Source organism: Sorex araneus, chromosome 4 (assembly GCF_027595985.1).
Source record: "Sorex araneus isolate mSorAra2 chromosome 4, mSorAra2.pri, whole genome shotgun sequence".
In the NCBI taxonomy this organism is placed as follows: Eukaryota; Metazoa; Chordata; class Mammalia; order Eulipotyphla; family Soricidae; genus Sorex; species Sorex araneus.
The window spans coordinates 133840413-134128770 of NC_073305.1; the positions used below are offsets into that span (position 1 = coordinate 133840413).

At 43.3% G+C, this 288358-nt stretch overlaps 2 protein-coding genes across 4 annotated transcripts; both read right to left on the reverse strand.

The window, feature by feature from the left end:
- Positions 1-6462: 6462 nt before the first annotated feature.
- Positions 6463-126542, reverse strand: SCML4 (Scm polycomb group protein like 4). 2 transcript variants are annotated; one of them, XM_004605704.2, is made up of 8 exons: positions 126421-126542; positions 70788-71002; positions 50148-50277; positions 48059-48259; positions 45171-45365; positions 25704-25994; positions 11460-11605; positions 6463-6671 (listed from the first exon to the last, which is right to left on the reverse strand). In XM_004605704.2, exons 2-8 carry the CDS (start codon positions 70941-70943, stop codon positions 6546-6548), a joined length of 1245 nt encoding a protein of 414 aa, XP_004605761.1. In that variant the 5' UTR covers positions 70944-71002; positions 126421-126542; the 3' UTR covers positions 6463-6545. The 2 variants fall into 2 exon arrangements, with proteins under 2 accessions (XP_004605761.1, XP_054992498.1); XM_055136523.1 differs by lacking the exons at positions 45171-45365; positions 48059-48259; positions 50148-50277; positions 70788-71002; positions 126421-126542 and adding an exon at positions 34168-34284.
- Positions 126543-161051: 34509 nt separating this feature from the next.
- SEC63 (SEC63 homolog, protein translocation regulator) lies at positions 161052-232036 on the reverse strand. Of its 2 annotated transcripts, none has more exons than XM_055135907.1 (21): positions 231768-232036; positions 212935-213034; positions 204420-204534; positions 202581-202693; positions 190205-190266; positions 188881-188939; positions 185993-186043; positions 184474-184582; positions 183997-184091; positions 183766-183898; positions 181612-181704; positions 180375-180529; positions 177543-177690; positions 176798-176880; positions 172952-173011; positions 172589-172759; positions 170927-171085; positions 168089-168190; positions 165247-165345; positions 164271-164375; positions 161052-162139 (listed from the first exon to the last, which is right to left on the reverse strand). In XM_055135907.1, exons 1-21 carry the CDS (start codon positions 231889-231891, stop codon positions 161996-161998), a joined length of 2280 nt encoding a protein of 759 aa, XP_054991882.1. In that variant the 5' UTR covers positions 231892-232036; the 3' UTR covers positions 161052-161995. The 2 variants fall into 2 exon arrangements, with proteins under 2 accessions (XP_054991882.1, XP_054991881.1); XM_055135906.1 differs by having other exon boundaries at positions 172589-172762; positions 231768-232035.
- Positions 232037-288358: the final 56322 nt, after the last annotated feature.

Sequence of the window (288358 nt, forward strand, 5' to 3'; positions counted from 1 at the left end):
TTCCTTTTCCTTCCTTCTTCCTTCCTTCCTTTCCCTCCTTCTTTCTTTCCTTTTCCTTCCTCCCTCCCTCCCTTCCTTCCTTTCTTCCTTCCTTCCTTTCTTTCTTTCTTTCTTTCTTCTTTCTTTCTTTCTTTCTTTCTTTCTTTCTTTCTTTCTTTCTTTCTTTTCTTTCTTTCTTTCTTTTCTTTCCTTCTTTCTTTCCCCTTCCTTCCTTCCTTCCTTCCTTCCTTCCTTCCTTCCTTCCTTCCTTCCTTCCTTCCTTCCTTCCTTCCTTTCTTTCTTTCTTTCTTTCTTTCCTCCTTTTTCCCTCCCTCCTTCCCTTCCCTCCCTCCTTCCCTCCCTCCCTCCCTCCCTCCCTCCCTCCCTCCCTCCTTCCTTCCTTCCTTCCTTCCTTCCTTCCTTCCTTCCTTCCTTCCTTCCTTCCTTCCTTCCTTCCTTCCTTCCTTCCTTCCTTCCTGTTTTATTTTTATTTGGGGGGTTGTTTATTTTTGGGTCTATGCTCAGGAATCACTCCTGGCAGGCTCAGGGGATTATATCGGGGTGATGGGAATGGAACCTGCATTGGCTGTGTGCAAGGCAAATGCCCTACCCTCTGCACTATGGCTCTGCCCCTAGTCGAGTCATTCTTAAGCTCTACTTGCAGCTTTTTCTCTGGTGGAAATCAAAGTCAGTGCTGAGAGTGAGGAGAACCTCTAGGCTCCTGGTTTTAAGAGCATGTGCCTGGGGCTTGACTCGGGAGAGCAGAGTGAAGAACTACAAACCCTCCTCAATGTACGTGCCTTCTCCCAGAGTAGCTCCTAAGCAAGGGGCATTTCCTGAAGGTGGGGGCGGGCCCTGGGGGTGAAGTCCCTGTGATACTGCGGCTGTGACCACAAAGGAATTTGCCACAGGAAGTATCCCAGCTGTTGCTGATTAGCATTAGAACAAATTACACAAGGCAAATTGTTAGCAGACATGTTTCCATCATGTTTAACTGGTGACAATAAATAAGAGCGTTTCTCTTTCAAGTGGAGGCCAGATTTCTAGAACCTCCAGCTCCCAATGTCCGTGAAGGGATCCTCTTTCATGAGGAGGCCGGGGTGCAGGGGACGACGCCCTGCATGCGGTTTCCAGGTTTCTTCCTGGGTTCCATGGCCCGGGCTGGAAGCTGGGGTACTGCATGTGTGCCTTGAAGAAGTTGTTGGAGGTGGACAGCACTAAAATATGAGCGGAAGTGTTGGGTACTTGCAGATGTCGGGGCCTTCGCAGTTTCTAGTGCTGGAGTCCCAGAAAAGGGACCGAGGTACGTGTGCAGAATCAGCAGTGCTGGCTGACATCTCACTTCCGGGGCTTGGAGTGGGGGGTAGTGGTGGTGTCAGTGACCAAAAATATAATAAATAAAACACAGCGGTGAGTAGGGTTTTGCCCCTTTCCTTAACAAATTTTTGTTGTCAAGGGCTGGAGAGGTAGTAGAGCAGGGGAGGCATTTGCTTTGCACCACATGACTGACTGGGTTCAATCCCTAGCACCACCTCTGGCCCCCCAACCCCCAACCCCCAGCACCACCAGGAGTGATACTTGAGCACAGGGCCAGGAGTGAGCCCTGAGCACTGCTGAATGTGGCCCAATCCCCTCCCCCCACCCTCAGAAAAGGTGAATTGTCTCTGCTTCTTTTCCCCTCTCTAACCCCTTTGGAGAAGTCCTGACAGCACCCTGGTGGGACAGATATCAGACGCCCAGTTCTGCTCTCAGAAACCTTCCAGCTCCTCAGAGAGAAGCCCCACGTTACCCATTCTTCCAGATCTTCTAACAAATGACTAAATTCTGTTTCCGGGCATTGCCGATTCTCTTCAGATATATTCAGGATTCTGAATCTCAAAAAACTAATTTTATTTTTGAAGTAAGAAATACTCCGCAAGGCACCTAAATCCAACACAGGGTCCCTGGGGTGTGGAGGGTGGGCCCTAGGTGTGGGTGTGGGGTGGTGTGATGCTTAATCGCTCTTTGTTGTCCTAATCACCATCTCCTCCAGCCAGCCCTCCTCAGCTCGCCTCTTGCCAGAGTGCTCTGACGCCATGTTTGCATCTCCTGAGGAGCTTCTCCCACTGAAAGGAAACGTGCTTGACAGTCTTGCTCAAGGAAGATGATGGGACTCCCCTGGGGGTTCTGGGGGCACTAAACAAAGCCCTTAAGTGGTCATTTGCTGCCCACTGTGCTCTTCCTCAGCCACACAGAGCCTCCTCAGCAGGCCCACACCTCCCGTCAGCCACTAAGGGGAGAGGCCAGGAACCTCAGAACCATTCCTAGCTCCCCCCAGCCTTGCCCTGCTGGCCTGGGAAGGGGCACCTAGTAATAACCAGTCAGCCTGGATCCTGTCTTTGCATTACAAAGAGGGGGAGTTTGGTTTCTTTAGTTTATTTCTGTTTATTTTGGGAGGCCTGCCAGGCAATGCACTGTGTCTCAGAGATATTCAACCAATCTGGATGAACAATTCAGGGCTTGTGCCCTCCTGCTATGAGATGCTGCTTGCTGGGGACCAGCAGGCACACACCTAACAGTGTTAGGGGGACCATACAGTGCTGGGGACCTGACCTGGGTCCTCTGACATGCAAAGCATGCGCTTCAGCACTCCTTCTGGTCCCCACGGGGACCGATAAACCAAACACACATAGTAGCTAATAATATGAATACATAGTATTATAGTATATGTTATATATGAGGTAGCTATATGTTATAGTTATTGTATATTTAATTTATATTATCTATTATATCCCAGCCACTGCCTCAGACTCTTTGAACTATAGTAGCAGACAAATGCACACACCCCATCTATATCTCTTACCTGACATCTTCACCAGGGAATAATGTGCCTCCTGTAGCACTGTAGCACTGTGGTCCTGTTGTTCATCAATTTGTTCATTGAGCAGGCACCAGTAATGTCTCCACTGTGAGACTTGTTACTATCTTGGCATACCAAATACGCCACGGGTAGCTTGCCAGGCTCTGCCGTATGGGTGGGATGCTCTCTGTAGCTCGTCAGGCTCTCTGAGAGGGACGGAGGAATTGAACCCGGGTTGGCTGTGTGCAAGGCAAACGCCCTACCTGCTGTGCTATGGCTCCAGTCCAATGTGTGTCCTAAAATACTTAAATATTTTAAATGCCTTAAAGCAATAGAATTGTTTTCGTTTTTAAAAGGAGAAAGTGCTTAACAGACCAGTGTAATTGGAATCATCTAAAACATGAACACACACACAAACACACACATGTGCACTCACACACATGCGCGCGTGTGCGCCCCCATATACATGCACACACACATGCACATATACACATGCACATATACACATGCACATACATACACATGTGCTCGTGCTCACACACACACACACACATACACACAATCTTTAATTTGGAATCATGCAAAATTCTGGCATGATTTGCCATGACCCAAAGTAGAGCAACCCCAGTGGCATCCCAAGGCCTCTCCAGGAAGCACACATCTGTATACCAGGACACACATGACCAGACTCCTTTGGGTAGGTGTGGAGAAAATGGATTGGTGTATTTCACATGGGCTAAGCTATTCAGCTTGGTGGTTTGACAAGATTTTTTGAGAAGGGTGAATAATTCTAATTGCAATTGCTATAATAATTCAGTCAGCTAATTGCATTTTTTAAAGCTCAGTAGCAGGCAAGGAAGAATTTCCTCCTTGGGTTCTGCTTTGATAGGGTAGCATTCATTTTTAAGAGCAATGAGATTTTTTTAAAAAGTCAAACCTTAAATATCATGGCTTCGGCAATCTGTCCTGCTGAAAGTTGAGCGCAAAGGGAGATGGCGCCTCGGGGAGCACAGATCCCCTGAACACAGAGCCAGCTTCTGGGGGCTCGAGACGGGAGCGCCTCGCTCTGAAAATGCCTCAGCGTGTCCTTTTGATGTCCTGGGACGCCTTCAGTGTCAGGACACCCACGCTCATGTGTTTGTAGATTGGGACACTCTAGTGAGAGTGGGTGGGAGGTTCTGAAAGCCTCTCAGTGGGGCTGATGGAAATGGAAGCCTGGCCCTTAAGCTCAAATGACTGAACAGGAGGAGTGGAGGGAGGGAGCTGAAGGGCTGGGGTTTCTGGATCTACTTCTTTTCTCACTAGCGTTTCTGAATCTGTCAGGTAGCTAGGCTTCTTCTGGGAGGGGTGCGGTTCCAAGCAGTGCTCAGGGGGCCCAGGGAACTCTCGGTGATACTCAGCCAACAGGGCCAGCGGTTGGGTGCTGAGCTCAGGGGATGTGGTGCTGCTTGGCTGGGCTCTATGGTGTTGGACCCTCTTCGGTGTTCAGGGCCCCCAGAGCCACATATAATGATGCTCAAGAATCCACATTGTACTGAGGATTGAACCCAGTCTGCACAAAGCATGCACCCTAACCCTCTGCTCTCTGCCTGGCCTCTCATTAGCTTTGGGGGGAGCGGAGATTAAGATAAACTCTCCTGTCATTGCCATAGTTGGAAATGATCACTCTGGACAAGAACTGAGTGCTGAAAGTAGGTAAAGGGATATACATGATAACTTTTCAGTACTTGTATTGCAGATAATGCCCAAATGGAGAGAGAGAGAATGAGAGAGAGGAAGAGATGAGAGAAAGAGAGACATATGTACAAGCAAGAGGGGGAGGAGAAAGAATGGGAGAGAGAGTGAAAAGAAAAGTATCTGTTATAGAAACAGATTAGGGGAGATGTGTGGGGGTGACTGTGACAGGAAGCAAACTGGGGACATTGGTGGTGGGAGATGTACACTGGTGGAGGGATGGGTGTTGGAACACTGCCTGACTGAAACCCCATCATGAACAACTTTGTAACTGTGCATCTCACTGTGATTAAAAAAATAGAAAGAAAAAAAATAGGGGACGGAGTGATAGTACAGCGGGTAGTGAGTTTGCCTTGCACGTGGCCGACCTGGGTTTGATCCCCGGCACCCCATATTGTCTCCCAAGCACCGCCAGGAGTAATTCTTGAGTACAGAGCCAGGAGTAGTCCCTGAGCATTGCTGGGTATGACCCAAAAAAGAAAAAAAAAACTCCTGAGTGGTTAGGCATCAATTATTTGGAGGCACAGAGTGTACCAGGGCCTTCCAGATCTTGAAGACAGTCCCCAGACCTAATCCAAGTTGTCTTTGTCATGAGCTACGCACGCCTGTGTCAAGAGGATAGACTGGGGCAAAGGCAAATTCATTTTCCAGATACGTTTTCTGTTCAGTGAGGGAGCGATTAAAAACCAGAGAGGAAAAGAGAAAGAGGAGAAGAATCAGGCGAACGAGATGTAAATGGAGATGAGCTTGCCCTTCAGTCTAGCGAATCCTGGATCCGTTGCCCTTTCCTGGACTCAGCTGCCAAGGGAAAGAAAATCAATTTTTCCCTATTACTCCACAGCGAGGAAGGAAAACCTATTTGCAAATTGAATTAAACCCAATAATAGCATGTCCGTGTATTTGTTGAGAATTAGAAAAATTAGCCACAGTATACGACTATATTACCCAGAGATGTAACTAGAAGTCAGCACTGTCTCATTTCAGCACTTAACTGAGACATTTCCCCCGCTTTTTTTTTTTTATTAGAAAACCCATGACTAAATGTCACTGTGATTCTTCCCAGTGCCAACCCATGACACCTCTGCAAGGATTCGGGGAGGGAAGATACTCCAAGGGCCCATCTGGGCAGGAACGTGTTTCCAAATTCTTTGCTGCCTAAGCATCTCAGTCGGTCAGATCATGATGGGATGAACTAGAACCTTCGACGCGGTGGTGTCTTCCCAAGCTGCAATCTGTGGCGCCGGCTGTGGAATGAATCCCCACTGTTTGCGTCAGCTCAGTCGGCTTCAGAGAAACCCTCCAGCCCAGGCCAGGATCTCCAGCTCCAGCGGCGAGGGTCCGGGAACTTCATTAGCAGTCTGCCCTCTAGTGGCCCAGCGCAGTACTTCAGACAGCTAGGAACGAAAAGGATTCGTCTCCCCTTCTTCAGAGAGCAGAAGTTCGGCTTTTTCATGTAGTGCAACGGGAGGCATTTACCCTCAGAAGCCAGCTGCCAGGGCTGAATCCAGCGAGCTTCACATGATGAGTCCGGGTCAGAGTTAAAGACAGGTGGTGCTGATTGGGCGTGCCCAAATCCTTCAGTTCCCATCCTTGGAACTGCCCAGGGCTCTCTTGGGTGACAACCCTCAGTTCCCCACTTTCTTATTATAGAGATAGGATCCCCCAAGTGGCTAGCCTACTACTGGGAATGCTAAAAATAATCAACTTTTCCTCTTTTACTTTTTTTGGTCCTTTGTGGTTTTTTTTTTCTTTTAGGCAAGTCACTAACCCAAAGACACCTTTCTAAAGGGCTACGTTGAATTTTTTAGAGGTCAAGATGCGTAAGTCTTATAAGAAGGCCAGGTCTTAGAATATATATATATCATATATGTATGATATATTATATATATCATGGCTGTTATGTTTGTTTCATAGTGAGGACTGGACATTGGTAAGGCAGAAGATAATCTTGAGCTCTGTGGTCTGAATTTCGCATCTGTGTTTTTCGAAACCGTCAGAACTTGGCTTGCTTCAGCTTGTCAATGTGATAGCAGAGCTTCAGCGCTGGTCCCAGCTTCAGGCCCAAGTATTTCATGATCATGTCACTCTTCAGCAGTAGCAGAGCATGGCCGTCAATCTCCTGCTGGAACAGGATCAGAAAACAAGATGATCAGTGGCAGGACATGGTGGCTATGGCAAAAGCCTGGTCAGGAGAGGCAGAAGGGGACGTGCATTCACTCAGACACATCTCTGTGTGCCAGGATAAGCGTGTATGGGGCAAAACTGGCATTTATTTATTTATTTATTTATGGGATTTGGGTGTTCAGGACCCATTCTTAGCTCTGTCCTCAGGAATGAGCCCTGGCTACATGTCGGGGACCATAGATGGTGCCCAAGATCTTACTAGGAACTTTCACCTGCAGGAAAAATGCTGCAATCCCTGCACTGGACACAATCTCTCTGGCCTTACATCCACTGTTATTTTAGGTACACAGAGACAATGGGGAGACGTTCAGATTAAACTCTGATATTGTGGAGATATGGCTGCAGTTGAGTTATCCCAGGAGGGCCCGGCTGCCACAGAGCCAAGAGATCTCGGGACCTTAAGTAGGATGGTGACAGACTGCCAGAGGCCCAGTGCTTCACCCCCCCACATCCGACTTCTGCTGCTGCCAGAGGATCAACTCAGCTCCAGGACACTTTAGAGAGACACCTGCAGTTGATTGTCCCGCTCCAAAGTCCCTAAAGGGTGCAGCCACATATGTGGCTGTGCAACACCTCCAAACATCACAGAACTGATAGCCTGGGAGAAACAAGAAAAGTACATGGGAAAATTGAGTAGAAGCTCACTGAGCTCAATGAGTGAAAACAATAACACAGAAGGTCTAACTTGCACATAATTGCTCACTAAATCCTCAAGCCATGACTTTAGCAATACCATTGTAAGATATATGTTGTAATAAGCAATATAAAGTAAATTATTTAGTGCCTGCTATAGGAACAGACTTGGGGGTGGATGGGAAACTAGAAATATTGGTGGTGGTGAGCGTACATTGGTGGTAGAACTGGTGTTGGAATATGGAATGCCTGGAATAACTGGACTGTGAACAGTATTGTAAATCTTGGTGTTTAAAAGAAATTTAAATTAAGAAAAACCTCTTATATAGTTCCTTATTATGGATCGTAAGATGTACCCCAGTTTTTAGAGATGCTATAATATCGAAAAATATGCATCTTCAAATTGAAAAATTAAGTACATTTTATTGAAACATAGTTATATAATAAAAATACTTTTTCAAATTATTTGTTTATTGGGGGGAAGTTTTAGGATGTGCTCAGGTGCTATTTATGCTATTTATGCCATTTGTACTCATAAGTGGTGGTACTTAGGGGACCATATGTGGCATTTAGAATGTGTTGTTGTTTTTTAATTTTGTACAGACTGAGATTCTATGTTAATAATGATTTCTCATGCACATAATTCCAACATCACAACCACTGCCAGTGTCTCTCCCTCCCTCATCCAAGGACCCCAATGCCACTCTTTCCCCACGGGTGCCTGGGATTAGAACCAGGGTCATAGTCAACATCTCAGCTGCCTGCCTTACCTCTTGTACTATTTCTATGGCCCAAGATCTTCTTTTCAAGCAACAACGTGTACCTTACCCATTTCATCCCAAGAATCATTTGATATATTAGATCTTTCTTATCCCTGTCCTCCCCTTGTTGAAGAAATCACAAGCAACCCCACCCATGTTCTCAATATCCCACAGAGGACGTTTATCTTCTCACTGGCTTTAGGGTTAACGGAGCAAGCAGCCTGCAGGGATCCAAATGTTTTCATGTCCCCTGAGCAAACTCACACATTGAAATCCTCACCTGCAATGTGATTGTGCTAGAAGGAGGGGACTTGGAGAGGGAATTAGATCATGAACGGCACTGGGTCCTTACAGAAGGGACCTCAAGGGGCCAGAGAGGTAGTACAGCAGATGAGGTACTTGCTTTGTATGTAGTTGACCCTACTAGATTCCTGGCATCACATATGGCCTCTAGAATCCTGCTAGAAGTAATCCCTGAGCACAGAGCCAGGAGTAACTCCTGAGAACTACTGGTTGTGGTCGGAAAACCAGGAAAAAAAAGCCAATTGTAATTGTAAATATGTTAGTAACACACACAGAGATACACACAACGGCATTTTCTTTTCTTCCTCAAACACCATTTTTATCCTTAAAAACTCAGACTTGATCTCTCATTATAGGGGTTTTTTAATTAACCTGTAAAAAATCAATTTTATAACTTTTAATTAACCATTATGGCTTCAAACTGGACTATTTTAATTGTTTATTTCTTTTCTTGGGAGGCTCACCTACCTTTTGATGATTACCAAATTGGTAATTACATTTAATGAGGGATTTCAGGTGCATTTTGGTCCTTTCAATAATCCTAGGAGGCATAACACTAAGTAATGCACCTGTTTCATCCCAGAGGTTAGCATGAAGATTCAATAAGGGAATGCCAAGCCCTTCAGGTCTTGGAGATGTTCCATTTGTCTTTGAAAATGATACCTCCCATTATTTATACTGAATTTAGCAAGGCTGTATTTCCTTCTTTATCTGTTGTGCTATTTTCTGGTCAAAGCATACAAAGGATAAAAATTTGGAGTGCCCATTTGGATAGAAGAGGAATAATTACAGAATTCATATAACTTTGCAAGGATCAATATTCCTCCCATCCGTCATCCATTCACCATCTAACCATCCACCCATATGTCTATCGTCTTTCTATTCATTCATCCATTCGTCCACAATTCACTATCCATCATCATCAGCAGCAGCAGCATTCCCTCCTCCATTTATCATCAATTCATTTGCCCATCCACCCATCTGTCCATGTGTCCATTCATCCATCCAGTACTGATGACACACCTACTCAATGTCAATCACCCACTCTCCATGTCCTCAGTAAAACACAGAGTAGAAAAACCCATTGTATCATTTAATATTCTCACTTCACTCCATTCCTAGATCTCTGGTTTCCTAGCACTAGGAAAGAGAGCAAGACATCTCCCACCTAAATTTGTCTTAATAGAACCCATTCTGAAGCCCTTGCTCTCAGATTAAGGAAGTCAAATATACCCCTCATAAAATATCATTGTTGGATTATCTGAGAGTCCTCTCCAAGATCCAAGAAGATGGTTTCTATGACAAAAACACAAAATAAAATAAGAGACGGGAAGAAACACCAAAAATGAGCAAAAAAAGAGACAAAGAGTGAAAAAAATAATAGTAACTATGGTAGGCAGAATAAAATGTTCCTTCCCCTCCTTCAAGATGTCTAGGTCCAGTTCCCCAAATTGTGAATACGTTAAGTTACCTGGCAGAGGGTAATTAAGATAATAGATGGACTTAAGATTGCGAGACAACTGACTTTAAAATAGGAGGGTAGGGGCTGGAGCAATAGCACAGAAGGCAAGGCATTTGCCTTGCACGCGGCCAACCTGGGTTCAATAACCAGCATCCCATGTGGTCCCCTGAGCACTGCCAGGAGTAATTCCTGAGTGCAGAGCCAGGAGTAACACTTGTGCATCGCTGGTGTGACCCCAAAAGCAAAAATAAATAAATAAAATAAATAAATAAATAAAATAGGAGGGTAGCAGTTGGCAGTCTGAGAAGGATCCAGCTGACGGCATTGGCTCTGAGGATGCAGATGGGGGATACCAACCAAAGTGGGTCAGACTCTGGGAATTCTCCCTCTCACTACCAGCATGAATGCCAGCCCTGCCAACTCCTTGATCTCAGCCCCATGAATCCCATCCCCTCAGACTTCTCACCCCTTAAGGCTATAATCATGAACTTGGGGGTATTTAATCTACTGTATTAGGGTACAATTGGATTTAGGAAAACGAACATAGTCAGCTCAGCAGGTATGGTATTCTTCCCTTCGTTTCATTTGTCATGTTTATTTTAGAATCTTCTGGGCTGGAGTGATAGCATATCGGGTAGGGCGTTTGCTTTGCATACAGCCAACCTGGGTTTGATTGCTCCGCCCTTCTTGGAGAACCAGGCAAGCTACCGAGAGTATCCCACCCACATGGCAGAGCCTGGCAAGCTATCCGTGGCGTATTCAATATGCCAAAAACAGTAACAAGTCTCACGATGGAGACGTTACTGGTGCCCGCTCGAACAAATTGATGAACAACGGGACGGCAGTGATAGTGATAGTGATTTCAGAATCTTCTAAATAATGAAAATATTGCTTGAGGAAGGAAGACTACCTCCTGGGCCCTGTGCTGGACACTAAGTCCATTTGCTCATTTGATCCACCAAACAGCTTAGCAACAGCACTGTGGATGTCAGCCTGGCATCTTATAGGTGAGTTACAAATGTTTGATCAATGTAGGTGGGAAATGGGCAAGAAGACATATTCTCCTGACAAAGGCCCGAAGGTGAGGACTCTCTATGGAGATAAATAATCCCAAGGGGCAGGAGAGAGTGTAGCAGGTGAGACACTTACAGGTTCCATCCCTGACACCATATACGGTCCCTCCAGGAACAATCCCTGAGAACAGAGCCAGGAGTGATCCCTGAGCACAGAGCCAGGAGTGATCCCTGAGCACAGAGCCAGGAGTGATCCCCGAGCACAGAGCCAGGAATGAGCCCTGAGCAATTCTGGGTATGGCCCCAAACCAGAAGGGGGGGAAAAAACCCAAAACATCCACCTCAAACCAAAAGCCAGTAAACATTTGCCAAACCCAAATCAAGCCAAACTAAGAGCTTGTTGTGCTCTGAGGGCCTGTGAATCTTCCTGTGTCCCCTGAATGTACGTACCCCCAGGGCTTGAGTCCAGAGCCTCCCTCGGTAAGAGGCTCCTGGAACCTCAGTCTCCTTCCATACCCCCCGCCCCTCCCAGCCGCCCCCGATTCGCGTACGTGCTTTCTGAAGAGCTCCACGTGAGGGCCCAGAGACTGGGGGTCTGCATCCTTCACGAACCACACCACGTCCTCCACGGTCCAGGTGGAGGGGTTCCGGCCCCGCAGCCGCCTGGCGTCCGGCCTGTCCAGAGAAGGGCTTGAGGCTGCGTGGGGGAGACAGAGAAGGACACCGTTAACACAGAGTCTCAGCACCCACCCCCTGCTGCCTACCCCCCCGCTTCCACCTGGCCTGGGATGGATGGAGTGGCCCAGTGACTTCCCATGACAGGGACCATGAGTGATGAGCCTGGGTCAGCGGGGGGCCCAGGAGCACAGCCCCCGACTCAGGACATGAAGAGTGCTAGCGATGGACTCATTCACCAGCCGGAGTTCTGCTCCCTTAGAGCTTCAAGTCCGTCCCCGCCCGGCTCTGCTGCAGAAGCCTCCCGGGGCACCAGAGAACGCGTGTCCAGGGCAGACGGCTCTGGGCTGGAGTGCGCAGGCCCCCGACCTGCCCCTCAGCCCACGTGACCCCCAACGGGCTGGCCCTGGCGGCTCCCCACAAGACGGGGGAGGCCCAAAAGCCAATGAAAATTAAAGTGTGCCGAGGAGAGGATGCAGAATGGAGCTGGCAGCGCGGAGAAATGACAGAGATGCCGTCAGGTCCCTTCCACCCACTGCAAGTCAAAACCTCCAGAATCCCACAGTCTGGGAGGGACCCAGCCAGGCTTTGCAGGGCCAGAGGAGAAGGGGCTCCCCCACTGCCTGGCTTCACCCCGAGTGCCCCTCAGTCCATGAGCAGAGACGAGACGAGCCGGGCAGAGCAGAACAAAGACCAGCAGAGCGCAGCAGAGCAGAATAGAATAGAGAAGCGCCAAGAAGAGCAAACCACAGCGTAGAGCGTAGGGAGAACAGAGAGCGCGCAGCAAAGACATGGGGGGTGCGGCAGAGATGAGCCAAGCAGAACAGAGAGAAGCAAAATAAAGCAAAGAACAGAGAGCAGAGAGAGAGAACAGCAGAGAAGAGCAAAGAGAAACTTAGCAGCATGCAGCAGAGAGAGAGTAGAGCAGAGAGAGCACTGCAGAAAGAGCACCATGCTGACTCCCCCTCTGGCCCAACCATGGAGGGCTGGTCTAGCACTGGAGTCACAGTCCAGCCGTTAAGCCTTGTTGCATGGTGAACCTGAGTTGGATCCCTGATGTCCCATAATGGTCTCCCAGCCCGCCATGAATGATTGATTCCTGAGCTCAGAGCCAAGAGTAACCCCTGAGCACTGCCAGGTGTGCCCCGCCAGCCCCAAAAATAAACACCAAAAATCCAAACCAGAGGACTGGTCCTGTGCTTGCCTGTAGCTGGCCCGGACCAAGAAGGGCTATGCGATGATCACTAGAGCCAAAGTGATGTCCTGTGTAGCTGTCCTCAGGACAGGAGTATAGCTAGGGGTTGGCTATGTCCTCTTTCTTCAGAACCAGCTTCTCCCCCCCCGCCTTTTTTTGGCCTGTTTCTGGAATCTTGATGCCCTCCCTGCCTTCATCCCCCCACTGTCAGTCTGTTGGAAGGAGGCCTTGCTGATTCCACCCTCCTCCTGAACTGTCTCAGCCAAACCCAGCCCACAAGAGGATTTTGCTGCTCAGGGTGGTGTCCACTGGCCTGCAGCTCTGCCTTTCTGGAAACTTCCCTCTACTCTTTTCCAGGAATCAATCACTCCCTTTGTGCCATTGTGAGGACAAGATGCTGACTTTGAGGCTCTGTGTTCATCCTCCAGCTTGTTGCCAATAAAGCCCTTTCTCACTGTCCCTCACTGGGTGTCTCAGTTGATTAGCCCTTGAGTGGACATGAACTTCACACTTTGAATCCTGTTTTCTTTTTGACCCCCCAGAAAGGAAAGTCTGGGGCTGATTCCTGGTGACACTTAACCAACCCAGCCAGATGCTCGGTGCAAGGATACAGAATGCAGTGTTGAGGCGCTCCAGGGCTAGACCCTTCGATGATCAGAGGCCAAGCAACACTGGGGATTAACTTCTGGATTCACTCTGTCATTACCACCCTATCTGCAAGCCACAGTGAAGTAAGTAAGTTGATGCTTCACACAAAGTCACCTTCTTACAGAATAATCCAAAGGTTCAGTTTGAGCTGCTTTTGCTATTTCCTTTCCGTTCTCCTTTCTTTTTCTCTCTCTCCTTTTTTTTTTCTTTTTGGCTTTGTGGATCATGGCCAGTGATGCTCAGGGGCCAGGGGTTACTACTAGCTCTGCACTCGGAAATTACTCCTGGCAGTGCTCAGGGGACCATATGGGATGCCGGTGATCAAACCCAGGCCGACTGTGTGCAAGGCAAATGCCCTACCCGCTGTATTATCACTCCGACCCCTCCTTCCCTTCCCCCTGGGTCCCATCAGAGGGTGGGGTGCAGGAGATGAGTCCATGAGGTATGCACCTCCAGGGATAAGGGGCTGGAGGGAGCTGGACTGATCTGCTCCTCGTCTGACCCTCAGGGAGTGCTGGGAAATTACACATTCCCCTGGATGTGGACGCTACCTTGGGAGGAGTGATGAGCCCCCTGCCTTGGGAACCATCTGTGCTGACACTCGGCCCCCTGGCTGGGCTGGGAAGCAAGGAAATGGTCCTGGCCTGTGGATCGCGCCCCTCGCACGAGGGCGTTAATCACAGCCATAATAGATGCTCTGATTACAAAGCTGGAAGTCAGCAGTGCCAAGAATGATTTTAGAGGGACCAGAGCAGAGGTCAAATCTAATTTCCTGCATTTGATGGGAAGGGGAAAAACCACCCAACAGATGGATTCCCAGCCTGGTCCTCCAGAGCCTGAAACCTTTTGGGGCAGAATCAGGGTTCTGCTTCCTTGGGGGTCACCTTCGGATTGAGGCAAGCAGGGGTTCTTGGTTTCGCTGAGATGACTGGGGGACCGGGGAGCAACCCAGCTTGTGGGGGCAGTGGCCTGCCTCCTCTTCCTGCTATGCACATTTTGGGGGGTCTTAGATTTCCTTCAGGGACGCGAAGCAAGGGCAGCTCTCCGCTCCTCGATCCTCCGAGGCACTCTGTGGTCAGACAAGGTGGAGCTACACACATGGGATTCCACGTGCCATTCCCAGCACAGAAACTCACTCTAGAAGGAACGCAACCTTGCGTTGGCAGGTTTGTAAAGCCTTTGCAGCAGCCGGTGCTTGCAAACATAATAAATCCATGCTCTCTCCTCCCAGCTGCAGCGAAGGTGTCAGGAAGATGGATGGGTCCAGCCTGACACAGCCAGGCCAGGCAGAAGAGATGGGACAGGGCTGCGATATGATGAATGCACAAATATCTTGCACCTAAAGGGACCACATGCACAGTCCTGACCATAGGCTTAAAGGGAAGAAGGCATTCTTCTCCTTGGTGCTTTCTTTCTTTCTTTCTTTCTTTCTTTCTTTCTTTCTTTCTTTCTTTCTTTCTTTCTTTCTTTCTTTCTTTCTTTCTTTCTTTCTTTCTTTCTTTCTTTCTTTCTTTCTTTCTCTTTTTTCTCTTCTTTTTCTCCTTTTTCTTTTCTTTTCCCTCCCTCCCTTCCTTCCTTCCTTCCTTCCTTCCTTCCTTCCTTCCTTCCTTCCTTCCTTCCTTCCTTCCTTCCTTCTTTCTTTCTTTCTTCCTTTCCCTTCTTCCCTCCCTCTCTCCCTCCCTCCCTCCCTCCCTCTCTCCCTCCCTCCCTCCCTCCCTCCCTCCCTCCCTTCCTTCCTTCCTTCCTTCCTTCCTTCCTTCCTTCCCTCCTTCCTTCCTGCCTTCCTTCCTTCTTTCCTTCCTTCCTCCCTCCCTCCCTCCCTCCCTCCCTCCCTCCCTCCCTTCCTTCCTTCCTTCCTTCCTTCCTTCCTTCCTTCCTTCCTTCCTTCCTTCCTTCCTTCCTTCCTTCCTTCCTTCCTCACACCCAATAGTGCTCATGCCTAGCTCTCTGCTCATGAATCACTCCTGGAGATGCTCAAGGGATCATATACAGTACCAGGGATCAAATTTGGGTCAGTGGCATGCGAGGCAAGTGCTTTAACCCCTGCACTATCTCTTTAGCTCTCTCTCTCTCTCCTTTCTTCCTTCCTCTTCCCCCTCTCTCTTTCTCCCTTCTTTCCTTTCTTGACTCAGGGTTCACACAATAAAGGCAAGCATGCTACCACTGAGCCACATCCCTATCCCCTTATTTTTCTTCCAAGCCCAGCACTGTTGTGGGAGGCTTGTGGTGCTGGCATCCAGCTCAGCATGTGTAATGCCCAGCATGTGCTCTCCCACTGAGCTCTCTCCCCCACTCAGGTCATTTCTGAAGATGAATGCACATTTTTCAGGAACAGAAGAAACAGAAAATCTGTATTTAAAATCATCCTGGACAGAGGCTGGGGGAGATGGGTGTCTCAAAGGATTGTAACAGATGCTTTGCATGCAGGAGCTCCACAGTCAATCTCTGGCATCCCATGGTCCCCTAAACTCTTCCAGGAGTGGGCCCTGAGGACCACAGGGTGTGGTACCCCCCAAGAAACCCCTCAGAATTAAAAAGGATAAACAAATAAAAATAATAATCCTGGACGGTTTCCATGGCACAGCTGTTGGTGGCCGAGAGTCTTATACTGTCTTCCATGCACTTGTGCACAAACACAACCACAACCTCCTTGCTCATTCATCATCAGGGAACACTTTCTAGCTAGCAGTTGAGTCACTGGGGTGAAAAAGATAGAACAGCAGGTAAGGCACTTGCTTCGCATGCTGCTGACTTGCGTTCAATCCCTGCAGCCCATATAATCCCCTGGGAACCACCAGGAGTGATTCCTAAGGTCAGAATCAGGGGTAAGCCCCGAGCATCGCCAGGCGTGCACGTGCTTCTCTGGCAGGAGAATGAGCACTGAGAAGAATCCCTAGCCCTGAGGAGGAGCAGTGAGCCCTTGACACCCAGCTGGGCCCATGGCAGCTCTAAAAATGTCCCCGGGAACATGAGGAGCCAGTGATGAAACCTCTGGACCTCCTGACTCACTGGCTCAGCCTCTATCTCTCCATCTGCGTTCTCAGGACCCAAGTCAAAGAATCCAAGGACTGTGTAGTATTGGGGTGGAGCCTGACAAGAAGTACCTGGGACTGGAGACAAAGAGTATAGTGTAAAGCACTTGCCTGGCATGTGGCTAACCCTAGTTCAATCTCTGTCATCCTATCTGGTCCCCTAGTCCCCACCAGCAGTATCCAAAGTAAGCCCTGAGTGCTGCTGGGAGTGGTCCCCAAACCAAGTCAAACAAAAGGGAGTATCTGAAAGCAGAGCCCCTCCAGCTTCTAAAGCGCCTAGGAGGTCCTTGTCCAGACTCCTGACAGCGGGTGTTGGACAGGCAGAGAGGGCTGAGGAAAGGGGACAGCGGGCCCTGCTCTCAGCTCCCCCAGTCCTTCCTGCAGAGCACATTTCTTCTACAGGCGAGCCAGCCACCGGGGCCACATTGGGTCGCTGTTTGGGTGACTTATGTTGTAAGAATTTTCAGGGTGATGGGCTGGAGCAATGCACAGCGGGTAGGGCGTTTGCCTTGCACGCGGCCAACCCGGGTTCGATTCCCAGCATCCCATATGGTCCCCTGAGCACCGCCAGGGGTAATTCCTGAGTGCAGATCCAGGAGTAACCCCTGTGCATCACCAGGTGTGACACAAAATGAAGGGAAAAATAAAAAGAATTTTCAGGGTGCAGGGCCAGAGAGATAGTATAGCGGATAGGGCACATGTCTTGCACGTGGCCGACCCAGGTTCGATTCCCGGCATTCCATATTGTCCCCCAAGCACCGCCAGGAGTAATTCCTGAGTGTAGAACTGAAAGTAACCCCTGAGCATTGCTGGGTGTGGCTCAAAAAGCAAAAAAAAAATTTTTTTTCAGGGCACTCTCAGGTGAGAGTGGGGAGAGCGGGAGGAGAAACTCTGCTGCTTTGTGTCTCAGTAGGAGGGTCCAGCCTGTAGAAGACTTGAAAACTCAGGGAGAGACAAGGAGAAACCAGACTTGCAGGGACTGGCTGTAAGCTTTACTCCACCCGGAGGTGATGACTGAGCCGCCTCTTCTCCCGAGGCCCTTTCTGGCCAACCCTGAAGCTCTTCCAGCCTGCCCCACTGCCTCATTTGTGGGAAGTCTCAAAGCCCACCCTGCCAGTATTTCCAGAGTATTCGACCCAGCCATCATATTGTGCTGATTCAGCTCATACATTTGTCTGCCAGCGTATATCTCTGGGGTCTGGCACAGCGGGGAGAGGCCACCTGTCCTGCCCAGCCCCATCCTGAGGCCGGGGAGATGCCCCCAGCCTAGTGTATTATGCTCTGTTTGAAGGTACTTGGCGGGGGACTGACCCAACCGCAGCCTCTCAGTAGCTGCACCTGTCACAAGCCCGCGATGCCACTAGGATTCAATGGGATAACAGGAAACGTGGAGCAGGAGGAATTCATCCAAAGGCAGCTTCAGGCTATGGAGATGCTCAGGGGGCCGGAGTACATGCACTCCAGGAGGAAGTGCTGAGTTTGCTTCTCAACACTGCACAGTCATCTGAGTGGCCCCTGAGCACTGCCAGGCATGGCCCAGAACACAAAACCAAAGATAAAAGGAATGGTAGCTCTATTTTTAGGATTGATCCTTGTCATTCCATAAATGCCATTGCTGCCATCAGATCACTTCCTGTTCATAGCTGTGTGGTTTCCAGGTGTAAATCCTCACCTCCATGACACAGACCCCAAATCTCACAGTGCTCTTTCCTCCATGTCTTGCCTAGAATGAATGAGCCCTCGCCATAACCTTTCCCATGCCACTGCCTTTCAGAGTGTGCTGTGCCCATTCTATTTTGGGGGGGGTGCTTACGGTGGGGGATGCTTACCTAGCTGTGCTCAGGGCCTACTCCTAGCTCTGCACTTAGGGATCATTCCTGGAAGTGCTCATAGGATCGTATTCAGTGCTGGGGATTGAGCTGAGGTCAGCTGCATGTGAGGCCTTACACCCTGTACTATCTCTCCAGCCCCATTCTTTCTTTTCACTCTAATTTTGATTCGGGGTTGGGGAGTGGGGTGGGCCTCTCAAGCAGTGGTGAACAGTGCCAGGTCCCACTGAGTGTCCAGTGATACTCAACCCAGCCCTGCTAGCCTGATGGTTCAGTGCTCTGCCTGGAGATGCAATACTGCTTGGGCCCAGTGGTGTAGGAAGGTATCAGGGCCATACCCAGTGGTACTCAAGGGTCACCAGGCAGGTGCTTGGGGGCTGAGCCGTGTCTGGGATTCAGCTCGTGGCCCGGTGCATGTCTGGCATGTGCTTCAGTGTCCTTTGAGCTGTTTCCGCAGCTCCCTGGTGCTCCCTTTCTCTGGCTGAATTGTCAGTCAACACCCAACTCTCGGGGAGTAAACTCCAACCCAAGCATCAGGGGGGCAGCAATAACCAACAGATTCACTTCTCTTAAGTCTGAAATTTGGACCTTGATTCTGAAGCGGGGGTGATTAAGGATTCTACCATTGTCTGGGCAGTTCAGAGGGAAGGAAGCCTTTGTGATCTGAATCTCTTTATAGCCCTGGGAGATTCTCCCTGGGATGAGAGACAGGAAGGATTTCTTGAATTTGCAGTGGAGCATCATTAAAGCCCAGGGGCACATGTCCTGGGAATCCATTCTTTCTGAGCTCCTCAGCTACTGCATGGAGATAGCAGAAAGCCAGGACAGGTTTTCAAAAGTAGGCGACAAGGTATCCACAGGTGGAGGATTTTGTGCCATCATTGAGACCTACCCCCAAGGCCACACAGCCTCTATGACATTTTTCTGACTCCTCCGTCCCTCTTGGAGAGCCCAGCAAGCTACGGAGAATATCCCGCCCACACGGTAGAGCCTGGCAAGCTACCCGTGGCATATTCGATATGCCAAAAACAGTAACAACAAATCTCACAATGGAGACGTTACTGGTGCCCGCTCGAGCAAATCAGTGAACATCGGGATGGCAGTGACAGTGACTATGATTTGAAACCATTTCAATTAGTACAAGAAGGGAAAATCTATTTCTAGATCAATTTCAGGGTTTAAAACTTAAGTCAAACCTTCCCTGAAGAGAGATGGTTTCTTAATACCATCTGCTTTCACCTGGGAGGGAATTTCTCAGTCACATTGAGCAAGCAGGTCTGGGACAGAAGGAAATGAATAGCTTTTCAGAGGGTCTGGGGCTGACACCCAGTTTGGCAGCTCCATGAGAAATATGTAAGGAGGCCAGAGCTTTTCTCTCTTCCTTTAATCGCCTGCCACTCGGACTTCTTGGCTCAGCTTCATGCTTTTTCACATGTTCAGTTAAGTTGTGCAAATGTCATCCAACAAACTCAATCAAGCCCTGTACCCTGGGGGCATGGAGTGCAGAGGGAAGGGCACATGCCTAACATACATCTAATTTGGTCCAAATCCAGTGGTCCCCTGAGCATCACCAGATGCAGCCCTGGAGGTCTCCAAGCACTGTGGGATGTGGTCTAGAGGGCTCCCAGCAGTGCAGAGTGGCCTGGGTAACCCCTGGCACCACAGGGCACGAGCAGCACTGCATCCTCAGGCCCTTGCATTGAATTCAGACCAGCTGGCTGAAAAATGCCAGTGAGGCCTCCAGGTCTTTTGAGCATACTTTGGAAAAAAAAAATAAAAAAACACCCCTCTGGAGAGATAGTACAGCAGGTAAGGTGCTTACCTTGCATGTGGCCAACCCGGGTTTGATTCCCTGCACCTCATATGATTCCCCAAGCCCCAGCAGCTCTTAAGTCCTGCCAAGGGTGATTCATGATCACAGAGCCAGGAGTAAGTACTGAATAACACCAAGTGTGGCTCTGAAACCAAACCATCCCCCCACAAATAATAACTCCACCCTGCCCCAATTTACAAAGGGTGTATTGCATCCATCCCTCCCACCCCTTCTTCCCTGTCCTTTAGAACTTGATTGAGCAGTTTGTTTTTTATATACATATATTTACATTTATATATGTGTGTGGAGGTCATACCTGTAGCACCCAGGGAACCAGGCCAATCCTAGTGGTGTTCAGGTATCTTGCGGTGCCAGAGATAAAACCTAGGACCGCACACATGCCAGGCCTGTGCTCTGCTGCTTAGTTTGTCTCCCTACCCTCATTAAGCATGGTTGAAAGAGCTCAGTAGTGGAGGCCAGAGAGATAGGACAGCAGGCAGGCACTTGCCTTGCATCTGATCAACACAGATTTGATCCCAGGTACCACATATGGTCCACTGAGCAGTAGTGATTCTTGAGCACAGAGGCAGGAAGAAGCCCTGAGCACAGCCAGGGTATAACCCCAAACCAAAAGCAAATGAACAAACAAAAGTCCCAGGAGTAGTTTTGAAAGACAGGCTTTGCCAGCTGAAGTCAAATCCTGATTTAACACTTTATCCATCTTCTTTTTGATCTTCACTTTCTTGATCTGTCCAAGTGATTTTAATACTACTCAGTATAATTACAGACAATGGCTATAGTGACAAATTTCAAAAGGTAACTTATGAGTCATCAATGATATGTGCCTGGAATTGCTGCTCAAGAAATAGCTCTTAAATATATGCCCCAAATAACCAGGCTCTTTGCTCCTGAGAGGGGTGTGGGGAGTATGCAGATGGAAACAAACTGGCCCAGGAGGAAACAGAAGAGAAGAACGCTTTATTTGGCTTCCGTTTCTGGTGTGGAGTGCTGGGGTCTACTCCCAGCTCTGTGCCTGGGAATCACTCCCAAAGGTACCCGGGGGACCATGTATTGCAGGGGCTCAAACCTGGGGTTCCTGTATACAATGCACATGCAAAGTGCTTTGGGCCGCTGAACCACGGCAGTGGACGGGGTGGGAAAGAACACCTGTACTGGGGAGATGCCAGCTGGCAACCCAGGCTACATTTCCACTCTTTCCCTTGTAATAAGATCTTCCGTTTCCAGCTGCATTCACGATGGTGAGAATTGAAACCCTATTTCCCATCCCTCCTTGCTGCTTTGTGCCCTTGCTCTCTCCACCCCCTCCCCCAGTCTCCGTGCTGAGAAGGTACACATGTTTGTGGCTCCACTTAGCACCTCCTGGAAAGCATTGGTTTAGAGGAACCCCTGCAGCATGAAAGATTCGCTGCCCCCACAAATGGCAAATGATTTTCTTTCCCTTCAGCACCTCACAAAGGCTCAGCCCTGAACTTTGGCTGTAAGACCTTGCAGCAGCGTGCGTGCCAGGGGCTCTGTGCTCCGAGCATCCGACAGCGCCCTGAATCCTGCAGATCAGAGCATAGGCCTGGGTGCTCACGAGGATGATGATCAGTCGCCAGCACACAGCGGGGCTGAGGTGCCAGGCAGTGGGCGCCAGAGGGCGAATTCTCTCCTCACACTCGACATTCTGAGAGCCAAGCTGTGGAGAGTGTGAGGTATCCTGGGAGCAGCTGGGACTCCCAGAGTGAGAGGCTTTCTTTTTTTCTTTTGTTTTGGGGGTGAGGTTTGCTTTTGGGTCACACCTGGCGATGCACAGGAGTTACTCCTGGCTCTGCACTCAGGAATTACTCCTGGTGGTTCTGGGGAGACCATATGGGATGCTGGGAATTGAGCCCCGGTCAGCAAGGCAAATACCCTGCCTGCTGTGCTATCGTTCCAGCCCCGAGACAGGCTTTCTTGGGCACAGGATTACCTCCAGGACAAAGGGCGGCAGTGGCCAGGACCATGGAGGGCAAGAGGTGATCGAAGCCGGGGCGGGAGGATGCCCCATCTTACAGGCCGCTACAAAAGACTGAAGGACAACGCAGTTTTAAAGCCCTTTGTGAGGTCCTGATTCCCTGCCTACCCGGAACGGGAAGCACTGAGCTGGTGCAATTGAATTGGAGAGTGAGTGATGGAGTTCTTCTGGATCACACCTCCCTTCCTCCTCCCTTCATCCTGTCCAGGAAAAGTGGGACCTGAGTTTCCATGGGCCTAAATGAGGGAGAGCAAGTCTCTCCTTGGGTAAATCTGCCAAGTGGCACACAGGGGTGCTGGGGCTACCCCCAGTGGTATTCAGCTACCAAGCAAACAGTTCACTTGTGGCCCAGGGATGTGGCACCACTTGGGCCACGCTCTGGAGTGTGCGGAGAGGAGCAGGTGATGCCAGGGATAGAAGTTGGGGGGAAGTGTATGCTTCTGAGAGGGACAGGTATAGAATGACTTCATTCATTTGTGGCATGAAACATAGATATAGATATACACACATATCCAAGGTGAGGGTAAACTGGGGCCAGGAGGACAGGTCAATGGTTGGAAGCTTGCCAGAAGAGTGTGTCGGGGGTGAAGGGCACAGGTAAGGGGATATACCTGATAACTTTTCATTATCTGTATTGCAAACCATAAGACTCAAATGAAGAGAGAGAGAGAGAAAGAGAGAGAGAGAGAGAGAGAGAGAGAGAGAGAGAGAGAGAGAGAGAGAGAGAGAGAGAGGTGGTGGGACAGAGCGAAACTGGGACCACTGGTGGTGGGAAAAGTACACTGGTGAAGGGAGGGGTGTTGTAACATTGTATGACTGAAATCCAATCGTGAGCAACTTTGTTAATGTGTATATCACTGTGATTCAATTAAAAATAAATAAATAAATGGGATGGGGAGCATATGCTTCTTGCCCCTGAGCTGCCAGGTCCTTGAGCATCACTGGGGAAGCCCAGATCAATAGCCATCAGATCACTGAAAGGCAGAGGGGCATGGAGAAATGGGGTGGGGGGCAGCCAGAGGGCACAGGAGCCTGTTAGGGGTGCAGAAATATTGAATCTTTATTGAGCTCATGCCCCACACCAGGTACTGTGCCAACTCTATGGACTGACCCATGGGAACACTGACACCCCGATTTCCCTTGCATCCTTGGTGAGTGCCAGATTTTGTCCCTGACTCTTGTACTGAGAGATACAATGTGTCTCCCCTGTGACCCCAAGTGCTGAAGCAGTGAGACTTAAACAATGCTGCTCCCCTCAGTTCTCCTGTCTGGAAGGGATTCTGTGTGACAAGTAGGGTGGGTGAGTGGGGGGTGTCTGCAGGAGCCTAATCTTTGGCAGCAGCCTCCATAGCTGGAGTAACCCCAGATCCACCCCTCGGGGGTCACTTTCTTCTCCAGCACCCTACCTGATCGCCCTCCTTTGACAACCAAGGTTCTTCTGGGCTAACTGAGACTGTAAGGGTGTGTGTGTGTGTGTGTGTGTGTGTGCATTGAACCTCAGGCCATAGAAAATAACTGTGAGGCACTAGAGAGATAGCACAGGTGTAGGGTATTTGCCTTCCAGCTGACCCTGGATCAATCCCCTCCACCCCCTATGGACCCCTGAGCACTGCTAAGAGTGATTCTTATGCACAAAGCCAGGAGTAATCCCTGAACACTGCTGGGTGTGGCCTCAAATTAAAAAAAAATCTGGCAAATGAAGTTTGTTCAGCGCATAGGCGGTAAGCCAAGGCACAGATATCTAGCTTGCTCAAAGAGACCGTCAGCGCTTGCAGGGCTCTTGAGGGATAAAATGGAGACTCCTTGGTCCCTTGGCCTGTGACCCCAGCTGCAGAAGTGATGGACTGTGAGCTGCTGAGGGCTGTGTTCTTTGGGGTCTGTGGCTTCTGCTTCTTATCAAGTCTCTCTGGGTCCCAGTCCTTATATTCAATACACCTTGGAATTTCTTTAATCTTTCAAACACACTGATGAGGAAGCACTGTTGTTCCTATTGTTTCTTGCACATGGCCAGCCCAGGGTTGATTCCTGACACCACAATATAGTTCCCCTGAACACAGCCAGGAGTAAGCCCTGAGCATTACTGGGAATGATCTGAAAACAAAGGCTAGAGGGAATAGTACAGCAAGTAGGGTGTTTGCTTTGCACACAGTAGACTTGGGTTCTAGCTCTTGCTAGAGACATGTGGTCTCCTGAGCATAACTGGGTATGGCTCCCAAACCAAAACTCAAAACCCTCCACCACCACCACCCCTCTGCACCCCAAGGAACCTCATCCAATAAAAACCATGATAATCAATAGCCAATGGAGCAGACAAGGAGACTGAAACTCAGAGGTCAGATATGCAAATGGTCACAGCAGGACATGGTACTGCAGGCATCTGGCCCAGCCCTTCTGACCCCACTTTCCCAGAGAGATTACCAGTCCTTAGTCCCCATTCCTGAATCCACGGTGGAAAGTTGCTCATGTTTGCTTTGGTTTTGTTTTGGTTTTTGTTTGGGGTCACATCCAGCAATGTTCAGGGGTGACTCCTGGCTCTGCACTCAGGATCACTCCTGGCAGTGCTCAGGGGAACAGTGGAATACTGGGGATTGAACCTGGGTCAGTTGATTACAAGGCAAGCTCACTACTCACTATCCCTCTCTCTCTGGCCCCCGCTTTGTTGTTGTTGTTTTTTGTTAAGGTACCAGTGGCTCCAGCAACCGGACACTTTCCTTCACAGCAGCCCGGCAGGCTTTGTGGCCCAGGAGTGGCTCAGCCACCAGCATAATGGGGACTTGCCGAGTGATGACTTTGCCAGTGTCTTTTTTTGTCTGAACCACCTGCCAGGCAAGGAGAAAGTCTCGACCGGCACCTGCTTCTTTTTCCTTCTGACATGGAGCCCGCCTGCCACGCCGATGCCTTGGCAGATGAAATATGAGTGCCTGTGTGACTTTGCCCCTCCCCCCAGGCCTGGAGAAGCACCTGAGCCTTCTGCACCCCCCTTTTTTTGTTTCTGTCCTCTCATTGCTAAGGGGATTCACAGAGCCACAAACAGAGCTTGGGTCCCTGCATTGGGATTACCCACCTCCAACCAAGATCATTCTTTTAGAACTCTTTTTTTGGGAGAGGGGAGGCAGTGTGGAGGGGCATACCTGACAATACTCAGGGGTTACTCCTGGCTCTGTACTCGTGAATTACTCCTGGCAGTGCTCAGGGGACCATATGGGATGTTGGGATTAAACCTGATTGGCCACATGCAAGACAAATGCCCTGCCCACTGTTCTATCTTTCCGGTCCTCCTCTGGCACACTTGAACAACAAAACAAATTTCCCTTGCCTTTGGGTCACTGTGTAGTTTGAGGTTCACTTACTCTGGCAGCCTAGCTCGCTCCAAGACACTAGTTTCTTTGCTTATAACTATAAAGACTGAGATCAGCTGCCTCTGAGATCAATAAAAACCCATGCAGGTGCTTGTGGAAACTTCTGATTTCCCTGTGGTCCCATTTTCAAGCATGACCCTTTCCCACAAACACATACATATGTGCAGTGGTCCTAGAAGGGGGGAGAGGAAGGTGGGGGTGGGGGAGCCCACTCAGTGCTACGTTACCGCATCTGATTCCATCCAGTGAAGTCCCGTTTCTCTTGGGGCTGGAGCCTGGGGGCCTCAGTCCTGGTGCTGCGGTGCCACCAGGGGCCGCGGTGCTGCTGCGGGAACCACTGGCCGAGGGGGCTGGGGCTCCCCCGAGAGCAACATCTGCAGAGTTCTGCTTCTTACAGTACATGGAGGAGGCGGTGGGCAGGGCGCCTCTGTGGCTAAAGGCAGAGATGGAGGCGTCCATGCTATAGCGGCTCATGCCCACGAGGCTCGTCAGGCACTCCTCGGTGGAAACGGTTTTGTCTGAGCAAGAGAAGGCAGAGCAGAGAAGCCGAGATGAGAGAAGGGCTCATGAGGACCGCCAGCACCTGGTCTTGGCCAACCTTGGCCAGTGGCATGGGGGGACACAAGCAAAGGAGGAAAGGACCCCACAGTAGAATCCCAGGCAGAAGCTCCCCAGTGAAGAGACACCCAGCAGGCCACAGAGTGTGTGGTGGCCAGGATGGGGACATCTGTCCTGCCGGCAGAAGGCAAAGTGGACTTTCTCAACTATTGAAAACTTGGAAATAAAACCCAGACAAAGCTCTTTGCCCTCTCCATGGCCTCTGAAAACATCCCTGGAACATCTCCAAGGTGCCCCCCTTTCCTGGGGCACCCAGGAAACTCTCCCTTTCCTGCTCCCCTTCCCTTCTGCCACCTCACCTGCCTGGCCCAGGGTTCCCGGGAAAGAGGCGAGCAGGAGGTGTGGGGTATCAGAGGTGGGGCAGCTGCGGAAGCATGGGCCACCCAGGAGTGAGGAGGCTCCCACCTGCCCCTACCCTCAGTCCCAATGTAACGGAGGATCTGACCTTCTGCCAGGGCTCACCTAACAGACACCCAAATGCTGATACTTTGCAAACCCTAGGATGAGAGATGAAGAGACTGTGTGAAGTCCAGGGATCCAAAGGGCCTGCCAAGTGCATCCTCATCAACCGCCACCCAAGGAACTCAGAATTGTCTACACATTAATTTATTTTTTAGTCTACACTTTTAAAACTCAGTGTTCTAGCCAATTGAACTCTGTCTCGGAGTTATTATGTGCAGCTGAATGGTCCATGCATATGTGCGTTGAGAGGTGGGGAGTGGGAGAATATTATTTTAGGGAGAAAGTCCAGATGAATTCTAGAACTAGGAAGAGAAAGGATGGTATTCTAGTAATTCTTTCTCATCTATCCTTCTCAGTCCAGACAAGACCACATCTCATTATGCCCATGAATAAATACCCATATATCATACATGATTGGGACATAGCTGTGCATAGTCAAGAAAAACGCACTAGAATAACAAAAACCAATGGATCCTCCAAGGTGGGCCAACAGGGAAATACACTGGGAGCTAGGGGATCCATATGTCTTCTTTCTGCCGGAAGCCTCTCACAATGCAGGGATTAAAAGATTAAGATCCAATTCTACTAGGGGAGCCAGCAACTCTTCTTACAGATGGGAGTGGGCATAGAAGTAAATGTCATTGCATATGGGATGCAGCTAACTGATGCCCAGAATGAAATTTGTATCTGCAAGTACTTACATTAAAAAAAAAAACTCAAAGTAATTACCTAAACCTCTAGATTAAGATACTGGCAAGAGAAAACAAGCTGAAGCTAAAGCCAGCAAAAAAAAAAAAAAAAGATTTAAATAAATATTAGAGCAGAAATTAACTAGAGAATAGAAAAATAATAGAGAAGATAAACAAAACCACAAGCTACAAGCTAGTTGTTTGAAAAGACCAAAGCTAATAAAGTTTGGACTAGATTGGCTAAGAAGAATTACTAGAATCAGAGAGAATGACTAGAAATTACTAGGATCATAAATGAAAGCTGATATTATGACCAATCTGACAGATATGTAAGGGATTAATTAGGAATGAACAATTATAGTCCAATAAATTAGGTAATTTCAAAGAAATGGATAAGGGTAAAACCAATTTGAAAGAAAATAGATAATCCCAGTAAAATTATTGGAAAAAATTACTTAAGACATGTCATCACAAAGAATCTCCAAGCCCAGCTGGCCTTACAGGGAAATTCTACCAAAATTTAAATTAAAAATTTGAACCAATTCTTCATCAACTCTTTTTAAAAAAGTAGGAGTGTAATGAATTAAATGTGTTTCACCCTCCCCAAAATTCATATGTTGAACATTTAAACCTCAATCTGACTCTATTTGGATATTTGCAAGACAGTATAGGGCAAGTCCAATTAGCACAATTTTTTTTGCTTTGGGGCTGGAGAGACATTTTAAGAGTTAAGGCACTTGCCTTACATACAGTTGACCCCAGTTCAAATCCCAGCACCACACATGGTCCCCAAGCACTGCCAGGAATCACTCCTGAACACAAATTCAGGAATTGTCCCTGAGCACCACTGGGAGTGACACACCACTCCCCCCTCAGCAAAACAAATGAACAAACAAAACAAAGCAACTAATACTGGTGGTTGGGACACTAAGACACAGGTTAAGCCAAGCAACCAAGGGTGTGCATGCTCTGAGCCTCCTAACCCTGTATCTGGACAGTGCTGTCAGGATGCTGGTCTCTGAGCCCTCCCCTTAACGATCTCTATAGCATCTCTGCCCTCTGGGTTGGGAGATGCCACTAGGACAAGGTCAAGGAGCAGCTCACAGAGTTTTACAGCAGGCTGCTTCCTGACAGAGTTAGGAAGAGGAAAAGGCGCATTAATGAACCACTTGATCAGGCCCACATGATCTAAACTGCTAGCAATGAGGCTGCCATCACTTTCCTTTTACTGGGAAGTTCTCAGACTCCGGGATACTAAACCTTCTGGTTTCTCCACTGTCAGGAGCTTTAGTGTGTGTGAGGAAGCGGCTCAGAGTCTCGAATTCAGAGGGTACTCAATAAATATTTATTGAGTATATGTTTGGCCCGGTGGAAGCAGTAAGGCAGCCATGCCACAAACGCTACATTAATATTCAGATTATGAAGGGCTGAGTAGAACTGCTTTATGTATATGCATGATAAACAATGAAAATGTTTTAAACATTTATTCTGCTCATTAATTATTGTACAGCCAAGTTAACGGTGCCTATGGATTCTCCTAGTCTAAGGTGGTGAAGGCAAATAATTCATTCCTCTGTACTATTGTTGGAAAATGTAAATGCAGATGGAAGATTATTATCTGCTTACAATGTGTGGCAACAGCAAATGGGAACATGGATTTTATTGGTTTAGAAAAACTGCTGACGTCCATGGTGGAGATTAAAGGTAATAAAATCCGGCTTCTGGGCTATGATCCAAATGAATTCATCAGAAGTAACGACGACTTGAGGGAGCACGAGGCAGGAGGAGAGGAGGAGTCATCTCCACATCAAGGGAGGCTGGGGATGGGGATGTGTGCCCGGGGCCCCCATGGAGACCAACCCCCAGGCCCAGGCAGGATGGTGCAGGGTCTGCGGCTCCCAGGAAGCCAGAGTGTCTTATACCAGGATTTATACCATCACTTCCTGATGGAGTGAAGAGAAGGAAGCTGTGTCGGGTGCATACCCCAGGGTGCCACTCAGAATGGGTGAGAGGCATCTGCTCAAACCTGGTTCAAACAGCTTTTTCTTCCCTGTTTGAGGGAGAAGTGTGGGCGCTTACACCACACCTGGTGCAAACATGACTGCTCCAGGCTGAAGAGAAATCACAGAGATAAAGGTGCTTGTCTGGTATGTACCCAACCCTGTCTTGGTCCTCAGCACTGCCAAGGATCACTTGGGAACACAGAGCCAGGAAAAACCCCTGAGCATCCCTGGGTCGACCTCACTCCCCATCTCCACCCCAAAAGTAAATAAAAACAAAACAGTTTTGGTTTTTAGGCCACACCTAGTTGTGCTTAGGGCTTAGTGCAATAATGGAGATTTAATACAGGGCCTCATGTGTACAATACCTGTGCTTCAGACCACTGAGCCACATCACCAGCTGAATATTACTTTTTATTTTATTTTATTTTATGATGGCGGGGTACACCACCCAACTCAATAAATATTTATTGAGTAGTGCTCAGATAGCCCTGGGGAAATCCCCAGTGGTTCTCAACCAGGTCAATGGTTCAATGTGAGAGTCTCAAGATATGGTGCTGCAGGGCTCCCTGGTGCCAAAGATTACCCAGGAGACACCGGTGGTATCAGGAGCCTCTAGGGCTACACCCACCAATGCTCAACAGAGGCTGCATGGTGCCAGGATCAACGCCTGGTTGGCTTAGACCAGACATGCACCTTAATCCCTGTACTATTGCTTGGCCCTAAACATTACTTTTTAGTAGTCACATATTTCAGAGTGCATAAATAAAATGCAACGAGCCCCTTCAAACTATGATTTCACTGACATAGTGTGAATTTCTAAGAGAAAAGTGTGGGGGTGTGTGGGACTCGAGCGTTGGGTGGCTGAGAGCCATTCCCCAGACCAGATGCCAGCAATGGACAGACAAAGATGAGGGAACGGGGGTGGGGACAGAGAAACTGGGCCTGGGTCCCAGACTGGTCCATAGACAGTTTATTTCTCTCTCCTCCCCTGCATCATCCGATCTCTCCCCTTACAGTGCAATTGTGGTTGTAGTTGATGTCGTAGTCCCCATCATCATAGTTCCATCATCCTAGTCTCCTTGTAGACCTCAAAGTCCTCTACCTCATTACATTTTCTTCTTTGTCTCATCGTAGTCTCATAGTCCTCTGCTTCCAGTCATCGTCGTCATCTAGTCTACATCTTTCTCTCACAGACCCTCTAATCCTCAAAGACCTCAAAGTCCCAAAGTCTCAGTTCTCATTTTCCTAGTCCTCAACTCTAGTCCCCTCCTACCCCTTACAGCATAGTTATATAGAAATCATGAAAGGTGGGGATACACAAAGATGGATATCACAACATTATCATAAAAACAGAGGTAAAGCCACTCCTTCAGAAGATTAACTCAAGGACAAAATCTCATCTGAGGGTTCAGCTCTCCAGATTACTAGGAGATCTGCTCAAGGGTGGGATTCTATCCAGGGTGTATTGCTTTAATCCTCTCCTCAACTTGTAATCCATTTAAACAATCATGGTAAATTTGCTTGTCTCCTTAGATACCTGGGTCCATCAAGTCCCTCGTCGGGACCCTGCTCTTGGCGTGCTACGAACTAAGGACAACCAGACAACCGAGGCTTAAGTCAGGTAAATATGGATGCTCAGGAATAAATATGATTTTGGAGTCAATAAACTCCCTTGTTACAAAGCATAGCATGAACTGTCTTCCTGTGTCTATACAAAAAGGACATTGCTAAATAAACCATGCAGATGACATAAAGGAAAGAGAAAAGCAATATAGGATTATTAGTGCTTGATGGAATTGGGTGTGCCTCAAGGGCACTGTTGTGGGAGTATCTCAATAAACCTTAAGGTCCCTGCGGGAGGAGCAAGGACAACCCAATGTTATCCAACAATATAGTATCATTATTTAAGTTGACTAAGCAATAAAGTTTAAAGAAATGAATTGAAGGTCAGTGGTAGAGCACAAGCCTTGCACGGATGAGGTCCTGGGTTCAATCTGTCATCAGACACACATACACACACGTGCATATACACACATAGAGCTTATATATAAAAAAAAAAAAAAGCATGCTGAGTAAACACTTCCATAAGTCTTATTCAGACATAGGAACAGCAGAATGCACTAAACTCATCACAACTTCTTTCTTCAGACAGGGGGGTATCCAGGGAAGAAAAGGAGGTAAATAACTAAGGCTCCTGTTGCCTGAGAATTCTTCCTTCCATCTAACTCCAACTCATCTTGCCTTGGTTGATAAAGAGGAATGCTGGGTACAAATTCATTCAATCCCTTCATTTGATTCCAAAGTACTAAATCACCCAACATACAGGCAGATGAATTATAGGAGTGCACAATTTGTTACTGGCATCCATAAACTGTCAGCTAAAACAGATTCCTTAAAGTAGGGACAAAGAACGGGGAAAGAGGAGCTGTTTCTAGTGCTTTTGCGGCGGCTGCTGAGTGAACAGCAGGTGGGGCCGCAGACCCAGCTCTGTCCTTGTGGGACTTCTGCAAACAGACTTGTCCTTAGACCATCCCTTCTCCTCTGAAATGAGCTGTCGGGTCCCTGCTCCTCAATAGATTGGGTTCACACCAGCCTCCGCTGGAGGGCACTTAATGTCTGCGCTGAACATTCTCTTTCTCTCCTACACCCCTGCCACACATCCACACCCCTGCCACACACATTCTAACTAAGACATTAGTGCTGCCTCTCAGAAATCAGCCAGTCTTTCCTCCAGAAAAAGGATTAACCTGCTATTTGTACCATCACAAGAGTTAGCTTTAAAAGATAGGGAAATACAAGAGGACTCATTAGAAAAGCTAGTAGTGTTTTCTGGGTTTGGATATTTACAAGAGAGCCAGATGGCCCGTTTTCACTATGGTCACTTTTTCATGACCACTGTATAAAACCTTCATACATGCAAATTAAAAAACACTCTAGAAATGCTCAAGCCCACCCATGCCTAAGGGATAGCCTTTGCTCTTGAACCCAAACTGTATCTCTGGGTTCTGGGAAAGAAGTTGCAAGTTTCTGAATCTGGAGGTGTGTGTGTGTGTGTGTGTGTGTATGTGTGTGTGTGTTGTGTGTATGTGTATATGTGTTTGTGCATGTGTGTGTGTTTATGTGTGTGTATATATGAGTGTGCACACGCACGTGTGTGTGTGCACGCGCATGCACGCGTGTGCACTCTCCTTCTGCCTCCCTGCGAAGGGCCTTGGGAAATACTCATACCCTTTTGACTTAGAGGCCACCTGGTGCAGCCCTGGAGGGTCAGGCAGGAGAGCCTGAAATGAGGAGAATCTCCAAGGAAAAGAGGGAAGAGGCACAGGACAGGAACAGAGCCTGAGAAAGCCAGAGAAGCATGGAGGGAAGGGCTGGGAGTGCAAAGCCTCAGCCAGAGCAACCAAGTTTTACTCTTGGCTGTGGCTGACTAACTTTTACCAAGGGTGCGAGACCCAACTGCTCACGACATGTGCTTGCATTGTTTTGTTTATAAGGGCTGGAGTGATAGATAGCACAGCAGGTAGGACATTTGCCTTGCATGCAGCTGACCCGGGTTTGATTCCTCTGCCCCTCTCGGAAAGCCCAGCAAGCTACCAAGAGTATCTCGACCGCACGGCAGAGCCTGGCAAGCTACCCGTGACATATTCGATATGCCAAAAACAGTAACAGCAGGTCTCACAATGGAGACATTACTGGTGCCCAATGGAGCAAATCGATGAGCAACGGGATGACAGTGACAGTGATGAAAGCACCATGACTTACCCAATGACTTACATGCTTTATATTCACTGTTGGGTTTCAGACATAGTACATTCCATTACCAATCCTACCACCAGTGTTCTCCCTCCCCAGGGATTCCCAGGCTCCCTCCTACCCAGACCCCAGCCCCAGCCTGCCACATTAATAGGTACATTTTTCAGTTCGACTGTGGAAGTTTGGGTCTTTTGTTTTCAGTGTTGTTTACTCTGGATATTTAATGGATATTTAGCTTTCCCATTCCTCTACATCACTGATGGACCTGAATTCCCTTGACCCCTGCTACCCATTGCTTCCCATCTGTCTTATTATTTTTTTAATTAAAAAGCTAAACTAGCATTTTGCTTGCATTGCCTAGCCTTTTGGAGCCCCCCCAGAGAAGACAAAATTTTCTCATGTAGTGCCTGCACATGAAATAATAACTACCAGTTACCATCTTACACACTGTTCTTCCCCAGCACTAAACAGTCCTTACTCTCTCTGACTCAGAATCTCTCTCATACATACACACACTTTTGCGCGCGCGCGCACACACACACACACACACACACACACACACACACACACACACACACACACACACACACATACACACACACACCCCTTGTCCCCACCTGTTTCCCACACCAGGCACAACCTCCCAGCTGAAGGAGCAGCTGCCTAGAGTGAATATTCCTGTAACCCACATGACCACCGGCCCCAGGCTGGGGTCAGTTGCTCGCCTGTCTCCCCAGTTCTGCAGCTCTGCAACCCAGCCCAGGGACAAGGAGGTCAACCGAGCAGATCCGTGTCCAGGGGGCTCTATGTGTATACAGCACAGTGCGGTTCTTTTGAAAGTGCCGGCAGCCTCACAGATCCCTTGTTCTGCAACCAAGATTAGAGCAGGAAGCAATACCACAGGTCCGATAACACTGCTGCTTGAATAGCAGCGGATTAACTATTACCGGATGTATCACCAGGTGTTGGCACCTAAGGCACCTCGCTGGAAAGCTCTGGAATGCAAAGAAAGAAACCAGCAAGGAGAGAAGCAGAAAGAGGGGGAGAAACAAGGGAGAAGAAACTCGCCCCCCTCCTGGCCCCAAACAATGACAGGTCTCTGGGATTGCTGCTCCCCTCTGCTCAGAGTCGGAGTCAAGAACACAGGAGAATTGTTTGCTACCTACCTGGGTTGTGCGACTTTCTCAGTGCCACCCCGTGATGCCCGAGCTCAGTGCTACTGCAAGAGGCAGAGGGGACCTCCGGGGATCACTCGGGGAAGCAAACAGCGCACTTCCTCCCCGTCCTTCTGCTGCCTTTCACTGAGGCTTCTGTGGAGGTTTGCAGAGTTTCTTTTCTCAGGCTCAGTCCCGCCCCTTGTTCTTGCTCAGATAAGCTCATCTTGTTTTTCCCTGGTCCCAGCCTTCCTGGTTCAAAGGGCACCGGGCTCTCCATGGAGGAGGCAGAGCCTTTCCTTCGCTTCAATCACATTTTCCATTATCTTGGTCCCTGGCCAGTATAGATTTTCTCTTGGAGCTGGTCTCTTTGCTCAGACCCCTCTGCCCTCAGAAGCAACCTCATGACTCCCCTCTGGTCCATGTAAGTGCGTTTTATCTTTTTTCACCCCTAATGAGATGCATAGAAACCACCCATCGTTTTACTGCCTGACCTCCAGGAGTCCTCCCCCATGAAGCCACTTAGCTATAGCTTTGTTCTAAGCCTCTGGGTAGATTTCTTCCCAATCGAACCCGGGTCGGCCATGAGCAAGGCAAACGCCCTATCTGCTGTGTTATCTTTCCAGCCCCAAGTCATTGCATCTTGGGGTGAAATGTTATAAAGGAGTTTGATAACCAACACAGATGGAAGGTTGCCTCATTGCTGCAAACTGCATGTTCAAATTAGTAGCAGTCACTATAAACTCAGCAGCAGTTGCGTTGTACCTGTCTAGACAGCTGCAAAGCAATATCTGTCTCAATCTTTGCTGAGAAGTTTGTGGGGTTATTTTGTTAAGCAATAGGTTTGCTATGTATGTATGGATGGGATCCAGAAAACTACCCCCAAATAGGAAAGGGATTTATCTACAGGCCTCCTGGTCTTCTAAGTGACATGGCTTCCTCTTGGCATAATTTATTTCCACCCTGGCTCTGATGGTGACCTGTTGATAATGGTGTGGATATCCTGCAGAGAGTGCCTTAGGGCCTGACATAGCAGCTTGGGGGATCAGTATAGTAACCCAAAGGGGGTGATGGGAGCCTCCAGTCACAGCTATTGTGCATCCTGATTGTCTGGCAGTGGCTGCATGCCTTGTCCTCGATCTTTGCTCTCTGTCCTTGCGCTATCAGAATTCTGACATATAAATTAGAGAGCCTGGTCTGTCTTCTTGGGTCTTCTCTGTGTCAGAGACAAGATGACCTTTGCAGCTGACCCAGCCATCCCACACCATCTGGCCAGCTGTACACAGGATGGGGGGATGGAAGTGCCTGGGGTCACCTAGAGGTTGGTTAACTTCCTGGAACCCAGGAGTCGATTTCTACTGACTTCTGCCATGGGGGCAAGGGCACGGGTGGGACTGCTAGAATTCCTGGAGCAGCCCTACAGGAAGGAAGTGTGTCACTGGCCATCCCCTTCACAGGCCCTTCTCCAGGCTCCCTCAGAAGGAACTTCCCTCCAGGGTCTGGAGAGACAGTCCAGAGCGCACTGTGCTTGCCTTGCATGAGGCCAACCCAGGCTTGATCCCTGGAACAGCCTTGTTCCCCCTGCCACCTCCTTGGCAGTGTGATGCCCAGTACCAGCCTGTTTGCAGAGACAGGTGGCTGCAGGGAAGTTGGAGTATAACGCCTTTGTCCCATTGCTTCTTCCCAGCATTTTCTGGATCATTTAAAATGCCAGACGAGAACAATGCCCAGTGCCCAGTGAGGCAGGCTCCCTAGGCAGGTTCTGCAGTGTGAGAAGCTGCTATTGGTGGGTTGGCCTGCCCCCGGAGAGAGATCACCGAGCACGAGGATGACAAGGAAACACTCATGGTGCCAGAATGAGGAGACAAACTTAATCCACTTCGGGAGCAGGGTCCCCTCCATCGTCCAAAGCGGGTCATGTTTATCGGGGTCTTTGCTAGAAGCAATGAGGACACCATCAGCATGTATGAGCACCTGCTCTGCAGGGTTGGCCTCAGAATGAGACTGGACACTCACCCCACCCTGTGAGCACCAGGGAACAGGATAGGAAAGCCAAAGGCAGGGGGAGGAACATGGCGACTTCCTTCCCACTCCTACAGATGTGTGCCTTGGAGTGAGGATCTTAGCTCGGTGGGCCCCCATGCACCCCACACAGAAGGCATTTGATAGGTGTTTGCCAACTGGTCACATGGGTGTAACATGTGTATCATGTTACATATGATGTAGCTCATACCACTTGACAAATTATGTTTCCATTTAGAAATAACAGCCTCTGGGGGCTGGATAGATAGTACACTTGTCTTGCACACAGTCAATGTGAGATCAGTCATGAGGCCTCATATATGTTTCCTTGAGCAGCGCTGCCATGAGTAAGCCCTGAGCATAGTCAGGAAAGAAGTAGAAAGACGGAAAGAAGGAAGGAAGGAAGGAAGGAAGGAAGGAAGGAAGGAAGGAAGGAAGGAAGGAAGGAAGGAAGGAAGGGAGGGAAGGAGGGAGGGAGGGAGGGAGGGAGGGAGGGAGGAAGGAAGGAAGGAAGGAAGGAAGGAAGGAAGGAAGGAAGGAAGGAAGGAAAGAAGGAAGGAAGGAAGGAAAGAAGGAAGGAAGGAAGGAAGGAAGGAAGGAAGGAAGGAAGGAAGGAAGGAAGGAAGGAAGGGAGGGAGGGAGGGAGGAAGGAAGAGAGCAAGGAAGCCCTTTTGGAAAGTAGCTGCCACTGTCACTGTCACTGTCATACCGTTGCTCTTCGATTTTTTAGAGCGGGCACCAGTAATGTCTCTCATTGAGAGACTTATTGTTACTGTTTTCGGCATATCCAATACACACGGGTACCTTGCCAGGCTCTGCCGCACGGGTTCCATACTCTCGGTAGCTTGCCAGGCTCTCCGAGAGGGGCAGAGAAATCGAACTCGGGTCGACCGCGTGAAAGGCAAACGCCCAACTACTGTGCTATCGCTCCAGCACGGAAAGTAGCTATTCTCTAATTTTCTTTAGAAGCTATTGAAAAGCAGGTTTGATTTCTAAACTCGATTCTTATCCATAATGTGAGAGTCCCTGCAGTGGTACCTGGCTGACAGACACCATACCAGGAAGACAACATCAAGCCTCAAGTATCAGTGTCCTTGCTAAATAAAGGAGTAGTGGTAGACATACACAGTGGAATACTACTTAGCAATAAAAAGAAAACCATGTCATTTGCCACTGCATGGTGGGACCTAAACAGTATTGCACGTAGCTAAACAAACCAGATGAAGATAAACACGGTACAAACACGGTAGGATTTCACTCATTTGTGGTAAGAATGAAACCAAACAAATGAACTAAATAAAACAAAAATAACCACTCAGGCATTAAGACCAAATTAGCGGTTACCAGAAAGGGGAAGGGGATTGGTGAGGCATGTAAAAGGGGCTGAGTGTAAGGGTGGAGAACATAGTTGGACTATTAGGGGTGAATTTAATATGTAGTCTAGGTGGATGTTAATTCATGAGGACTCACACCCAAAACTTTCATAATGTTTTGATGCAACACTATTTCAATACAAAATTAAAGAATAAATGTCTGTACTCATCTCTTTCTCCCATCTGCATGTCAAAAAGAGCTACCAGACAAAAAAGAAACAATTTGTTCCCATCATGCTAAACCTTCAAAGAGCAGGAAACCAATCTCTAAATTAGATCTTGCAGAAGTGTTCAACTATCACTTTTGTGGTTTCCAAAGATGATTTCCCCTAATCTTGGGGGAAAGACAGTTTGTTCTGTTGTGGGGCATAGAATTCAAGTCAGTAAATATTTACTGCAGACTCATGTTGTTTCAGGCTCTGCTGGGGACTAGACAGACCCAGCAGATTCCCGCAAAATAAGGCAGAATTCAAAGCCATCACAGATTGAAAACAAAGGCCTGGGGAACCCATGGGTATGTTCTAGGGGTGCAGGCAAAGGGCAAAGGGTACCTGTAGAGGTGGCAGTGGGCCATACTCAGGAGTTCACCTGTCCTCAGATTCCCTTTTCTTTCCTCCTCCTGCCTGTGCAAACCTCTGATTTCTCACCTGTGCTGCACCAGGGTCACTTCACCCAACCGCTCTGCCCGCATTGCCCTTTCTTGTCCAGATCGTGGATGCCTCTCAGGGATGCTGACTCTTCTTCAGTGGCAACTGTCCTTGCATAGAATGCCTGATTATGCTAAAACCCTGAAGCAAGTTTCCCTATACGTGGTCTGAGTGTCTGCCTCCCGGACTAGACACTTTGATGCTGCCTGGCACCCATTAGAAATGCAGATGAACCCTCTGATAGTGTGTGTCTGTGTGTGTCTGTGTCTGTATGTGTGTGTGTCTGTGTGTCTGTGTGCCTGTGTGTGTGTGTGTGTGTGTGTGTGTGAGAGAGAGAGAGAGAGAGAGAGAGAGATTAGATTATTTAACCTTCCCAGGCTGGCCCAGGAGCTGCATGTTATTCAGAGCCCCAGGTGGTTCCTGAGCACATTAACATTTGAGAGGCACCCCTAGTGCTTAAGCACAACTGAGACCCTCCCCCACCCGACATTCAAAGGTTAGGTTAAACATTTCCTATCATCATCTCAGGCTTCTGACAACATCATGTTATCAAGTCCATATTTCTACCTCATAGTCCTAAAGTCCCGGAGAGCTGGTCTGTGGTCTAACAGACAAATCGTGTTTGGGTGGCAGCTAGTCCAACTGGAGAACAGACTAAGTCTCTTGGTCTCAAACAACATGACTATAAGAAATGCTAGAATTCTGGGAGGGAGCAGGGGCAACGGACAGAGATAGTACAGGGGTTAACTGCTTGCCTTGGATGCTGCCAAACCAGGTTTGATCCCTGGTACTGTATGTAGTCCCTAAGCACTGCCAAGAGTGATCCCAGATCTCAGAGCCAGAGGAAGCCCTGAGTGTAGCCAGATGTGCACCCCTTGCAACTCCCCCTGAAAAGGAATTCTACTTCCAAAGTGACTGCAGGCTTCTGCGTGAGTCTGAAGGCTGGTTTTCCCTGGGCCAGGGGAAAAAATGCATGAAGAGAGGGTTCAGATTTCAAGATATTAGAAACTGACTTAGAAGAAGCACACTGTCTGCCTTAATATGGCTCCTTATTCTTGGAGTTCTCACCTTCACTTCCAGAAAACCCTTTTCTGGAGTCTGGGAACATCTGGCAGTCTAGGGTGGTCCTTGACTGCCTTTAGCCATGATGCTCAGCATGGGAGGGACCATTTAGAGGTCACATGACTCTAACCCTTCTGGTTGCCAGGTCACCTAATTATCATCCCACTCCATTATCACCAGCAACAGAGAGGTCATTGCCATTCAGACATCAACTTGTACCTCTGAATAGCTTTGGTTTTCCCAAGTTCTTTTCCAGCCTCATTCACCTCTACCTGAGGAGGTGCTCTGTGGTGGGCGCTCCTGCTGACTCTTTGGCTGCCAGATTCTCTACCTGAGGATTTCTTTTTTCTTTTTCTTTTTATTGAATCGCCATGAGATAGAGCATTACAAATCTGTTCATGATTGGGCTTCAGCCATACAATGCTCCAACACCCATCCCTCCATTAGTATAATCTCCCAGCTCATTCCCTCCCACCCACCCCCAAACCCCCCTACCTCAGTCCACCTCTATGGCAGACATCTCTCTGTCTCTGTCTGTCTCTGTCTCTGTCTCTCTCTCTCTCTGTCTCTCTCTCTCCCTCATTTTAGCCATTATGGTTTGCAATACTGAAAGATTATTCATGTATATCCCTTTATCTACTTTCAACACTCAGTTCTTGTCCAGAGTGATCATGTCCAACTATTGTTGTCATACTGGACTCTCCTCTATCTTAACTACCCTCCATACCTGGGACTCTCTTAACTTCACACACTTTGAACTTGAACATAACTCTAGCTGGGATCTATGGTTAAGGGGTATTTACTGGCTGCCAAGCTTTTGCCTTTCTTAGATGATGATATTCTTTCGGTACCAGCAGCTTCTTGCAGAAATGCCCTAGACTGTGAACTAAGCTACAGCCCCATGCCATCTTATAAGGCCCACTAAACAAAGGTACAAGCTTGCAATGATGCAATTTCTGGCAGAAATTTCTCTGGACTTAGTTACTAAAATACCAGAAATCCAAAACCACGCGGCCGCAGAGATCTCATATGCTCTTCATTCTCAGCAATGGAAAACAAGTTATCAAATGCTTCCTTTTTGGCAGGTCTGATTGTTGGGGGAAAATTCCAAATAATAATAGTGAGTTTCCTGTCAAAACATTGAATGTAATCAAAGTAAAGTGAAAATCATCAGCCACACGGGGAGGGGGGAAGGCGGGGGGGGGATGAGAAGTATACTGGGATTCTTGGTGGTGGTACATGTGCGCTGGTGAAAGGGATGCATGTTCTATCACTGTATGACTGAGACTTAAGCCTGAAAGCTTTGTAACTTTTCACATGATGATTCAATAAAAAAAAATTTTTTTTTAAAGATTGAAAAAAAAAGAATTAAAGTGGAAATTAAGACTTCGGTTTAGTCACATGTAACTTCAGGACACAGAGAGCAGATCTCTACAACCTACTGTCAGATCCTACAACCAAAAATTATTTCTTCCCCACATTCTCCGGTTTTGATTACAAGCAAGCATTCCATTTCCTTTGATGGTCCCTAATGTGTCGAAAGTTCATGCTGTCTGGCCACTAGGTGACGTGTTGTCTGGAAGTGCTCTGTGTGGCACCAAGCCCGCAATAGTCCTACTCTGATGTTGAACAGCCTTGGGACAGAGCAGATTCTGGTTCAAATGAGCTCACAATGCTATAATCTTTTTTCATTTGTTTTTGGGCCACACCCAGTGGTGCTCAGTGCTTGCCCCTGGCTCTGAGCTCAGGGATAACACCTGGTGGGCTCGTGGGACCATATGGAGTGCCAGAGATCAAACCTGAATCCGTGGATTGCAAAGAAAGCACCCTACCCCACTGTACTATTGCTCCAGCCCCACAACCCCACAATCTTGTGTGAGAACGATGTGGTCCTGTGGGTGCACAGGGAACTCAGAACCAACCAACATCCCCCTTTCCTTTACTCATACAAATACATGTGTCTTATTTGCCATCATGGCAGGAAAGCAGATGACACATCCATTAACCATCAAAAGCAACAGTAATATGTTATTTAAGGGAACAATTACAGAGCAATGGTAAGGAGGTGATATCTTGCTCTAGGGTGCCATTTAGACTGGCAGGCAAGACGAGGGGTGAGGATTCTGCTCAGGGCATAGGGTTCCTCCACCTGAACATGCGAAAAGTGCAGCACTCCATTCTGCAACTCCCAGGCCCTTGAGGTTTCTATGTTTGGAACCATCTGTTTTTCAAAACAACCAGAGGTTAAAAACTGGCTCAGTGAGACAACTGGCAACATTCCTTCCATGTTTGCCAAGGCAGCAAGGAAGGAATCCCTCCTTCCAGAAGGAAAATCCTGTATTAGTCAAGGGAAGATGAGAGGTGGCTCCTTTACTCTGAGAATGACCTGGAACTTCTTTCAGCATGGTGAGCTTGGATAAAGAGCTAACATGGTGGAAAACCAAGGCAAGAGCATCCTGAGAGATCTCTCAAGGAGGGCTGCCACTGGGCTCTGGGGACAGCATGTTTAAATGAAACTCTTTGACTTTCTGTTTTGGCTGAGGGTGTAAGGTACTTCATACCTGCAGGAGATGTGCAGGTTTAGCAAAAAGACACAGTGGAAAGATCTCTAGATGGCTACCCAGATCCAGCTCAATTGGGCAGAAAAACAGGTTAGCTAGAGGAGGCATTGTGGAGAAAATCACCCAGCATCTTCCCAAGGTCTTCTGCATCCTCCCAAGATGCAGATGCCTCTGCATCTTCCCAAGGTCTTCTGCATGTCTATGTGAGTAGCTTAGTATATGTCCCTGGAGCTTGAGACAAACCATGATTTGTTGCTTGATTCTTTTTTTTTCTTTTTAGATAATACCCAGCAATCACAGAGGTTACTCCTGGCTCATGTACTCAGAAATTACTCCCAACGGTGCTCGGGGGACCATATGGGATGCTGGGAATCGAACCCGGGTCAGCCACATGCAAGGCAAATGCCCTACCTGCTATGCTATCGCTCCAACCCCCGTTGTTGCTTGATTCTTATGAGAAATAATAGTCTGACTACTTAGATGGCAGAGCAGAGGAGAGAGGCCTGCAGGAATCCCCTTACAGACCCAGTTTGTTTGAGCAAAGATGGTGAGTTTCTTAGGGACCAAAAGGCACAGGAAGAGCATTGAGAAGTGAAATCACCTGAAATTCTTTCCACAGGATAGGCTGGAGATGTAAAGGGACCAAGCAGAAAGAAACTAGAGAATTTTCCCCACCACCAATGCCCCCTCGCCCTCCCTCCCGGCCACTCCCACCCCACAAACCCTCAACTACCTGGAAGCTGTGGAAGGAATTTGAATGACATGCCAAGAAGAGTTACATGCCAGGAAAGTGCTGGTGAGAGATGGTGAGATCACCAAAGAGCCCAAGTAAGAACCCAGAGGATAAGGAGTTTGCTTTCAACAACTGTCCAAAGCTCAAGGCTAGAGGGCAGTGCACAGCGGGATTGGCCATGTTGAAATTCTGCCACCTCTAGCCTCACCTGCACCCCCCTACTCTGACCATAATAATAGAGAATATTATCTAGAAAAAGGGAGGAACAAAAACACAAGGTTGAGGGCCATGGAGTGGGGTAAGGGAGAAGCCACCAAGTCTGCCTTTTCTGCAGAAGCAAGCCTGAGTGGGGATGAGCAGAAGCCAGGTGTCAGAGTAAAGCCTAAAGATTGATTGTCACCCTCATGGGGACACATTCACTATGGAATACAGGATGTTCTGTTACCTAAAAGGAGCCCAGAAAAATTTCAAGATGTGTCCTAAATTTCACTCAGGGACAAATGAGAAGTAAGCTCACAGGAAAATTTTACTTTATTTATTGATTATGTGGTGTCTGGGATTGCACTCAGGGCAAGTATGCAATTCAAGGCAAGTGTTGTACTGCTAAGTTACACTCCCCTTCATCACAGGATAAGTGTAAAGAAATGGAGACAAGAATTATGTAGCTTTATGGTTATATCCCAGAGGTCATGGCTTGTTCAGTGAAACAGCGATCCAAGCATCTGAGAAGTGAGATTAGGTCATTCTGTTACTCTCGTTAGAAGATTCATTAGAAGATACTTTAGCTTGATAATAAATTCCTGAGTCAGTGAAGGTTGACAGAAGAGTACAGATTCAAAGACTTTCAGAACCAGGAGAAACATTATTTATCAGGAACTCTAACTTATCATTTAACAAAGGAAATGAAAACCTGATTTTCCCAAACCCACAAACACAGACATCAGGAAACATGTAGGAGCACATAGTGACAGCTCATGACAACCATATTTTATTAGGTGCCTTCCTTCCTAAAGGCTGAACTCCTTCCAGTTTCCCAGCTCTCTAAGAGATTAAAGTAAAATTGTAGACAAGGTACTTGACACTTCCTGAGAAACTCCAGGCTAAGATTCTGAATTTACTTTCTCTGTTGTCCTTCTAGGTTTAATACATAGCAATTTTTAGAGTAAGAAGGGTCACACCTGACAGTGTTCAGGATTTACTCCTGGCACTGCACTCAGGAGTCACTCCTGGTGGGGTTTGGGGAACCATATGGGATGCTGGGGATTAAACCCAGGTCAGCTGTGGGCAAGGCAAGTGTACTATCTCTCCCTACCTAGTGTATTATCTCTCCAATCTCCAAGAAACAGACACTGTTATTGTAAATGTCCCTCTAGGGAATGCTCTCAGTCTGTAAGCACATAGTCATGGTTGTATCCATTTTTCATCATTCACAATAGCCACTCCCTACCTCAAAAACTCCCCGAGCTCACATATATATCCTATCCTAAGACAAGTTCTTGCATGGTGCTTTGAACAGAAGGTTCAGCAAAGGTTTTACAGAAGGAGACAATGACTAGATTTCTACTAGATTCCTTTTCTTTTCTTTCTTTTTTTCTTTCTTCTTCTTCTTCTTTTTTTTTTTTTTTTTTTTTTTTTTTTTGCTTTTTGGGTTATACCCGGCAATGCACAGGATGCACAGGGGTTACTCCTGGCTCATACACTCAGGAATTACTCCTGGCAGTGCTTGGGGGACCATATGGGATGCTGGGAATTGAACCCGGGTTGACTGCGTGCAAGGCAAACACCCTACCCGCTGTGCTATCACTCCAGCCCCAATAATGACTAGATTTCAATTTCTCTGACTGTAGGTTCTTAATAGATCAACACCACCACTTCCAGTTAAAGGGAAAAAGGCACTTTATGCTCCTCATTGAGACCCTGGAATCCAGAACCCAAAGCCATGTTCCACGCTCTGCAAAGACGGAAAGGAGAGTCCCATACTGGCCTCTCCCCTCAGGTTGTCAACGCTGTGGCAAGTTTGCCTACCTGTCCTTGCCACTCTTCATGCAGACCACTTCCCCATGTTGACCTAGTCTGGCATAGACGGTACACGTGTGATGTGGGGGTTGCTTTGCATTCTGGGGTGAGAGAGAAAACACTCTCCCTGGAACACATATTTGATGTACCCTGGTCCAGTCCCTGCCATCACACACACGATTACACCATAGATTGGCCTTGAACATCTGAGGTCTCCAGGAAGGACCCATGCCTTGAATTTTCTCCTGGGTTTCTTAGTTCATTCATTTTATAATCCTTCAACTCCTCAATAGCAAGGAATAAGTGCTCAAGCGTCTTAGCTTGAGGAGAGTGAAAATATTAAAAATACACAGTGTGTAAGAAGATCTGGTACTGAACTCAGAAGATTAACCCTGAAAGCTGTGATGGAGGATCTCCTCCCACTGAAACTTAAGGATTGCCTGGTGGCTTTTGGTCCCTGCCAGCCCCGATGACTGACTGGAGACCCAGAGGTACAGCCTCCAGGCCTCCAGCAGGCATTCTCTGAGGTGTTGTGGGTGCCCCTCAAGAGCACCAGAGACACGAGGGCAATGAAAGATGCCACCAGAGGAGGGAGGCCTACCTGACTCCATCCTGCCTTCCTCCTCCACCTGGGCTTCCTGGGAAGTTCTGTGGCCCCGGGAGAAGGGCTGGTGGCTGAAGAGGTCATCACACAGGAGGCTTCTGCACAGCTTGGTGAGGAAGCGGAGAACGTAGCCCAGGCTGTTCACCACAGGCAGACTCCGCAAGTGCTGCTTCCCATCGAAGCTTGCCGAGACTGGAAGACCAGAGAAACGACCACTCAGAACCTGTAGGTGTGTCCCCCACAAAACAAAAACAAAGACAAAAAAAAAAAGTAACATGAAGAATCTCCTCGGTGCAACCACAGCCTCCAGCAGACAAAGGGCAAATGCTCAGTGCTGGTCCTCCTGGGAATTCCTGAGCCAAGAGAAACTTGAAGGAATCCTTGATCCAAGAGAAGCCTCAGGTTATCCCTGCCTTCATGTCAAATTCTACACAACCTTCCTGCCCCATGAAGGCCCCTGAGGCCTTAGAAAGGGCTTAAGTGACCCACATCCCACAGCTGCTTCCATTAAAACTGGGTTAAAGACCCAGTTTCACAGCTTCATGATGAATCTTGGAAGAGATGACAAGCCAAGTCAATAGAACACCAATATTTGGGCTGAAAACTGGGGCCCGCTCAGGAGGGGGTGCAGGCCAAAAATCATCCAGTTTTACAGATCTTGGAGCTTCTGGAGTGTGTGGACGCAAATGTGGCCTGCAACACCTCCAAATTCCACAATACTGATGGCCCAGTAGAAGCAAAAAAAATTATGTGAAAATGTAAAATAGAAGCCAAATAAGCTCAATTAACAAAAACAATAACACAGAAGGCTCAATTTCAACAAACAGCTTAGTAACCTCTCAGTGACATTGATAACCCCATTGTGAGATATAACAATTTTCATGACTTTTCTTTTACTGAACTATTTTTCAATAATTACAGTAACCATTTCATTATGATAAGCAATTGAAATAAATTGTTTTGTGCCTGCCAAGGGAGGAAGAATTGGGGGATGTCTGTGGGAAATGGGACAATGGTGGAGGGAAGGTTACACAGGTGGTGAGATTGGTGTTGGAACATTGAATGACCAAAACAACTTTATTACAAATGACTTTGTAACCATGGTGTTAAATTAAAGTTTAAAAATAAAATAAAATAAATAAAAACAAGAAAATAGAGAAAGAAAGAAAGAAAGAAAGAAAGAAAGAAAGAAAGAAAGAAAGAAAGAAAGAAAGAAAGAAAGAAAGAAAGAAAGGAAGGAAGGAAGAAAGAGAGAGAGAGAAAGAAAGAAAGAAAGAAAGAAAGAAAGAAAGAAAGAAAGAAAGAAAGAAAGAAAGGAAGAAAGGAAGAAAAAGGAAGGAGGAAAAAGGAAGGAGAAAAAAGTGAGAAAGAAAGAAGGAAGGAAAGAAAGAAGTAAAAGAAAGAGGCTAATGTGAAAAAAATGGGGTGTCTCAAACTTGAGGCATACAAGAACCTTGGAAAATTCAGTCACATGAATACATTCAAGAAGGAGAGGCCCCAGTTAAAGACAAGCTCCCTCTTCACCCCTGAAGTGCATCTTGAGCCCTACTATCTAGTAGGGGAAAAAAACAGAAGGATTCACCTTCAACCTCAGAAGACAGCTGGGATCAAGAATATAGCTCTTATGGGCCAGAGAGAGAGCACAATGGGTAAGGCACTTTGTCTTGTCTGTGTCTGACCTCAGTCCAATCCCCAGTACCCTCTGAGCACCTCCAAGAATGATCTTTAGAAAGAAAAAAAAAAAGAATGATCTTTAGGCACAGAGCCAGGAGTAAGTGCTGTACACTATTGGGTGTAGCTCAACACCCCTTCCCCTTCCCCTCCCCCCTCAAAAGACATCTGGCTAAAGTGAGCCTCCTAGGTTAAGTGCAGGTGGAAACCACCTTTGTGTAGGGGGCTGCCACTCACACCATGCAGGTGAGACTCCACAGTGGGTAGGGTCACCAGGCTCATTTCTTGCCTCAGTGGCCACTGACTCTCCCTCCAGAAGCTCTGGTGTCAGGGCTGAAACTAGAGGAGGCAAATGGTAGGAAGGGGAGAAGGGATTTCTCTGACCCAAGGCAACCAGAGTTCAAGGAAACACATCTGAGATTTGCGGTTAAGACCAGGGACTTTCCTCACCACCCTTTAAGGGGATCTAGTACAAGGGGAAAGAAAGGAAAGGAATGGAGTAGATGAACAGTCAATGGAGGAGGGCCATGGTCAGGGTCAAGAGCTTTTTGATAAAGAGGCATTGAGGAGACACCCAAAAGGACTCCAGGAGCAACCCACAGAAATCGCCCAGGCTGGGAGTAGGGGGAAATGCCGGACAGAAAGAGAAAAGAGCGTGTCGAAGAAAGGTGGGAGAAAGGGCAGGCTTGGAGAACAAGGAGCAAGGAGGTGCCATGGTGCAATCCGAGTAGGATGCTCAGGAAAAGTGACTGCCAAGAGGCAGTCAGGACAGTTCACAGAGGGAACTGGGGGAGAGGGAGGCTGGAAGGACTTGGGATTTTTTTTCCCTGTGCATGACAAGGGTGCCTTTGAGGGCTGAGAGCAGAGGTGTAAGCTGACTTAGATTTACTTGTCAGGAGCCTGTGTGGATGTCAGGCAGGTGTTCTGGGTGTTGAAAGTTAGAGTCAGAGGAGCAGCGGCTGGTTGGGAAGATGGGAGGGAGCGAAGGGACAATCAAGGGCAAGGATTCTGTGCCCAACCTTCTTGTTCTGGTCTGGAAGCACCTGTTTGTGGACCCCCCCCCCGTGGGGGGAGGTTGGGGGTGTCCGTGAGCACACCAGCTCATTAGGGACACTGGAGCCCAGCCCATGGAGGACATCCCGACCATAACCGCCGACAAGCTGCCCAAGGATCAGAGACACCCAGGGCTCTTCATACCACATCCCTGGGCTTACCCGACACCATCTCGCCACCGTAGCCCTGCTTGACCAGGGAGAAGACCAGCTTCTGCTGGTGGGCACAGTCGATGCAGGCCTGCACTGCCTGCTGCAGGACCGCTGATGGCCGCTCAGGCCCGAAGTGCTCTGGGAGCTGCTGCACCTTCCTCCGTGCCAGGTAGGGCCCCGCGTCGGCCTGCTTGTTGATGTAGAGCCGGACTGTGGAAACAGGGACCCGAGCCCTCAGCACCCAACATGGCCCTGCCTCACACCCTCGGCTCTGGCCCGGGCAAAGTTGGTAAGCACCAAAGGAGACCCTATTCTTGCCAAATTAAGAATTAAAAATTGAGTGTTGGTAAATTCCAGTGAATGCTTTATAGATTTTGAATATTGACCCTCTAGTGTGGGGGGGAGGGGTGAGCAGTGGCCAGAGGAAGGGAGGCTGGGTTCCTTGAGGGAGAAAGGTGACTGTTGGAATTATGTCTATGAGAAACTATTCTTTATAGAATTGTAAACCCAAAATAATAATTTTTGATTTTTAAAAAGGAAAAAACCCTTAATATTATATCACTGTCACTGTCATCCCGTTGCTCATCAATTTGCTCGAGCAAGCACCAGTAACGTCTCCATTGTAAGACTTGTTTGTTACTGTTTTTGGCATATCGAATATGCCACGGGTAGCTTGCCAGGCTCTGCCGTGGGGGAGAGATACTCTCATTAGCTTGCCGGGTCCCCTGAGAGGGGTGGAGGAATTGAACCCAGGTCCGCCACGTGCAAGGTGAATGCCCTACCTGCTGTGCTATCGCTCCAGCCCAATATTACATCAATTATTTTAATGTTAAGAATCTAAAGAATAAGAAACATTTCAGTCGCTGTATTGCAAACCACAATGCCAAGAGAGAGGTGGGTCAGGGGTGGGGGAGGTGGAGAGAGAAGTGTCTGCCAGAGAGGCAGACTGGGGCAGAGGAGGAGGTGATGGGAGGAAAACTGGGGATGGACATTGGTAGTAGAAAATATGCACTGGTGAAGGAATTGGTGTTGGAACATTGTATGACTGAAACCCAATAATGATCAACTTTGGAACTATGTATCTTACAGTGATTCAATTAAAAAAAGAGAGAGCGAGAATGAGAAACACACTTGTTTTCGAGCTTAATAGAGTTTCTTTTTTCTACATAGAGAACATTTTCTTTCTTTTTTTAAGCTTTTTGGGTCACACCTGACAATGCTCAGGGGTTACTCCTGGCTCTGCACTCAGGAATTACTTTTGGCGGTGCTCGGGGGACCATATGGGATGCTGGGAATCGAACCCAGGTCAGTCGCGTGCAAGGCAAATGCCCTACCCGCTGTGCTATTGCTCCAGCCCTGAGAACATTTTCTTGTATAAACTCTGCAAATAGAAATCAGAAGAAAGAAAATAACAGAAATAATAATAATAATAATAAAATTAAAAGAGTGACCCCCTTTGGATCCCCAGCACTGCATTCGGTCTTGCCGGAAGTGATCCCTAAGTGCAGAACCTGGTACAAACTCTGAGAACTGCAGGGTATGGCCCAAACTTCCCCCCACCAAAAAATAATTAAAAAAGGAGAACCAGGAACAAAGCAATAGTGCAATGAACAGAGAGTTTGCCTTGCACACAGCTGTGCACACACACAGATTGATCCCTGGCATCCCAGTGGTCTCTCAGGCACCTCTAGGAGTAATTCCTGAGTACAGAGCCAGGAGTAGCCTCTGAGCACTGCAGTGTGTGGCCCAAAGATTAAATAAATAAATAAAAAAGGAGAACCAGAGAGACGGCTCAGAGGCTAAGGTGCTTGCCTTGTAGGTGGTCAACCCCAGTTCAATCCTTAGCACCACATAGGGTCCCCTAAGTACCACCTCTGGGACTGATCCATGAGCACAGAGTCAGGAGTAAGACCTGAGCACTGCAGGGCATGAGCACCTCCCGAAAAAATTAAAAGAGGGGAAAGAATCAATGACCCTAACTACTCGGACTTTCTCTCAAGAGAGACTCACCCTCACCTGTGTTTATGTGACTCTGGTTTGCCAAGTGTTGGGTAGGGAGCAGACCATCACAGCCCCAGAGTTCAGCTGGCACACATACCTGTGAGAGCCTGTGGGACAGCCAGGCTGGGGATGGTGGCTGCGTCCTGTGGGATGGAGCTGAGGTCAGGCTCTGGGGTACTGCGTGGAGGTGAGAGAGCCAAAGGAGTCATAAGAACCTGAGTCTTGAGCTGAAAGAGAGAGGCCAGTGGTCCATGAAAATCTAGAAATGCTTCCCAAACCTTCCCAGAATCTTTCCCTGTCCAGGAAGGTGGGTAACCTGGTTGGGCGATTTTAAAATGTGTCTAGGGCAGCTGCCTGAACATCAGCAAGGGGGAACCAACATAGCAGAATTGAACAATCAGTCCAATAAATCATGAGCATCCACCATGAAACATCAGCTTTGAGTTTGGGTTCCAGTTCAACTCAGCTGCTCAAGAACCCTCTCCTAAGTCTTGTAGTAGATGCTTTTTAGAGCCTGCTTTTCCTCCCTCTACTGTCACTGTCACTGTCATCCTGTTGCTCATCGATTTGTTCGAGCGGGCACCAGTAATGTCTTTCATTGAAAGACTTATTGTTACTATTTTTGGCATATCCAATACGCACGGGTAGCTTGCCAGGCTCTGCCGTGCGGGCTCCATACTCTCAGTAGCTTGCTGGGCTCTCCGAGAGGGGTGGAGGAAACGAACACCGGTCGGCCAAGTGAAAGGCGAAAGCCCAATTGCTGTGCTATCACTCCCACTCCCTCTACAGGGGAGAATAATTGCTCCTCTCAGGAAATGGCAAGTATGAAAAGAAAACATTTAGCCAGGGATCATGCAAAGGGAGATACTCCATTAATGTTAGTGATCATGATTGCTGTCAGTTTACTGTCATTATTAGAGATCCCAGAGATGCAAAGGAGTTCCAAGTTTCTTGTTGCAGCAGTGATTCAGGAGGGGGAAATTGTCCATCTTTCCTAGGATGCAGAGACTCTCTACATGACACTTTCTACATGTAAGCACACACCCATAAGCCTTTGCACACCTGTTCTCCTCACACCTCATAGCAGATCGAGATCCCAACAGACTTACAAAGGTACACAAGAATTGCCTACCCAGGAGCTGCCTGTTCTAAGTTGCCTCATCTAAGCCTGAGCTTCTTAAATTCAGGGTGTAGACCTCAAATGGGGGATCACGTAACTGAATGTGAAAGTCATGATAAATCTTAAACATTTATTTTAAAATAAATTTCTTCATGTTTTATCATCAATAAATATTTATTTTTCCACCTAAGCAGTGTATCTGAAGTCATAAACATCTCTTGGGCAAGAAAACAGGGTCAAAAGTAGAAAACATTTAAGACTTATCATCAATCTAAGCTAATCTAAAAAATTTTACTAGCACATACCCCACCATTGCCACGATGTAAGCTTATCTACTCGCCTTGTTTCAGAGACTCATAAATAAATCTCGAAAGAGATCAACTAGCTGCAAAATTTTTCAGACAACTATTCTCTGATGAGACCTTCTGGGTGATCTCAGGAGAGGTTCAGGCCAGCTCCTGCCCTTACAAAGCCCCAGCAGCCACTCCCACACACCAAAGCCACTGCCATGCTTCTACCCAGTTAAACATTCTGGATTTTCTGGAGTGACATCTCCAAACTCTACAACACTGACATCCCAGTAGTAGCAGACCAGATTCTATGGGATGTAAAGTACAAGCCAATCAACCTCAACTAACAAAACCATTAATACAGAAGGCTTAACTTGCAACAGCAGTTTAGTAAACACTTAGATAAGCCAGGAATAAACCCTGAGCACCACCAAGTGTGGCCCCAAATCCAAAACATTAAAATAAAAACAAACAACAGGGGCCGGAGCGATAGCACAGCGGGTAGGGCGTTTGCCTTGCACGCGGCCGACCCGGGTTCGATCCCCGGCATCCCATATGGTCCCCCAAGCACCGCCAGGAGTAGTTCCTGAGTGCAAAGCCAGGAGTAACCCCTGAGCATCGCTGGGTGTGACCCAAAAAGCAAAAAACAAAACAAAACAAAACAAAACAAAAACAACATTGATATTTTCCTGAACGCTATTTAGTTAACTCAGAGAGAAGTGATGCTGGCTCTAGTTCTAAAGTTTTAAGACGTTTTTCCTCTAATTCTTGAGAAATGAAGCATCACAATGAAACAGGAGGAGTCTCGTGTGGGTGTTGGGAGAAGACAAGCAGGAGAGCACATGCAGTTACTCTCCAAACGGTGAATTCATGAACTCTGTTACAACCCTTGGAAGGCACTGGCCCAACACAAAGGGCCATGTGTTGCAGGGCATAGGGAGACCACAAGGGCAGATGTAGGACCAATTTCTAATCCTGGTTTTGCTTCAAAATTACATGGGATCTGGGGGCTGGAGTGATAGCACAGCAGGTAGGGCATTTGCCTTGCACGCAGCCAACCCGAGTTCGATTCCCGCATCCCATATGGTCCCCTGAGTACCGCCTGGAGGAATTCCTGAGTGCATGAACCAGGAGTAACCCCTGTGCATCTCTGGGTATGACCCCCCCCCCCGCCCCAAATTACATGGGATCCTCAGCAACTCACCCAGTGGCCCTGGGCTTCATCTTCCTAGGCCGTCTGATAAGGTGGAGGTGTTGGTTTCTAAGTTTTTATTTACCTTATCATGTTATATGTGTGTCGCATTAGACTCCCTGGTAAGGCTCAAAAATAAAAAGCACTGTGAGTAATAAATTCCACTCAATGTTGGCTTGGTTAAACTACCATACAGGGAGCTTTCTGAATTACACAGCACTGTAAAAGCAAGGTACAATAGATTAATCCAGTCCTGCAGATGTGCTCATTCAAGGGTTTAAGCACCTCTCACATTCCTTTTTTTTTTTTTTGCATCATTACTTTTTTCCTTCTTTAGCTTGGAGTGGCAAGTTCACAAGTAGTTATAGATTTGTAAATACTTTATAACTCTTAACCTGCCATTGTGACCATCCGCCAATACTAAAAATGAATTTAAAAAATAATTTTAGTCATCTCTATCCATGTTTACAAGGCATTATGCCTAGTCATTGGTTTTTCAAGATGTGAAAAACCACTTGGTTTGGGAGATCCTTGTCATTTAGGGAAATAAAATGGTTTATTTTTTTAAAAAATAAAAAAATACAAAGCACTGTCGCTGTCTGTCTGTCATCCCCGTTGCTCATCGATTTCCTCAAGCGGCACCAGTAACATCTCTATTGTGAGACTTGTTGTTACTGCTTTTGGCATATCAAATATGCCATGGGTAGCTTGCCAGGTTCTGCCGTGCGGGTGGGATACTCTCGGAAGCTTGCCAGGCTCTCTGAGAGGAATGGAGGAATCGAACCCAGGTTGGCCTTGTGCAAGGCAAACGCCCTACCCGCTATGCTATCTGAGGCAAAATCAATGTCAGTGCCATATTTGGGGGGTTTATTTTCTTTGTTCGGGGTTGTTTGTTTGCTTGTTTTGGCTTGGTTTGAAAGCCACACCTGGTGGTACTCAGGGGTTACTCCTGGCTCCATACTCAGGAATTTCTCCTGGCAGGCTTGGGGGACCATAAAGGATGCCAGGGACCAAGCTTGGGTCAGCCTCCTGCAAGGCAAGTGCCCTCCCTGCTTTACTATCACGCTGGCCCAGTGCCATATTTTCGACGTTGGTTAGAAAGGTATATGGAGTTCAACTTCCAGGAATATAGAAAAGTAGGCTATGTATATAAATCACAAACAACTGTAGGACTGGACAGATAGCACAGGGGTCAAGTTACTTGCCTTGAGGGCAACAGACTCAGTTCAATCCCCAGCACCATGTATGCTTACTCCCCACCCCACCCCAGCAGTGCAAGGGGTCACTCCTGAGCACAGAGCCAAGGGTAATTCCTGAGCACCTCTAGTGAGGCTCAAAAATGAAAAAAAATTGCAAATAATAAATAAAATGTAAGATTTATAAAAATATGAAAGTACTGACAAAAAACTATACAGGCCAAATATAGGTAAAATTGAGATCTTGGGAATTGCTCTGGAAGGTTCTTGCCTTGCATGCAGCCATGGATTGATCCATGATGGCACCACATATGATTCCCTGAACTCTGTCAGAAGTGATTCTTAAGTACAGTCAGGGACAAGTCCTGAACACTGCCAAGTGTAGCCTCAAATCCCCCCAAATTAAAAAATTAGCTTTTCTGGCAGTGCCACCCAATAATCTAGAAACACAAATGCATATCATCTCTAGACAAGGTCCTAAAGAAGTCCCAAAAACAATTTGTCAAGGTTGATGAACAACAAAGTTCAAAACACACAAAAACACAAGAAGGCAAGAACCAAAATAGAATTAGTCATAAAATTCCACAAATGTTTGCAATACTCTTATCATTGTATCACTGTCACTGTCATCCCATTGCTCATTGATTTGCTTGAGTGGGCACCACTAACGTCTCCATTGTGAGACTTGTTACTGTTTTTGGCATATCAAATACACCACGGGTAGCTTGCCAGGCTCTGCCTTTCGGGTGAGATACCCTCAGTAGCTTGCCAGGTTCTCTGAGAGGGGCGGAGGAATCGAACCCGGGTCGGCTGCATGCAAGGCAAGGCCCTACCTGCTGTGCTATTGCTCCAGTTCAATACTCTTATTAGATTGGATTATATGACATTAGATATAAAGAAGTCAAAGGACGTGTTTGAAAATATCTCAAGAGGGTATGAAACTATTTTTAAGATATAGCATAGTAAATTTGAAAAAGAACCAAATTCAACTTCTACAGATGAAAAATAAGATAACTAAAATGAAAATCCAGATAACAGCATAACTAAAGAAAGAAATAGTGAACAGAGTGGTATCATAATAAATTATCCAAAAATCAGCATAGAAAGAAACAGATGAAAACCACAGAGTTTAAAAGACATAGGTACTATAAGATTTTAACATTCAAGTTTCAAAAGGAAAGGAAACGGAGAATGTCATAGAGACTAAATCTGAAAAGAGAGTGGCAAAGAATTTTCCAAGTATGACCAAAATGTACAACCCACAGATATTAGAAGATCCAACAAATCCTAAAGAATATGAATAAAAACAGAAATCTACAGGTAGAGACAACAGAATGAATACATAGAACACAAAGAAAAAAATTTCTAACTAGCAAAACCTTGTAGGCAACACCTAAAGTAGACTTTTACTACCATGAACCTAAAGACAAGTAGAATAATGTTTTCCGTGTGCTGAAAGGGAAATAACAACCTAAAATTCCACACCCAACAAAATATTTTTTCTAAAAATAAAGAAATCTTGCAGTTTACTGCAATGTGGATGGAACCGGAAGGTATCGTGTAAAGCAAAGTATGTCAGGGATGACAAGAACTGGGTGATCTCACTCATCTGTGGAACATAGAGAAACAAAACAAGGGCATAGACAGTATTAAATGATGACAAACCCTTGGCTTCGGATTACAGAACTGAATATTATGAAGCAGTGGGAGAAAGAAGAGGTGGACTAGAAGTGACCTGAGGACATAGGAAGAAGCTCTTTGGCACTTTGGTGGTGGTGTAACTTTGTACATCTAAACCTTAAATGTTAATACTATTTATAACCATGTTACTTAAAAGACAACAAAAATTTTAAAGAGATAACATGAAGTCAATATTGCAGTTTCACCTGTATTCACTTAAAAATTAGTTGGTTAAAAATTAAGCCAGGAGTAAACCCTGAGCACTGCTGGATATAGCCCCAAACCCAAAAAATAAAAATAAAATAAATATACTTCCGCACCATCAAAGGTGCACTTTAGGCAAATGGAAAGTAATTCTAGATAGGTTTGGTAGGGGAAATATAAGAAGGATTTCCTCTCTCTTTTTTAATGGGGTGGGGAGCGCTCAACTGTCTTATTTTTGGCTCTGTGCTCAGGGATCAATCCTGGACCATACGAGGTGCTGGGGGTTAAACCCAAGTTCGTTGTATGCAAGGCAAGCACCTTACCTATTGTACGATCTTTCTGCCCTCAGAATTTTTATTTTTTAATGTTTATAACTTGGGTTTGTGGGGGGGGGGAGGGTGGATATACCAAGGAGTACTCAGTGCTAACTCATGACTGTGCTCAGGGATCATTCCTGATAGTGTTCAAGGCACCATAAGTGGTACTAGATTGACTGCACACAAGGAAAGCACCTTGTCCTCTATACTATCAGGCTGGAAGGATACTGGATTAAGCGTATTTAAAAGTCATAAATAAGCAATATACAAATTAAAATGGCTGTAGAAAACTATTAATTTTTGTATTATGAGAATGACAAAGAAAAAAGCTAAAATGTCTATCAACAGAAACATAAGTGGAGCTATTATTGGCATTAAAATCCCCTAATGTTCTATTATTATTTCAGAAGAAGTAAGGTTGAGGTTAACTTTAGAAAATATGTTGTATCCAAAAAATATGTTGGATTTGATGCAGTATCCAACCTCATCAAAAATGGGGAGAAGAAATGAACAGAAACTTCCTCAAAGAATAAATTCAAATGGCCGAAAGGCACATGGTAAAATGTCCCAACATCACAAATCATCAGGGAAATGTAAATCAAAACAACATCTCGCACCCTAGAGACTGGCACACATCCAGAAGAAGAGCAACAAGTGCTGGCACGGATGCAGGAGAAAGGGATTCTCATTCACTGTTGGTGGGATTGTTGACTGGTCCAGCCTTTTTGGAAAACAACATGGACATTCCTCAAAAAAACTAGAAATTAGGCTCCCATTTGACCCAGCAATACCACTTCTGGGGATATACTCTGAGGGATAAAAACATACAGCTGAAACACCAACTGCACTTCTATGTTCGTTGCAGCACTACTCACAGTAGCCAGAATCTGGGAACAATCGGAGTGCCCGAGGACAACTGGATAAAGAAACCATGTTACATTTACACAATAGAATACTGCACAGCTGTTGGAAAAAATAAAGTCATAAAATTTACCTATAAATGGATGGACAAGTAGAATAACACATTGAGTGAAATAAGTCAGAAGGAGAGGGACAGATATAGAATGACTGCACTCATTTGAGAATATTTTTTTAAATAGTATGAGACTAATATCCAAGGCCAGGAAAATAGCAGCCAGTAGTACTAGTCAATGATTCGGAGCTTGCCATAAGTTTGTGAGGGCAAAGAGCAGTTAGGATAGAAAAGGAAACAGTATGACAATAATAATTAGAAATGATCACTCTGGACAAGAACTGAGTGCTAAAAGTAGGTAAAGGGATATACATAATAACTTTTGATAACTTGGTGGTGGGAAATGTACACTGGTGGTGGATGGGTGTTGGAACATTATATAACTGAAACCCAATCATGAACCACCTTGTAACTGTGTCCCACTGTGATTCAATAAAAAAAAAAATTTTAAAGAAAATATGTTGGATTTGTTGGGCAATTTTTAGTACCCTAGAAAACAGAATTTAAACTTTCAAAGGGTAGAAAGAAAAAACTAAGTAATAAAAAATAACTCCAAGAAAGGTAGGAAAGCCAGATAAGAGGAAATTAGAGTAAGTAGAATAATAGACTACACAAAATAAGATAAAGATCCAATTTAAAGCATCAGTAATTTATTCAAACATAAACTAAATAAAAACTGCTTAGTCAAAAAACAAAAATTAGGGGCCTTCTTAGAATGGGTGCAACAGATACCCCTCTCTGCCAGAAGACCCAGAAGCCCTCACCCAGACCTATCCTCTCAGTCCCCCCATTTTTCTGGCATAGAAACCACTCAGCTCCACAATTGAACCTCATCAATCCACCAATCCACTAAATCGTTCCAGCTGCACACCTCCAAATTCCACAGTACTGACAGTCCAGCAACTCTGATGGGAAAGTTACTCACAAGACCACCAAGCTCACTGAGCAAAAACAATAACACATCAGCTAAACAAATTCTCAGAAAATTACTTTAGTAACACCACTGTGAGATATAACAATGATAGAAATTGACTTTTATCGAACTAATTTTGGATACTTCCTTTGCCATTTTGTTGTAATATGATATAAATTTGTTTGTACCTGCCAAGAGGACAGTCCTGAGGGTGGGTGGGAAACTGGGGACATTGGTGGAGGCAAAGTCACACTGGTGGTAGGATTGGTGTTGGAACATTGAGTGCCAGAAACACCTGTATTATGAACTTTGTAAATCACATGTTACAATTTTTTAAAGTGTGTGTGTATGGGGAAACCCAAAGATTATTACTCTGGATACTAAGGAAGAAAGGTGTCTTCCCCAAAGTTACTGATGTTCCCTCCGCCTTCACATAGACACGGATACCTGTGGGTGTGACTTATTTGAAAATTCTTTCTTCCCCCGATTATCCAGTTTCACTGAGGTCACCAGAGTCATCCTAAACATTCAGTGACCTGATAAAGAAGGGGAATTTAGAGATAGGCCCTCATAGTGTAAGTGAAGTCACAAGGATAAAGCTGCCTGCGAGCCAAAGAACTCTCAAGAACACCAGTTTCCCTGGCCTTACATGCTGGGGGAAAAGGCAGCTCAGATAGAGAAGGGAACACCAAGTAGAGGATGCTGGGAGGACCCATTCAGGTTGGAAGATTCGAACTGAAAGTAGATTATAGACTGAATATGAAGGCCACTCAATACCTCTATTGCAAACTACAACACCCAAAAGGAGAGAGAATGAAAGGGAATGCCCTGCCGCAGAGGCAGGGTGGGTGGTGGGGGATGGGGTGGGGATGGTGAGAGGGATACTAGGATCACTGGTGGAGGTAAATGGGCACTAGTGGAGGGATGGGTAAACGATCACTGTATGAGTGAAATGCAAACACAAAAGTTCATAAGTTTTTAACTATACATCACAGTGATTATCTAATAAAAATTAAAAAAAATACCAGTTTCCCACCAGACAGCTCTGAGACCTCTCCTTCCAGTCCAGCTGACATGAGACAGTACATTTTTACTCTCAGAGCCGAGCAGTTCACTGCGTTTTGTTTCACCAGCCCATGGGAATGAACATGTCAGATTCTTCTTTTTTTTAGGGGGAGGGGCATACCCTACTGCACTAGGGATCACTCCAGATGGGGCTCAGGAAACCTCTGCAGTACAGGGGATCAATTTTTCCTCTTAAATCATGCTCTCCCCCCTTCCTAACTCTCCCCACCCCTGTCTGAGGAAGGAGGGCTTTGCCCAAAGCTTTACTTGGGGCCACAGGCATCCTTTTTCCACACAAAAATCCCCTCAGGTTCCAAGGACGTGCTATGGGGCATAGTGTAATGGAAAAGTGAATACCTTACTGTGATTAACCTCAGACTTTAGCCCACAGATTGGCTTGTGGGAAATGCAAATCAGCTCCAACAAGAAGTTTGCAGGCCATGGCCTAATTTCATTGCTAGAAGCCAGACTGTCTCTGGATGCTCTGTGCTGTTTCTCAATTCCCCCAGCACAGAGATCAAACACTCAAGGGATGGGCCCCTTAGCCTTGAGGCCTGCTTTGGCATTAGACTCCAGGTCCTGGGTAAACAGTCCTTGCACTAAAACTTGCCTAAGGAAATAAAATTACCCTGGTAATACACAAGCCAACATCACAGTGAAGACAGAGAGATGCTTGGAGTGGGGTGAGGGGATGGTCTTGTGCTTTTCAGAAGGGTAATTGGAGCAGGCACAGAAGAAGGAGGCCAGAATTTTCTTCTACCCACCCTGTATTGCATTTAGAGGCACCTAGAGGCAGTGAACAGGGTGGCTGTTCTGCCAGGCAGGCAGAATGGTTTCATTTCTTCCTGACAGAAGAAAGCGAAAAGAGGGCAGACAATGAAACTGATATTCCATAAGACCAGGAGAAACAAGGATGGAAAAGAGAACAAAAAAACTCCATCACTGGATAAAGTTGAATTCAGAAAAACTGATAAGTCCACTAGAATTATTATTTTCAGCAAAGTGGTCTATAAGGTCCTTAGAACCACAACAATCGGGAGTGGGGATGGATTATCTCAAGAAAGGCTTGGTGCGATTCAGATCTTGGGTAGAAATTGCTGAGGGGACCATACTCTATGATATAGGGGGCGTGGGACTGGTCAGCCATGTGGACAAGAAAGGATGTATGGAATGTGAGCTACAGACACCAGTGCCAGGAGAATTCACTGCACAGGGAAGGCTTGGATCTGCCCATAGTGAAAACAGATTCCTCCATTTTTCCCTTGTCAATTGTCCATTTTAAACCTCCTTACAAAACCCAGCACTCTGTTAGCTTGAAATCTAGTGGTCGCTGCAAATTACTATTCAGACAGTTGGCAGTGACAACATCTACAATTCTTCTATCACACCACTGTCACTATCACTGTCATCCTGTTGCTCATCGATTTGCTCGAGCAGGGGCCAGTAACGTCTCTATTCTGAGACTTGTCATTACTGCACAGTGGTAGGGTGTTTGCCTTGCACGCGGCCGACCTGGGTTTGATTCCTCTGCCCCTCTTAGTGAGCCTGGCAAGCTACCGAGAGTATCTCGCCCCCATGGCAGAGCCTGGCAAGCTACCCGGGGCATATTCAATATTCAATATGCCTACCACACCTCGTCCAGAAAATGTAAAAACTCTTGAGGCCAAAAGAAAGTGTTGACAACCTCCAAGGTCAGAACCTGCACCTTCCAAAGGGCATAGCTGAGGTAATTATACCCAGAGCCCATGTGGATCAATGAGTTTTTGGATGTACTCCTCAAATCGTATCTGAAAATGTCAGGGTATCCTAACTTAGTGAATCATCTAGGATGAGAACAGATACAGCATAGGATAGTGTCCAAGATAGCACTACTGTGTGAGAATATATAAACTTCTAGATAGCAACCATCCTATGACTATGACTCTGTCTCTGTCTCTGTCTGTCTGTCTGTCTGTCTGTCTGTCTGTCTCTCTCTCTCTCTCATGTACTTCCCTATGCAGGAGTCCTTCCAATCTTTACTCAATAAACTCACTTTGAATCTCCTGTTAGGTAGCTGATTTTGGGTGTGTTCAGACAAATCTGGGGCCACTCAATATGGCTCTTCCTGCAGGGATTTACACCCACCCTTGTCTGTAGCAACAGTAAGTTAAACAGTTACACTTTCAGGAACAGCACAATTAATTATTAATATAGTCATTTAACTAAAAATTAAATAAATGGGGTCAGGAGATAGAACTCAGGTTGGGGTACATGCCTTGCATATGCCTGACTGATCCCATTGATCCACTCCATGGTCCACTAGCATCACCGGGTGTTACCGTGAAAGCCCCACGCCATGCTGGGATGGCCATGGTGGCTGCTCAGGACTTGCACAGCACCCGTCCTCAACCCTAGCACTAAACTGCCAGCCCAGCTGGCTGAGAACCTCTGGGAGTGAGTCCCAGATCCCCAGAACATAGCTGGGGAGACCATGAATAAATGAAAATGAAAATGAAAGGTGTTACATGTACAGGGCGCTAATTGAATAAAGCTTGTTAAAAACAAAAGTAATAAATGCAACTTGTCACTTCCTAAATATTTTGTAATTGTGTCTGCATAGGAATGGAATTACGAGGTGGCCTGTTTTCCAGCTCTGATCATTGCCATGTGCAGGGCACCATGCTGTGCCTCGAAACTGGCAGGTAAGGAAGACTAGAACACCACAGAAATGGGCAAATGCTGTAAATTCGGGCTTAATATACTGTTTAATTAATTGTAGACTTAGGAAAATGAGGAAGAAAATATTTAAATAGAGAATTAAACATAAAATTATGTCCTTCTTAGTGAAATAAGTGAAAGACAAGCATCTTGTGATGCCACTTATGTGTGGTATATAGAAAAACCAAATAAACTCAATAAAACCAAACTAAACTTTTAGACCATGAGATCAATTAGTGATTACCAAAAGGGAAGGAGGAAGAAAGGTGGGTAAATTGGGTAAAAAGAGTCAATTAGAGAGTGAAGGATAAAACTGTTCTTTCAGTGGCAAATTTAAGATATGATAGATACATGTTGATTTCCTAATTATTATTTTATTATTTCTTTTCTATTCTTTTTTCTTTTTAAAATTTTTTTTATTTTTTTTAAGTTACAAAGTTCTCAGGTTTATGTCTCAGTTATACAATATTCAAACACCCATCCCTTCACCAGTGCCCATATTCCACTACCAAAAACCCCAGTATACCCCCCGCCCCCCCACCCCCAACTGTATAACTGATGAATTTCACTTCATTTTCTCTTTACCTTGATTACGTTCTATATTTCAACACAAAACTCACGATTGTTGTTGGAGTTTCCCCCCAAGAAAGACAGTCCTACTACCAAGGAAGCATTTGATAATTATTTTTCCATTGCTGAGAATGAAGATATATGTAGCCCCACTGCTCCAAGTACATAACTCTTTTTTTTCCTTTTTCCATTTCCTTTCCCCCCCCCCAATCCCCCTTCCAGCGCCTCATAGTATGGTGGACGCCACGCTGCGTTTCTCCCTGAAAATGGGAAACAACTGGGAAAGAGGGATATTTCCTCTTCTTGGCCAGCATGGGGCTGTTCAGAGTAGTGAACTTTTAGTTCACAGTCCAGAGAAATGGCTGCTACTTTAATAGCCTTCAATATTTCAACAAAAACTCACTGTTATTATTTGGAGTTTTCCTCCCAAGTCAGACCTGTTCAAAAGGAACCATTTCACATTGCTGACAATTATAGATGTTAAGTTGCGCGGACGCTGCTGCGTCCGTGAGGTTTTGGATTTCTGTATAAAGTCCAGGGAAAATTCTGCCAGAAATTGCATAGCCCAGCTCACAGTCCCAGTGCATTGCTGTAAGAAGTCTCTGGAATCAAAGTCTTTAGGCGCAGAGGGTCCATTTCACTCTCAGCAGCTCTGAATTTATCTGGGCCAATGGCATGTATTTTATTATTTCTTATATATTATTTTATTATTTATGTTTATTATAATTGTTTTTGTTTGGGGTCCACACCTGGCAATGCTCAGGACTTGCTCCAGGTTCTGTGCTCAGGTATCATTCCTACCAGTGCTTGGGGGACCATATCAGATGCTGGAGATTGAACCTGGGTCAGTCACATAAAAGGAAAGTACCCTACCTGCTTTTCCCCAATATGTTGATTTTTTTTCTTCTTTTTTGGGGTCACACACAGCGATGCTCAGGGGTTACTCCTGGCTCTGCACTCAGGAATTACTCCTGACAGTGCTAAGGGGACCATATGGGATGCCGGGTATTGAACCAGGGTTGGCCGCGTGCAAGGCAAACGCCCTACCCGCTGTACTATTGCTCTACTATTGTACTACATCTGTAGTACTGTAGCATTGCTGTCCCACTGTTCATCGATTTGCTTGGGCGGGCACCAGTAACATCTCCATTGTGAGACTTGTTTTTATGTTTTTGGCATATCAAATATGCTATGTGTAGCTTGCCAGGCTCTGCGGTGGGGGCGGGATACTCTCAGTAGCTTGCCGGGCTCTCTGAGAGGAACAGAAGAATCAAACCTGGATCGGCCATGTGCAGGCAAACGTCCTATCTGTTGTGCTATCGCTCATAGGGGTGAATAGCATAAAAATTGGAAATACTTTGGTTTCCAAAAGCCATAAGCTATATCAGCAAATAAATCATTTTCTTAGGTGCCAGAGAGGTAATATAGGGTTAAGGTTCTTGCCTTGTACATCACGAACCCCAGTTCAATCCCTGGTCCCAAGCATGGTTCCCTGAACCTCTCTAGAAGTGATTCTTGCGTATAGAGCAAGAATAACCCCTGAGCCCTACTGGGTAATGCCCAAACACCAGAAAATAAAAAAATAATTTTCCTGATAAATGAGCAAAGTTCCAAGATATAACTTTGTGGTTTATATTTGACTCACTACTTAAGGGAAAATATTGATGAACATTCTTGTCTGAACTACACAAAGAACTTGGCTGGCATCCTACTGCTCTGGCCCCATAGCTGAGGCTTAACCCCTACCCTGTGCCAGGCCTGGGGTTGGAAGCATGGGGCAGCCAATGACCAGAGGACAGCCCCATCCTAGCTGTTCCCCACCCATTGCTCAGCCCCAGGCAGTGGCCCCACAGTCCTCTGTATAAGCATTTTCCCCAGGGGCGCTGATGGCACTCTCTCCCTCCCCGCAAGGGCAGGCCTTGAAAATGGGAACCGGGCAGTCACTGGATTCCCATTCTCTCTACAGCCTGTGGAGCTTGCCTCTAGGGCCCTAATGCAACACGAGCACTGGACAATCACCAAAAGCGCTGGAGCCAGTTCAACTGTTCTAATGAAAGCATGTTTCAGAAAGAGGCTTTCAACAAGTAGGGAGATAAACACACTCCTCTCTACTTAAGGGCGAGCATTCTTTCACTTGAAAGTCTTGGGAACTTGGCTTCTTTGTTACACACTCCGTTGAGAGCATATGCTTTGGAAGAGTGGGGCGAGGAAGGATGGCAATAAGAAGGAACCCTGTATTATCTCTCTGGCACCTAAGAAAATTATTTCTTTTCTTGTACATGAATACAAATGCTACATTTGTATTTCAAATACAAATGTAGCATTTGTCCATGTTTTTTTTTTTTAAATCACTTTCTTTGTCAGTGCCTTTTTTGCTAAGTGAAAGACTATCCTTAGAGTTCTCAGTGGAGGGTGCTGGCTCTTCTGGACCCCCTTATCTTTACCAGTGAAATCCCACATCTTAGCTGCTCATCAGGTTGGCTGATACTGCATTTTGCTGATGCCCTGGAGCTAAGTGTGGCCAAGGTCCCATGCTCTCCCCAGTGAGGGGTGTGTGCCCAGAGTTGGAAATTGCTCCCTCTTCTACTTGTCCATTCTGCTGGGGAAGATCAGCAGGGTCATGAGAACGGGGGAAAGGGGAGGTGGTGGCTCTCTATTCAGGGGGTGGTGGCTACTTCTGCTGGTGCTCAGGACTTTTTTCTGACTCTTTGCTCAAGGATCACTCCTGGAAGTCCTTCGGGGACTATATACAGTGTTGGGGATAAAACGCAGGTCAGCTACATGCAAGGCAAGTGCCTTTCCTGCTGTACTATGTCTCTAGACCCAGTGCAGCTATTTTAGAGCATGAGGTAGAGACTATTAAGATAGTAGCAGAGCAACAACAGAGAGAAGCCTGGGTTCCCCAAACATTGCTACCCTTCTGTCAGCCCTAAATAGCCTTTCCAAATTTTACTACCAGAGAGTAATCAGCCTTTCTCTTCTTTAAAGCATTTTTATTTGACCTTGTTATGAATGCAGGATTTGTAGTCTCAATGATACATACCATCATCAGCACTTTCAAACGTTTTGATGATTCGTTTTTAATATATTAGGGGTGAGATTCTTTCTGGAATATGTTTAACTTTTCTCAACTAATTAAACAGAACTAACAGTTAATTTGGTATTTGGTGGCTGGAGCAATAGCACAGCAGGTAGGGCATTTGCCTTGCAGGCAGCCGACACGGGTTCAATTCCCAGCATCCCATATGGTCCCTAAGCACCGCCAGGAGTAATTCCTGAGTGCATGAGCCAGGAGTAACCCCTGTGCATTGCCAGGTGTGACCCAAAAAAAGCAAAAAAAAATTGACATTTGGGGGAGTTTGGTTCAGTTTTCATTTGGGGGCCACCCTGAGTGGTGAGCTAGTGTGACTCCTGGCTCTGTGCTCAGCAGTGCTCAGGGAATTGTGCAGTGCTTGGCATGGAATCCAGGCCTCCTGTGGTCAAAGCGTGTTCTCAGTTCATTCAATGATCTCTCTGGCCCTGATTTAGTCTTTTTTAAGGACAAGGGGAAGGACAGTCACAGTTCTGAACAATGACAGACAAATCACCGGGGTATGAAGGTAAGTGGCCTCACACAATGGGGCTTGGTAGCTCTGGGCCTACTTCCTTCAGTTTTTCTGCCTCCTCTCACTTGCAAACTACCAGGATCTCATAAGAAAATGCACAAATAGTGTGCAGAGTTTCAAATGTAGACACACTCAATAAGTGTCACATATAGCTCTTCTTGCTATCAATTACTAACATATTGATTCATATCATTGCACAGTAGTAGTATATATTGGGGCAACTGGCAAGTATAAAGGCCCAGCATAGGGATGGAGAGATAACCAGGCGTTAGGGCACGTGCCTTGCAGATGCCCAGCTGGGTTTGATCCTAATACCAACTGGCCTCCCAAATATAGCCATGTGTGGCTCAGGGGGTTCCCCAAGCACTACTGGTGGTCTCAGAACATCATAGGGCTGGAGAAGCAGTGTAATCTCAGATCCTAGCACTGAGCAGTGGCCTGCTTGACCAGGAGTGGCCCCGGAGCTTCCTGAGTATCTCTTGAGAGGTTCTCCTACATAAAATAAATGAAAATTTAAAACCCAACACTTTTTTCTTTCTGCTTAAATCATGGTTTCAGTGTTTGACATGGAAGCCAGAACCCACACCCCTGGGAGGCACAATCAGCAGCTACAGCTATAGCCCAGTACCTGGGGTACCTTCTGAGTCAGGAAAAGTCACCTGGAGCCTCCAGGGAGCTCTAGGCTCTGAAGCTCTGTCTACCCACCAGCAGTGAATTTCAACAGAGAGGTGAATGTCATGTTTGATAATACAGGAAGGATGTTTCATGGCAAGTGGAGTGTGACTCTTCATTGGAAGAGTGGAGAGGATTTTGCTCTCACAGCAGTGGGACACCTCAGCAATGTGGGCACAAGACTGGGGCAAAAAGGGCCCCCAACCACACAAACTCTCCTTTTCTTCTCGCCATTCACTCTACTTATTCTCAACACTCAAGAGAAAGGGTGAAATGCCACAGCCAGTAGTATCCTGTGATGCTTGACTTGTGGGCAATAGGGCCAGCGGTTCTGTAAAAGGCCTGAGCACCTGCAGTGCCAGGGATTAAGCTGGGAGCCTCCAGGGCCAAGCTCTACTTATCTTTAAGGGAGAGTTTGGGTCTGAATACAGCGCAGAAAGATGTCCCATCTGCAGACATCATCACAGAGGTGATTAAAAGGGCAGCATGGAATAGCACTATGCAAGAGGGTCAGTCATCAACCAGCATGGGACTATGATAGAGCCAGCACAAACGGGACTCTTCACAATGTCCAGGAGAAGAGTCTACCAAAGATCTAAATATCTATCATCTCATTAGGATGATGCTGTTCATGCAAATAGAACACATTAATATTAATAACATTACCACAGCCACAAAAATTAGTGTTTATTACTTGGTAATATTCTGTATTACATAGAGAACAATTTTTCTAAAATATACTCTTTTCCAGAGTGGATAATGGGGAATGCTAGAATGATGTGTGGATCAAAACTAGTCTCTGGTGAAATTGGGGTGTGTGTGGGGAGGGCAGCTTAGAGAGATAGATTGCCAATGAAACAGGATCCTGAGTAACTTTTTGCTGAAACGGGGGCAGTGGACCAAACACACTGGGGAGTCTCTGCTAATTGTAATTATACTATCACCATAGAAGTATCTTATTATCATAAATAATAACAAAAATAGTTATTTTTTTCTCTGTATCCATCTATGTGAGCACAATTCTTCCCCTAAATGTCTTCTTCAACTTTCTGGATACTAAGCTGCTGTAATGAAGCTTGTGAGAATGTGTCGATGTATGTTCAATGAGAATGTGCAAAAATAAAATGAGTCTGAGAAAGGGGTTAAAACAGTTTCTTAGAAATAACATGTAAGATCTTCAAGATATACCAATACCATGTTAAGCTTGCTCAGGATTTTTAAAAACAGCGTTTGGATCCCCAACTGTGTCCTAGATAGTTAAAAGTACAAAATTAGAGGCCATTTGGTAAATGGAATAAAATTGTATTGTTTTCTTACTGGCTTCTCCACAATTAAAAGCTTTTAATTAATAGTAAAACAGGACTTCAGAGTCTAAGGAATTGTCAAAATTAAACCAGAGAGACTTCCTGGGTTGCTCATTCTATTTTGCCAAGCAAGGACATTTTAAAAACCATTTGAACTAAGACAATGCACAATATATAATAATTTTTTTAAAAAAAGGCTTTGTAAAGGACCAAATCCTGAACAATATACAGCATAACAAAATAAAATAAATATTAACACCAAAATAATAGAAAGCAGCGATTTCAAGAATAAAAGTCGACACTGCTTTTGTTTTGTTTGGAACCTTGTTTGAGAAATTGTCTCAAAGGTGCTCAGGGCTTACTCCTGGCTCTGTGCTCAGGGATCACTCCAAGCAGTGCTCTAGGGGACCATATACTATGTTAGGGATCAAATAGGGATCAACCACATGCAAATAAAAAAAATGCCTAAACCTCTATACTTTCTCTCTGGCCAAAAGATGGCCCTTTAAGCATGATTGCTTTAGTTTCATGAAGAATTCCTTATGGCTCTCATTTCCCTCCTGTCATCCTGAGTAGGTTGTAACTTCTCACAGTCTGGCATCTGCTTTAGAACAATTTCTTTCCCACACTGAGTCCATGGATTGAGTATCTGTTTAGAGGACCCTGGCCTGAAAGAAGCCTCCAGACATGGACCTAATACAAGGTGATGAGCTCCAGGGAGGGAATCAGACAGTGAAACATGGGTAGAGAAGAGGCTCTGAGGGTCCTCGACAGGGAAGTGTGTCAGCTGTATTAGGTGCCCATAAAGCAGCTCACTGCTCCCAAGCTTTCTTCCTACCGTGAGGTGTTTCTGAAAGTCAGAACTCCTGAAAACTGTCTTTTTTAGGAGACAAAGTGCCAAGTCGGGTTCATTCCATGGAGTAAATTTCCATTTTTCCTGGCCCCAGAAATGCTGAGTCTGTCAGTAATTTTCATTCTTGGGTCACAGTTCCCAGGGGAGTAGAAGAAAGGCCAACTATAAGAGAAAAGCTTTTAGTATGTTTCTTCAGGCCCTGGATCTGCTTCTGGGCTCCTCTATAAACAGAATGGCTGCCCCTCTCCAGCCTTCCAGATGCAATTCCCACATTCAGCAGTGGCGCGGGGAGCCCAGCAAGGAGAACTGCTCTGGGGTCAGCTCCAGAGACACAACTTGGAGGTCATTGTGCCCCTGAGGAAAAAGGAGGCATTCTTTGTTAGAAAATTAACAATGAAGTAAGCCAGAAGAAGAAGGATAAATACAGGATGATATCACTTATATGTGGTGTTTAGAGTAACTGGAAGAGGAAAGGGTTGAAAGGAGGGATGCCCTGATCACCCTTGGTTCAAAAATATAGGAAGGAGAAGGAAAGACAATGAGGTGGGGGGCAGGGCTAGAAGAGAAGAGACAGACGCAGAAGCAACAGGAGGTGAGGGCCAAAGTACATTGGTGATGTTAAGGAATAACAGCAAAATATCTAAACCACAGAGTCAAAAACACTGAAATCATGAGACCCAAACTTTAAGGACCAAGACCAGATGTCAAGATGGCAGGCTGGGGGTGGGGTTCTGAAGACACAACCAGAAACACTGGTGGAGGGAAGTTGACACTGGTGGTGGGATCAGTGGTGGAATACCATATGTCTAAAACTCAACAATGAATCATGTTGCTTTAATGAAATAAAATTTATTAAAAATATTTAATTAAAAAGGAGAAGAAACAAGAGTGAGAGTACAGTAGGTAGGGCACTAGTCTTGCATGTAGCCAACCCAGGTTCATTCCATGACATCCCATATGGTCCCCCCAGCACCACCAGGAGTGATCTCTAAGTGCAGAGCCAGAAGTAAGCCCTGAGCATTGCTGGGTGTGACCCAAAAACAAAGACAAAAAAAGAAAGAAAAGAACAAGTGGCAGAGGACTCTACCTCAGGAGATGGCTAAGAAAATCTTTCTTTTAAGAAAACCAAGTGACCCCCCAATAACTTTGAATAACCTCCCAGTCTACTGCTTTTATTTTCCATCAGTTCGAAGAACCAAGAGAGAAAGATTAAATTCATTACCACTCCTTCCAGGAGATTTTTCATTCTGCTGACCTGAGATAATTTTCATACATTTTCCCAAATATATGGGAGTTAATTGCCAATTTGTATTTTGGTTGGAGCAGTCAGAACTCAAGATGGGAAGAACATAAGCTCTTTATTTCAAGAAAAGTAAAAGAAAGAAAACTTCTCAAGCTCATTTGCCATTGCTAAAAGGTTTGTCTATAACAAGCTTTACTCCTTCTTTTCTAGTAGCCTCTTCAGAAATATCTGAGGACAGAAGTTCCCATTGGGGTTTGGACTCCTTTATGAAATTACAGTTGTTATATGGGAGGATTTAGTGACCACCCAATCTCCCAGACTTTCCACACTATTTATTCTTAAAAGGGTCATTGAATTTTAACTTTGCCTGATGTGGCTGGTGGTAGCCAAATTTGATGCCAGAATCTTTTATAAGTTGGAAACTATAAATTAACACTCTTAATTTTCATAGATTCTCCTGGTTATGGCTCTTTGGGAAAATTCTTCTGGACTCTTTGACCCAAATCCGCTCCATTATTCATTTTAATGTCTCAGGAACATCATCTGCTTCTACTGAAATAAATTCCAGAACCTCCGTGGAGGAACAGTCAGGGGAAAGCTGTCTGAAAACACTTATGTAACTTTGAGGTTTAAACATTTGTGTTTTGCGGTGACCCTAAAATCTACGTGTCTTACAACTTGCCCCTGTTGTGTCATTTGCTTCGTCAGCAGAGACGGCAGCTGCAAGCGGTGTTGGAAGAAGAGGCTTCGCCCAACATGTGTTGCACTGAGACAAACTTTTTCTCATGCTGTTTTAATGGCTGACAGTAGACACTTTGAAGAGAGGAGATGTCGGAGCCATACCTTATACCCGGGTTTCCGTCCTCTTTTCTTTGGGATCTTCGCAGCTGGTAAAGAACCAGCTGATGGAGAGTAAAGGTTATGAATTGGCACTTTCATGGGTGTTGCTTGGAGAGGCGGCCGACCTCGCTTTCTTCCAGGGGTCCTCTGAGACTGCATTTCTGCTGGGGCCAGTCTTGCAGAAGGAAGTGACAAATATCTCACAAGCAGAGGAGGTGCTGAGAATTGGTCCAGACACAAAGCAAAAAAAAAAAAAAAAGTGTTTGTTTGGTTTGCAAGGCAGACATGGATCTGGGTTGGTGATTTGGGCCATAACTACCTCCGAGTAGAAGGGAAGACCAAATGGGACAGAGCCCTGCTCGACCAGGAGCTTTGTCACTGTTGTTGGGGTCCTGGCATTATTTCTAGAAGAGCAAGTTCCCTGAGACTATCTTGAAGAAAGGCAGCCTATACTGGTTGGGTGGAGAGTATAGTAGATTCCCAGCTCCAAACACAATAGCTGGTGTCCTTAGTAAGAAACAACTTGGGCTGGATGTTAGCTCCCCCAGTTAATTCATCTTTGGACCTATAATAACAGTGTTAAATAAACACAACAATTGTCACTCCTATTTATTTGAGTTATAAATTCTATGGTTTTGCCTGTGGAAAAAAATAGCAGTAAAATCAAGTGTATCAAAGTGAAATACCTGCCTGATTAAAATGCAGATAGATTTACATACAGACATGTCATTTGGACACATTTAGAATTGCACAAATTAAATGGATACAATCCAAATAACAAACATAGTAGAAGAGTTGCTAGATCTATGGGTAATAAAATACTCAAGTATAAGAAGCTTTTAACAATACTCTTAAAATTTTGAGGTTAAATTTAAAAAATCACACCAATTACAAATAAAAATGATCTCAACTATGTGAAAATGTTCATGGTGGGAAAAGTGGAAAGAGTTGCTCATCATGTACAAATCTTTTCTCCCAAGAAAATACTTTTTGCATTAACATTTAAACTGCTGAGGAAAAGTTTCTCCAGGAGAGTTGCCTAAATCTTACAGCAAGACCTAGTTGGTGGATCACAACCCAGAGCACAGAGAGGTATTATGAACTTAGCAGACTCTGGAATAGTCAGGATTGTGACAAGTGGGACAGAGCTTTCCACTTTAACTTAGTAAAGTTAAGTGATGAGATTTTTTTTTCTTTTTGGGTCACACCCAGCAATGGTCATGGGTTTTTCCTTGGCTTTGCACTCAGTAATTACTCCCGTTGGTGCTTGGGGGATCATATGGGATGCTGGGGTTTGAACCCAGGTCAGCTGTGTGCAAGGCAAATGCCCTACCCACTATACTATCGCTCTGGCACTGAGATTCATTTTTAAGACTTAGTGGTACCTATCAATGAATGTAAGAAATTGTTGCTCAAAAGGCTGCAGAAATAACTAGGTAAAATTATGGAAACTTCATCTGTATCCTAATCTGAGCAGCACTTCAGGGACCATTTTGTTTCATTCAGGAGGGAAAATAACAGAGAAGAAATTCTTAAAAACCTAACAGGTTTTGGGCATCTTTTGCAGACATAAGATTGATTTGTTAACAATATTAATATTAAGTGTTCTGTCAGTAATCTTCATGATCTTAGAAATACCATGCTAAACAAATATAACTTTAAAGCATACATAACTGTATTGTCAAGTTACTTCAGATAGATAAGTTACTGAAGTTGTAGTTTCCCCATTTTGTTAAAGTAAACTACTGGAGATGGAGTTGGAATTCGGTTATAGAGTGTACATTTTGCAAGTATGAGGTCCTGGATTTGTTTTACAAGCACCGTAAGACAAATAGACAAAACAAAAAAGAGAAAAACTATGTCTCATTGATCCTAATGTCAATGAGTACTAAAAAACTACTCTGTAAACACATTGGATTTGCACAAGTGTACTTTTTCCCTCTTGATGATATGTTAATAGAACTGAAGGATATCTTAGAGTCAATGAATCATGATCAATAAAGATAAATCCAAGAACCATCCAATGTTTTCTAGTAGAAATTGTATTGTGAAATTTGGTCTATCCTGATCAAGATGCTCCCTCTTTGTTATTGGTTTATCTTTACAGACAACAAACAGAACACAGTCCTAGTCTGGAACATTTTCTTTCCCACCAAAATAACGAAGAAAGTTGTTTCAGAGTTAAGAAGATAAGAATGCATCTCAGCTTCTGTCAAACTTACCCCGTTCTGAGTTCAGTCCTGCTATCCTTACTTTTCTCGGCTACCTCCTACCCCACCCCAGTTTTGGCAGGCATTAACTGATGGCTTATAGGAAGTCCTCCTTTCAGGCACAGTGATTTAAGCACATTCCTGGAGCCTGGCCAAATTTTGTCCATCACTCTAGTCCACCACTGTACCCCAGAGTGCACCTGGCACCTGTTATAGAGGCTCCCATGAAGTCCAGCCCCTCTCCCAGGCAGAAGGCTCATAGCTGCCCAGAGACACGCAATTTTATGGTTTACACTTATGGAGAGAAATGCATCAACACAACAGAACATTTGGAGGTCAATGACACCTTCATACCATAAGAAGAAAAGGACAGCAAAACAATCTGATAAGGGGCTGGAACGATAGTACAGTGGGTAGGGCGTTGGTTTTGCATGCGGCCGACCTGGGTTTGATTCCCAGCATCCCATATGGTCCCCCGAGCACTGCCAGGAGTAATTCCTGAGTAGAGAGCCAGGAGTAACCCCTGAGCATCGCCGAGTATGACCCAAAAACAAACAAACAAAAGAGTCTGATAAATGGGAGGAAAGTTAATTTCTTTAACAGACATTTCCCTGAATTCTGACTCCAAAGTTGGGCCAATAAGAGTCAAAGTCAACACTCAAGAACCCTAACTCCTGAGTATTCATTTGTGTGCTGACATTTTGCTCTCTAATCCTATTCTCCACCCTAAATGAAACCAAGACTCCTTAGAATTTATTTCATATCTTCTTGAACTATCTTATCAGAAAAAAATATTATAAGAGGGCAAAAAAGCAAGTTTTAATAATGTACAAACCAATAATAATAACAGCGACATAATGAATTAAGATAACTGAAAAAATGAAAGTTTTATAATAGAAGACAAAGATCACCAACCTCTAGCTTTACTACACTACATTGATAAATATAATAATATATCGTTCATTGTTATTGTTAATAGGTATGAGAGCTTTATATGTAAGCATTTTGTTCCATTAATTAAGCACAGCTATAATGCCTTCCTTTCTACCTATGAAATAGATCAATATGGGTGCAAATAAATTGTAAATAAGCCAGCCTGTCCTGGGAAAATAGGAAGTGAGCCAGAAATAAGAAGGACCTTTATCCAGATATCTCCTATAGCAACCACATGGATAGCAGGCCCAATGACATTTTCAAAGGTGATAAATCTGCCAAAGGTCTTTAGAGAAATTGCATTTTTCAGCCAGAAGGAATAGCACAGTGGCTTAGAGCTTCTGCTCTGCAAGTGCATGTCATGAGTTCCAACCCCCGGTGTCCCACGTTCCCTAGCATTTTCCTGGCAGCTCTGCTCTCTGAGATCCCTGGTGCCAGAAGCCTTTTCTGGCCACACAAAAGCCAAGCCTGCTTTCCATGTGTGAGCACATCTGAGCTCAATGCCTTGAGAGCACTGCAACTGAGAAAAGATGAGCAGGCACCATGGCTAGGAAGCACAATCTCTAGTGGGCACGTGTGTATGCAGAGATAACCCCCACCCCTAACCCAAGCCCCACTCATGAACAGCACAAGCCTCACTTGTGGCCTCAAGTAAAAGTGTGAACCTGGTAAGCTCGCCTGCAAGAAACACAAATTAAGGAAACGTAAAACCTCTGTGAGCAGCACACCATCCCCACCAATGAAGGGAAGGGTGTGCAGGAATTTTAAAAATTAAGATTAGAGTTAGTAATTTGTTCAGACTGGTCTCTCAACCCCAGGGGTGAAGCTTCCAACTGCCTCATAAGCATATAGAGACCTCCTGGTCTTAGAGCTGGAAAGTCTGCTAATGGGGCAGGGTGGTGCAGAGGATTTCCTGCTTCCTTAATCATGTAATTTTATTGTTTTTTTGGGTTTTTTTCTTGCATCACACCTGGAGATGCACAGGGGTTACTCCTGGCTCTGCACTCAGGAATTACCCCTGGCGGTGTTCAGGGGACCATATGGGATGCTGGGAATCGAACCCGGGTCGGCCGCGTGCAAGGCAAATGCCCTACCCGATGTACTATTACTCCAGCCCCAATCATGTAATTTTAGGGGAGGCTCTAAACCTGTTCAAGAGCTTCCCTCCCGAGAATATTGGCATCTTTCTTTATTCTCTAGGGGTTCAGCTGCCTGGGTGACAAGACCCAAATTCACATATTTAAGAGGAAGGAGGAAAGATGCAAAGGCTAGAACTGAGAGGAAACACAATGAAATGGGACACTCATCCCAAGCAGCAGAATTTGGAAAGCTGTGAAGCATTTGCAAGTGTGACTGACAGGCATGTAGAGAGGATGAGTGATTTCCTGGCTGGGCAACTGCTCAGAGGAACTGTATATCTACCTGTTTTTTGGGACCCACTGGATATATGCATAAAACATCTCTCATCATGTTATGCAAAAATTTTAGAGCAATTGTCTCTCAGAGGAGGGGAGGGACTGCAGAGGGAAAGGAACTCTGCCCTGCACACTGTTTTCTGCTTTTTGAATCATGCATGCTGTCAAAAGATGAAAACAGATACAAATATCCTTGGTCTATTATCTTTAACTTCAGAGAAGAATGAGCAGCTGTCCACCATCTGAAGCTCTGATCAACCAGGCCAACTCTACCAGCTTGCAAGAGGTACATGGATCTGGGACTGGGCACCCTGAAAGGCTGATCATTGCATTCCAATAAATGGATGCCACCCTCATCACACCCTAAGGGTATGCATTTGAAAGGTGCAGGATGTAGGCAGTCTCAGTGATGATTTGACTGACCAGACCAATTGCATCTCAGGGGGTTCCCAGTGCACAGGAGGTATAGCATTGGGGGTGAGCGAAAGGATTGGAGGTGGGGGTGGAGGGAGCAGGGGGAATGGATTGTGGTCTTGCTCTACTTCTAATTGGCTGAGAAATGGAGAGTAGTCTCCCTATATCTCTGGGCATCTAGCCAACTCTGTACCCATATCAGTCTCTAAACACCCCGCTGAGTGGAGCTCTCAGATAAAGAGACAAAAGCTCTTGTTCCATCTGTCTCTTACATCAACAGTCAGCAAAAGCTAAAAGAGCACCTGTTGGATTTCAGTTCTAAGCATTTTAGGTTTAACATTGGGTTGTCCCTGCTCCTCCCACAGAGATTTAGGTTTATTGATTTACTCCTGAGGCACACCCAGTTCCATCAGGCACTCCCAATCTTCTGTGTTTGTCTTTAACCTCTCCTTTGTGCGCTGCTTCCCCTGTTAATCACATCTATCCCCAAATCAGACCCTGTAACTTGTAAAGTCAAATTCTTCTCCGGACTCTGGATTTTGTATATGTGAGTGAAATATTGCTTTTCTCTTTCTTTTAAGTCCTTTGCATAGGTAATTTTAGAGCAATGTCCTTTTTGTATAGACACAGGAAGAGAGATAATGCTATGCTTTTAGTAACATAGGAGTTAATTGAATACCAATAATATTTACTTCTGGGCAGCCATCATATTTACTTGACTTAAGCCTCAGCTGGGGTCCCAGCAAGGGACAATGGTGGAACCAGGGAAAGCCATAAGCTTCCCTGGCATCAAAAAGGAACAGTATAAGCACCATAAGAAATACAATAATTTAAGAGCACAGTCATTGAACAAACTGACATGACCAAAAAAGTAACTTACTGAATAAGGACCCTGCTGGTGTAGGAAAGACTAATCTGGCCTGAGGACTGTAGTCTGGAATATGTAGTGAAATGTCCCCAGGAAGAGCCACCCTTTAGTCTTAATATATCCCTTACTGTGCCCAGACAGAATGACTAGAAATATTATTAAGAAATAAATTTCAGATGACTGCTTAAATGGATTTCTGTCTAAGGAAAGGAGAAAGCAATACATACTTAGATGCAATTCCACCCATAGGTTTGGATCTCTTAGCAGGAGTCTATACATACACTAAATTTAAATCTTAAAGAATGTTCAAGAGTGTTGTAAGCAGCAACTCACTAATTTGGGCTGTCTCTGCTCAACAGTGGCAACAGCAATCTTCTGTCACTCTGTCTCAGAACTCATTCCACAGAAAGGCACTTTTTAGATAGTGACAAGTCTTCATTCTTCTTCTTCTTTTTTTTTTTTTTGAAAACCACCATTTCCTGTTTTGTTCTCTATTTATACTTTTAGTTTTGAGAAAGCACTAGTGGTTTGGTGCTTGTTTCTAGTTTTATCTACAAAGCTCTCTTTTCAAGATGCTGCTTCTGGGTAATATAAACCAACTGTAGACTTGGGATCTGACAAGATTCAATTAACACGAGTAACTTCTCTTCAAGTCAGCGCCTTACACAGCGGGGTTTCCTTTGCTAATCTCAAAGATTTATGAAACCCTTAAGCAATCACATCATCAATAGGTGCATTTTCACACTGTTTCAGGCACATACTTGTTAGATCAAAGTATAGAGATGCATGATATCTTCAACATGATCATCTTTGCAAACTCTTAATGTATTTATTTATTTATTTATTTATTTATTTATTTTTTTGCTTTTTGGGTCACACCCGGCGATGCACAGGGGTTGCTCCTGGCTCTGCACTCAGGAATTACCCTTGGCGGTGCTCAGGGGACCATATGGGATGCTGGGAATCGAACCCGGGTCGGCCGCGTGCAAGGCAAACGCCCTACCCGCTGTGCTATTGCTCCAGCCCCTCTTAATGTATTTAAAGCATTCTTCAGTGCCATGTACAGAGACATATCAGCTCAGCATTTTCCCTCAAAAAAATCACAGTCTAAGAAAAACAAACCATCTTGAGCCCATGTTTGCAGGTCATATCAATCAGCAGAAAAAAAAACTCTTCCACCTTTTGGGCAAATAAAGGAGAGAAGCATTCTTGAGATAAATTTAAGCACATATCCATATGACCCCGCAATATCATTTCTGGGAATATTCCCTGGGGGAGCAAAAACAGAGGAGAAGTGCTGTCTATGCTTCTATATATATTGTACACTATTCACAATGGTTAGAATATGTACCCAAGAACATATTCTAACTATGAGTGGATAAAGAAACTATGGTATACAATGGAATACTATACAGCTGTTAGAAAAAACAAACCCATGAAATTTGTTTATAAGTGAACGGATATGGAAAGTATTTGCTGAATAAAATGATTCAGAAGGAGAGGGACATAGAATGATTGCACTCATTTGTGGGACTAAAAATAAAAACATACACAAAATGAGACTAATACACAAGGACAGTAGAAACACGGACCAGGAGTAGGTTCACAATTGGAAGCCTTCCTTAGATGCTGGGGGAGAAGGCAGTTGGTATAGAGAAGGAACCACTGTGGCAATGATAGTTGGAAATGACCACTCTGGATAAGAACTGTGTGCTGAAAGTAGATAAAGGAACACATATGTTAAGCTCTCAGTATCTGTATTGCAAACCATAGTGCTCAGTGCTCAAAAGGTGTGTGTGTGTGTGTGAGAGAGAGAGAGAGAGAGAGAGAGAAGAAAAGTGCCTGCCATATAGGCAGGCTGTGGGGGTGGGGTGGCATTTGGCAGAAGGAAAACTGAGGACATTGGTGGTAATGGGAAATGTACACTAGTGGACGGATGGGTGTTGGAACATTATATGACCAAAATCCAATCATAAACAGCTTTGTAACCATGTATCTCAAGGCTATTCAGTTAAAAAGATATTTAAATAAAAAATTAAGCACACACGATTCTCTAAAAAATGATTGTGCTTCTGCATATTTGGTAGTTTAACATTTTGCTTCCCCAATATATATTCAGTGGTCAAAAATCAGTGATGGGTAACAGTGCTCAGGGGTCCATAAACAAGGTTAGGCAATGGGAAGTAAGAAGCTAAGCAGTGTCATTCTTGACCATTTATGTTCTGATATCTATAAAATGGAAACATCAGTGGTTGCCAAAGTCATAAGATCAGGTCATTATGAGGATATGAAGAGAAGATCAAGAACTCATCCTAATCTGCAAAGCCCTGTGTGATATAAAGCATTGCTATACCAAGACATTATTTTCTTTTTGTCCCTCTGCAAAAAACAGAGACAATAAGAATCCACTGTTCAGCAAGCTCGTTTGCTTGTTGTCTCATAGACAACAAGCAAAGGATAAAGTCAAAGACTTGGGAACCAAACTTTGGAAATACACCTCAGGTACCCAGAGAAACTGAGCTTGCCTCTTCCTCCAGAGCATCCTGTGGTCCAGCTCTTGTCTAGATTAAACTCATCTGCAGGTAAAATGTGACTGGTTCCAATGGGGAGGTTTTCAGTTCCCTAGAAAGCTGTGATTTGGGGATGGGGGTAGGGGATGCAGCCCTTGAGGCCCAAAGTGGGGAGCAGCAATCTCTACACATCCTTCCAAACCAGCTTCCTCTCCCAGGTTCACAAAGAAAACTCACACAGGTGCAAATTAACACCAGGTCCAGGGAGAGAATAGATGAAAGGAGGGGGTAGAGCAATAGTATAGCAAGTAGGGAATTTGCCTTGCATGCAGACAACTCAGGTTTGATCCCAGCACCCCATATGGTCCCTTGAGCACTGCCAAGAGTAATTAATGAGTGCAAAGTCAGGAGTAACGCCTGAGCAGTGCTGTGTGTAGCTCCCAAAGAAATAAATAAAACAAAAGAATGAGTGAAGGGGAAGAGGGGCTGGAGCAAGCACAGAAAGATGCTCTGGTATTCTCTCTATGGTAAAGAAATTGTTTCTGACCACCAAGGATCCCAGCAGAGCCTCCATTCCCTATTAGTGCAGTCACAGCATCATCGTACCAGGGACACAGCAGGCAGTTCACTATTGCTCTAGTCATGTCCTTCGATCACCCCTTCTCCACAGCCTATAGCACCCACAGGACCAGAACCCCAGAGTAGTTTCTTGATCCTTGAGAGAAAAGAACTGGCCTGAAATGAACTTTTTTCCTCCTTACTCATTCCCTTCAATCATTTGACAAAACACTTGGGTACCTACTACTTGCAGAGATTATGACCCCAGACTTTCTTGGGGCGGGGAGAAGTGTGTGCTCACACACACACACACACACACACACACACACACACACACACAGAGCCCCGCCCAAGGGCTACTGAACTGAGCTTACAGACACACAGTTGAATTCTCCATTCAGCTCTGGCTGAAGAAGCCTCCTGCCACATTTCACAGCATAATCATTGCAGATCTTACAGTTTTTTTGTTGCTGCTGTTGTTACAAAAATGTGGAGTGTGACCATTCCATTATGTGAAGCTTAAATTAATTTTTAATTGTAGCTAGCTAATATATTTATAATAGTTAATGTTAATGATTTTGATGTATAGTTATCACACCTCACCACCACCAAAGTATATATTAATCTTCACTAATGTCTTTATGTGACTGCTAGTTCAGCTCTTCATTCTATTCTATCCCCACTTAATAATTTTAGTTTTGTAATCCAAGGCTAAGGGTTTGTAATCATTAGATAATGTCTATTCTTTTATTTTGTTTCTATATATACCACACACGAGTGAGGTCATCTAATATTTGTCTTTTTCCTTCTGACTGGCTTTATTTCACATGGAACCCTCCAGTTCCATGCATGTTACAGTAAACAATAAAATTTCATCTTTACTGGCTGGAGAGATGGTACACAGGTTAAAGTGCTTGCTTGCACATGGTCAATCTGGATTCTACAATAAGCCCTGACAGTTATTACTGAGCACAGAGCCAGGAGTAAGTCCTGAGCACAGCCTGGCATGACTCACAAACCACAAAGAAAAAAATAGAGTTCACTTCTTCTTATACTGCTATACTACTTCATTACATTCATATATATGAATACAATGAACATATATATTATATATGAATATAATGAATAGATATTAATAGATATCACTTGGGCCCTGGAAGAAAGGGGGACTTCTCTCCTGTTTCTTGGAGTCAGTACTTTGAGTCCATGGAAGATGTAGAAGTAGAGAATGAAAAGGGCAAGGATATATCCTTTGCAAAAATGGGCTATTTTTAGTAAGCAAATGTGCAAATTAGAAGATGTATCTTTTCAATAGACAGGGAACACCTGTGAAGGCAATTAGAGGCTGCCCCCAAAGCCTTGTCTCTCTCTCTCAGAGAGCCCGGCAACCTACGAAGAGTATCTTGCCCACATGGCAGAGGCTGGCAAGCTACCCGTGGTGTTCTCGTTATGCCAAAAACAGTAACAGCGACGGTCCTCATTCCCCTGATCCTGAAAGAGCCCCCAATACGCCATTGGGCTACACTAGCACGTGACAGGGACAAATGGAGACGTTACTGGTGCCTGCTCGAGCAAATCGATGAACAACGAGATCACAGTGATACAGTGATACAGATATTACCACCTCTTTATTTGTTTTTGGACATTTTGGGTTATTTCCATATACTGACTACTGTACTAAGTGCTGCACAGAATATAGGTGTGAATATATCTTTTAGAAGTAATGTTCTTGTACTTGGGGATTATATGCCAACAAGTGGAATTGTTGAGTCCTCTGGATGCAGTACTCATGGGGAAGCCAGAGTCAACACCTAGTGAGCCTCAGTCCAGCTTGAGGGACCTGGCCCCAAAATGACATAGTGCTCAAACTTGTGTTTCTGAAGGCCAGTGGGAGGGACAGTGACTACAATGGAAGAAAACTCTCAGAGCTCAAAATGAGCAGAGAGTAAACCCCCAAACAACAAAACGCTAAGGAATAAGGGTAGCATGTGTAGGAGAGGTAGCAATGGGTGGGGCATTTGCCTTGCACATGGCCAACCCTGGTTTGATTCCTCAACACTTCATATAGCCCCGAAAGCACCCCCAGGAAAGACCCCTGAGTGCAGAGCCAAGAGTAAGCCCTGAGCCAACGTCCTAATGTCAGATTACCATATTCCCTTAGAAGGACCTACTGATTTGTTTAATAGTTCCATAATGGATCATTCACCTCCAGAATGTAACCTGCTTTGAAAATTTGGACCGAATATATCCCTTTAACATCCTAGTATATTTCTCCTTTATATCATTACTCAGAGATTTCCAGCAGCAGCTCCAAGCTGCAAACTCCTAAGGCACAGAACAGAGTGATACCACATTAGACCTTGGCTTTTCGGGGAGTAAATTTCCTTAAAGTGTGAGGCTTCACCTAATGAAATGTATTCAGGATGAAAAAGAAATTTGGTTAGAAATCAGAAGAATGCTACTACCATGAACTGTTTTTCTACAGAATTTCCCAGGATTGTTTTGGGGATCAGATAATAAATTTGAGGAACAGAACAACAGCATTGGGTAGGACTCAAACTAGCAAGATACCCCCAGGTTCCAAGTGGTCTAATTGATGACGGCCGGCACCAAACTATGGATTGGCTACAGTGGCATGCTCTAGTCTCCAGATTGGGGGTGCTTTATTTTGTTTTATTTATTTGGGGTTTGGTTAGGACATGGTTAGTTCAAGTATAGTGATGCCTGGGGTGGTGTTCTGGAGGTGTTCTGGTGAGCATACAGTGCCAAGAATCAAACTGGGCTCCAGCATAAGAAGCACATGCTTAGACCTTTGAATTTTCCCTTTACTTTCCATTGCCCCATTTTTCACTCCCAGTTGTTTGCTCCTGGTGACATGGATGAGAATTTTGAAGGTAGGACTAACATATTAGTAAATCTTACAAGTCTGAGAGGGAAGCTAAGGGAACCAATTACAGAATTAAGGCTCAAAATTTTTCAGTTCAATCAATCAAGCTAAATTTTTTTTCAAACTAAATTTGTTAAAGATAGGGAGAGAGAGAGTACAGTAAGATAGGCACAACCTTACACAACCTGTCTTATCCCTAGTCACTGTCACTGTCACTGTCATCCCGTTGCTCATCAATTTGTTTGAGTGGGCACCAGTAACGTCTCTTATTGAGAGGCTTATTGTTACTGTTTTTGGCATATCCAGTACACACCGGTAGCTTGCCAGGCTCTGCCGCGCAGGCTAGATACTCTTGGTAGCTTGCCGGGCTCTCCAAGAGGGGCAGAGGAATCGAACTCCGGTCGGCCGCGTGAAAGGCGACTGCCCAACCGCTGTGCTATCCAGGAGTAACCCCTGATCAGTGCTGGGTGTGATCCCCAAATCAAAAAAAATTATAAAACATTATTCAGAGATTATAGGAGACAGTTGATAGGAAAGGTTTTTTTTGTGAAAACAGATGTACGATTTTAATGGCAGGGCTTATTTAGACTGATGCAACCATTCCATTCAAAAGTTCATGGAATACAGATTGTACAGTGTCTACATAAACAGAAACAACAACTTGTTTACAGAACATCTGGAGTTTTACGTTTGTCTCTAGAGGCAAAAATTAAAATAAATATTGAATCCAAAAGGAGGAGAAAAAGACAAATGGCAACTTCTCTTTGTGGAACAGTTGTGAACAACTGAAGAGAAACAATGAGACTAGAGAAAAGATCAATTGTTCCATTTGATTTTACAAGGCAGAACCCAGTTATAGCAAATAATTCTGATGATCCCCAGGGATCCCATCTCCCCACCATTCACATTCACACTGTGGCAAGAATTTCAAGTATTAATTCAAAGGGTAATGACTAGAACTCTCAAGAAAACTCAGAATGGGAAAGCCCGAGTTAACTAGCAGTGGCAAGAAGTGAATATGGTAACATGGAGGACAACCCTTAAGACTCCGGGACAGGAAATTTGCAGGCACATGAAACGCAGACACAATAACTGGGGCAATACTCAACACAAGCTGAACCTTTGCAGAACAAAACAATTGGAGGCATTCTTATGGCTTCCAAGAGCTGAGTTGTTCTCATTATGAATCAAGTTAAAGGACATCTCCCTGCTTGCATCCATCTCTTCTGTCACTACATTGGAGGTTGAGACACAAATCTCAAATTCTAAGTAGCTCAATTAAGCAAGGATATTTAAGCCTAGTGAAATAAGGTTAGTGTAGAGAAAGGGTCGGGGAACAGATTATTCCAAACGTCAATCCCTTTTACTGTGGTTGTGTCATCAGTCTCTAGTTTTATTTTATAAGACTTTCAAGAGTGTCTTCATGATGGGACCTGAGGGGCAGAGGTGGTCAATTTAGAATGAAACCAAGAGATGTGATCATCACAACAGAGTGAGGGACACAAAGAATGTGCCCAGCAGACAGTTATTAGATTAGTTTGCACTGAACTAGATTGAATTGAATAGATTTAAATGGAAGCACTCAGGATGCGGCATTTAATAAACCTTTGTCTTATTGAACTGGACTGGCAACATTAATCATCGTAAATCCATATCCTGGAACACAGTGCAGTCTTTTAAAAGAGCAATTCTCTGCTACAAAACCGCCCCTTCCCCAACTGCCAGTACAGCAGAGGAGCACATTCAGGCATCTCTGTGTGTTTACAGGGAAATTATTCCAGTATTTATTATTCCTATAGAAAACAATGATAAGAAGTAGTCAGAGCATATTAAAGTTATCCCATTTGTATGTGATCCCAAATGCATAGAAAAAAGAAGGCATGTACATCCTTATCTTAGAGACTATCTTGTTCCATTTGATTAAAATCTACTTGAGAGCACCAAATGGTTACATACTCAAATTTTACATTTTGATGGCCTAATTGGGTGTTTGAATCACTTTTTAGCACTGCCATGATTCATTACTACAAGTTTGATGGTTTAGAACAACAGGATTATATTTTAGGAGGCTGGAAGCCTGAAATCAAGGAGTCAGTTAGATTGTTTCCCTCTTAACAAAAGATTTTTCCTGAGGAAGAATCTGAGAACTGACTCCATCCCTCTTTCCTACCTAGAGTGGCTGCAAGCAAGCCTCCATGTTCCTTGGCTATTGGCCACATGCCTCCAATCTCTCCCTCCATGGTCACCAGACTTTCATCCCTCTCTGTTTGTCTCTGGACCTCCACACAGCTATCAGATCAAAACACTCATCACAGGATTTATGATCAACTCTAATCCAGTATGACCCCATCTCTAATTAATTACATCTGCAAAGATTCTCTTCTCAAATCAGGTCACATTCTGAGTTTCCAGATGGGCACTGGACCTTGAGGAGGTCAGATTCAATTCAACACAAGGGGCCTGCATCAACCTTTCCACTGGGGATCTGGGGAACATACCACCTTTTAGCAGGCACGGTGGTAGCAGAGAGAAAGTACAGGAGGGAAGGAAGATGCCTTGCATGTGACTTGCATGAATCAATTTTGGTTCGAATTCCTGACACCATATGTAACCCCCCTGAACAGCACAAAGAGAGCCTAGAGCTAGGAATATCCTCTGAGAACTGCCAGGTATGGCTCCAAAAAAGGACAAACCAAAAAAATTACCCACTTCTCAGCATGCAGTATGCCAACTAGCCTGTAAATTTCTATGGGAGCCTTTTGTTATAATATAAAGGCATATTTAAACATCCTTTCTGTAAAGGAAGAAAATATGATAGCCCTTTTTGTAATGTCATTATAATTTTTTACCCACAGACTAATTAGTACAATTCAAGTTTACCATTTAACTTTGTTTTTCTTTTCAAATAAAAAATAATTTTTAATTTAGGTATAACTTAAATACAGTGAAATGTACAGATCTTTCCTTTATTTTTATTTTTTTTGGGGGGGGTCACACCCAGCAATGCACAGGGGTTATTCCTAGCCCTACACTCAGGAATCACTCTTGGCGGTGCTCCGGGAACCATATGAGATGCTGAGAATCGAACCCGGGTTGGCTGAGTGCAAGGCAAATGCCCTACCTGCTGTGCTATGGCTCTAGTCCCCAGTCTTGTCTTTTTTTTTGGGGGGGGGGTCACACCCGGTGATGCACAGGGGTTACTCCTAGCCCTACACTCAGGAATCACTCCTGGCGGTGCTGGGGGACCATACGGGATGAACCCGGGTTGGCCGAGTACAAGGCAAACGCCCTACCCACTGTGCTCTTGTCTTAAGGGTACATTTTAGGCTAGAGATGATTTAAGTTCAGTAGGTAGAGCATTTGGTTCACATGTATCAGGCCCTGGATTTAATACCCAGCACTGCAAATATAGAGAGTTCAGTTTGATTAATTTTGACAAATACATGCACAATGTAACTCATAATTAAACTATAGGAGATTCTTATCAACTTAGAAAGTTTCTTATGTTTCTGTTCAGTCAACTCTTCCCCGATGGGAAACCACTTTTCCAATTTCTCTCACCATAGATTAGTTTAATATGTTCTTGAGCCTCATAAGTGGAATCATATAATTTGTACTCTTTTTTGCTTCTGGATCCATTAGCCCATATTCTGCCTATCTTGATAGCTCTATTTTTTCCTCCTTGAATACTATCCCGTTTGAATTTGCACAATCTGTTATCTATCCAAATTCTCAAAGACATCTGGAATGCTTCCAGTTTTGAGTTATTTTAAACAAATATGCCAAAAACATTCACATTCAAGTCTTCCTGTGAAAGATACACTTTCATTTTCTTGGGCAAGTCCCTAGAAAGTAGAATTGATGAGCCTTAGAATTGCTATTTAACTTAATAAGAAACTGTCAAGCCATTTTCAGTATCTGGTCCATGTTCACCATACCTGAAGTCTAAAAGAGGGCCAATTGCTCCATATCCTACCAATATTGATGTTTTTTGTTTCATTTTAGCCATTGTCATCATTGGAATTAAATTTGTATTTCCTAGATGAAAGCAGTACTGAGCTGGTCTTCACACCTTTATGTTTATATTAGTCATTTATATATCTTTTGTCTAATGTAACCTGTAACAGTCTCTTGCCCACATATTTGTTGAGTTGTTTCCTTTTATTTGTTTATTTTTTATTACTGAGCTGTAGATATTCTTTATATATTTTGGGGTACAAATATGTGTCACAATCACAATCAGGATATCCCGTTAATCACTGATTTCTTGGGAGGGCTCAGTAACATCTCATTTCGTCCTTTCCCTGAGATCTTAGAAGTCTATCTGGACTCAGCCCTCCTAAGGATGTTGTACTGGGGGCTCTTCAGGGCCAGGGAAATGAGATCCAGCTTGTTACTGGATTTTGCATATGAATACACCATGGGAAACTTGCAAGCCTGTCCCTTGTGGGCAGGAAAGTCTCAGAGGATGGCAGTTTCTCCCAGAGGGAGAAGTAGGCAAAAGATATCACTTCTCAGAGCTTTGTTTTAAGTCTCTCTGGATGTAGGTCGTTGATGGGATTATACACACCTGGGTTCCTCTGCCGGTACCTTCATGCATGAGGCCTGTCCGAACGTGTGGAGAGGGACCTCCAGCATGGCTACAGCTAGGTTCTGGTGGTCTTCGGCCACCAGGAGCTCTGCTCGGGGTGGGGAGGGAAGCTGGAGCCCATCCCCTCTGAGGATCCTCAGGGAAGACAGCCAGGTGTGCGGGCAAGAGACTCTGCATCACTCTCTTCTGAGAGCTTGCTTTTAAGTCTCTCTGGATGTTGGCTGTTGATGGGATTACAAATATGTGTACTTAACAAAAAACAAATGGCTAAGTCTATGGTTTGCCTATTCTTTGTATCTTTAGATCAAGAAAATTTTGGTTTCTTTTGGGGAGGTTCGATAAAGCAACCTTTAGTGCAATAATCAGCGGTTTAAATGTGTCCCACCCAATATCATGATGGCGGTCTCTTGTTTTCATCTACTTTGGAAGTATTGTGGCTCTATCTACTTTGGTTTAATACTTATTATTCTTCTCAAATTATTATGTATGATGTAAGATTCAATCTACTGCTACCTAGTTATCCCTACACAATTTGTTGATAAGTATTTTGATTCTCCATAGACTTTTTCACCAGCCTTTGACAAAGTTAGTCAACCATATAAATTTCAGCCAATTTCTGAACTGTTAACTATATTAGTCTGTGCTTTTATTAATACCAAATTATTTCAGATACTATAACTTTATAGTAAATCTTTAAATAAGGCCATTTGAGTTCTCCAACTTTATTTGGTTTTTTAAAGATGTTTTCAAGGGGCTGGAGCGATAGCACAGCGGGAAGGGCTTTTGCCTTGCATGTGGCCAACCCGGGTTCAATTCCCAGCATTCCATATGGTCCCCTGAGCACTGCCAGGGGTAATTCCTGAGTGTAGAGCCAGGAGTGACCCCTGTGCATTGCCAGGTGTGACCCAAAAAGAAAAAAAAAAAGATGTTTTCAAGCATTGGGCTGGAGCTATAGCACAGCGGGTAGGGCATTTGCCTCGTACTCAGCCAACCCGGGTTTGATTCTTCCGTCCCTCTGGGAGAGCCTAGCAAGCTACTGAGAGTATCCCACCCACATGGCAGAGCCTGGCAAGCTACCCGTGGCATATTCAATATGCCAAAAACAGTCTTACAATGGAGACATTACTGGTGCCCACTCAAGCAAATTGATGAACAACAGGACGACAGTGCTACTGTGCAGATTTGAAGCTCCAGATATCTCGCCACCAGCCACCATCCAGAGTCGCATGTCCTTCTCTTCCAGAAGGAAGCATAACATGGCACTCGCCATAACCATGCCTCCGGACCCTGCACCAGGCTGTTTCATTTGGGGGTCCCTGGAGTGGGGCAGGTGAGAGCCCTCCCCACCCCAAGGGACCCAGCCCTGGTAGCCGAAAACCTCCTGAACTCAACCGCCACCATACTCACGGCCGCTCTCCACACATTCAGGCCAAGCCTCACCCACGAGTGAAACTGTTTCTGGACCGACAATTCATACCTCACACCACCCATACTCTAAGAGTACCGCACCACATTTGATGGGGTTCAGAGTAGGAGGCAGCCAATTTTAGAGGGAAATATAGATATTTTTTACATATATATGTATATATATGCACACAAGGCTCAACCTTTAACAGCATGTTAGTGATCTCTTATAGAAGGGCTTAATGGCCCCTCAGTAAAATACAACAATCTTTACCCTCTTTCCTCTAAGGAAACATTTTTTGTAGCTTTCTCAGCAGTTTTTCACAACAAACAATGTAAAATATATTATTTCGGTTCTGCTTTGGGGCACGGGTTGGGTTTCGGGATGGAAACATCCTAAATATGGTGATGGGAAGGTATAATGGTGGTAGGATTGGAGTTTGAATATTAAATGTAATCAAACATTGTAATAAAAATGTAATTTAAAAAGTCAACTACTTTATAAAATTTTTTAAATTTTTAATTGAAAAAAATAAAGATGATTTTATCATTTACATTTGAATTTTCTTGTAAATACCAAAAAATTTTTCTGACATCTCAACTAAGAACACATTAAATATAAAAATTAGTTTGGAGGGAACTGAGATTTAACCAATTGTGAGTCTTACAATCCATACACAGGGTATGTCTTTTCATTGTTCATGACTTCCTTATTTTTCTCAGAAATGTTGTTCTAATTTTTAGTGTATCATGAACATATTTTATTAAAGTTATCACTAAGTATGTTTTGAGTTTTGACACTATTGAACTAGTACTTTTTCTTCATTTTTTTCATTGTTACTTTAAGATAGAAATACAATTGATTTATATACACTTTTGTATTCTAGTAAATTACTTCTAAATGACATTTATCTAGTAAGGTTTTGTTTGTTACATTCCTGAGATCTTCTATGTACATAATCACATCTGGGAGTTAAATTTTGTATTTCTGTCTTTCCAATATTGTTTTCCTTTTGATTTATTTTTTTCTTATCCTATTACAGTGACTAGAAACCTCCAGGGTAATGTTGAATATAAGTAGTGAAAGAAGATATACTGGTTTGTTTCTAATTTTAAGGGACGATTTTTAAAAAATGAATTACCTTTGTAATATGGTTTATATTTAATATTTTAAAATGCTTATTTTCAGATTTAAATGTTTCTTCTATTCCTACTTTCCATGTAAAAGGATTAAATTCTATGAAATGAGCCACTGCTTTGTTTTTCTATTTTATTTTGTAGTAGAATTGTTTAGCTGTGATTTTCAAAGAACTTATTATTTCAGTTATTCTTAATACCCTGTTATCATATAAATATTTTCAGTTTCTATATAAATATCCTTTCTTCCATTCCTCTACTGGAAATTTGCATTTTCTATATTTCCTTGACAAATCTTATTAAAGGGTATCAGTTTTATTAATCTAGTCAAAGAGCCAAATTTTGGCTTTACTGGTACTTCTGTTTGCTAGTTTATTGATTTTTTTTTCACTTTTAACTTGATTACTTTCTTCTGTATACTATTGACCATTTGTTCTAATTTTACTGGCTTCTTAAGGTTGAAGCTATAATATTTTAGATCATTTTCTTTTTCCAATATGAATATGTAAAACCATAAATTACTCTCAAACACTGCTTTAACTATAGCCAACTAATTTTAGCATTGGGGTTTCCTTTCTGTTTCTTTTCATTTTCTATCTGTTCAAAATGTTTCCTTATGATTTCATGTTTAGTGCAAGAGTTAACTTAAAATACGTGTCTAATGTTCACATATTGGGGATTTTCCTAGAATGTTCTTGCTGAGTTTTTAAAACATTCTGAATGTTTAAAGCAGTCCCTTGAGTACTGGTTGAACTCTACAAGAAGAAAACACCCAACCCCATAAGAGAATGTGGCAAAGAAATGAACAGAATCTTTCTCAAAGAAGAAATCTGAATGGCCAAAAGGTGCATGAAGAAATGCTTCTCATCATTAATCATCAGGGAAATGCAGATTAAAACAATGAGATATCATCTCACACCACAGAGACTTGCCCACATCCAAAAGAATAAAAGCAACCGGTGTTGGCATGGGTGTGGCGAGAAAGAGACTCTCCTTCTCTGCTGGTGGGAATGCCGACTGGTTCAACCCTTTTGGAAAACAGTATGGACGATCCTAAAAAAAGGAGAAATTGAGCTCCTATTTAACCCAGCAATACCACTTCTTGGAATATATCCCGAAGATACAAAAAAATATAGTAGAAATGACATCTGCACTTGTATGTTCATTGCAGCACTGTTTACAATAGCCAGAATTTGGAAAAAAAAAACTCAAGCGCCCGAAAAAAGATGATTGGTTAAAGAAACTTGGTACACCTACACAATGGAATACTATGCACTTGTTAGAAAGGATGAAGTCATGAAATTTGCGTATAAGTGGATCTACATGGAGAGCATCATGTTAAGTGAAATGAGTCAGAAAGAGGGGAACAGACAGATATGATTGCACTCATTTGTGGAATATAAAGAAATAGAAAGGGAGACTTGCACCCAAGTATAGTAGAGGTGAATACCAGGAGGATTGTCCTGGGAGCTGGCCTCACATGCAGGGGGAAAAGGCATCTCAGACAGAGAAGGGAACACCAAGTATGGGGTGCTTGGAAGGCCCGCTCGAGAGGAGAGATGCATGCTGAAAGTAGACTACAGACCTAATGATTCAATACCTCTATTGCAAATCACAACACCCATAAGAAGAGACATTGAAAAGGGAATACCCTGCCACAGAGGTGGGGTGGGGTAGGGGGGGATGGGGTGGGAGTGGTGGGAGGGATACCGGGACTTTTGGTGGTAGAGAATGGGCACTGGTGAAGGGATGAGTACTCGATCATTGTATGACTGAAATATAAGCACGGAAGTTTGTAAGTCTATAACTATACCCCACGGTAATTCATAAATAAATAAATAAATAAATAAAAATTAATTTAAAAAAAGAACAATAGCAACAACAACAACAAAAAAAAACAGTTCCTTGAAAGTTATTGAACAGCCAGAGGGTACAGCAAGTCTGCTGCTTGCTTTGCATGCAGCCAACCTGGGTTTGATCCTCAGCATCCTGAGCCTACCAGGAGTTATTACTGAGTTCACAGCCAGGAGTGGCCCCAAAATAAAAATAAATAAAAACAAAGTTGAGAGTTCCCCAAAAGAGTGTGTGTTTGGGTGGGGGGATAGGTATCAGGGTAATAGTACAGCAGGTAGGATTCATGCCTTGCACAGAGCTGAAGGGTTCAGTCACCAGAGCCCTGTGTGATCTCCTGAGCCCATCCAGGAGTGGTCCCCAAACACAGAATAAGGCATGATCCCTAAGCAATGCTGGGTGTGACCCCTCCCCAAACAGTTCCTGAGATATGTTTAATGGTCAGTCTTTGGTTTGCTTTGGTGTATTTAAAGATAATTACTGAAGTTGTAGAGCACAATTATCTATAACTATTAGATTAAGTTTTTGGCAATGCTCTTCTATAATTCCCTATATACTTATTAATTTTATCTAATTATTCTACAGTTACTTAAAAAGGAATATTAAAAATCTACAACTCGCATGGTGAATTGATCCCTTTAGTTATGACAGTGTTCACCACATGAAGTTTTAATTCTACAGGTATTATGATACAAATGTTTTTAAGATTTTATAATATTGTAATGCAATAAAAATTATATCTTTTTGATTTGACGCTTGTCTATTCTAGCATTATAAGTATCCTTATTTCTGATGAAGCTACTTGCCTTTTAATCTATTTTGTGTGATATTAACACACAAAAATTAATTTCTCTATCTTATACTTAATGTTTACATGGTTTATCTTATTAATCTTTTACTTAAAACCTATAAAAAATTTTTCATTTAAGAAAGGAAAGCAAGAAAGAGAAAGGAAAGAAGCAAGCAAGCAAGAAAGCCACACCCACATCCCACAGCTGCCACCATGTAAACAGTCCAGCTTCACAGCTTCACAACTGATCTCAAAAGAGATGCCAGTTAAGCAGATGAAACTCCTGGACACATTGGTCTTCCTGCTGAAAACTCTGTGGTGTCCTCAGGAGGGAGGTGGACCAAGTCTCTTTCCTGCTGAAGTCCTTGCAGCTGCACCCACACCCCACAGCTGCCACCATAAAATGGCCCAATTTCACCATTTCACAGCTAATTTTAGTCACAATGAAGACGCCAAGCAGACAAAACTTCTAGGTACACGTGATCTTGGAGCTCTTGGAGCACACGGTTGCATGGACCGTTGTGTGACATCTCCAAATTTCACAATACTGACAGTCCAGGAGGAGCACAGCAAGTTTAATGGGAACGTGGTATAGAAGCCAACTAAGCTCAGTAGGCAAAACAACAACACAGAAGACTAAATTACTGGTTGACAGCTCAGTAAATCCTCAGACAATAACTTTAATGACATTGTGAAATATAACAATTTTCACAGATTTTCTCTTACTATACTATTTTTTGATAATTCCATTTACCATTCCATTGTAATAAGCAAAATAAAATAAATTACTTTGTGTCTGCCACACAAACAGGCTTAAGGGTTAGGTACAAAACTGGGGACAATGGTGGAGGGAAGGTCACACTGGTGGTAGGATTTGTGCTGAAACATTGGATGCATGTAACAACCATATTATCAACAACTTTGCGAACCACAGTTTTTAAATCACTGTATATCACTGTATCACTGTCATCCTATTGCTCATCGACTTGCTCGAGCGGGCACCAGTAGCGTCTCCATTGTGAGACTTGTTGTTACTGTTTTTGGTGTATCGAATATGCCACGGGTAGCTTGCCAGGCTCTGCTGTGCGGACGAGATACTCTCGGTAGCTTGCCAGGCTCTCCAGGAGGGACGGAAGAATCAAACCTGAGTCGGCTGCATGCAAGGCAAACGCCCTACTCGCTATGTTATCGCTCTAGCCCACAGTTTTTAAGCAAAGTTTAAAAATAGGAAGGAAGGAAGGAAGGAAGGAAGGAAGGAAGGAAGGAAGGAAGGAAGGAAGGAAGGAAGGAAGGAAGGAAGGAAGGAAGGAAGGAAGGAAGGAAGGAAGGAAGGAAGGAAGAAGGAAGGAAGGAAGGAAGGAAGGAAGGAAGGAAGGAGGGAGGGAGGGAGATCAAGATAAGAATAACTGCTAAAGCGATAGCACAGCGGGTAGGGCGTTTGCCTTGCACGCGGCCGACCTAGGTTCAATCCCCAGCATCCCATATGGTCCCCCCAAGCACTGCCAGGAGTAATTCCTGAGTGCAAAGCCAGGAGTAACCCCTGAGCATCGCTGGGTGTGACCCAAAAAGCAAAAAAAAAAAAAAAAAAAGGAATAACTGCACCTTCCCAGAGGGCTTACTGGGTGGTTTTGATTTTGGTTATTATGGTTTTACTTTGTTTTGATCTATCTCTTAATTTTTGGGGGGCTATTTTACTCTCAAGCAATTTCTATTCTCATGAGCAGAAATAATCAACAAAGAAATCTTTGGCATAATGGGGTGGTATGTGCTATCTGGATGAAATTGTGATTAGAATGGTGAATAGATTTGGTGAAGGGGGCTGGGGCAGTGAGGTGCTGTTAATCCTAATGGTGTGGGAAGGTCACCTCTCAGTAATGGGTCTCTGAGCAGAGACCCCAATGAACTTAGAAAGTGAGCTGTAAGAGATAGCAGGAAGGAACATCCCAGGCAGGACACAGAATCCTGGGGTGGGAGTGAGGGGGTTGGACTTGGCATGTTAGGGATGGTCAGGAGTCCTGGATAGAGGGTAGAGAGGGGCTGAGGGAAGGCGGTGGGAGATGAGGTGAGAGGAAAAAAATGGGGTGTGGGGAGGACAAACAGGCAGTGCCCTTAATATATTATTTCTTCTCTTGAACAAGACACCAAGACCTTAGGTGTGTGCAAACCAAGTGGAGACGCTCTTTGACTCCCAATTTTAAGAATTCATTTATAATGAGGGGTAGAGCCATATATCTAATACAGACTCAACAAAGAGCCATATATCTAATACATATGGCCATATATCTAATACAGACTCAACAAAACTGAAAACATGTGATCTAAGCTGCAACCACTGAAGCTTTGTAATGTGCCTGCCAAGTTGACAGGTGGGAATGGGTTGGGGGGTTGAGGTGGGAAGGGAATATGGGAACACAGGTGGAGGTAAATTGATACTGGTGGTGAGATTGGTACTGAAACTCAACTATCAAAAACCTTGTAAATCACAGTTCTTTAATAAAAAAAAATTAAAATAAATTTAAAAAACTCATTCAAGTGGCTATGTGGAGAACCAGGCAGTGTGGATTCTATACTAAATTACTCACTCTCTTTTTCTGCATCCCTGTGTATTTGTACAACTTGTATAAACCAAAAATAATTAGAAGATAAAAACCACAACAGCCAGCTAGAAAATTAAGTCCTGGCAGAATTTCCATGGGAAGGCAAGATAGGGTCCAGAGCTTTGCTCCCCAATTTGAATTTCATCCTTTCTGGTGCTTGGAGTCCAAAGGGAAGTTGAGAGCAGAGAAGAGAGAATGCTGGCCAGATCCAAAGGACAATATGTTGTTGATTGCAAGATGTTGCAATGCACTGGGTTCCAAGTGGGCCTCCTATTTGGAATCAAGACAGCACACTTTGCTTCATACAAATATATTTTATACCTTTGTATAAATACACACATAGTCAATTTTTAAAATTGGCTAACTCTCCAAACCTCTCCTGCTAGCAGTGGATAATAATCAGTGGTTATTCATAAAATTGTATTATTTAAAATCTCTTGAAAGGAAAATGTGGGCCAATCTGGGGTTCTCAAGGCAGCCCGGAGTGGAGTAGCACATCCACATTTTTATCTGGGTTGGCTCCCTGCATCTTCCCCAGCTAGGGCTGCCTCTGGCTCATGGTTCTGAGTGGTTCCCCCCATTTTACAAACTCCCATTCTAGCTGGCAGAAGAGCTGCATCCTTGCCTGCTCCACTGGGTCGTGTTTGCACAGATGAGAGGTACAGCAGCCAGTCCTTCGAGTTTTGAGCTGCCCTTTCTCTGCCTTCTGGAAGTTTCTCTTCCTTGATCCTCACCTTAGCCTCTGGATTTGCATGGGGAAGTCCCCTTTCACGTTCTCCTGTTTTTAGAGGAGGATTGAGGTAGATCCTTGACCTCACACCTTTCCTCTCGCCCTTCAGGACCCAGGCATGCTCTCACCTGTCCACCAGGACATTCTCCAGCACCTCATTATCTCCTGGACCCCCTTCCCAAGTCCCTTCTCTGCACTGGTACACTCAGAGTAATCTTTCTACCACACCTCCTCTCACAGTTGGCATCCCCACCACACTTTGGGAGCGCAGGATGTGTGACTGATGTGGCCCACTTCTCCGCACCCCTCAGAGAGCCTGACAACTTCTCTCAGGCAGGAACTGCCTCTGCACCCTGATCTCTCGAAAGGATGCTCATAGGTTGATGTGGAGCCTACATGTTAAGTTTACTTGTTCATTCTCCCATAAGGACCACCTGCCATTTGATCAATTTGCCATAACTAGTATCCCAAGTAGTTTTCTCCTCCCCAAAGCTTAACAAAGATTTGTTTAAAGAAGAAAGAGTCTGGCCTGGCTTTCCAACCCAAGAACTGTTTTAGGGTACCAGTCGCTCCCAGACCCTCTGACATTGGTCCTGGAGAAGCTGGGGAAGGTGCTAGAGAATGGGATCAGTGAAGTGCCACATGACACATGGCTTTCCAGGGACCCAAGGGTTGCCCTATCTCAGCTCCTCTGGAGGGCACACCTTCTCCTTACCATTTTATAGATGACCATCATTTATAGGTGAGTGTGGGTGTAAACTTCTGGGGTCTGGAGTGCTGTGGAAAGTCATGAGTAGACTTAAACCAGACTAAAGCCTCATCTCAGCAGTATAAATCTAAGAAGGGAAATAGAAGGGATAACAGAAATTCACAATGAGGTAGTGAAAGCAGTCAGAGATTAATGGGGTAAGGGGGAAAATGATAGCTGGAGAAGGAAAGGTAGAATAGAAGTTCTGCCTCACCCCCCTCCTCTTCTCTTTCTCCTCTTCCTCTCTTAACCCTCTATTTCTCTTTCTCCTCTTCCTCTTTCTCTTCTATCTCTTCTTCCTCCTCAATTATTCCTCCTCTTCTTCCACTTCCTCCTTTCTACTTCCTCCTCCTCTTTTTCTCTCTTCTATTTCTTTTTTATCCCCTCTCTCCTTTCATCCTTTCATCTTTTTCCTCTTCTGTTCCTCTTTCCCCTTTTTCCTCTTCTCTTTTACATCCTCTCTTCCTCCTTGTCCCGCTCTTCTTCCTCTTCCTCTCTTCCTCTATCTTATCCTCTCAATTCCTTTTTTCTCCTCTCCTTTCTTTCCTTCTCTTCTTCCTCGTCCTCTTTTACTCTTCTTTCTCCTTCCTCTCTTCCTCCTCTTTATCGTTCTTCTCACTTTTGTTTCAACCCTTTGAAAAAGGGGAGATTTACGCATGTTTGTAGGCAAAATATAACAAAGGAGCAGAGAATGTGAGACAGAAGAGCTGAGTGAGTAAGCACAAGTCATTGAAGTTGGGATAGAGGTAGAAGAGTTATCCCAGCAAAGGGGAAAGATTCTGCTTCTCAGATTCAACTGGAAGGAAGAGGACAATGACCCAGTAGCAACCAGGTCTGGCAAGGAATATAAAATCAGTGGCTTGGTTTTTCCTCACAATCAGCCTGTGCAGAAGTATTACTACCTATTTTCCAGTTGAGGAGGTCTTGGGGGTAGAATAGATGGACCAGTGCATCTAAAGGAGGTAGAGCGTCCTGGAGAGTTGGTGGGATGGCAAAGAATGGCAGTGGGGGTGATAGAGTCAAAACCACGTGAGCCGGGGCCAAGGACATAGCTTGGTCATGAAGCTCCATGAAAACAAACAAAAAAAAGAAAATGGCTGGGTAGATGGCTCAAGGAACAGTCACACGGGACGCCTTGTCTGGGATGTTCTGGACTCCACTCCTGGCACTGAAAAAACAAACAAGAACCATATGGCCCCAGAATCTAAAATATTAGCTCTCCAACCCATATGGAAAATGATTGCCAGACCCTTTAATACAGCAACAGCTCCACACAGGGCAGAAGTGTGTCTTATTTTGCTTGTATTTGAAGGTTATGCCTACAATATGACAACAGTCATTGAAGAAGAGAAATGACCTGTCCTTCTGACTTACTTCACTTAACATAAGAGCCTTCTGTTTCATCCATGTTACAGCAATTTGATGGGATAGTCTCATTAATCTGTGGTCTATAGAATAAAATGGTAGGCAGGGAGCGATAGACAGAAAAGGTGGGGGAAACCTTGGATCTAAATTATAGAAAGAAAAATGCCAAGGGAAAAAAGAAATGTTGAGGGGAAAGAAAGAAGAGGAGAGCCAGAAGTAACACAGGGGCATATAGAGATATTTAACCACTATGTGTAGAGGTCACAGCAGGTAGGGCATTTGCCTTGCACGTGGCTGACCCGGGTTCAATTCCTCCACCCCTCTGGGAGAGCCCAGCAAACTACCGAGAGTATCCTGCCCGCACGGCAGAGCCTCGCAAGCTACCCGTGGTGTATTAGATACGCCAAAAACAGTAACAACAAGTCTCACAATGGAGACGTTATTGGTGCCTGCTTGAGCAAATTGATGAACAACGTGATAACAGTGATACAGTGATACAGTGATGTGTAGAGGTCAAGTACCTGCATATGTCTGAACCACTAAATTCACCTTTAAAAGGACAGGGTCCAAACTACAAGAAACAAACTTAAAAATGTAACTTTGGGGGCTGGAGAGATAGTGTCGTGGGTCATGCTCTTTCTTTGTATGTGGCTGGTCAACCCAGGTTCAATTCCTAGCACCACATGAGGCCCCCTGAGTGCTGGGGATGATCCTAAGCACAGAGCCAGGAAAAAACCCTGAACACAGTTGAGTGACAATAAAAACAAACACAAAATTCTCTTAAATGAAAAATGTAACTGCCAAAGGCTCAGGCTGGGAACTGGAAGGAAAAAATGGGTTAGCTCTGGAGAGATGGGGAATCAAGGTGGTGGATTGGGGGTGGAAATGTTGAATGTCTGAAAACTTGCTGAGATGGAGATGGAGAGATAATACAGCTGATTGGACACTTGTCTTGCACATAGTCGACCCAGGTTTGATCCCTAGCACCCCAGACGGTCCCCCAATCTCTGCCAGTAATGATCCCTGAGGGCAGAGGCATCACTGGGTGTGGTCCAAAAATGTGCTGTTTCATCCACAACCACATAAGTGTGCTGTTTCATTCACAACCACATAAATCAGTTTATAAATCACAGTATCACTGTCATCCCGTTGCTCATCGATTTGCTCAAGCAGGCACCAGTAACGTCTCCATTGTGAGACTTGTTGTTACTGTTTTTGGCATATCGAATACGCCATGGGGAGCTTGCCAGGCTCTACTATACGGACGAGATATTCTAGGTAGCTTTCCGGGCTCTCTGAGAGGGGAGGGGGAATCAAACCTGGGTCGCTATCGCTCCAGCCCAGTTTATAAATAAACATTAAATACAAAATAAAGTGAAATGAATGAGAAAAAAATCAGATACTATGTTTTTCAAAGCAGGCTTACTCTTAGAAATGGTGAGGAAGCAAGACACAGTGCCCACTTTAAAAGCAGGACTTAAAGATACAGAGCAAGTTACATAAAAGGACCAAAGACAGAACATGGGAGAATTGACCCTTAGAACTGATTTTGGGGGTGTAGGGCTGAAGGGTGAGGCACTGGGGACCTTGGAGGAGGGAGGAACATATACTGATGATGGGTATGGTGTTGAAATTCTGTGCATGGGAAATCACTTTTTATTGAGTATTATAGATCACAGAACTCAATCAACAAAAAATGTTTTAAAATAAAATAAATATAAACATTGTTTTAAGCAACTTGCTTTCAAACCTGTTTTAAAAATATATAACAGCATTAGATTAGATTAGATTAGAAAACAGCATTATGAAGCTGTTTATGATTGGGCTTCAGTCAGATGTTCCAGGACCCCATCTCTCCACCAGTGTAATTTCCCAGGACCAATGTCCCAAGTTTCCCTCTAAGCCTACTTCTGTGGTTGGAACCTCTTCTCTCTCTCTCTCTCTCTCTCTCTCTCTCTCTCTCTCTCTCTCTCTCTCTCTCTCTCTCTCTCTCTCTCTCTCTCTCTCTCACTCTCTCACACACACACACACACACACAAACACACACATACATTTTGGGCATTATGATTTGCAATATAGATCCTGAAAGGTGATCAATATACTCTTTTTAAAAGATGCAGAACTGTGGTCACCACAGGAATATTTAACACAGCACTTTGAAACTCTCAGTCCAGACTAAATTTCTGAATGCTAATGTTTCTGTTAGGCAAAAGCTAACAATGCCCAAAAACACCAATTAAAAACCATTTTCAAAATGAAGTCATGAACTTTGCACATAAGTGGATCAACATGGAAAGTATCATGCTAAGTGAAATGAGCCAGAAAGAGAGGGACAGACATAGAAAGATTGCATTCATCTGTGGAATATAAAATGGCAGAGTAGGAGACTAATACCCAAGAATAGTAGTTTATAATACCAGGAGGATGTCTCTATGGCTTGGAAGCTAGCCTCACACGCTGGGGGAAAGTCATCCCAGATAGAGAAGGGAACACCAAGTAAAATGTGATTGGAAATCCCGAGCCGGGAGGGAGATGCACGCTGAAAGTAGACTAGAGACTGTACATGATAGCCACTCAATACCCCTATTGCAAACCACGACACCCAAAAGGAGAGAGAGAGAACAAATTGGAATGCTCTGCCACAGAGGCGGGGTGGGGTGGGGGAGATGGGATGGGGGGGTGGGAGGGATACTGAGTTCATAAGTGGTAGAGAATGGACACTGGTGGAGGGATGGGCTCTCGAACATTGCATGAGGGTAAAACAAGCACGAAAATGTGTGAATCTGTAACTGTACCCTCACTGTGACTCACTAATTAAAAAATCAATAAATTATTTAAAAAATTTAAAAAATAAAAAAATAAAAACCATTTTCAACCAAAACCACATTTTTTGTTTTTGTTTTTTGTTTTTTGCTTTTTGGGTCACACCCAGTGATGCTCAGGGGTTACTCCTGGCTCTGCACTCAGGAATTACTCCTGGTGGTATTTGGGGGACTATATATGGGGTGCCAGAGACCGAACTCAGGTCGGCCACATGTAAGGCAAATGCCCTACTCACTGCGCAATCACTCGGCCCCAAAACCACATTCTTTTTTTTTTTTAATTAGTGAATCATCGTGAGGTACAGTTACAGGCTTACAAACTTTTGTCCTTGCATTTCAGTCATACAATTATTGAGTACCCATCCCTCCACCAGTGCCCATTTTCCACCACCAATGGTCCCAGCATCCCTCCCACCGTACCCCCACTCTGTCCCCACCACCCCGCCCCACCTCTGTGGTGGGGCATTCCCTTTTGCTCCCTCTCTCCTTTTGGGTGTTGTGACACATTCTTAACTCCACAGCATATTCTTCTAAACTACAAATTTTCACAAATGCAGGAAATGCTTTTCAAAGCCCCCAGCTCTCAGAGAGCATGGCCAAGAGAAATCAACCTGGTTTTTAACTGTGATCTTGGCAATTGTTATAAGAACAATGGTGTTGATGTGTCCCTGAGAAGAAACAGAAATGTTGAGGCGAGAGAGAGAGAGAGAGAGAGAGAGAGAGAGAGAGAGAGAGAGAGAGAGAGAATACAGGGGGTCCCAGGAAGAAGCCAAGGTTCCCCTCAACACCTGAAGAATAATACCTGAGGAGCTTTCTCTTCATTTCTTTACATGATTCAAAAGCACTTTACCACCATGCCTGGGGATGCTCAGAGTCCTGTGCCTGCCCTTGCTGTATTCCCAGCAGCTTTGACTTAGAGGTCCCCTTTTTAACTCAAGACAGTGCAGAGAGAGTTTGTTCCTAACAATGAGCAGAGTTTCCATTGATAATCCTTGTCCTAAGTGTTATAAGCACATCAGCTTCATTGCCTAGCAGTCTCCTTGGAGGAGATATAAAGGCAATATACATGTAAGACACACCTTCATCCCTTAAATACCCATGCTATGAATTTATTGTCTAAATTTTTATTTTATCTTAGAATTTAATACTTTTAAGCCACATCTGGTGATGTTCAGAGCTTACTCCTGGCTCTGTGCTCTGGTATCACTCCTGACTGTGGACTGTGCTCAGGGAACCATACGTAGGGATGGAACCCAGGTTGGCCACATACAAGGCAAGCACCTCACCCTCTGCACTATCTCTGCTCCCCATTTTCTGCATTTTAGTGGTGGAAAAGCTGGGGTTCTAGGATATGAAGAGAGGTGATCAATCACCTGTGCAGAGGCAGGACTGTGGACCATACTCAAGACACTGCTTTTGGCTACAGAGCCTCTTACCTTAATATCTTTCCCTCAGATTTGCATTAAGCAAGAACACACACACACACACACACACACACACACACACAAATACACTTAACTCCAACCCATAAGGGTGCACAACTAAACAGCCCTCTGAGAAGAAACACATCTGGTGGCTTCCTAAGGGAGGTAAACCTCGATGAGCAGGAGACTCATACCCAACCCTTGCAGATACTGACCTGATTTTGTCTCTGCGCAAAGACAGAGTAAGTTATTACACAGCCTTGCCCATTAGAGGTTCTCACTGTCAAATGCATGAATCTACTTACAGCTATAAGTCACATCACCAACTGGCTTCTAGTTTTCCATAAACAGTGAACCTATTCACCACTGTCCAGGCATCTCTGGGCCACTCTGCTCCTTACTGCTGGATTTGGGGTTGTGGGGAAGGGGGAACGAGGGGAAATGTAGCTCTGCACCAGACCCTTTAGGATGTATGTGGGCCTCTGCAGCTGGTGTTCATGCTCAGAACTGTAGGATCACATTGGTTTGTCCTCTCTGCCTTGCCACAGGGAGCTTAGGTTTATTGGGTTACTCCTATCACAGTGCCCCAAGGCACTCCCATTCCTCTGTATTTGTCACCTATTTCTTTGTGCTCTGCTTCCCCAACGTCAACCACCTTTATCTCCTAATCAGATTCTGTTAATTTGTAAATATTGCTTTTCTCTTCTCCTTAGGTCCTTTGCATAGTTAATTTAGAACAAAGTCCTTTTTGTATAGACACAGGAAGACAATTAATGCTATGTTTTTGTAGATTGGGAGTTAATTGACTCCAAATAATATTCACTCCTGTGCATTTATTTTCTTGATTTAAGCCTCAGTTGTCTTTACTTCCTAGGACCCCAAAAACAGGGTCCTGATGAGGGACTGGATGGACCAGGGCAAGCTGTGAGCTACCCTCGCATCAAAATGGGCCAGTCCAAGCACCATGATACTTAAGTTAAGAGCATGGTCATGGACAAATTCTGTCATGATCCCAAAAGTAACAACTAGATTAGGACCCTGCTAGGGTTAGGAAAGATTAATCTGACCTGAGCACTGTAGTCTGAGTCTGTGGTGAGACGTTTCCAGGAGAGCCATCCTATAATTTTACTGTACCTCTTACTGTGTCCATACAAAATAACTAACATTATTAAGGAGTAAAGTTAAGATGAATGTTTAAATGATTGTTGGACTAAGGCAAGGAGAAAAACCCTAGTGGTATTTTGCCATTTGAGCAGATCTCCAAGCTGTAGGTGATCCGGAAGGGCTTTGATATGTTGATTGTGCTACCCCCAATGGGGGAGTTTGTAAGAGACTAGAGAGAGATCAAGGCTGCGAGTTGAAGTGCAGAGAGACAAGCGAGGGAGACAGGAGGACAGGGAATGCCGAGCTTAGTGAGATTGGAACAGGTGCATGGGGAGAATGGAATACATGGCAACTGATCACCAACCAGCCTGACCCTCATTTCCTCCTTCATCTGCCCTTGGCATGGGCCATCCCAGGTGGGGAAGTGGCCAGAGATCACCCACTGAACACAGGCAGAGAGCTGAAGAATTCCTAGTCGTTTGGTGATTACACACAGAATCAGCACAGAAGTGGCTGTCCTGAACATCAGTGGACCCCTCACCTCTTGCCTAGTTGAGGCTTCCTGCCTCCAGGGCCTGCCTAAAGACTGGAGAGAGGGTGTTGTGAGGGGGGAAAGGGAAGGCCCAGTACTCTGACTTGGGAGGCGGCACCTCCACCTGGGGGAAGTTGCATTCCTTTCTCTGGGCTCTTGCTTGACTCTTTGCCCCAGTGGTGAGCCAGGCACACTATGGACTGTCCTCCATGAGAATCCATCCACTTTCCTGTCCAGTAGCAGAGCTGGCTCCTGTGCCCTGGGCACAGGTGCCCCATGCCCATTCAATAATTGGTGACTGAATGCGCATCAAGGTGGGGCAGAAGAATGAGGAAACCTTAAATTATCCTTAGGAACTGGAAAGTTAGTTGCTGAAATGCTTTCTTCTGCTTCCTACCCATACATTTCAGGAGGCATATGCTCTAACTGATTTTGATTTATGATATCTTTATTCTTTGTGGGGGGGAAGTTGGGGGGTGACACACCTGACTGTGTCAGGGCTTCTGGTTATGCACTCAGGGATCATTTCTGGCAGGCTTGGGGGACTATATGGGGCACTAGGGCTCAAACGTGGGTTGACCATGTGCAAGGCAAGTACTCTACCTACCGTACTTTCACTCCAGTCCACTGTCTTCATTCTTGCATTACACTTAGGCCAAGTTAGAGTCCAAAAGTCTTTCAAGAAATGCAGTGGTACCCCTCATGGGGTCGAGTCATTTCTGTCCACCTTTTGCTTCCACTTTGTTCAAAGGACCTGGGTGTAGACAGTCAAGTGGCGAATGAGTGTGAGACACCAGCCCACCTGGAGTCCTCCTTTTTCTTAGAAGCTACCTCCTCTCCCCACCACCTGCCATCTGTCAGAATTTTAATGACTGCAGAAGACAGGGAAAGGCCTTAGGGAAAGGAGTTGGGGGCAGCTCTCCCAAAGCTGCCACAGCACAGAGCTATTCCCAAGGCCTCTAATTAAAATGCCTACAATTGAACCAATATGCTCCTGCTTTATTGCCCAGGGAGGCCAAAGCTCCCTGCTAATGCAGAACACAAATGAAGAAAATGCTGCATCAGCCTTTCTGGTCCCATTACAGCGCTATTGTCATACTTATTTGTGCAGTTCCCTGGAGGACTCTGGTTGGAATAGTTAAGAAGTTAAGCACTTCTCCTTGGCTCTATGAGGAGGAAAGGCTTTGCCGCATCCCTGAGGCATGCACAATCTTTGCCATTTGTGCTCATGGCAACGCCCAACTCCGGACAAGCCTCTGTGTTCTCATACAGGATGGGGTCCTCATTCTGTTCTCCCAAACTGTAATTGCATCCCCTTTACACTCCTGTCAAACGACTAGGTTGTTGCCACTGTGATTATTTCAAAGAACAGTTCCATTATCCACTTGCTAAAATTTCACAAGCGACAGCACTTCCATGAATTAATTACAGTTTGAGGGGAAAATAAACAAACGTCACCCATCATGCTTTAAATCACATTAGCATAATTGCTTGAGATTCAGAATTTACATTCCTTTTACACATCTCCATCAATTACTCCCCTAAGGGTAGTGTCTGGCTGTTGCTTCCACCCTCCTCTGTTAGAGACAAATTCTATCTGTAGAAAAGGGAAGTTGAATGAGGCTTATCTCTGGGGAAATTTATCAAAGAAGAAAAGATGGGTAACCATTAAGATTTTGCTCTTGGCAACAAGAAGGACTGTACCTCTGCACCTTTCTTCTTTCTCCTTGCCCACCAGAAAAATACTCTGAAGTCCTACAGCGATAGCAGGTTAATGATATCCAGGCTTGCAGGTTCAGTGGATAAGACACTTCCCTTGCATGGAACCAATCTGGGTCCAACCTCCAGCACCACATATAGTCAGTCCCCCAAGCACTACCAAGAGTGATCCCTGAGCATAGAGCCAGGACTAAACTCTTAGCACTGCCAGGTGTGGTCCAAAAAAACAGACAAAAATCTACATAGGATACATAAAGAGGGCACAGAGGAAGTATGTGAAGAGGACCAGGTCCAGGAGCAAGTCACATATCCTGAAGGAAAACCAAAGGAAAATAATTCTAGAGGATAATCAAAGACCATGAGAAATCACAGTGGCTGAGGCTGACTGGGTAAGGGCAAAGGCTTCTGTGATCTTTCTTATATAGGCATTGCCACAAGTTTTATGATACATAGTGTAATGACCTGCACTGGAGCCGTAGCTCAAAGGACAGAGCATATGCTTTGCCTGTGTGGGCCCAGGTCTATTCCCAGCACCACATGGTCAATGAGCACTCGGAGAAAGAGTAGGAGACTTTGAGAGAACACCCCTCAGCCATCTAAAATCTAACAGCAGGAATAAGTCTGACTTAAAATTCAAATTCAGGTATTTGTTGAAGGAAGAGGAGCTGGAACCTGGGTTTTGCTGGGTCCCGTGACGGGGCAGTAAAAGAATCTGCCAGGAGATCAAGATGGTTTAGGTGAGAATAAAGTAAATTTGTTCAAAGATAGTGCACTAATCAGATCCACACAGTGGAGGCCTCCAGAAAGCACACACCACACCACACACACACACACACACACACACACACACACACACACACACACCACACCACACCACATACCACAGAGAGAGAGAGAGAGAGAGAGAGAGAGAGAGAGAGAGAGAGAGAGAGAGAGAGAGAGACCCACTTTAGCACAGTCTTGAGAAGTCTTATTCTGTCTCTGAGTTGCTTAGGTGGGAAGTTTCTGCTTTCTACATATTAGTCAATTCTGGGATTTAACTATTAACAATTGGATAGGCAGGAGGCATATAGTCAACTCTGGAGTAAGTTGTCTATAAAATGTGCTGAGTCACTTGTGTGAAGGGAGTGAGTTGTATATAATATATTTGAAGCCCGTCCTAGAAAGAGTGTGGCTGGGCCGAGTCAAGGAATTGAGTGGCAGAACTGAGGGTTGGTGGGCCTCCAGAGTCTCCAGGAACAGCCGATTAGGCTAACAGGGACCGGACACTGGGCCTGACAGTACAGTCGATAAGGCTCTTGCCTTCCCTTTGCAGCATCAGGAGAAATTCCTGAGCACAGTCAGGTGTGGCCCCCAAACCAATTTTAAGAAGCAGTGACAATGCAACTGATGGCACGGGCATGTCAAGATATGGGGATTCACCAGGCATCTTTGCAGGGTCTACGCTAGACTAATTCATCTGCTAATTAGACTTTAGACTGAGACATACTTATTAATGAAAGTTTACAGTAAAGTAAGTAAAAGCTGTCCAATGAAATTTTAAGATAATAACTATTGTGCTCTAAATCACGCATCCCCAAAGTCACCTATGAAGGCCCTCATTCCCGATGTCTAACTGAACTCTCTTTGAAGATAGGGCCCTTAAGGAGGCAATTGATGGGTCTGGAGTGATAGGACAGTGGGTATGGCATTCGCCTTGTACATGGCTGAGCAGGGTTCAATCCCAGCATCCTATATGGCATCCCAAGCACCGCTAGGATGAGCCTTAAGAGTAAGAGCAGAGTGAAGCGTAAGCCCTCAGCATAGCAAGGTGTAGCCCAAAAACAAAACAAAAAAAATTACAGAGAGAACTAAGGTTAAATGAGGTCTTAATTCTGGGGACCCCAACCAAAAGGACCTGTGTCCTTAGAAGAGGGAGAGACATGGGGGTGCACATGTGAAGGTCAAGCAAAGACACAGTTTGAAGGGGACTATCTGCAAGTCAAGGGCAGAGGCCTCAGGATAATCTACCTTGCCAATACCTTGATTTTGGTAGGGATACTGTGGACACGGGTGGTGGAAAATGTACACTGGTGGAGGGATGGGTGTTTGATCATTGTATGACTAAAACTCAAACATAAAAGCTTTGTAAGGGTAGCTCAAATTGATTCAATAAAAATAAAGAAAAATTTTTTTAAAACTTTGATTCTGAACTTCTCACCCCAAACCCTAAAAAGAATATTAGTCTCTGCTATTTAAAGCATCCAGCCTATGGTATTTTATTACATAGCCCTAGGAGACTAAACTAGCCCCCAATGAATACATTTTATTCATCAGCATGGAAATGAATAGATCAGTACTGTTTTCAACTTTTAAATATATAGTTAAAGTAAATCCAAGTTGTTTTTGTGAAGTTGCTGCTTTTGTTATTGCAACTCATCTTTCTGTGGCTCCTCATGTTGCTTCTGAATCCAGTCTTTCCTGGGACCTCTCTCCAGTCCTATATTGACTCATCACCACCAGGACTAGAAGCTTCTGTCCCTGTCATCCTGAGATAAAGTGATGAGGGTGATGACAGGCTGTGCTGATTTGCAGAACCCTGTGTATACTGGGTACTGTCCAGAATGCAACAAAGGCATCCATCCACTTCAGGAAAAAGCTGTGTCTTCTTCAACTCCACTGAGGGAGAGTCTCTTCCTCTCTTAATTGACTTCCTGTTCTACAAAGATACTGCAAGGCAAAAAAAAGCCAAAGATAAAGGCTGAACTAAACACTTTTCATCCCAATTTTAAGAGCAATTCAAGAGCAAAAGAAGGACCTTGCGTGAGTAAGATGGATGGTGCCACTCAACATTATCTAAATAAGCAGAGCCCAGAGAGAAACATGAAAATGTCCAGCTACCTTCATGGCCATGAGACACAGACCTGCCATGGCTCTATGACATCTATACATCACGCCTGAACCAGATATCACATTCAACAGAGAGATAATTTGTCTCCTCACCAGAGCACTGGGTGTGCTGTGACATAAGGTCATGTATAGGAGTATAAAAAAAAACAAACACTAAGCTGCAGCTGAGGAACTATGAGAGGCTCAAGTACTGACCTTAAACATGGTGGCCAGCTATGGGGTGCTGGGGATTGCCTCTCCTGGGAATGCAGGAGGAAGCTATGAGCTAGCTCAAACTTCCTCAGAGTTAGCATCCCCATCAGGAACTGTGAGGAATTGACCTAGAACAGACTGTAGGAATTAAGTTAGCTTTCTCAAGATTCTTTTTACAGGAGCCTGCATTGCAGAATAACTTGTTTCTCTGCCCCTGAGCAAGGAACTCGAATACAGGTGCCCCTGGTTGCAAGTCAGACCAGATAACCAGATGCCTCTTAGATGCCTCCTATAAAACCCATGCCACTAGACCCATGATTGCCCTAAAACCCAGGACATTCCTGAACATTGATGCAAATGCTGATCTCTAAAACTATAGGCTAAGGAGTGATGTCTTTCTAAATGAATTGGTTAGGAAAATATGTATCATTACAAATCTATTGGCTATGAAATGCGCAGGCTCTGCTGTAACGGCCAGTGAAGGCCTATATAAGATCTCCTTTGTACAAGCTCGGGGCCTTGCCTCACACACGGGACCTGCGTGTCACTGTGTGCATAAGCACGTGCCTGGCTACCAGCTAAATAAACTACCCGTTTGCTAATTGCATTCCTGTGTGGTCCTTGTCTGTAGTCGGAGATCCAGAACCGTGCCCTAACAGAACATTCACTAAAAACTCTTCTGTAAAGCCAACATTTGGATAACTTTCCCAGGATGCATTCTGGAAAGGACTGACAAGATCATGATCCCTATGTGTAAACTGAAGAATAACATCTAGGACATCGGTGCCAGAGATGAGCAGCTAGAGTCAGCAGCATGCTCATCAAGCTTCAGATGGTTAGGTGCAGTACTTGCCATGTCTTAAGATGGTTAGCTACTTGTTGGTGGTGGTGGCATGGGGGAAAGGAAGCCATAGTTCTCCAAGCCCTGCTCAGGAGGCCCAGGGCCCCTTCCAGAAATTCTTGGCCACCCAGGCCAGCTGTTCAATGCTCCTGTGTGTGGTACTGCACAGGCAAACCCTATAGTGTCTGGGATTACCTAGAGCTACCCTGACAGTGCTCAGGGATCTCCAAAGTTGAACCTGGTAATACTCCAGTGACCATGTGGTGCTGGGGATTGAGTATGGTCCAGCCACATGCCAGGCATGTGCCTTAACTCCACTTGAATTATCTCTCCAGTCTCTATAATGTTGAATTTAAGTATGAACTTAACCAACACTTGAATCCAAGACTGGGTAAAGTGCATTTACCCTCCATGAACTCTATTCAGTCAGTCATTCTAGAACAGAACAGAACGCCTTAGTATGAAGAGCTCCTACTGTCTGATGACTTTTGGCTCCTAAGATTTTTCCTTCCCTTGAACTCAAATAAAAAAAATCAGTTCTTCTTGAGTCTAGAAGGTGCAACAAATGAACTAGAACTTAAACCATTGCTTTCCCTAGTCTCTAGTTTATGCACTACAGATCTTGGGACTTTTCATCTCCATAATCATGTAGACTGATTCCTTGTAATATTCCTCTATCTACCTATTTACCTACCTATGTAATTATATATTTAACTACCTATATACCTATCAAACTATCTTTTTTTTAATTTATTTTTTAATTAGTGAGTCACAGTGAGGGTACAGTTACAGATTCACACATTTTTGTGCTTGCTTTTCCCTCATGCAATGTTTGAGAGCCCATCCCTCCACCAGTGTCCATTCTCCACCACCAATGAACCCAGTATCCCTCCCATCCCCCCAATCCCTCTGTGGCGGGCATTCCAATTTGATATCTCTATTTCCTTTTGGGTGTTGTGGTTTGCATTAGGGGTATTGAGTGGCTATCCTGTTCAGTCTCTAGTCTACTTTCAGCACGCATCTCCCTTCCCACGCAGGATCTCCAATCACATATTACTTGGTGTTCCCTTCTCTCTCTGGGATAACTTTCCCCCAGTGTGTGAGGCCAGATTCCAAGCTATGGAGCCAACCTCCTGGTATTATATACTACTATTCTTGGATATTAGTCTCCTACTCTGTTGTTCTATATTCCACAGATAAGTGCAATCTTTCTATGTCTGTCCCTCTCTTTCTGGCTCATTTCACTTAGCATGATACTTTCCATGTTGATCCACTTATATGCAAAGTTCATGACTTCATCTTTTCTAACAGCTGTATAGTATTCCATTGTATAGATGTACCAAAGTTTCTTTAACCAGTCATCTGTTCTCGGGCACTCAGGTTTTTTTCAGATTCTGGCTGTTGTAAACAGTGCTGTGATGAACACATAAGTGCAGATGTCATTTCGACTATACTTTTTTGTTTTTCCAGGATATATCCCAGAAGTGGTATTCCTGGATCAAATGGAAGCTCAATTTCTAATTTTTTGAGAATCGTCCATATTGTTTTCCAGAAGGGCTGTACCAGTCGGCATTCCCACCAGCAGTGTAGAAGGGTCCCTTTCTCCCTTCACCTCTCCAACAGCGGTTGCTTTTGTTCTTTTGGATGTGTACCAGTCTCTGTGGTGTGAGGTGGTATCTCATGGTTGTTTTGATTTGCATATCCCGGATGATTAGTGATGCAGAGCATTTTTTCATGTGCCTTTTGGCCATTTGTATCAGGACAACCACATGCAAAAGAATGGACTTAGACCTTGGGGCTGGAGCAATAGCACAGTGGGTAGGGCGTTTGCCTTGCACGCGGTCGACCCCGGTTCTAATCCCAGCATCCCATATGGTCCCCTGAGCACCGCCAGGGGTAATTCCTGAGTGAAGAGCCAGGAGTAACCCCTGTGCATCGCCGGGTGTGACCCAAAAACCAAAAAAAAAAAAAAAAAAAAAAAGAATGGACTTAGACCTTGACCTGACACCATGCACAAAAATCAGATCAAAATGGATTAAAGACCTCAACATCAGACCACAATCCATAAGGTATATTAAAGACAAGGTCGGCAAAACCCTTCACAATATTGAAGCTAAAGGTATCTTCAAAGATGACATGGAACTAAGCAATCAAGTAGAAGCAGAGATAAACAAATGGGACTATATTAAACTAAAAAGCTTCTGCACCGCAAAAGACACAGTGACCAGAATACAAAGGCAATCTACAAAATGGGAAAGGATATTCACCCAATACCCATCCAATAAAGGGTTGATATCAAGGGTATTTAAAGCACTGGTTGAACTCTACAAGAAGAAAAACATCCAACCCCATCAGTAAATGGGGCAAAGAAATGAACAGAAACTCAAACTATCTTTTTATACATCTATTTACTTACCTTCTTACCTACTTATCTACCTGCCTAGATATATACATTTCCTTCTTTCTATATATCTCTCCTATTGCTTGTTTCCTGGAGATTTCTGGATAATATGCCTCCTGTATTACATTTCTTCATACTTTCTAAATATTTAAATTGTGTATTTAAATAAATAAATTTTAATAACACTTTATATCTCCCTCATAAATTCAATTAAATTATTCATTGCTAAAATAGAAATATGTAAACAACTATAAAATTAAATCTATACTCTTTCTATAAGTCACCTTGCCCTGAGACATACACATAAAATTTCTTCATTGACATATCATTGGTTTGCAATATTATGAAATTTTAAGGGTTTCACTTCATAACTCTGTGTGAGCTTCATATCTCATATGTGTATGTCTTCAGACCTCTAAATTTCACTACTCCCAACACCAAAGTTTTATTGGCTGCAGAGACCTCTCTGCTCACCTCTTCTTTTTGCCCTTTGGCAACCAGCACTTATAAGAGTTAGTTTTGTTATTTCATGTTAGATCATTTGTTTTATTAACTCATATTCCACATCTGAGAAAAAGAAATTCAATAATTGGATTTCACTTCCTCTGCATTTTACTTAGCACTCAAGCCCCAACCATTTTGTCCCCCAAAACACAATTTCATCTTTTTAAAAGTTTATTTTCATTTGTTTAATGGCAGAGTAATATTCTGTCTAGTATACTGAAGTTTCTTTATCCAGTCATCTATTAATAGACATTTGGGTCAATTCCATGTTTAGGCTTTTATGGACAAGGCTACTATGAAATAGGCACAAAGAGTTTTTCAAATTAGTCAAACATTTTATATGTTACGCATACATATATAAAACTTTTATCTCTCATTTTAATCCCTAACAAGTAGAGATCAACTGTGTTTTACAATGAATCTGACCAATTTTCAGGTGGAAAGTCCTCTCCAAGATATCAAAAACAATACACATAACCATAGAAAAGATGCCAAAAATCTTCTCCATCATTTGCTACATTTTAAAAATTAAACCACTTTGGGGGATGGGGGTGATCGTGTCTTACTGTTTTGTGAGTCAGGAATTCAAGAAAGGCTGCATCCCACAGATTGATTCATGTGCCACCCACTGGGAGGATGGGGACAAGAAAACCTATCACCAAGATGGTGGCCTCACTCCTATGGGTGATGACTCCCTCTTTCCTGCCTCTCATGGTAGTGCAGCCTTGGGGCAGTCCTACATCTCACATGGGACTATTGAGAAACAAGCCCTCCAGCACACGCACAACACCTGCAGGGCTCCAGCCAGCCCTAGCAGAGCGCTTCCTCCACATCCTGGGAGCCAGGCAAGACCCATCAGTGCAGTACAGAGCCAACGGGAGGAGAAATAGACCTCAGAGCTCCACGTCCCCAAAATCCTCCAGCCTGTTCCCTTCTATTTCCGACACAGGAAGAAATATCCTCAAATGTGGACTTTGCACAAAACAAACCAAAGTGTACTACATGGTCATAACTCATCCACCAGCCAGGTTTGACACTGGAGCAAAGGCATGAGTCAGGCACACTTGGCTTTGAGACTAGTTATATCACCTATATGGGGTGACCCTATGAGCTAGTTGAATTGAATCTCAGGCTTGTTGTTTATTGTGCTGAATAATGAAACATTCCAGAGTTATAAGCCCCTGGGTAACTGGTAAAAGTACAGGGCCAGATGGATAGTACAGGGGTTAAGGCATTTTCCTTGCATGCAGCTGACCCCAATTTGATTCCTGGCACCATATATGATCCTCTGAGCACCATCAGTGATCCCTGACCACAAACTCCTGAGCACTCTCAGATGTGGCCTCGAAACCAAAAACCAATCAAACAAACCAAAGCTACACAGATTCCTATAAATGTTAATGCTTTAAAGCAAACATAGAGAACAGTTAGGATTTTTAGAAAATATTATACTTATGGGGGAAAACCTATGTATAACTGCTAGATATAATCCCCCCAAAAAAGACCAAAAGTGAAAAGGAAAATGAAACATGCTAGAAAGGGTCTTATTCCTTAGATTAAATTTATAGCTTTTGGAGGAAATTCACAGGCAAGCTCATTCTCAAAATGTCAGAGCTGTTCCCCAAATCCTACCATGATAACTAATGACTGCTCAGTGGATGGTAAAATCAGCCCTACCTTTATTGCAAAACCCTGATTATTCCGGTGTTTGGGGAAGTAGGAGAAAGTGGAAATCTCATTGGTCCTGTGCTCTCCTCACAGGCACACAGTGGTGTTTACATTCTTGGAGGCCACCATAGAGACTGTGCTGGCCAAGCTTTCATCTGGTATGGTGCTGGGGGCATGGAAGTATCACTGCCCTCTGAGAGCTCCGGCCAGGGAGTTTGGATGCACAGAGGTAGCCTGACATCTGCATCTGGGTTTCATTATAGTGTCACACAAGCAAAAAGAAGCCCCTTTCTTAACCCAAAAGTTACCCATACAATATCTTTTAGCTCAGCTGTAATATACTTTATTTTCCAGAAATGCAATTCTAAGGAAATGGAGAGAAGGGGGAGTCTTGATTTTGGTCAGGATTATTCCAAGAGTTATGGGCCATTTTTGGAACACCATGTCACCCACAGAGTCCCCACTTCAGACTGCAGTGGAGGTATCACATGTCAAGCACCTGTCACACCCACAGTGACAGCTCCGTGTAGTGCCTACCCCCAGGGCAATCGTAAATCACATTGCCTTTGTTCTTCTTTACATTTCACTTATGGCATTACATGGGTGTTTCTGAAGTTATGGCTGTGGGTGGGTGCAGTATCAGGTATTTCACTACCGGACTGTAGACAGGGCATTAAAAAGTATGTGTAATAAAAGCAAGGGTTGAGTCCGACAGGGCTGAGAGCCCACTGCTTTAAAACAAGTTTGCTGTGGGTCAAAAATGCCTTTCCAAGTGGAAACACCAGGGAATCGTTTCCTTTCTGGAACTTGATGGAACAGCCCAGCCAGACAGGGCAGGAGCAGCTGGCTCTGAGGCATGAAAGAGCTCTTTCTCTTCAGCCTTTGCAGGTGAAAGACACGAAGGCCACGGGGATCTGGATTTCAAAGCTGCAGAAGGAAAGATTCAACCTGACTATGTAGGGGCCTGTGACCCAAGACATGTTATTTAACTTAAGCCCTAGTTTCCCAGTCTGTGCAATAGAGGTTAAAAACAGCCTCATCCTCATTGATTTTACAGGTGGATTAAACCAGAGCAAAAATATAAAGCACTTGTGGTGGAATTGTTGGGTCCTATAAAACTTCAATTCTTAGATTTTTGAGAAGTGTCCATATTTTTTTTAAAGAAACTGAACCATTTGACATTTCCACCAGCAGTGAGGGTTCCTTTTTCTTTGTGTGGTGATACTTCATTGCTGCTCTGATTTGCATTTCCCTGATAACTAGTGATGAACAGCATTTTTCATATACCTATTGACCATCTGTATGTCTACTTTGACAAAATTTTTGTTCATCTCATCTCCCCATTTTTTAATCGAGTTGTCTTTTGTTGCTGTCATTATTATTATTTAGTTTTACAAGCACTTTACATATTATTTGGATATTTGTACATTAACTCTTTGTCATATGTGTGGTGAGAAAATAATTTCTTCCAGTCTTTGGGGTGTTGCTTTTTTTTCTGATTATTCTGTTCATCATTTTATTTTGTGGTACAGCTTCCTTTATTGGCACAAATTTTTTAAAAATTTCAGTGTTGTAGAGATGTGGGGAAAGAGGAACCCTCATTCACTGTTTGTGGTTGGTCAATTCATTCACTTTTTGGGAAACAATACTGACACTTCTCAGAAAACTAAGAATTGAGTTTCTGTACAACCCAGCAAATCCACTTCTCAGCATCTATCCCAAACCTCCCCAGAACACTATTTCATTGGAGATCTTATGTTCACTGCAGCGCTATTCACAATAGCCAAAATCTGGAAGCAACCAAGTGTCCAAGAATAGATGACTGCATAAAAATGCTGACAATCACCCAGCAACCTTCCCCATTCCTGAATGGAATAATATTGGCTTTGAGGGTTAAGCTATTTTGGATGCTAATTTTGGTAAAACCTTAAAATAAAAACTTGCATGAAAGTGGGGGGAGGGGAGAGAAAAAAAAAGAAAAAACTCTGTGATAAATATGCACAATTGACTACTACCTCGCTGAAAAAAAAAAAAGCATCAAGTAATTTGTCACTACACAGTTGGAACTAGAGGTATAGGTCTGAATAAAGCCAGTCAGGAGAGAGACAGACACAGAATGGTCTCTCATCTGTTAGATATAAAGAAACCTAGTAAGGAGGCCAGAGGAATAGTAGTGAGTAGAGTACTTGCCTTGTATATAGCCAGCCCAGGTTTGATCGCTGGCACCATATATGATCCCCTGAGCCCCACTAGGAGTGATCCCTGAGTGTAGAGACAGGTGGAAGACCTAAGAACTTTCAGGTGTAATGCAAAAACCAAAATCCAGGAACCAACTAAAAAAATAAAACATAGTAAGGGAGCAACAAATGGCCAAAGGCATCAGGAGACTTTGAACTGAGCTTACCTGAGTAGGGGGAAAAGAGGCATAGGAGGTTGTCCCTTGGACACTAACAGAGGATAGGTGTGGTGATTGAATGGTAAAACTATCATTAACAGTATTGTAAATCATGATGCCACAATAAAAATGGGGTGGAAAATAAAAGACAATGAAGCAGGTTTAAGTAACTTCCCTTGCATGGGATGTCGAATAAATGAAAATACGTACCCACTTTGAGCTGGAGTGATAGCACAGCGGCAGGGTGTTTGCCTTGCACGTGGCCAACCCGGGTTCAATTCCTCTGCCCCTCTCGGAGAGCCCGGCAAGCTGCCGAGAGTATCTTGCCCGCACAGCAGAGCCTGGCAAGCTACCTGTGGCATATTCAATATGCCAAAAACAGTAACAAGTCTCAAAATTGAGACGTTACTGGTGCCCGCTCGAGCAATTCGATGAGTAATGGGATGACAGTGACAGTGACCTACTGCAATTTGTCCAGCACCTCACAGTCTGCAAACCCTTTCCTATACAAGTTCCTTTGAACCACTCACCCTTGCGGACCAACAAAACGTGCCAGCACCAGGAAGGAGAGGAAGTTCAGTGAGGCCCAAGGTTAGGACTTGCCTTAGATCTCAGAGGCTGTTCAGCTGCCTTTTCTACTTAGCCTTATGCCACTTGAGAGGGACACGGTGTGGCCAACAGTGGTCTCAGAGGAGGACACTGAGAAGGAAGCGGAGGGGGGAGTGATCTGGAATGAAACAACTGGAGCTTCCAACAGCTGGAGGGAGGCAGCCTCTCTAGGGCAGAGGCTACACTGTCCACCCCACTTCCACACATTCTAGAAAGAGTTTGGGGCTCATCATGTGAGGAAAGCCTTCCACACCCTCTCTACCTTAGAATCTGGCAATCATTTAGGACCTGAGAGATAGTACAGCAGATAAGGCACTTGCTTTGCGCAAGACCGACTCAGGTTTGATTCCCTGGCATCCCATATTGTCCCCTGAGCACTGCCAGGAGTGATTCCTGAGTGCAGAGTCAGGAGTGATCCCTGAGCATAGCTGGTGAGACCCTAAGACAGAAAAACAAACAATAATAAGAATCTGGAACACACTTAGAACCGCTTCTCAGAGCAGAGGGTTTTTTGCATTTAATTCTTTCCTTCATGTGTTAAATATTTTTCCCCTCAAGCTCATCATTTGTTATTATTTTAGCCTCCCTGCTTCCAAAGAGGAGTGAATCAGCTGGAAGTGGTCTGGGGCATAGAGGGGCTCGTGACCCTCTGTAACTAATTTGCCCTTATCCTTTACAAGCTGTATTCTCAAGGCTAAAAAAGATACAACCCAGGCCCGCTCCCCAACAGACCAAACCAATCAACCTAGCAGGATGCTGGAAGGGGCCTGGGGTTGCTTTCACTCTGTTTAGGAGGCCGTATAACCCACACATTCTACCGTTCAAATTCAAAAGCAGGCATACTGTCTTTGGCTCCATGGAATTTTTTTTTTTCAAGCATGAAAATATCAGTCATAAAAACAGTGACCTAACCTGTATTCAGAAACATTTTTAAAAGGTGGTTAAGCTTCCATTTTCCTGCCCACGAATCTGTCCTCGAGCCAATTCAAAAACTCAATTTCGCATGAACCACCTCTGACACCGTGTATGCTCATTCACCAGCCATGATCCAGAAACTCATAATAAATCTCAAAAGAGATCATCAAGTTTCAGATTCTTCTGGACCCCACACAAGGCTGAGTCATCCAGGGTACCCAGGAGGAGTACAGGTGAGCCTGGCACCTGCCCAAACAGAGCCCCAGCAACAGAAAACCTCAACACTCCACAGTCGCCACCATGCTCACAACCAGACTCCACTGCTCGGGATGAGGCTCATCCAGAAATTAATCTATTGAAAAACTTAGATATGCAGGCTTTGTGACTGAAATCTCCAGGCTTTCATGGAGCCAAGGATGGGCTACCTCCCTCCATCTCCCTGTACTTCCAGAAGCCCTGGCAGTCACAGACACACCCCAACTGCCATCCAGTTAAAAATTTAATTCCAGCTGTATTACCTTGTTAAAATGTTTGGGCTTCCTGGAGTGACACCAGGGGTTCCACAACTGGCACAAGAGCTACACCAGATTGGTAGTACACCAGATTGGATGGGATGTAATATAGAATATATCCACTTCAATTAACAGAATATCAACACAGAAGGCTTAACTTGTAACAACATCTTAGTAATCTTTTAAACAAGGGCTTAATAGGTCCATGGGGAGACACACAATCTTCATTAACTTTTTTCTTAGGAAACATTTTTTATCATTCTTTTAGCAAATTGTAACAAGCAATATAAAATAAATTATCGAGGGCCCTGCTATGGGAGCAGGCTTAAGAAGTGGGTGGCTGGGAAAATTGGAGATAATGCTGGTGGGAAGGTGCAATGATGGTGGGATTTGTGTTGGTGTATTGAATTTCTGTAACTAATCATCGTGAATAACTTTGTAAACCATAGTGTTTACATAAGGTGTATGAAGAAAATGAAAAAAAATTTTAATCTGTTTCTTTGCACATGGAGTTTGGCTGCATCAGGAAACTGGGGAAGACCCATTTTTCTGAATGTGCATTTTCCTTACTGAACTCTCTACTGAGTTCGTGTCAAATAACATCTAGCTAAAAAGGCCAGCAAGAGAAAGAAAAGATCAATTCTCTATATCCTCCCCTATCATTGGCCTCCATACACCAAACTCCAATTTTAGTTTCTAACCTTAATTCCTTGGAAATAATTTACATTCACCTGATCTAAAGCAACACACAGTCATACAGTGACTTCTCCCAGGAGAATTCTGAACCATCTGCACATCAAGCATCATGCTGTCCCACCAAAAAGTCTCTCCTTGTCATTTATGGTAAACACTTGAGAGCAACTATGTTGGACACTAAAATAGGAGTTCTATGTTCACACACGTCGGTGATTCTAAGCATCTGAAATTCTTTTTCCTCAGCCACTTAGTTGCTTATAATTTATGACACAATGTAAAATTCTCTACAATTTCCATCAGAAGTGTCTTTGCAAATTAGATCTGAAAACTGATGTAACCAAATGTGCTGAAGCACCTTTTAGTTTCTGAAAGGGAGAACTTTCAGTATGTGGGGGAAATGCCACAGATAGTATTAGACTGACCTTCCCCATCCCCAAATCCCCAGGCAAACTGCACCAGCACCACCCACAGTAGCAGTTACCAGGAACCAACCAATAACCTTGGGTTTATCAAGACTGAGAAGTGACACAAACCAGTGTCTCCCACAGTGGAAAGCTTTACTGACAACTCTCTGTTATACAACTTGGGATAAACAGGTCTTAATTGTTCATCATTTGAGTCCTAGTATCACAGTAAGTTCCCTCTAGTAGGGATACAACATCCTCAAGGACTGTGAAGAGGCCATTCGCTCTGCTCAGAAGGCTTCAAAGAATGAGAATGATTCCTAATGACTTGTGATCATGGATAAACGCCTTTAAGAAATTATTTTTAACTTACATGACCTCCAAATTCTGGATCCCAAACCAAAAGTGTAAACGGACACTCCAGAGTTGTACACACACACACACACACACACACACACAACACACACACACACACACACACACAGTTCCGATGTGCTTTTCTCTACACTCTGCAGTTCTTCCTCTTCCTTCTTCCCCAGCTGCCTGTCAAAACAGGATTGAAGTTGGGCGGCTAACTTCAGACTGGCTCCCGGGCTGTGTGTTAGGCCAGCGCTCGACGTGGCTGCCACAAGTGTTAACATGGGTCTGGTGCAGAAGGCTCAGGGCCTGGCTCCAGACACCAGTGTATAGCACACCGCTCAATGTCCACTCCTGCTTTTCTCATCAGAGGGAGCATGTCCCCAAATGACTTGTGAACTGATGCAACAAAGAGAAAGAAAAAAAATCTTTCCTTCCATCTGTAGGAGGATCCTTCCCCATGACCGTTGAACCCTTCCCCCACTGTCTGGGGGATTGGGGAGGGAAAGTGAGGCTCAGACCCCCGTTGAAATGGGGGTGGCATGAGCTCCTGTTTCCAATTTTGATCCTAGGATCTCTCTGTACAGTGCCACTTGGCCCCAGTTGCACTGGAACCCAATGAAGTTGCTCTGCCCAACTCCACCCTTGTTCCAGAATGCACACGTCCCACTCACTCAGCTCCCATCCTCATGACAGGATGCCTATTTCTTTACTATTCCTCTCAAGCCCATGATTCTGTTTCAAAAAACTGAGTGTTTGCTCTGATTTTTTTTTCAGTTTTGTTATTTCAGTTGTTTTAGGGGCCATACCTGGAGGAGCTCAGGAGCTTTTCCTGACTTTGTGCTCAAGTGTGACTCCTGACAATACCCTTGTGGAAAATATGTGGTACCAGGAATTTGAACCAGGACTGGCTGCGTGCAAGGCAAGCAGCTTAACCCCTGCACTATCTCTCCTGTTCCTGTAGTTTGCTTGTTATTTACTTTTTATTCTATTTATTTTGCTTCATTTTGTTTGGGAGGGGGCCACACCCAGCTGTGCTCAGGGCTTATTTCTAGCTCTATGCTCAAGGATCATTTCTGGCAAGGTTTGGGGGACCATATGAGGTACCAGGGATAGAACCTTGGTAGGTTGTATGCAAGGCAAGTGCCTTACCCCTGTGCTGTCGCTCCCAGCCCAGGGCATTTGTCCAGTAATGATAAGCACAGAGAAAGAAAACAGGTAGAAACTTTTGTTACCTAATAGCCAGCTCCCAAAATCAGCGTCACCATTGAGGGTGTTATGGAAGAGTGCCACCCTCTTTTGAGGCAGACCTTGACACAAGACAGACTCTGACACATTAGTCTTCTCCTAAAAGCCAATTCCATTTCTCTATCAGACAGCTCATGGGAAAGGAAGGCCACGATGGTCCCACCCAGCCCCTTCCTCAAATGATGGCTCAGCCTGGTCGTGGGCACAGCCACCATCAGTCCTGAAAATCAGCAACACTGGCCTGAGGGCTGTTCATGGGATCGTTAACACCCCTGCCAAAAACAAAATGAAACCCATACACATCTGCCTCCCACAAATAAACACTTAGGGAGAATGAGCCTTGCCAGTGGGCACGGAAGGAAGAGTTGGTGTCACCTCATTCTCTGCAAAGACAGCTGGCTGAACAGAAACACCCAGCCCAGGGGAGCCTGCGTGCTGGGGCTCAGAATCCACTCCCAATACTTCATCATGTCACAGAGACACAGAGGAATAACTTTTGAGCATAATACAAAGTGAGGGCTCCACTCGTAAATAAATTCCCTTTCCATCCTAAAATAGCAGTCCACGAAGTAATCACTGCAAGGAGTCAGCGATGTTTCCGCTCCTCACGGCGGCCCCGTGCCTCTTCTGATGAGGAAATGCTGATTTATTCCACCCAGAATGCACACGTCCCGCTCACTGCTGCTCTCCAGCCCTCCCTCCTGAAGGCTGCATTGTGCATGCCTGTGTCACCGCCGCCAGCTGCACCCAGCCAGGTCTCTTGGCTAACAGAAAGTGGGGGCAATCGATATTAAAAAAAAAAAAAAGTATGAGACTATTACCCAAAGACAGTAGAAACAAAGGCCAGAAGTACTGGCCCACACTTGGAAGCTTGCCTCAAGTCAGGGCTTATGGCAGGGTGGGTGTGGGGGGCGGGACCGGTGCTGGGAGGAGAGCAGTTAAGATAGAAAGGGACCACTATGATACTGATAGGTTAAAAATGATCACTCTGAACAAGACTTGCATGCTGAAAGTAGGTAAAGTATGTAATAACTTTCAGTATCTATATTGCAAATCATAATGCCCAGAGGAAAGAGAGGGGGAGGAGAGACAGACAGAAAGAGAGAGAGAGAGAGAGAGAGAGAGAGAGAGAGAGAGAGAGAGAGAGAGAGAGAGAGGGAGAGAGAGAGAAGAAAAGCGCCTGCCATAGAGGCAGACTGGAGGGGGGCCTGGCGGGTAGGAAAACTGGGGACATTGGTGGTGGAAAATGTACACTGGTGAAGGGACAGGTGTTGGAACATTGTGTAACTGAACACAATCATGAGCAACTTTGTAACTATATCTCATGATGATTTAATGTTAAAAATTAAATTTAAAAAAAAGTTGGGGCCCACCAAATCTAGAGCAGACTGAATAATGGGGAAAGGAAAGAAAAGGCAGACTTCTGAAGAAACAGTCTGGAACCTTCCATAGCCAACACAGCTGCCAATGCAGCCTGCCATGTGCTTGCCTCTGTGGAGGTGTGTATGCAGACATGGCCATGTGCATGTGTGTGCACAGATGCAGACCCTGATACTGTGCTGAGACAATTCCTCCTGGAGTGGCCTGCTCTGAAATGCCCCGTGTATTTACACGCCTGCAGACATTAAGACCTGTGTGTAGGAAGAAGCCAGATTCCCATCTGTGGGAAACAGCTTCCAACTAGCCCCCTTGCAACTTCTCTCCCAGTTTCATTCGGACATTCATTGTCTGACAAACTGCCGGTGAAGGTTTGCAGAAATATTAGAGATCAGCAGCCTAATGAGAACCGAAACAAGATGAAGGTAACAACAATGAAACACACTTAGAACCTCTTTGGGCTCCCAGCCAAAATCCTCGAATCTGTTCTGTGCGTACCCACAAACTCAGGATCCGCTGCAGACATTTGATAAGGAGATTCTAGCAGGTATTTTTAGCAGGGATAAGAATGTGGACAGCCTGCAGATACAGGATGGGGTGGCTAGGGAAATGAAGACAGAGAAAATGACAGATTTAAATGTCATCCAAGGGGTTGGAGTGATAGCACAGTGAGTAGGGTATTTGCCTTGCAGGCAGCTAACCCAGGTTTGATTCCCAGCATCCCATATGGTTCCCCGAGCACTGCCAGGAGTAATTCCTGAGTGCAGAGCCAGGAGTAACCGCTGTGCATCACTGGGTGTGACCCAACAAGAAAAAAAAAAAGTCATCCAAACACTTTGAGCCACTCCTTGATTTGTGAAAATTTTACAATGATCTGAGTGCTTATAGAATGGTGGTTTTTTGAACTACAATGGGAAATGTCACGGTGAGTGCTCAAATCCAAATCTAATAGGTTTAAAAAAGACCAATTGTTAAAATAGGCAGCATTCCAGGGACTTGGGCAGCTGAGAAATTGCTAATTCCAAAGAAAGTTAATTATCACCTTATTGATAAAGGGGTAATTGTTAAGGCTTGTAGTGACTTTTGTGACTCATTAATTAAAATTTAGAGCAATTTACTAGGCCTGGTGCTGGCTTCTGTTACGTTATGTATGTACCAAGCCATTTGATTTTTCTCCTGTGGGCTGTTTATAAACACCATCATCCCCCCCTCCACACACACACACACACACACACACACACACACACACGTTAGCCTTTGAAAGCAGCAAATACATTAAAAATGTGTTCATCTCAAAGCAGCCTTTTGGGAGATCACAGGATTAAGAAAGAATGTGTGCAGGGAGGTCCTTAAGCTGAGCTCGTGCCAAAAAACATCAGGTTTGCCCACCAAAATTAAGGACCCGTGGCTCCCAGAAAGGGCCAGTTTCACTTTCCCAAATGTTCCAACCAATTTTCCGCACCTTTGTAATTAGACTGAAGAGAGTCTTTTCTCGTTTCCTGCCCCTTCTCTCCCTCACCACTCGGGAATGATGGGAGGGGAGGACCACTGGGAGAGAAATGACAGAGAAGGAAACTGAGGGTGCTTGGGATCCTACAGCCCCCCTGACCCCCAGCCCTGAGACACAGTGAGGGCCAGTGGCACCTCCTATTTCTTTTGGGAGATGTGGATTGTGGCAAACACACCCAGTCCAGGGAGATGCTGAGGCTATCAGGGTACAGATGCCCTGCAGGCTCTCCCAGGATTTGGGGACACACCCCCAGCTTCTCCCCCCACCTTGCCTGGACCCAAGGCCTGTTCTATGGTGGTCTCTCTCTCTCTCTCTCTCTCTCTCTCTCTCTCTCTCTCTCTCTCTCTCTCACACACACACACACACACACACACACACACACACACACATTGAAAAACAGACTTATAAAACAAAAATCAACTCCCTAACCCCAATTCACATACAGTTCTTTCTTTCAGAGCTGTCCTTGTTTGGATTTAAGGGACCATCTGGGTGCAGCCCTTAAACTTGCTGAACAACTGGAAACCCCAAATTAGGATTCCTGTACAGACCAAAGCTACCACCTTATAAAAGATTGAACACAATCTGTTTGTGATGTTCATTTCACATCATTTCGAGTTGGGAAAATTCACAGATTCTCCTTGGGGACATCGCTTGGATCACCGTCACAAACAACTCTTCCTTGTAAGATCATTATCTTTTAAAATTTCAGTAAGAAAGTCCCGACAGCAATATTGACAGTACTCTATATTGCTTCTTAGCCTTTTGGCTAAGATCAAGTGTAGCAATATTGACTCAAGGGGGTAGTTTCTAACAGCTGGTCCATTTGCCTCACCTGCTGCTGGTGGACACTCCTGGAGGCAGAGGGGAACCCCAGAAATCAGGATTCGGAAAGTGAAACTGTTGCCGCTTCATGTGTCTCAAAAACACTCCCCCCCACACACACACCCACTCAGAAAGACTCAGCACAATTCTCTCTTCTCTTATGTTTACTTTTTTCTATTCTTGTTCACCCTTTTTTTTTTTTCACAGCAAACAATAGTCATTTTGGTGGTGCAGAGAAGATATTTAAGCATGTTTAATATGAAAAGTAAGTTTTCTTAAGGAATTTGCACTTTTCTTATAATTCTGCAAATCCAGCAGATGGAGAAATTTATCAAAATTTTGCAGCACCCTTCCGCAGGCAGGATTTTAAAAGCTCAAGGAAGCACATTTCCATTTTTAAAAGTCTGTCATAAATATGTCTCAAAGGTAAAGATTTTGAAGCCAACAAACCACTTCCCTAAAACTGCCAGTTTGACATACTTGTTTTCTTGGAATTTAGATGATCACTCCACTTCACTAGGTAATTGTCACCCACCGCCCTCGGTTCAGGCCAACTCCACCAAGAAATACCACCTGCACCACTTTGCACTACGAAATTGTTCACCTCCCAGTAAATTCCTTATTAGTGATATTTCTGTTTTCACTCCAAGTATTTCATTTTATAAGTAAAACAGTCTGGAGGAGAAGGAAAAGCCACTTTGTCTCCTGCTCTTCAGAAAAATCTCTTGGGTTGAAAAGGGGGAAAAATGCAGAGAAACTAACCCACTGGCTTGATTTGCAAGCCCCTGAGCTTTGTTCTCATGCACTAAGAGGGTCTGGGACCAGCCCAACAGCCCCGGTGTCAGGAAGCCACTCATCTTGAACCCTCTCAGATGCCAATCCAGGCTCCAGAGACAGCACCCAGTGCCCTACTCCACGGTTAGTAGGAAGAACAATGGCTTTGCACCTCAACAATCTGGCAAGATTTATGGGGCCAGTAGCACCTCATCCATGAGCACTGTCCTATCCTCCTCAACCAGCAACCTGGTGAGGCTACTGCTAGCACAGAAGAACGTGAGGAACTGCTGGCAGGCACTGAGCGCTCACCCTGGGAAGGACTTGAACTTGGGAAAACTGTTCCTATCACTCCAGCATTAGCTGATTTCCCCCCTAAAACCTGCCAGGAACCTTCGCTCTATCTATAGCCTTCTCTTCACCTATGCTAGTTTACTCAGAAAAACCAACAGGAGTGTAAAATCAACTCTTGCATGCTCACAACATACCAATTTTAATCAACATCAGGAAAATCCTCTTATCCCAAGGCAAACAATATTATTTTTAGTAAGAAACAAATCAAGACAAAAATAAAATCATCCTGCCCAAACGTAGCTCATGAATTGTTTGAACTCCCATAACAGTAAGGGAATTACTTTCTACCCACTCCAGTACAGAGTTGAAAAGTCGTGAAATGTATACCATTTTCTGCTCTATATTCTCCTCTGAGGGCTGGTTAAGAAATCAAACACTGTCACAGAATCAAGGGACAGTGAAGTGACCTGCGAGCACTGGGGGATTTGTGCAAGACACTCAGGTATTTCCAGAGAAGTAGTTGTGCACCCCAGAAAAGCTGCATTGGTGGGGGAAGCTATCAGAGAGAAAAGTGCCCATGTCCACGGCACACCCTGCAATTGTGCGTCCCCCTTACCTACAGCTTGTTCACCAGAGCCCTTGCAGGTTCTCCGCCCAGCCAGGAGTGTTGCTTCAGAAGAGAGAAGACTTTCAGGACATGCAAACCAAGTCCTGCAGAAGCTAATCTTCCACTCGGGAGTGAGGAGCTCACAGTTAGCCTCCAGCAGCCCAGCTCTCCGGTTGCAAACATCTCATTAGACTAATGCATTCAGCACAGGCAGAAAACTCGATTTACCATAGCTACAGCAGTGAATTTCCATTACGATGACAGCTGCAACCACATCATGTCCGGAAAACCAGCCAACCACTGGCTTTTAAAGAACACACACATTTTACATGCAGAAATCGCAGTGTGTGTGTGTGTGTGTGTGTGTGTGTGTGTGTGTGCGTGCGCGCGCACTCTCGCACGCATGCATGCACACACGAAAGTGTGTGTGTATTTGTGTGTGTATGTGTGTTTCTTTTTTCCTTTCTCTTTAACAGAGAAATATGCGATGTAGATTTTTTTTTTTTTTTTGCTAACATGAGCTGCAAGGTAATGACACTTCTGCTTCTTTGGTAGTTCTGTCCTTGTAATAACCTGAATTATGTCACAATTGTCAGAATGAGTGTTTCCAACATTTCGGTTTTCATTGCCCCTCCTCTGTTGCCATAGAAACCAGACTATAACATCGTCTCTTTGTCCCAGACCTGAAGCAGTAGGGCCAGTCCAGGGCTCATACTGGCTGATCTGAATGAATACATGTTTGATTTTGGACAAAGGAAACCAAAAAAAAGAGGGTGTATGTACTTCACTGTTCAGGTGAAACTGTGTGCAGAAGATGTGCCAACACAGATGAATACTCTAGAGCCATATTTCAAGTCTAAAGCCCCACACCTGCTTTGTGATGGGGCATTCAAGCAGGCCTACCCAGGACACTCCAGAGTTGTGTGTGTGTGTGAGAACAGAAGCGTTTTGGCATTTGTGAGCGTTGCAGGGCCTGCATGGGGTAGGATGGTTCTCACACAGGGAAAGGGCCATGGTTCATCCCTCAGTCCCATTGTTCTCTCTGTGGTAAACAGATGTTTTCTCTCTCACCACCTTTCTGCCTTTTTTGTTTACTTACTTACTTTGTGATGTGGAGCAAGGAACTCTCAGTGCTCATTTCATTCATCCCATTCTGGGGTATTACTTCCAAGGATATCCTACAGGACCAAATACTCATTCTGTGACAACGTGGCCATCACAGGGGATTACTCCTGGAGATGAGCAATGAGCCAAGTCTGCCAAGACTAAACACATCATTTAAGGCTAATTAAAGTTTAGGTCACAACTTGGACAGTCATTAAGAAAATTAAAAAATTACCCACCCTAAGTTTTTCTGAATATAAATGCAAAGTCATATTAGGAAGAAAAAAGCAATCATATTAAATAGTAAAACAGAGGGAAAATAGTTTTTTGGAGTCCAAACTTTTTACTGATTGAACAGGAAGAAAATAGCACTGGTTCATTTCAACAACCTGATTTTTTTGTCTTCTTTTTGTGTGAGACTGGGTAGGTTTGACTGTTCTTCATGTTGGGCCTTTAATTAAATTGGTTTCCTTTGAGAAAAAAGTGGATGAGGAAGAAGGCAGAGAAGGAGGAGGAAGAAGAGGCATAAAAAAGGTTCAGGGCACAGTAGATGCTTTTACTAAGATCTGTGTCTACCTCAACCTCAGGGCTGGATGGCCTCTCACATAACTCCAGTCATCCTGGAGTGCTTATGATGACAAACCAGCATTTACCTGACCCAGGTTTGATCCCTGGTACTATATATGCTCCCACCCCCACCCCATCCCGCCAAGCCCTGCCAGAAGCAATCCATGAGCATGGGGTCAAGTATTGCCCCTGAGCACTAAAATCCTAGATAAATAAATAAATCATTTTCTGAATACCTGGACACCAATGGTACAATGCCAGTGGCTAACATTTGGGTGTCACATCTGACTGACTATACCAACAAAAATGGTTCTCCTTACCAAAATTTCATATTAGACTTAAGTTTGTCTCCATCCATCCAAAGCAAATTTTTCTTAATGAAGCCACCAGATGGGGGAAAACAGTGCTGATATCAACATAGGAAATAAAAATATATATATATATATATATATATATATATATATATATATATATATATATATATATCTTTCTTAAGCAATGAAACTTATTGCCCAACCCCTTTTAAAGAGGACTGTAAAAAACTAAGGCACGCCGAGGGGCGTGTGCACTTGTGGGCTCTCCGGGCGGCTCTGTCTCACCGCCAGCGTTCGGTGCTCCAGAACTGCTGTGTGTGCTTTCAGTCAAGGGCAGGCGACGGAAGAAAGAAGGCAAAACTGGTTGCTCGATCAGTGTATTTCGTTTTCTCTCTCTGCTTCTCTCCCGGCTCTGGATGTCTCTCTGGATCTTTGGATCTGGACCCCCAACCCACTCTTACAGCCTACTTAAATCCCCCCAGCATGAGGGGGTTGGGGCATACACATAGGTGTGGTCACAATCAATAGGGTAAGGTTCCTTTCCCTCAGGGGATGCTTCTCCTATGACTGATTCTCTTTCAGCAGGAGGATCCACCCAAGGGCGGAGTCCCATGAGTGTGTTTCTCCTCTCCTCATCCAGCAAACATATAAGAATTCATAATATTAATCATTTTGTATGGACACAATAAGAAATGCATTAAAGCTTATATAATTGCTCTCGTGGGCCATCTTGATCTCAGACTACAGTGCTCAGGCCAGATCAGTCTTTCCTATCCCTAGCAGGGTCCTAGTCTTGTCATTACTTTTGGATCATGACAGCATTTGTCTATGATCAAGATCTTAACTTATAGTTAAGAATCAGGCACTTTGGCCAGGCCCATCTCGATGCCAGGTAGCACACTGCTTGCCCTGGATCCGTCCTGTCCCTTGTCAGGACCCTGCTTTGGGATTGCTAGGAACTGAGGGCAACTGAGGCTTAAGTAGAGAAAACAGATGCCCTGGAATGAATATATTCGAAGCCAATTAAGTCCCAAGTTACAAAAGCATAATATTGTCTTCTTGTGTCTATACAAAAAGGACATTGCTTTAAAGTAAATTATTCAAAAGGCATAAAGAGAGGAGAAAGGCAATATTATAATATTCAGTGTCCTAGGAAGGTCTGACCTTACAAATTAGCAGAGTCAGATTAGGGGAAAGCTAATTAACTGTTTTGGGGAAGAGAGCATAGAGAAGTGATTACAGCTAAACAGAGGGATGGGAGTGACTCGGGAACACCTTGATGGGTGTGACTGGGGTAAGCCTAAACTCGGGAAAAACTGGGATGAGCTCCTTGAGGCAAGGGGGGGTGGAGAAAGGACAAAGTAATGTCATCCTACAAGGACAAAGTTTGAGCATGATCTGCTCTAAGAAAAGGAGATTTGGGTTCCCTGAAGCCCTCCAACTCTGTGGAAGCCCTTGGAATTCACCCTCCTTTCCTTCTCTCAGAAGCACCATTGTTGAGGCTGGTGCGTAGCCTTGGAAGCTTCTGGGATAAGGGCATTGACTTCTAACAGGTCCACCTGCAATGATAGCTAAAGTGGAATTGAACTAAAGCCAGCTTTATTGAAATATATTTTTAGACATATGTATATGCATGTATAGATAGGTTTATGGAAACCTATCTATCTACCTAATAGATAGATAGATAGATAGATAGATAGATAGATAGATAGATAGATAGATAGATAGATAGATAGACTGTATATCTCTCATAGTGCCCCTTCCTTTCCTTTTTGTCCATGTGATATCCAGGTTGGCAGTAATCACCAGGCATTGCATGTTTTATATGTGTTTTGTTCTCACACCTCTAGCTGTGGTGCACCAGAAATTGCAGTTTGTTGTGGTATCAGGGATTACAAATGGCAGTGCTACTGGGATCAAACTTAGCATTTGACATTATGTCAGGTACTAAATGAAGACCTTTAACTGAGAAGAAAGCACTTGACCACTGAACTACATCCCTGGGTCCCTAAGGTCTTTTTGCAACCAAGATGCTAGGGCTTAAGAAAAGAAATTCATCATTTCAAAAAATCCTAAGTGTTTAAAGCACTTATCTAAGGTCTCTAAGTCTTATACAAGTATTCCTAAAGATGATGACATAGCTGGGACTATGTGACATGGACAATTTCCATTGGCCCTGTGCTCACATTTCTGCCTGAGACCACAGGTTGCTCTGCTCTTTCCATACAAATGCTATTTGTGTAAGTCTCTCAATGAGAGATGTTACTGGTGCCCACCTGAACAAATCGATGAGCAACAGGATGACAGTGACAGTGACAGTGACCACCAAAGGGAAAAGTTTAAGGAGATGGGAGTTAGGGGAGTCTCCTGAATGCAAATTCTTTATTTAAAGTGTAATCCCTCTCTGTCAGTTGCTAGTAAAGAGTTGGGTTCCAACACAAGATAACTGTGTGCTGGACAAGGGAGTGTGTGGTACTGTAAAAAAAAAAAAACACACTAATCAGAGCTAATATAGCTTAGGGAACTATTCTTGCTCAAGTGCTATCCCTGTCATCTCATCTACAGTAGTTTCAGAAAGTAGTATGAGTGCCATTCCCTTTTTATAGCTAAAGAAACTGAATCTGAGGGATATTACCTAAGTTTTCCAGGTCACACATCTCAGAAGTGATGGGTACAAGACTGTTCCAGGCAGCCTGTCCCAGAGTCACAGAAATTAATCAATTGGTCACAGACTTTCTGGCCTTGGTACTAACTCTGCCATTTCAGTGACATTGGTCAAATCATGACCCTCCTATAATTTGTGGGGGAAGGGTAAGAGGCTAAATAATCCCTGTGGTCTACATAGGTTTGACATTCTACCATCTGATGAAATGCTGGCTCTGCAAAGCTGGAGAATGCAGAAATGCATTTGGCCATGATGATAGCTACTAAGAGGCAAAAAGTACTGTCTCTCAGGAGAGAAACCAAGGGGAGAAACAAGGTGAGAAAAGGAAGTAATGGGAGGAACAGGGGCTGGGACTTTGGTTTTACTTGTGACACAGGGGAGTGGTACAGCTATATAACCAAACCACAGACTCAAAAACACTGAAAACATGAGCCCTAAACTGTGAGGTGCCTGTCAAGGTGGCAGGCAGTGGGGAGGAGGGGGAGAATGGAGTATGGGAACACTGGCGGAGGGGAGTTGACACCGGTGGTGGAATTGATGTTGAAATATTATATGCCTAAAATTCAACTATCCATGACATGGTAAGTGACATTGTGAATAATCAAATTTTAAAAGTATTTTTTGAAAAACAGTACCATCTCTCAATAGGACGGTAAATGGTTGCTCTGGATTATCAGTTTGGGGTAGAGGTAGGAAAGAAAAAGTAAAAACCTTTTTTGTTTGTTTATCATTTTATTTTTGCCTCTCAACCCTCATAAATGATATAGACTATTTTATAAAGAAATGGCTAACCTATATCTAACAGAAATGAAATTTAATATATCTGATCATAGTATCTGAAGCCTTAGCCTTGTCACTCCAAGATGTTTATCTTCCTTGAAAAAATAAAATTGCATCCTTCAAATCAGAAACAACTGCCACCAGGAGCCATCTCCATTAGGATCATTACAATCAGGCTTAATGACTAGGTGTGGATTGCTAACTTTCACATCTTCTAGCAGTTTTTGGACTTCCTTATCCAATGCTTCTTTGCACAACCCTAGAACTTGTAGTTTACAATCAGGAGATTTCAAAACTGGACGCAACTTCATCATTCCTTCATGCCCTAACGTATTCTGTGCCAGGTTTATTTCTATCAACTTTTGGTTGCTGCTAAGAATAGAGGCAAGATCCTTAGAACAGACAAGGTCAAACCACAGCATTACAACTCAAGTCTCTTAATATTACACTTTGGATGTCTGAATGCCTCATTAAAAATTTGTTCTCCACCATCCCAAAGTCTCTTGCCCCTGCGCCTGGCTGTTTTCAACGGGGCCCCTCAGAGGGGGCATGGGTTGAGTTCCCCCACCCCACCCCGAGCAGAGTCCTGGCAGCCAAAGACCTCTGGAACCCAGCCACAGCCATGCTCAAGGCCATTCTCCACACACTTGGACAAGCCTCATGCATGAAGGAACTGGCAGAGGAACCCAGGTGTGCGGGACCCAGGGCTGAAATCTCCAAGCCTGCTTGGATTGGGACTAGGCCTCCTCCACCCAGACTCCCCATTTTCCAGTAGCTAGGCAGTCACAACCACAAACTGCCCCCGGCGCCATGTAATCCCATCAATGGCCAACATCCAGAGACTATAAAACCAAGCTCATGGAAGCACGGCCTCAAATGCCTATTTCTCCCTCTCAGAGAACCTGGCAAGCTAGCGAGAGTTTCCTGCCTGCACAGGAGAGCCTGGCAAGCTCCCCGTGGCATATTCATATGCCAAAACCAGTAACAATGATGGGTTTCATTCCCCTGACCCTGAAAGAGCCTACAATGTGGCACCGTTGGGAAGGACAAGTAAAGAGAGGCTGCTAAAATCTCAGAGCTAGGACGAATGGAGACGTTACTGGGTTCACTGGAGCAAATCGATGATCAACGGGATGACAGTGATACAGTGACAGTGATACCATCCCAAAAGTCATTGCTACCAATATCTAGGCTGTGCAAATTTGGGTTGTTCAAAGCAAAGACGTTTTAAAGATCAAGATTCCATTTCTTGAGAAGCAAAGGAAAGCTCCTGAAAAATTTGAGACTCATGGTAGATGTGAGGCTTATGACCACACTAGCTTGCCAAAGAAGAAGTCAAGGCAGCAAAAGGTTAACCTAATTAATCAGGTAAGAGAGATGAAATAGTCAGACCTCTTGACTCTCCCAACTTCTGTTCCTTCAACCCAAGGCTCTGACTTCCTATGGGTCAGATTTTAATTTAAACTACAACAAGCAGGGATCTTTTAAAACTAAAGGCAAAACTATTCTCTGTAGTGAAGATAAATAGAGATAAACTCAATGTTCAATAAAAAAAGATTATATAGGTGGATAGGGGCATTGGTTGGGGACAGGGGTGTTCTTGGGTCCTTTGGAGGAAGTGAAGTTATGTTACTGTATACCAAGGCCATAAATGCCAACATCACTGTAAACATATTATTTTAATTATAATAAGTCTCAAATTTAAAAATCAATCTCTTCCCTAAATGGATCCTGGGTCCACATCATAGAATTGACAATGCAACCAATAAAAAGAAGATTATAGAAGACCATGAAAGAAAGGTATGTTCTTTTATGTAGCCACTAAAAAACTTGTAGGTTATTAAAAAATGCAGAAAAAAATTATTTTCAAAAAATAATGATTTTTAAAATACTGGAAGTAATACCACTAGTAATGATCCCTCAGTAGTAGGACTATGAATAATTTTTTATATTTTTTAACTTTGTACAAAGATGTATATGTGTAAATATATTTGATAATAAATTTACGAGTTAACTGATGAGTAGTATAGGTTTCCTTATCACAGCTACTAAAATATTTGCTTATTCTATAACCCTCTTAAATATCAAGTTTCTTATATATATATATATCAATGAAATTAAAATAATATCTCGTCCATGGAATTGCAGGCTGCATATCAAAAGCACATCAGAGCTTCTAACTCTGAAGGAGGATGTGGTGTTGGAAAGTTGTATGCATGAAATCCTATCACTAGCAGTACTGTAAGTCACGGTATCTCAAATAAAGAAAAATAAATAACTCAAATTATCTTAAAAACACAACAGCATTTCTTGGCAAGAACTCTAGTTAGGGAAGTTTGACTTAACAGCCCAATGATGTCATCCAAGACCTGATGCAATCATCAGGGCAGCCTCATGACCACAGTGGATACTGCAGCATCCACTCCCCCAATAACATCTAACACAGGGAAGGCCTCTGCAGGTGATTTCCACTGAGAACCAAGGAGTTTCTTCCCTAGAGACACCTGTCAACGTCTCTCTTGGCACATTGGCTGGAATTGGACCAAACCACACCTTTGAATAAATGATATCCACCAGAATATGCCAATTGGCTTACCTTTGAAAATAGGGTTGGAGGGGCTGGAGTATCCCATATGGTCCCCTAAGCACCACCAGGAGTTAATTCCTGAGTGCAGAGCTAGGAGTAACCCCTGAGCATTGCCAGGTATGACAAGAAAGAAAGAAAGAAAGAAAGAAAGAAAGAAAGAAAGAAAGAAAGAAAGAAAGAAAGAAAGAAAGAAAGAAAGAAAGAAAGAAAGAAAGGAAGGAAGGAAGGAAGGAAGGAAGGAAGGAAGGAAGGAAGGAAGGAAGGAAGGAAGGAAGGAAGGAAGGAAGGAAGGAAGGAAGAAAGAAAGAAAGAAAGAAAGAAAGAAAGAAAGAAAGAAAGAAAGAAAGAAAGAAAGAAAGAAAGAAAGAAAGAAAGAAAGAAAGAAGGAAAGAAGGAAAGAAGGAAAGATAGAAAGAAAGAGAGAGAGAAAGAAAGAGAGAAAGAAAGAAAGAAAGAAAGAAAGAGAGAGAAATAAAGAAAGAAAGAAAGAGAGAGAGAGAAAGAAAGAAAGAAAGAAAGAGAGAAAGAAAGAGAGAGAGAGAAAAGAAAGAAAGAAAGAAAGAAAGAAAGAAAGAAAGAAAGAAAGAAAGAAAGAAAGAAAGAAAGAAAGAAAGAAAGAAAGAAAGAAAGAAAGAAAGAAAGAAAGAAAGAAAGAAAGAGAAGAAGAAGAAGGCATGCAAACAAATAAAAATTAGCAAGAAGGAACTGACTTGGAGGTGGAGAAGGGGCCGGCTTGGAGAATAACTGAAGAGTGGGGCCACAGGGAGAAATAGTGGGGTGACATGCTCTGCGCCTGTGACCCGCATCCTGACTGCACCCTGAGATACCAGATCTTCAAGAAAGACCACAGAAGTTATGAGGTGCTTGGTGTGGTTGAGTTTCCCGTAAGAGCCAGTAAAGAGGTTGAGTTTTTCATGTCCTGGGTCAATGCAGGTGAAACAAGATAATGCAGTCAAAGGCCAGAATGGGGTAGACTTCCAACTTCCCTGAGACATGAAAACTGGGAATTTATCAGGGTAGAGGCAAACTGCTGGCAAAGGGGCTAAGTAGGCAACTTGATTTTAGAGCACTATATTTTTTAAGGAAGGCATGCATCTTTTGGATAGGAGAAACTAAGGGAATTGATACTCTTGAGCCTTTTGAGGGAAGTGTTGTGAGCTATGTTGTTCTAGTTTTTTTGGTTTGGGGGATACATCCAGCATTGCTCAGGGCTTACTCCTGGCTCTACACTGCGGGAACACTCCTGGTGGACTCAAAGGATCATGTGGGATGTCAGGAATCAAAGTCGGGTCGTCCAAGTGCAAGGCAAACTCTCTACTGCTATACTATTGCTCTAGCCCTTGGGTCTGCAGTCCACCCCTCAGCTCTTCTTGGGGTTTTGTGAGGAATGAGTTAAAAGCCAGGCCTGCCTGAGGGAATGGATGGGCAGACCTTAAGTCATGGGGTGGGGGGGAGGGGCATGACAGAGGAGCGTGGGGAGATTGGTGAGCTGGGTACAGAAGGAACAAGTGCCACAGAACTCAGGGCTCAGGGGATACTCTGGGAAGCACCAGATTGCCTGCTTTCCAGACTGTCTGGGAATTGACCCTGAAATGACTTTCCAGTGATGGAATCCAGGAAGGACCTCTTCAATCAAACATAAGAGCCAGGAAGCGTGGGGGACTTTCCATAGAAATGCTCATCTTTCCCCAGAATGTAAGGGGCCCAGCCCAAAGTTATAGTCAGATGAACATTAAGAGAGACACAGAAACAAAAACTGAAATGAAAAGAAAGTTGAACATGTGATGCGCACGCATGTGTGTATGAAGCTGAGGGATTCTGGCTTGACCACACCTGGAACTTTGTTAGGAGACTCAACCCCTCTGGGCTTCAGCTTCTCTCTTTACAAAATGGGGGTTCTCAACTGATGTAAGGAATAAAGGAGCATGGATAGCAAGGAACCAGAATAAAGACGTACCAGCCAGACTTCTGATGAATACAAAGTTACACATGTGATACAATTAGTCAGCCTACAAATAGCACAGTGGGTAGGGCGTTTGCCTTGCACGCAGCCGACCCGGGTTCGATTCCTCCATCCCTCTCAGAGAGCCCGGCAAGCTACCAAAAGTATACCGCCCGCTTGGCAGAGCCTGGCAAGCTACCCGTGGTGTATTCGATATGCCATAAACAGTAACAAGTCTCACAATGGAGACATTACTGGTGCCTGCTGGAGCAAATCGATGAACAACAGGAAGACAGTGCCAACAGTGCTACAAATCTTATTTGCATGAGGACAGATTAAAAAATTCATGAGCAATCTGATTGATTATCTCACCATACCCTTATTTGTTTACACAATCTGATTGGCATAACCAATTGGATTAGCTCATAGAGTGTAACCAATTATATAGCCAAAACAGCTAATGGGTGGGGATAAGTAAGACATATATTAACCCAGCTCACTGTGTAGAAATGCCTGCTAGAGCTTGGGTGAAAGAAGAGAATTAGGAAGACATTGGTGTGGTGTGGAGAAGACAGATGTGGTAAGTGGCAAATGGCGAGTAGAGTAATGCGAGGATCAGAAGAAGACGGACAGCAATCAGGGTTGCTTATAGAAGGTGGGTGTTCTCTGAAGCTGGTGTGCCAGCTGCAGACTATGGACATACTTCCATGAGCTGTAAAATAAAGGGGTGTCAAATAAAAGAACCACAGAAGATCTGTGGGCAGCATGCTCATCTAATACTGCCCACAAGAATCCAGAGCAATACGCAACAGCCGTTTATCTATATAATTCTATCATCCTTCTAACTCACTCATCCGCTCAGCCATCAATCTAATTCATCCATCTACCTGTCTCATCCATCAAGTCCATCCATCCATCTATGTAATGCATTCATCTACGGCAATATGTAATAGTACTTAAGATACATAAATAAGGGCAAAGAGAATCTAAGTAGCATAAATACACTATGACAAATAGAAGGAAAGGAGAGATAAAAACCACAAAATTGGAGAAGATTCAAAGTAGGACAAAAGATATCTGACCCCTTGGGGTAGATCTTTATTCTGAAGTGGGGGACCCTAGGAAGCCCCTCATTTATATCATGGGTCCCAGAAAGGGTTTGAAAATAGAAGGCTTGGAATTCTCAAAAGGGAAATGAAGGGGAACTAAAAACTAGAAAACCAGAACCCCTCCCATCCCCACAAGGATGGCACTCAAAGATCACGTCCTGAACAGGGATACCCACAGCCATCCCTCTCAACTGCCAGGCTTTTAGGGGGACACTGGAGGGTTCCTTGGAAAACTGACCATCTCTCTCACATCTTCCAACATGAGCCACCCAGCAGCTCCCCATCCGATGAAACCCACTGGTGATAAGTCAGTCTGGCCACATTTTAAGGGCCTCACTAAATCGAAGCCTCAGGCATAAAAAGACAAACCAAAAGCAGCGAACAAAAAGGAAAAGCAATCCTGGGGAAATATAAAATTCAGAGAGAGAAAAAAAAAAGATTTTAAAGGTTATGATGAATATCCTGGAAGAGATTATACATTGAAATAATAATATGAGGATAGGTTGCTTTCTCTCTTACAAAAGGGACATTAAAAGGGTAAAAGAGGGGCCAGAGAAATAGTATAGCGTGCAGGAGACTTGCCTTGCAGGTGTGGCTCAAAACCCAAAACTAAAAAAGATAAAACAATTTCTGGAATTAAAAATATGAGAGAATAAATGGAAATGTAATAGAAATATTAAATATCTGTTAGGAGATGTCTAAGATGATAGATTTAAAAAGATAAATACCGAGAATGGAAGGAATTGTAAGATCTGTAAAAGAAATGGCCAGTCAGCACTCCTGAAGGCTTCACCCTCCGACAAGTCATTTCAGCAAGTCTAGGGGTGTCTCTTCAAAGAGACACACTCTAAAGACAGGGGTGGACTGAAGCTGGCACAGCAACGATCCTCACAGGTCAGTGGATTCAGCTCTTTGTTTTCAGAGCCATCCCCTTCGTGCTCCTGGGGGCCGCATTAGCCACATCCCAGCAGGCAGAACCTCGAATCAGGCCCCAAGTCCCTGAGTCTGAGATTGACTCCCTGGCACCGAGCCTCCACCTACATGGCAAGACCTAGAGACTCCAGCCCAGGGCTCAGCAATAATAAGCAATAACAGTCATGCCATGGATTCTGGGCTCCTACCCCCTTGCTCAGGGACAGAGCAGGCCCCCACAAAGAACTTCTGATCTCCCAGACAGGTCCTTAGCTGATGGCGTCTGTCACTCCGCATTCTGTAGAACCAGCTGAGCTTATACTCAAAAAGCCAGGAATAGGGTCCGGAGGGATAGCACAGCGGGCAGGGCATTTGCCTTGCACACAGCTGACCCGGGTTTGATTCCCAGCATCCCATATGGTCCCCCAAGCACCGCCAGGAGAAATTCCTGAGTGCAAAGCCAGGAGTAACCCCTGAGCATCGCTGGGTGTGACCCAAAAAGCAACAACAACAACAACAACAACCAAGCCCAGAACACATAGCATAATATAAACCCTCGCTCAGATCACATGTCCTTCTCTCCCGGAAGGGAGCCTAATATGACGCTCGCCATAACCATGCCACTAGACCCCATGCCAGGCTGTTTCACTCGGGGTGCCACAGAGGGGCGCAGGTGAGACCCCTCCCTGCCCCAAGGGACCCAGGCCTGGCAGCTAAAAGCCTCCAGAACTCAACCGCCACCATGCTCAAGGCCACTCCCCACATGCTCCGGCCGAGCCTCACCCACGAGTGAATTTATTCCTGGACCTGGAAATTGCGGCCAAGTGACACTTAATGCCACACACCCCACCCATACTCTAAGAGTATCAGACCACATTTGATGGAGTTCAAAGTAGGAGGCAACCAATCTTAGAGGAAATACATTTTTTTACAGGTCTAACAACATGTTAGTGATCTCCTATAGAAGGGCTTAGTGGCCACTGGGTGAAATATAACAATCTTCACCCTCTTTCCTCTAAAGACACTTTTTGGTAGCATTTTCAGTGGTCTTTCATAACAAACAATACAAAATGTAGTATTTTGCTTTTGTTTTGGGGCAGGGGTTGGGGTTCAGGATAGAAACATCTGAAATACGGTGGTGGAAAGATGTAATGGTGGTGGGATTGGTGTTTGAATATTAAATGTAATGAAATATTGTGAACTAATTTATAAAATAAAATATCATTACATATACATACATACAAGCTACCGTGGCATATTCAATATGCCAAAAACAATAACAAGTCTCACAGTGGAGACGTTAGTGGTGCCGGCTTAAACAAATTGATGTGCAATGGGATGACAGTGACAGTTACATTGACATATACATATATATGTACATATATACATATATATATACATGTATGTATGGGCTGGAGCGATAGCACAGTGGTAGGGCATTCGCCTTTCATGTGGCTGACCCGTGTTCGATTCCTTCGCCCCTCTTGGAGAGCCCGGCAAGCTACCAAGAGTATGGCGCCCGCATGGCAGAGCCTGGCAAGCTACCCGTGGCATATTTGATATGCCAAAAACAGTAACAATAAGTCTCACAATGAGAGACGTTACTGGTGCCCACTCGAACAAATCGATGAGCAATGGGATGACAGTGACAGTGACATGTAAATATAGGCACAGAGAGACAAGAGATATATGTATCTTTATTGTGGCTCTGAGAGAGAGGAGGCAGTGGCTAGGTCTGCTGAGTCAGCACGCTCCAGGTGTTTTCCTAAAACATCCCCCAAGCTCACAAGTCTTAGGTCTTGTGACAGGTATATGCTCTTTGTCTGATGGGAATTGGGCATATCCTACAGAGGATACCCAAGAGTAGGAAAGTGACTCAGAAGGGCCACAGCAATGTCGGGTGGGAAGCTGAGGCTAATGTGCACACATCTGACTTAGGTGGAGCAGATTCTACCATGATTCCTCACGGGGTTCGACCTGCCCCTGCAGAGATCTATCATGGAGATTTCGGGAACTATCAGAACCACTTGACTATTAGACTGTTCACTCCTCCCTAGCAGGGAGGTCACAAAATAGGGCCAGTACTGGAGGAGTGTGACTTCATCATCTTGTTGTCTTGCTCTTGCTCAATCCTGTCATGCCATTCTTTTGCCAGCAGGGGACCAGGAAGACTCCCGGAGCTACAGCAGAAATTCTCTGATCCTTTCCATTCCTACTCCTGCTCTGTGAGGCTTTAGGTAAAACATCCAATGTCCCTAACCTCCCACATGCTCTGGATCTTAGTCTTCTCTCACTGTTTGTCCAACCTTTTCATTCCTTCCTTTTTTGTCACCCTATATTTCCCCCACTTCTCCCGTCTGAGGCTCTGGAAGATGTTTATCATGATTGAACATAGTAAACAAAAAAGTGAAAAAATATTCACATTATAGTCCCATTTAAAAATTCTGAAGGGAGGGGCTGGAGTGATAGCACAGAGGGTAGGGCGTTTGCCTTGCACGCGGCCGACCCGGGTTCGATCCCCGGCATCCCATATGGTCCCCCAAGCACTGCCAGGAGTAATTCCTGAGTGCAAAGCCAGGAGTAACCCCTGAGCATCGCTGGGTGTGACCCAAAAAGCAAAAAAAAAAAAAAATCTAAAGGGATAGTTAAATAATAATATACTTTATTTTTAGAGCAACTTTAGATTTGGAGAAATAGTGAGTGCCAAGTACAGAGAATTCCCTTCTATCTCCTGCCCTTGGCCACAAGTTTCTAACAACTATTGAAGTCAGAGACTAGTGAGCAGCTTTCTATGTACTTATTGGTTATTTGTATATTTATTATATGCTATTCATAAGGTTTCCTTTATAAATAGCATCTTGCATTTAGCATGGTACTTTATTATAATTATGAGCCAACTTAGATACTTTATTAACTAAAGTTCATAGTTTACTTTGTTATACATGTCATGAGATTTATTTATTTATTTTTTACTTTTTTGGTTTTGGGGACCACACCCACACTCAGGTCCCCGTGGTACTGGGGATCAAACCCAGGCCCCCTGAATGCAAAGCATGTACTCTAGTGAGTTGAGCTCTCTCTCTGATCACAATGCAGATTTTAAATAATGTCTAATGACATATTTACAGTGTTACACCATATACTATTATATAGGATATAGCCTAAAAACTTGCTATTCTCTATTCATCCTTTTCTCCTCCCTACCCCCAGCCTCTGGCAATCACTGATATTTATTTTTTAATTGTGGTAAAATACACATAACATGAAGTTTACCTTTTAAATGACTTTTAAGTATAAACTAAGTATCATTAAGTATATTTTCAAAATATTTTCATTGACCCAACCAGAAACTGTACCACTAAATAATAACCTTCTTTCCTCATCCTTCTGTAGAATATTTGCAACTTCTACTCTATTTTCTGACTCAATTTCCCCATTTTTACTCATTCCATATAAGTATAAACAATATTTGTTCTGCTGTGTCTGCCTTATTATGCTTGGCATAGTGTATGTTCAAGGTTCATTGTAGCAAACATTTGAATTTAATTTGTTTTATTATTAAACAATATCTCATTGTATATCTATATCATGTCTTGTTAATTCATTTTAACACTGATGGAACTGATTGTTCCTACACTGAGGTTATTGTAAACAGTGCTGTTATAGGGGCCGGACCAATAGTACAGCAGGTAGGTCTTTTGCCTTGCAAGTGGTTGACCCAGGCTTGGTTTCCTGGCATCCCATATGGTTCCCCGAGCACTGCCAGGAGTAATTCCTGAATGCAGAGTGAGGAATAACCCTTGAGTATCACTGGGTGTGACCCAATACCCCTCCCCCCAAAAAAGCCCACCAATGCTATAGACATTGGTGTTCAAGTATTTGAGTTTCTTTGAGTATATACCATGGAGTAGAATTGCTGATCATGTGATCATGTTTAACTTTAAGAGGAATGTCTACCAAATGGCTTTTCACAGCAGTTGCAGCATTTTACATTCCCACCACCAGTGCACAAGGGATTTCTATTTTACCACATCTTCACCAACATTTGTTTTTTAGTAGGTTAGTTTATTATTACTATTACATATATATTTTTCTATCTTAATGGTTATGAGACCTGGAGCGATAGCACAATGGATAAGGCATTTGCCTTGCATGCGGCCGACCTGGGTTTGATTTCTCCGTCCCTCCCGGAAAGCCCGGCAAACTACTGAGAGTATCTCACCCGCACAGCAGAGGCTGGCTAGCTACCCATGGCGTATTCGATATGCCAAAAACAGTAACAGCAAGTCTCACATAGAGATGTTACTGGTGGCTGCTCGAGCAAATCGATGAGCAAGGGGATGACAGTGACAGTGGCAGTGACAATGGTTATGAAGGGAGAGCCCAGCAAGCTACCAAGAGATCCCGCTTGCACAGCAGAGCCTGGCAAGCTATCCACAGCGTGCTTGATATGCCAAAAACAGTAACAATGATGGTCTTCATTCCCCTGATCCTGAAAGAATCCCCAATACGCCATCGGGCTACACTAGCACGCGACAGGGACAAATGGAGACGTTACTGTCGCCCGCTCAAGCAAATCAATGAACAACGGGATGACAGTGATACAGTGATATATATAACTTATATATACATATATGTGTGTATATAAATATAAATTATTATTCATTATATATACATAAACCCATATACACATAATGTATATACATAATGTATATCTACATGCATAAAAATATATATTTATAAATATATATGTTTATACATATTTATAAATATGTATATTTATATATGTGTATATATATATACATAAACCCTCACTGCTTCAAAATGAGAAACAAAATTGGCTGTCCTCTAGGTTCACCTAGACATCATCTCAATGTAGCACTGCCTGATGTGTGTGCTTGACTAAATCCTAAATATTTGTGGGTCTGGGGTAGGACATCACTCTTCTTCTCCATGTCATGTCTTCCTCCCTTTTCAGGAGGATGTGAGTTAAGGCTGCAAAGTTTGGGACTGAGTCACTTCTCAGAGCCCTCAGTCCTCCACTGATACATTTCCAATATCTCATGTTGGGAAATGTAGGCGTTCATGTGATCCTTACAAGTACTATATTTTCACTTCACCCCTCACTAGAACAGAAATTGCATATTCAAACTCTTGAAAAGCTTACTCTGGGTTCTCACTTCCAGTTTTGATCTCCCTTTCTAAATCCATCATCAAATAGATGCACAACTTGAAATCTCTGCAATCAAGTGTGCATAAAGATTGGGCATGTAGGGGCTGGAGCAATAGCACAGCGGGTAGGGCGTTTGCCTTGCATGCGGCCGACCCGGGTTCGATTCCCAGCATCCCATATGGTCCCCTGAGCACCGCCAGGGGTAATTCCTAAGTGTAGAACCAGGAGTAACCCCTGTGCATCGCCAGGTGTGATGCAAAAAAAAAAAAAAAAGATTGGGAATGTAGCTAAACTTATTATGTATTTGTGAGATCCTGGGCTCAAGTAAAAACAAACAAAATGCTACACATCACCTGAGCAATAGGAAACTGGTGCCAACAAATTTGCAGGACAGGGACATTCCACAACTCTTCAGTTGGAGAAAAATTGTGCAATGATTACAAAGAGCAAGAAAATCAGTCATTTGTCAAGAATGAGCAAGAAGTCAGTCATTTGTAGAATATAAAATATCATAGTATGAGACCACCACCCAAAGACAGTAGAGACTGGGCCAGGAATATTACTCCATGGTTGGCAGCCTGCCTCATGAGCTGGGGGATAAGGCAGCTGGAATAGAGAAAGGATCACTAAGTCAATGATGATTGGAGGGACCGCCCAGGGTGGGAGATGTGTGCTTAAAGTAGATAAAGGACCAAACATGATGGCCTCTCATTATCTGTATTGCAGACCATAAGTCCCATAAGTAGAGAGAGAGTAAGAGGAAAACTATCTGCCATAGAGGCAAGGGGATGGGTGAGACAGATGTGGGGTGGAAGAGAAACTGAGGACATTTGTGGTGGAAAATGTACACTGGTGGAGGGATGGGTGTTCAATCATTGTATGGCTGAAACTCAAACATGAAAGCTTTGTAAGTGTAGCTCATGGTGACCCAATTACAAAATAAACAAATAGATCACTTGTATCACTTGTCATCCCGTTGCTCATCAATTTGCTTGAGCAGGTGCCAGTAACATCTCCATTCGTCCCTATCACGTGCTAGTGTAGCCAAATGGTGTCTGCTCGCTCCAGGAATATGAAGAGCCACAAAACATTCGTTCAGGGTCTTGACGAAGAAGTCTGACCATCTCATAGGTGGGCAGCCAGGAATTCTTTTGACATCCCATGGAATCCAGTCAGTAACAGCTCTAGTCCAGTGGTCGTCTCCAAATCGCATTATGTGTCTGGCCCATCTGATTTTCGAATGGCAAACGAGACAGCGTCCCTGATTCTTGATCATTGAAGGAGGTCAGAACTCTGGATTCCTTCTCTCACTTGGGTGAAACGTGATATTCCAAGCCTACCTCTTTCGATTCCTCTTTGGGAGACCCAAGTAGCATTTTCATCCTGTTTTCGGAAGGCCCAGGTCTCTGAGGCATACGTTAGTACACGAAGAACAGTGGAGTCAAAAAGATGTGCCCAGAGATGGAAGTTCTTCGTCCTCTTAACAACATCTTTGATGCTTTTGAAGGCGTTCCATGCCTCTCTCTTCCTCCTGCGCAGCTCAGGTGCCAGGTTGTTCGTCATGTTGAGCTCTTGACCTAGGTACACATATCTGCTGCATTCAGAGACGTTTGTTTCATTGAGAGTAAATGGAACGTTAGGAACTAGTTCGTTTCTCATGAACATTGTTTTGGTGAGATTCAGCTGCAGTCCGATCTTTCCATACTCATGGTCGAAGTTGGCCAGCATTCATGCCAATTGGCTAATGTTTGGTGTTATTAGAACGATGTCATCAGCAAAGTGGAGGTGGTGTAGTTGCCGACAATCTATCTTCACCCACATTCCTTCCCATTCCAGTTGTTGCATGACATTTTCGAGGATGGCACTGAAGGTTTTCAGTGAAATGGTATTGCCCTGCCGAACCCCTCTCTTTATGTCAATGATCACTTTCTTGTAGAATGGTGAGATCCTGGTGGTGAATCCGTAATACAGCTCAGGGAGGATCCTGATGTACTGAGTTTCAGCGCCCTGTTTGGCTAGGGCTTCAATGACCACTTCAGTGACAGATCCATCAGGACATCAGAGGGCAGTCATCTTGGTCTTATAGTTGGCAAAGAACAGGCAGGCATTGCAAATACTTTTCCCGGCTTCTGACACATCGGCCAACAATGTCAAAACCTGAAATCCCTAGGTCATATGGGAGCCCAATTCAGTGAAATCTTCCAGATATCCCAAGGCACAGAGAAGAGCCTTAGTTGAAGGAACCTAGGAAAGTATCTGTGCCAACACGGGGCATGCCCTCCCATCAAGCTGCTCACTCTTATCAGCAGATCCTGTCGGACACTCCACACAGGGAGGTAAACCCCACACACCCATAGAAGGTGCAAGGGCCAGTACAAGCTGGTGTATGTTCAGCTTTGTGACAAAAGCTTGAATGGATTACCATATGGAGATATCCCATCCAAACTCACCCAAATTGACAGGGGGTGGTGGGAAGGAGTCCTTATCACATCTGTTAGCAGATTTGAGACAGGAATGAAATAATAAGGAAAAAATTGACAGGTAGGGCACTTAGGCTTGTGTCACAGGGATCGGCATGTGTGAACTGGTTTGCCTATGAGAGAGAGAGAGAGAGAGAGAGAGAGAGAGAGAGAGAGAGAGAGAGAGAGAGAGAGAGCAACAGAGAAAAATACACAAAAGGAAAAGCTAGCAAACAGAGAAGGCGAACTCTCCAGGACACTGTGTCCAATGAGATGTGTTTCTCTAAAGGAAAGCAGTATGGGAGATGGTAAGAAATCTAAAAACCAAATGTCACCCATGACAGAACAATTTGGCAATGGGGAATGTAACAAAGGGTAGGGAAGAGAAAGGGAAAAGTGGAGCCACCAGGCACATGGTTGGCTCTAAGACCAGCAGGGGCTCTTCGGAGACAGCAAACACCAAAGTGTGATGAGATATATGCGGTAGCAGGAGGGAAGCCAGGAGGAAGAGGGCTGGTAGATCAGTGACCTCATGAAACAGTCCCAAGAGACAGACATAGAATGACTGCACTCATTTGTGGAATATAAAGTAGCATAATGGGAGACCAACACCCAAAGATAGTAGAGATAAGGGCCAGGAGGATTGCTCCATGGCTTGGAAGCATGCTGAGAGAAAAGGCAACTGAACAGAGAAGGGACCACTAAATAAATGATGCTTGGAGGGCTCTCTCAGGATGGGAGATGCATACTGAAAGTAGACTATGGACCAAACATGATGGCCACTTAGTATCTCTATTGCAAACCATAACACCCAAAAGGAGAGAGAGAGTAAAAGGGAATGTGCCTGCAACAGAGGCGGGGAGGGGGGGGAGGGATTGGGGATGGGGTGGGGGTGATGGGAGGGATACTGGGAACATTGGTGGTAAAGAATGTGCACTGGTGGAGGGATGGGTACTCAATCATTGTATGACTGAAACATAATCATGAAAGTTTGCAAGTCTGTAACCGTATTTCATGGTGATTCATTTAAAAAAAATTTTGTAAATAGTCCCAAGAAAGGGGCTTAGGCACAGTGGATAAGGTGCTTGCCTTGCATGCAGTAGACCTGGTACTACATAGGGTCCCCTCAAACCCTGCCAGGAGTGATCCCTGAGTGCACAGCCAGAAGTAAGCCCTAAGCAGAGCTTGCTGTGATCCAAAAACAAAGCAAGAACAAATAGCCTTCTCCCTAAAATCTCTCCTTGCATGAACATGTTAGCAAAAAAAATTATCCATTTGCTTATAACGGACCCAGGAGCAGGAGATCAAAATTATTCGCAGGTACCAATTAATAGCCACAGCCTCCAATATCTTTAAAAGATGTTCAGAAAGGGGCCAGGGATGTGGTTCAGTGGTACAACATGTGTTTAGCACATGGAAGACCTGGGTTCATTTGGTTCCCAGTACCCTAAAACCAAAGAAATGTGTGGAAGTCAGTCAAGCCCCAGCTGCTCCTGTGGCTCTCAGTAGGATCAAAGCTTCCTTGCTGTGCCAAATAACTTTATTTTAAAGGCCAGATTCCAATTCATTTCACCAACAACTGCCTCGAGAGCCTTGGGTTGTGCTGGCAGGCACAGAAGTACTCTTCACAAAAATCCCTCCGGCACTCCTGGTATTCACAGGAAAGTCTTCTATCTCCAACACATTATATGTTGGGAAGAACAAAAATATAATATCCCAAAAGTAGTAACATAAAGGACTTGACTTTGCGAAAGAAAGCAAAGTACTTGAAATAAGACTGAGTGGTCCAGAGAGCAGTGAAATGCAGCAGGAAGTGATAGCCCTGGACATCACAAGAGCATCGCTAGGGCTTGGAGTCTCCTGGGAACCAGCATGTGCTATCTCCTGATGCTATGTGCTACCAGGACTTAGTAGCTGGCCATGCTCAGGGCTTACTCTTGGCTCTAAGCTCAGGGATTACTCCTCAGTGAAACCTGGGGACCACAGGGGATAACGGGATCAAACTCAGGTCAGCGGCATGCAAGGCAACTGCCTTAACCCACTGTACTATCTCTTTGGCCCCGAAAAGTCCATTTTTACCTCAAATCCTCCAAATGTCTGGCCCTTGTTTCCTTTTGCTGGGTCAATACTCAGCTCACCATTGAACCTGGTGTGCCACTCAAAATGCACAACTGTGTGAAGAATAGAAGAGAGGTGATAAGTGGGCGTCTATCTGTTCCCTGGGGTGGGTGCATCTCCAGCATGGACAGTTCTTATAGAGATGAACCCCTGTTTTGCAGGAGTGAAGCTGGCTTCTTGGACCAGGTTTAAGGGTGCAGTAGGCATGGCCAACTCACAGGGTCTGATGGCAGAGCCTTCTTACAAATCCCTTCAAAGGGGCCCAGAGAGATAGTACAGTGGCTAGAATGTTAGACTTGTGTATGGGAGACGCCAAATCTGATCCCTGGCCCCCTATACGGCCCCCCAGGTCCACCAGAAGTGACCCAGTCAAAATGTACAGTCAAAAAGAACAGTCAAAATGGTACTGCTAAGAAGTCATCCTCATTCATGCAAAGGGATTATTTTTTCAGTGTTCCTAAATGCCAAAAATAATCTGCCCGTCACACATGAAGCTTAAAAGAGTGTGCCTGCGAGTGAAAGTGGGGCTCCTGGGGCTGGCACAGTCTTGCAGTGCTCAGAGCGTGGCCTCTGAAGCTCACGGCGGCTGCAGGCAAGTGTGGACACCTGCTCTGCATCTCCTTCCTTTGTCAAAAAATCAACCATCTCTGGATTTCCTTCACAGATCAGAAACAGCGCTGGGCTAAACAGATAGGACAGGGGGTGAGGCGCTTGCCTTGCACATGGCCAGTATGATTCCCAGCAATGACTATGTTCTCATGAACAGCACCAGGAGTGATCCCCGAGCGCAGGACCAAAAGGAAGCCCTGAACATCACTGGGTGTGAACCCAAAACCAAATAAAACCAGGCGCTAAGGTAAACACCAAGTGATGTAACTCGAACTTTCCAAAAGCAGGATACCTGTCCTTCCTAGCACGTCCTGACCAAAGCGCCAACCTGGCAGCCAAGGTCCTGTGTGGGGGCAGTTGTGCCCTAAGAACTGTCCCTTGGTGCCTTCCCTCACCAGGGTTTCCTGAATGCCATGGGTTGAGTTAGGTCTCCACCTAGTTGAAAGATAAATTCCCTCAGACATAACCTTATTTTCTATAGGATCTTGGCAGAGTGACCTGGCTAAAAGGGGGTCACTCGTGGGGGCACTACTACAGCCTGACCAGCTTCCTGTGAAAAGGAGAACTTTGGACACAGAGACAGACTTGCATAGAGAAAGGATCCTGTGGAGAGAGGTGGGAGGAGGTGGCCTGGGACAATCCCCCACAGTCCCAGGAGGGCAAGCCTGGGCACGCCCTGATGTGTGGCCTCTGAAACAAGGAGACAGTTCATGCTAGGGGTTTCAGCCACCCTGTCTTCCATTGCTTACTCTGGCAGCCAGAGGAAGCTGATATACCTGGTTTTCTCTGCTCCATGAGCAAGAAAGAAAGTGAGGCACAGAAACAAGAATAATAATAATAGGGGGGTCAGGCCTAGGGAAAGAAATGGGCATATGGGGGCTACAAATGCCTATATACTCCTATCAGTAGGTGTGTCCTATGGACTTTGCCTTTTACCAGTTCCTTTGATCCATAATCTAAATATAATGGACACAGTGTGTGTGTGTGTGGGGGGGGAATGTGAGTGAGTGTGTGTGGTGAGAGGATGGGAGCAGGCGGTTGCTGGGGGTGGGATATGTATGTGTGTATATGTGTGTGTGTGTCCCCATAGGGTAGCGGCTGTGAAATGGCACCCAAAAGTGAGGATCAGAGAGAAAGTACAGCAGGTAAGGCACTTGCCTTGCATACCGTCAACCTTGTTAGATCCCCAGAATTCCATAAAGTCCCTTGAGCCCCACCAGGGGTGATCTCTGAGTGCAGAGTCAGGAGTAAGCCCTGAGCACAGCCAGGTGTGGTCTAACCACCCCATTTTTCCCCATAAAAGGCAGCAGCTTTGGCTCAATGACATGATTAAGTGATCAGTTTAAAATTTGTTAGGAAAACTGATGACTTTCATTAAAAAAAAATTTTTTTTAAACTTGGACAAAGCTATACTAAAGTCTCCGTGAAATAAAGCAGAGAAAAATAGGATTTTTTATGAGCTGGTGTTTCATAAAAAGAATTCAAGACAGAGGAGAGAAAGCTACTCAGAACCCAGACAGAAATGAACATTTTTCCAAGTGCGAACACCACACTCTTAGGCCCTCTTCTTGCCACACAAATCCGTTCCTCAATAGAGCTACCAGAAATCTAAACAGTCAAATCTGAATCGTAGATAAACAAGGAATATGGATCTCTATTTGTATATGAAGATATATCTCGCTATAGAGAGAGCAATAGCACAGCAGGTGGGCATTTGCCTTGCACTCGGTCGACCGGGGTTTGATTCCTCCATCCCTCTCGGAAAGCCCGGCAAGCTACCAAGAGTATCCCGCCTACACGGCAGAGCCTGGCAAGCTCCCTGTGGCGTATTCGATATGCCAAAAACAGTAACAACAAGTCTCACGTTACTGGTGCCCACTCGAGCAAATCGATGAACAATGGGATAACAGTGCTACAGTGCTATCGAGATACAAATTTCAGGTAGGCAAAAATTATTTAGGTGTGTCCTACGGATTACTTGAACATAACTATAATATGCTATTATATATCCATCCAGATATATATTTATATACATTTATATCATATAATGTAAATTAATATTTACATTAGTTGTTGGTGTGTCTTGCAATAATGAGTACCATTTTGTTACTCATTATTTCATAGCACATAGATATCTCACATGGACGTATACTAATGATTAGCATGTACATAACACTATAATATAAGTTGGTAAAAGTCACAGTGAGCTGCCAGTGTTACTTAGGACACACTAAGGAACATTTTTCTGCTTACCTGGGCATCCTTTGGGGGGTGCACTGCCTGCAGGGGCAGCTGCTCCTGGCCCCCCAAGGCAAGCCCCAGACAGCTCAGATGGGATGGTTGAAGCATGGGTCTTACAAGGGTCCAACTCATTGTGGGGCAAGGTTGAATCGTCCCTCCCCCAGAGAGGGGCCCTGAAAGTTCCCTTGGTCACCGTCCACCCCCCACCCCCGCCCCGGTGGTGGAGGGTCAGGACCTAGCCCCTGTAGACAGCAAGGGACGGGGGCAATCCGGTGGGAGTGGGGAGCTCCTTAGGAAGCAGAGGAACCAACATTGAAGCTGCAGTAACTCCGTTTGGCGTCAGGAGATCCCAGGAAAGTGGTTCTGTACCGGGGGTGGGCAAAGGAGACAGCGCTCCCGGACGGGGCTGCGGGCACGGCCGAGGGCACTGGGGCTGTGGTTCACTGTCCCTACCACGGAAACCTCCGTTCCACGCCCTCGCCCCGCTCTCCTCGGCCGCCGCACGCCCCCTGGTGGTCAGAGCCGGGGAGGCCGCGCTGCGTTTAGCCAATTTAATTCCACACACCCGGGCCCGCACACCTGCGCACCTTGGGGACCAGGACGGGGTGGGTGGGCAGGGCGCTGGTCTTGGGGAAGCAAGTGCTTCCTGAAAGTAGTCGTTCCCACCAGAGACCCGTCTTTCACACAGGATCATCACCTCAGCGGTGACCTGGTCAGCCGGTCCTGGCGACAAAACGGAGGGACCCCTGGTTAGATCCACGGAAGGGTCCCTCGGCTCCTGGCGGCAGTTCCTCCCCTGCCTCCGTTCTGCAGCCGTCAGGTAGCTGCGCCCTGCGCGGGCCCCACCCACACCACCTGCAGTCCGTGGAGCGAATTCCGTGCTCTCAAACGTCAAAGACTCACCACCAACGCTTGGAGACACGGAGAGCACGGTCCTCACACCGTGTTCACCATCAGCTCAGACTCTTACTCTAAATTCAAAAGTCAGAGATCAAGGGCCTGGAGCCAGGGGAATGGGCCGGGGGAACAGCAGTCCCCCTCCATATGTGATGACCTGGGTTTCGCCTCTGGTGCCACCAAAATAAATAACAAAAAGCCTTGGGTCTTCTTGTTTTACATTATCCATGAGGAGTCTATCCTCTCCACCCTGCCCCGCTCTTTCCCACAGCCCCGTGGGACCTCAAGCAGAGGCAGCGGTTCCAAGGGAACATGGATGGCAAGAAATGTCCTAATATACTCTCCCCTTCTCTCCCTTCCCACACAAGGTAACCTCCAGAAACTCAAGGCAGTTGATTTGTCCACGTCAGCTCTGTGGAGCCAGGACAACAAGATTTGATCAAACATTAATTGAGGGTTGCTGGGAAGGTAACTAGGGTGAAGGGCCACACCCAGTGGTAGTCAGGGGTCTGTGTTCAGGGATCACTCTTAGAACGGCTCAAGGATCAAACCCGGTTAGACACTCGCCAGGCGAGAGCCTTACCTGCTGTACTATCACTCTGGTCCCTGGGAGGGTAATTTTTATTTAAGATTACTCTGCAAACCTTGAGTGAAGCAGATCACCCTCTGTAACAGGGTGGGTCTTGTGCAATCCGTTGAAGGCACCTGCAGGAATAACTGACTCTGAGGGGCCAGGCTTTGGGCAGGAGGACTCAGGACTGCAGCACCAGCCCCCAGGCCCTCCTAGCCTACCCAGCCAGCCTAGAGATTTTCTTGGTTTTCTATTGTTGCTATTTTGGATGTGGGGACCACACCCAGAAGTGCTCAGGGCTTAACTCCTGATTCTGTGTTCAGAGGTCATTCCTGGAGGTGCCGAGGTGACCACCTGTAGTGCTGGGGTTCAAACCCAGGCCGGTTGCATGCAAGACAAATGCCTTAACCCTTGTACTCTAGCTTCAGCCCCTATGCTGGAGTTTTTGGACTTGCCAGCCAGAACCATCTGAATTAATTCCTTAACAGAGAAACCTGTAGATGATAGCAGATGGGTAGAAAGGAGATTTAACAGTAGGATGTATAGACACCGGTTTATTAGTAGGACATGCAGCTATAGAATCATTCTAAGTGACTCTATTTCCCTAGAGAATCCTAATTCAATAGTGCAGATCCTGGCACACAGCCCAGCCTAACCCCAGCCCTCACCCCTCCCACAGAACTTGGCTCTAACAATACTATCCTATATGAGTTTTTCCTCTCCAGTTGATGATTTCTTTCTGCCTAACCCATACTATTTTCTTATTTAAAAGGAAAAAAAAAAAGAAAGAGGTCCAGAGAGATAGTCCAACAGGTGGAGTACATGCTTTGCAAGTTCAATTCCGGGCACCACATGGTCCCTGTGAGCATCACCAGGAGCTAAACCCTAGTGAGAGTCAGGAGTAGCCCCAGAGCACTGCTGAGTATGGCCCAAAGAGCAAAGAAATGAAATATTGATTTCTGTTCTCTTACAATCTCTATTTCTTTGGTCCTCTTCACCTCAACACTCCTCTGAAGAGTCAACTATAAACCTTTCAGTATCAATATTGCAAACCACAATGCCCAAAAGGGGAGGGGGGGGAAAGGGAGAGAGAGAGAGAGAGAGAGAGAGAGAGAGAGAGAGAGAGAGAGAGAGAGAGAGAGAGAGAGAGAGAGAGAGAGAGAGAGAGAAAAGCACCTGCCTAAGAGGGGGCTGGAGCAATAGCACAGCGGGTAGGGCATTTGCCTTGCACACAGCCGACCCGGGTTCGATTCCCAGCATTCCATATGGTCCTCTGAGCACTGCCAGGGGTGATTCCTGAGTGCATTGCCAGGTGTGACCCAAAAAGAAAAAAAAAAGCACCTGCCTAAGAGGCAGGCAGCGGGTGGGGGTAGGGGGATGGGAGGGAACCTGAGGACACTGGTGCTAGGAAATGTACATTGGTAAAGGGATAGGTGTTGGAATACTGTATAACTGAAATCCAATCATGAACGGCTTTGTAATGCTCTAAAAATAAATAAATTAAGAAAATTTTTGAATAAAAGTAATTTTAAAAAGTTAAAAATTAAAAAAAATGTTTTCAAGTCATCTACATTTTCTGACTTTCTCCCATTCCACACTCTCTGTTCACCTTTTTTCATTGTGAAATAGAACATATATTCAGAAGACAGAAGGTACGAAACAGAGGCATAGAGTTTAATGATTTGCACAAAGCAAATATCCTTGCTACCCTGCCCATAAAGAGCTCTGAAGTGTTTCTCACGGCCCACCCACTTCCTGCCTCACCCACACCTGCAAGTAACCTCCATTCTGACTTTTACGGAAATCAATACTTTGATTTATTTTATTGTTTTGCCAACTAGAACTGTGCTGTCATTTGACCTGCTTTTGGAAATTTAGATTTGGAACAATAAAACACCTTCTGAGATTGGCAAAATTCATCCACATCGATATTTGTTATCTTTCTTCATTTTCATGACTTATATAATCCAATCACAGTTATTATGTTGTGTATAATTTACCCCAAATAAAGTCATTTAAAAATGAACATTTATTGCCTCACCCCTTCTCTGAGTGACAGAAATCAGATCTGATCTCAATAATGGAGAGTCTGAAGCTCAGATCAAAGCACCCACAAATCTTTAAGAACAATGGGGAAACAAAGGGATTCACCTGCTCTGGCAGACAGGGGTACTAGTCCCGGCAAAACAATGGATTGAAATAAATAAAGCCTCGAGCTTCATTGATGAGGAACTTAAATCAATGCTCCCTCTAATGGCCATGGAAATAAAGCCATCAGGGGAAGAAAAATTCAACCAACTCAAGATGAATCGATCCAGAGTGCATACAAATGAAACCGAAGGAGTTAAAAGTACAACAGCAAGCCACAGCAACAGAATTCAATATGTGGAAGACCATATTCGTGATATTGAAGACAAAATACTAGCCATCACCAATAATGAAGTGACAAAAGAAAAAAAGTAAATGAACGGAAGAGAATGGAAGATTCATGATAGAAAAGAGCAAGTGAAATAATCTTTGGATCATAATTGTTACAGACTCGGACTTGTGTATAGATAAAATTTTGGTTTGTTTGAAAGAAGGGTAGTGGGGTTTTAAGAGAAACCAAATTTGGAATGGAGGTTTGGGGGGAGGGACCTAACGAGCAATTATCAAAACCTTTGATGGCTATACACAATGGCTGTATTCATTTTGTAGATAATTCTTGCCCCTGGGACAATAGACTGGATTCAAGTGGGAGAATTCTGGATTGTTTCAGTTAGTCTAAGTTAGGAAAACTATTTTCAACTGAAACCTAAAAACATTTGAAGTTTAAATGCACAATATTCTTGAGAAACTCTCACTGGTCCCATTTTTTTACTAAGTTGAACGCATTTTCTCTGAAAATATATGCTCTGGGCCTTTGTAAATAAAGTACTCTAGAAGTTGAAGAGATAGTACAGTGGTTAGGGCAATTGTCTTGCACATGGCCGAGCTGGGTTCAATCCCCAGAATCACATATGGTCCCCTGAACCCTGCCAGGAATGAACCCTTACTATGACTGGGTGTGGCCCCCAAGACCCTCAAAGATCAAGGTACTGTAGGGGATAAGGTCTTGTCTTGCACATGGCTGACCTCAGTTCAAGTCCCCCAAAGAGAAGTAGTCTTGCATTTTAAATTCCAGCTCTCAGGAGACAATTTTGCATGGTTCTCTCTTGTTTCTGCACACCTTGAGAACTATTCTGTTCTAGACTGTCTGAACATGCCCGTGAGTTAGTTCTCGCTGGGCTTGCCAGCAAGGCCATTCTAGATGGGATTCCCTAAGATTCATTCCTCAGCTGGGGCTCAAACATACGCATGAAATCTGTATGCCCTCCCCCCCCCACAACCACATGGAACCTAGGGACAAGAGGAGACTGGGGGACATGAAGATCCTACAAACCTGGGAGCCCCCAGTTTGCTGCCGGAGTTGGAAGATGGTAACTTGCCAGCTTGTACAAAGTCAAAACCTCAGGTCCTTCAGTTGTTTTCTTTAGGCAGTGGGATGAGAGGGGTTTCCAGATCACCTGTCTGTGCTAAGGGCTTACTCCTGGCTCTGTGCTCCTGGCAGTGCTGGTGGTACCAGGGATCGAACATGGGCAGGCTGAGTACAAGACAAATGTCTTGACCTCTGTATTCTTTCTTCAACCCTCCTTCACTGTTGACACCAACATACAAATAAGTTTTATATTCTCTATAAGTTTTATATTCTGTGTATGTAGAATTTTTGATTGTGCTGGCATTACTGACACAGAGTGCAATGATTATGTGGTAGTGATGATCTCAAGTGAAACACAGTGGCTCCATTGGAGAGATAACAGTTGTAAAGGTACTTGCCTTGCATGCAAGCCCTGTTCCATACGCAGCAACATATACGATCCCCAAACAACATATATGATCCTCAGGTTGATTCCTAAGAACAGAGCACAGAGCACAGAGCCAGCAGTAAGCCCTGAGCAGAGCTATATATGGCCCAAATACAACAGCAAAAATTCTATTTTGTGGAATAAAAGAAGTTGCTTGTCCTGTTTGTTCACCTCTCTTAAGCTAATGACAGGATTCTAGTTAACTGACAAAATATGCACCATCTTTGGACTTTGTTGGAAAAGAAGTTCATGCTTTTACCTCAGAAACCTAGAAGTAACTAATATATTAGAAAACACGGGCAAAGAAAACAATGGTTAATGGCCCAGGGATATACAATGCCACAGCAGAACTAACACAGATTTGTTTGGGGCCACATCTAGCTGTGCTCAAGGCAGGGAGTCAGGTACCATTTTTGGTCCTGGGGATCTGAACCCCAGGTTAGTAGGATGCAAAGTACCTTAACCTCCTCTTCGGCCCCCAATCTCTGTCTCTGTCTCTTCTCTCTCTCTTTCTTCCCCACCTCCACCCTGTGTATAAAGTCTGTTTCTCTCTCTCTCTCTCTCTCTCTCTCTCTCTCTCTCTCTCTCTCTCTCTCTCTCTCTCTCTCTCTCTCTCTCTCTCTCTCTCTCTCTCTCTCTCTCTCCTCTCCCCCACCCTCTCCATCCTGTGTATAAAGTCTTAATTGTGCTGGTAATACTGACAAGAGTGTAATGATTATGTGGTAGTGATGACCTCATGAAATACAGTGGCGCCACTCAAGTTTTTCATGTGGAATGCCCAGAGTTCAATTCCAGCACCGTGCCCCAACACACCAAATGCCATCCTGGCAGCACTGCCGTATGGCCATAACAAGAGAAAGGAAAAAGAATGAAAACACAAGATGAGATCAGAATGAGAAAGATCAAGAGATAATCCCCGGGCCTGGAGGATAGTACAGCAGGTAGCGCTCTTGCCTTGCACGTGGCCAACCTGGGCTCCTTCCCAGCAACCCCTATGATCCCCCAAGTCCCTCCAGGAGTGATCTCTGAGCTCTGAGCCAGGAGTAATTCCTGAGCATCAGCAGGTGTGTCACCAAAACAAAAAAAGATAACCCCAGAAGATAGAGAACTGTAATAAACACGTCCTTCATTTTGGTTTAACACCACAAGTAAAGACAATCTCAACTAAAGAAATAGAGTTATATAGCCCTGCTACCCTCTTAAAACAGAAATCAAGGTGGAAAGTCGGGACTCTTCAGAGTGGCTTCCCACCCTCGTGGCATTCACTGACGGCATTCTCCATCACCCATGCTGGCGGAGGAGGCTGCAGCCTGAGTGCTGGCAGGAGAGCACACTGTCCTACCCACACGCCCCTTTCACTGGCAGCCATCAATGGGTTGCAAGTGTCACCAGCTCACACAGCTGCACCGGTCACTGCTCAGCAATTCTCCCCCTCTCATAATTCCATGCCCCCGTCTGCGTGATTCCATCTCAGAAAACGACCACTTTGCTTCAGGGTGGTGAATGCCACGGAGAGCAACTGCTTGAGCAGCAGCTGAGCTACCAATCTGTGAACTGCGATGGTGAGAGCCAAAGGCCAAGCCTTCCTCTCCGCTGAAAGGGCATCTCGGCAGGACCTCAAGGCAGCCCGGTTCAAATGTCTGGATCAGGGACTGAAATCATTTTAAAAAGAAAATGCACCAATAAATGTATTATTTATTTATAAATTATGTAAGTGTACAATTGTACAATATATTATGTACATTATAAAAGACACAAAAATAGAAATCTTAAGGGATGAGATTAAATACAAATCACCATTTTAACATTTCCCCACGGGACTGATCACCCCAGTCCTGGGATGCGCACCAGCCCCGCCTCACCCCACAGTCCGAAAGCATGCCACTATTTCTGTATTTGGAATCTTAGCTCAGGTTACAGAAAAACAAGATCACAGCTTGTTAAGTTTTGCAAAATAGCCCTAGCAACAAGTTTAAACGTGTGAAGATGCCGGATGCTCATTTGGTGAGGCGTATTTCAACTAATCAATCCCAGCCAGTAAAATGCCATGGCATAGCTCCTTGCTAGTGGCTTCACTAATGACTAAACAGGGCGGCTCGGACAGCTGACTAAGTATTTGCAGTGGGGAGGGTAGTGCTCAAGAATTCTAAAAAAATAAAGGATAAGAATTTACCTATTTTATTTTGTTGTTTTGGGTCACACCTGGCAATATTGGGGTTATTACTGGCTCTACACTCGGATCATTCCTGGTGGTGCCCAAGGGACAATACAGGATGCCAGGGATCGAGCTGGGTTGGCTGTGTGCAAGGCAAGTATATTACCTGCTGTACTACCTCCCTGGTCCCTACCTATTTTTTTTTTAAAGTCAACAAATTAATATGGCTGCCTTAAAATAACCACTCTTATCTATAATGGAAAATTATTAAGAAAAAAATAGGACACTCAAAACAATGGGCATTAGGTAGATTATAACAAAATTTTCACACATCTGCCCTGGTGCCCAGTAGTCTATAAAAACACATTCTGGGCTAGGGATGTGGCTCAGTGGTAGAGTGTCTGCTTTGAATGTGTGAGGCCCTGGGTTTGGGCACACACACACACACACACACACACACACACACACACACACACAATAACAGTGATTCTTTACAGCCCCACTATCCAATGACAGAACCAGGCCCACAGAAACTGAGTAAATAAGCGATGAATAATCCCTCAAAAAAGTGTATCAATTGCAAATGAAGTAAGGATTGTGTCTAAAGAACATCCCAGGATCTGCATTTGATGAGATCGTGCTCAGAGAACCACATCACATTCCTCACTGCCCACCCTCCCTTCCCCACACCTGTCCTCTGAGAGACGAGGCAGCATGCCACACAATGGGACAGGAGAGTGGAACTCCTTCACCACCCCTCAGTGCAAGCTGGGAGACAGAAGTTGTTCTTTAAAGAAACATTATCCAATGTGCTTCCTAATTAAAATAAAAATTTCATGTGGAAGCTGGAAAAACAGTAGAGGGGGTACAGTGTTTGCCTTGCATGTGGCCAATTCCAATTCGATCACTCACAACGCATCTGGTCCCCCTGAGCCCTGCCATACGTGTTCCCATGAAAGAGCCAAAACTAAGCCCCAAGCACAGCCAAGTGTGGCCCAGAACAAAATTCTCATGAAAAAAATAATTCTAAAGGATACGAACATTTGATTTTGAGACTGAAATAGGTATCTCAATGTATATGAGAAATATACGGGTCTGCTATCAAATTTTATAATTAAATTTACAACTCCCCTTGTAACTATCTCACCGCGATTCAATATAATTAAAATAAATAAAATAAAATATGTTTAAAAAAAATTTACAACTCCCAGACTGTCCACTGTGGTTGCCTCATGGAAGACCTTTTAATAGGTTCTTGGACAACATAAGGGGTTAATAAAAATATTACGAAGTAACAATGTTGTGAACACCCATCTCACTCTGTATGGACACACTGAATGCTTTCATTAGGAAGACAATTCCATCTCTCTGCTAACTGTTGGTCATTGCTTGTCTTGATGGGATGAGAACTGAAACTACGCAGTTTCCACTCCATTAAATGCAACCGAGTTATTAGGCCTTCAATCAAGAGAGAGGGCTGCGACATTCAGTGACTTACTGAGGAGGTAAGGATCATAATGGAAGGCGCAGCTCTTTCCCTAAAGCAAAACGGAAAAGTTACCTAGAGGACTCACTGGAGAGAATCTGATCTTTAGTTGTAAAGATCGTATATATCAAAGGGCAAAGGGCAACAGACCAGTGGGATTCTTCTACCAAGGTACTGCTTTTTCTAAGCACTATGCTAAGTTACCAGGCTGTGAAGTCATCTTGTCTGGTGTTACAAATAGCAGCTTTGTGGAAAAAAAAAAAAAAAAAAAAAGGCCACACCTGAGTGCCCAGTGGTACAGGGTATGGGTATGTGTGTGCTGAGGGGTGGGGTAGACAATGTTGTGTTAGGGATCAAACCCAGGACCTCACACATGTACCATTGCAGCCACGTCACTGGACCAAAGAAGCCAAGTGTTCGTATGTGAACTTGCAATGCCTCAGAGACTAAACAGCCGCTAGGGAAAACCAACCCCCGTCTCCTAAAATGAAATGGCTATTCCTGCTCACTGAGGAAGCTTCTCACTATCCCCTGAAACAAAACAAAAAAGTTAAGGCAGTTCCAACACAAACAGTTCTGACCAAATTACAGGGAATACTCATCCTAGATTTAGAACCCACAAAGCCATTCATGTTTTTTCGTAATTTTCAAGTTTTATTTCCAACCACTGCAGTAACAAAATACCAGTGCCAGCTCTGCATGGAAAGCAGCAACCTTTAAAGGACATGGGTCACAATACTCTAGCAGTTCTCAGCTGAGAGAGGTCTGGTAGGGGAGGAAGGGTCCAAATCGTCCTATACTTTGCCTCGGCCCTACGTAGAAATAAACTTACTCACTTGGCCATAATGGTTCATCATACACACAACACTCCTCTTTCTGAGCACCGCCCTTCCTAGCTGAGCTGGGAGGGGTTAGTTCCTCTCACTCCGGGGGGCCTTCTACAGTATACAGAAACAGCAGTCATGTCAGCAGGAATCTATCGTACTCAACTTTTAGTTTAAAAATAAACAAGTGAATTATATCCTATCTCTGTGAGTAAAAAGACACACACCATTACAAACATAAAATGAGCCAAACTTCTATTTTATTGACAGGAGTCCAAAATGAATACAAAAAAATGCCTCCTTTCCATGTTATATATATATATATACATATATATATATACTTTTTTCCCCCCCGTAAAAGGCTTCTGATAATCAGGTAGATTAAAAGCTAAGAACTTATTTCGGCTTTCATAGTGAACCTTTTAAAAAAGGTTACTTAATAACTTTGTAAGTTGCCAACGTTAGAGAACATATGGTCCCATAATCATTTTTAGACTTAGAGCTTATAGGAAGAATTAGACCCTGCATTGGTCTGCTAAAATAAAGGCTTAAAAATGTTCTAAGCCATTTTTATAATCTGTCTGATAACTTGTGGCAACTGAAAAAATGAAAATCCCCAAATGTAGCCCTCTGTATTGTGTGGAATGTGAGAGAAAGCTGACTTATGACCAAGACAGGTAAAAATAAAAGATTTAAAGTACAAGTGGAGCTATTAGAGTCCTGCAGCAAAATGTCAATAAATGATAGCGCTTTTCAAGAGATTAAAACTTGAGCAGATGTTACTTAAAACATAGTTGTGGTGTTTAACATACCTTAATGTTTGCTAAAAACTAAAGCTAAACAAAGAAAAGTTGCTCATTTATAGATTTTCCAATGTACCTTTACTTTTACTGGAACCATAAGTTGATCAGATAATACATAACCCACACGTCCAAACAGTCATAACAAAGGGTTTATTATCATTTGCAGATGAAATAAATGCACTGTCCCATACTGAAAAGGCTTTGATCAGCCTTCGGCATTTTTTTGACTGGACCAAAGCACTGACATTGCCCCGTCAGGTCACACGCCCATTTCTAGCAAAGAACTAACACCACCCTCAGCTCGCACTGCTTCTGGTTTATTACACATTTCCAAACTAGCAGAGACTTGCAAATGTGTGCAAATATTATGGTCCACAGTACTGCTTAGTCATCATCTTCTTCCTCTTCTTCCTCTTCCTCAAAGCTGTCATCGAAGCCCTCACTGTCCTCCTGATCTTCGTCCCCTTCGATTGCTGTGTCCCACTGTGGGTGATTTTCTGGCACAGGCTTGGCCTCATGAACTTCCAACTACACAGAAGAATTAAACATGAGCATGAGAAATGTGAGGAGGAGTAGGAGGAAAAAGAGAAAGCTTTCCTGTTTCTTCTCCCTCCTCCTCTGGCTTTTGGGTCACATTTGGTGGTGCTGAAGGGACAATATGTGGTGCCGAAGACAGAAGTGGGATTTGCAGGAAACAAGTAAGCACTACCTAACCACAGAAAATGTTTTCTTTGACCACAGTAATTATGAAGCAATAAATTTAAAAGATATTCTATAGATATAAAAATGTAAATTGACTAATAGATACCTGAGGAGCTGGAGAGATAGTATAGAAGGCACTGACCTATCTTCAATTTCCTGCATCCCACAAGGTCCCCTGAGCACTGCCAGAAGTGATCCCTGAGTGCAGAGCCAGAAGGAAGACCTGAGGATAACAGTAGACCCTACTCTCCCTTCCCCCAAAAAATCTGAACCAAAAATATAGTTGAATTTCTAAAAAAAAAAAAAAAAAAACTAAACTAAAATTATAGTTGAATTTCTATTGTCACTGTCACTGTCATCCCATTGCTCATTGATTTGCTCGAGCGGGCACCAGTAACGTTTCCATTGTAAGACTTGTTGTTACTGGCTTTGGCATATCGAATTTGCCACAGGTAGCTTGCCACGCTCTGCCGTGTGGGTTAGATACTCTCGGTAGCTTGCCAGGCTCTCTGAGAGGGGCGGAGGAACCAGGTCGGTTCCTGGTCAGCTGCGTTCAAAGCAAGCACCCTACCGTTTGTTGGGTGCTATCGTTCCAGCCTGAATTTCTATTATTGTTTTATATTTGATTAAGTATATTTGTGGTTTTTCACAAAGCACGAAAAAGAATAAATTTATTCTTTCTTCACTAATGCACCTCAGATGGTTGTGGGTACCATTGGGGCCACACCTGCAGTGTTCGGGGGAGCATGGGGTGCTAGGGATCAAACCTGAGGCTTCCACATGCTTTGCATGTGTGTCAGCCCTCTGAGCTGTATGTCCCTGGCCCCATAATTGCAACTGAGGAAGAACACTCACTGAGTACTATCTCAGGAAGTCTTCTGGTGAGGGGGAGAAGAAAAACATAAGTGTAATTTTCAAAGAAATGTTTCAGAGACATTTTGCAACTCCCAGATGCATGAAGAAAAACAGTTAAAGGAAAGAAATATGGTACTCTGGTGGAAAAAGAAAAAAGACATTCACTGGCACCTCGCTTTGATACCACACAGTGCAATGATGTCATGCTTTGACTGTGGGGGACCCCAGTTAGATCCCCAGTAATGCTTGCTCCCCTGAGCACCACCGGAAGTGACCCCCGAGCACAGAGCTTAGAGTAGCCTGGGCACCACTGAGGTATGACCAAAAAAATCAAAAAGCAAAGAAGTTCAAGATAAGTAGTAAATACTGATAGGAGTAAGATTCCAATCATACTTAAAGAATATATTCTACAATAATGAAAAATTAAATTTGTTTAAGTGGCTCAGTAGCTAGATATGTTTTTGCATGTGTGAGTCCCTGGATTCAACCCTCACTATTATCCATCAATGAGTTTTAGAAATTACCAAACACTGTAATAGGATCTGTGATAAAGGACATGTACTGTTCCAAAGAAAACAAATCTTTCTGGATTTGTATTCAGGAGGCCAAAAGTCACACTGTACTAATGCACATGAAAATGTATCACTTGAGGGGCTGGAGCGATAGCACAGCGGGTAGGGCATTTGCCTTACCTCGGCCGACCCGGGTTCGATTCCCAGCATCCCATATGGTCCCCTGAGCACTGCCAGGTGTAATTCCTGAGTGCAGAGCCAGGAGTAACCCCTGTGCATTGCTGGGTGTGACCCAAAAAGCAAAAAAAAAGAAAATGTATCACTTGAGTCTCTGGTCTTCAACCACCAGTGTGCAGACAGATACCAGTCTGCAAGAGAAAGGCTGAAGAATGCTAAACTAAGTAATATACACTCATTTCACTTCTTTAACTCAACAATTTAAGTTTACTACTGACAGAGCAGTTAATGAAGAACATTATAAAATACGAGTTGACTTATTTTTCTCTATCACTGTTTCAAAACTAGAAATGCTTCTCTAAAGCACTTGCTCAAACAGACAACCACAATTATTAAAGAGTCACTCTTCTTACCTTCAATGGTTTAATTTGATCCAAACCCATATAGGAATCTGATCTCAGAAATACTGTATACTGATAATTCCCAGGCTTGCCTGGTGCGGGAAACTTCAGTTCTACCTAGAAGATAAAAACAGCATGAAGCCTCTATTTTGAAATGGAGAGAAAACAACATTTCACTCATAAAATTTCTAAAATGTTTAAAAGCTTGGTGACTCAAATAACACAGACAGGTCTAACAAATACATGAGTGTGTGTGTGTGTGTGTGTGTGTGTGTGTGTGTGTGTGTACACAAAAACCTAAACCAGATTAGGCAGAATTGATTTGTTTTTGCATATTCACAATAAAAAAAAGCATAAAACAACTAAGTTCATCAATCTTGATAACTTGGAAAAACAAAAGGTATTCCACCAAAGAATAGGGCAGGGGAGATTTTGAGAGGGTTAATATGTGGAAGTGCTGGGAGAGTCACCACACGGTCCCCTGAGCACTGCCAGGAGTAAGCCCTAAGCACAGCCCAGTATGGCCCCAAAATTCAAAAAACCAAAAAGACTATTCTTTTTTTATAATTTTAAGTAATTCAGTATTTTTCAAAGACCCCCCTCCAAAAGATATTTATGAGTTTCAAAATATATGTTAATAAAATATAAGAAGACAAATATGGTAAAATGACCTCTAAAAATTAGTTAGCAAAGCAACCTATGCAATTCATTAATGGTGAGATGTGTATGTGTGCAATTTAAGAACTGAAATCTTTATTGGACCATTTGTAGTAGATTATTCATACCAAGCAATACAAAATTAATTGGTTTGTTCTGCTTTTGGGGTTTGGGATTTAGGGTGGGAACATTTAAAATATAGTGGTGGGAAAGTGCAATGGTGATGGGACTGGTGTATGAATATTAAATGTAATGAATTATTGTGAACAACTTTATAAAAATGAAATAAAATTTAGGAAAAAAAAGAATTGAAATCATGTTGGACAATTACCTCTTCAGTATCTTTGAGTGTACACACATGATATGGCATTGATATTAGTGTTTGCTCCTTCCTATCTGCAATATAAAGCCACCACCATTCTTGTTTTTCCTGCAAAATAAAACAAAAAATATATATACATAGTCAGAAAGAAATAGTTTTTTGTTGTTGTTGTTTTTTTGCTTTTTGGGTCACACCCGGGGATGCACAGGAGTTACTCCTGGCTCTGCACTCAGGAATTAACTCCTGGCGGTGCTCAGGGGACCATATGGGATGCTGGGATTCAAACCAGAATTGGCCGCATGCAAGGCAAACACCCTACCCACTATACTATTGCTCCAGCCCCAGAAAGAAAGTTTTGATTGGTCTTATTTTCAACATTATCCTTGTTTTATTCATTGTTGTATTCCCTGGAAAGATACAGTGACTGGACACTTTTGATGTTGAATATTTACTAAATAAGTTGTTCTTAATGTTTGTAAATCTTCTTTCCAAAAGAATATAGTGTTTAACTGGGAAGTTTTGAGTGACCCTCAACTCCTACTGATGGGCCGCTGATTAAAAACCCCAGACTAATCTTAAGTGGCCAAAGGTGTTTTAAAAAATGAAGATGGAGCTGAGAGTACAGCAGCAGGTATGGCGCTTGCCTTGCATACAGCCAACCTGGGTTTGGATGCCAACAGTTCCATACGATCCACCAAGCCCATCAGGAGTAATTCCTGAGTGCAGAGACAGGAGTAAGTCCTGAGCACTACTGGGTGTGGTTCAAAAACAAATAAAAAATTATAAAAGTATTAACTATTTACATCTGGTAAATAATCTTAGTAATCCAATCCACACGTGATCAGAGGCAAGAAAGTAGGAGTGGAAGGAAGGGAGTGGGCAGTGAAATCAGAAATCAATATGTCAAGTCACTGTACTGCAAGTGAGCATCACAGATTCTAAGAGTTATTTACAGCTTTCACTACATCATTTTTAGTAAGCCCGGCACTTCTAAATGTACTTCAGTATAATTATTAAGAAGTTAATGAATATTGATTAAAAGCATTGTGCTTATATCTCTGATGCAAATGCTAAAAGTAGAAAAGATGTTCTATCAGTTATCTGTACTTTAAACAAAATCATATTTTGTTGTATAGGGGTCTCCAACCATTGATATCATATTAAATATAAAATGAGTGACACTGACATGCAAATCTATTAATATTAAATTCTAAATACTGTAAATGGAAGTACGCAGAAGATGTAGAAAAATTCTAAACAAAATGAATCTGAAAAATGGTACTTTGAGATGTTCATCACGCAGATGCAGATTAATAGGAGTGGGGAGTATTTTCACTGCTAGAATGTTCTGAGAGTGAATGAATGTTTTGATTATTAACTAGGCATGGTATAAAATGAAACTGTCATAAGGGTACAAATTATGCAGCACATAGCATCTCTTGGCACTTTTAAAGCCAATGAGTGGAATTTATGCGCCTGGTTTCAGAAGCCATGGTGCTGGCAGACGACCACTGAAATGGGCAAAATGCCCCTAACAGATGAGCTAAAGCTCAGGACATGCCAGAAGATCGGTGTGTGCGGTAAGATGAAAGTCTGGGCCGAGTTATTTCCAAGTCAAAACAACAGTCTGTGCAGAGCCACTCATTTATTTATTAAGAATGTCAAATTACATAGAAATATGCCTTCAGCAGCCCCAGAAACTCTAGATTGACACCCTAGAGCAGAAAGCAGATTTAGACATGAAGTCACCTGCCAAACATGAGTGGTGAGCAAAAGATTCTGTGGCCAAGCTGTGAGACAGTCTGCAGAACAGCTTTCTTGAACTAAAAGGCAACAAGTTATTGACCTCTATCCACAGACAATCATGCACAGAAGCAAACTGTCAAGCAAATCTAAAATTTGAAAGGCAACATAAAACCTGTCAAGGAGATCAAAAATTAGGGCTGGGGGATTTGTAGCTCAGTGATGGATCACATGCCTCACAAGTATGAGGACCCAGGTTCAATCCCTGGTGTCAGGGGAGAGTATGAGGGTGAGGGACAGACTTCTACCTCATATGAATTATAATGGGAGCCCAAAATTCAGCAGACTTCATCTATAAAATAAACAAGGACCAAGGAACAAACAGCAACAAAGCTCTGTCCTACGTTTGAGACTCAATCATGATGTGCCCTTATGGAATCTAACTGGTGCCAGAGCCATGGGTTTGCCATTCCCCTGGAATAGGCTATGTACCAGGACCAGATTTAGAAGGGATTCTTAGAATTTGTGTTTTTTAAGTCTCTGGATTTTAAACCACACCTGGCAGTGCTCAGGGCTTAGTCCTGGCTCTGTGTTCAGGGATCATGCCTGGTGGAGCAGAGGACCATAATGTAGTGCTGAGGGTTCAAACCTGAGTTGATAGAGTTCAAGGCAAGCGCCCTATCCTCTGTATTATCTCTCTGGCCCTTAGAAATTTTTTTCATCCTGTGTAAATCTGGGCAAAAGTGAGAATTTCCAATATCTACTCAGAGGCAAAATATGAACAATAGTATGCAAAATAAAGACAGTATGAAATACTAGTGAGAAGTCCTTATTAATCACAATCCTCTGTAATCTGGGAAAAGAAAGAAAAGATAGAAATGTAAGATATATAAGAAACCACAGAAATTAAAGTCAATAATTCTATTTATAAACAACACAGTCAACACACTGTGATATTTCATGAAGGTAAAAGGTACTTTGTAAATAAATGTTTAAAAATGTGACCAATAAGGAATAAAGCATACTTAACATACCTAGAGGGATAAAAGTCAACTGAAGAAATATCTGAAGAGAAAATGAATGGAATACCAAGGCATGTACAACTCACCTCAGGAAAATAAAGACTATAAACAGGATGTGTTATCTTTGATTTGGTTTCAAGTAGAGCTCTCTCCTTTCGCTGAATACTTTGTTGCAATTCTTGCCATTCCTAATAAAAATTAAAATATTTTAAGTGAAATCTGTTATGATCGTTTTGAGGAGTTTTCATTTTCATTCAGCTACTGTTCCAACAATACTAACCACCATCCTAATGAAATCTCACAATGCTTCCTTTAACAAATCAGATCTAGGAGATGAGGCGATTAATTCAAAGGGTTGAAATCTAAGTCTTGTTTGCACATTCCAAGTTCACTGGTGTTCAAGTTCAGTGATCCTCCAAGCACTGCCAATTGTAGCCCTGTAGCCCCTGAGCACTGTTGGGGATCCCTACAAAACTAAATTCATTAAATCTAACCCTTCAGTATCAAGTACACAGCCACTGACCATCTGACCACAGCCTACCTTTTTCCTTCCTTGTCCTTTTGATTTTAGCTATTTCAAACAACCTAGACTTCACTGAACTCTGTATAGTCATCTATAGAAATAATTCTGTCAAAACCCTAAGAATCACCTATACTACCTTTAATTTACTCAGGAAGACACATGACAACTCATTCTCAAAGCAAAAAGTTGGAAAATATTTTTTGATAAGCTATAATTTGGGACAATCAAAAGAATTCCCAATTAAAAAAAAAAACAATCATAGGCTAGTGACTCAATAAGTGTCTCGCCTTTGGGCCGTGCTGTGGATCGAGCAGGATGGAAGAACCCAAAATCGCGCCCTTGGACTCCAAGCAGCCCAGTGAACTAATTCCGGCACGGGATCGGAGACCCCACGGCGGGCTGCGAGAGTGGAAACCGGGAATTCCCCAATTCTTTTAACCTCTCTCTCTCAATCCCTTCCTCCCGAGCACAGTGCAGGGTCCACGGCTTTCTGAGTGCAAAATGGAGACGCCGAACCTCTCTCTAGATTTCTCCATCTTATGAGCACCATAAAAGGGTAAAAGTTTATAGTGATGTTATTTCTGGTTGTACTTTCCCTGGACTTTATACAGAAACCCAAAACCGCGCGGCCGCGGCAGCGGCGGCGCGACCTAATGTCATCTTAGTATCAGCAATATGTAATGGTTCCTTCTTAATGGGTCGGACTTTTGTGGGAGATCCTAACAAGAATAGTAAGTCTTTTGCTGAAATATTGACGGCAATCAAAGTGGTAGCCATCTCTCTAGACTGAACTAAGCTATATCCCCACGCCGGCTGAGAAGAAATATCCTTCTTTCTCAGGAAGAAACGCGGCGTGGTGTCAAACATAGTGTGATGTCCATTAAGCAAACAGACCTGGTGGCATGGGAATGGGATATAAGGGGAAAAATTATGTACATGGAACAGCGGGACACTGGTGGAATCTCGAGCCGGAGCCGATACCAGCGCAAGACCTTTGGTTCCAGAAACTGCTTGCAGACACTCTACTAGACTATCAACTAAGCCAGAGCCCCACGCCGGCTGATGACGGGAAATAACCATCCTCTTCGGTTTTTTTTCCCTTTGTCAGACAGCGTGGTGATTACTAAACAGGCGTGAACTCGGTGGCACGGGGCAAGGGGGAAAAAGAAAAGTTATGTAACAAACAGCGGGACTTAATTTCTCTGTATTCTTAGCAATGGAGAACTATCAAATGCTTCCAAGGCAATAGGACTGTCTTTTTCTTTTTGGGGGGAAACCCCAGCAACGGTAGTGAGTTGTGTGTTGAAACATGGAATATAATCGAGATAAAGCGTAAACGAAGTGAAACTTATCAGGTACAAGGGTGGGGACCGGGGAGGTGGGAGGGGGCGGCAGATATACTGGGGGGGTTGGTGATGGAAGATGGGCACTGCTGAAGGGAAGGGTGTTTGAGTATTGTATAACTGACATAATCCTGAGAACTATGTAACCCTCCACTTGGTGATTCAATAAAAAAATAAAAAAATAATAATAAAAAAAAATAAAATAAGTGTCTCACCCCACTACTCTCTCCCCCGCCCCACCCCCCACAAGCACAGCAGTACCCTTGCCAAGGGCAGCTGTGCTACTACCTCCTTACAATTTTATACTTCTTGGCCTTTACCTTTCTCTTTTCAGCCTCAAAGATTATTCAAAGGATTCCCTTTTCTCTATAAAATCACAAGGGTTAAGCTTAGATCAATGACCCAATACAAAAGAGCAACACTATCATGAAAGCTGGTCAGTTTACAGTTCATTTGTAATGAGTCCCAAAAGACCAATATTTGTTCACTAAATGTTCTTTTTTTATAGCCTTCCCATAAATCATGTTCAACATACCATGAGATTTATTATTCTATTTTCTGTACCTTCACAACATAACTAATCCCTTAAGAACTCCCCCTTTCTTAATGGTTTACATAGCACTTGAACCAAGGTAGAATTCTTTAAATATTAGCTTTTCTGTCAACCAGCCTCTTGACATTCGAGTCCACAGTAAATTTCTTTGCCCTAAACATTACCTGCAATTTCTGAGAAAACTTCCAGGTAACTGTTAGATCACAATCCACATTTCCTTAATCAACATCTCCACTACTGAACAATGCAAATGTGACCAAAGTGACTTCATTTCAGACTCAGGTTCAACTCTAATTAGCAGTTAAAGATTTGAGAATCGGGATTTCCAATCCTTACTAGAAAACTATTTTTCTGTGTAATTCTGACCATCATCCCTCAAAAATATTTTTAGAAGGTAACAGATTTATAAAACATCCTATTTAAAGCAAGCAAATGAAAAATAACAAAAACCCAAACTCTGATCATAGGTATTTAAATAACAAATATTTAAACTTTTAAGTCTTACTGCTTCATCATCTTTGTTCTGCTTCTCATCTTGCTCTCTATCAGATTCTCTGTCACTACCATCATCTTTTTCACTTTGTGAATCTCTGTTGGTCTCTTCTTCTTCTGACTCACTGCCTTTGTCAGAAACTTCCTCTTCATCTTCCTTTACCGCTGTTTCCTAAAATGAGAAGGCAACCACAAAAGTTCTCAGTAGACTGCAATGAGTATATTATCATTCTGAGTGCCTAAGGCCAACTTATTGTCAATATAATTAAACTGACTCAAGTTTAAACATTCAATATTCAGGGCCAGGGATGTGGCTCAGTAACCAAAGTACATGTCCCACATTCATGAGACCTGGGTTCAATCCCTGGCACTACACTCTGCCCCTGGGGAAAAAAAAAAAAAAACTCCTCTTGCGCTGGGGACATAGCTCAATGGGCTAGACAACATGTTTTGTGCGCAGGAACCCAGGGTTTGCAGGCAGGAGCCCAGAGTTTGAGGCCCATATAGGAAAAACAGAGGAGTAGCCAGCCCCCAAGCACTGCTGCATACGGTTCAAAACCCAAAACCAAATACACCCACTCTTCATATCGTTCTTCATACAGAATTTTAGAGAACTATGAAAATTCTTATTTATAAATAAATATGTTGCAGTAGTCACAATTGAGAGTTAGGCTTATCTATCAGACTACTTTATTTTTCAGAGTTTGTAAAATATTTTACTTCTATTTGCAAAGTGTACCACGGCATAAAGACTTACTCTTCAAGGGGCTGGAGCGATAGCACAGCGGGTAGGCCGTTTGCCTTGCACGCGGCCGACCCAGGTTCGATTCCCAGCATCCCATATGGTTCCCCAAGCACTGCCAGGAGTAATTCCTGAGTGCAGAGCCAGGAGTAACCCCTGAGCAATGCTGGTGTGACCCAAAAAAGCAAAAAAAAAAAAAAAAAAAAAAAAAAAAAAAGACTTACCCTTCAAAAGCAACTACTAGAGTACAAAAGAGGACACAAAGAGCTGAAGAAGACACTCTGCACACGAGTTTGATTCAGCACCACATGGTCCCCACCAAGCACTACTGGAAGTGTCCCCCACCCCCGACCCCAGCACTAAGCCAGGAATAGCCCCCTCAACACTGTTTGGCTATGGATCCAAAATTTACAGAGTATCAATTATGCAATGTTTTACTTACAGAGAGAAAGTGAAGTTTATAAAAGTAATGCTTTGAGAGTTTAAAAATTACTTTCCATATTTTTTTTTCTGGTAAGAATAGCACTGTAGCACTGTAGTCCCAGTGTTCATCCATTCGCTCTAGCGGTGACCAGTAACATCTCCATTGTGAGACATTGTTACTGTTTTTGGCTGGGGATATAGTATAGGGAAAGGAGCTTGCCTTGCATGTAGCTGACCCCCATTTGATACCCAGTACCACATACGGTCCCCTGAGCACCATCAGGTGTGATCACTAAGCATAGAGCCAAAGTAAGTCTGTGCAGTGCTGGGAGTGACCCAAAAAAACATCTCCCCATTTTCTGCTCCCCCCAAATTAAGAAAGTTTTAAGTCTTGATCTGGCGACCATTGGGTACTTACATACATAAAACTTCAGGACTTCTGCATCTAAAATTTGATAATTTTAACATGTTATCCCTCAATAAAGATAATAATGATGATAATAAACTTACACTCCCAACGACTCCATTTGCCTGCTTTTGTTTCTGTTGCTTTGATTGTGTTAAGGGCACTGGTGTAGTTTTTTTTTTTAAAGGTTTCTTTTTTTTTGATTTAGCAGTTTTCTTCGGTCCTTTACTCTTCTGTTGCCATACTCCTTTCGTCCTGTTCTTGTTAGTGTCACCCTGCTAGAAATCACAGCATACATACATTCAGAAGTTAAAGCAGTGGCTTCATCTGGGAGTCTCAATTTTGTGGTGAAAATAGCTAAATGTTCCAACAATTGGATTACATATACACTCACAGCCATACAAAGCAATCAGCTAACTACACATTGCACTGATCACGACAGAGAGCAAGAACACCCAAATATTTACCCCATCATCTGCTGGCTGTTCCTCCGCCGCACAGATAGACTGCTCCTTTTCAAATACTTCCTAGGCGGTGAGAAAGAAGAAAGATATGCCTGTCAACTTTTATTTCTACTACCAGTGAGTCTTTTTAACTATTAAAAATTGGAAGTGGGAAGTAAAGAGCCAAGAGATTTTTAAAAATCACTAAATAATCAATTACATGCTTATTTAGCAATTACTAAATGAAAATTCAGACATATTACCTTAAGAAATTTCTCATATCTGCCTTGAATGAAAGTTTGGTCTACTTAAATTCAGAAATGCAATGACTTACGATGCATTCGTGATGAATTTTAAAATATTCCAAAGTTCATGGGTTAGGAAAGATAGTGCAAAGGGCTAGTGTGCATGAATGAGGAAGAGGCCTGGGTTCAATCCCCAGCACTGAACACTGTCAGTAGCAACCCCTAAGCACAGAGGTAGGAGTAGCCTCAAGAGCAACACTGGGTATGGCCTCCAAAATATTTTTTTAAAAAAAGCTTATATTAAGTATTTCAGGCAATCACTCGAGCTAGCCACATCCCAACTCTCGGGGTATAAAATGTGGGGTGTGTGTGTGTGTGTGTGTGTGTGTGTGTGTGTGTGTGTTTGTGTTTATGGGGTTCTCTGGTGTATGCACTGCACTCCTTTGAATCTTCTATCTAGTCCCTCTCAGTTTCTCTAAAGAAAACTTTTTTCCTTATTAAATTATAAGAAAAACATTTCAAAGTTCCAACTTTCTCTATTATTTTCATTAATCATACATAGCAATTTTAAATTTAAATGTATGTATTTTCTGACATTAAAATTTTATAAAACAATTACTAGTTTACTCATTATTGTCAATATATACTGCTTACTGGCTTTTAACCCAGAATCAGAACATCAGAAAAATTAACATTAGAGTCAGTATAGAAGATTCCAACAAGAATCAAATCCACTAAGAATCTAAGAATATGACAAATGATGTGGGTTGTGTGTTTAATAAACTCCCTACAACTACTGAAGTTAATAAATACAAATATAACTTAAGGGTCAGCAAACTATGGCTCACTGCTTGCTTTATCAACACTTTTACTGGAAAACAACCTTAAAAGATCAGTAAATGTTAGAAATAACATAACCTACAAAAGCTACATCTATTACCCAACCTTTACAGAAAGTTTGCTGGCCCCTGGTCTAATTCTAGCACCTGTGCTTTATTTCTTCACTTATTATCTGGACTTTTAATCACTCTGAAGTATCAGTTCAAGAACTGGAAGATAAACACTGAAGAGTTGCTTATGTCAACTTTCCTTTTACCAAAGACCTACATTAGTATCTAGTTTTGCAAGCTAAAATAAAGCCAGAGAAATGTTCCTTTTAATGTAAAAAAGGTACACAAAAGCAAAAGTAACACTCATAATTGTTTTGTAGCAAATTAGTCTAGAGGCATGTGTATTCCTCCAGCAGCAAAAGGGGCACCTACCATAGGCCAGAGCAATAGTACTATGGGCTAAGGCATTTGCCTTGCAGGCAGCCGACCTGAATTCAACCTCCAGCATCCCACATGGTCCCTTGAATCTGCCAGGAATGATCCCTGAACCAAAAGTAAATCCTGAGCACTGCTGGGTATGGCCCCCAAAGTTGGGAGCGATGGGGAAGGGCACCTCCCCCAAATTATTTTATACATGTTTTCTTATCATTCCTACTTTCAGTACATGATAATGCTGTTTTAGGCTGTGTTATTTTGGTATAATAAGTAGGTTCTTGTCCTGATCTATGAAAGCTTAAAACATTTTCCCTATGAATTAATGAAAGCTGTTCTTTTCTTTTGTGCAGTTCTGGCACAAGTTGGTGGATTTGTTTTGTACAGTTCTAGCACATTAAAAATTTCAAAGGAACACTCTACCTTCAAATAGTGGGAAATAAACCTCTTTTTTATTCTTCCTTTATGAGTTTTGCCTTTTTATCTAATTTTTTTTATTTGGGGGCCATACCCAGTGGCACTCAGGGTTTACTCCTGGCTTTGCATTCAGAAATTACTCCTAGCAGTGCTCAGGGAACAATATGGGATGCTGAGGATCGAATCTGGTCAGCCAAGTGCAAGGCAAGCACCTTACCCACTGTACTATCACTCCAGTCCCAGTTTTGCCTTTTTATTCTACCAGTTAGTCCAGAACTATCAACAGTTCAAGGTCAAGTGTTTTATTTTTTTTATTGAGACAACACAGGATTACAAGAGTATTTCCATATTTTAGTGATGCATGTTACCACACCAGGTCCACCAAAACCCTAGCATTCCCCACTAATCCAAAAGACCTTTTCAGCACCCCATCTTAATGACCTTATTTCTGTGGTCAGAGTCTAAGTTTTGTTTGGGTATTGTCCATTCCCCTTTGTTTTACTTCATTACAAACTCACACGAGTGAGACCATCCAGGACTTGTCTTCTCTTTCTGACTTCACTGAGCATTAAGCCCCCTCTAGTTCCATCTTCATTGTAGCAAAATACAACACAGTTTGCCTTGATATAACACAAGTTTGACTTGAGACTACAAAATACGCTTTTCCATAGACTATAGACGGAATATTTTGCCTACTTAATACCTCTGTAGCAAACCACAACAGCCAAAAAGAGAGAGCGAGCAAATGGGAATGCCCTGCCACAGAGGCAAGGTGTGGTGAAGGGGACAGGGTGGGGGTGGTGGGAGGGATGCTGGGACCATTGGTGGTGGAAAATGGGCACTGGTGGAGGGATGGGTACTGGATCATTGTATGACTGAAATGTTAAGCATGAAAACCTGTAAGTCTGTAACTTTGTCTCACGGTGATTCACTAATAAAAAAAATAATTAGAAAATTTTTTTAAAAAATAAAATAAAAAATATGCTTTTCCTATCAGATTTAAGACATGTATTTCAATGCAATATAAAAGTCCTGCAAACAGTCAGACACCACAGGAAGAAGAGTCTAAAATCCACCTCTGGAATGAAAATGCTAGTTTCTTATGGCTGCAATGTAGAGATGCAGTAAGTATGTAATAGAAAAGATGCAGAAAATACATACAATTTGATTAGTTTTAATGAAGAGTTCTGTGTGTATATATGAGTATGCACACACGCGTGTATGTGCATCATAAAGCTCCACATAGTAAACAATCATGGAGAAAGATCTGAAAGGATATATACAAAACTGACTTCTGGTGGTCTGCACCTGTGAAGAGGCTTCCTGAGGGAAGTTGGTCAGAGGGGAGATCCTCAATCAAAACATAATTGTCTCTATAGGTATTCATGCACAGGCTATCTAAAGGCATGGGCTGCAGAACTGACAGTAATAATAGTGCTAAGACTGTGGCTTCTTATACTTTTTGCATTGCTTTTTCCCCCAGACAGCATGAATTTTTATACCAAAAGAGGGGGGGAACCTCCATTTTATTGTAATTTTAAATTGTTTTTAATAAAAATTGAAGGTTTTATTTTTTTAATCTCTAAAGAATTGATAAAGGGTTGAGGACATAACTGAGTGATAAAATGTTTTACAGGTATGAGACCCTCAGCTCAATTCCCAGCACTAGCAAAAAAAGAAAGAAAAAAAGTTTGTGATAAAATGCTTAGTGCTTATAGTTTAAGAACTATTACCCACCTTACCTTGTTATTATGTTTTATAGGGAACTAGCAAATCATTACCTGAAGAATTAGCACAGTTTCCAAGATCTGCATATAAAAATTAACATGGTAAAACTAAAAAAATAATTTATTTTTAACTTTGAGAATGCGTGACTTTAAGTGAGAAATAAAACCTAAAGAACCTTAGTATATAATTCTTAAAGCACAAATATATGAATTACTTACTGCCATTGTTTGTCTTGTCAATTTAACCAACACTGTAACTAGGGACCCTACTGTGATGTTGTTGCTATCTTCATCATCCAATACTACAAAAGGAGAATAAAAATCAAATTTTATTGTCAATACAAACAAAAGTGAACTTAGCTAAACATGCTATAAAGTTACTCAATAAATAATTTACTGACTGCTTACTCTAAAACTTTCTAGTATATGTCTTTAACACTCTTTTACTTTATTTTATTCTATTTTAATTCTCAAAATAGCTCTATGACTCATTATTATTTCCACTTTAAGGAAGCAGCTGATGGTCAGAAATAAAGCAAAATGCCCAAGGTCACAAAATAGCTATCTTGGCACTGCCAAGTTTTAAACTTGGGTCTTTTCAAACAAATGTATAACATGCAGGCTACCAAACCACTGCTTTCTCAGCTATTTCTTTCACACTAACCACAGACACACTTCCAAACTCTTTCTTCTATCTGAAAATCTCTTTTTCTTTGAAAAGTACTCTTCAAAACAAGAATCTTCATATTAATATCATTATGTGGAAAATAAAAGGTTTCTATTAATACTTTTCAAACTACTAAGCAAACATTTTTATCATGGCAAAAATGACAGGTAAACTAGGGTTTATGTAAAATTTATAAGTTTTTAAATACAGTATTTCAAGAACCTTAAGCTAAATAAAAAAAAAAAAAGAAATTTATCAAAAGGGGAGCAATATTCAATAGGGAAAGCTCCCACTTACCCTGTGATTTTATGTCCATTGTCACGTAAGGGAAACTGCCAAGGACAGCCATAACTTCTTCATACTTTTCATCTTCAAGGAAGTGCAGTAGATTACGACGATCTAATTCTTTCAAACTCACCAAATCTTGGATAGTCTTAATTTTGTACTAAATTTTTAAGAAGAGGAGGAAAAAGGAATCCCTAAGTCATAACTTTTCATAAAAGAAAAATTATCAGCAAGTTTACTAAAACCAAGGCTGGCAACTAATTAAAAGATGTGAATTTAACACAGAAAATATAACTACTTCATAGTTTTTTTCTGAAAAGAGAGCTTAAATTTAGGACTTCTATCATAAAGTTAATACTGGTTTATCAAAAAACAGAAGGAAAATGTTAAAAGAAAAAAAGCTGGGGCTGGAGCAAGCTAGCACAGCAGGTAGGGCATTTGCCTTTCACGCAGCCGACCCAGGTTCGATTCCCAGCATCCCAAATGGTCCCCCGAGCATCACCAGGAGTAATTCCTGAGTGCATGCACCACCTGAGCATTGCCGGGTGTGACCCAAAAAGCAAAAAGCAAAAAATAAAAAAATAAAAAAAAAAGCTTGAACTGGTAGGACAAGTACTTGCCTTGCACACAGCAAACCCAGGTTTGATCCCTGACACTCCATATGGTCCCCCAAGCCTGCCAGGAGTGACCCCTGAGCACCACCAGGCGTGGCCCAACAACAAACAAAAAAATGTAAAACCATTCCAATGAAATCTTAACTCAAGAAAGAATTACTTGAGGCTATTGTCTGACTTTCATTTTTAAGGTTATTTTCAAATATCTTTGAAAAGTATTAAGTTATCTTCAAGTATAGCTATATCCTTAAGATCCCCTTATGCATATTCTCATTTTTGTTATTTTCTAAATATCACTATTATTGCAGCACTATCATTTTGACAAAATGGTTACTTAGTATAGTGTACAATAATTTCTAGGTGTTTAGTGCCAGTCATAAATTTTTACTTTCATAAACAGGAATTAAATCATAAGATATGTGAAATGACTTTAGTTTTAAATTATGACTTAAAATAAGGTCAGAGGTATGAATGGCAATCTAAAAAGTATAGAGCTTATGCAAATTTTTAATATGTACTAATTCTACCTTGTTATACTATAAAACCAATGTCTATCCTCTGCTCATTCAACTACAGTAATGTTTGAAACCAAAACTGTAAAACCAAATTTACCAAACTATACTAAAGTCTCAATTACGATTTCCTTCCGTTTTTTCTTCTATCTCCTCAAATTTTCATTTATACATGTCTTTGCTCTATCTTTATTTTTGTTTTATTTGCTTTGTTCCTGGCCACTCAGTGGTGCTCTAGAGCCATTTCCAGCTTAGGGCTTTGTGGAACATTCTTGGCAGTGCTCAGGTTATAACCATCTGGTGCCAGGAACTAAACCCAGGCATCCCTGATGCAATGCAAGCACTCCAGCTCACTGTGCTATTTCTCCAGTTCTTTATCTTAAGATTTATTACTGTCGCCCACATCCAAAAGAACAAAAGTGACCAGTGTTGGCGTGGATGTGGGAAGAAAGGGACTCTCCCTCACTGCTGGTGAAAATGCCGACTGGTTCAGCCCTTTTGGAAAACAGTATGGACACTTCTCAAAAAATTAGAAACTGAGCTCCCATTTGACCCAGCAATAAGAATATAACCCGGACATGCATAAAAGTATAGTAAAAGTGACATCTGCACCTATATGTTCATTGTAGCACTGTTCACAACAGTCAGAATCTGGAAAAAACCCAAGTGCCCGAGAACAGATGACTGGTTAGAGACTTTGGTACATCTACACAATGGAGTACTATGCAGCTGTTAGAAAATATGAAGTCATGAAGTTTGCATATAGGTAGATCAACATGGAAAGTATCATGTTAAGTGAAATGAGTCAGAAAAAGAGGGACAGACACAGAAAGACTACACTCATTTGTGGAATATAAAGTAACAGAATGGGAGACTAACCCAAGAATAGTAGAGATAAGTACCAAGAGGAGTACTCCACAGCTTGGAAGCTGACCTCACATGCTAGGTGAAGAAGCAGCTCTGTTAGAGAAGGGATCACCAAGCAAAGGGTGCTAGACGAGCCCATTAGGGATGGGAGATATGGGCTGAAAAAAGACTATAGACCGAACATGATGCCTACTTAATACCTCTGTAGCAAACCACAACACCCAAAAAGAGAGAGCGAGCAAATGGGAATGCCCTGCCACAGAGGCAGGATGGGGTAAAGGGGACAGGCTGGGGGTGGTGGGAGGGATGCTGGGGCCATTGGTGGTAGAAAATGGGCACTGGTGGAGGGATGGGTACTGGGTCATTGAATGACTGAAATGTTAAGCATGAAAACCTGTAAGTCTGTAACTTTGTCTCACGGTGATTCATAAATAAAATAAAAAAAAAAAGATTTATTACTGTCTTCATCTTAGGTTTTAAAAGAATTATCTTTATTTGACCAGTTTTGACCTAATGTTTTCTCAGCAGAGCCTATCTTTAAGGCACAAAAATATGACTAGAAAGTATACAGTACATTCTCAATTTCTATGCTTATTCTGGGTGATAATATATGGAACAAGTTGCCAAACTCTAGACTCAAAAGTAGTAAAATCACTTAATAATAGTAATGAAATTTCTACCTAATCAAGAAGATGCTATCAGAATTACTTTTTGAGAGGTTCTAAACCTAAAATAAATTAAAAAATAAAGAGATTCTAAATCTAAGAAACTTGTAATAGCTATTTCCAGAAAACTCTTCTTTCATGTACATGACAGCTATGAACTTTAATTTTAGAGTAGCAAAGAATTACCTTTTTATGATTAGAAACTCTTCTGAGATTGTCTTCTTCAATGTGAGGAAGCTGCAGAAGGGGATTCTTAAACTGCTGGAGGCCTTGCACAGCCATCTGGGAAAGCTTCATGCAGTTTTCCAGGGATGCCAAAGTTGGAGCACGAAACTCCCTTTCTTAGAAAGAACAGGAAGAAAATAACAAGGGGGGCTGGACTTTGTCTATGTTCAAAAGTATTAATTCAGTTAAAAAAACAAAAAGCAAAACAAGATTTGTGCCCAATATTCTTTACACCTCACATGTTTAACCTCACAATGTTGCTTTTTCTTTCAAAGTTACTGGAAAAATACTAAAAGTATACAAACAAATGAGACAATGTACATTATCAAGCAACAACCTCTGATTTAAAATTAAATGATTATTCACTGTATCACTGTATCGCTGTCATCCCATTGCTCATCAATTTGTTCTCGAGGGTACCAGTAACATCTCCATTGTGAGACTTGTTGTTACTGTTTTTGGCATATCAAATACACCACAGGTAGCTTGCCAGGTTCTGCTTTGCGGACGAGATACTCTGTAGCTTGCTGGGCTCTCCGAGAGGGGCGGAGGAATCAAACCAGGGTCAGCCGCATGCAAAGCAAACGCCCTACAGGCTGTGCTATCGCTTCAGCCCAAATTATTATTAAAATTATTAAATATTTTAATTTTTAATTTATTATTAGGATAATTAAAATTATCTTAATCACCTCCCGTAACAGTAAATTATTAGACATCATCAGTATCCTGAATATAGTGACATCATATAACACTTCTGACATCCTAATAACACAAAACACAGAAGTAACCATCTCTTTATTTTTTTTCAAGGTCTCCCACTCCACAAACACCTTCCTCTTTTTCCTTCATGCAAAAAACACTACATACCAGATGAATCATTATTACCTCACTTAAAAAACTTCCATTTCTTTGGTGAAATAACAATCAATCTAATTTTTTTTTAAATCCAGAGGAATAAAAATAAGCTTTACAAACAATAAATAACAATAGGAAAAAATTATATTTAAAATCAGATTATAATAACAATGCAAAAATATAGTAAAGAAGAAAATCCACAAAGAACACCAGGAAAAATGATTCAAGTTACAGATAAAATTAAATTGAGCACCCATAAGTTTTCAAAACTACCACATGCAAGTAATCTGCTTGTCCTTCACAAGAAAAAAAGGTAATACAGTTAATTATGCCTCTTCCTCACCTTCACGGGTTCGAGCCATTACTATCAGTTGGCAGATTACATTAACCATTTCTTGAAGTAGCGCAGGGCATTTTTTCAACATAAATTGCTGATCTGCAAAACAATAAAATGCCTGAAACAAAACATCAGCAACCCAAGACTACTATTAAATTTAAGTTGTCCCTTAAGTATTTCACCATCTCAGATTTTTATAAGCTGAAATAACAGTTTTTCCAGAATAGCAGTCAGAAAAAGCCAGTTCAGGTTAGTTGTTCCAAGAGCAAATTTTTAATTTATAGAAGTATATTTATAACTTCCTATTTTGAGGGGGAAGATAGTTTTGGGGCCACACCTGGCTGTGCTCAAGGCTTACTCCTGGCTCTGTGAGAGGGAGATATACAAATATATGTTTTATAGTTTTGGGCCACTCCTGGTTGAGCTCAGGGCTTACTCCTGGGATGGCTCAGGGTATCAAATTGGGTAACAGGATAAAATCCAGATCAATCACATGCAAGACAAGCGCCTTATTCACTATGCTATTCCTCTGGAATTCTAATCTTAAGATAGTTAAGAACTTTAAGAAATTTCTTCTCATGCTGGAGTGATAGCACAGTGGGTAGGGCATTTGCCTTGCACGCGGCTGACTCAGGTTCAATTCCCAGCATCCCATATGGTCCCCTGAGCACCACCAGGAGTAATTCCTGAGTGCAGAGCCAGGAGTAAACCCTGTGCAATGCTGGGTGTGACCCAAAAAGCAAAAAAGGAAAAAAACAAAAAGAAAAGAAATTTCTTCTCATTATAATTATGAGGAAGTTTAAAAACTAAAATTGAGGATAAATGTCAACTAAATGTAGAGAAAGGAAGAGACAAAACGATGATCTTTATGTCACAGTTAACTGCTACAAGTATGTATTAGGATTAGTAGTCAACCTAAACAAATATTTATTCCCCATTTCTTGAATATAATTACTAAAAACAGAGTTAATTTTCATATTCATAGAGAACATTAGGAACAGAATTACTAGATAGCACCTTCAATATCAATGATAAAACTATACTTCTTTTCATCATAAGCATCCAATGTTTTGATCAACCACAGACAAGTGGCCTTTTTTTTAACTCATCCCTAAGGATGAGGACTTTTCTTAAAAATTCAATTGAGGGGCCAGAGAGATAGTTTAGGGGTGTGCTTGCCTTGCACACATCAACCCTACTCCAATCCCTGGTATTGTCTGTGGTCCCTGAACACTGCCATAAGTGAGCCTGAGCACAGCCAAGAGTGAGACTGAGCACAGTACTGAGTTTGTGGCCCCCAAACAAAAAAAGAAAAACATATCCAGTTGAGGGCTCCTTAAGAAATAGGGGTAGGTGTTTTGCATATGGGAGCTCCTAGTCTAATCCCCAAACCACATGCCTCTTGTCCCCTAACATCACCAAGCACTGAAAAAGGAGTAGACCCCAAACAAACAAAACCCTTGATTTAAATATGAAAGTAAAAAGACAACACTCAAGGGTCAGAGATAATACAAGATATAAGGCGCTTGCTGGTCTTTCATACATCAATCAAATGTGATGTCCAGCACCACATATCATGCCCCAAGCACTGCTGAGGGTCACTAAAAGCCATTTCTGAGTAGTGAGCTAGAAATAACCCCACCTACCCCACCCCCTGTCCAAAAAATTGGTAACACCAAAATCCTGATATCCCTATAAACACTGCTGTCCCAATAAACTATTTTTAGCAAATGTAAGACTACAAGCACTTCTTACGAAGCTATAAATAAAAATTGAAAAGGCATATTGTAACCACTGCTAGGGAAAGAAGTACTTAACAGGGATTATCTATTAAGAAGTTCATTTTTATCTCTCCCCCAAAGACTGCAAAGTCCTTTTACTAAAGGCCACTGTAATAATCTGAAACTGACCAAACATTTTTCATATAGACTATTCTCTCACCTTGAAAATCAAAACATTCACCAAAACATCTGACTTACTAAGACCTTCAAACTATTTGTGAAATAATTGCGTAGCAGTAGATTTCTTTTTTAAAAGGTCCTTGAGCAATTATTTGATTGAGTAAAAAAGAACAGCAACAAAAACACCACACTATGAGGTCTAATTAAATGTGTTGCATTCATAACACCAAAATCCTGCAGATAATAGAATCACAAATACCTTCTTCAAGGGTTTCAGGAATTTTCATTCTAGCAAGATGAGACAATAAAAGCACTCTGGCCTTCAGGCTATATGGACAGGTAAGTGGAGGCTCATTCTTCTTTAAATTAATGCTGCCAATTTCTCTAATTAGCTAAAATAAATAAAACCAATTGGGTTAAAATATATACTTTGAAAGCATTGAATTTAATGCTGAAATGCTTATCAAGGTACTTGAAAGATGGGCCTAACCTGAGGTATCAGTATATTATCTGTTGGCCGGCTTGTGGCATCTTTATTGTACTGAGGGTCAAATTCAGAGGCTCCTGCCAAAACCATGATAAGACCTAAGAACAAAAGAGAGAGATAAAATTATACAAATCAATTTACTTCCCCACTAATTTCTCCTCCTAAGAAATTTCATTCATCCTAGAGTGAGTATTCCATGCGCAATGTTAAAATCATCATCAGTTCTCCACTACTAAGAAGCATAATTTCTCCCAGAAAAAAAGAGTAGGATGGAGGCATGGGAGACAGATCATAGAGCTGGAACACATGCATTGCTTCCAGGAGCCCTAAGTCTAACAGATATACAGATCAATAAAAATGACTAAGAGTATAACATGTCTTTCCTCCAGCATTATTACTTCAAGAAGTATCTATAAAACTATACAGTGGAATTTTTTCACATAAAGATACAGAAAACAATAGTTATTTAAATTTACTTACGTTTCATATCCATATTCCGGGTTTTATAAACAAAGTATGTATAAATCTGTGTTGTGCGTATTAGAATTTGGTCTCCACTATAGCGTATTGAGCGATACCACCAGGAGCCCTAAAATATAAATAAAGAAGAAGCAAACTATGAAAATTATAACATATATCAAATATGAAGAAGAATAACCTTTGTGGCTAAATCTTCCAAATGTACATGAACCAAAAATTACCTGAGAAGTAGAACAAACACTGTCAGATATTTCAAATGATTTCACAAATATTTATACTGCCACAAGACCAAATATCAACCTACCTTCCTACATATATATATGACTAAAACTTAATCTTTAGCTAAAAACTGAAAACAAAATAAAAATGAAACAAGCTATTGTGAGCTATTGTGATCAGCTGGTTCCTGACAAACAGTATGCCTTTAATTTGGTAAGCACAGAAATCAATTTTTACTGCTGATATGCTTTCATTTCACTTATTCTGTCTGACAGGATCCTCACACAATTCTAAGAAAAAGGTAAGACAGGTCATAATTAGCCTCATAACAGTACTCCTAGAGAAAGATCCAAAAGAAAATCACCAGTAAGGAAACAATAAAATCATCAACTTTAAGGTATTGCTACATAGCTATCCTTAAAAATGGGGCTGCTCTATATACTTTGCTCCTAACACAAGAAGGTAAAACAGTTACAAAACAAATATAGTAGTATTCTTTCCTATTTTTCCTTTTTATTAAAAATTAGAGATCTTCCCAGGAGTACTTGGGGACTCAGGGCCACAACCAGCAATTCTCAGTCCTGTTAAGCCAGCCTGATAGTTTATGCTCAGGCTGGGTGATGCTAAGGGTTCACCAGAAATAAATCTGAAAGGGGAGGGGGGTGGCAAATTATGCCAGGGACTGACCTTCGAGTCTTGCATGCATTCCAACCCTTTGTGCTATTGTGCCACCTCTATTTTTCCCATTTTTTTCCTTAAAAGTATGTGTTTGGAAGGTTAAGCACCAAACTTAGCAGAAGTTCACAAAAAATCAAGTTAAAGAAAGTGGCAAAGAAAGACTGAGACTGTAAACTCTAAACACAGCTCTATAATCTCAGTTGTGTGAAATACACTTCAACATACTCAAGTGATGTCAGCTTTGAAAGATCTTGTTAAAACACACCTAAATTTTTAATGTACGTTTAAGGTTTAAGCACTAATGAATTATATTCTAATACAAATTAAAATTGTATAGGGATACTCCAAAGCACACCACCAATCCCTTTTCCAAAAGAAAAATAGTTAATTGAAAAGGAAACTAGACATGTGAGCCAGAGAGAGAGTAGATAGGGCACTGATCTTGCACACGGACATCCTGGCTCAATCCCCCTGATCTTGCACACGGACATCCCAGTTCAATCCCCAGCACTCCATATGATCCCCCTAGCCCCACCAGGAGTGATTCTTGAGCACAAAGGCAGGAGTAAATCCTGAGCACTGCTGAATGTGCCCCCCCCAAAGTAAATAAACTAAAACTTACCACAACAACTGGAAGGATAACCATGAATGCCAAGCCATATACAAGTAAAACCTAGAATTGAAAAGAGACCAATGATTGTTTTCCCTTTATGAAAAACTATAAAGAATTCATAAACACTGATTTTGAGACTGCCAATGTGGGAGGCACTATTAAAAGGATGACTCATGTATTATATTATTTAACCCTTATTTTCGAACTCAGTAAGGAAGGGACCATTATCATTTTTCTTTCCAGATAGAAGCCTGTAACACATATGTTACATATTATATTCTATGTTGCACAGCTTTGGGAAGTGGTGGAGTCAGGATCTGAATCCAGATATACCACAACTCTAGAGCCCAGGCTCTTATCCACTTAATTACTTTCAAAATGAGAATTACTAATAGTCTATACATGCACTGTAGCACTGTCATCCCATTGCTCATCAATCTGCTCGAGGGGGCACCAGTAACGTCTCCATTGTGAGACTTGTTGTTACTATTTTTGGCATATCAAATACGCCATGGGTAGCTTGCCAGGCTATGCCGTGCGGGCAGGATACTCTCAGTAGCTTGCCAGGCTCTCCAAGAGGAGCGGAAGAATCAAACCCAGGTCGGCCACATGCAAGGCAAACACCCTACCTGCTGTGCTATCACTCCAGTCCTGTAATACTAGCAAAACAACTTTTATAAACTATATATCCTTGCCAGTCAAGAACTTATATAGCCACACCTTTGCAAACAGTGTGCTGCATACTCTTTTGTTTCCATGTCATTTGTCACCTGGTCTTCAATTTTTCTCCTATAGCATTATCCTGAATCTGGCTGCTATCTTGTTCTTCTCTAGTTCCAGAATAACCTTAAGCATGACAAACCTGCTCATATAGACAGCAACTATGTACCTTCAAGATAACAAATACTAATCTAGCCTACCATTCAAAATTTACCTTTCAATAGCCAGTTTCAAAACAAATTACACACAATAGGATTTTGTTGTTGCTGTTGTTGCTGTTGATTCAAAGATAGCTTCTCATTATTCTCAAGAAAACTGAAGCAGGGAATCATCTCTTGCTGAACAACAGGTTAAAATAATTCCTGAGGTTTTAATTATAGCATTTATCACTGACTAGAAGCTAAAGTCCTACTCCCTTCTGAAGTTCAACGGAATACACACAGTCTGCTGACAGGAAAGTTAATTTAGCCTGGGGAAAGGAAAGATCATTTAAATTTGGTGTACTGCTTTGGATAAACACACCAGAAGTGGCTGATCTAAGCATGAGAATTTGGATTGGAGGCACTGCACCTGCCTCACAAGCATAAGGCTAAGAGTCTGATCACCAGGAGCAATGCACAATACTAAGTAAACTGCAAGCAGATAGATGCTTGTGAACCCCATTGCAACAATAAGAAATGCGCCATCTCCAGTACACTGTGTATGCAAACACAATGTAAACCAAACATACAACACATGCCAGCACTACAAGTACAAGAACATGACTTAAGTGTGCAACTTCCAGTGAGCACAACCAAGTATGTGTGACCGCTCCCTGGTCATCAAAACCATCACAAAGAGGAGAAAAGGGGAGGGGTGGAGATGTTGGGGTGGGAAGTCTTCGTGGGCCAAGGAACGTTGCTGAGTGGTAGAGCACCTGCCTTATAAGGCTCTGGGTATCATACCCAGCAATACAAAACATAGACTCTGATGCAAATAATCAATAAATATATAAGACTTTTTGATGTTTCTCATAATTAAATACAAAGCTAAATAAAAGATAATTTTAAAGAAAGAGCAGATATGAAACTGCTTCCAAAAGAAATTATCAGAACTTAAAGATTTAAAACTCAAAAGCTGGAGAAAGAGTAGAGTATTAAGGAACATGCCTGGCAAACAGCCAACCCAGGTTCAATCACCAGGCACCACATGTGGGCCCCCAAGCATCACTGGGTGCAGCCTGGGAGGCTCCAGGGCACCACTGGGGTGGCACAAGGAATTCCCAGCACTACAGGACCCTGTAGCACCGAATCCTCAGACCCTTGTAATGGACCACCAGTTCAGAGGGCCAAGAATCTTTGGGAGGGGCTCTGGGCACCACTTGAAGAGCACCTCCTGATCCCAACCCCCGCCCCCAAGAAAAAAAGTGTTTTGTTTTATTTAACTAAAGTTAAAATACAATGCCCCAGAGCCAGAGCAAGTGTGCAGCAGTTGACCTGGGTTCGATCCCTGGCATCCCATATGGACTCCAAGCCCAGTAGGAGTAATTCCTGAATGAAGAGCCAGGAGTAAACCCTGAGCACCACAGTGTGACACAAAAACAGAAAACAAAAATTAAAATAACAATACAACGCTGAAAATCAGCAATATTGTGAAGGTGTCCCTTACCTACCTGAAAGCATAGGACAGATAATTTGGGAAGGCTCAAAAAACATTTCATATAAACTTACGATAAGAATAATACCAGACCTAAAAACTAGCTTACCAAATCATACCAAATAAGGAGCTGGAGAACAGTGGGTAAGGTGCTTGCCTTGCATGTATCTGACTGGATTCAAACCCTGGTACCAAATACGGTCCCCTGAGCCCTAGCAGGAGTGATTCCTGAGCACAGAGTGAAGAGAAAGCCCTAAGCACCATTTGGTATACTTGGAAACAGCTACATAATGCCCCCCCTGCCCCTCCTCCAACACACACAACCAAATCATACCAAACAGAAACAAAAATAGGAACAATCTACATTCAGACAGCAGGTGAAACCTGTAATGGAAACCAGTTCTTTTCTGCATATATGGACAAAGTTTTCACAAATAAAGTTAAATTGAAAACAATTATGCCAATTTCTTTTTAAAAGATCTCTTTGTATAACCAAGATAATGTCAAACATGTTAGAATGTGTATTATTTGAATTCACTCACCAAAATTGAGTTTTTCTGGTCAACTATCCATGCTGGCAGGGCAATTCCAAAACTTGTGGCTAAAATAGGAAGAATATTTGTCTAGAGTCTCCATTTCTGGTTTTATATTTATTTCCCAAAATTTTGGCCCCCCATCAACAAAAAGCATTGAGAAAGATATTATGTGTGTACCCCACTACATAAAAGTTAGGGATATGGTTTATATCTAGAGAAACTATCTATTAAACTGGAAAATGGAGGCTGGAAGACAGCTCAGGGATCAAAATGCTCTTGAAGAGTTGAAATTAAAAAAAAAAAAATCTATAACAGTTACAAGTGGGGTTTAAAACCAAATCATTCTGACTTGCTCCATGCCCTGAATCATTGTCCCGATTCAGTTTTTAAAAATAAGAAATCACTGCTAGTTTGATATGGCTTGGGCTAGGGAGTTAGAAAAGGAATTTTAGTAGGTATTTTCCTGGCCCTACTGACAGTTACCTTAGAAGAAATTTATGGCTAAACTAGGGCCCAATTTTTTCAGACTATAATTGAATTATTACTATTTTTATTACTGGTAATTATATAACTCCACATTTTTTTTTTCTTTTTGGGTCACCCTGGCGATGCACAGGGGTTACTCCTGACTCTGCACTCAGGAATTACCCCTGGCGGCGCTCAAGGGACCATATGGGATGCTGGGATTTGAACCGGGGTCGGCCTCGTGCAAGGCAAACGCCCTACCCGCTGTGCTATCTCTCCAGCCCCATAACTCCACATTTTTTAAGACAGGAGAAAGCCCAAAGTATCCATTCTTCCTAGAAAACCTGAATTCTTTTGCCTGTACTGAATTTAAATACACACTCCAACTTTACAAGTTAATATTTAAAGCTAGTAAATACACTATTTTTTATCAAGTAATTGAAAATGATGAATATCAACCACTCATGAAATTAACTAGTCTTTTTTCGGAGTTTGAGGTTTTTTTGTTGTTGTTGTTTGGGCCACACCTGGCAATGCTCAGGGGTTACTCCTGGTACTGCACTCTGAAATCACTTGTAGTGGTGCTCAGGGAGCCATACACAATGCCAGAGACTGAACCTGGGTTGGCCACGTGGATGGCTAGCACCTTTCCCACTGCGCTATCTCTCTGGCCCCTCAAGCTAGTCTTTAGACAGAAAAAACAAAGTAAAAATTAAAAGGAAGTCAATTGACTTCTCAGTAATCTCTTGTGATTTTAATTTTTCACATTCATAAACTAAGAAAACTCCCACCTACTTTCCAATCTAGCTAACATTTTCATAATGTATACCAATCCCCAGAATTTTTTACTCATCATTTACCACACCTTGAGGTCCATCTGGATTTCCAAACTCTTCCCAATTTTTCCGGGACTCTTCATCTGTTAGACTAGCATAAAAATGAACAAAGTTGCACAATTAGAAAGCCACATCTAAAAAATTCCATTAATCAGCTCATTTCCTTTTTTTTGAACCACTTCTAGGAGGTACCAGAATTTATAATATTGGTTATCTCTTATGCTTTTCATGCATACATCATTCCTGCACCACACTCATCATCAGTGTCCAAAATGATTTCTCCCAACCACCTCCCTGACAACATAAGCTCGGTGCTATAGACAAATCACCATCAATACATTTCTTGAAGATATTGCAGAGAATCAAGAAAAATCTCTGAAATCGGCTGAAAGAAGAGCATGAGGGTGAGAAATAGAGGGAAGGAATGCGTGTTCACAAAGACTGCCAACTACTGAGCCCTGGCATCGAATTCCTGACTCAAGAACCTGGGTTATCAAGATTAACCAGTTCAAACCAGAACAAACTTCAAAGGCTACTACATTTTCTGAGAGAGAAAGCAGGATTAAAGACTAAAGTGACTGTTATTCCTCATGATGTTCCAAACTATCTTGAATATCCTTAGCACCTTAATAGAGATGTGACTGGTTTTTATTATTTTATAAATAAATTTAGATCAAAATTATTTTTAAAATCTAAATAAATTTAAGGTAAATATTAACATGCATAACCTCTCAATGTGGAACTCTGCTGAATAAAAGCTTATTCTGGGAATGTAGAAGTATGACTAACAAGCTATGACTAATAATTCTATATTAACAAACATTAACACAAAATTACCTCCAAACTGGCACCACATTCTCAAAGCAACAAACAAACACCTACAAAACTCTATGATTATAAAAGATTATCTGCAATGTGCTGAGATCACAAATTTCTCTTAAAGCAACTGTAGCAAGGCCAGGAAAATACCTACTAAAACACCTTTACTAAAAGCATCAACTCCCTAGCCCAGGTCATATCAAAGTAGTAGTGAATTCTTATTTTTAAAAACTGAATCAGAACAATGGTTCAAAGCATGGAGCAAGTCAGAATGATTTCGTTTCAGGCCTCTCAGGTCCCACTTGTATCTGTTACAGAAAAAAAAATTTATTTCAATTCTTCAAGAATGTTTTAATTAAAGAAGCAAAAGCACACACATCAAAAATGATTACTAATAAAAGAAGAAAGGCAATCCCTTCATAAAAAGGAATGCCTTTATTCCCTTATCTTATAAGAAAGGTATTTTCTTTGTAGATAAACTACAAAATTATGTTTATGTCCAAATGTAATGTTCAGCAGAAAAGCTAACACAAGGGAACAGCATTTGCCTTGCATGCAGCCAACCTGGGTTTGAGCACCGGAACTGCATATAATCCCTGAGCATTGCCACCCCCCAAAAAGACAATGTAGTCATATTTTCCCCCCAGTGGTATAAGGGCCTCCAAAGAACTGCTCAAGAGACCAGCCCCAAGATGAAGTGTGGCTAGGGTCTAGCAGTGCCGGAAGTAACAAGAGCTACACCTGGTAGAGTCTGGAAGCTGTGCAGTGTCAAACCTTGAGAAAGGCAAGTTTTAAATCATTCACAACAGCCTCAGTTCAGTGGCCGTATTTCTGTTTCTCAGAACATTTGCAACGTAGCTTCTGTTCAACAAAGTTCCATTCTGAGAGATAACACAGAAGCGACTTTCAGAAATGGCCCAAACTACAAATTAATTTTGAATGATCTGAAAATACTTTTTTAACTGAACAATTTAATTTTTGTAAAAATAAGTGTCTTGACATTTTTTGTCCTTAACTCTACATCCAATTCCACACACAGTATTTGACCTAAAGCCACAGTCAAACAGAGGAGACAATGATACATTATCACAGAGGTTGCAAGTTAATAAGAGTAGCACTGGACCCTCTGCTCCTAAAGACTTTGATTCCAGAGGTCTTCTAACCCACTTTGGCACCCAGAGCGGCTTCTCACAGCAATGCACTGGGACTGTGAGCTGGGTTACAACTCCGTGCTGCCCGGGGATGGATTTTTCCTCTCCACCGTTTTTCTGCATGGAAAATGGCGGCGGCAGCAATATCCACGTGGCGAGAGCCACCTTCTAAGACTCCTAACCCAGAGTTATACGGTTTTTGCAATTTGTGGCTCATAGGCAATCATGGGAAGTGGGCATTACTAGCACTCCCTCGGCCCAGATAAATCTGGAGCTGCTGAGCGTGAAACTGACCCTCTGCTCCTAAAGACTTTGATTCCAGAGGTCTTCTAACCCATTTTGGCACCCAGAGTGGCTTCTTACAGCAATGCACTGGGACTGTGAGCTGGGCTATGCAATTTCTGGCAGAATTTTCCCTGGACTTTATACAGAATTCCAAAACCGCACAGCCAGTTGCAGTCACGTGACTTAACATCTCTTAATTGTCAGCAATGTGAAACGGTTCCTTTTTAGCAGGTCTGACTTTGTGGGGAAACTCCAAACAATAACAGTGAGTTTTTTGTTGAAATATTGAAAGTAATCAAAGTAGCAGCCATTTCTCTAGACTGTGAACTAAGCCATAGCCCCACGCTGGCCAAGAAGAGGAAATATCCCTCTTTCCCTGTTGTTTCCCATTTTCGGGGAGAAACGCAGCATGGCGTCCACCATATTATGAGGCGCAGGAAGGGGAATAAAAAAAAAAAGGAAAAGAAAAAAAGAGTTATGTACTTGGAGCAGTGGGACTATATATCTCTTCATTCTAAGCAATGGAAAACTATCAAATGCTTCCTTGGTAGAAGGGCTGTCTTTCTCTGGGTGAAACTCCAACAATAATAGTGAGTTTTGTGTTGAAATATGGAATGTAATCAAGGTAAAGAGAAAATGAAGTGAAATTCATCAGTTAAAAGCAGTTGGGGGTGGGGGGGCGGGGGCGGGAGGCATACTGGGGTTTTTGGTGGTAGAATATGGGCACTGGTGAAGGGATGGGTGTTTGAATATTGTATAACTGAGACATAAGCCTGAGAACTTTGTAACTTTCCACATGGTGATTCAATAAAATTTAAAAAATTTAAAAATTAAAATAAAAAATTGAAAGCAATAAAAAAAAATAGAGTAGCACTAAAATTCTTTTCTGCTAATTGAATAACACTCTTCAAAAAACTGTGACCTTGTTTGACTGACTGGGGTTCGAACCCTAGGATACCCAAGCTGCCAGAAGTAATTCATGAGTGCAGAGCCAGGAATAACCCCTGAGCATCACTGGATGTGGCCAAAAACAAAACACACTAAAAAGGAGGGTGGGGGGCTGGAGGGCACAAATAAGTTTCTTATGTAATTGTCATGAAGATAAGTGCCTTCTGGTCCAGGTACATGCTACTGAATAGGAATGAAGTCACTGGGAGTTATACCTATTGTTGTGGTTTAAGTAAATTCAATCATGGTTTGTCACAAATAGACATGGAGATCCTGCAGTAGTTTACCCAAGCATATTCTACTAGTTCAATGATTCCCCATGAAGCCAGATCCACTACATTGCAGATGGTGAAGCAAGTAAGAGCACGGTAATTTGCTCACTGCAATTGCCAAGACTCAAAGGCCATTCCTACTTCTGAGAAGTTGGGTAAATCTTTTAACATTTCTGTGCTTCAGTTTCCTCACCTCTGAAATAAAGGTAATAATAGTATTTATTTTGCTATTTTCGGGGTTGCTTGATAGGAGAACACCTGCCTTGTAGGATGAGGCCTTGAACTGTATTCCCAGCACTGCTCCACACATCTAGTAAATCCTGGTGGGAAAGCCACTATGATCAACAACACCACAACAAAAAGAGTATCATAACCAAGTGAGTATGGTCACCACGCCTAAATTATGCAACTCCCAGGCAGCATGACAACCATTTGTGCAAACTCTACTACCAAGTATACTGTCACTAGTCATGATAACAACAACGAAGAGAAGGGAAGAGATGGGACCGGAAGGGGGAAGGGGAAAGGGAAGAGGGGAGAGAGAGGAGGGGTGAGAGGAGAGGAGGAGGGGAGAGGGGAGGGGGAAGGGAGAGGGGGAGGGGAGAGGGGAGGAAGAGGGAGGGGAGGAGGAGGAGGGGAAGGAGGAGGGGAGGAGGAGGGGGGAAGGAGGAGGGGAGGAGGAGGGGGGAAGGAGGAGTGGAGGAGGAGGGGACGGGAGGGAAGGGAAGGGAAGGGAAAGGAAGAAATAATAATAGCACCCACTTCATGGAGAAAGAATGAGGAGTAAATGAAATAATCTATGTAATTTGTGGGTGGGAGAAATGTGTGTCACAGAGTAGACACTTAACAAAGGCTAGTTATCTATTACTAGCTATTTTTTTCATGTTAAGTCAATACAATCTATTTCATTTGTGAGGGAGTTGACATAAATTGCCCTGTGTCTTCCAATAATTAGGAAAGCTCCAAATGATTTAGGTCATTTTCAGGACTGAAAGAAGGGTCATTGGATCTGTGAACTCACTACTTGAAAAATTACTAAGTTTCATGACCTTAAAATGAGGGAAATAACATCTACTTTTAAGAACTAGTGGTAAGTGATATCACGTGGATATTTTGGCACATCAGCAGTACACACCGAGTTCACTGGGACAACTTGGGTAACAAGAGAATTGTGGAAGGACATGGAAGTGAAATTCCAGAAAGGAGATAAGCAGAATGAAGTGCCAGTCTTCATTCTCTGAATGGAAGGTGGTCTGGCAAAGAAAAAGACAGTGTGGGCTAGGCATTTCTCTTTGCACTCTGAGAAAGTTGTATGAGATAACCAGATCTTTCTAACGCAATTCCTTGTAATCCATATTATATGTAGTTTATACTGACCAGTGAATCATATTCACAGAGTTGTGTTAATGAAATTAAAGAACATATAACACACACACAAAAAAAAATTGTGCCCTGGGAATCAGCAGGTAGGGCTGAGCCAGATTGGATGCCAACACCCCCATCAGGAGCAATCTCTGAGTGCAGAGCCAAGAAAAAGACCTGAGCACTGCCAGGGGTGCCCCCCACTCAAAAAAGTTTTGATTTGTTTTTTGCCCCGATTTCCCCAGACTATTATCCATCCCACCCAGAGATTTTTTTAGACATTTTTTTCCCTGTCTATATCCTATTGTCTACTCAGATACTTATCCCCAAAAAATAAATAAATCTCTCTTTTTTTTAATGCCTGATTACGGCAGCACAATACATCACTACTTTAAACAATGATTTTCAATTCTTCAAAACAAAGGTCAGTTCACTAAAAAAAGTATTTGATTTTTCAAACTACACACATACACCCCTCCTTACAATTTCACTAACTCAACCAATAAACCAAGCTATACAAAGAGAGATGCTATGTGATAGGCACCCAGCCAAATATTCCAATTAAAGGAATCAATGTTTCTGAAGAACTGGGGTCAAAAAACAACTGATAAAGCCAGCGAGATAGCGCAAAGTACTGGAACATAGACTTTGCATTCAGGAACCCCAGGTTCAATCTGCTTGGAAGCTACAACCATCTTGCTTCAAATAAAGGGGTATGACACACAAAAAAAACAAGCAACTAATATCCTTCAACTCAGAATATATCATTAGTATGTAATTTTAATACAATTCATATAAGCTTAAACAAGATCAACAATACTAATGTGAGGATTTGGGGCTTTGGGGCTTTTTTTGACTTTTTTTTTGGTTTCTGTTACTGATTTTGGTCAAACTCAGCAATGCTTAGTGCTTACTCCTGACTCTGCTCAGAGAACACTCCTGGTGGGCTTAGAGGACCATATGTGATGCTGAGGACTGAATATCAGTAGGCTGCACACAAGGCAAACATCTTAACTGCTGTAATATCACTCCAGTCTGTTCATTTTTTTCCTTGATATTTTCTATACATGATTTAAACCCTTTAGGGGAATGAAAGTGTTGGAACAGAACCAATCAAAAACCTAAGAAAATCTATGCCCATTTTATCTTCAGGAAAAAAAATGCAAATTCTGTTTACAATTTCAAAAACTCCATATTGTGAATCCTGATCTAAAGAATGTGAGTGGACTAGTTGAACTCTACAAGAAAACATCCAATCCCATCTGAAAATGGGGCAAAGAAATGAACAGAAACTTTCCCAAGGAAGAGATACAAATGGCCAAAAGGCACATGAAAAAATGCTCTGCATCACTAATCATTAAGGAGATGCAGATCAAAACAAACATGAGATACCACCTCACACCACAGAGACTGGTACACATCCAAAAGAACAAAAGCAACCTCTGTTGGCGTGGATGTGGGGAGAAAGGGACCCTTATACACTGCTGGTGGGAATGCCGACTGGTTCAGCCCTTTTGGAAAACAATATGGACGTTTCTCAAAAAATTAGAAACTGAGCTCCCATTTGACCCAGCAATACCACTGCTGGGAATATATCCCAGAGAAGCAAAAAAGTATAGTCGAAATGACATCTGCACTTATATGTTCATCGCAGCACTATTTATAATAACCAGAATATGGAAAAAACCCAAGTGTCCAAGAACAGATGACAGAAACTTTGGTACATCTACACAATGGAATACTATGCAGCTGTTAGAAAAGATGAAGTCATGAACTTTGCATATAAGTGGACCGATATGGAATGTATCATGCTAAGTGAAATGAGTCAGAAAGACAGAGATAGACATAGAAAGACTGCACTCATCTGTGGAGTATAAAATAACAGAGAAGGAGACTAACACCCAAGAATAGTAGAAATAAGTACCAGGAGGTTGGCTCCATGGCTTGGAAGCTGGCCTCACATGCTGGGGGAAAAGGCAGCTGAGATAGAGAAGGAAACACCAAGTAAAGTAAAATGCGGTTGGAGGACCCGCTTGGGAAGGGAGATGCATGCTGAAAGTAGACTAGAGACTGAACACAATGGCCACTCAATACCCCTATTGCAAACCACAATACCCAAAAGGAGAGAGAGAACAAAAGGGAATACCCTGCCACAGAGGTGGGGTAGGGTGGGGAGGGATGGGATTGGGTGATGGGAGGGATACTGGGTTCATTGGTAATGGAGAATGGACACTGGTGAAGGGATGGGTTCTTGAACATTGTATGAGGGAAACACAAGCACAAAAATGTATAAATCTGTAACTGTACCCTCACGGTGATTCACTAATTAAAAAATTAAAAGTAAAAAAAGAAAAAAGAAAACAAATTATCTAATGATGCCTTTTCGGCAGGTCTTATTGTTGGGGGGAAATTCCAAATGATAATAACGGGTTTTCTGTCGAAAATTGATTGTAATCAAAGTAAAGAGAGAGTAAAGTGAAAATCATCTGCCACACAGACAGGGTGGGGGGTTGGTGGGAGATATACTGGGGTTCTTGGTGGTGGAACATGTGCACTGGTGAAGGGATGGGTGTTTGATCACTGTATGACTGAGACTTAAATGTGAAAGCTTTGCAACTGTCTCACAGTGATTCAATTAAAAAAATGTGATTGGCAAACCATAAGGTACATTGAAGACAAGGTCGGCGAAACCCTCCACGATATTGAAGATAAAGGTATCTTCAAAGGTGACACGGAACTAAGCAATCTAGTAAAAACAGAGATCAACAAATGGGACTACATTAAACTAAAAAGCTTCTGCACCGCAAGAGATACAGTGACCAGAATACAAAGACTATCCACAGAATGGGAAAGGATATTTACACAATACCCATCAGATAAGGGGTTGATATCAATGGTATATAAAGCACTGGTTGAACTCTACAAGAAGAAAACATCCAACCCCATCAAAAAATGGGGCGAAGAAATGAACAGAAACTTTACCAAGGAAGAAATACGAATGGCCAAAAGGCACATGAAAAAGTGCTCTGCATCACTAATCATCAGAGAGATGCAGATCAAAACAACCATGAGATACCACCTCACACCACAGAGACTAGCACACATCCAAAAGAACAAAAGCAACTGCTGTTGGAGAGGATGTGGGGAGAAAGGGACCCTTCTTCACTGCTGGTGGGAATGCCGACTGGTTCAGCCCTTCTGGAAAACAATTTGGACGACTCTCAAAAAATTAGATATTGAATTCCCATTTGACCCAGCAATACCACTGCTGGGAATATATCCCAGAGAGGCAAAAAAGTACAATCGAAACAACATCTGCACATGTATGTTCATCGCAGCACTGTTTACAATAGCCAGAATCTGGAAAAAACCCGAATGCCCCAGAACGGATGACTGGTTGAGGAAACTTTGGTACATCTATACAATGGAATACTATGCAACTGTTAGAAAAAAGGAGGTCAAGAATTTTGTAGTTAAGTGGATGGGCATGAAAAGTTTCATGCTGAGTGAAATGAGTCAGAAAGAGAGAGACAGACATAGAAAGATTGCACTCATCTATGGCATATAGAATAACAGAGTGGGAGACTAACACCCAAGAATCGTAGAAATAAGTACCAGGAGGTTGACTCCATGGCTTGGAGACTGACCTCACATTCTGGGGAAAGGGCAACTCAGAGAAGCGATCACCAACTACATTGTAGTCGAAGGCCATGTGGGGGAAGGGAGTTGCGGGCTGAATAAGGGCTAGAGACTGAGCACAGCGGCCACTCAACACCTTTATTGCAAACCACAACAGCTAATTAGAGAGAGAGAACAGAAGGGAATGCCCTGCCACAGTGGCAGGGTGGGGTGGGGGGGAGATGGGATTGGGGAGGGTGGGAGGGACGCCGGGTTTACGGGTGGTGGAGAATGGGCACTGGTGAAGGGATGGGTTCCCGAACTTTGTATGAGGGAAGTATAAGCACAAAAGTGTATAAATCTGTAACTGTACCCTCATGGTGATTCTCTAATTAAAAATAAATAAATTAAAAACAAAAAAAAGAAAGAGACAGACATAGAAAGATTGCACTCATATGTGGTATATAATGTAACTGAGAAGTACAAGTTGGCAACGATGCAACTTCTGTCAGATATCTCTCTGGACTTAGTTACTAAAATACTAAAATACAGAAACCCAAAACTGAGAGGCCGCTAAGTGTGGTCACTCGACCTCATACCTCTTCATCCTCAGCAATGGAAAACAAATTATCTAATGCTTCCTTTTCAGCAGGTCTGACTTTAGGGGAGAGATTCTCCAAACAATAATAGTGAGTTTTGTTGAAATATTGTATGCAATCAAAGTGAAAGTAAAGTGAAATTTATTAGTTACACAGGCGGGGGGGGGCTAAGGGTAGGGAGGCTAGGGGCGTGGGGGGGTTAGGGGTGTGGGGGGGCGGGGTGGAGCTATACTGGGATTCTTGGTGGTGGAATATGAGCACTGGTGAAGGGATGGGTATTCGAGCATTGTATAACTGAGATTTAAACCTGAAAACTTTGTAACTTTCCGCATGGTGACTCAATAAAAAATTTAAAAAAAAAAAAAAAGAAAGAAAGAAAGAGAGAGACAGACATAGAAAGATTGCACTCATCTATGGTATATAGAATAACAGAGTGGGAGACTAACACCCAAGAACTGTAGAAATAAGTACCAGGAGGTTGACTCCATGGCTTCGAGGCTGTCCTCACGTTCCGGGGAAAGGTCAACTCAGAGAAGCGATCACCAACTACACTGTAGTCGAAGGCCATGTGGGGGAAGGGAGTTGCGGGCTGAATGAGGGCTAGAGACTGAGCACAGCGGCCACTCAACACCTTTATTGCAAACCACAACAGCTAATTAGAGAGAGAGAACAGAAGGGAATGCCTTGCCACAGTGGCAGGGTGGGGTGGGGGGGAGATGGGATTGGGGAGGGTGGGAGGGACGCTGGGTTTACGGGTGGTGGAGAATGGGCACTGGTGAAGGGATGGGTTCCCGAACTTTGTATGAGGGAAGTATAAGCACAAAAGTGTATAAATCTGTAACTGTACCCTCACGGTGATTCTCTAATTAAAAATAAAAAAATAAAAAAAATTTAAAAAAATGTGATTGGGGTTGGAGCGATAGCACAGCGGGTAGGGCGTTTGCCTTGCACGTGGCCGACCCGGGTTCGATTCCCAGCATCCCATATGGTCCCGAGTACCGCCAGGAGTGATTCCTGAGTGCAGAGCCAGGAGTAACCCCTGTGCATCACCAGGTGTGACCCAAAAAGCAAAAAAAAAAAAAAAAAAAAAATGTGAGTGGCATTGAATTTGGTGTGTAAATTACATATTCACATGTAAGAACCCACAAAAATTTGTTTAAAAATTAAAATAGCTTTAAGTAACATCTTGGCTACTGGCCCACAAACCAGTAGTTCTCAGGACTTGTCCCAATATTGCATTCTGGGATCACTCCTGAGCATCTAGTGCTCAGGGGAACACTATGTGGTACTGGGGATTGAACCGTGGCAAGCCACATGCAAGGCAAGTGCCTTACCTGCTATATTATTACTTCAGTCCCAAAGATAGGTTTTATATCTGAAGACCAAATGCTATTGTCAAAAGAATTCAATAGTTGATCTAACTCTTCAAAAATAATCAGTCTTTCCTTTAAGTTAGAATCTGGTGTATAGAAACAGAAATGACCCTACTTGTTTACTAACTGACAAATAAGGAGGAAATAAAAATAAGAGAAATAAATTCTACAGGACTTTATAGATCAAAGCCTAGAACTGCATTCCAAAAGTTACTTCAGTTATTCTTAGGCTGCTAGAAATTTACATAAAAATGAAGAGCTTCATTGTCATCATTCAGAACTTTTATTTAATAAAATACACACTTTTATCTAATCTAGTTATGATTTTTACAACTTAAAGATGTTTTGAGGGGCAAAATGAATAGTACAGTAAGTATGCCTTGCATGTAGAAGCCCGAGTTCAATCACCGGCATCCCATGTGGTCCCCAGAGCACCACTAGGAATAATTCCTGAGTTCAAAGTCAAGAATAAGCCCTGAGCACTGCCTGGTGTGAGTTCCCCACCAAAAACAAATGTTCTGAGTCCTATAATCATTTTAGCTCTCCATCTGTCTGATAGATCATCAATTACTTAAGACATCTGAAATACAAAACATACTATATCATGGATTATGTGACTCATCTGAAAACAAAGGACATATACTATTCTTTTGTGGTGTTTGGAATACACCATCATAAAGAATCAGATATTCAGCAACCTGAAAACAAAACCATAAACTTAAAAATGTTACAACACCCAAAAAATGAGGGGGAAATATAACTGCCCCAACCACTAAAGTTAAAGATGCTAAATCATTTTGATTATCTGACATCCTCTGAAATTCTTAACTGATCTGAAGACAACAACGAAGGCACAGCAAAATATGTGCAGCCAGAATAAATGCTTGAAGGAGGCCACAGAAGGAAGAAAGGAGACACCACCAGAGTAACTATCAATCCAGAGGATATGCCAGGCAGGCAAGACATGCAGCACACACTTACAGCCTCCTAAAAGCACTTATTACATTTTCTTAGTTTTATCCTTGTAAATAATACTCAAAAAAGAAACTGGGAAAAGGTACTCAGTCAATAAATTTTATCAAGCATATTAATAAGAAAATATTTTCTACCATGAACAACTTTGTAACTGTGTATCTCACATGATTCAACTTAAAAAAATAAAAGAATATATTTTCCGAACTCCTCTATTTGCATGCCAGTTTCACAGTCTGCTGAGTATCCTATTATTTACAGTTTTTAAACTAGCTTACATTACATATAATTAAATCCTCAAAATAAAACACTTTTACTCTTTAATTCAATGCAAGCATTGCGTGGGAATGTATCTATCATCTGTCCTGGAGAACTCAGCTAACCTTTATCTTTATCTCTTTTATAAGAGTAACAATACAAGGAATAACTACTTCTAATTTTATAGCCTATTCTGTTTTCCAAAAATTAAACTCATCTTGAAGCAGTCTTGAGACAAGACACACTGCCAAAATAAGAAAAATACAATTTAAGTTGAAAATCAAAAGTAAAATCAACGTGTTAAGTACAATAGATCCTCTTCTAACCAAGATACTTAGAAAACAATTCAATAAACATATCACTAACTACTTGATTTCACATGGTAAAAGCACTACTCTAAGTTAGGCGCCACAGTTCCAAAGATTCACAATATGGGTCAACATTTAATAAAAATGTGTAATTTATCTTTACCAAAATTTGTTGTGACTCCAGTGACTCAGAAATGGAGAGAGAGAGAGAGAGAGAGAGAGAGAGAGAGAGAGAGAGTGTGTGTGTGTGTGTGTGTGTGTGTGTTGGGGGGGAGGGTCGAAGATTTCAACAGGCTGAACAAATGAGCTGCATGCAGAAGACCCGTGTTTGATCCCTAGTACTATATGATCCCCCACCAACACCAGGAGCAACATCTGACGAAGCCAGGAGTGGCCCCAGAACAAAACCAGAAACAGGTGATGACTTCTCTCATACTTACGCTGCGTAAGCTTTTGCTATTCTCATGAACATAACTTCATCACCTCCTTTATCTGGATGATATTTAAGTGACAGCAAACGATATTGTTTCTTTATTTCTGCTACTGTTGCCCCCTAAAAGGAAAAGTTGCATATTAGTAAAATTAGAAACAATGCCATAAAACATAATTTATTCCCTTTTGAACTTAAATATTTTCAGAAACAAATAGCTTTAATCCTGTATATTTGGTTCCATAATTTTTACCCAATGTGTTAATTTAAATCAAAATATACTTATTTGGGGAAAGGGCTGGGGAGATCACACAGTGGATAAGTCTCTTGCTTTAGCAAACCCAGGTTCAATCCCCAGCACTCCATATGATCTCCCAACTTCTCAGGAGTGATCCCTGAGTGTAGAGCCTTGAGCAGAACTGGGTGTGGCCCCAAAACCAAATATATATATATATACATATATATATACATATATATCTAGATACACTAACTTTTTCAAAGTGTTTTATTTTATTGAGCACCTACTATGTGAAATCCTGTACTAGGTATTGATGATTTGAGGGTTAACACCATATAGTGCTACATTTAAATAACATTTAATTATCAAAGAATAATCACTGTAAATGAAGTCTAGCTAAAAAACAAACTCAAAAGGTTAACTTTCTTTCTAAACTATAACCTAAATAATATATGGTTTCAAATGTTTTACGATATTTTAATAATTTAGAAGTTAACCTTGTTTCCTAAACTCAATTTCTATTAATAGCTTCTTCATAGATTTTTTTGGGCAGAAATATGTCCCCAAAACCTTTTAATCTTAAAAAAAAGTAAAATTCTCAAAGACACACAATAACTGGATTTATGCAAGCTTCTACAAAGCAGATAAACAGAAGTAAATACTTTTGATTGTGTGTCTCTTGATCAAGTCACATGCTGAGTAGAAACTATAAAAAAATAGCTTGTGGGGGAGGGTTATATGGGAAGGACACTAGATTCAGATTGGCCACTAAGAAGCTATGAGACCCTGGAACAAACACCAATTTTCCAGACCTCATTTTTTCTATTGAAAAAAAAAAGGCCAGATGATCTCTACCATTAATTTAAGCTCTACCTCTTACCAACACATATGAAAAACTTTCAACTGGGATTGATGAGACCCAAGAATCAAGTTTAATCAAGATTATACTCAAGAATAAACTGATTAAAAAAAAACTGATTTTCTATGACAAACGGTTAAAAATTCTTTGAAAATTTATTAAAAAAATAAAAAAGTAGTAAGTCACCTTAAAAAAAAATAACATAATACTCCACCTAAATGTCAAATATTACAAGGTGGTAAGATTTTTATTGTCCAACATAAATAAACCTCCTGCTTTTAAAAAAGATTTATAGACAGAACACTGACTTCTAGTCTCATCTTAAAATATTCTTACATTTTTAACAAATGCAGACCAATACTTAACAGGATAACAAACATCAACTGTAGTCTAAAAATCTTACACATACGAACAATAATGAAAGGCTTGAGAGATAGTACAGGAATTTTGTCTAGCATGTGGCTGAACCCACTGGCACCACATAGGGTTCCCACTAGTACCACAAGAAGTGATTCCTGAGCACAGAACCAGAAGTAAGCCCTGCATACTCTAAGCACTCCTAGGTGTGGTGAAAAACCCATAAGCCATTCCCAGCAAAAAAGAGGAAGAGATGTGATCTCTTATTTTAATTAAAAATATATATATAACTGAGCAAAGTCTGATTTTTAAAGCACAGCCTAATTTACTTTAGATATGGGTCAACAGAATTTTCACAGATTATTTTATATGTACTGCATAAAAATGTTACTTACAGGATCCAAATTTAATACTTCATAAGGATTGTATTCTTGATATTCACGGTCTGTTTTGGAAACCTTGTATGCAAGGAATAAAAACAATGCCCATCCTGCAAGCAGAACTATTTTCCTGTTTAGGAAAAAGATATTTGAAGTATAAGTAAATACATATATATGGTATTGCTATAACAGTCCAAAGACATTATATCAAGATTAAGGCATAAAGCAATGTAAAGTAGTCACATATCACCATTATGCTGCCCATTCAAATTCTACAGTGGATTATCAATTCCTGTAACAATCACAGACTTTTCCAACTTTGAATTCTGTAGAATCTAGTAGAGCTTTGTCTACAATAGCTTCTCAAGTATTACTTATAAATATTAAGCAAATAAGTTATTCAACATATGATCTTGTATCTATTACATTAGCTCAAAATAAAATAAATAATATCAAAGAATCTGATAAATCATTTAATGCAAAAAAATTGTTATTACTATTCTTCTAGTAAGATAAACTACAAAAAAATTAAAGAGTTGATGGTAAAAAAAAGGGGTCAATTGTGCAAAGACGTTTATAATAAATAAAACTTTGGAAACAACCTAAATGTTCATTATAAGGAACTACATAAACCACTTATAGCTTCATTAGATTAATTAAACCATGAAACCACACTAAGGAACATTTTTTTTTAGTCAACCCAGATACAGACCATGCAAATACGTTAAATATATATATAGATAGATAGATACGTAAAATATGTATGTATATACACAAACATATCGTTTGAAAAACACCAGTTTATTCTCTCCAGTATGTTGCTTAGTATAGTAAGTATAGACTGAGATAAACAACTACAAAGTAATAGCAGACTTTGATAAACAACTACAAAGTAATAGCAGACTTTGTAGTTGTTTATTACTTTGCTATTACTTTGTAGATATTTATCTCAGTCAGGATGATTCAATTGAAAAAAAAAAAAAGTTAAAAAGAAAAAAAGACTATTGCCAAGACTGGAGAAGCTAAAATAAAAAAGAAACACTGATATACTCTCCACCTTGTTGGAGTCTCTTGTAGTTAATAACCAAAAACCCTAAAAAAGTATATAAACATTTCATCTAATCCATTCATGTCAAGAAATTTAGAAGGAAAAAATTATAATTAAGCATAGGAAGTGGAAAAGAGTAGTTAAGTAACAGCATTCCCTGCCCTGTCCCTCGCCAAATCATATATAGGGGTCAAAACATACGGTTTTATATGGTAAAGCATCTGGCATCCAGGAGTTAGGCCTTGAATTCCCTTAGTGAGCACAATAGTGTCATACACAGTGTGTGTGTGTGTGTGTGTGTGCATGCACAATGCACAAAAGGATACACAAGTGTGCAACTTTGACCATCATATAAGTACATAATACCCCCACCATTGCCAAGTATAAAAGAAAAGTTGTATGTAGAATGTAATCATAGTTTTTATAAATAAAGATTTTATTAAAATGTGTAAGTAGAGGCCAGAGAAATAGTACAGCGGGTAGGGCTCTTGCCTTGCATGCAGCAGACATGGGTTCTAACCCCAGCACCATAAATGATCCCCCAGTCCCACCAGGAGTAATCCCTGAGCACAGAGTCAGGAGTAAGCCCTGGGCACCACCAGATTTGGCCCCAAATCCAATATATATCCGAGAGAGAAAAGTATATCACCTTAGAAATGACATGATAAACTGATTAACTGTTTTACCCTTTGTAGCATAACTTGTTATACTGAGAAAGAATTATCAAAGACAAAAATTAATCATTGTAGGAGTAATGCAATAGAACTAGAAAGAAATATTCTCAAGAACAGGAAAAAAAATATTCCACATGTTTTAGCTCTTGGTAGAAACATAATTCAAGTTTATTTGAAATGAAACTCTAGAAAATCCAGTTTCTACCTACTTGCTTACCTTTATTTACCCCAACTTTTTCCAACAGAATAAATCCCCATCTTTCAATGTTCCCTAAACTTCTCCATCATGCTTTCATTCACTTGTATTTTTCTACTGAGAATTCTCATTCCCTATCTCTGTCAAATTCGAACTCTCTTCATCAGGACAACTCAAATTATCTTTCCTGCAGGAAATAATCCTTATCCCTTGTCTCAAGATATATAATATGAAGTCTTTGTTTACTTACAGCCACAAAAAAGCACAGACTGGCTCACTGCAAGCTCTTTGAGCACAGAATCTTAGTTTTAATGGATAGTAGTAGCTCCAAAGACATCTGGTACACACAGGCAAATTCTTTCCTACCTGGCCAAAATATACCTCAAATCTTTAACACTGGCTTACTTACTACTTCAAAGCTGCTTCCATACTATCTTCCTGCCCATCTCAGCCCAGAGATGAAGAGGGGGCCCTGCCTGGAACACTCATGCATTCAGCTGGCTAGCTAGGAAAAGGCTATTCACAGACTCTGGAGTAAAACTACTTGAGGTCAAACCCCAGCAGCACCACTTATTAACTAAAATCTTGGCAAGTTGCTTAGTCTTTCACAACTCTGTTTCCAACTTGTAAGGTAATTACGAGAATTAAGAGATGAGAATTAAGAGATATTACAAAAAAATACTTATAAAGGTGTCTCAGGGGCTGGAGCGATAGCACAGCGGGTAGGGTGTTTGCCTTGCATGCGGCCGACCCAGGTTCAAATCCCAGCATCCCATATGGTCCCCCGAGCACTGTGAGGAGTGATTCCTGAGTGCAGAGCCAGGGAAGGAAGGAAGGAAGGAAGGAAGGAAGGAAGGAAGGAAGGAAGGAAGGAAGGAAGGAAGGGAGGGAGGGAGGAAGGGAGGGAGGGAGGGAGGGAGGGAGGGAGGGAGAGAGAAAGAGAAAGAAAGAAAGAAAGAAAGAAAGAAAGAAAGAAAGAAAGAAAGAAAGAAAGAAAGAAAGAAAGAGAAAGAGAGAAAGAGAGAAAGAAAGAAAGAGAGAAAGAAAGAAAGAAAGAAAGAAAGAAAGAAAGAAAGAAAGAAAGAAAGAAAGAAAGAAAGAAAGAGAGAGAGAGAGAAAGAGAAAGAGAAAGAGAAAGAGAGAAAGAAAGAAGGAAAGAAAGAAAAAGAAAGAAAGAAAGAAAGAAAGAAAGAAAGAAAGAAAGAAAGAAAGAAAGAAAGAAAGAAAGAAAGAAAGAAAAAGAAAGAAAGGTATCTCAGAGGTAGTTACAAATTAGTTCATGTTATTTACTGACTATTATTAGCAATTCTTACCAAAATAGAACTCAGTTCAGACATCATTTACTCTGCCTGGAACTAACATAAAGAGTCCATTCTCTGCATTTCCAAGGAACCCCTATACTGTCCTTGTAACTTAATTATATTGTCATTACTTGTCTACTTGCCATATCCCCCAAAAACCTGAGTTGAATACCATGTCTATTTGTTAAATCACAGTACATCACCGAGAATACTACCAGACACATAGTAGATACACAATAACTACTTGCTGAACGAAAAACAAAAATAATTTAAAATAATTTTCATTCAAGTCCAAAGTCTGCTAATACTCTCAATATCCTCAATAAGGTAAAGAACACTTAAAAGGTATTTTATAACCAAAAAAACTTTAGTTTGTTTTACTAATTCCTTCCTAAAGTTAATCAAGTTCAGAAAATAAGATTGAAGTGAAATAAAAACCATTTAAGCATCATTTGAAAGCAAAAAGGGAGAAGGGAAAGGGAACCTAACACACAGGTGATCATCCTAGCGGATATTTTCAATGTGGTCCTTGCTCTGAATTGAAGAAACAGGGAGAAGAGAGGCTAATGATAGAAGTAAAAGGGGGATGTCTAGATCAACTTCAACCCAGTATGTAGAGAGGAGAAAGTCAGAGAAGGAAAGAAATCAAGGGGGGAAGAAGAAAAGAGGAAGTAATGGGTGAACAGGCATCATGTGATACAGGTGACATGGGTGAGTGGTATAGCTGGTGATATACTGGTGTTATATCATATCTGGTGATATGGATGAGGAGTATAGCCATCTATCCACATCTATCCAAGACAGACTCAACAATACATAAAACAGTTTCTAAGTTGAAACCACTGTAGTGTACCGTAATGACAGTCAGGGATAGGGTGGGGGGCTGGGGTGGAGAGGAAATATAGGAACAGTGGTAGAGAGAAGTTGACACTGGTGGTGGGATTGGCGTTGAAATACTATATACCCAAAACTCAACTATCAATAACTTTGTGAATCATAGTTCTTTTTAAAAACAAAGAGAAATAAATTAATTTTAAAACCCCAAAGGATAAAAAGTAGCACATTTAATGAAACTTGAGGCTCAATGCAAAGGTAGAAACAAATGGGCTATATCAAGCTCTGTGCCCATTTTCCAAAAAGCTTATTTGTTATCCTCAGAATTTGTTATCTTTTCCCTAAACAGATCTTCAGAAATTTCTATGGTCTTATGCTTTTTCTTAACCATACTTTAAGAACCATTTTGGGGGGCTACAGCGATAGACCAGTGGGTAGGATGCTTGCCTTGCATACACCTGACCCAGACTCAATCCCCCAGCACCCCATATGTATGGTTCCCTGAGCAGTGCCAGAAGGAATTCCTGAGTGCAGAGCCGGGATTACCACTGAACATGCCACCCCCCCAAAAAAATACAAAATGTCAACCCCCAAAAAAGAAAGAAAAAACTTTGCTCTTCAAGCCCATGATCTCCCTTGTCTGTTTCTTTGCTTATTTCCACTCTAGAGAAGCCAGTGTTCTCTCCAACATGGATTTCTCCCCCACTCCCCTCACATCTTTCTTAAGTTTCAATAAAACCGACCTTGTTTCACCTCCCCGCCCCCAAAAAAAAATTATTTTGGAAGCCACTTACAAAAATAAGAGCTCTTACACACTATTTAATCGAGGGGGGCGAGGAAGGGCGCTCCCAAGCAGTGCTCAGGGATCCCAGTGACCACTCCCTTCAATACTTGGCCAACCAGGCCAGCAGTTCAGTACTTGGCCCTACAGAGCAAGGGAAATCCATCCGTGAACAAAAGGCCAGGGAATAGAGGGACGTGAAGATGCATGCCGTGGAGTCCAAACCCAGGTCAGGCACACGCTTTGAATATATATTCCAGACACTATGTCCCTGACTCCTACAGCTGTTTAACTCTGAGAAAATGCTTCAGAGTTAACTGGGGAAAAACTTTTTATGGTTTCTGACCTTATCTAATTTGTTGTATGAATCTAAATACTCTTCATTAAGTCTGCATTTTCCAACTATTCAGTTTACTAATTACTAAGAACTTCAGAATGTTGTTTTTTTTTTTTTACCTTGACAACTTAAGATCAGAAATCCACAAAGTATTTACCAGAATCCAAAGAAGAAACAACTGGGAGGCCAAAATTCCTTGCTTTTTGCTGCCACGTAGAAGTCCAATGTGAGAAGTGGGGGAGCCAAGTAGGGGGGTAGATAGACCAAAGGCAGAGTACAGTGTACAGTGGGTAAGGTATTTGCCTTGCATACGGCAGACTCGGGTTCAAACTCTGGCATCCCATATGGTCCCCCAAGCACTGTGACAACTAATTCCTAGTGCAGAGCCAGGAGTAACCCCTGAGCACTGCCGGACATAACCCAAAAAGTCAAAAATACAAAAAACTAAAATATAAAATAAAATGAGAAAGGGCAAGAGATGTGATTCAAGAGGTATCATGCAGACCTTGCACACGAGACCTGAGATGAGGTCCCAGCACCACAAAAAGTGAGAGAAGGGTTAAAGCGATAGTACACTGGTGAGGCATTTGCCTTGCATGCCGCTCAACAGGTTCAATTTCCAGCACACCACATGATCCCCCAAGTTTGCCAGAACTAATTGCTGAGCACAGGTCAAGAGTAACCCCTCAGCACTGATGAATGTGGCCCCAAAACAAAACAAAAAGTGAGAGAGAGAGAATAGCAAAAAAAAAAAAAAAACAGTGATCAGTGGCTGAAGCAATAGTGCAGAGGGTAGGGTGTTTGTTTGCTTTGCATTCAGCCAACCCAGGTGCAATCCCTGGTGTCCCCTATAGTCCCCGATGCACCGCACCACCAGGAGTAATTCCTGAGTGCAGAGCCAGGAGTAAACCCCTAAACATTGAAAAGTACAACTCAAAAACAAAAATCAAACAAACAAAAAACAGGTGATCATGAAACTATTTTCATATACTAATTTTGTCATTTAATTTCACATCATGAACTCAGTAGTTAAACTAAGTTTTCCCTCCCTCTACAAAGACTAGGCAAAGTCAAATCTTATTAAAAAAAAAAAAAAGAGCAGTAAGCCCCCTGAAATTACAGATATATTAAGAGCTATCATCATCATCTAAATCAAGATTTGAAATGGCCCTAGAAGCTGGAAAAGTAACTACTACACTGGAGCACATCCGCATGTTGGAGCTCCAATTCAGTCTCCAACATGCCTTGGGAACCTGAGCACAAAACCTCTGAGCATCATGGGGTGTGACTAAACCACCTCCCTTAACAAAAATAGAAATAAGAAACTCTTGGGGCCAGGACATAGTTCAAGTAGTAGAGCACATTTCCCAGCAGCATCACAAGCTCCCGAGTATCGCTGCGTGCAGACCAAGAGGCCCCTGAGCACCAACAGGTATGACTTGAGAATGAACCACTGGGGCATCCAAGGTAATCCCCAGCACCACAGGGCCCAAACAGCATCACACTCGCCGTGTGCATTTTACCACCCAGTCTAGCTGGCTGAGAACTGCTGGGAATGTCCCCACCACCTCTTAAACACCGCTTGGGAGACTCAATTAAGTGTGGTTAACTGATTTATTGATCAATAAATAAGTGATTTACTGATAATGAAAACAGACTACTGGTTCTACTATTTTTCTTTCTCTTTTCATTTCATTTAGTTTTTGTTTGGGGACCCTGCCCAGCGGTGCTAGAAGTTGCTCCAAACAGTGCTCAGGGAGCCCTGCAGTGCTGGGGATCACACCTACATCTACATGCAAAGCATGCAGTCTGTTGAGCTCTCTCTCCAACCCCATTTCTACCACTGGTCTCTGCTGGTCCTCCCCTCCTATCAATGGAACAGATGAAGATCATTCACAAGATACAGTCCTCCAGAAACAGAAACTCTTTCCCCTCTGTAAATTTAAAGCTTTGGGACCTGAAGATGACTCAGTGGCAAAAGGCCTGTCTTGCATCTGTGAGGGCAGGAAGTTGATCCCAGTGCTGACCACAGTCCCAGCTCTACTGTTTGAGGCTATGCAGTGCAGTCACCAGTGTATAGCAGCCAGGTGTGCTCAAGTACTGTAACTAAAGTAAGCAACTGCAACAGAAAGCAATTAAAAATGCAAGGACTATGGCCAGAAGTGTGACCCCACCCAAATAAGCACTGCCACAATGTACCCAAGCACTGCAACCTTCAGAACAGAGTGCAGAACCAACAGGTTTTAAGCACTGCACCTGAAGAAGTGATTCCCAGCAAGCAGCTCGCCCAAGGGTGCAAGCACCACAACTCCACGTGCAATCCCTGGCAAGACCCGCAACTAAGTGTGCAAGCAGCTCCCAGTCATCACAACAAAGGGAAGAAAAAGAAGAGAAACCCATGGGGGGCAGGAGTAGGGGGAGAGACTAAAGGCTTAAAAGTTCAAAACCCAGGCTCTAAACCAAGCTGAAAAAAGTAAATAGGCATTTTCTAATCAAACATGCTAAGGGTAGAGACACTACCAATCACTGTATCACTATTATCCTGTTGCTCATTGATTTTGCTTGAGTGGGCACCAGTAACATCTCCATTGTGAGACTTGTTAATGTTTTTGGCATATCAAATACACCACGGGGAGCTTGCCAGGCTCTGCTGTGCAGGTAAGATACTCTCGGTAGTTTGCCGGGCTCTCCGAGAGGGACGGAGGAATCAAACCCGGGCTGGCAGCGTGCAAGGTAAACACCCTACCCACTGTGCTATAGCTCCAGCCTAAGGATCTCTGCCAATAAACCTGTTAAAATAACAGAGAACTGACTAGTCCCCACTCCACCACTTGTAGCTACGTGACTTTAGTCAAGTTACCTTGCATTGGCTTCAGTTTTCTATTCTGAAAGAAAGAATAAACAAACAAAAAAAAGCAAGAATATCTACCTTCAAGTTTGCACAGAATGAGCTAATACATAAAAACCTAGAACAGCACCCAGCATAGAGTATGTGCTCAATAAACTTTAATTAGCACCATAAAAGCCAACCTGGCCACCACTGCCCAGCTTTTGATCGCCCCAATCTTTAAAATAAGAGTCAAATCCTGATAAGATGCATACGGTCTTCTTTCAAGATCTGAGAGTCTTTTCCTCCTCCTGAATCAAAAGCACACTCTCCACTCTATATCACTTTAAACTTTGGGACCATTCTGTACAGACAGGTTTCTACTTACTAATCACAGCTTACCCTACTCTAAGGCTACAATTTTTCTACAGACGTGTTTTACTCATTTACATATTATTATACCCCTGTTTTTAATACTACACTGGAAAAAGTAAGTACTAAATATATCTGTTAATTGAAACCAATTACTTACTTTACTGTAGGAATAATATTTGGCTGGGGTTTTAGCAACCGTAAACGATACCACATGCATCTTCCGTATACTTTTCTGATATTCTTTAATCGAATTTGTTCTGTCAAAAGAAAAATAAGTAATGTCATAATTTTTCATACTGAAAGCAAAAACCAGAGTAATACCTTATTAACCTTCATTATCCTGTTAATATTTTACTGAAACATGAAAGCAATGCCTATTTATGTAACCTTTAAAATATTTCATAAGATAGGTTATTTGTTCTAAGTGGTAGAAAATTTGACTTATCTCAAACACTTTATTCAAGTACCAAGCAACCATTTCTCATGTGAGACTTAAATAACTTGATTAAAAATGTAAAACTTGACATGAACCAAAATATTTGGTCACATATCAGTAATTTCTGAGATATTCTCTCCTTTCCATCTACTAAAGAAAGTCAAGAATATTCTTAAAAACATTAAAATATGCTTTATGTTCCAGAAGCTAGAAATTATACACTTCAAACATGAAAATAACTATGTTAGGAATTATAACAAAAGCTATTTTTTAGGCCAGGAATAATCTATAGTTCAATTAAAAATAACTAAACCAAAGCCCAAAAAATCATGTATTGTTTTACCAAACACAAAAGTCACTAGGTTTGCATAATTCTTTCAAGTTAAAACATTTAATCAATAAGTACACCACAGGGTATTAGTTACACAATGGCACTTAGATTTCCAGCATACCAGACATCCATGACACACATTCCAAATATCTGTAACAATGAGCTCAAGTCAAAGTTACTGTCACCAAAAATGTCCTTCCAATTTTTCATGATATGAGAATAAATGAGGTTTAATTATTAACTTTCTAGTTTTAAAAGTTATTAGTTTATCCATGCTTACTATAAATTGTTAGGATACCATTGATTTATGAAGGTTTTTGGAGGAGAGAAAAGGAACTAGGCATATTAAAATGTTAAAAAAAGTGTTTTCATTTATCAATTCGAATAAGTATTTCTACCTTTTGGTATTTTTGAATTATAAAAATTATTAATATAGGGGCCAGAGCGATAGGACAGCGGGTAGGGCGTTTGCCTTGCACGCGGCCAACCCGGGTTCGATCCCCGGCATCCCATATGGTCCCCCAAGCACTGCCAGGGGTAATTTCTGAGTGCAGAGCCAGGAGTAACCCCTGGGCATCGCTGGGTGTGACCCAAAAAGCAAAAAAAAAAAAAAATTATTAATATAATTCAAAACATTTTTAATTACTAAAACTAGTACAGTAAATGATAGTGGAGACCATGCCCAATTCAATCAGCTTAATCAATGGCTGAATAAACAGCAGTACTCCTACATTATAGAAAAAATACAATGATACAATAAATGATTAACATTTACATTACATTAACATTTACAAACAAAAGATGTACCATTTTTCCTTCTGAAATTTAGGGACCAGAGAAAGAATTCAATAGGTAGAAACACATACTCTGCATGCAGGAGACCCAGGCTGGATCCCTGATACCACAGTTCCCTGAGCTAGGCAAGTAGCAACCCCCTAACAAAGAGCCAGAAGCAGCCCTTAAAAAACTGCAATGTGCCACATCTCTCTCCAAATAAAACAGAGTAGCTCCTAAAACTACTCCTAGATTCATAAGGCGTCTAAGAAAATGAAGAATCAAAAAGTTATATTCAGCATTCAGAACAGTCTGCACAAGATATCAGAGACCAGTTATCTAGCTCCCAAAGTCTCTTCTCAGCTGGACACCAGTATATCAATTGTCTCACCATTTTGACAATTGGCTCAGTCACTGTTGGGACAATGTTGTTCTTTTATTAATTAAACAATATAGGAAAAAATATTATTATAATGCAGTTTGAAAAGGCATGAGAAAAATAATCTGCATGTGAAGAATTGGTAATCACTGCTCTAGACCAGGGCTACTTAGATTTTTTCTATTTGTGACCACTTTTCATCCACAAAATACAACAGGTACAAGTTCTGCCAGAAACATCTCGGACTCTTTGTGTTTGACTTTGCATTAATTTTTGGTACTGCACATTCAGAAACCTTTTGCCATTCCCAAGGTTCTTTGTACTACATACCCTTAGTTGGAGTCATGAGGAGCCCACAGTTGAAAAAAGTGAGACTCTAGACCAACTCATGTTAATCTCATTTGCCTTGTACATGGCCCGGCCAACCCAGGTTCGATCCCCAGTATCCCATATGGTCCGACCACCACTGCCCCCCCCACCACCCAAGCACTGCCAGGAGTAGTTCAGAGCCAGAAATAACCCATGAGCATTGCCAAGTATGGCCCAAAACAAAAGAAACAAAAAACATACAAAGACTTTTTGCCTGACCAGTTGAAGAAATAGCTGTAATTAGCAAGAAACAGAGAAGACTGTGATAAACTAAACTGAAAAGAGGGGAGAATAAATTCACATGAGTTTTGGGCAAATAAGGTATCTATTGGATGGGTGTGGTATTGGAATGATGTATGAATGAAAAGTATAATTAACAGTATTGTAAATCCCAGAACCTCAATAGGAAAAAAATTTTTTAAATATTTATTGGGCATAGATTTCTTAGTTCTCTTCCATGTTGTAATGCTCTGGATATAACTGGTATATGTAATACACTGATTCTTATTCCGATCCACTCAGATTACAAATACTATCAAAATAAGACTATATTTACATTTACATTTATCTTTGTATTATCTGTTGCCTCAAAAAGAGGCAAGTAATGAAATGCTCATCGCTACATTAAACTCAACAAAGATCTAAATGCAAAAAAATCTGAAATTTACATAAGAAAATTCTTTCATCTGTGTAACAATTACAAAATGTAAGGAACAAGGGCTGGGAAGATAGTTCATCGGATAGGGTGCTTGTTTTGCATGCAGCCAACAAAGGTTTGATCCTGGGTATCCCATATGGTCCCGAGAGCACTGCCGGTAGTAATTCTTGAGAGCAGAGCCAGGAATAACCCCTCAGCACAGCTGGGTTTAGCACAAACAACAACAACAACAAAATGAACAACAGAGCCCTGAAAGAAATAAGTGATACTCAGACAGTGTAACATTTCTCATAAAAGAAGCCTATAAATACTATATATATATATATAATAAAACTTTTTTGGTTTTGAAACTAAAGTTTCAAACAAAGCACCCAGCAGTGCTCAGAGCTTACTCCTCACTTTGTGCTCAAGGATCACTTCTGGCAGTGCTCAGGGGACCATATATGGTGTCAGGGATAGAACACAGGTGGGCCTCATGCAAAGCCCTACCACCCATACTAACTCCCCATACCATATATGAAACACTTTTTTAAAAGAAGGCCAAGTACATTCATGTCTGAATAAAAAGATAATTAACAAATATCTGATAAAATGAAAATGAACTATATTCCAGTTTCTTCAAGATCAAGTATATATGCAGTATATCTTTAAATAAAAGCAATATTATATAATACAGTTATTAATTTAATATCTGGCATCATATATGATTCTATAAAGGGTCAAAGAGGAAGTATGGGAGTTAAGGCACTTGCCTTGCATGCAGCAAACACTAGTTTGATCCCCCAGGACCACCCTAAGCACTGTCAAGGGTCACTCTTGAACACAGAGCCAGAGACAGACCTTGAACACAACCATTGGATGTGGCCCAAAAACCCAAAAATAAGTGAATAAAATCAGTGTTGTAACATAATTTATACTGCAAGTTCCCAGCTGGCTTCCTTTAGTGTGTAGGATTTAAGTACAGGACTTGAGCTTACCCTTCTGGCAACTGACTACTTTTAAAATAACACAAAACGTCAAAAATTCTAAAACCCCTTCACAATGTTGAGTCCTCATGCTGATGAGACACGACAGCGGGTCAAGGCAATTGCTCAGCATGCAGCTGATCCTGGTTTGAATCCCAGACACCACATACAGTCTCCTGAGCACTGCCAGGAGAGATCCCAAAGCACAAAGCCCAGGCCCGAAAACAAACAAACAACCACAACAACAACAACAAAAAAACCCCACAACCTAAAAGCTCTCTGAAGACTATGTTCTGAATTAAACATATACTTCTTATGGACAAAAGGTGATACGAGTCAATTTTTTCTGCTAAAATAAAATCCAGGAGCCAAGAGAGCTCAGAGGGCCAAGCACATAATTTGCATGCAGGAAGCCTAGGTTCAATCCCTAACCTCTGGCATGTCGTGGTCCCCTGAGCAGCGGAGGAGCAAGCCCCCAAGCACAGAGCTGGGAATAGCCTGAGCACTGACAGGACACCACAATAAATACATAAATAAACAAATCAAATCAGCAAGCTAGGGGTATTATTTATAAAGCTGGGCACTGCCAGGACACCACATATACATTAATTAATTAATTAATTAAGAATCAATAAATAGTTAGGGGCTAGAGAGAGAATACACAGGTTTAGGCACATTACTTGACATGTAATTTGATCCCTGACACATGGTCCCTGAAAAATCACCAGAAGCAGGCACAGAGACTCCCACGCACCGTCAAGGTAGACTGGGTAATCCCAAGCACTACCAGCTCGAGCAGCAGCACATCTTTTTTTTCTTTTTGGGTCACACCTGGCAATGCACTGGGGTTAATCCTGGCTCTGCACTCAGGAATTACTCCTGGCTGTGCTCGGGGGACCATATGGGATGCTGGGAATCAAACTCGGGTTGGCTGTGTACAAGGCAAACGCCCTACCCACTGTGCTATTGCTCCAGCCCCGCAGCAGCACATTCTTGAGCCCTCGCACTGAACCGCCAGTTCAGTTGCCAAAACTTGCAAGGAGACACAAAAACAGAGAAAAAATGAAGAGAAAGGGGGAAATAAAGAGCAAGGAAAAGAAGAAAATTATATACATTCTAGAATCAGTGGTAAATCACCTGCACTGCTGGTATCAGGTCACAAGTTCAAACCCCAGCACCTATCCACACTGCCAAGTGTGACTCTGCTGCAACCCACCAAACATCACGACAATGACTACAAACAGAAGGGAAAGGACATGGGGGAGTGGACTCAAACACAGGAAGGAGGTAGGGCAGAATGTACTCAAACACGATTGAGACAACTGATTCTAACTGAAATCATGCAGCTAAATCCTTAGACAAAAATCAACATACCAGGGTTGGAGAGATAGTACATCTGGTAATGTGCCTGTCATGTACAAGGCTGTTCCGGGTCTAATCCCCAGCATGGCATATGGTCCCCCTCAGCCATGCCAAGAGTGGTCCCTGAGAACAGAGCCAGGAGTAAGCCCTAAGCACCACTGGGTATGACCTCACTCCCTCCCCCCCACAAAAAAAGGACAGTGCTATATTTAGTTTATTTACAGTATTTAAGGAAGGGAAACTCCACCATGTGTGGCCCCAAAAAGAAAAGAGGGGGGAAATCAGCTGATAATCTTTTCATTTTCTTCTTGTTTTTTGGGGACACACCCAAAAAGCAATGCTCAGGGATTACTACTGGCTCTACACTCAGAAATCACTCCTGGCAGTGCTCAGGGGACCATATGGGATGAAACCTGGGGCGGTCATGTGCAAGACAAACACCCAACTCAATGTACTATCACTCCAGCCTCAGCTAAGAATCTTAAGGGAGTTCTTCATACAACTCTTTGCTTCACTCTGCTACTTGTATGTTTATCTTTGACTTTTGCCATTTTAATTATAACATGTCAGTATTTGCTTGAAACTCAGTTTCCTGCAATTTGGGTGTCCAACATCTTCAGCAACTTAGGATAAATTTTTAGCTATTAATTTTTCAAATAAAAGTTCTGTGGCCACCCCTACCCCAGTGGGACCCCGAGTCGCCGCCCACAAACGGCCCCTATGGCTACTGATTAAGCTGCTTATCAGCCACCATCCCAGAGACACATGAACAAATCTCCGAACCCAGCGGCTTTTGGCAGAAATCCCTCCAGCTTTAATTATTAAAATTTCAGAATTCCAAAACCGCTCGGCCACTATCATATGCTATTTATAATCAGCAATAGAAAACAAATTGTCTAATGTTGCCTTTTTGCAGGTCTGAGTGTTGGGGGGGGGGAAATCCCAAATAATAATGGTGGGTCTGGTGATGAAATATTGAATGTGATCAAAGTAGAGAGAGAATAATATGAAAATTATCAGCCACACAGGTAGGGAGAGGTGTGGGATGGGGGGTATACTGGGGTTTTTTGGTAGTGGAAAATGTGCACTGGTGAAGGGACAGGTGTTTCATCATTGTATGACCGAGACTTAAACCCAAAAGCTTTGTAATGGTTCTCACAGTGATTTAATATATAAATTTATTTAAAAAAAAAAAAGTTCTGTGGCCAGAAAGGTAGGCCAATGGGCTGAAGAACATGTACTGCACTCTGGAAGCCTGGATTCAACCATGGCACGGCCTAATGGCACAAACGCTGCCAAGAGGAACAACTGAACACAGAGCTAGGAATAGCCCCTGAGAACCACTGGGTGAGGTCCAAACACCAATACTGAGAGAGGGACAGGGAGAGAGAGAGAGAGAGAAAGAAAAAAAGGGAGTGTGTGTGTGTGATAGCGAGAATGAATTGGGACCTATGCCACATGAAACAGTTGTCAAAAATGTCCATAGAAACTGAAAGTACACTAGACAAATGTAAAGATGACATGCTGCAGCAGGCAGTGAACAAAACACATCTTACAAGAATAGCACTGAAGTAGCATGTCAAATAACAAACCAATGATAGTGGTGCAGAACCTCTGAACACAAGTTAGATAAGTAAGTTCATACTTCACAAAACTGCAGCAAATTTTCTCAAATATAGCACTCCACTACATAATGCACAAATCAAAAATAACTGTTAACTTTTTTTTTCTTTTTGGGACACACCCAGCAATGCTCAGGGATTACTCCTGGCTCTGCACTCAGGAATTACGCCTGGCAGTGCTTGGGGGACCATATGGGATGCGGAGGATCAAACCCAGGTCGGTCGTATGCAAGGCAAACGCCCTACCCTGTACTATAGCTCTGACTCAAACTGTTAACTATTTTTTTCAGACCAGAAAATAGTTAACTGTCATGAAGAAATCATGTACATCAATGTGGTCTATTCAATTTAAAAATATATTCACAATATTTGTGCTTCCTAACCTTGTGTCAAAGGGTTTATAAACACAATTTTTAAAAGGAAAATGAATGTTTCAAACCTACCATAATGATCATACTCCACTTACCTGGGGGAAAAAAATATTGGCATTATGGCTTGGGTCAGGCAGTTGCCTTGCATGCTGCCAACCCAGGTTCAATCCCCAGCATCTCATACTGTCCCACCTCATAAGAGCCCAGCAAAAGTGGTCACTGAGCACAGAGCCAGGAGTCAGCCCTGTGCACCATAGGTATGAACCAAAGACCAAAATAATTTTATTTTTTTTTTCTTTTCAGGCCACACCTGGCAATGCACAGGGGTTACTCCTGTCTCTGCACTCAGGAATTACTCCTGGTGGTGCTGGGGGACCATACGGGATGCTGGGAATCAAACCCAGGTTGGCTGCGTGCAAGGCAAACGCCCTACCTGCTGTGCTATTACTCCAGCCCCAAAAATTTAAAAATTTTTTTAAAAGGCATAAAATTTGTGCCAATTATGTGGTAAAATGCAGTACATTCCCAAACTGAGAAATCGAACTTGGGTCTTTATATCCCTGGCCCCTGGGCTATTTTCCCACTCCTATATTTCCACTTCTGTATTCTTTAGCTCTGTGATTTCTATTTGAATTTTCCTCAGCTTTCCTCATACTTTATCACTTCTATGATCATCATTAAGGCTACTGCTCTGAAGTCTTCCATAGAGAGTTCAGTTGTATGAGTTCTTTGCACACTGCCCTCTTGATCCACTGGGGCAGATTCCTTCATCTCCCCATTGTGCCGGGCACTCAACAAGGGATACAGGCACCTGATCCCACTATGGCACAGGGTTCAAGCTGGTCTGGGCAGTACAGTGGAGTTCAACTAGCAATCTGAGAGCAACTGAGTACCAAATCTGAGCAAGCCTACATATCTCTGTGCTAGGGTGGGTTTAAGAGAAAACTGGAACCTCACACCTCAGACCCTAGAGCATGCACTATGTCACTAGGGCTCTAGGGCTGGCAAGGAGTCCATGCTCTAGGGCTGGCAAGGAGCAGAGTCTAAGGCCATGGGGCAGGGGGCAGTCACTGCTAAACGGGTAAGCAGTGAAGACTGGCCTCGTGCCTTCTGTGTAGAGGAGTGTCAGATGTGAACTGGCTGGCCCGGTCTGCTCATCTCTTAGGCACAAAAACAATGCTGACAAGCATCTCTTAGCCAGCTTGGTGATTTGCTCAGGATGTGTAGCGCTCTCCCCAAAGATTTATTCTCAGAGTTTGTTACTACAAATAGTGAGATGCATTGTGGCATCCACCACCAAGGTTGAATATGGTCATTTAGATGGCTTGTACTAGTAACTCCAAGCCCAGTTTATACCTTCTAGTTTCTTGCTTCCTGGGGTACAGAGTAGTGCAAACTTTCCACACCCTGATCCCCACAATAAAATTCCAGACTTCAGAAATCTCTGCCAAGGGGCTTGATAGATAAGAACTGTGAGTAGGGCACTTGTCTTTTGTTTGGCTGACCCGCGGTTTCATCCCAGGTATCCCATGTGGTCCCCCAAGCATCGCCAGGAGTAATTCCTAAATGCAGAGCCAGGAGTAAACCAAGCATCGCCAGCTGTGGCTCAAAATAAGAAGGAAGGGAAGGAAGGAGGGAGGGAGGGAGAAAGATAGGGTGGGAAAGAAGGAATCCCTACCCACTTACAGCTTGTTATCTGAAGTGGGGTTTCCTTCCTGACAAGAGCAGTTCTTAGGTCCAATCAGTCTGGGTACTAAGTCTGGGTACTATGCTTCTGCCACTTGCTGTGGAAGTTTTGTTGGTCAGGATTTCAGGTCAGTTTTTTTACAAATTATTTCAAAAGTTGGTATGGATTTGTTGCTATTCAGAGATAAGGCAAACCCAAGTTCCTACTACCATCTTGACTTGCCCCTCCAATATTTCATTTTTAATTAAAAAAAAGTTCATCTTATCACTTTCCCTGTACTCTGTCCCAAAACTGATGAAGGTTAACAGGTTATTAGTAGACCAGTCGCCACATAGCATTTTTACTTTTCTTTCCTCCGCAATGCCTGGGCCTCATATATGCAAGACAAGTGTTGTGCTGCTGAACTACATTCCCGATCCTCTAAACAGCTTTTTTAAGAGGGTGAAAAATAAAGGCAGCAGCAGGCGAAAAATTCAAAAATCTGTACTCTTACTCTCTTTTACTTCTGGGACTTAGGAGTCCATTAATAACCTAAGCTATCCTAGAGTTCTATCCAACTTGCCATTCCCCTATATCCCAGTGAATAAGTAAGTCTATGAAAATGGCCTCAATCATATAATTTTTCAAAACCCAGTCACCATCTCCCACCCCATGTAGAGCCAAACAATTCTCCACATAGTGCTGCATAAAAGATGTCATATTCCACTTGAATACTTCAATATTTACCTAATAACTCAGAGAATAAAAAGACTTCCTAAAATGGCTGCCTTGCTCTTAAGCACCAAATTACATTTAAATCTTTACCATACGTTAAACAGCTCTGTTCTCCTGCATATGCTTTCTCTACATTCAGAAAGCGCTTCTCCCACTTACCTTTTAAGGCATACCTCAAATCGCCTTGTATGCATAAAACACTGCCCCAAATCCCAAAACAGAACTATTCATTCCTACTTCTGTGCTCTACAATTGTCATTTTAATATTTTATGCTATTAATATTACAGTAGGCATATAGAGTTAGCAAGAGTCTTAGCATAAGAAAACTTCAACAGCACTATATATATGGTCTTAGGTAAGATATTGTTTTCCTCCAGGGCTCAGTTTTTTTTTTAATTAATAAAATTGGGATAAAATAAAATTCTGAGTACTTTTAACACTGCCCAACTTGAGGCTAATAAACATATAAGCAGCACCAAAACATAGCTGAGTAAGAGTCCTTTCATCCGTTCCAGACTGGAGAGGGAAGTGGGGTCTAGTGGCCCCGAGAGGAAAGATGAAATGGTATCTAGAGTTAAGAGGAGGGAGCACACACACCAAAATGTTGATAACCTTTTGGGTAATTTGGGTGATGAGTTAAAAGCAGTTCTCATTCTGTTCTTTTGTGCTCTTCTGCACTTCCTTAATATATGCAACTTAATAAGGAAAATAATTATATACACTTTTTAAAAAACTGATCCATAAAGCATAAACTCAATGTCCTATTAATATTTTCTAAATGAAGTCATTTATATAGTTTGCTAAGTTTTACAAGCATAAACATTTATTTCTTCTCACAGGTAATACTTAGGTCGGTAGGTAGAACAAGTTATTATTACCCCTAGGGAAATGAGGCTGAGCTGAGAATTTGAAATAATAATAGGAAGTAGGCCAGAACTTAACAACAAAACTACTGACATTCACACTCAAAATTTTAATATTCTATTAAGGAGCGTAAGTGAATTTACATTCCAAACTAGTGCACTTGTACGATGCTCAAAAAAAAAAAAAGCAAATAAAGAATGTAACTTTGTTTTAATTTCACTAGAATTTTCAAATAACAGGCAAAAATAGGATTACATAAATGCCAAATCCAGGGGCCAGAGTGAAAGTACAATGAATAGCACCCTGCACACAACCAACCCAGATTGGATCCCCAACATCCCATATGGTCCCCCAAGCACCACCAGAAGTAATTCCTGAATGCAGAGTCAGGAATAACTGCTGAGCATCACTAGATGTGGCCGATCCAAAAACAAGCAAACAAAATGATACCAGTAACTGTGTACATCAATACTATTAATGTTAACGTTATTGTAGCCATGTTATCTTAACTATAACAAAGATTTAAAACAAAGGATCCAAATGGCCCAGAAAGATCATATAACGAACACAAAGAGTAGAAATGTAGCCTCCACATATGGCTCAGACAGTCTTCTACACACTTTACATGTTATCTATTAACTCCTTACTTTAATTCTACTGCCCCTATTTAGAGAGAGGTAAATTAAATAGGACTGAGGCATTAAAGCACTTTCCTCAAAATGCTGCCAGGTGGTTCAACCCCACCCCCTTCCAAATCAAAGATATACAATCTTCAACTATGAGGGGGAGAAAAAAACTTTATCTTATCAAATTAATGAGAGCTCAGCCATAAACATCAAAAACATTACATCTATTGTACCTTAAAGGAGCACACTTTGGAATAAAGGTCAGATTGAAATTTCACATAAAATAAAGAACATCAAAAGAATCAGAAGTGACCTGAGGGCAGTGGGGCAGGATCCTGGGCACTGACGAGGTACAGTAACTGTGTACATCAATACCATAAGTGTTAACGTTAATGTAACCATATTATCTTAACTATAACAAAGATTTAAATACCTAAAACATTTGTCATTTTAAAATCACAAGGCAAAACAAACACGCACTGTCCCCAAGAAAGAACAAATGGGTCAATATCCTGTGTTCTACAGTAAGTTCTAGAGTTAATTGTAAAACAAAAATGCTGAGACATTAGAAGTTTGTTCGAGTGAAGTGCACATATACCACCTCCACGATGACTACTCCAGCAAAAGACCACTACTAAGAAAGTTCTCCAGCAGCTTTCAAACTTAACTGCAATTTACAATGAAATAAGGACCCTTAAGAAAAAACAGTATTTAACACCCACTCCAGACTAATTAAATCTGGGGAACGAGTATGTTTTCAATAGTTCCCCCAAGTGATATTAATGGGTAGCTAAGGAAATCTACAGTCTACATATTACCATTTCACACAAAGCTTTTATCCCTAATAGTAAAGAAGTATTTGATCATCTCGGCCAATTTACAAATAAGAAAGAAAAAAATAACCCATTACCTACCAAAAGAGATACTTAACTGCATGCACACTTCTCTCACAAATGAGGGAAAAATCCAGGCAAAAGAACCCCACTGGTAATGTTTTGGATAACATAGTGATTTCAATTAACACATGCCAATTAACATAAGCCGGTGACCAAGCTATTTCTGTTTTACATACCCTTGATTTTTAAAATCTGCAAGAAATGTCATAAATGTTAAATAAATGTTAAAATAATAAGAAATGTCCAACACTCAGTTGAAATTACCAAAACAGATTTATTAAAATAATCATCAACCTTGACACAAAGCCCCTAATGTACTGTTGTTGTTGTTGTTGTTGTTGTTTATCTAAGTATTATTGCTGAAACCAAACTTGGAAGTATGATTACTGATAAAAAGAAATCTCCTACTCTTACACAAAGGGTATCGGTGAAACTCAAGACTGCCTCAGAATTCTTGAAATTCAGACGTCAGAGCTATAGCAGGTTGGGTGTTTGTCTTGAATGTGGCCAACCTATGTGGTCACCTGAGCACCACCAGGAGTAATCCCTGAGCAGAGAGCCCAGCAGTATGCCCAAAACCCTGAGCAGAGCAGGTATGGTGCCAAAACCAAAAAAAAAAAAATTATAATTCTTGAAATTCAGGGGCTAGTGAAATAGTACATGTCCAGCATGAGACCAAATTTGGTTTGATCCCCAGCACCACATGCTCCCCCCAAGAACCACTGACTAGACCCCCTGAGCTCCACTTGGAGCCCCCCAACCCGGCTCCAAAAAAAGAGAATTCTTAAAATTCAAACTGAAATACATGCCCATATTTTTGTATTTTTGTACCAGGCAGTCTGATTTACCTGATGAAAACTAAAATAGTTTCAAAATCAAATGCCTAAGCATTCTGTTTTGAAGATTAGGGAGAGAGTTTAATGGACAAGAATACATGCCTTGTAGAATAACACTGGTTTGTCCTTCCTCCCTTGCCACAAGTTTAGGTTTAAGTGTTCTGGAGACACTCCCATACCTGTAAACTCTTTTCTGCACCCTCCTTCCCAACCAGTTAATCACTTTTTCCCTAATCAGATTCTGTTATCTTGTAAGGTCAGATCCTTCTAAGGACTCTGAATTTGTATTGTAAGTTAGTGTCTTTTGCATAGCTTACCTTAGAGCAATGTCCTTTCTGTATGGACACAGGAAGACAGTTAATATTATGCTTTGTAACTTGGGAGTTGATTGACTTTAATAATATTTACTCCTGGGCATCTGCTTTCTCGACTCAGTTGCCCTTAGTTCCTAGCACCCCGAAAGCGGGGTCCCGACGAGGGACAGGATAACCCAAGGCAAGCTGTGAGCTATCCTGGCATTGAAATGGGCCAGGCCATAGCACCACAATACTCAACTATAAGTTGAGGGCATGATCATGGACGAAGCTGTCATGATCCAAAGGTAATGACGAGATTAGGACCCTGCTGGGGTTAGGAAGATTACCTGGCCTGAGGACTGTGGTCTGAAATGTATAGTGAGATGTCCTCAGGAAGAACCAAACTTTATATATTATCTTACCGTGCTCATACAGAATGACATAGCTAGAAATATTAGAAGTAGATTTACTGTAACTATTTAAGCAGATTACTAGCTCACACCCTGACATACCCTTGTTTGGACCCCCACCCTTGAGCGGATCTCCTTAGATGAGATTTCCTTAGATGAGATTTTGTTAATCACCTCAAGAAATGGTCTTACCCTTCTTTGTTGATTTGTTAATGTTCAACCCACCTTTGTGTTACTGCCCTACATAATTTGCTATATAAACTGAGACTGAAGGAGAAGGCGGGGGGGAGGGGCACTGAGGGGAGACAGGGGAAGAGACAGAAGCGGGAGAAGACACACGTAGGGGAACACACAGAAGGACGGAAGAACACGAAGAAAGAAGACATAGAAACAGAGGAGACACAGAAGCACAAGAGAAAAGCAGAACGGGGTGAGCGGGACTTGGGAGAGAGAGAAGCAGGGGAGAGAGAGTGTGTGTGTGTGTGTGTGTGTGTGTGTGTGTGAGAGAGAGAGAGAGAGAGAGAGAGAGAGAGAGAGAGAGAGAGAGAGAGAAGCAGAACAGAAACGGAGATTGGAATAAACTGCAACTGATACCAACCAGCCTGGCACTCATTCCTCCCTTCGCCTGCCCATCTCCATCAGCCTCCCGGGGGTGGGGGGAAATGGCATGAGACTACCGAACTGGGAGGGGGGGGGGCAGGAGAGATAGAGCCCCGCTGGCCCCCTCTCCTCTTTAGTGAACACACAATGCCTGGCATGCAAAGGGTCCCAGGTTCAATCCCCAGCTCCAAATAGTTTCCCAAGTATTACTGCACATAGCCCTGATGACACCCCCCCAACACTACTGACGAGGACCCCCCCAAAAAAAAACAAAGTACAAAACGAAATCCTGATGCATTATTTAAAAATACTGTAATACAGGTCTATATCCTTTATTCAAAACCCTTGAGACAGAAGGGCTTCAGAATGTTTCAGAATTTACAACACAGTATTAACTTACACCCTTGAGGATCTAAAAGAGCACCAATAATCAATCAATATTCCAATAGCAAAATATAAGAAATGAAAACAGACTCTTGTTAGTAACAAGTCAGCAAACTGTCTTTTTCAGAGCTTTGAACAGAACCCAAAGTTCAACATTTCTCTGTAAAATGCAAGAAACTGCAAGTAACTTCAGAAGAAAAATAAAGCAACTGGGGCTGGAGCAATAGCACAGTGGGTAGGGCGTTTGCCGTGCATGCGGCCAACCCGGGTTCAATTCCCAGCATCCCATATGGTCCCCTGAACACCACCAGGAGTGATTCCTGAGTGCAGAGCCAGGAGTAACCCCTGTGCATCTCCAAGTGTGACCCAAAAAGCAAAAGATAAATAAATAGATAGACAGATAAATAAATAAAATTTTAAAATAAAGTAACTAAGATGAAAACATTTAATGACACCGTATTTCTAAATAAATAAAGTTATATGTGAGAATCACAAAAAACTACCCAAGTGTTGTCTACCTTTCATTTCCTTAACAGAATTTTCAGCAAGACCAAACGAATACATCACACAACACATTTACTGTTCCAGACAAGCGGAAAGCAGAGCACCAGATGTAAGGAGCAACCAAATACCTTTCTCATTAGCAATACAGAAACAGGAGGGTTTGGGGGCTATTGCAGAGTGATGTTCTAATTCAAGCTCAGCCGGCATAAACATTCTAAACTCCAATTTCCTCATCTAAACTGGTGAGATTAGGACCTGAGAGATAGTATAAAGGCTAGGGCACCTGCCTTGCACGCAACCAACCTGGGCATCCCTGGGTATCCCATATGGCCTTCAGAGCCCACCAGCAGTGATTCCTGAGTGCAGAGCCAGGAATAGTCCCTGAGCACTGCCAGGTGTGACCCCCAAAAAAGAAAAAGAAAAAAAATATGGAGAAATTAGTATCTATCTCATTGAACATTTAAGAATATTAACTAAGATAATAGATGAAGTCCATGAGCTAAAAATGGTTAATATTAATTTCTGACCATTTTTTCAAGACCAACTGCATGCTCAAATATATGTTATCAGCAAGTTTTATAATACCAAGAAAACATGACATTCCCACTTAAAAAAAATTAGCGTATATTAAAACAACTAATAATGAAATTAGGGCTCTTCTCAAAATAAAATCTAAACAAATCTACAAGCTTTCCCAAAACCCTTTTGCCTTCCAACAACCAAATGCACATACAAGAAGAAGCACAAACAAACTAAACTGAAAAGTGAGCTCTTCTAGCTCGATCCACAATGACCAGAAGAATAACTCTGGTTTGACAGGCAAGGGAAACCACTATGATAATAAAAGTTCATCACAGAATGGGGAGATAGCAGAAAGGGGTAAACGTACATGTTTTGCATTCCTAGGCCCAATTCAATACCCACCACCATATGCTTCCCCTAGTACCAAGAGGTGTGGACCTGGTGACCCTCATAATATACCTTTCTTTAAGGTATATTATGCTAGTTACTGCCAGGTCTGAACACTGAACTGTCAAGTCAAGTCATGGGACAGAATATTGCCAGAAAAGCACCTCTGGGGAACCCAAGCCCATATTAAATAAATACTGTCACATATATCCACAACTACCGTCCAAAGCAGCCATATAATTTATATACACTTAGGAAAACAAGGCACAATGAGGCACCAGGGATGTGGCTCACTGGGAGAACGCTTGCCTGGCACATGTGAGACCTGAGTTTTAAGCCCAGCATTAAAAACACTTTTTAAAAGAATGCATAACATCCCAAAATCCAGTTTTCATAAACAATCCACTGAAGGAAGAAATAACAATTGTTTGCCAGTTTTGTTTTGTTTGGGGCAGTTTTGTTTGTTTGCAGGTATCAAGACAGGTCCTCTACAAGCAAGGCAGTTACTCTACTGCTGAGCTACTCCTATCAAGATCAGTAATGTTGGGTGGTCTTTGGCTCAGTACCCAACATTTAAAGTTAGTGTCAACAATGGAATACTATGCAGCTGTTAGAAAAGATGAAACTGTGAAATTTGCATATAAGTGGATCGACATGGAGAGTATCATCCTAAGCAAAATGAGTCAGAAAGAGCAAGACAGATACAGAATGACTGCACCCATTTGTGGAATATAAAGTAACATAATAGGAGAATAACATCTAAAGATAGTAGAGATAAGAGGATTGCCCCATGGCTTGGAAGACGATCTCGAATATGCTGGGGGAAAAAGGCAGGTGGGATGGAGAAGAGACCACTAAGCAAATAATGGTTGGAGGGATCACTCAGATGGTAGACTATGGACCAACCACGAAGGCTAGTTAGTGCCTATACTGCAAACCATAACACCCAAAAGAAGAGAAAGAGTAAGAGGGAATGTGTCTGCCACAGAGGCAGGGGGTAGGAAGAGGTGGGGTTGGCGGGAGGGACACTGGGAACATTGGTGGTGGAAATTGGGAACTGGTGAAGGGATGGGTACTGGAAAGTTGTTTGATTGAAACATAACCACGAAAATCTGTAAATCTGTAACTATCTCACAGTGATTCATTAAAAAATAAAAATTAAAGAATAAAGTTAGTGTCAAATACATAAAGAGCTAAAATCTTTCGTTGTTATTTATCCTAAATGCAGTTTAATTTAGTACCATTACATAACAAGAATGGGAGGGTGGGGGGGGCCCTGGTAGCAAGGTGGCTCAGTAGCTAAAGCACTTAGTCCTAATTTAGTTGCCCCCCCACCCCGTGTCACTTGCATATACCAAACATGTGCTTCGAAATTTTCAGCCTCATGTTACCAGATGTGTACAGTCACTGCATTGAAAGGGTGCAGCCCTCAGCAAGCACAAAGCTGTTCAAGTTCTGTGGCCTGGAATGCACCCACGAGAGAGCAAACAAGGAAGCACCACAGTGACATCTGGTGTGCACCACAAGCCAACCGTGCTTAGACACCACAGAGGAAAGAGTGTGACCCCAGGTGAACACATGTGCAAGAACTACCACTGCAAAGAAGTGGGACCCACCCCCCCACTCAAAGAAGTGAGCACTACTATGAACATCCCAACCTGCTGCATGAGCCCCAAACAGTACATGACCTAATGTGCAAGGATCACAATCAAGTGTGCTGATTGTGATATATCACCGCAAGAGCGAAGAGAATAGAGAAAAAAAAAATTAGAACTAGTGGAGGTAAAGGGGAAAAAATATTTCTTATAAAGCATACAAAGTGTTAAAAAGCATAGCAAGTTTCTAAGCTACTGTCAACTAAGAACTGTTAACGATTTCCCCAAATATATACCCTAGTAGATCTTCACCATACCCAACTGGAGAAGGTATTTCACAGCAAGTTAGCATAGCTCTTGGGAAACAAAAAGCTTTCTCTAAATGCTGTTGCTCAAAGCCTACTCCTTCCTTACTGGCAACACTACCATCTATGACCTCTTAGGGGCCTTGCAGCTCCACCAACACTAAGAATGTCACCTGCCATATGTCCTTAGCCCAGTGCAATACGTATCAACCAACGACGACCCAAAACATAGAAGGCCTGCCAAGGAAGACATTCCCTGCGTTCTAATCCCGTGTCGCTTCCCGTGGAGAAAAAAATCAGAACGAATAGCGAGGCTAACTCAACAACTAACCCACAAAGATTTCACCCTTCAGACTTGCACTTTTTCCGTCATAAACAGGAAACTCCAAGGGAAAGGAAACAGCCAACAGCCCTTTTATTTTTTAAATCCGGGGAGGGCGAGTGAGGGGGGTGGATATCGGCATTGCTTCCAAGCCCCACCGTGTGAAGCAACTGGGGTGGGGGGCGGGGAGGGGGGCGGCGGGTGAACTGTCGGGAGTCCCCCGAAACATGCCACCCCGATCAGATCGGGAGAAGAGGGAGAAATATCTGTAACAACAGCTGCAACAGGAACACGGGGTGGGGGGGTGCGAGTGGGGGAGCGCCGTGGCTCGGGAGGGGGCTTAAGCGTGGTGCCTGCTCGCGGGGCTCCCTCCTCTGCCAACTCTTCCCTCGCCTCCCAACCCGCATCCTCCCCATCCCACTCCGCTCCCTCTTCGCAAGGAAAATACCCAATAAAACCGGAGGCAGAGAAGACAAAGAGGCGGCAGGAGGCTGCGAGGAGCGTCCCGAACAATGGGCGAGAGGGGGTGTGAAGCCGCAACTCCGGAGGAGGACACCCCAGAGGGGTGCGAGGGAGCCCCCCGGGAGGCGCCGAGCGGCACACCGCCCCGCACGCGCCCCGGCGGCCGAGCCCCCGCGCGCCAGGCCCGGCCCCACGGCGGACCGTGTCCCCCGCGACACGGCGGCCACGGCTGGGCCCCACCAGGGGGCACGGCCCGCAGGCGGCCGGCGGGGCCTTGCGCGAGCCCTCGAGGCAGCTGCCCGCGGGACTCACCGGCGTTCTGGTCTCGGGGCCAGAGGTAGTAAGTGGCCGGGATCACGATGAGCGCCACGAAGGAGGTGAGGAAGTAGAAGAAGGTGTTCCCGCTGTCATCGTACTGGAACTGCTGCCCCGCCATGGCACTCCCCCCCGCCGCCTCCCGCGTCTCACCACCGCCGCCACGACCCCACTCCGCGCTCGCCTTCCCAGCGCCCCGGCCCTGTGTGGCGTAGCTCGGACGCCGCCGCCGCCGCCGCCGCCGCCGCCGCCGCCTCTCCTCCCCGCCCCCACGTTACTCTCTCCGACACGCCGCCGCCACCGCGCTGCCGTCGCCAGCTCTCGCGAGAAGAGATCCCGCCCCGCTCAGCGTTCTCCTCTGGCCGCTAAGGTCCCCACATGTTCATTAAGGGAGACGTGGCGTGCGCAGCCGTGAAAGCCAGCGAGGCCCCGCCCTCTGCTCCACCTCCTACGCCACAACCCCGCCCCCGAACGCCTCTAGGCCGCCGTGACAGCCTCCGAGGCCCCGCCCTCTGCTCCACCCCCTACGCCACAGCCCCGCCCCCGAGCTCCTCTCGGGCCGCGTGAAATCCTGAGAATCTCCGCCCTCTGCTCCACCTCCTACGCCACAACCCCGCCCCCGAGCGCCTCTCGGCCGCCGTGAAATCCTGGGAAGCTCCGCCCCCTGCTCCACCCCGGCGCCACAGCCCCGCCTTCCCGAATGCCGCTAGGCCGCCCTGACATCCTCCGAGGCCCCGCCCTCTACTCCACCCCCTACGTCATAGACCGCCCCCGAGCTTCTCTAGATCCTCCCCTTGGACCCCGCCCCCTGCTCCACCCCCTACGCCACTGCCCCGCCCCGAGCTTCTCAAGGTCCTCCCCTAGGGCCCCGCCCCTCACCTGAGGATCCTGGTCCCTGACTTATCGTCCAGGGCTTCTTTTCCCTAGGGTGTCCCACTCTGCCCGGGTGCAGGAGCAGTTGAAATTTCCGGCAGAATAGGGAACGCAGCGCCAAGCTTCTCAGCTGACTGCAACGGGGCTCAAAGTCCCTCGGGGCAGGACTGAGGCGTCCTTGCCTCGCATCACTCCATCCACTCCCTCACACGCTGTGCTGGCCTCCCGCTTTTCAAATTGTTCTTTTGAGATAGTATTGTTTCCTTTCGGAAACATTTGAGAAACAAGGGTGGATTCAGGATAGGTCGGCCAAAAGGCAGGATGGTGGGAACCAGGGGTTGTTGTTTGCTTATTAAAACCCAGCGGTCAACACTGCGTCTTCTTTTTTTTTTTTTGGTAGACCGAGATTCCCCAAACCGGCATATAATAGAAGGTGACCCAAGCTAATATTTATATCCACCAGGCATCCAGCATTGCTACCGCCAGAACAGACTGCTGGAGACCTTTACGGCACTAAATCATTTAGTAATCAGTAAGTTCCACGGAATAAGCCAAAGCGGGGGCACATCCTAGCCGAGGAAACTGAGTCCTAGAGAGATTGCCTAGCATTGTGTACAGCAAAAAAATCAGATCGGTTTGGGGCAATGTTAGGTGGCAGGTGGGCGAGAACCCTGACACAATGGTGGAGGGAAGCGGACACTGGCGGAGGGTGTAGCGTTGGAATCTTATAAGCATGAAACCCTGTCATCAGCAGTACTGTAAATCACAATGCTTCAAATAAAAAAAAATTAAATAAACTTCAGCAACAATCTCCTGTGAAATGTTTTATTGCATGACTAATGATAGCTTCCAAGCAATGGACTTTATAAAAAGTTTATTTTTAAAATTTTTAAATCTGAAGAAAAAAAGAAGAGTTTGATTTCGATCCAGATCACTTACTCCAACAAAGCCAGTCCACCTGTTCCAAGACTTTACATCTTCCTAAGAAAGATTGGCACTCTCAAGGATGAGTGGGGAGCCAGGGGAGATCTCGGCTTGGAGAGGGTTGTGCTCAAGAGTCTGTCCCTTGACTATCTAGGAGATGTCAGCAGGGATAGAAGCAGAGAGAGCTGGCTGGGTGCCCTGGTCTGTGGCTGACCCCTCCTCCCAGCAGCCTGGCTAGGGCCCATTCCAACGTCTCCATCGTCCCACTGCAGATCAAAAAGGAAGGTACATGTGACTCACCTCTCACTAGGTGATTGTAAAGGTTCAAGGGAATCAGTCCAAAAATGCATTTCATGATAGTAGGAATGAGCACTCTGGATAAGAAATGAGTGCTAAAAGTAGGTAAAGGGATATACATGACAACCTATCAGAACCTGTATGTATTGTAAACCATGTTCAAAAGGAAAGAGACAAAGACAGAAACAGAGACAGAGAGAGAAGAAAAGTGACTCCAATAGAGAGAGGCTGGGGAGGGAAATTGGGGACATGGGTGGGAAGTGCACACTAATGAAGGGATGGATGTAGGAACAGTGTAAGATTGAAACCCAGTCATGAACAATTTTGTAACTATATCTCATGGTGATTCAATGTTTTTAAAAAGCATTTCAGAGGAAAGCTATGTATGGAAATATCACATGTTACACTGTATTTTTTTTAAATCCTTTTAAGTATTTGGAATCCCCCTTATCCCTACTTGGGATGTGCAATTTCTTTCTTTCACCTTATGGGGTTCCTTTATCTTTTTTTTTTTTTATTATCTTTTTCCCAGTACCCTTTCTTTTTTCTCCTCTCTCAAACTTAAATAAAACTTTTTTTTTTAACCATAAGACTATCATGGGGGTCAGGAAGTTAGCTCGACAGGGCGTGTGTGAATGTTTGCATGCCTGGCCCTCCCTATTGTTGAATCTAGCACTGCATGATTCCTGCCCTTCCCCCTCCACCAGCACCTGAGTGTCCCCTGAGCACTGAACTAGGAGAAACCCCTGAGCACCAAGGGGGTTGGCCCCCATATAACATTCAAATATATTGTGTGAAAGGGCCTTATCATCTTTTCACTAAGCTCCTTTCTTAGAATATGCTTCACACGATGGGAGAGAAATTTGGTGGCATGTCTTCTTTTACTTCCTGTCCTTGGAACTAGCATTTATCCTAATTATTGACACCTTTATTCACAACAGATTATGTTCAAACTGATTCTTTCAAAAGTCTTCCTACACATCTTGAAAGGAAATATCTGAAAATCATCTTCTGTACATTTCCCATTTTCTCTGGGATGTGGTTTTGAACACTAGATTGTAAAGGAAACACTAAAATAGGGAAGTGCAGGAGGAAGTTTGTGTTATGGCAGACTCTTGCCCTTGGGACCACTCAACAATCTGCCTTCTTCAGAAACAAGTTTGCCAGCTCGGGGGTTCATCTGAAGAGGGTAAGATCCTGATGTTCCTTTAATCATGTTGACATTTTAGTTGTCTTCCCAGGTTTTAAAAGTGCTTAAATGCTTTTAATTAATGATTAAATCATATTATTATGATTATAAGTTTTACTTCCCATTTCATAATACATCAGTTTTATAAACTTGTGGTAATATGTATTGAAAATGAATATTCCCCTTCTGACTTTTTATCTGCAGGAGCCGTCTTTACAGAACCATGAAGAAACATTTTGAACAAATCATATTTACTTATTAAACCTCAGACCAGAACAGGAGAGACATAGGGCATAGGGTGAAGCTCTTGCTTGGCATGTAGCCAGTGGGTGAAACAAGGTTCAATTCCAGCACCACATATAGTCCCTGGAGCACTGCCCTGGGTCACTCATGAGCACAATTCAAGGAGTAGTCCCTGAATACTGCCAGGTGTAGCTCCCAAACCAAAAATAAATAAACCCAGAGCAATTTGTCACTGTCACTGTCATGTCATCCCGCTGCTCATCGATTTGCTCGAGTGGGCACCAGTAACATCTCCATGAGACTTCTTGTTACTGTTTTTGGCATATTGAATACGCCACTGGTAGCTTGCCAGGCCCTGCCGTGTGGGCAGGATACTCTCAGTAGCTTGCTGGGTTCTCCGAGAGGGGCGGAGGAATGGAACCCCGGGTCGGCCATGTGCAAGGTGAACGCCCTACCCACTGCGCTATCACTCCAGCCCCAGACCAATCTAAAACATGAATATATTTTTTTAAATAGATCAAGGGTCAGAGAGTTTGTGCAGAGATTAAAGCAATTGCCTGACCCCAGTCTTGTCCCCAGCACCACCAATAGTGATCCCTGAGCACAGCTGGGTATGCCCCCCACCCCCTGAATTTACCACAAAAATTTTAGTTGTCGTTGTTTGTTTGTTTGTTGTTGTTTTAGGACTATATCCGGCAGAGCTCAGGGCTTATTCATGGCTCTACACTCAGAGATCACTACTGGTGGTGTTCTGTGGACCATATTTGGTGCCAGGAATCAAACTTGGGTTGGCCACATAAAGACAAGCTCTCTACTGACTGTACTATTGCTACAGGTCCCAAAACACAAAACTTTTAAAAATTATATATAAAAGCAATCAAAGATTTTAAAACATATCCTCTATTTTCAGTTACACATTTTATCTTAGAACATTACTGACCACTGATAAAGCAATTATCCAAATATCCCACCAAAGCAAATCTAAATCATATATTTAATTGATTTCAGTATAATTTCTGATTCATAATTTTGTTTGGGATATTTTGGGGTATTTTTTTCCAGTTTTGGTGCCACACCCAATGGCACTCTTTGCTCCTGGTGGTACTCTGAAGACCATGCAGTGTTTATGATCAAACCAGGGGCTTCTAAATGCAAAGCATGTCCTCTAGTCCTTTGGGCCATCTTGCCAGCCTCATGGTGCACAAAGTTTTATCCGCAAAAAAAATTTTTAGGCAGTTATTTTCAATACTGAAACTAGTGATTGTTTCAGCATACAATGCTCCAACTCCACACCCCCCGTCACTGTTCCTCCACCAGTATCTTAAGACTGAGTTTCCCCATTGGCAAACTCATTTTTTTAAGTTAATTGTTATAGTTTGGGTCATATGTTATCTACAGTGTTAAGTCTTATGATTATCATGTATATGCCTTACCTCACCACCATCAAAGATGTAAAACAAATGTCCTTATAACCTCTAGTTACTCCTCATCACTTCCCCAACAAAATTCTGCCCCACACACCTTACTCGTTGGCATTCTCAAGGTTGTGATTCAGGGCCAAGGGGTTGCTGTCATTTAATAACTCCATTCCCTAGTCTTGTTTATTATTAGGGAAGTACAAATCAAACTAACTATCAGATATCATCTCACACCAGTGAAAACAGCATGTATGAAAAAGATAGGAAATAATCAGTGTTGGAAGGTCTGTGGTAAAAAGAAACCCTCATTCATTGTTGAGGAAATTTAACCAATTCAAGCTGTATGGATATCAGTATGAAAATTACTCAAGAAAATAAGACTAGAGCTTCTATATGGCCCAATAATTCCTTTCTTACCCCAATACAAAATTATTTATTTGAAAAGATATATATATATACACCTATGTTCATTACAGCTTTTATTATAATAATCAAACTATAGAAGCAACCCAAATGACCCACAACTGAATGAAGAAGTTACAGTATATAAACATGGTGGAATATTTTGTGGCCATGAAAAATGATGAAATCATTCAATTCACTGGAACTTGGATAGAACTTGAGGGTATCATGTAATGAAAAGTAAGTAAGAGGAAAGATGATGAATCAAAATGTTTTCAAACAATTGTTACTTACAACAAATAATTTCAATTACTTAGTAAATTATAGTAAAACCAGAGCTATAACATGTTTATTCTTTGTTTAATAGCACATAAAAAGCATATTTTAGTATTGCCTCTCTGTGTATGCTAATGAATATCTTAATTAATTTTATTTTAATTGCTAGTATAACAGACCTGTGTTTAGCTTAATGATCTGCTTTTCCTTGGAGTGAATTTTTCTTTCATTGCAAGTCATCTTTGTACTACTGGTGTTGACTTATATTTATATCTATCAAAATACATATGTGTAGGCATAACCAAAATTATTTCATTTTCTGCTCAATGGAATTCACTTCAAGAGACTGGGAAGAACTGAAAACTTTCAGTGGGTACATGTAATTATTTCTTTTGAGGGAGAAGGGAAGAGGGACAGTTGAGACCATAACAGCAGTGCTCAGGGCTTACTCTTAGCTGTGCTCTGGTTGTGTTCAGGGGACCATATATGCACAGGAGATTGAGCCTGGGTCAGCAACATGCAAGGCAAGTGTTTTACCTCCCATACTATCTCTCTGGCCATTATGCAATTATTCCTAGTATTTCCCCTGTTCTTCCATCCTATAAAAACGTTCTCAGCCAAAGTCTACCAAATTTCCTTTATATTCAAGTACTTATTTGTTTCAGAATTTGTTCCATTTAGGCTGGAGCAATAGCACAGCGGTAGGGCGTTTGCCTTTCATGAGGTGGACCCATGTTCCATTCCTTCGCCCCTCTTGGAAAGCCCGGCAAGCTACTGAGAGTATCCTGCCCACACGGCAGAACTTGGCAAGCTACTCATGGTGTGTTTGATATGCCATAAACAGTAACAATAAGTCTCACAATGAGAGATGTTACTGATGCCCGCTCGAACAAATCAATGAGCAACAGGATGACAGAGCTAAATATGCTCCAGTAAGAATTAACCAAATTTTAAGCTCTAGCCACACCCAACATCTTCCAGCACAGAAACAACCCAGCTCCATAACTGAACCTCAAGCTGCCAACCCACCAAATCATTCCAGCTCCCCAGCTCCTGGAGCACATGGCTGCAACACCTCCAAATTTCATAGTGCTGACAATCCAGTAGGAGGATAGCAAATTTGATGAAAAAGTTGCATAGAAGCCCACCAAGCACAATGAGCAAAAGCAACAACACAGAAGGCTCAACTAGCACCAACCAGTTTAGTCAATCCTTAGGCAATGAATTTAGTCAGACCTTTGTGAGGTATAACAAGTGTCACAAATGGACTCTTATTGATCTTTTTTTTTTATAATTCCCCTTGCCATTTTGTTGAGCAAACAATATCAAATAAATTTGTCCTGGCTAAGGGTGGGGGAGAAACTGGGGACATTGGTGGAAGGAAGGTCACACCGGTAATGGGACTGGTATTGGAACATCAAACGCCTGAAAAAACTGTATTATGAACAACTTTGTAAATTATAATGTTATAATAAATAAAATCAAACAGATTTTGTATGTGCTATTAATAAGATAAAAAATGGATCCCATCATAATGACAACAGTTACATAAAACAAAGTAACATATGTATAACACAGGATATGTAAGAAGCTTAGGCATTATCCCAGTTGAAATTTCAAGTCATGATCTACATTCACATCCCTTGACTAGATTTGTTCTTATTTTATCCCTGCTTTTATAATTACAAAGCTAAGAATTTGTTATGCTATATTTATTATAATACTTTATTCCCATTTTTTAGATACCAAACTATCAATGATTCATCGACAAACTCAGGTTATTCCTGAGTTAACTTTCTGCATTATCAACATATATACATATATTGCTTAATAAAAAAAACTGACATTTTACAGTAAACCACAAAATATAACTTAATTAAATTTCCCACTGGATTGAAATATAGCCTGGAAGAGGATATATTTGACATAAATTAAAAGAAGAGTGCACTATATATAATTTCAAAGGATTATATATAAGAAAAAAATATACAATAGAGATTAAATCTAAGGAAAAATAAAAATAATTTGTTGCAAAACAATTATTTTATACGTCCTGAAGTTTATAAAATTAAGAGGACTCTAATTAACAAAAATGATCTAACTATGATAATAAAATTTGATATAAAGTTAATATTTACAGTCTGGAGAGATAGTACAGCAGGTAAAGCACTTGCCTTGCGCATGGCCAACCCAGATTTTTTGTTCTTTTGGATATGTGCCAGTCTCTGTGGTGTGAGGTGGTATCTCATTGTTTTGATCTGCATCTCCCTGATGATTAGTGATGAAGAGCACTTTTTCATGTGCCTTTTGGCCATTCATATCTCTTCCTTGAGGAAGTTTCTGTTCATTTCTTCACCCCATTTTCTGATGGGGTTGAATGTTTTCTTCTTGTAAAGTTCAACCAGTGCCTTATATACCCTTGATATCAACCCCTTATCGGATGGGTATTGGGTGAATATCCTTTTCCATTCTGTAGATTGTCTTTGTATTCTGGTCACTCTATCTTTTGCGGTGCAGAAGCTTCTTAGTTTAATACAGTCCCATTTGTTTATCTCTGTTTCCATTTGGTTGATCAGTTGCGTGCCTTCTTTGAAGATACCTTTAGTTTCAATATCGTGGAGGGTTTTGCCAACTTTGTCTTCACTGTACCTTATGGATTGTGGTCTGATATTGAGGTCTCCACTTATAACTGTATTCCCAGCATATTGAGCCCTACTCCTACTGTGATCTTTCTTTTCTTTTAATTTTCAGTTTTGGACCATACCTACTGATGCTTAGGGGCTCTGTTTGGGGGAGGGGAGGACAGAGCTTCTCCTCCTGGTGCTCTGGGGACCCGTAGTGCCAGGGATCAAACCTGAGCCTCCTGCATGAAAGTCATACACTAAGTCCTTTGAGCTATATGTCCAGACACTGAGATTTTCTTCTTTTCTCTCTCTCTCTCTCTCTCTTTTTTTTTTTATAAAGCTCAATGAAAAACAAATCCTCAGCTTGCAATTTTAACATTAAGTGAGTGGAAGAATTTTTCATAGAGTCATTTCTGGTTCTGAACAGTTTCTCCTTCACTACCTACACACTTCAGGAACCAGAACTAGTGGGGCATATTTGTATGATGAATCATCAAGATGTATCACTCTTAATGTTACAGTGCTGGACAGCCAAAGGAATGTTCCTGGAAACGGTAGCAAGTATAGCACTGTCGCACTGTCGTCCCGTTGTTCATCGATTTGCTCAAGCGGGCACCAGTAACATCTCCATTGTGAGACTTGTTGTTACTGTCTTTGGCATATCGAATACACCATGGGGAGCTTGCCAGGCTCTGCCATGCAGTTTGGATCCTCTTGGTAGCTTTCGGGGCTCTCCAAGAGAGATGGAGGAATCGAACCTAGGTCGGCTGCGTGCAAGGCAAACACCCTGTTCTACTGCTCCAGTCCAAGTATACAAGGAAGTATACAAGGAAGTAATATGCAAGGAAGAAATGATAAACCACAAAATTATATTCTCCTGAGCTGGGGGCATAGCTCAGGGGTAAAACACTGACCTTACACATATGAGGCCCTGATGAGATCAATCCCCAGCACTGCAAAATTATAAAATATATGATATATCAGCACTGCAAAAATATAAAATATAAAGCTGAGAGATAGAGCAGGAGAGAAGGCCTTATACAACAGCTGACCCCAGTTTGATCCCTGGCACCACAAAAGGTCCTTTAAGCACTGCCAGATTCCCGAGCACTGAGCCAGCACAGTAAACCCTGAACATGACAGGTATGGCCCAAAATGAGGGGTGAGAGTGGTGGTGGATATTACAAAAAAGAGTCTTAGTCATTCAGCATTTGTCAATCTCACAGACAGTACTTGTCAATGGTGGGGAGTACAAAGTGCTAAAAAAAGCCCTCTAGAAAGTCACCTAAAATCTAATAAGGAAGAAAATGCTATTTTAATATGTAATTGAAAACCTGAGGTAGGAACTGATTTTTATGAATTGCATGCATTCTAGTTTTTATTCTCTATTTGAGTCACACTCGGCAATGCACAGGGGTCACTCCTGGCTCTGTACTCAGGAATTAACCCTGGTGGTGCTCAGGGGACCATATGGGATGCTGGGAATCAAACCCGGGTTGGCTGCGTACACGGCAAACACCCTACCTGCTGTGCTATCACTCCAGCCCTGCATTCTAGTTTTTTGCAAATTCAAAGAAGAATTATTTGCTGTGGCAAAGAGAATCAGAAACCTTTGAGGAAGCGATAAAACTGAGCTAGTCTTGAAACATAAATAGAAATTGAAGGGAAATGCAGATGGACTCATCAGAGTATATTTGAAGATGAGCGTGGGGTCCAGTCTGGCTGTGATGGTAATAATGGATGGGGAGGAATTTTTTTAAGTCCAGCTTCCAGATTACAAGCTACATACTACCAATAGTTCCTTTAAAATAAACTTTGTTAGAACTGGAGAGGTAATTTAATGGGCTGGAGCACATGCTTTGCATTCAAGAGAATCAGATTCTATTCTCTGGGCAATGTTAGAAGTGACCTTCCCCTCAGCACAGAGCCAGGCATAGCCTGAGCACTTCCCGGTGTGGCCCCCAAACCAAAACCCAAAACAAACCATCAGAGTAATAGATAATGGGAAATACCAAGTTATGGGATTTTTGCAGTTACATCATGAGGAAGCTTCAGGTTGCTTTCCAGTCCTTAGTGAATGACCCCGGATCTCAGCTCTATACCATCAGGAGAATCTGGAAAGCGAGCATTTCAGTATTTTTCTTTTCTTTCTTTCCTTTTTTCTTTTCTTTCTTTCCTTCTTTCTTTCTCGCTCTTTCTTCCTTTATCTCTTTTTTTATAGTAAGACATGGATGCTGCCTTACAAGGGAGTAGATTCCAAAGTCTTTCAAAGGGGTGCAGATGCCATTGATGTCAACAGTTGGCTAGGAGTGGGTAGTCTCATGGTAAGACCCCCATGGGCACCTGGCTGAGACCCTTCATCGAAGAAGGAAAAGACCAGAGTTTGGTCTCTCTGAGTTGTTGGGTTGCAACAAGCCCACTCACAACAGAAATACAGGCACCATGGCTGCGCTGTTCAGACATCAGTGGAAGAATCTTGGCAGCCCAGCCAAGATGAGAAGCTGATGGGGGACTACTTTGGGCTGCAGGGCATGACAGGCTCTGTTTATTCTTGTGTCCTGGCTCTCAATGCCCCTCCGCACTTTTAGGTTAGCACAGACTCCCAGGAACTACCCTATGGCTGACTGATAACCTGCCAAGGCATTTCAGCATCAGTGGAAGTTCCAGTCTACCAAAAACACATGAGTATGTGCCATTCTTGCCAACACTAACAAGGCGATAATAGATGAACCTTTGCCCTGCAGGTTGAGTCTATTCAATCCCATTTTGGACTCACTGGACAAGTCAGCAAGAGACCACATGTGCTAAATAAATAATAAAAACTTGTTCTACAGGTTAAGTTGTTGTCTCATCTGGATAGACAATGAGACAATGATCAAAGTGTATGCCAGTAGAACTCTAACCCATTGTCCTTACAGCAACTCATTCAGGACTCCAAGATACAACCTCTTCAGCAGTGAGCCAGAAAGAACATCAGGACCAGGCCAATGGCCAATTTCCCAATTATTTTTTTAGGGTGAGAGGGTCTCATGGTTGGTGGTGCTCAGGGCTAACTCCTGGCTCTGTGTTGGGATCTCTACTGGAGAACTCAGGGAACCATGTACAATGCTGGGAATCAAACCTGGGCCTGCCACATGCAAAAACAAGCACCTTAACCAACATAAACTATTTCTCTGGCTTGGTTTCTCAATTCCCTTCTCCCCCCATTTTCAAAGCAAGATCAACAATCAACTAATTTGCATAAATCAATCACACAGGACACCCTGTTCCTTCTTAGCTGGCCCCCAGCATCCCAACAATCACCCTACACTCAAAGCAGCCTGAAACCTTCCACTCCCCCATTCTGGGGATCAGAGTGATAGTCATAGTACAGTGGGGAGGGCACTTGCTTGTACATGGCCAGCTCAAATCCAATCCCCAGCACCCCACATGGTCCCCTGAGCACCATTAATGTGACCCCTGAGTGCAGAGCCAAGAGGAAGGCCTAGCATTGCTGGATGTGGCCCAAAAACCAAATAAATGGAAGCTTTTGATTTCTCCAAACACAGGTGATAGAACCTCTGCTCTAGCCAGCTCTGAATGAGGAGCAGATGTTTATTCCCACCGGATCTGCTTTTGTTTCCCTACTAAGTAAATGCTACACGGATTAATTTTTTTGAGAAAAGTTATTTATTTCTAACTGTAGCACCAATATTATTGTTTTATATCTACATTACTGCTACACCATGCCCACCACCAGAGAACCTGGATAGTTTCACCATTTATTCAAGGTCTCTCCCCATCGCCTTCCACCCCTACAGTAGCCCTGCTCTCCTCCCCATAACAGGCACCCCTAGATCACAGTCCTCTGACCTTACCTCAGTGTTGTTTCCATCCATCAGAGAATGTCTAATCCCTGCATTATTTCTTTACTCTGCACAGGAGTGACATCATCTGGTGCTTATCTTTTGCTTTCTGATTCACTACTCCGTGCATGACATCTTTCCATCCCACCCAAGTAATAACAAGCTGCAAGATCTCATCTTTTCTCATAGCTGATGGTATTAAATGAATTCTTCCTAACATTTCTTAATGTGTTAAGTACACACTGTTGCAACCACATAATGTAAATAACAGTAAAAATAAAAACAAAAACAAAACAAAACACGTCTGTGGAATATAGTCTTAGATACATCCTAGTAGTCTGGCGTTAATTACTGTCTTAATGACTTGCTAAGGGTCTTCATCTCCTGTTACCAAAACCCACTCTGGGAAAGCAAACAAACAAACAAACAACTAATCATCCTAAGAATCAAACTCACTGCCTGAATCTGAGATGGAGTCACAGAAATAAAAGGTCCTTTTGGAACTGTCATCCTAGGAAAAAACCACAGGAACTACTGAATAGACAAGAGGGGCTTTATTAGCAATGGAACTATTTTAGTTGGGAAGGATATCCACCAGCGTGGACTGGAGCACAGCGTCAAAGAGAGGGAGTAAGGGTCAGGTTTTACACCTCCCTGAAACAGACCACTGTAGTAGCTCACTCAGTCTAGTCATTCTTCAGGAAACTCATACATATTCATGAAGGCAATCAGCAAGCATGAACAATTGAGGAACACAGAAAGAACATATATCACATGTACAGAAAATGGCAGGAAAACTCTCTTGTCATGGGGAAGAGAGTGTTTTAGTATGGTAATGAAGATCATGGAGCGATAGCACAGTGGGTAGGGTGTTTGCCTTGCACGCAGCCGACCTGGGTTTGATTCCTTCCTCCCTCTCAGAGAGTCCGGCAAGCTACCGAGAGTACCTCGCCTGCACGGCAGAGCCTGGCAAGCTACCCGTGGCGTACTCAATATGCCAAAAACAGTAACAACAAGTCTCACAATGGAGAAGTTACTGATGCCCGCTCGAGCAAATCGATGAACAATGGGATGACAATGACAGTGACAGTGTGACAATGAAGATCAAGGAGACCAGAGCTTGATGAGTATCGAATAGCTCAGTGTCCACTAACTGGGACTTATCATTAATGTCAACCACCCAGGGACCTAGAGTTCTTAACAATACAAAAGTTTCCTTAAGGCTCTGACTTGGCCTAATCAGACCCCAGAGAATGCAACTGGGGCAGTTTTTCCCAAGAGAGGTGAAACCCCCTCTATATAACATGCTCAGGCCACACTCTTTTAGCTTTTCCTAATCCCAGAGCATCCTAAAATTGGGGTTATAGGGGAAGAGAAGTTGCAACATGTTTTGACAGAACCAAAGGAATTGTTGCTGAAGAACAGACATGGGAGGCCTTAGGAAGAGGGGGTCCTCATCCCTGAACCCCAAAGAAAATAAGGGGTAACCCAGTGAGTTCTTGTTCCTGTGAGCAATTCCCCTGCCAGTCCGCTTGGTGACCATCAGGCCATTTCCACTTGATCTGCTCCCCTGGGAATGAACCTCGGACACCCAGAATTTCAGGGGGTGCCCTGAGACTTAGGCTGCAATAGGACTTAATATTTTCAGGTCCAGAAAAAGGTGTGGGGTTTTTGTTTGTTTTTGGGCCACACCAAGTAGTGCTCAGGGGTTACTCCTAGGTCAGTGCTCAGGAAATGGCCATGTATTGCTGAGAATCTCGGTCTTTTAGTTTATTTATTGGGAATCTGTAGCCACAAATTTTAGGGTCTCAAGACCCCTTGATTTTTCCTTTATACGAGTGAGACAGTTCTTCTTGTTTCTTTTATTTGGTGAGGAGGGGTTGGGGCACCCTGGTGATGCTCAGGGGCCTACTCCCAGCATTGCTTAAACATTGCTTAGGGACAGCTCAAAGAACCAGGCTGTGCAGGGGCTCTAACCCAGACACCCTGCAAGTGCTCAGCTCTTTGAACAATCTCCCTTGCCCCTTTATTGTTTGTTTCTTTTTGTTTTTTTGGTCACAGCACCAGCTTTACTCTGGTCTTACCCCTAGCTCTGCACTCAGGGATCATTTCTGGCAGGGCTCGGAGGGACCTATGCAGTGAGGGGAATTTAATCCAGATCAACTGTGTGCAAGGCAAGTGACTTACCCATGGCACTATCTTTCTAACCTACCCTTTTTGTTTTTGGAGAGAGAGTACGTGGGTAGAGTGTTTGCCTTGCACAAAGACAGCCAGGTTGTCCTAGCACCGCCAAGAGTGATTTCTGAATGCAGTACCAGGAGTACTCATAAGCCCTGAGTACTGCTCTGTGTATCACCCCCCTTCCCCAAACAAATAAACAAACCAAAAAAACCAAACAATTAAAAAGTAAAAAGAACTTTTCTAGGTCCAGAGAGGTAGTACAGGGACTTGGGCATTTGTCTCACATGAGACCATCCCAGTTTTGATTCCGAGCACCACATATGGTTCCCCTGATCCCTGAATGTGCAACCAGGAGTAAGTTCAAGCAAGCAGGATGTGGCCCAAAAGCAAAAAGAACAGAAAAGAAAAAAGGAAAAGAAACAGAACTTTTCTAGATGCTCAGCAGGGGTGCATGCCTTGCAAGTACAGGGACCCACATTCGATCCTCAGCACTGCATGATACCAGAGCACATCCAAGTGTGGTCCTGGTGACCCCCAGCATCACCAGGCCTGAGCACTGAACCAGCTAATCCTGTAGATGAAATAGCACTGGGAGTAGCTTTGTAATCCCCTTCACACTGCTTGTGAAGTGCCGCCCCTTCATGTACCCCACTCCCATGCCCTGCCACCCCCCCCAAAAAAAACCCAAAACAAACAAATAAAGCCCCCAGAACTTTATCAGAGTTCAGTTGCAGAAGAATCACCTGGACGTGTTGCTAAAATGCAAACTACTGGGCCCCACCCCCAGAGTTTCTGACTCAGAGGCCTGAAATTTTGCATTTCTTACAAGTTCCCAGGTGATGCTGCTGCTTCTAATCTGGGAACAGTGCTGCTCAAGGGAATCTTTGGGGGGGGGCACTGGGGAGGGCCAGGGTGTGGGGGTATAATACATTTGGCTGTTCTCAAGGCTTACTCTGGGCTCTGTGCTCAGGGATCACGCCTGGCAGTAGTGCTGGAGATCAGACCAAAGTCAGTCAGCTGGCACACATGGTTAGTGCTTCACCTGCTCTATTGTCTCTCCAGTCCGTGATTTTAAAACCAAGTAGCACTTTTGCATTATGAATAATCACTTCCTTATGTATCTGTTTGTCAAGAATCAAGTTTACTGACGCTCCAAGTTATAGTTGGCGCAAGGATTTTATAAGAAACCATTTACTTCTCAAGGTAAAGATCCACCCACATCTCTCTCCTATGAATGAACTATTATTTCAATAACCTTTATTTTCAAACCAACCTTTTCCCTCAAAGGGAGAGAACTATAGAACAATGGTGACTCCATTTGTGCTTTTAAAACCTGCTAGCTCCTGATGGCTGAGGATCAGATGCCCTTTCAGAAACAGGAAGATGACAAAAACAAGCAATTGCTTCAGGTTTTAGAGCTAATAAGCCACCAGTCTCTGAGACAATGTTTCTTGGAGGTAGAGCAAAGCACCTTGGGTGCTGGTTCAAAAGACAGCTCTTAAGTGTTGGAGTAATAGCACAGCAGGCAGGGAGTTTGCCTTGCACTCAGCCAACCTGGGTCCGATTCCCAGCGTCCCATATGGTCCCCTGAACACCACCAGGGATAATTCCTGAGTGCAGAGCAGGAGTGACCCCTGTGCATAGCCGAGTGTCACCCAAAAAGAAAAAAAAAAAAAGACCGCTCTTAGGCCCCTGATGATTCTGATCTGTGAGTTGAAGATAAAGACAGGTCGTTGTAATTTTAAAGATTGCTCCAGTCAAGTTTTTTGTTGTTTTTTGCTTTTTATTTGCTTTTTGGGAAATAAAATAGGATGCTGGGAATATAGGATGCTAGGAATCAAACCTGGGTCGGCCGCGTGCAAGGCAAATGTCCTACCTGCTTTGCTATCACTCCAGCCCCTCCAGTCAAGTTTTAAATAAAGTAGGGGAAACCTGATTCAACCTCTCTTTTAATCCAATATAAATCCCATAATTATGCTAACTGAAAGGAGAGGATATTCACAACTTCTGTGGTCCTCAAACCTTCCTAAATATAAGAATCAAGCGTCAAAAACTCACCATGCACATGGCCTAACGAGAATTGATCCATGGCATCCCATATGGCCCCCTGAGAACCACTAGGAGTGATTCCTAAACTCAGAGCAGGAGTATATCCAGAGTCAAAGCCAGAACCAGGAGTAACCTCCGACCATCACCAGGTGTGACCCCAAAACCAAAATAAATAAATAAATAAATAGAAGAATCCGTTGGTGGGCTCGGAAGATAGGCCAAATGGCTAGAGTACAGGCTTTGCATATAGGAGGCCAGAGTTCCATCCAGTGTACCTAATGGTCCCCCTGGACATTGTCAAGACTAGCCCCTGAGCACCACTGGATGTGACCTCAAAACAAAAACAAACAAAAATGCATCATTTGCGAAACTTAAAAAGTTTTTCTTAATACCTAAAGCCATTGTCTACCAGTTATTTCAGAGCCTCCCATTAATTCTAATTGGCAGACCAAATTTATTTTTTTAATTTATTTATTTTATTGAATCACCATGTGGAAAGTTACAAAGTTCTCAGGCTTATGTCTCAGTTATACAATACTCAAACACCCGTCCCTTCACCAGTGCCCATATTCCACCACCAAAAACCCCAGTATACCTCCCAACCCCCACCCCCCACCCCCATCCCCACCTGTGTAATTGATAAATTTCACTTCATTTTCTCTTTGCCTTGATTACATTCCATATTTCAACACAAAACTCACTATTGTTGGAGTTTCCCCCCAAGAAAGACAGCCCTACTGCCAAGGAAGCACTTGATAATTAGTTTTCCATTGCTGAGAATGGAGAGATATGAAGTCCCGCTGTTTCAAGTACATAATTTTTTTTCCCTCCTTCCCGCGCCACCAAGTTTATGCCTGCTTAATAAATAGTCCTCATACTATGGCTGATGCCATGCCGCCCAACAAGAAAAAAGGATATTTCCCGTCCTCAGCCAGTGTGGGGCTATGGCTTAGTTCACAGTCTAGAGACATGGCTTTGGCAGACCAAATTTAGAACCAGCACACACATTAATACAAGATAAGCTCTTCTGGTGCCAGAGTGATAGTACAGAGGGTAAGGTGTTTATTTGCCTTGCATGTGACTGACCTGAGTTTGATTCCTAGCATTCCATATGGTCCCTGGAGCACCACCAGGAGTAATTCCTGAGTACAGAGCCAGGAGTAACCCCTGAGCATCACCAGGTATGACCCAAGAAGCCAAAAAAAAAATCATTAAACAAAAAACCACACAAACAAAATAACAAGGCAAGCTCTTTCTGTTGCTGTCATTTCCTCATAGCTCTTTTCAATGTAGTTGCCCCCTGACACCATGACAACCTCTATTTTCCTTAAGAATGAGAGACAGGGAGTGAGTCTCATGAGGTGATACTGAGGACTCCTGACCTGCTGAGGCCAGTTGCCTATCAGAGGTGTGAAGACACTGTACTAAATTAGGAACTACCAGAAAATTTGTGGCCGCTCAGAGGAACAAGATAGCACCTCTCAGATGTTAAATAGCTTGGAATCCCTTGAGGAGATTATGAAAATACAGGTTCTGACCCAATCAGTCTGGTGAGGGATCTGTGATTTCCTATTGCTAACAAGCTCCAGATGCTATTTTGCTACTGCACCAGAGAGGACACCTTGAGTACTGAGGTTTTAGATCTTGCCCGAAGTCGAACGTCGACAGATCAAATCAGCAAGAGCACATTAAGTGGGAAAAGGGAATGCAGGCCATGATTCTCACATAGTCAAGAGACTACAAAGCTGATTATACCTCCTGTAAGGGCATAGATGAGGAAACAACAGTAAAAAGAAATGTTAGACAAATGGATGTGGTGTAGTTGAGAGAGTCCCATTAGAGAGGGGGGTGCATTGATCCTGAATCACATAACATGGAGTCCAGCAGAGCAGCATAGAAGGGAACATTCCAAATGAACTTAAAAGTCAAATTCTTGCAACTCCTCCACCATCTGCAACCTCTTCCTGGGTTGACTGAAGAAGCCCCTCCTAGTCCCCTCATGAATGCACAGCAAGCTCCCCAATATTGTAACATGTCTGAACAACAATACCACCCCTATATCCCCACCAACTCCAAGGGTTCTTGGGTCTTATGTATTTCCTCAAATATGTTTATCTTAACCCTTCTACATAAATGGAAATATTAGACCCTAATCTGTATGACCAGTGAAGTAAAATCCTAAGGGCACAGACATTGTTAGACTAATAGATTATAAAGAGTACTGCTTGCTGAAAAAGAACAAATTAAATCACACCTCAGATATATGGGAATCTGAAACTTAAATCGTAGCACCCACCCACAAATTGGACAATGGTGAAACAAAGGATTTCACCTGCTCTAGTACCCAGGGACAGAAATCCTTGCAAATCATTGATCTGAAATAGACCCCCAAGACTCATCAATGAAGAATTCAAATGAGTGCTCCATGCATTGACCATGGAACTATAACAATTACTGGGAAAAATTCAACCAACTTAAACATGAACCAATTCAGAGTATCAAAGAGTTAATGCAAATGAACTCAAACAAGTTAACAAATAAAATAGCAAGTCACAGCAACAGAATTCAACATGCAAAGGACCTTATCAGTGATGTTGAAGACAAAATACTAGCCATCACCAATTATGAAGTGGGGAAAAAAAGAAAGCAAATGAATGGAAGAGAATGTAAGATTCTTGATTGATAATAGCAAGAGAAATTATCTTTGAATCATAGGAATACCAGAAGGAGAGGGAAATGGAAAAAGGAAAGAATAATTGGTCAAAGAAATAACTGAGAACTTTCCTGATATCTTGAGAGAGGCTCCTGCACAGATTCAAGAGGCCCAAAGAGTACCAAATAAAATAGGCTCAAACAAAAGAACACCAAGACATGTAGTAATAAAAATGGTGAAGTCAAAAAACAAAGAGACAACTTATAGCAGCCAGAGAGAGGAAAGCTCTCACATAGAAGGAAAACAATTTAAGAATCACAACAGAACTTCCATATGACATCTTACAAACCAGAAAAGAGTGAAATATATAGTCAAAACATAGTCAAAGTAGTGACCAAAAAAAAAAAAACTTCCAGCATGGAGTCTATTACCCCACAAAACTATAATTTACACTTGAAAAAGGAATAAGTACCTTTTCAAACAAAAAAGAATTGGCAACATGTGTGAAAACTAAACCAGTCCTGAAAGAATTATGGAAAGCCTGAATATGAAAGAAAGAAAGAAAGAAAGAAAGAAAGAAAGAAAGAAAGAAAGAAAGAAAGAAAGAAAGAAAGAAAGAAAGAAAGAAAGAAAGAAAGAAAGAAAGAAAGAAAGGAAGGAAGGAAGGAAGGAAGGAAGGAAGGAAGGAAGGAAGGAAGGAAGGAAGGAAGGAAGGAAGGAAGGAAGGAAGGAAGGAAGGAAGGAAGGAAGGAAGGAAGGAAGGAAGGAGAAAGGAAGGAAGGAAGGAAGGAAGGAAGGAAGGAAGGAAGGAAAGAAAGAAAGAAAGAAAGAAAGAAAGAAAGAAAGAAAGAAAGAAAGAAAGAAAGAAAGAAAGAAAGAAAGAAAGAAAGAAAAAGAAAGACTTGCAAAAACAACTGGACCACACACACAGAGAAACACAACCCTTTATGACAATAATTTCTCTGAATGTTAATGGAATAAATACCCCTATAAGGCATGGAGTAACTGGATGAATCAGGAAAGAAAATCCATCCATTTGCTACCAACAGAAAAAACACTTAAACTCATCATATAAATACAGAGTGAAAGAATGGAAAACAATGGAAGACAAAAAAAAAGTGGACAGCCATACCAAGTTCATTCAATATAAAGAAAGTAATTAGAGACAATGATGGACACTGCTTATCGGTCAAGGGAACAATAGATCAATAAATACTGTCAATACACACCAAATGAAGGCTCAGCAAAATTCATAAAGCTCTGCTCACAAAATTAAAGAAACACATTGATGGAAACACAATGGTAGTGTGAGACTTCAATACACCACTTTCCCCACTAGACACATTAACTAGACAGAACATTAGTTAAAAGACAAGAGTCTTAAATGAGCAGCTGAAAGAACTGGGATTGTTGGATGTATACAAGGATCTACACCCCCCAAACAAGAATACACATTCTTCTCTATTGCACATACAACAGTCTCCAAGATAGATCACAGTTTAGAGAATAACTCAAACATAATTAAATTTACAAATATATAAATTAAAAGTCAAAATCTGGGGCTGGAGCAATAGTACAGCAATAGTTCTGGGTAAGATTGCACTCGGCTTACCCGGTTCAATTCCTGGCATGCCATTTGGTCGCTTGAGTCTGCTAGGAGTGATCCCTGAGCACAGAGCTAGGAGTAAGCCCTTAGTATCATTGTGTGTGACCCAAAAACAAAACCAAAAAAAGTCAAAACCTGACTCTATTCTATGACTTAGGACCTTATATAGGACTTAGCTTAATTTCATCTGTAAATGGAAATAATTTTTTAGTGTAACATGCACTGTAGCACTGTTATCTCGTTGTTCATCAATTTGCTCGAGTGGGCACCAGTAATGTCTGCATTGTGAGACTTGTTACTGTTTTTGGCATGTTGAATATGCCATGGGTAGCTCAGTAAATAAAAGGTATCCTAATCCAGGGGTGAACAAGAGTAGGTAGGTACTCAGTACTTCAATAAACAGGGATATGTGTGTATAAACACCCATATATATGTATGTCCACATATACATATATATACTCATGTATAAACACTCACACATTGATGTATATATACTAACACACATATATACTCATGTATATCTATTAATATATGTATATAATTTCAAATATAAACAGCTATGTAGGGTCAGAAAATTAATATAAGAATAAGGCACTTGTGGGGCTGGAGTGATAGCACAGCGAGTAGGGCATTTGCCTTGCAAGCGGCCAATTTGGGTTCGATTCCCAGTATCCCATATGGTCCCCTGAGCACCACCAGGAGTAATTCCTGAGTGCAGAGCCAGGAGTAACCCCTGTGCATTGCCAGGTGTGACCCAAAAAGAAAAAAAAAAAAGAATAAGGCACTTGCTTTGCATACAGCAGACCCAGGTTCAATTCTCAGCACTGCATTTGATCTCCTGAGCACCACTAGAGTAATCCTTGAGTACAGATTCAGGAGTAAGTCCTGATTATCAAACAAAAAAGGATAAAAATTTTAAAAAGTTTTTTAAAAAACAAAAAACATACAGCTATGTACTTATACACTCATTTATTCTATATAAACAGAGCTCAACTCTCTAGGGCTTCCCCAGAGATAAGTTCACATACCCAGTTCTACTGTCTCTCTGTTTCTGCTTCACAGGCTGTAAGAAATCCAGCCTCAGGCAGAAGCTGAACATACACCCTGCAGCACTCCTTTTTGACATATTTATCTCACAGTGCTCTAGCTAGTTCAGTTACATTTCTGAGGGTTCAGACTACACCTGAACCCAGAGAGGCCATTGCTCAGCGCTCACTACCACCCTGTGCCCCCACTAAGTGCTAGAGCATTTGCGTCTTGATGCTTGAAATCCACATCGTTGTTCTTGCAGCAAGATTACCCCTTGTATACGATGTCGTTTGTTTAGAATTTGGTGGTGGCATAGAGTATTCTCCAAAATTGGAATGCAACGAGGAGCCCCAGAAGTTCAAAAACAGAACACTAGAGTGCCAAAGGAGCAGAGTCTTCTGTTGACCATTGTTAACAGCCCTGGGCAACACAGGGGAAGTATAATTCCAGGCTCACCTTCCGCTTTATCCAGAACTGCTCCCCACCAGCTCCTTGATGCAAAAAGCTTCATTACTGAGCACAGGAACTTTTACTGAGTACTTGCCCACATGAGCTCATTTCATTTTCAGACATGCCTATAAAATGGATACTAGAACTTCACCTGCTTTCCATGCAAAGAAGCTTAGAGAGATTAAGAAAGATGGACCCAAGAGAAAATACAGGGGTTAGGGCTGATTGCCTTTCATCCTGCCAATCCCAGTTCAAATCCCTCCCGCACCACAAGCATTGCCAGGGGTCACTCCAGAGCAAGAACTAGGAATAGCCTGTTTGCAGTACTGGGAGAGCCCCAAAACAAGTGCACCTGACACACACAATATATATATATGGTGATAACATATATACACACGTATATATAGTGTGTACATATATGTGTGTATATATGTATATATATTATATGTATGTGTATGTGTATATATATATATAATCACTCAAGCTTGAAGAGGGATGAGTTTTGAATTCTGACAAGACAAATTCCAGAACTTAAGATGTTTCTTATTCTGTCAACTCACTCCTCTGATCCCAGCACCAGATCCCTCTTATCAAGTGCTCTCCTAGAAAGCTGGCTTCAATCTAAGACTCTAATTAATTTGACAGATCGATCTGATTTGACAATTTGACAGATATGTCCTGACCCCAGTGGGGCAGTGGGCTAGGTTTTTCCCCAGGGGAGTGCCTCAGCTCTCTTAATAACTGCATAACACTGAATGCAAGTAGGAACAAGGGGCAAAGGATTTCCGGGTTCCAAGTCCTTAAAAAATCTCAATATCACCTCTATACCAGTGAAGTTAACCAGTTATAGGATTGAAATGATAATGATGGAATGAGTTTGTAAAGGACTTGGGGAAGCAGAATGACTACGTCAATTAATACACTGGATTTGAGGAGGGGATCAGCAGGAAGGAGAATAAAATAGGGAGAAGGGAAATTTCATAAAGTCAGGATCATCTTCCTTCAGATGTGGGCAGACAGTCTCACACTAGTGTTCCCGTTCAACCAATACTAGTCATGAGAGCAGGTCCTAGGGCCCCAGGTAGATTTCAGTTTTCAGCAAGTGAACAAAGAACAGGTGAGCAGCTGCTGGCTGTTGTGTGAATTGTCACAAGTGTTATAGCTGTGTAACCCGCCCATCACCTGCATGTTTCAGACGAAGAATCCCAAACAGGAATCAACACGGAGAGAATGAGGGAAAGACAGGTTGAAACATATTCCAAAATCCTTAATTTGGGCTAGAGAGATGGATCAAAGGGCTGGACCCATGTTTTGCACATGGGAGGCCCTAGTTCAATTCACGTAATGCGTCAGGGAATGGTCTCCAAGCACAGAGCCAGGGAATAGCACCTGAGCACCACCGGATGTGGCCAAAAACAAACCAAAACATCCTAAATACTTAGTATGTTGACAGAAATGTAAATTTTAGAATGAGGTAGAAGACGTAAAAGTTCTCAGGTTATTTGACCATCAACTTCCCAGGCATCGTTCGCAAACCAAATCCTCACTCAAGGTTTTCTGAAACAGCAGTAAGAACTCTCCCAAGCTCTGCTTTCAGCTCTTTTTGGCCAGTGATAGTCCATTAATGGAAGACTAAACGCTACTATTTGCTCCTACTAGTCTTACATTTGAAGATGTTACTAATTCCCTTTCATCTAGAGCATGTGAAGTCAAGCACATTGAATCACCTTAAAGAGTGAGTCTCAGGGCTGGAGCAATTGAGTAGGGCGTTTGACTTGCACACAGCTGACCTGGGTTCGATTCCCAGCATCCCATATGGTCCTCTGAGCACTGCCAGGGGTTATTCCTGAGTGCAGAGCCAGGAGTAACCCCTGTGCATTGCCAGGTGTGACCCATAAAGCAAAAAAAAGGGAAAAAAGAATAAGAATGAGTCTTACCCCTCTGTGGTCACCTTAAGAAATCTTTATTGGAGTGGGGCTGGAGTGATAGCACAGCAGATAGGGCATTTGCCTTGCACACGGCTGACCCAGGTTCGATTCCTAGCATCCCATATGGTCCCCTGAGCACCGCCAGGAGTAATTCCTGAGTGCAGAGCCAGGAGTCACCTCTGTGCATCGACAGGTGTGACCCAAAAAGAAAAAAAAGAGAAATCTTTATTGGGGGATTGGAGAGAAAGCCCAATGGGTTAGAGCACCATGCAGCCAACCTGGGCTTCATCCCAGCACTACATGGTCCTCAACTACTACTAGATGTGATCCTTAAAACAAAACAAAACAGAGAATTGGTATGTAATTACTGGAGACATATGAATTCATTTAAATGTCATGGTCCCACAGCTCAGGGAACCAGGAAATGCTACAGATCAAACCCGCATATAAATTTTGTTCTTCAGTCTATAAGCTATCTCTTGGGTCCCTAATTCTCTGTATGTCTCTCTTTGTGTCTCTCTCTTTGTTCTCTCGCTCTGTCTCTGTCTCTCTGTCTCTCTGTCTCTCTCTGTCTCTCTCTCTCTCTCTCTCTCTCTCTCTCTCTCTCTCTCTAGGATCAGTCCTGGTGGTGCTCAGGTACAAAGGATTTGAACTAGGGTCAGATGTTTGCAAGCCATTGTACAATCTCTCGGGGCCCCCTAGGTTCCCTCTTCTTGAGAGCTGATGCTCTAATCTCAGGTTGTGTTTTGTTTTGGTTTAGTTTGGGTATTTTTTTGTTTGCTTATTTGTTTTTTCTTTTGGTTTTGGGGCCATACCTGATGATGTTTAGGGGTTACTCCTGGTTTTGCACTCAAAAATTACTCCTGACAGTGTTTGGAGGACCATATGTTGTGTTGTGAATTGAACCGGGTCAGCTGTGTGCAAAGCAAACACCCTACCCACTGTACTCTGGCTCTAGCACCTCCTTTTCAATTTACAATCAAGGGGGCTAGAACAATAGCACAGTGGGTAGGGCGTTTGTCTTGCACGCAGCCTACCAAAGTTCGATTCCCAGTATCCCATATGGTCCCCTGAGCACCGCCAGGAGTAATTCCTGAGTGCAGAGCCAGGAGTAACCCCTGTGCATCACCAGGTGTGACCCAAAAAACAAATAAACAAAAAAGTCAATTTACAATCAAGATAAATGAATCTCCCTAAGCAACTCAGTGGCTCCTCCCTAATTCCTAGAATGTCTCTGTGAGGTGTGTTCATGTCCCAGAAAGGTGAGGACTAGGGGAAAGTTAAGAAGGATAGAGTCTGTGGAACTGAAAGTGAACTAAAGAAATTAAGAGCTGAAATAAAAATTCAAAGCCAGGCTGGCGAGATAGCTCACTGGGCTGAGTGTATGCTTTGCAAGCTGCAGGCCTGGGTTTTATTCCTGGCACTATGTGGTCCCCCAGCATGGCCAGGATCAACACCCAAACAAGAACAGGGAGTAGCCTGAGCACTGCCAGGTGTGGCAACCTTCTCACTCCCAAAAATGAAAAAGCAGCAAGGTCTTCTGAAGAGGGACAGTTGAGACTCTCCTGTGGCTTGTCCTTAAGGGCAAGAGAACTGATCCCTTCATCAGAAATCCTTATTGAGATTTTCAGATACAGCAAAGGGGACCAACATGTGAGGAAATGGATTGATCACTAGGTTCACATCAACCTGTTACCACTCTTTCTAAATACACTTTCTCTTGTTCTGTTCTTTTTTTTCCCCTATAAAAACCATTTCTTGTGATCACTTAGGCAAGAATCTCAGGGAATCAAAGGTGATGCTGGGGATTTGAACCAAGTTTAGTGGGATGCAAAGCAAGCACCTTAACCCCTCTACTATTTCTCAGGCCTATAATAGTTATAAGAGAGCCACACAGAATCTCCTGCCCCGGCACCAAGCTGTCTTCACAGGCGCTCCATCAGAGGGGGCAGGTTGAATTTCCCTCCCTGCCCCAAGCAGAGCCCTGGCAGCCGAAAACTTCCAAAACCCAGCCGCAGCCATACTCAAGGCCACTCTCCACACGCTCAGATGGGCCTCACACATGAAGGAACTGGCAGAGGAACCCAGGTATGCGGGACCCATGGCTGAGATCTCCAAGCCTGCTTGGATCAGGACTGGGCCTCCTCCACCACATCCCCAGTTTTCTAGTAGCTTGGCAGTCACACCCACAAATTGCCCCTGGCGCAATGTAATCTCATCAATGGCCAAGATCCAGAGACTATAAAACAAAGCTCCCGGGAGACAGCGATGCAGAATCTCACACGGCAGAGCCTGGCAAGCTACCTCATGGTGTATTCGATATGCCAAAAACAGTAACAATAATGGGCCTCATTCCCCTGACCCTGAACACAATAGGGACGAATGGAGATGTTACTGGTGCCTGCTCTAGTAAATTGATGAGCAATGGGACGACAGTGATGCAGTGATAATAAAGTTCTTTTTCTACTGTCAGTGTGTATCTTATGATTGGCACCTCAAAAAGCAGTGAATCTGGACCTTCATAATTACAGAAAGAATTAAATCTAAGATACAAAAGAAAGAATCACCCAGCGATCAGAGGGAGCACACAGGAGTTTAGGTGCTCTGGTTCCATTCCCAGTCCCTCATATTCCCTGAGCACTACCAGCAGCAATCCCTGAGCACAGAGCAGTGAGTAGATTCTGAGCACTACCAAGTGTGGCCCACCTCCCCCCCAAAAAAGGTGGAAAATAAATGTATAATTATTTTGAGTATAAACAAGATGTATTATGATGCATTATTTATGGAGACTTGAACATTAAACTTTCATTGTTGTTTTTGGGCTACACTTCGCAGTGCTCATGGGCACTGTTTCTAGTTCTGTGCTCAGAAGTGACCCCTGGCTGTGCTTGGGGGTCCGTATGTGTTGCCAGGATTCAAACCCAGTGGGCTGCACCTTTTCAGGCAAAGACCTTAACCCTGTCCTATCTCTCCAGCCCCAACACTAAACTTTTTAGCTCTAATACTGAATGTAACTATAAATAAAGTTGGCCAGAAAAATGTCAGTAAACTTTATGATTCCAGGAGATAAGAAAACAAAGATTTTATAAACAAGGTGCTAGGGCTGGGGTGTGCCTTGATGGAAGAGAACAGGCCTTGTCTGTGGGAGGCTCTGGGTTTCATCTCCTGCACTAAAACGAGGATGACTAAATAACTGAAAACGCAGGTGCTCACTCTAAATACATCACTAACTCGGTGACCTTGGGCAAGTCACTTTACTTTGCTCTTCACAGCTGGGTGTTTGTGTTACCGACAGAATGATATAACATTATACATCTCGCCTCCCTCACGGGGATGCTGTGGAGGTCAAATCAGATTACATTAAAATAGTTATAATTACTTGCATTTGCATAGCACTTTATCATCCCCAAAGCACTTCTGCATATATTATTCCATTTGCATGCAAGTGTTTTGGAAAGTTATAAGAGGCTGTAAAAGGACAACAGCTAGATGTGAATTCCAGTTTCATCTCTCTTAGCCATGAAGTGGGGATGATTGCGTTCCCCGCCACCTCTGTGGATTGAATAATGCTGCCCATGAAGCAGCTGGCTCCCTGCCTGGGAGGGCCAGATGCACGCGCCACCTCCCAAAAGCTATCCCCAAAATTGTGTCCCACTCTGCCATCACCTTTTACCTCTCTGCCTGGTTTTATTATTCTGAGTAACTTTCACCACTATCTGTAACATCTGGACTTTGCTTAGAACAGAATCTCAATGAAGGCAGTTATTTTGCCTTTCTTGCTCATGTCTATATTCCTGGCATCTAGATGGCGATTAATGCTCTACAAATATAGGGTAAGTGAATGAAGTTAGTTATAGACTCCTTATAGGTATCATTGCCTAAGCATCCTGCCTCCTTTCACCTGTTCTGGTTTCACTCAGATACAAGAACAACTCTGTTTCAGTTATGCTTTCTCCCCACTTTTTTCAATAGCAGTTTTATTGATACTTACTTCTTAGACCTTAAGTTTCACTTTCTTAAAGTGAGTGAGTGGTTCAGCACAGAGTTGTGTTTGCATCACCACTGTCTGGTTTCACATATTTCATCTTTCTGAAAAGAAACCCTAGGCCGGAGAGAGTGCTCAGAGGGCAAAGCACATGTTTTGCAGGTGGGAACCCCCGATTCAATCCTTGGTATCACATGATCCTTAAGCACCACTGGGAGCAATCCCTAAGCACCAGTTGGTGTGGCCCCAAAATAAAAGAACAACAACAACAACAACAACAACAAAATATCCTGTCCATTGTGGCAGTCATTCTTCATTTTCCCAAATCTCTCTGTGACAACCATTAATCTACTTCTTCCCCATGGATTTGCTGGTTCTATATATTTTGTATAAAAAGGACCATTTAGCATGTAGTGTTTTGCCATGAGTTTTTTTAATTCACAAAATGTTTTCAAAGTTCATCCATATTGTAGCATGCATTTGTACATCATCATTTCTGCTTATAGCTAAATAACATCAAGGACATGTCATAATGGGTGTATCCAATTATCAATTAGTGAACATTGTGCTGTTATTGTTTGTTGGCTTGGTTTGGGTTTTGGGTCACACTCAGCAGTGCTCAGGGCTTACTCCTGGCTCTGCACCTGGCTCTCATGATTCATGCGGGTATGTATGTGATGGCGGAGCTTGAACTTGTGTCAGCCATGCGCAAACTCTCTACATACTGTACTATCTCTGCAGCCCCCACATTTGTGTTGTTTCTACCATTTGGTTGAATCATGCTATTCGGGGCACTCTTTAAAGGGTTTTGTGTGAAGGGACATTTACAGTTCTCTTGGATATATGCTTAAATAGGAGAATTATTGGGTCTATACTAACTCCATATCTAACACTGTGGAATTAGCAACTTGTTTCCCAAAGTAATTGTATCATTTACAACATGATTGGCAATATATAAGAATGAAAATTTCCGCCTTTGTGCCGCCATGCGAGATCGACCCCGGAGGCAACTGAACCACTTTGGACACGAACAGCGCCCCCAAAATGCCTCCAAACTGTGGGCTCGGAGCTACTGGCCCAGGCGCGGCCAGCGGGGTATGGTCCTTTCTCTCTCAACTCTTTCTTTTTGAATGCAGCGAGGCAACAGCCGGTTTTTAGACTATGCAGGAAGCCCGGGAAAGCCAATGGGGCAGGACTTCCGGATCCGCCCTGTGCCAATGATACTTAAGCACAGAGCCATGTGGGTATGCTCCTTTGTGCCGCCGCGCAAGATCGACCCTGGAGGCAACTGTACCGCCAGCGAGTGATGCAATTACCAAAAGAATTTTCCCTGGACTTCATATAGAAATCCAAAACCGCCTGGCTGCTATCGCAGCCGCGCAACCTAATATCTCTTGATTGTCAGCAACGTGTAAATGTTCCTTTTTGGCAGGGCTTACCGTGGGGGGAAACTCCAAACAATAGTACTGAGTTTTTTGTTGAAGGGTAAAAGATTATAGCGATAGAATTTTAGGCAGAATTTTCCCTGGACTTTATATAGAAACCCAAAACCGCGCGGCCGCGGCGGCCTAATGTCATCTAATCATCAGCAATATGAAATGGTTCCTTTGTAATGGGTTGGACTTTGGGGGGACCATAATAGGGTTAAAGTTTGTAGTGACGTGTAATTTCTGGCTGTACTTTCCCTGGACTTTATACAGAAATCCAAAGCTGCGAGGCTGCTGCCATGGCCTCACGAACTAATGTCATTTAATCATAACCAATATGAAATGGTTCCTTCTTAACTGGTCAGACTTTGGTGGGAAATCCTAACAAGAATAGTAAGTCTTTTGCTGAAATATTGAAGGCAATCAAAGTGGTAGCCATCTCTATAGACTGAACTAAGCCATATCCCCACGCCGGCTGAGAAGAAATATCCTTCTTTCTCGGGAAGAAACACGGTGTGGCGTTAACCATAGTATGATGTCCATTAAGCTGACACGGACCTGGTGGCGTGGGAATGGAATACAAGGGAATAAATTATTATATACTTGGAACAGCGGGACGCTGGTGGAACCTCGAGCTGGGGCCGATACCAGCGTATTACTTTTGGTTCCAGAAACTGCTGGCAGACATTCTTCCAGACTATCAACTAAGCCAGAGCCCCACGCCGGCTGATGACGGGAAATAACCATCTTTTTCGTTTTTTTTTTCCCTTTGTCAGGCAGCGTGGTGATTACTAAACAGGCGTGAACTCGGTGGTGCGGGACGAGGGGTGCGAAAAATAGAAAAATTATGTAACAAACAGCGGGACTTAATATCTCTACATTCTCAGCAATGGAGAGCTATCAAATGCTTCCTTGACAGTGGGACTGTCTTTTCTTTTTTGGGGGGAAACCCTAGCAACAATAGTGAGTTATGTGTTGAAACATGGAATGTAACCAAGATAAAGCGTAAACGAAGTGAAATTTATCACTTTCAAGGGCGGGGACTGGGGAGGCGGGAGGGGGCGGGAGGTATAATGGGGTAGTTGGTGATGGAATATGGGCACTGGTGAAGGGAAGGGTGTTTGAGTATTGTATAACTGACATAATCCTGAGAGAACTATGTAACCCTCCACATGGTGATTCAATAACATTTATATATAAAAAAAAGAATGAAAATTTCTTCCTCATACTTTCAACCTTTATTATTGTCTTTTTAAAATTTTTTCTATCCCAATAGACATGAATAGCATCGAATTGTGATTTTGATCTACAATGTCTCAAATGATAATCAAGTTGTGCTGTGTTTGTTGACCATTTACATGACGTCTTTAGAGTCCCATGAAATCAAATCTTTTTCTCCTATGAGCTTGAGAGATAACACAACAGTGAAGGCACTTGCCTCATATGTGGTGGACCTGGTTTCAATCCTTGACAAACTATATGGTCTCCAGAGCCTCACCAGGAGTGACCCCTGAGTACAGAGCTTGGAATCAACACTAAGCACCACTAGGTGTAGCAAATGAAAGATAATCACAAAAAATGGCTTTTTAATTTTTGGCTTCTGTTGTGGTGCTGCATCTAGGGATGGAACAAAGGGGCTCACACATGCAAGGCAAGTGCTCTATCTCAAAAAATCCCCAGTTTCAGAAAATTATTTTTTCTTTCTTTCCTTTTTTGTTTTTGTTTGTTTGTTTGTTTTTGAGATTATGAGTGGTCTTTGTCCTACTTCTCAAGAGCTGCAAAGACTTGTTCCTTCTGAGCATCACAGCATAGCTCTGGAATGTTCATGTTTTGTGTTTTGTGCCATGACATGAGCTGCTTTCTCAGTTGGAATTTTCTCTCTACTTGTCTTCTCTGCCTCACTGGGTCCTTATTGCTCTTTAACACTTCATTCAGCTGCCCAGAGAAATAGTACTGGGGTTAAGGTGCTGGCCTTGCATACAGTGGCAAACCTTGAGCACCACCAGGGGTCACTCTTGAGCACAGAGCCAGGAGTAGCCCTGAGCATCACTGTGTGTGGCCCAAGTTCCCACCTGCACAAAATCACTTCTTCCTGATAATTCCTTTCACTCTTTAGGGGCCCTCAGTTGTGCACAGCAAAGGGAGCCTGAGAACCACTCTTACCGCCGGTGGTGTGCTCTCTGTCCTCAGAGGTTACTGCAGGAATGGATTTTATCTCCTGTCTTTACTATTGGGATGTGGAGCCTGCCGGGTTCACATTTGAATTTTAGTGCATTGATTCGATACAGGAGACTTGGGCAATGTCATATTTCTGATTCCTGGACATTTTGATAAGATAGAAATCATTTGTAATCAGAGGTTCATTCTAAGTTTAGAGGCAGATAATGAAGTTCAATAATTTAGGGACTGGGAGATAGCTCCAAGAGCTAGGGAATAAGCTTCATCTGTGGGAGGCCAGGCTTTAAGTCCCTGCTATCATATGGTCCCCCGAAGCACTAAGCCAGAAGCACTACCTAGTGTGACATCAGAGCAAAACAAATAAAACAGAACAAGAGATAGTTAAATAATCTAGCTTGAGGGGCTGGAGCGACAGCATAGTTTGCCTTGCATGCCGGTGACCAGGGTTTGATTCCCGGCATCGGAGTAATTCCTGAGTACATGAGCCAAGAGTAGCCCCTGTGCATTTCCGGGTGTGACCCAAAAAGCAAAAAACAAAAAAGAAAGAAAGAAAAGTCTAGCTTGATAAATCCTCCATAATCTCTGCTATTGTTCTTAGTGGCATGTATTATTCATGCATCTATATATTTGTTTATTTCATCTTTATACAACATGGTGGTGTTTTTGCTTAAAAAAATGAGTGTAGGGGCTGGAGCGATAGCACAGCGGGTAGGGCGTTTGCCTTGCACGCGGCCGACCCGGGTTCGAATCCCAGCATCCCATATGGTCCCCTGAGCACCGCCAGGGGTAATTCCTGAGTGAAGAGCCAGGAGTAACCCCTGTGCATCGCCAGGTGTGACCCAAAAACAAAAAAAAAACAAAACAAAAAAAAAAAAATGAGTGTAGTTAGTGTTCCTACACTCTCACCAAAGACCATGTACCATGGTCTTTATGTGATTTGTATTTTTCAAAATGTGCTTATTATGATTTTTATGATAGTATCAATATTATTATCGTATACTTGGTGTTGTGACACCATGTTCACACCAAAATGCAGGATCCCGCCACCCTTATCCCAAAGCTTCTGTACCCTTCCCTTCATAGGCTCGGATCACAGTTCTGTTAACCATATTCAGGGTTTGTTTGGCTTCCTTAGATTCTGCATATAAATGAGATCATCCAATATTTGTCTTTTTCCTCCTGACTTATTTCGCTTAGCAAGACAACACCCAGCTAGTTCAATCAATATATACATACATAATATTTAATTTATATGGGAGCCACTTTATTTTATTTTTGTTTGGGGAAGGAGTATGTAAGCAACACCCAGCAATACACAAGGCTCACTCATGGCTCTGTGCTCAGGGGTCATGGCTGATGGGGCTCAGGGGGTCAAATGTGGTGCCAAGGATTGAATTGAAGTTAGCCATATGCAAGACAAGAGCCTTAACCCCTGCACCACCTCTCCTGCCCCTGTGGGACACTATTTTTGAGTGGGACACATGGATAAGTTCTCAAGAAATTTTCATTTATCTTGTTTTCTAATTCAAACTCAGTCACATATCCTGTTAGTGAATCCTATCTCTTATGCGGGCCATTTAGCCACACTCCTCTCAAGGTTTCCAGACAGTTGTTTCCCAAGTCATATGTATCTCTGAACACCTGGTGTGCCAAGAAGCCCAGTGTTAGGCACTGCACAATACCCAGTGGTTCATGTTTATTTTTTGTGGGACTTCCAACCTCTGAAGCATATGGCAGGTGGAGGGAATTAGGCTAAGTCCTCTTGCCATAGCTAGTCATGGCCAGTGTTGCCCATTTAGTCCTCTTAGTACTGAGAAATGCTTGAGCTAGGCATATACTTCAAAAAGTTGAGCACAGGCTTCCAAATTTAACCCCCAGCACCACATAGCTTCCTGGGCACCACTGCATATGGCTCTAGTGGCAGCTGCGGAGACCCCAAAAACAAACAAATAAAGGGTGAGCAACTCTTACTGTTCAGTAATCATGCTCCTTGATACCTACCCAAATTAGTTGAAAATTTATGTCCATGCCAATGTTTTCACTTGAATGTTTATAGCTGGAGCGATAGCACAGCGGTAGGGCTTCACCTTTCACACAGACGACTGGTGTTTGATTCCTCCGCCCCTCTTGGAGAGCCCAGCAAGCTACTGAGAGTATCCCACCCACACGGCAGAGCCTGGCAAGCTACTCATGGCGTATTCGATATGCCAAAAACAGTAACATCAAGTCTCACAATGAGAGATGTTACTGGTGCCCGCTCGAACAAATCAATGAGCAACGGGGATGACAGTGACAGTGACAGTTTATAGCTGCTTTATTCATCAGCATCTACAGTTAGAAGAAACCAAGATGCCTTTTCGTAGGTGAAAAGTAAGCTGCGTTACATTCAGGCAAGGAAATATTATCCAAAACCAAAAGGAAATGAGCCATCAAGCCATGAAAGAACAAGGAGGAAACTTAGGTGCATATGATTACATAAAAGAAGCCAGTCTGAAAAGACTCCATACTGCATGGCTGATTGGAAGACATCTGAAAAAGGCATAAATGGGAATAAACAGTAAGCAGAGATTTTTCAGAGCAAGGAAAGTTTTTTATATGATATTATCATGGAAGATGGGCTGGATTCATGTCATTATACAACTGATCAAGTTCACAGAATGATGCACAATGCAAGTGTGTATCTTATGTAAAGAAGGGGCTCTTTGAGTGCTGATGAGATGCCTGTGTAAGTTCATCAGCTGTAAAAAATGTGCCTCACTGATGCCTGATGTTGACAGTGGGTCAGCAGAGAAAGCTATTGGGGAGAAGCACCCTTGAACTCCATACACTCACCACTCAATGTTGCTGTAAAGCTACAATTGCTCTAAAATATAAAGTCAGGACCAGCGAGAGAGCTCAAAGGACTGGAGTTCATACTTTGCAGGTGACAGTCCTAAGTGTAATCCCTGACACTGTATGCCCTCCCAGACTGCCAGGATAACCCAAAACACATACACAGAGTAATAAATTATTAAAGCAATAATCAGGTTGTTACCATCTTCTGGGAATTTTCTATTCCATTACAGAGGACCACCAGCAGATGGCAACCAAAGAATACAAAACCCAAGCATATCCAGCTTAAGATGATTTTGATAAATTTTAAGAATATTAAGTGGAACCATTTATAGGACACAAACTCCTGTGTATCAGTTCTTCACAGGCCCACCATAGCTTTTCAGGCTCCAAACCAGTCTCTTCCCAAGCGTAGAATAAATGTCTCACCTCAAAAAAAGACCAGACTCTGAGAATGAGTTTCAGGTGTGTTGTTTTTATTTAGGCATTATATTTCCTTTAGAAATACAATGCTTACAGCCCGGACTAGGGTAAATATTCTTTGATATGTGGAAGCGAACACTGGTGTAAGTGCTTTGGCATTGGTAGAAAACACAGCTGTGGAGACCAGCTCTGCAGGAAACAATGTGTGCTGGATGGGGGGCAAAGTGGGGTGGTTCATACCAAACAGGACTTTATAACTGGTTTGATAAAAATGGAAATTTCTTTTTTTCTCCTTTTCTGCTGTTTGCTTTTGGAGAGGTGCCAGGGATCGAGTCTTACTTGAAACCAACACTCTGGATAATGTGCCAATTTAAGCATGGGGGAGTATGTCCTGGTTGGTAAGTATTGGTATTTTTGCTTTTCTTTTGCTCAGATCAGAATCCTAGGAGGAACTGTCTCATCAGAGACTCTGCTGATATGAATATTTCTAATATTTCTACCAGGCTGAGATAAAGAAAAGTTTGTTTCCAATTTGCAGTTGACTGAAGGTAGAAAGATAGTACAGTGAGTAAGGTGCTTTTGCATGCAGACAACTTGGGTTCAATCCCCGCATCCCTTATGGTCCCCTATGCACCACCAGGAGTGATTCCTGAGTGCAGGGCCAAGAGGAACCCTTGCATCTCCAGCTGTGATCCCAAATCAAACAAAAAAAATTAGTAATAATAGTTTGTGGTTCAGGTATATTATTGACAGAAAACAACAAACAACATTTTATCTGGCTTATGGATTGCAGTAGAAAAGAATAAGCCTGCTTTGGTCTTTGACAGTCTTTATGAAGATACCCCACAAAACAGTTATTTTATTTTGTTTGTATTTTGAGTTTTTCTTCGGGGGAGGGGCACACCTGGTGATGCTCCCCAGAGATTGTGTGGTGCTGAAAATCAAGCTCAAGTCCTCACAACATACAAGGTAAGAACACCCCTGGCCCTCACAAAGCACTTTCTTTATATGTTTTTGTTTGGGGCCATATCTAGAAATTGGGGTCTACTCCCAGATCTGTTTTCAGAGGCAGAGAGAGAGATCACTCCAGTTGTGCTTATGGGAACATTTACTGCTCAGATGCAATTCTGTGTCAGGCTTTTACAAGGAATGCTCCTTAATTCCTATACTAGCTCTCTAATCCCAGCACTCTTAAAAATATCTATCATTACGCGATCCCTATAAGTATACCCATGACATTCTTCAAAGAAATGGATCGAGCAATCCTAAAATTCATATGGAACAACAAACGCCCACGAATAGCTAAAACAATTCTTGGGAAAAAGACGATGGGAGGCATCACCCTCCCCAACCTCAAACTTTACTACAAAGCAGTAACAATTAAAACAGCATGGTACTGGAACAAAGGCAGAGCCATAGACCAATGGAACAGGGTGGAATATCCCTACACACAACCCCAAATGTATGATCATCTAATCTTTGATAAGGGAGCAAGAGATGTGAAGTGGAGCAAGGAAAGTCTCTTCAACAAATGGTGCTGGCACAACTGGACGACCACATGCAAAAAAATGGGCTTAGACCTTGACCTGACACCATGCACAAAAGTCAGATAAAAATGGATTAAAGACCTCAACATCAGACCACAAACCATAAGGTACATTGAAGACAAGGTCAGCAAAACCCTCCACGATATTGAAGATAAAGGTATCTTCAAAGGTGACACGGAACTAAGCAATCTAGTAAAAACAGAGATCAACAAATGGGACTACATTAAACTAAAAAGCTTCTGCACCGCAAAAGATACAGTGACCAGAATACAAAGACTATCCACAGAATGGGAAAGGATATTTACACAATACCCATCAGATAAGGGGTTGATATCAATGGTATATAAAGCACTGGTTGAACTCTACAAGAAGAAAACATCCAACCCCATCAAAAAATGGGGCGAAGAAATGAACAGAAACTTTACCAAGGAAGAAATATGAATGGCCAAAAGGCACATGAAAAAGTGCTCTACATCACTAATCATCAGAGAGATGCAGATCAAAGCAACCACGAGATACCACCTCACACCACAGAGACTAGCACACATCCAAAAGAACAAAAGCAAGCGCTGTTGGAGAGGATGTGGGGAGAAAGGGACCCTTCTACACTGCTGGTGGGAATGCCGACTGGTACAGCCCTTCTGGAAAACAATATGGACGATTCTCAAAAAACTAGAGGTTGAGCTCCCATTTGACCCAGCAATACCACTGCTGGGAATATATCCCAGAGAAGCAAAAAAGTATAATCGAAACGACATCTGTACATGTATGTTCATTGCAGCACTGTTTGCAATAGCCAGAATCTGGAAAAAACCCGAATGCCCTAGAACGGATGACTGGTTGAGGAAACTTTGGTACATCTATACAATGGAATACCATGCAGCTGTTAGAAAAAACGAGGTCATGAATTTTGTATTTAAGTGGATTGGCATGAAAATTTTCATGCTAAGTGAAATGAGTCAGAAAGAGAGAGACAGACATAGAAAGATTGCACTCATCTATGGCATATAGAATAACAGAGTGGGAGACTAACACCCAAGAATCGTAGAAATAAGTACCAGGAGGTTGACTCCATGGCTTGGAGACTGACCTCACATTCTGGGTAAAAGGCAACTCAGAGAAGGGATCACCAACTATAATGTAGTTGAAGGCCATGAGGGGGAAGGGAGTTGTGGGCTGAATGAGGGCTAGAGACTGAGAGCACAGTGGCCACTCAACACCTTTATTGCAAACCTCAACAGCTAATTAGAGAGAGAGAACAGAAGGGGATGCCCTGCCACAGTGGCAGGGTGGGATGGGAGGAGATGGGATTGGGGAGGGTGGGAGGGATGCTGGGTTTACCGGTGGTGGAGAATGGGCACTGGTGAAGGGATGGGTTCCCGAACTTTGTATGAGGGAAGCATAAGCACAAAAGTGTATAAATCTGTAACTGTACCCTCACAGTGATTCACTAATTAAAAATAAATAAATTAAGAAAAAAAAGACAGAATATGGGAATAATAACAAAAAAAATCTATCATTACTTATTTTGGGGGGACATGCATGGTGGTGCTCAAAGATTAATCACATCAATGTTCTGGAGACCATGCAGTGCCAAGAATCTTGTCTGGGCCTCCTGATGTAAAGCAAGCATGCAAACCATTAGGCTCTCTCTTGTGTCCTCAACAAAACAACTTTAAAATAAAACATTGGGAACCAGAGCGATAAGACAGGGGGTAGGGCATTTGCCTCGCATGCAGTCAAACCAGGTTTGATCCTCAGCATCCCAAATGGTCCCCCACATGCTCTGCCAGGAGTAATTCCTGAGAGAAGAGTGATGCGTAAACCCTGAGCATCATTGGGTGTGACCCAAAAAGTCAAAATAAAATAAAATAAAATAAGACATTGGACCTCAGGTCTGAGATAGTACAGTGGGTAAGGCTTGCACACAACTGACCCAGGTTTGATCCCCAGCACCACATATGGTATCCTGAGCCCCACCAGGAGTGATTCTCAAGTGTGAAGCCAGGAATAGGCCCTGAGCACCTCCAGATATGACCAAAAAAAACAAACAGAACACTAATAGTAAATTAAAATACGTAATAGATTGGACCTCAAAGTTTTGGGGGATGAGAGAAGTTGAATAGTTGAAGAGTTAATATCTCTTAGACTCACTATATTATAAGCAATAATATCATGCACTGCACTGTATCACTGTCATCCCATTGTTCACTGATTTGCTCGAGTGGTACCAGTAACATCGCCATTGTGAGACTTGTTGTTACTGTTTTTGACATGTCGAATACGCCACTGGTGGCTTGCCAGGCTCTGCCTTGTGGGTGGGATATTCTCGGTAGCTTGCCGGGCTCTCCGAGAGGGATGGAGGAATGGAACCCAGGTCAGCCGCCTGCAAGACAAATGCCCTACCCTCTGGAGATGTTTTGCATGCGGCCAACCAGGTTCAATTCCTCCATCCCTCTTGGAGAGCCCAGCAAGTTACCGAGAGTATCCCGCCTCCGTGGCAGAGCCTGGCAAGCTACCCGTGGAGTATTCAACATGCCAAAAATAGTAACAAGGCTCACAATGGAGACATTACTGGTGCCCGCTCGAGCAAATCCATGAACAATGGGATGACAGTGCTACTGTGCTACAGTTTTACCCTTCGGGCTTCTCATCTATGAACCCAGGATTTGAATATGTCTGACCTTATAGGGCTGTGATGACATGAAGTGATTTTAATGCACATGAGGTATTGAGAACAGAACTTGGCATATAGCAAGACTCAAATTAATAACATCATGAGGCAAATAAATTATTTAACTCCATATTTGCAAATCAGGAAACTAAGGTCCAGAGAGGTTAATAATTTCCCAGAATTATACAACTAGCAAGTAGCTGAGCTGAAATTCTTTGTTGTTATTATTGTTGGTTTGTTGTAAAGTCACATCTAGAGGTGCTCAGGGGAATGTGTGGTCCAGAGGATCAAACCCAGACCTCCACATGCTCCAGCCCTTTATGTCCTTCCTCCGACCTTGAGTTTAGATGTCAACCCAACCTTTCTGGGTAAACATAAGCACTTCCCTGCACTATAATTGCTGGTCTCAGTCAAACACGATGTTGAATATAAAACATCCTCGCTTGTTCAGATATCACCCCTCCAGGCCAGAGCAATAGGGCATACAACTAACCTAGGTTTGATCCCCAGCATCCGATATGGTTCCCTGAGCACTGCCAGGAGTAATTCCTGAGTGCAGAGCTAGAAGTAACTCCTGAGCACTGTTGGGTGTGACACAAAAAGCCAAAAGAGAAAGGAAGAAAGAAAGAAAGAAAGAAAGAAAGAAAGAAAGAAAGAAAGAAAGAAAGAAAGAAAGAAAGAAAGAAAGAAAGAAAGAAAGAAAGAAAGAAAGAAAGAAAGAAAGAAAGAAAGAGAAAGAAAGATAGGTGCTGGGGCCGCCACAGCTAGTCACCAGTGGCACTCGGGGTGCCATGTGGTGCTAGCATGTGCTCAACCACTTGAGCCATAGACTTGGTCCCTGTATTATTTTTTAATAGGGTCCACTCCCAAATGGGGTCACTCCAGGTGACTATAGACTTGGTTGTGCAGATCTGGTTATATGGTGCTAAGGCTGGGAAGGCAGAGCTGCCCAGTTTATCAGTGACTTCTGACTGACCTCAATTCAACCCCCCGCACCACATACAGTCCCCCAAGCACTCGAGGGTGTATATGTGTGTGTGTGGGGGGGAGGTTTCAATCCTGAGAGGACAGTAAGAAATAACCCCTGAGTATTACCCCTGCAAAGAGACGTTTGTTTTGTCCCCTTTTCTTAGCACTCTGCTAAGATCCCTGCAGCATCGAGATGCCGAGGACACATAGGGCTATACCACGCACAGGACAAATCTGGTCTGAGAAACCTGAAAGGCATTGCTGGCCCAGGAGGAGGCCGAAGGTTCCAGAAATAGAAAGCAGGAGCCACAGGGCATGATGGTTTGTAAAGTATACACAAGCACAGATGTTCAGAGTGGTTCACATGGAGGACAGGGACCACAACCCGCAGGGCTGACCTGGGACCTCTTCAGGAAAGAGGTCCGTCTCTTTTAGTGCAGGAAGGGGCCTGAACTTGGAAGAGAAAGAGAAAGGAAGCAAGCTTAGAAAGGCAGAGAGCCAGGAGGCAGGCTGGGGGAGGGTGGAAAGTGGGGAGCAGGGAGCCAGGCTTGCAGCCTGAGAGATGAGGGCAGTTAGGTGTGGGGGAAGGGAGGCAGCTAATTGGTAGTGACTCTTGAAACCTATGATTAGGAGTTTTAATTTCATTCAAGAGGCAATTGGAGCTGTTGTAGGCGTCTAAGAAGGGCAGTGATATGATGGAAATGATGCTTGAGGACAATTGTTCTTGCCTGGTGAGCAGGGTGGATTAGATGAAGGAGACCCTCAGGCGGGGAGGCTGATCTGAGGCCGTCTGGGGGGTCAGGGGTCAGAAGGCCATGGCCTGGAACAGAGCTCTGGGCATGGCCTGGAAGCAGTGGCACTGAGTATAGTAAGATTCGAGCTGCAGAGCAACAGGCCCACACTCCTTCCTCCCTGTTAGAACCAGACACTCTGTGAGCTGCTAGGAAATCATGGGCAACCAGCTCGATTTGCAGTGAAGAAATTATAACCTGGTAAGAGGAACACTGTGACCCACAAGTCCAAGGATTGAGAAAACACAGCACAAGTGTAGTATCGGGATCCTGGGGAGATGCAACCCCATGTTAGGAAGTCTTCCCTGAAGTAGTGTTAATGCTGGGGACTTAATGCAAGACTCAGGAATAAGCTGAGTGAAAAAATCATTGGAGGAACTGTTCCAGGCAGGCAGCCCAGAGATAGATGCAAGGGTAGGAGAGGGGTCACGAGGGAAAGGGAGTGTTGGTGAGCAAGCAGAAGAAACTCCATCTTTTTCTGAAGGAGGCCACACTCAGCAGTGGTCAAGGCTTACTCCTGGCTCTGTGCTAAGGGACTACCCCTGGTACCATATGCAGTGCCCTGAGCACCACCAGGTGTGGCCCATTAAACAAAAAAGAAAAATGTAGGAGTGAATCTAAAATCAAAATATTAGTAATCAGGGACTGAAATGATAGTACAGCAGAGAGGGCATTTGCCTTGCACACAGCCAAACCCAGATTTGATCTCTGGTCCCATATGGTCCCCTGAGCACTGCCAGAAGTAATTCCTGAGTGCAGAGCCAGAAGTAACTCCTGAGCATTGCTGGGTGTGACCCAAAAAGACAAAAACAAAACAAAACAAAGCACACCAAAATATTAGTAATCCTCCTTCCAACCCTTCCTTTAATAGAGAGGCATTGTTTTAAAAATTGTTTAGGGGGGCTGGAGAGATAGCACAGTGGGTAGGGCGTTTGCCTTGCACACGGCCGACCCGGGTTCAATTTCCAGCATCCCATATGGTCCCCTGAGCACCGCCAAAAGTGATTCCTGAGTGCATCGCCAGGAGTAACCCCTGTGCATCTCCGGGTGTGATCCAAAAATAAAAATAAATAAATAAATAAAAAGAAAAAGAATAAAAATTGTTTAGGTCCTTCTGGGTCTATGCAAGAAAAGAGAAAGGTTCTGAGTGACTAAGGTGCTTGGAAACAAAATTTTCCCATGAGCTATTATGATCATTAAGCAGCATGGGTTTACATAATTAATAATCCCAGAGGGTTTATGACTTTCATTTTTCTCTTGCCTTTAAACATGTTCTTCAACAAGCCAATCATGGGAATTCACAATAGGTGGTAAAGGGCATAAATTACTGGATGAAATTATCTTCCAAGACATTGCATGAAGGCACAGAGACACTTAAACTCGCACTGTGCAATCTCTCTTGTCCAGCAAATAATGTATGGTTTTGGATGTGTTATTTAAGAATGCCTGATTCTGGGTCTAGAGAAATAGCTTAAGTGGTGTACATGCCTAGCAAATGTGAGGCTGAGTTTGATCCCTGATATCACACTACCTTTGTGCTCCATTGGACATGGCCCTTGTGACTCCAAAGCACCATTGGACCTGAGCATTGAGTAAATGGCCTAAACAGCCAGGCTGAGCATCACAGAGAATGGCCCCTACTAAAATGATAAAGCCAGAGAGACAGCTCAGAGGGTTAGTGCACACATTCACTTGCAGAACTCTTCAGTTCAGGCTTTGTTTCAATCCCTAGCACCGTTGAGATGTGAGACCATGTTCACTGCGAGAAGTCTCCGAGTACCACCAGATGTGACCCCCAAACAACAACAACAACAACAATATATCTCCAATACTAGAATAGAAAGAGAAAACACATAAGATGAATAAAACTTACAAGTGAGTTAGGGGTCTAGAGTAATAGTACAGTGGGTAGAGCACTTGTCTTGCATGCAGCTGACCCAGGTTCTCTCCCCAGCATCCCATAAGGTATCCCAAAAACCCACAGCAGTCATTTATGAGTGCAGATCCAGGAGTAAGCCCTGAGCACTGCTGGGTATTGGTCCCCAAACAAACAAACAACAACAAGAAAGAAGTAAATTAGAATGAAGGGGACAGATACAGAATGATCTCTCTTCTATGTGGGACTTAAAAATACAGCAACAAAGATCCGAAGGCAAACTAATGGGGGAACTGACTCATGTAATTAAGTTGATAGGATGTGAGGGAGAGGAGCTGGGTTCCTCGGGGAATGGAGATGGGTACGCCGGTGATGTCTGTGGTGTTGGAATTATGTCCATAAGAAATCATTAATAATAGTATTGTAAACCAGAAAATAAAAACAATATTTTTTAAACCTCATAAGAAGTAGTCAGCACAGAAAAGAAAGTCAATGTGGGGGTAGGAGTGGTTTGAAGAGGTGGGAGGTAAACTGGGGATACTGGTGCTGGGAAATTACATTGGTGGAGAAGTGGGTGTTGGAACATTATATGACTGAAATGTACTGTAGCACTGTCATCCCATTGTTCATCGATTTGCTCAAGTGGGCACCAATAATGACTCCACTGTGAGACTTGTTGTTACTGTTTTTGACATATCGAATTTGCCACGGGTAGCTTGCCAGGCTCTGCCTTGCAGACGGGATACTCTCTGTAGCTTGCCAGGTTCTCCAAGAGGGACAGAGGAATCGAACCCAGGTCGGCCACGTGCAAGGCAAATATCCTACCCACTGTGCTATCGCTCAAGTCCGACTGAAATGCAATCATGAACAATTTTGTAATGCTTTAATTCACAGTGATTGAATAAAAGGAAAACAAGAAAGATGCTCTACTTATGGCTTCAGGTGAATGCGATTAAAATGCTTATTCTCTCAGCAAGAACTTTATTGATTGTACATTTGAAATGCCCTTTGTAAGATAGGGAAAGAGCCTCCTATACCCTATATTTCCCTCCTTACAATAAATAAAATGAAAGAGAGCAAAGGACCCCCAAAAAAAAAAACCCAGAAAGAATGGGGATAATTCACTACCAAATCATTTTACTTCAGAAGAAGTGAACCATGCCAATACGATTTTAAGAAAACAAAAAGCCGGACAAAAATTACTTCCTTATTCTGAGGCATCACAAAGGGAACAAAAGAGAAAAAAATCACTGGAGCGAGAAACTGCTCACTCGAGGACTTCAAGCGGAGAAAACAATAAAACAATCTTACTCCGGTGAGATCGCGTTTTCTTCGGGCCACTTCCGAGCCTGGGTAAGCAAGATTCCTCCCTGATGGCTAGCAATCAGACGGGCTCACAGAGCTTGCCTAGGCCTTTAATAAAATGGCCAGATTAAGCAATGCCCGCCTGCAGTGTGTTATTCATACACACTCCTGTCAATGAGTTAACTGGCTAGTGAAAAGAACCTGGTTCATAAGATTGTTGTTAATGAATATAATAAGGCTTTGTTCTCCAGCAAAACATCTGCTTTGGCTATGTAATTACAATAAGGGCCTCCTCCCCACCTCCCAACAGGGAGACCCTGTGCAGGTTGAATAAAGGCACTTATTAAACCTGTGAGGGGCAAAGTCTGCGGCTCTGAGGCTTAGGCTATTATGATGGGTTGCAGAATCACTCCACTATGCCAGTGCTCTGTTTTTGACCACTTCATCACCATGTTCTGGGCACAGACTTCCTCACCAGAGACAGGCGCCCTTTGGTTTTCTCCCAAGGTCTCGTAAGAGATCAGCTGCCTGCGACCAGCTCACGGCAGAGCCTGTCTGACCATTGCCGCCGTCACTACCAAGATCTCCCTTGTGAATCTCTGCCTTGGGCGGCAGTCTGCCCCTGGGAAGAGCTGACATGGGTTTGAAGCCCTGAAAGCCTGTTGTTTGTGCTGATAAAAGGACCAGGGAGAAGAGTGCTTAAGCCCCAAGGGTCCTTTGGTTTTTCCCCTTCCCCCCTCTGTCCCCCAACTCCCACCTTTTCTCTCCCACTATTTCCCTTGTGCCTCCCCCTCATAAGCACAGGCTTTCTTAGAAAGTAGGGATAGGCCAGAGAGACTGTCCAGGGGTCGCATGTCGGACAACCGACGTGTGATCCCCGATATTATATAGGGGCCCCTGAGCATCACCAGGAGTGAACACAGAGCCAGGAGTAACTCCTGAGCACAGTGGGGTATGGCTTCAATCCCCCAAAAAATGAACAAGGAAAGGAGAGTAGAAAGAGGCTGGAAAGATAGTACAGCAGGTAGTGTGCTTGCCTTGCACGCGGGCTCGATCCCTGGCACCCCATAAGGTCCCCTGAGTGCTGCCAGGAGAGATCTCTGAGCTTAGAGCTAGGAGTAAGTAACCCCTGGGCATAACTGGGTATGCCCCCAGTGAAAAAGAAAAGAAAAAGAAAGCAGGAAAAGGAGAGTTAGTAAGAGACCCACCTTCTCCTAAAGCCTATATTGCTTTTGTTTAGTTTGGGGGTCGTATTCAGCATTGCCCAGGTCTTACTCTTGACTCTGTGCTCAGGGGGATAATACATAGTGCTGAAGATTGAACCCTGGTTGGCTATGTGCAAGGCAAGCACTTTACACACTGCACTGCCTCTCCAGCTCTTAAACCTTGTTTCTTTTTCTTTGGGGTAGGGGTGGAGGGGATTGGGCCACACCCAGCAATGCTCAGGGGTTACTCCTAGCTCTGCACTCAGTAATTACTCCTGGCAGTGCTTGGGGGACTGTATGTGGTGCCAGGGATCAAAACTGTGTCAGTTACATGCAAGGCAAGCGTCCTACCTGGGGGGTCCCGTCCTGTCCAGCAGGGAGGACCCTTCGCGGGGCTAAGGAGGGGACGCAGCCGAATGAACAGATGCAGAGCCAGGAGAAGGAGGAGGGAGAGAGAGTTTATTCTACTGCAGTTACAATACTTATACCTCTCTGCTGGGAGGGGGTGGTATAGTATGCATGCTTGGACCCCCATACGAACAGTAGTAAAATGCATTGGCTAGTGAGAGACAAATGGCGAAATGATAAGATCAGTAAGGTCAGCAGTGGCGACCTTGTTACAGGAATCCCAAGTAAGCCTCCACTTGACTAGAAGATAAGACGCAGGTTTGAAAAATGGCTCCCTACACCTACCTGCTGCTCTATTTCTCCAGTCCTAAAGTTTTAAAGTCGGCTCTATCACTCATACCTACAAACCGTTTCATACTGAAGAGGTGGAAAGATATTGGATATTAACCACATGCTCCAAAGAAGTGGTTTTAAGGAAGGTCCACTCTTCCCTGAGTAAAGAAAACATTATTCTTCACCATTTTTGCCCTCTCACCAGATACTGACCCAAATACTGGGTACTATTCTATAGCACTATGTACTGTTCCTCAGTGCTGTGTACTGTCCCAGCACTGAGTACTATCTCACAGCACTGGGTACTGTACTGCAGCACTGGGTATTGTCCTGCAGCACTGGGTTCTGTCCCGGGGCACTGGGTACTGTCCTGCAGCACTGGGTACTGTCTCAAAGCACTAGGTACTGTCCTGCAGCACAGCAGGCAGGAGGACATGCTTGGGGAAGACGGACGTGGGTCTGTCCCTGCCCACTCCAGCCTCCCTATGCAGTTTCTGCCACCGTTCAAACAGCACTGGGTGTACCAAGAGGAAGTTTGCTGGCACGGCTGACATGGCCAGTCATAATATTTGTGAGATTTCATAAGCAGGAATAAAGGCACATTCTTCCATGAAGGCATATCAGGAGGAAAACAGGGAGGCCCTACCTGCAGGGACGAGGCAGGATACAAGTGCCTCCAGAGCCTGGACCAGCATTCACCCCAGTCCTCACAGGGCCCGGCACACCCTGGGAAGACACAGCCTCGTTCATCAAGCAGGACTTTGTAGAAAACTAAAGTGAGAGGCTGAACACACCGAGCCTGCAGCAGGAGAGGAGCCCACATGGTGGTCCCAGGCAGGCTCTGCCGTGCCAAAGCTGAGTAGGGAAGTCGCGGCTGGCTCGTCACTAGACTGCAGCCCGGTGTGGCTCTGCTCTGCACTCTCCAGGCTAAGACATCTGAGTCTCTGGGTTCGTGCCTATTATGTAGAACATGTTCCCTGACAGTAGCAGAGAAAGCAGGTTGGGTGATACACCCATGTCGCTGTGAAAGGGAGGAGCTAGGCCTGGAGAATATCCAACAAGAGTAGTGCAAGGAAGAACCGAGATGCTAGCAGAGCGAGCTCGCCTTGTATGCAGCTGAGCGAGGTTGATTCCTAGCACTATATACCATCCCCCGAGCCCACTAGGAGAGTGGTCCCCAGCCCTCATAAGAAATCCTCTCTGCCGAGACAGGCATAGAAAGATTGCACTCATCTGTGGAATATAGAATAAAAGAGTAGGAGACTAACACCCAAGAATAGAAGAACAGTAGAAATAAGTACCAGGAGGCTGACTCCATGGCTTGGAAGCTGGCCTCACATTCTGGGGAGAGGGCAACTCAGAGAAGGGATCACCAAGTATAATGCGGTTGGAGGCCATGCGCGGGAAGGGTGATGGGGCTGAATGTGGTCTAGAGACTGAACACAGTGGCCACTCAACACCTCTATTGCGAACCACAACACCTAATGAGAGAGAGAACAAAAGGAAATGCCCTGCCACAGTGGCAGGGTGGGGTGGGGGGAGATGGGATTGGGGAGGGTAGGAGGGATGTTGGGTGTACCAGTGGTGGAGAATGGGCACTGGTGAAGGGATGTGTTCTCAAACTTTGTATGGGGGAAACATGAGCACAAAAATGTATAAATCTGTAACTGTACCCTCATGGTGATTCACTAATTAAAAATAAATAAATTAAAAAAAAAAAGAAATCCTCTCTGCCAAAAAAAAAAAGAAGAGTGGTGTAAGGAAGGTGGAGTCTGGTATTACAACCCCCTTGCACTGGAATCAAGATTTTCACTTACTACTAGCTGCATGCCCTTGAGCAAGATTTGGGGGGGTTTTCTGGGTGGAAAGAGGTGTTTCAGGGCTACACCCAGGGGTGCTCAGGGATTACTCCTAGTTTTATGCTCAGGCATCACTCCTAGCAGGATTCTCAGGGGACCCTTTGTGGTGTTGGGGATTGAATGACAGTTGACTGCTTGCAAGGCAAGCAGTACTATTGCACTGCTGTACTATTGCTCTGGCCCCAAAACCAGCACATTCTTCTTTTTTTCCCTAGAAAGAAGTTTAAAATATTTAGATAAAATAAACATTTTCTCAGAAATTTGGGCCAAAATATTTTTCTAAGTATTTTTCCCAAATTTTTTTATTTATCCATGAGATAGACTACCACAAAGCTGTTCATGATTGGGTTTTAGTCATATAACGATCCAACACCCATCCCTCCACCAGTGTACATTCCCCACCACCGATGTCCCCCGTTTCCCTCCCACCATTTCTCAGACCCCATCCCCAGTCTGCCTCTATGACAAGCACTTTTCTTCTTTCTCTCTCTCCTTTTGTGTATTATGAAAACCAGCAAATTCTTATGGTGCTTGCTCTCCTGGGTTGGGAACCTCTCCCAAGTGCAGTCGGTGCTGGTCCATGGGCATAAAAAGGAGACCAGTAGGATGAAGGTCTGTACTCTGAGCAGAAAGAGCAGCATCCAGGAGGGCTTCCCCTGCCCTGGGGAGCCTGTGCTGAGAGATAGCCTCTCCGGTCAAGGGTGCAGGGGGACAGGTGCAGATCCTGGGAGCAGGAATCGACCAGTCAAATTTGAGGAACAAAGAAGACAGCTCGGCCGGAACAGGGTGAAGCAGGAAGAGAGATTGGGGAGCAACAGGTGGGTTCAGTTCACCAGGAACTTGTAGGCTGGTGGTTTTTAACTGCAGCCTGGCCAGTGCTGATCCATGGGCATAAAAATTTGGAAACCATTGTCCAAGTGACCAGAACTGAGTAACAGAGCCCTCTCCTTGCAGGTGTGAGGCTCTGGGTTTGAATCCTGGCACCAACACACACCCCAAGAAGAAAAGAAGCCACAGTGATAATTGACCTCTAGTCTGAGGAACCATGCTCAGGTATTAAGAAGGTACCAGGGGGGCCCGAAGTGATAGTACAGCAGGTAGGGTTTTTGCCTTGCACGTGGCTGACCCAGGTTTAATCCCTGGCATCCCATATGGTCCCCTGAGCACTGCCAGAAGTAATTCCTGAGTGCAAAGCCAGAAGTAACCCCTGAGCATCACTGGGTGTGACCAAAAAAAGCAAAAAAAAAAAAAAAAAAGAAGAAGAAGATGGAGGTGCCAGGGTGGAGAGATAGCGCAGTGGGTAGGGCACTTGTCTTGCATGCAACTGGCCCCAGCATGATCCTTGGCAGCACATATGATCTCGCAAGCACCAGCAGGAGTGATCCCTGAGCACAGAGCCAAGAGTAAATCCTCCACACTGCCAGATATTGGCCCCCACTTCCTGCCCAAAAAAGTTCCAAATGGCTGACGCAGAGATACTGTGAGAGGTGGGGCTGACTGCCTGGCCCCAGAATTGTCTCATGGAGTATCTGGTGGGTACTCTGTGTACACTGATCCTTCTGCACAGTACCAAACCCAGGGGGCTATCTGGTGCACTACAAATTCAACTATTCTATTTGTTATTCTGTTTGAAATTGTTAGTTCCCCATGATGACCGGTGGCTGCATGCTCTGTTTTGGTGCTCACACATTCCCTGGATTGCTGTATGTTGGAGATCACACCTGGCACAGGGTATCCTAAGTGGAACCACACTCCATGGCACCCAACTCATGACCTCCTGCTTCTACTATGGCAGACACACTATCATTGAGCCTTTTTTGGGCTGTGAGCAATTTTCTTTTGTTTTTGAGCCCACACCCCAGAGTGCTGAAGGCTATTCCCAGCTTGGTGTTCAGGGGTCCCCCTGGTGGTGCTTGGGGGACAATGCAGTACCAAGAATTCACCCAGGCCTCTGTTATGCACTCAGAGCTATCTCCTGGCCCCCTAACAACTACTAAGATGGCTCTTGCCCACCACTCTGCGCCATGCATTCTGTATGCTCAACCTATTATTAAAGATTGAATTGGAAGCAGCCTTCCCGAGGAACACTTTATTCAAGTGTAACTCTTGATGCTTAGTTTTTCAACTTTAATTTTTAGGAAGCAGCTCAATATGGAGCACTTAGATGGGTACTTTCAAATATGTGAGAACACAGAGGAAAGAAAGGAAAGAGGAAGGAGAGGAAGGAAAGTAGTTAAGCAAAGTCATGAACAGAAAGACAGACACACAAGAGAATTCTAAGCCCAGAGCACCACTGGGTATGTATGGTTTATTGGAAGGAAGGAAGGAAGGAAGGAAGGAAGGAAGGAAGGAAGGAAGGAAGGAAGGAAGGAAGGAAGGAAGGAAGGAAGGAAGGAAGGAAGGAAGGAAGGAAGGGAGGGAGGGAGGGAGGAAGGAAAGGAAGAAGGGAGGGAGGAAGGAAGGAAGGAAGGAAGGAAGGAAGGAAGGAAGGAAGGAAGGAAGGAAGGAAGGAAGGAAGGAAAGAAGGGAGGGAGGGAGGAAGGGAGGGAGGGAAGGGAGGGAGGGAGGGAGGGAGGAAGGAAGGGAGGGAGGAAGGAAGGGAGGGAGGGAGGGAGGGAGGGAGGGAGGAAGGAAGGGAGGGAGGGAGGAAGGAAGGGAGGGAGAGAGGGAGGAAGGAAGAGAGGAAGGAAGGAAGGAAGGGAGGGAGGGAGGGAGGGAGGAAGGAAGGGAGGAAGGAAGGGAGGAAGGAAGGAAGGGAGGAAGGAAGAGAGGAAGGAAGGAAGGGAGGGAGGGAGGGAGGGAGGGAGGAAGTGAGGAAGGAAGGAAGGGAGGAAGGAAGGAAGGAAGGAAGGAAGAGAGGAAGGAAGGAAGGAAGGAAGGAAGGAAGGAAGGAAGGAAGGAAAATCACAAGCAACTTTTATTCTGTTTGGACTGCTCCCAATCACCTTAATTCCAAAGTGTCCCAGTTGTTTAATTTTGGCAAAATTAGTTCTTAAATCTGTTGCAATGTGATTCATCGAAAAGTCCAGTATGGTTTTTAATAAATCTTACAGATACCTGGACAGATGAAGTGTTACAAGTCTCTTGTTTCAATGTAGCACTGCAGCACTGTAGCACTGTCCTCCCATTGTTCATGATTTGCTCGAGCAGGCACCAGTAACATCTCCATTGTGAGACTTGTTGTTACTGTTTTTTGCATATCGAATATGTCACAGATAGCTTGTCAGGCTCTGTTGTGCTGGCGGGATACTCTCTGTAGCTTGCCAGGTTCTCCAAGAGGGACAGAGGAATTGAACCCTGGTTGGCCACGTGCAAGGCAAATGCCCTACCTGCTGTGCATTTTACTGTCTAAACCAATCAAGATTCATTTGAGACCAAAATTTGAAATATATCCGTGTTTTTTTTGTTGTTGTTGTTTTTTAGTGCCCAGAGGCCAGCCCAAGGGAAAGACTATACTTGCTAAGCATACTGAATAGAATTTATAATCTGTTATTTTCAGCAATGGCTTTGAAAATAATATTCCCTACTATACAGCTATTAGGAAAGATGAAGTCATGAAATTTGCTTATAAGTGGATGGTCATGGAGAGTATCACGCTAAGTGAAATGTATCAGAAAGAGAGGGACAGACATAGAATGACTACACTCATTTGTGGAATATAAAATAACACAATATGAGACTGACACCCAAGAATAGTAGACACAAGGGTCAGGAATATTGCTCCATAGTTGGAAGACTGCTTCATGAGCTGGGGGAGAAGGCATCTGGAATAGAGAAGGGATCACTAAGTCAATGACCATTGGAAGGATCACTAGGGAGGGGGGTGTGTGCTAAAAGTAGATAAAAAACCAAACGTGATATCTTCTCAGTATCTATATTGCAAACCATAATGCCCAAAAGTAGAGTAAGAGTATGGGGGGAATTATCTGCCATGGAGGCAGGTGGAGGTTGTGAAGGGGGGTTGAGGGGATACCGGGGACATTGGTGGTGGAAAATGTGCACAGATGGGGGGATGGGTGTTCCATCATTGTATGACTGAAACTCAAACATCAAAGATTTGTAACTGTTTCTCATGGTGATTCAATTAAAATACAGAAAAAGAAAATAATATCCTTTTGGTCTATTCCTCTGTTCAACAAATCAGACCCTTGAACTGCAGTGGAAGAAGGTGGCGTGAGTAATAGCAGTTATAGCCCATGGCAATGAGGGAGGAGGGTGTAGGTTTTTGCAGGAGCTCCTAGTAAGAGCCTAACATGACCCACAAGGACAGAGTGGGGGAAAGGAAAGGAGGGAACTGACAGGCTTGCAATGTAAATTGGAAAGAAAACAGATAAGATGAGCTGATGGACTACAAAAAAAGAACATAGGGGAAAGGTGACTCTCTAAGTTTAGCCTGTGTGCTCATCAGTATTGAAAATGATCCAACGGAAATAAAGTGGAGTGATATAGGCAGTTAGACAGGGAAGGGTTCCAATGCAACGGAACTCCTGGGAAGTAATAAAACCAGTAGGGCCAAGGCTGCAAACACAAGAACTAAGACCAGATAATACCCTCACCTGGTGCCAGTAAAAGACCCAGAGAAGGCTGGATCCCCCCTTTGAGAAAAGCTCCAGCAGGAACAGGAGGCCAGGGAAGGAATTTCAAAGTAGGTCATGGATCACTCCCAACTCAACCCCCTTGGCAACCACCCTAGCAATGGGACTTTGAACTATGTAAAAGCCCCACCTGGAGGCAGGTTGGAAAAAAAGTTATAAAAGCCACACTGAACAAAGGAAAGGTGCACATATGCTCCTGAGCCCATGTGCTCTTCGTGCCCACGCGGCTGAGCACATGTGGCTCCTGAGCACATGTGATGCCCGCATCTCCCCTCTTGAGATGTGTACTTTCATGCTTCCATATCTAATGCTGGGATGTGTGTAGGGGCTCTCTCTGCCTTCGGAGAAACCCGCGTTCTCTCTTGAGTGCATTACTCCCTCACTCTCTCTCCCTCCTTCCCCTTCCTAAAATCCTCTAAATAAAATGTTTCATTTTACTTAACTTCTTGTCTACTCCTAAAATTCCTTTCTGTGAGGAAGACAAGACCTACAAACCCTGGGTGAGCGCTAGGGCTGACTCAGTGCAGAGGCTTGTTGCAGGCTTTATCAGTCCTAGTCCTCCCGGATGGCCTCAGGGTGGCAGGTGTTATTGGGAGAAAGTGACCATGTCTCTTCTCTCTGCCTCACACAAGCCACTGTAGGGCTCCGGTGACTTCAGGAGAATTAAGCGGGTCTAGAGAGGCCTAGGTTTGATTCTTGGCACCACATAGTTCCCTGAGCACTTCCAAATGTAGCTCAGGAACAAAAAGTTCAAAACAGGGGCCTGGAGTGAGAGTACAGCAGGCAGAGCATTGGCCTTGCATGTGGCCAACCTGGGTTCAATCCCCAGCATCTGGTATGGTTCCCCTGATATAGGCAGGTAGACAGGGAAAGACCCTTGGCCCTAAGGTCAAGAAAGCTTCTGGGAAGGAAAATTTTGAGACTGACCCACCTGTGGATATAGAAAACAAAGACCTGATAAGAGCATCAGAGGACCACCAGGAGTAATTTCTGAGTGCAGAGCCAGGAGTAGCACTGCACTGTAGCACTGTCGTCCCATTGTTTATCCGTTTGCTCAAGCAGGCACCAGTAACGTCTCCATTGTGAGACTTCTTGATACTGTTTTTTGGCATATTGAATATGCCACAGGTGGCTTGCCAGGCTCTGCCATGTGGGCAGAATACTCTCAGTAGCTTGCTGGGCTCTCCGAGAGGGATGGAATCAAACCCAGGTCATCCGCGTGCAAGGTAAACACCCTACCCATGCAAGGAAAATGCCCTACCTGCTATGCTATTGCTCCAGAGCCAGGAGTAACCCCTGAGTGTTGCCAGGTATGGCTTAAAAAGCAAATAAATAGGGGCTGGAGCAATAGCACAGCGGGTAGGGCGTTTGCCTTGCACGCGGCTGACCCGGGTTTGATTCCCAGCATCCCATATGGTCCCCTGAGCACCGCCAGGGGTAATTCCTGAGTGCAGAGCCAGGAGTAATCCCTGTGCATCGCCAGGTGTGACCCAAAAAGAAAAAAAAAAAGGAAATAAATAAATAAATCCACATTGAATGCCTACAGGACCACCCTCTCACTGCCCCGACCTGGGAGTTAGTTTCTACTGAGAATACCATCAGGCAGGCACTGCACGTTTCAGGAAGAAAAAAGACCAAGATGTGGTCTGGAAAGAAATGATCTGACTCTGACTCTATTTCCTGCTCCCACCCCTCACATAAGACTCAAGTGAGCAATACTCATGGTCGGCACTTGAGACCAGACTGAGGCACCAACAACAAAAGTGACCCAGAGTGGGCCAGAGCCAGAGTACATGGGTAGGTGCCTTGCACACAGCTGACCCAGATTTGATTCCTGGATTCTCCTGTAGTCCCTCGAGCACCACCCAGAGAAATTCCTGAGTGCAGAGCTAGAAGTAATCCTGAGCATGCCCTAGTGTGACCCTAAACCCCAACCCCCTCCAAAAAAAAGTGACCCAGGACCCAGTGTGCGATCTTGAACAACACCCTCAGGAGAGGATTCAATAGCGAATAGGCCTGATAAGACTCGAAATGCAGAAGCTCTCCTAGGCTCCATCTCTCTCAGATAAGAACTCTCCAGACCAAGCCTCAAGCCAGGGCAGTCTGTCGAAATCAACTTTGCAAGACAAGGAACACACACATTCCACCTGGAACATTGAAATTGCCACCTTGCAACACCAGATCTGTCCTTCCAGTCTTATTTTGTAACACTCTCCTCTTGCTGAAGAAGACCACTCTCTTGAGTGTATTTTCCTTTCTCTCCTTTACAATAAAATTTCTTTTCAGGGAGGTGGGAGTGGGGGAGGGGGGTTGGGGGTCACACTCAGAAGTGTTTAGGATTTGATCCTATGCTGAGGGACTATAAGGAACTTATCCAGAACTCAGCCCATTGAGGCATCTCTCACACTCCAGGTTGGGTCGGCCCAGGGGGCTCAGGGTAGGACCCCTGGAAACTCCTGAAACCACTGGTAAGCAGCTGCGTAGGCAGCTCCAGTGATTTCTTATCACCAGAGGAATTTCCCGGATAACGCAACAAAGTCCCCATCCGACAGCAGGAGGCCCTGGAACCAGCCTACACTTATCCAGCAGAAACAGGACCTGGCACCAATCTAAAAGAACATTCCTCCCCAGACCTGCTTTATTTCACTATAAATCCACCCCCAAAACGCATGTTGGGTGTGACTTTACTGGCTTCTTCCGAGACCTGTGAACCTCACCCGTGAGCCCATTCCTGTACCTTTCAGTTGGGGCTGACTTCTATCATTCCTGATGGCCCTGGATACACACAACATTTCAACATTTTGGTAAGCTAGGAGCATAGCAGTAAAACTCTCTCTAGTGGGGCTACTATACCCCCTCACTGACTGCCCTTGATGTCCATCAACAATACTACTGATGTCAGTGGACCCCATGGGTGGCTCACGTGAGTCGGGAGGAGGAAGATGGTCACTTTCTCCCGATCCGCCTCTGCCACTGGGGACCTAGGGTTACTGGGTTCTTGTTCCACTCACAGAAAGTAGACAGGAGTAGACAAGCAGTGAAGTAAAACAGATTTTATTTGGAGGGTTTTTTGAAAATGTGGAGGGGGAGAGAGTGTGAGAGAGAAAGAGAGTAACGCAGTCAAGAGAGAACACGGGCTTTGCCAAGGGCGAAGAGAGCCCCCAGACACATCCCAGCATTAGACAGGAAAGCATGAAAGTACACATCTCAAGAGGGGAGATGTGGGCGGCACATGTGCTTGGATACATGTGCTCGGTCACATGGGTGCAAGCAGCACATGGGCACGGGCAGCATAGGCACACCCTTTCTTTTTTCAAGGTGGCTTTTATAGGCTCTTCTCAGGTTGTCTTAATCCGGAAGTTCTGGAGTCTTTTTGGGGCTGGATCACATTTTAATCAGAGTAAGAGAGAGATCTGAGGGTCTGAGGAACTTCATGGGGAGGGGTCCAATCTCCTCAGGGTCTGTTGCTGAAGGACTTTCAGGTCTCTGTTTTCTGTATCCACAAGATGGATCAGTCTTAGAATTTTCCTCCCAGAAGTTTTGTTGACCTAGGTTTTATTACCAAGGGCCTTTCCCTGCCTGCCTGCCTACATCACTACCACCAGGATTTGGGGGAGAGCCCTAGCTCTCAGGCTGAGGCAAGGTGATGTTCTTTACAGGAAAATAAGTCTCACTCTCCACTGGGTTAGACTCTGTATTTTATGCCCAGTGTCTCAGAGATCGAGTCCAGGACCTCCCAGCTCTGAGCCTTTGGCAACCCTGGGCTCTTTGCCTTTCTTCACAGAAAAGAATTCCTGGATAAGATAGTGAGGCAAAAATTAAATTCATTTAGGAAAAATGAGGGGGAAATCTAATAAAGGAAGGGGAAAAAATCACCCACCTTCAGGAGCCAGGATGCAGCTAACTTTAGAGTTGAGTATATTGGGAACTGCCAGGAAGCTGAGTTTATAGACTTTTTCTCCCACCTGTCTTAGCTTGGGGACCTTGGTGCAGGAGAGTCCCCTTACTGGGTACTATGAAGGACTTTGGACACAGGTTTCTTCATTCAGACTCTTCAGAGGGCCTTTTATCCTGCTGAATTGTCTCCCTGTGGTTTGGTCTGGGTCGGTCTTAAATTGGAGCCTCAAGTTGCTTTGTACCATTCTTAGACAGTTTGAAGAAAGAGCTAACTCTCCCCACTCACAGTTCTCTAAATAAAGATATTTTACTTCACTATTTGTCTTCCCTTGAATTTCTTTTTTTTTTCTTTTTTGG

Excerpts from the sequence above, each read along its gene's own strand:
- SCML4 (XM_004605704.2), bottom strand. The coding sequence starts at position 70,943 with ATGCAGTCTCAGAGGACCCCTGGAAGAAAGCGAGGTCGGCCGCCTCTC. Across the intron at positions 50,278-70,787 it reads GACGGAAACCCGGGTATAAG|CTCAAGACTCAGGTTCTTAT; the intron begins GTATGGCTCCGA and ends TCTCTCTTTCAG. Across the intron at positions 48,260-50,147 it reads TGTCCCACAGGCTCTCACAG|TCCGGCTCTACATCAACAAG; the intron begins GTATGTGTGCCA and ends CTGTTTCCACAG.
- SEC63 (XM_055135906.1), bottom strand. The coding sequence starts at position 231,891 with ATGGCGGGGCAGCAGTTCCAGTACGATGACAGCGGGAACACCTTCTTC. Across the intron at positions 183,899-183,996 it reads ATAATATACTGATACCTCAG|CTAATTAGAGAAATTGGCAG; the intron begins GTTAGGCCCATC and ends TATTTATTTTAG. Across the intron at positions 165,346-168,088 it reads ATAGTCTTTATTTTCCTGAG|GAAAAACAAGAATGGTGGTG; the intron begins GTGAGTTGTACA and ends TTTATTTTGCAG.